At 41.4% G+C, this 288,358-nt stretch overlaps 2 protein-coding genes and 1 pseudogene across 4 annotated transcripts; 2 read left to right on the forward strand and 1 right to left on the reverse strand.

The window, feature by feature from the left end:
* Window positions 1-22,902: 22,902 nt before the first annotated feature.
* STK32A (serine/threonine kinase 32A) lies at window positions 22,903-138,042 on the forward strand (the record flags this gene model as incomplete). Its single annotated transcript, XM_082652501.1, has 11 exons — window positions 22,903-22,954; window positions 52,660-52,715; window positions 53,785-53,936; window positions 85,292-85,465; window positions 106,617-106,654; window positions 113,687-113,776; window positions 122,201-122,298; window positions 127,560-127,676; window positions 130,067-130,192; window positions 131,677-131,805; window positions 137,974-138,042. The coding sequence occupies 11 exons, from the start codon at window positions 22,903-22,905 to the stop codon at window positions 138,040-138,042; spliced, it is 1,101 nt and encodes a 366-aa protein (XP_082508627.1).
* A 6,693-nt stretch (window positions 138,043-144,735) lies between these two features.
* Window positions 144,736-211,593, reverse strand: DPYSL3 (dihydropyrimidinase like 3). Of its 2 annotated transcripts, XM_082651212.1 has the most exons (15): window positions 211,560-211,593; window positions 211,131-211,340; window positions 182,840-182,928; window positions 178,096-178,280; window positions 175,485-175,649; window positions 173,126-173,187; window positions 172,135-172,215; window positions 168,070-168,138; window positions 163,456-163,576; window positions 159,478-159,634; window positions 158,662-158,803; window positions 154,331-154,501; window positions 152,930-153,109; window positions 149,373-149,535; window positions 144,736-147,973 (listed from the first exon to the last, which is right to left on the reverse strand). In XM_082651212.1, exons 2-15 carry the CDS (start codon window positions 211,167-211,169, stop codon window positions 147,885-147,887), a joined length of 1,713 nt encoding a protein of 570 aa, XP_082507338.1. In that variant the 5' UTR covers window positions 211,170-211,340; window positions 211,560-211,593; the 3' UTR covers window positions 144,736-147,884. The 2 variants fall into 2 exon arrangements, with proteins under 2 accessions (XP_082507338.1, XP_082507339.1); XM_082651213.1 differs by lacking the exon at window positions 211,560-211,593 and having other exon boundaries at window positions 211,131-211,382.
* Window positions 211,594-286,588: 74,995 nt separating this feature from the next.
* Window positions 286,589-287,049, forward strand: LOC309819888 (ferritin light chain-like; annotated as a pseudogene). The gene has a single exon. The product of its transcript is annotated as a ferritin light chain-like (transcript).
* Window positions 287,050-288,358: the final 1,309 nt, after the last annotated feature.

The following is a 288,358-nucleotide window of genomic DNA, read 5'->3' on the forward strand; positions in this document are numbered from 1 at the left end:
TTGGCTCAGAATAACTACAGAGGAGAGCACATTCAATTGATGAATTCAACAAGTATTTATTAATAAGTACCTTCTATGTTCAAAGTATTGTGGGAGACAGTCGGGATGTAAAATCTGGACTGAATTCTTAAGGAATGATCAAGGGCGGGGCGGGGGGGATAAAGTTACTAGGGATTATAATATCCTGAAGCAACGTGCAGCAGTAAATAACTCTTCTCATCTGTCCTCAGCTGGGGCTATTTTAAGGAGCATTCTACAGGTTCCTCAGAGGGTTCCTACAAGGTCAGTCTCAGTTGGCTACAATAAAACCAGCTTAATAATCGTCTCTTCTGTTAGCTTTCCTTTTTCCCCTGCTTCAGTCTTCAAAGTCTTCCTGTTCCCTGAGATTACTTCCCAAAGTAAACTGCCTACAAGCAAGCCTTTGTCATGAGCGGTTTTCTTGAAGATATCAACAAAATGGACAAATCCTTAGCTAGCCTAAGGAAAAAAAGAGAAGACTAGAAAAATCATATCAGAAATAAAAGTGGAGACATGACAACTGATTTCACAGAAATTAGAAGGATTATAAGAGACTACTGTGAACCGCTATATACCAGGAAACTACATAGCCTAGAAGAAACAGATAAATTTCTAGAAACATACAACCTGTCAAGATGGAATCAGAAAGAAATAGAAAATATGAGCACACCTATAACTAGTAAGGAGATTAAGTCAGTAATCAAAAATCTCCCAAGAAAGAAAAGCCCAGGGCCAACATCACTAACCATCAGGAAAATGCAAGTCAAAACCACAATGAGGCAGCACCACACACCTGCTAGGATGGCCGTTATCAAAAGAGCCCAGAAAATAACAAGTTTTGTTACAGATGTGGAGAAATTGGAATTCCACGCTGTTGGTAGGAATATAAAATAGTGCAGCCACTATGAAAAACAGTAAAGCTTTTCCTCAGAAAACTAAAAATAGAATTACCATATGATTCAACAATTCCAGTTCTGGTTATTTATCAAAAAAACCCTGAAATCAGGATCTTGAAGAGATATTTGCACTCTCATGTACAGTGCAGCATTGTTCAAAATAGGTAAGACATGGATGCAACCTAAATGTCTGCCGACAGGTGAATGGATTTTTAAAAAGTGGTATGTGCATACAATGGAATATTATTCAGTCGTAAAAGAGGGAAATCCTGGCATATACTATAAAATGGATGAACTCCGAGAACATTATGTTAACAGAAATAAGGACACAGCAGGACATATATTACATGATTTCACTAATATAAGGTATCTAAAGTAGTTAAACTCATAGAAGCAGGAAATAAAAAGAAGATTGCCATGTGCTGAGCAGGGAAAGCAGAGAGTTGCTATTCAATGTGTATGGAGTCTCAGTCATGCGGGAGGAAAATGTTCTAGAAATCTGCTGTACAACACTGTGCTTACAGCTATCAATACTGTATTCTACATTTAAAAGTTTAAGGGCTTCCCTGGTGGCGCAGTGGTTGAGAGTCTGCCTGCTCATGCAGGGGATGCGGGTTCGTGCTCCGGTCCGGGAAGATCCCACGTGCCGCGGAGCAGCTGGGCCCTTAAGCCATGGCCGCTGAGCCTGCGTGTCCGGAGCCTGTGCTCCGCAACGGGAGAGGCCACAACAGTGAGAGGCCCGCGTACCACAAAAAACAACAACAAAAAAAAAAACCAAAAAACAAAAATTTAAGAGGGTGGTCTCACATTATGTGTTTTTTTACCACAATAAAAAAAAGCTAACAACACTAAGATTTTAGAAAGACATTTAACTTGACCTGTATAGCATTAACTTTCCAAAAAACAAAATTAGGAATTATTGAATTTGGGGGTTTGTAAAAGAGAACTGTCATGTCTCTTTATCACCAGAAAATATGATCCTTCACATGTTAGCAAGCCTCATTGGAAAATTATCAGGGCTACACAATTAGGCAGTGTCTGTGGAAATCATGAAAGGGAAAAAAATTGAACACTGGCGGCACTGTGTTCCTTCCAGAGAATGGAAAGAATGCTTGTCTTCATCTATAACATTATTTTCTTTGACTTTCTAGTTGCATCTGGGATGAAAGGGAACTATTTATAACACAAAGATTATTTGTGCCAATTTTCTAGTTAATATACAGCAAGGGCAATGGATTTTTTGTTCTTGCCTAACCAATAATTTGGAAGAGTGTACTTAGCAAACAGTTATAGGCTGTAAGAAAAAAAGGGTATCTGCTGGTATGTTAGAACTAATTGGGGGGAAATAAGCCCGTTTGTCATAAACCACAAATAGTGGTTTGAGCAATATAATGTTTATTATCATAATTTTTACATAGTAATGCAATTAACTAAGGAATTATACTGAAGCAGAATATATCATTTACGCTCATAACTCCCTTGTGCCAAAAGAGACAGATACAGTACTTTCTTTATCCCACAGATAAGAGATGTCGAATATAACCAGCACACAAGGCAGAGCCTAAATAGAAACTGGGTATCTTTAATCCCTGATTAATACTCCAGTTGGTACTTAGAATATACCACTTCTGTATTTTTCAAAGGATTTACAGAAATACCTATAGATTAGGAACAAAGAAAGGAATGACATTTAGAATTCTAAATGCTTTTGTGTATGTTCCCTTTCTGTCTGGTAACCAATTTCCCTATAATAGAAGCAGGGCTGAGTGTGGAAAAATGGCAGTTGTAACTCATGATTATGTAAATTGGTATCAGTATCGTCATGGGCTGCAAACCAGGCAGAGACCAAGATTGACCCTGGGCAAGGGCCTGAGCTTATATTGCTGGAGTTCAGTAACATTGCTTGAACTCCTGTTTGTCTGATCCCACTTGTTCTGTAGGGTGGCTGCAAGGGTGAACAGTTAGTATAGACACTTGAATGCCTAAGGTAAACTCGTAGTTTGATCACCCAATAAAGTTATCAGAAAAGTAAAGAATAGTCCCTGGCCCTGCTATTTCTTTACTCCAAATATAAAAGCCTGAGAAAAAGAATAAATAATGAGTAAAGACACCATTCTAGAAGGTCATTCTTAACTTCAAAAGAATAGGATAAATTGATACAGTTTCTCCTAAATGTGACAATGCAGCATCCTTCCTTAAGCATTTCACATATTCTTTGATCACTTGTACCCCTGTGGGTGAGGGTACCAAGTAAAATTAAAAATTGAGTTGTTAATGTCTGGGGTTACCTTGGGTTTAATAGGGAATGTCAAATTTGTGACCTACAGTAGAGACACATCTTTCAAGGGGGTTGGGTAGTAAGCACATCACATAAGGTAAAAATGAATCAAGTCAAAACTGCATTTGGGAAAGTTCCATGTTGGACCTAAATGTAACATGTTCCAAAACATCCAACACAGCCAAATTTTTCTTTCTTACTGAAACATACTTCTTTTTTCTTCTTTTTTTTTTTTCTTCTGATTGAACACCATGTTAGGTAGGTAGTTTGCATCTGGGACATGTTGCAATTTTTAAAGAAAGTATTTTAAAGTCTAGAATCTCTCTGTATGGTGAATGTGCCTGACTGAGGGAACAAGAGATTCCTACCCATCTTCTCACACATTGAGGAATATACTCATTGAGTGGAAGGCAATCAGAAGAGCCTGCAGTATTTCAATTGTTCATTCATTTGTTCTCATCCTCATTCTTAAGTTACCATTCATTCATACAATCTTGACTTCTGTCTCTTTGGTCCACCCTCTTCTCCCTCGCCTTTAGCAGAGCACAAACAGGTGATTTGCATACATTAAATATCCCTCTGATTTGATTCCACTGCGGCACTCAAGGCAAACATCATCAATCAATCACAACATGATTTTCCTTCCATTCCGCCCAGACTTGACCTCACAGTTCTTCCCAACACAGCACTCCAGGCAGTCACTACAGGTTGACCAGTGCAGACTCTCTGACATTCCATATAATTTTTTTTAAACCACTTAGATTCCTTTGCTGTTTTTGAGCTTCATTTCTGTATATGATTTTTAAAAAGCAAGCACCAGATGAGATGCTTTCAAGAACTTACACTGAATTCTATGATTTTATGATCCTTTAGCCAATTAAGGCCCATGGATCAAATCTACCTCATCACCTGTTTTTGTATGGCCTGTGAGCTAAAAATAGATGTTACATGTTTAAATCACCAAAAAAATATAAAAGAATAATAATATTTTGTGAAATGTAAAAATTGTATGTAATTAATATTTGTGTCCATAAATAAAGTTTTATTGGAAAATAGTCACTGTTATTTGTTTACATATTGCCTATGGCCATTTTTACACTACATAGAGTTGTAGCTGTGTCAGAGGGTGTACACCCACAAAGTCTAAGGTATTTACTAATTGATCCTTTACAGAATAAGTATAAGCTAAAGTATGATGAGAAAATAGTGGGTTGAATGCCAAGTCAAGAGAATTGGTATCAGTGGAAGATTTGAAAACAAACGTATGGACACGAAGGGGGGAAAGGGGGGAGGGGATGAATTGGGAGATTGGGACTGATATATATACACCAATATGTATAAAATAGATAATTAACGAGAACCTGCTGTAAAACACAGGGAACTCTTTCACTTCGCTGTACAGTAGAAACGAACACAACATTGTAAAACAACTACACCCCAATTTAAAAAAAAAGGGCAAGTAACATAACATGAATATATGTATTTGTCTAAAACTCATCTTACGACACACTTTAAAAAGGTGAATTTTATTATAAAATTTATATTACTTTTATTATTTTGTTATTAAAAATTCATCGTAAGAAAGGAATGCCAAACATAAAAATAAGAAAGAACCAGGAATTTATGGGGGACTACAGAGAGGAATTTGACCTGAAATTAGGGGCTCTGATAGAGGCCACTGAGATGTAAATTTAACATGAAGTTTGTCAGTATTTCATAAACCAGCTAAGAAGTAAGTTCAGTGAATACTATGGGAGTCTTAGGAGGATGCATTCTATTTTTCAAATTGTTCACTATTTACTAGTTACATTTTTAAAGTTATAAAAAACAAGTAACTTCTCTAATCTTCTATTTCAGAAGCTAAAATAAGTCTCTCCTTCCCTCATAGGAATGGTGGAGGAATCATTAGGAAAAATACTCTAAATCCAGTATGATTAATACTATTTATATTTCATGTTAGTATGATAATCCTTTGTAATTGGTTAATGATATGCTTACACATGCTTTTACAAGTGTTTGAGTCTGCACTGAATAATGCAAACTTAAGTATAATTTTACTTCCGATTAAATTTTGGTTTATGCAAACTGAAAACTATTTAATACTAACTATCAATATAAGTCAACATTTTATTAGTTCAGAACCTAATTGCTTTCTATAATCTTTGCAAATGAAGTTCTTCTTCTTTTAAAGGATTTTGGAGCCGTTAATTTCTCCATATACATGAAAAGAAACATCTCATTTGCTGAAATGTAATTTGTAATTTCTTTAACTCTCATTAGTATTTGGGTAACATTCAGTTCCTGTTACTGGAGAATAACAATTAACATAGAAGGAGGAAATAGCTGAGCAGCAGAGGAAACACACTAAGCGTCTCATGAGAGTCAGATGTTAAAATTACATAATTAATTAAGAAGAAAAATGTCCTCTACAGAAAAGTTTATCTAATCCTCCATGGTTGGAAGAAAGATGGCTTTTCAATAAAGGTAGAAAAGTATGGTATGTATTTACCATAACAGTCAAATAAAGGTAGGAAAATTGAATAATAATTCACACATTTTTTAAACTCTTAATTAGTTGTGTAAGAGTAGCCAGGGTGTTTACAATCACATACACACATACATTATAGACTCAGATTAACAATGAATGCATTAAAATGTTTTGAATAATTTAAATATGGCCATAAGTAGTAACCTTGTCTGAGCTAATTAGGCTTACTATAATATACAATAGAACATCCCAGAGAAAGAATTCAAAAACAAAAAAATTTCTGGAATAATTCTGAGATAACATATCCGAGTGTTATTAGGTTGACTAAGGTTCCAATATGGTCTCTAATACTATCTCTCATATTTCCTAGTCACATAAATTAATCTGGCTGAACTTTAGATGCTACGTTAGTACAAAAGGAGAAATTATTTACCCATAGGCTTTTGTGAGGACTAAATTCACACAGTAAGCACACAATAAATGTTTGTAATACTCCCATAATTTTGTAGTTTTGTTTGTTTAGACACTGCAAAAATTGTGTTAATGCTAATTAATGACTAGATTTCAAAACTTAGATTTGCATCTATTTCTTTATACTTAGAGTTAAGGATTTTCTAGTGTTACATACTGGATTTGAGCAGATACATTTTGTAGTTCATATTATTTAGAATTGTAGTTTTAACAAGTAAATTCTGTTAAACGCTGAGATTCATTGAAATGTTGTGTCTTGTTGCCTGACCTACCTAAGTCCATGGAAATAGGTTTTTCAACTTTCTACTGACCTTGTTTCTTCTAATGACAAAAATACATCTTTGCTTACTCTAACAAGAACTGGAAATATAACTGTTCTAATGAAGCAGGAAACTTACAAAGTAGGGGGGAAAATACAGCAGTACATAAGGCACTTGCTTCGTATCTGTCAAAGAAAGGATCCCATTATTCTGCATAGGAAGAAAGTCAGGATTTGAAAGCAAGAAGCCAGACATCTCAGTGTATTTCATGTGGAATCAAAGCAGCACTCACATTCAAAGAAACTAGAAACTGTAGCTGTTTTGAACAGCAGAAGTCGCCATTTGCATGGGAAAAATAGGGACTCTGAACTTGGGGGTGCCAGTGTTCAAATCCCAGTTTAGATTTAGCTGTGAATTTCAGTAAGTTACTGAACTTCTCTGAGTCTCAGCTTCCTTGCCCTTAGAGTGTGGATAATAATAGCTACTTGGAATCACTGCTTTCAGAATTCATTTAGTGCACACAAAATGCCTTTTGAAGAGTAGGTGTTTAATAACATGAAGTTATTCCATAACCATTTCCTTTCATCAGTGGAGATCACTTCAGATGGAATACTACTGCTGTAATCTTGTCAGTGTGCACTCCTCACGTATCAGCGCAAAAGCAAATTTGCAAAACAAACCAGCCCACCACTCTTTTGAAGTAAAAGGAAAGGAAGGTGATACTATCCCAACCACTCAAGCGTACCATGCCTGGGGAGGAAAAAGCAGGCCCACCTCCCTTTGAATAATCTACTCTACACTCCAGTTCTTCAAGGGTTTATCTGAGATACAGGAAGTCCCAAAGGAGTGCAAAGAATTCTCCAAAAAATGGTTGCGCTCAGAATACTGAGGTCAAAAGAACAGGTACTGTAGTAGGTGACAAACAGTCCAGGTTTGCCCCAGACTGTCCTGATATCAGCACTGAAAGTCCCACATCTCAGTAACCCTTTCAATCCGGGGCAAACAGAGTTGGCTGTTTGCTCTAACCATAGGTCACAGTACTTGCTCCCTGGTCACAGAATAACAGTATTAGAAGGGACCATAGAAACTACCCAGTCCAACCTCTTCATTTAACAGATGGAAAGTCTGATCCTAGGTATGGGCCAGTGACATCTCCCCAGGTACAGAGCTAAATGCAAAGAGTGTTTCAGAAGACAAGGGAACTCCAGCATTCTAATTCTAGATTTGTAAGTGTCATACAGAGGAAAAACATTTATGGTGGTGAAAGGCCCAGACCTTGAACTCAGACTACTTGGGCTTCTATCCTGTGACTCTGCACCAACTCTCTGACCTTTTTAAGCTCCAGTACTCTCGACTGAAAATTGGTAATTGTTAGCATTGAATGACAGGGTGCAAGTAAAGTGTTGGGCTCAGCGCTTGGCACATAAAAAATGCTAAAGTAGTTTTAGTTTTAATCTATTTCTCTTCTTTTCCTTCATTAATCATTATCATCATCATCATTATTATTACTTGCTACTTAGAACAAGGGAGACGCAAGGAAGGATAATAAGACTCTTTCTTGGATTTTCACTAAAATCATATAGACTTTAAGTACACCAAATGACAGTGTTTCACACTTGGAAATTACTTGAAATAAGTCACTGTGAACTTGTGTCATGCTGATCTGAACAATTTACAGACACTTTTGGAAAAGATACTTCTTTGATTAGGACAAATACACTGAAATTGCTTTAGTAATTTACCTTCAAAGTACTGCATGTAGTTCTTCCAAAAGGCTCCTTTCAAAATGTGGAATCTTTACCACCATTCCCTAGGTCCTGAGCCATTCCCTGTAGAAACCAAGCTATTAACAGCACTCACCAAAGGATGGATGTGCCACAATAAAGATGAGGTATATTTGAAATTACTACATAGACCAATGATACAACAGAAGTTTGATTCAGAAGTAATGCTTCATGAATATAACTAGTATTCAGAAGATGTGGACAACTTCAGGATACAAAAAAAGCCAAATACACAATTCCTCTTTCTTCTATTCCTCTTCTACAGTTCAATACTATAATCTATTAAAATGTAAGTCACTTCCATACCTAGCAGTGTACAAAATGATGAAAAAATCAGAATTTTAGAAAACCAAGTCAGGTGCCTTTGAGGACCACAGCACGCTTTTTTCGATGTGCGCTGAACGGAGATGAGCTTTGAGAGGAGTAAAGGACAGCATTTTACCCTTAATTTCAGAGACACTTGAAGATATTTCACTACTTCCTGGTTTGATTTATACTCTAGAATGTTTCCTATTTGCCTTTTCTAAACTTCTCATCGAAATAGCCTCCAAAAATACAAAAATTCACAACAACTCTGGGAGAAAATATCTCAAATTACAGCATGGATAGGCTAAACTGAGAAACATTTGTGTCTAAAGAGGGCAATATTTTAGGGAAAAAAACACTATCCCCAGAAATCCACAAATGGAGGCAGAAGAGTCCAAAACAAAACACATAAATTAATCCAATGAAACCTAACATTCACCCTAAATGTGAAAAATATGTATTTATACATTAATAGATTTTTAATATCTCCTCAGGCAATTAAAAAAAAGAAATATAATTTCATCAGATGTATTTTTCCATTGTCAGAACACAACTCCATGTCATTCCCTTCACTTCTGGGTCATATGGAAGGCCAGCTCATTGCAAAGACATCCAAATAAACAAGAAAAACACCAAGATAAAGGAACGTGAGGGGAAATGGTAGATGGGTACTTATTAACTTGCTATATTATCTAGGTAAATACCAAGTCTACTGACCGTTCCTACATGCTCCTGAATATTCTAATATATGGCTATTTAGGGTGTGTGTGTGTGTGTGTGTGTGTGTGTGTGTGTGTGTGTGTGTGCGTGCGTGCATGTTGCCAGTAAAGGCCTGAGGAGGGAACCGGTGACTTAAGGAATTAAATTGTTTATAGGTAAATAAGATCACTCCGTCTCCTCACAGTAACAGCTTTATCTAATCTTTCATAAGAGTGAGGTATAAACTAATGACGTAAAGAGCAAAGTCAAGCTGTGATTGTCTCATTTCTTTCTTTATAATATACAGAAACTGTTTAAGAGATTAAATCCTTTGCACATTGCGAGCTGTCATTCATAGATCGTTTGGTTGAATAACAAGAGTAGCTGGCATCAGAAAAGCCAGGTTGAAATATTCTGGCTTTAAAACAACTTCATGGGAATGCTCTCTCTTTAAGGTTATATTTTTGATCGTTATATTTATGATATAAGAAGGGATTAAAATTGTGTCCCATGCACTTATCCATACAAGCACACGCACACACATATGCCGTACAGAGAGGAAGCCTATAGTGTAATGAAAAGGATATTGACTTTGTAGTAAACCAGGGCTGGGAGTTTGGGAAGCTTACGACACCATTTGAGTTTCTGTTTTCTGTTCTGAAAACAGAAGATAGCAGCACAGAGTTTACGGGTTTGTCGTGACAGGAGTACATACTGCCTCTGTCAGGTTATCGCGCTTGCTGTTTTCTCTGTGGACGGTGTTTTCCTCCTTCACGACCTGGCCACACTAATGCTCCTTGGTTTCCCTGAACACAACCCACTCTCTCTTGCCCACACAGCTTTGCACATGCTGTTCCCTCAGGCTGGAGCACTCTTTTCCCCTTCCCTTTGCACAACTAACGTGTACTTTACCTTCAGGACTGAGCGTGGGTACTATGCTCCTGTGACACCTTTGCTGACACCCCCAGACTAGGCCGTGTGCTTCATTTATGTACTCGCGGAGCATTCTAACTTCTGTTATCACGCCCCTATTACCCTGGACTGAAATTGCCAGCTAATTTGCCTGAATTTCTATTAGACGATGAGCTCTTTAAAATACGTATCTATTTAGTTCAGGGTTCTAACCATGTCTCCCAACGATGATCTTTCCAAACCAACAGTGCTGAGGAGGGCCCAGTAACAATGGGCATTCTTTCACACCTTTTGTACACAAGAGAGGCATTTGGTGAAATAATAGTAATAATAATGCAATTATTAGGTATCTCTCTGCACCATGCATGGCAAAAAGTGCTTTCATGCACTATCTCATTTAGTCATTGCAACACTCGTTGGGAATATGTGCTACTAGCATCCACATTGTACAGATCAAGAAACAAAGACTCTGAGTCTAAATGACTTCACAAGGGCAGGAAGCTTTAGACGGTGAATTCAAGAAACAAACCCAGGTCTGTCTGACGCTAAAAAAATTTTTTCTCACCAAGAATGCAAGTTTTCTGGACAACAATCAAATGATTCACTCCTCAATGAACGCTGTGGAATAAATGAGCACACGGATATATATACAGTAGGCACCACAACTATTCATTTCTCATGTGCTTTAACTCATACCCATTTTTCCTCTCTTTCTCTTTTTCAGTTAATTATTTTGAGTAAGCATGTATGAGGGAACAATTTGATACTATATCTATCTCTTTATTTTGGACAATAAATATAAACTGTTCCCATCACATCTTATTGTTTCCTTCTCCTCAATTAAACTGTCACACTCACAGGCTGAATGGTGAAGACGGCGTGATACATACTGTGCACTCACGAGAGTGCTTGCTCCTCAAGAACAGGGGTTGTTTATTTATCTTCGTGGCTCCAGCTTCTGGCATGATGTTGTCCCCACTGTAGACAAATGATAAACTCTGCAGTAATGGGTTGTTAAATAAATCGTGAGCTTGAGGTTACAGAATTTGTAAAGGCTGTTTAGAAACTATGAATATAACTCATTTAATGAAATTGAGAAACAAAATGGAGGGTCTTTGCAAGGATAATAGCTAAAAGAAATGTCAGGTTATTGCACAGTTTGTACAAGTGAGTAAATTGGCAGAAGTGGATAAACCAGGTAAAACTGAACATTAAATTGCATTCAGCGAATATTTGCCAACTTACTCAATCTGAGACACTGTGCTAGGATCTATGATTTATTTGATAACTAAGGAGAATTTTCTTATTGTTACAAAAGAGAATTGACCTTTTTAGTAACTGAGAATAATTTGCATGTCAGACCAAGAGAAAATAAAGCTTTGTCTTATGTGGAGAGGGCAGAGCAATCTTACTAAAACTTAACTTAATGAGGTCCATTTTCCTGCCTAACACGTCTGAGGGCTTCCCACTGCCATTATGTTTAAATTTCAAGCTCTTTTCCATAGCATATTTAGTTCCTCAGATCTTTCTTCCATCCTTTCTCACTCCCACTATACTCCTTATTTTCCAATTACACTACAGTTTTTCTGTTTTTTGTTTTTTTTTTTTCAGTACTTGGGCCTCTCACTGCTGTGGCCTCTCCCGTTGTGGAGCACAGGCTCCAGACGCGCAGGCTCAGCGGCCATGGCTCACGGGCCCAGCAGCTCCGCGGCATGTGGGACTTTCCCAGACCGGGGCACGAACCCGTGTCCCCTGCATCGGCAGGCGGACTCTCAACCACTGCGCCACCAGGGAAAACCTACACTACACTTTTTATATGTCTCCCCAGATATTGTGCTTTTGTATGCCTCCAGTCTCCAGATTTGGAATGACTTGCTCTCTACCTAGTGACCTTCCACTCATCCTTCAAGACACTGATCAAGTAACTGAAGCTTCTGACACCTTCAGGCAGAAGGGGTTCCCACTGGGCACCTATCAATCTCAGGCTGTAGTTACACTTCCATCCAAACCACAATATTCTCATGTCCAGCTGCATGTCTTACTTGTCTTTGTATGTTTTAAATAGAGCCCAATAAATGTCCATTTACATCACGGGAATGGTTACTGCTTTGAGGTGTAATATGTCTTCTTTGTATTTTCCTCCTGGACTAAGAAGTGAAAAAAATGGTGGAAATAGACAAGCATTTCTTTAATTAAACACTTTCTATTTACCAAACACTGGTTCAACACTAGATGTATAATGGTGGATAAGACAGATGTTCCTTCCCCCATGGAGCCTGCATTCAGTGGGGGAAAGCATAGCAAAGAACTTACATAAGCAAATTAATTATAGTTTGTAATGAGTGATAAGATGGAAGAAATTAGACTACATGGTGGGGAATGGAGAAAGTGGCAGGGAAACAACTTCAGGTAAGAAATTGAGGGAAGGTCTCTCTGAACTAGAGAAAGGTGAACTTACAGCTGAATAATGAGGAGTCCAGAACCATGTTCATGCATAAATAAGAGTCATTCAAATGTCCTGGGCTTGGGACACACTTAGCATGGTCTGCGGAAAGCCATGGTGGCTGGAGTGGAATGAGCAGGACACTGGTCCAAGATGAAGTTGGACCAGTTGGCAGGGAATGGACTAGATAAAAGAGTGTCACTTTATTCTCAATGCTGTGGAACCCAGTGGACAGCTTCAAGCCAAGAATGGAATGGTTGGATTGGTGTGGTATTAGCGCTTGTGTTGTAAGTCTTGACTTAAAGAAAAGAAAGTTTTCAAATTCGGGATATCTACCTGGACAAGACTTCCTCACTGGTTTACTGGTCACTTCATTCTCCTCTCCACTGGGTGGCTCCAAAGATTGTCATAAGTATCTGGCCTGGTTAGTCTCCCAAGTAACTGCTTTATGGCAGTCTCCTTAAACAGCTATGTTTAAGATAGAAATACAGACAAGAGAGTATGAACAATATATAAAAGGGTAAAACACAATCAGCTCTTTGAAACAGACCTGCATTTGATAGACTATATATGATACAAGAATCACTATTTTTTCTATAAAACCCATGTATGCCAAGCCTTTACACGACTAAATACATTAGGACTGATGAGTAGTTTCATTTTAAGCAGAAGTGAGTATACTGACAGAAGAATGGTTTATAGAAGATATCTGAGAAGTATTAGGGCAGAACCTGGCAGCCTGCTAATTAAAATGACAGGCTTAACAGTTGCCAGTTTCTGCGTGCTTACTCTGTGCTGCTTAGCACCATGCTAAGTGCATTATTATATATACATTGTCTCATTAAATCTCCCATTAAACATAGCTGATAGGAATGACCATTATCCTCTTTACTAAAATTGGGAAATTGAGACTTAGGACCTTTAAGTGACTTGGCAAACATCTCAGAGATATTAAGAGGTGGAGCTCACATTTGGGTAGAAGGCTGCCTGATTCCAAAATCCCTTATGCAAGCCAGGACCAAAAAGAGCCTTCCAGAGACATCACTTCTAGTCTCAATCTACTTTATTGCAATCTCAGTTTTCTCAGTGATAAAATGGATATCATTATCTACTAGGGAAAAGGGGGAGATAATAATAGGGGTCCAATAAATCTATAGTGCATCTCCAATGCCATGAAGACAATCAAAGTGTTTTGGAAACTACCAGATGTTATATAAAAGCCATTACCCAGACTCATCAAGAAAAAAAGGGACAAGACTCAAATCAACAGAATTAGAAATGAAAAAGTAGAAGTAACAACTGACACTGCAGAAATAAAAAAGATCATGAGAGACTACTACAAGCAACTCTATGCCAATAAAATGGACAACCTGGAAGAAATGGACAAATTCTTAGAAATGCACAACCTGCCAAGACTGAATCAGGAAGAAATAGAAAATATGAACAGACCAATAACAAGCACTGAAATTGAAACTGTGATTAAAAATCTTCCAACAAACAAAAGCCCAGGACCAGATGGCTTCACAGGCAAATTCTATCAAACATTTAGAGAAGAGATAACACCCATCCTTCTCAAACTCTTCCAAAATATACCAGAGGGAGGAACACTCCCAAATTCCTTCTACGAGGCAACCATCACCTTGATACCAAAACCAGACAAGGATGTCACAAAGAAAGAAAACTACAAGCCAATATCACTGATGAACATAGATGTAAAAATCCTCAACAAAATACTAGCAAACAGAATCCAACAGCACATTAAAATGATCATACACCATCATCAAGTGGGGTTTATTCCAGGAATGCAAGGATTCTTCAGTATACACAAATCTATCAATGTGATAAACCATATTAACAAATTGAAGGAGAAAAACCATATGGTCATCTCAATAGATGCAGAGAAAGCTTTTGACAAAATTCAACACCCATTTATGATAAAAAACCTCCAGAAAGTAGGCATAGAGGGAACTTTCCTCAACATAATAAAGGGCATATATGACAAGCCCACAGCCAACATCATCCTCAATGGTGAAAAACTGAAAGCATTTCCACTAAGATCAGGAACAAGACAAGGTTGCCCACTCTCACCACTATTATTCAACATAGTTTTGGACGTTTTAGCCACAGCAATCAGAAAAGAAAAGGAAATAAAAGGAATCCAAATAGGAAAAGAAGAAGTAAAGCTGTCACTGTTTGCAGATGACATGATACTATACATAGAGAATCCTAAAGATGCTACCAGAAAACTACTAGAGCTAATCAATGAATTTGGTAAAGTAGCAGGTTACAAAATTAATGCACCGAAATCTCTGGCATTCCTGTACACTAATGATGAAAAATCTGAAAGTGAAATCAAGAAAACACTCCCATTTACCACTGCAACAAAAAGAATAAAATATCTAGGAATACACCTACCTAAGGAGACAAAAGACCTGTATGCAGAAAATTATAAGACACTGATGAAATAAATTAAAGATGATACAAATAGATGGAGAGATATTCCATGTTCTTGGATTGGAAGAATCAACATTGTGAAAATGACTCTACTACCCAAAGCAATCTATAGATTCAATGCAATCCCTATCAAACTACCACTGGCATTTTTCACAGAACTAGAACAAAAAATTTCATAATTTGCATGGAAACACAAAAGACCCCGAATAGCCAAAGCAATCTTGAGAATGAAAAACAGAGCTGGAGGAATCAGGCTCCCTGACTTCAGACTATACTACAAAGCTACAGTAATCAAGACAGTATGGTACTGGCACAAATACAGAAAGATAGATCAATGGAACAGGATAGAAAGCCGAGAGATAAACCCACATATGGTCACCTTATCTTTGATAAAGGAGGCAGGAATGTACAGTGGAGAAAGGACAGCCTCTTCAATAAGTGGTGCTGAGAAAACTGGACATGTACATGTAAAAGTATGAGATTAGATCACTCCCTAACACCATATACAAAAATAAGCTCAAAATGGATTAAAGAGCTAAATGTAAGGCCAGAAACTATCAAACTCTTAGAGGAAAACATAGGTAGAACACTCTATGACATAAATCACAGCAAGATCCTTTTGACCCACCTCCTAGAGAAATGGAAATAAAAACAAAAATAAACAAATGGGACCTAATGAAACTTAAAAGCTTTTGCACAGCAAAGGAAACCATAAACAAAACCAAAAGACAACACTCAGAATGGGAGAAAATATTTGCAAATGAAGCAACTGACACAGGATTAACCTCCAAAATTTACAAGCAGCTCATGCAACTCAATAACAAAAAAACAAACAAGCCAATCCAAAAATGGGCAGAAGACCTAAATAGACATTTCTCCAAAGAAGATATACAGACTGCCAACAAACACATGAAAGAATGCTCAACATCATTAATCATTAGAGAAATGCAAATCAAAACTACAATGAGATATCATCTCACACCAGTCAGAATGGCCATCATCAAAAATCTACAAACAATAAAAGCTAGAGAAGGTGTGGAGAAAAGGGAACACTCTTGCACTGCTGGTGGGAATGTGAATTGGTTCAGCCACTATGGAGAACAGTATGGAGGTTCCTTAAAAAACTACAAATAGAACTACCATATGACCCAGCAATCCCACTACTTGGCATATACCCTGAGAAAACCAAAATTCAAAAAGAGTCATGTACCACAGTGTTCATTGCAGCTCTATTTACAATAGCCAGGACATGGAAGCAACCTAAGTGTCCATCGACAGATGAATGGATAAAGAAGATGTGGCACATATATACAATGGAATATTACTCAGCCATAAAAAGAAACGAAATTGAGCTATTTGTAATGAGGTGGATAGACCTAGAGTCTGTCATACAGAGTGAAGTATGTCAGAAAGAGAAAGACAAATACCGTATGCTAACACATATATATGGAATTTAAGAAAAAAAATGTCATGAAGAACCTAGGGGTAAGACAGGAATAAAGACACAGACCTACTGGAGAATGGACTTGAGGATATGGGGAGGGGGAAGGGTGAGCTGTGATAAAGTGAGAGAGAGGCATGGACATATATACACTACCAAACGTAAGGTAGATAGCTAGTGGGAAGCAGCCGCATAGCACAGGGAGATCAGCCTGGTGCTTTGTGACCGCCTGGAGGGTTGGGATAGGGAGGGTGGGAGGGAGGGAGACGCAAGAGGGAAGAGATATGGGAACATATGTATATGTATAACTGATTCACTTCGTTATAAAGCAGAAACTAACACACCATTGTAAAGCAATTATACCCCAATAAAGATGTTAAAAAAACACACACAAAAAAAATGTATTTTCAATCAGGTGTCTGATTTGTGCCTTAAAAATAATACCCTCTCCCCAAAATGATTCCTTAAAAATTCTCTTTTCTTTTTTTCTAAACTTGGTTGCCCTCTTTTGGAACTTGAGGCAAATTCCATTTTAAATGTTCATTTATATCATCAGATCCTCTCTCAAACAGGTTTTCATAAGGAGTTGGCAATATAAAGTAAGGTTCTACAGAGTTCTGCCACCAACTCATTGTGTGACTTTTGGCAAATTCCTTCCTCAGGACCCCCATTGGTAAAGGAGAGAGTGGGCCAGTTGAAGTTCAAGGTTATTCCAACCTTGAACATTACTAGGATAGAATGTAGCCCATGGCTGAGGTAATAGAAAGAAGATGAAAGGGGCTAAGTCATAATAAAACAAGATAATTACTCTGAAATATTTGTTTGAGTAAATTATGGGGCTCTTGACTATAAGGTGAGCCACCAACAGCTTCAACAATTTCAGCAGATATTTAAGATACATTAGACACCATTGTATGAGCTAGTACTAAACAAGGTGATCAAAGCCAAGGTGGTTCTTGCACTCTGTGCAAGTTTACATCTAGACAGATCAAAAAGTGGGAGTCTGAAAAGTACGTTTCAGCCACAGACACATTTTGTTGGACCAACACAGTTTTTAACATTTTTAAAACTTGCCAATGTTTATAAATGATGCGAGATTTCACAGAAGTTCTCGTGTCTCGCTTCCCTTTTAAAATCTGAATATTTGGCAACGCAGAGCTGGTATTTCCACATTGCAGCGAAACGCTGGACTTGGATAGAAGCTGTTCCCACATCACTCCCAGACTAGACTTACACCCTCCGGTGTCTCCCCCCTCACCCTCGCCTCACCACTGCCCACCATCTCACCCTGGCAATTTCAGTAAGAAACCTATATGCCAATTCTCTGATGGCTTAAGTGTGTGTGACTCTAGAGTTAGAGAGAAAACAGTAAGAAGTTATTTCAATCGTGTTGATTATTACAAAAGGGAAGTACAGGGAGCTGCCACGGGAGAGAACAAAGAAACTTGCAGTGGGATTGATGTTAAAAATGGGGGCTGGGAGCCAGGAGACCCGGGTCTAGAAAAGGCTCTCTCCATTAATTATGTTACACTGGACAAGTATTTTTCTTCTCTGTGTCTCAATTTCCCCAGCCGTAAAACGAGGAAATCTGCAAGGATCTATAAAATTCTCAACCCTCTCTTGGGTCTTCCTAACACCCCTAGGAAGTCTTAAAGGAAATCGTGCCTCTCCTCATCTGAGATCTGCAGGCTCCTATCCGCCACCTCCATATCCACCATCCTCGGCGGCGCTGCCCGGGTATCTTGAGTGGGAGATGGTAGGGGGTGGGGGAAGGGGTCACTTCAGGGGAACTGGGTCTCTGTCGGGGAAGTTGGGTCGCGCTCTGCGTCTCTGCGGCTCCGGATCCGGCCAATGCGCCGCGGGACCCGCCGCCAGCTCGCAGCGCCGCCCTCCCGCCTCGCCCTCGCCCTGGCGGAACTCGGAGCCCTGGAGACTGCCCAGGCCGATCCCGCAGAGCACTGCGCCCGGGACCGCCCGCCGGCCGGCTGCTCCCCACCCCTGCCCCGACCCCGGAACCACCCCTCCCGGAGGAGCTGCGACCTCTGCCTACGCTCGGACCCCTCAGCAGCTGCTGGTGCCAGCCCGCCTCACCACGCCCCGCGCTGGCGGCCGCTGGAACGCCCAGGCAGGTAGGTGCCTTCCCCTGCTTGCTCCTCGTTTCTCGGAGTTGATCTTTTAGCTTCTGCTCCCCGGGTGGAAGCACCAGTCTGAGCTTCTCGGAAGGCGTGAAGCGAGAGCCGAGATCTAGGTGAGTGATGGTCTAGATTTTTTCCTTTTAAGTAAACCTGCATACTAAGGGCACTGTTGGGAACCTAGGAAGTTAAAACGGAAGAGAAATATAAAGGCAGGCCGTCAGGATGACCCACTACAATCTGACAGGGCTGGGACCATTCCTAACTTATTAGCTATTTTGTACCCTACTTTGTCCCCCAGCCTCTGACTCGGGTCCAGATGCGGACAGACTTCAATAAATATTTGCTGGGTGGAGACAAGTACGGGAGGAGGTATTTCTGCTTGTTTCTCTTAACCGGTCTCAAAAAAGCCAACACTGCCTTTGATGGTTGGCTTCATCTCCACCAGGACTTTTCCCCCCTAAGCTGAAGGATTTGAACGTTTTTACACAAAGTGCCGAGGATTCACACAATGGACTGCTATGCAGCGCTTAAAAAGCAGAAGTCAGAGCTGTAGAGATCAGCGTGGCTAGATCACACAAGTATAATGGTAATGATTACAGTCAGATGCAAAATATACCTACTATATGATGTCATTTAGGTGACTTACTTTAAAAGACATGTCGTGTGTGTAAAATCGTAGAAAGTGGACTGTAAAATGTATACCAGATTCACAATTGTGGCTGTTTTGGGGAAGTATGAAAGGGGAATTAATTTGGCATGAGGACTGAGGTGGAAAAACTATTTACCTACGGTTTTAATATATAAAAATGATGAAGCAGAAGTTGATGAAATATAAACAATACTTAACTGCAAGTGGTTGTAACTTGGGTCTTTTTCAGGATATTTTCTTTCTTTCTCACATTTCTAAATTTGTCTCAGCTTAAGTAGTTCTGTTTTTCAAATGCAAACAAAATAAATTATGTCTATGCATATGCTGTGACAATAAAACTAGACAGTTCTGTCAGAAGTTACAACTTTCTTGCATCACAACGTAGGTTCTTCCTGAAGAAGACACCTCTTTACCTAGGGAGCCTTAGCTGCTTGGAGCAGCTCACCTGTTGACATCCCCCAAAAGTATAGGCCAAAGATCAAATGTCATCTGCAGTTAATAATCTGATAAGCGGCCAGGTCAAGGTAGAATCGGGAAACTCTTTGTGCTCCTATAAGACACATTGCTGTTTCTCTTATATGTTCTGTTTAGGATGTTCATTTCCATGGGTGGTGACTGTCTGCTTGACATCTCAAAAAGTGGTTATGTAACACTGCAGAGTTCATATCAGGTCAGGAAAGAGGCCTATAGCTCTGCTGGGCCCTATTCAGTGGAACGGAAAAGATGTGTCTCCAGTTGCCTGCCAGAAAAACGTTGATTTCTTTCTGGATATGAGGGAAAGTTACCAATTTGGTTATCCACGAAGGGAGAAAAAAATAAAGACCATTCTAGACTGGATTAAGAGTATTAAGTGCAGTGGAGAAACCACCACCCAATAGTCCAAGCCTGCTCATCCCCCAAACATACACAAAATTTGTTCCCTGTTTACATATTTTCTTCCCGCTAAAAAAAAAAAATCACCGGATATTTGGTAAACAAAATTGTCTACACATCAGAATGCAACTCAGAAATACGGCAAATTGTGATAATATTCCTCTTTCTCTTTCTGACTTGACAACTTGCAAGGTCAGTGCTCGGTACATCTTGTGTTGCAGGAAGATGGGCTACTTGAGAAAATCCTGAGGTGTGAAGAAAAATCTAAGAAAGACAGGATTGGGGTGTGGTGTGAAAACTACATGTACCGAGGTTTTACGCACAAAATTAAAGAGAACATAGCCCCAGTCGGTAGTATTAACAACTGCAGCTGCTCCAAATTGATACTCTCTTTAGGACTGAGCCTCTCTAATGTCATCTGTGGCTCAGCCCTGACACTATTTCCCACTTATTCAGGACTCTAAATGCAGTAATGCAACACACAGGGCACCCCATTTGCTTCTCCCTAGCCCACAAGGAAACACTAAGGGCATCCCACCTGCTTCTTCCTCATCCTCTTTTCCACTGGCATTAAAAGCCCTTTGTTTTTCGCCCAGAGATATAGTTGAGTTCTTTCTATCTTCCTGATCTCCATCATCCCCTCTGAGCTTCCTCCAGACACCTGTTACCTCCTGCCCCTCTCTCCCTTCCCCCATACCATTTAATCACTTGCTTCCTAATTGCTGACTCTGTCTTTGCTCTCCATTTAATGATTCTTTTTAAAGTCCAGAAGGCACTTTGCCAGCAGTTGGCTTTCAGTATGACAAGCCGCATTTCCTTAATGAGTCTGCCTTCCAAATGAAGGCTTTACTTACATCTCCCCTAATAGGAAAAGGAGCTTTTCTTCTCGATTTGCTCCGGGGCTCCTCTAGTTCCTTTTCAATAACTCATCCTTAGCCCAGGTTCACGTGGGATACTTTTTTCAATTCTGACTCCAATCTGTATTTCCTTCACATGCAAAAACTCCAAGAGGAAATCAACAGGTGTCAAATTTAAAAGAAAATAATACGTGATAAGGAAATACCCACTACTAATAAAACAGCAATAGCTAATATTAATTCTTTGCAAATTATGTGCCAGGCGTGGTGCTAGCTGCCTCATACAGATTCTCATTAACTATATGCCATGAGCCATATTTGTCCTGTACATGAGATTTGCTCAAGCCATATAGCTAAAACAAACTTTTTTTAAAATTAATTTTTATTGCAGTATAGTTGCTTTACATAAAACGAACTTTTAAATATAATTTTATATAACATCTGGATCTTGACCCTCTTTTGGGTAAATCTGAAGATCTGGCCCCTGGGCCCATGTTTCCACTTAGCAACAATCTTTTAGATCCAAGAGCAGTGACATCTTTTAGATGGAGCCTGGATTCACTAGGTCACCAGTGTCGCCAGCAGGCAGTAATGTCTTCCACCTGGTCCAGCTCAATTACTTGCATTTCCCTCTGGCTCTTGTGGGCATCTGAGCTTGTTATTCCTACAGAAGGCATTGCTGTTTCTCCCATTTAAGAGATGAGAGATTAGGTCATTGAGCCAAAGCCGTTATCAGTGTCAGTTTTAGAACCAGAACTCTGGATGCTGCCTCTCCTTACCAGTTTCCAAGAAAGTAATTTATGTTTAAAAATGAACAAAGCCATAAATACACAACTTTCAGGGCTTTTTAGCTCTCACCTATGTCGTTCAATTTGGGCTCCCTAGCGGCCTGCAATTATCAAGCACTTGTGCTGTGAAAAGACTTTACTTATCACATGAAATCACATTTAATTTGTCTTTGAGGTAAGGACTTTTATGATCTTCAAGTTCAGGGAAAGGAAAAAAAGTAATGTGTTCCAGAATTCTCCGGTGGCGCAGTGGTTAAGAATCCGCCTGCCAGTGCAGGGGACACGGGTTCGAGCCCTGGTCCGAGAAGATCCCACATGCCGTGGAGCAACTAAGCCCGTGCGCCACGACTACTGAGCCTGCGCTCCAGAGCCTGCGAGCCACAACTATTGAGCCCACGTGCCACAACTACTGAAGCCCGTGTTCCTAGAGCCTGTGCTCTGCAACAAGAGAAGCCACCACAACGAGGAGCCTGCGCACCACAATGAAGAAAGCCCAAAGACCCAACACAGCCAAAAATAAATAAATATATTTAAAAAAAAAAAAAAAGTAATGTGTTCCATGAAACTCAGCGACTTGCTGGTATGATCAAGACCAAACTCAGAACTTGTTCCTTTGATGTTGTAGTAACTTCCAGGGTAGGAGGAAAGAGGGGTATGTCTTTTCATGACTAAGAAAATAAGTTGTTGATCACACATCAAAAAAATGTTTAAAATTAACATATTTTCTCAAAGACATGGAGAGTCACAATAAAATATATTTTAGTTTATAGTGGTTAAATAAAGTATTGCTGACCTCATTTTAAACTTGCCTTCACACTCAGAAAAATATTTTGCTTTCCTCCTTTCTTGTAAGTCCAGGTCCACTTCTGACGAGGCCATGTAGTGGGTACTCCCAGATGCTTGATTTTCTCTGTTTTCTCTGAAATTATTATTTTCAAGAACAAAAAAATTCCACTGCAGGGGCATAGATGAGGTTAATTTTCGGCCATCGTCTATAATCAGGGTACCTACAGTACACCATATCATAAGGATACTGTTTCTTTTTCTCTCCTAGATATCTAGCTAAGGTTTCCGGTTCTCTTTTGAGTGAAGCTGAATGTTTCTGCTGGGATAATGTAACTGGAGGATCCAGGTCTGGGCAGACTTGACCATGGGAGCCAACACTTCAAGCAAACCACCGGTGTTTGATGAAAATGACGATGGTGAGAAACGTGCGATAATTGTATATAAACATAGTTTGCAAAATTCAAGTATAAGCTCCTTGTTTCATAAGTAAACTGTCATGTAAGACCTTAAAATAAAAAAAAAAAGAACTGCAAGGGTAAGCCTGAGGACCTGGTATGCTAAGAGCTGGATTTTTACCTTCCACTTTCCATGGGACCTTGGACAACTTTTTTTTTAATTAGAAAAGTGATATATTAGATTTTTAAAATTTTTTTTAACTTTTTATTTTATATTGGAGTATAGCTGATTAACAGTGCTGTGATAGTTTCAGGTGTACAGCAAAGTGATTCAGTTATACATATACATGTAGCTATTCGTTTTCAAATTCTTTTCCCATTTAGGTTGTTACATAATATTGAGCAGGGTTCCCTGTGCTATACAGTAGATCCTTGTTGGTTATCCATTTTAAATATAGCAGTGTGTACATGTCAATCCTACACTCCCTAACTATCCCTTTCCCCCGGTAACCATAAGTTCTTTCTCTACATCTATGAGTCTGTTTCTGTTTTGTAAATAAGTTCATTTGTATAGTTTCTTTTTAGATTCCGCATATAAGTGATATCATACAGCTTTCTTAATCACAACTCTACCAATGCCCTTTGTCCAAAGGGAGCTATGGGTTGTCACCTGGTGGATAGAAGACCTTGAAACAAAATGATTTATTTGTTCCCTTGACAGCTGAAGTTACCCCTATTGCTAGTTGTTATAGAAAAATTCTTATATTATCAAGTTGCATATGAATGATAATTGATACTCATAATATTATACAGTGGAGTCAGGCAAGCAGGTTGGTGCCTTCTGAGCTTCTGATTAGCATGTTCCAGGGTCCTAGCCAAATTCCACAATGCTGAGTCATAGGAAAAAGGATCAGTTTTATTGGAGAAAAGGGAAACTTTACAGCAGCCTTGTAGGCATAGACTGTTTATAGGTTGCCTGGGAAAAAGGTGGCCCTAGGTCCTAGCTAGTAAGTTATCCAGGCCCCCCAGAGGCAGCCCTCACAGTCATTTCCAGGGAGTTCTGCTAAATGGACCACAGAGAAAAAGAACAATGAACTGAAATCCGGGAGATCTGAACGCTCGTCCTATTACCAGCTACCTGTGTGCTCAAGAAGTTTATTTACCTTCAGTTTCCTCATCAAGTGAGAGAGGGTAGTAACGCTGAAGGTCTTTTTCAACTCCAAAAGTTTATCATTTTGAGATCCTAAAGGCACCTTGCAAAAATTAGGAAGCAGCATCTGAATCATCAAGGAAAGTTTGCTCAAACAGAAACTACAAATAACAGTGGCATAAAGAAGATGGTAGTGTTTTTCTTTCTCACGTAACAATCTAGGCATAAGTATTTCAGGTGAGATGTGGCTGCGAAGGGTTAGAGACTCTGGCTCTGACAAGCTGGCTTCTTTCCTTCCCTTCCCTGCCCTAGAGTGTTACTGTCACCCTCATGCCTCAGGATGGCTCACCACCACATCCACATTCCAGCCAGTGGGAAGGGGAAGAGTGGGGACACCGAGCCCACTTCTTTTAAGGATATGATCTGCCTCTTGCTTGTCACTTTCACTCACATGCTTCACTACAAAGGAGACTGGGAAATTTAGTTAGTTATCTTGTGTGGCCATGAATCTTCTAAATACAAGGAGTTGTGTTTTGTTACAAAAGAAGGGGACAATTAGCTATTTACCACGGCTGGGAGACAAACAGAAGTCTGCTGCAATCTTGATTTTTGACTCTTTGGTTGGACCCTTTAAAAAACATGTCTAACCAATCAACATGCCTGTTGCCAGCTATTCACTATCAGTTTAGAGGTGCATCGTGACTACCCATACAAAATATTCTCATAGGAACCCTGAAATTATATAGTTTGAAAATGGTCTTAAGAAAACTTTTTCCCACTCATATCTGTTGCCTTGCTTTGCTTTATCAAGTTGTAAAGTCAAGGATCTAGAGGCCAGGGATGTTCCTTGATTCTTCCATCTCTAAAATGGGAAGGCAAGAAGGCTTACATTTCATTTGTTTGGTTCCCTGTGCTCCCTACAGATTCAAAACTAATGTGCATGAGGCTGGTCCTCAGAGAACAGAAGAGGTAAGAGAGGCCAGCTTCGTGCTTGTTACCTGCTAGGGGTATGTATTGTTTTAAGGTATTAGGGTAACATGATAATGAGAAAATACAGAGATGTCTAAATCTTTAATCCAGCCAGCCCTTGGTCCCATGGAGTGCCCAAGAAAGCAACTGTCCCAAGGGATTATGGGAAATCAGGTAGCACCTTATAAGTACCTTCAAGGGGCTCTGGGAAAACTAGGTTGGAGTGAAGTTAGGCTTAATGAGCAAGGAGATCTTTCTTAACACCCTCTAGGTCACCACTTTTTGTGGTCCTGTCCGCCAGGCCAATGAGATGAGCCTACAGCAGCACCCTTAGAGAGAAGAGCTGAGCCTAACAGTATGTCTGCACTTCCCAGGGATGAAGCTCTGAGTCCGTTCACACACACAGTTGCAAGGCAGAAGTAGAAAGGCAACCCCGTCTACTATAAGCCCATCACTCTGCTAGATGTCCCTCTGCTAGATGTGAGGAACAGAGTAGGAGAGAAGATGGCCCTTCCCCTGCCCTTGTGGAGCTCGTATTCTAATCATGGGAGGCAAACAATAAACTAGTTCACAAATACATAAACCAGATAACTTCAGATAGTGTTAAAGTACCACCAAGGAAGTGACTGTGAGGGATCTTATGGAGAGGGACAGGTGATGGTAAGGAGACCACTTCAGATAGGGTGTGCCCGGGGTTGGCCTTTCTGACGAGGTGACATCTGAGGTAAAGGCTGAAAAAAGTGAGGAAGCCACTCATGTAATAACAGAAGAACAGTTCAGGCACAGGAAAAAGTCCAAATAATGACAAAATCGGAAACAACCAGTTGCCTGTGTCTTCACATTCCGATGAGGATGAGTTTGTATATTATGAAAGCGATATTTTTAAAATAAATTTATTTATCTATTTATTTATTTATGGCTGCATTGGGTCTTTGCTGCGTGCGGGTTTTCTCTAGTTGTGGCGAGCAGGGGCTACTCTTCGTTGTGGTGCGCTGGCTTCTCATTGCGGTGGCCTCTCCCGTTGTGGAGCACGGGCTCCAGGCGCACGGGCTTCAGTAGTTGTGGCACACAGGCTCAGTAGTTGTGGCTCACGGGCTCAGTAGTTGCGGCACACGGGCTCAGTAGTTGTGGCTCGCGGGCTCTAGAGTGCAGACTCAGTAGTTGTGGTGCACGGGCTTAGTTGCTCTGAGGCACGTGGGATCTTCCCGGACCAGGGGTCATACCCCAGTCCCCTGCAATGGCAAGTGGACTCCCAACTACTGCACCACCAGGGAAGTCCTGAAAGGAATCGCATTTAATTGCCGTATTAACTTGTTTACAAGATCATTGAGTTTTGGGGATGAAAAGTATGAAATTCCAGTTATTTACTTTTTTTTAATCAGTAAATCCTATAAAGGTGATTTGGCTCCTTTCATAGGCCTGGATTGAGCACAAGGTGAAACTTTATTTGATTGCTGTGAGGCTTCTGACCAAGAAACAACAACAAAAAGCACTGACTAATCCAAGAACATAAATGCCTATATCATTTTGATCTATTTTTATATAAATAATCAAATGGGGCCAGAATCTAGGGTACTTAAATGAACCAATTTAATTCTTTTTAATATATTGCTGAAAAGAATCCCAAAATGTGATGGAAAAGTATCTAATATTTCCTTCAAAGTGTTTACTATTCCCAGTATATAGATTTGAGGAGAAAATGTGTACCCATTTTCCCAAGTAATATTTCAAGATTTCTTTCTCATGGAAAAAAAGTTTTGGTTCACTTTGAAGGTAATTAAGGAATAAGATGTTAGTGGATGTCCCTTGAGATAAGCTGTTCTTGCTGGAATTTGTCCTGACACTTTGTGTTTCATGCTGTTCCATCTGATACTGATCTTGAGATCATCCTGTCAGTTACTTATGTTGATCTTTATTTAGTGAAAACAAAGTATAAGCTTTACAGCTGCTGTGGAAGAGCAGAAGGCTTGCTTATTTAATTACTGTTAAGTGAGTTTTTACAAAGTAGACCTCACATGATATTGCTTTCTTTTGTGGCTTAGGGCAAACCCAAGTCCTAGTTACATTTTTTATTGTGGTATAATACATAATAAAGTGTACCATTTTAACGATTTTTAAGTGTACAGTTCAGTGGCATGGAGTATATTCACATTTGGGGACAACCATCACCACCACCATAGAACTTTTTAATCTTCCCAAACTGCAATTTTGCGCCCATTAAACAGTAACTCCCCATTCCCCCTTCCCCGCAGCCCCTGACAACCACCGTTCTACTCTGTCTCTATGATTTTAACTATTCTAGGTACCTTATATAAGTGGAATCATGTAATATCTGTCCTTTTGGGTCTGGTTTATTTCAGTTATCAAGGTTCATCCATACTGTAGCATGTATCAGAATTTCATTCCTTTTTAAGGCTGAATAATACTCTACTGTATGCAGATACCACATTTTGTTTATTCTTTCATTCATCAGTGAACATTAGGTTGTTTCTACCTTTTGACTACCATAAATAATGCTGCTGTGAACACGGGTGTACAAGTATCTGTTCAAGTCCCTGTTTTCACCTGGTACATCCTTAGAAGCAGAATTGCTGGATCATTATGATAATTCTTCAATTTTTTAAGGAAGCACCCAGCACAGCGTCTTCCACCTAATTATGTTTTGTGTTTTAGTAGTGGGAGACCACCTGACATAACAGGCCAGGGCTCTGGTAGTGGAAACACATACACAGTTTCAAATCTCAGCTGTGCCACAGCCTAGCAATCTGTGTATTTCTATGAGAAAAAGCAAAGGGGATATAGCCTGATCAACCATCAAACACTAGAGTCAACTTAACTATAAAGTGTTCTAAAGGGATTTGAAATACAATAGAAAAAAGTCCCCAAATCTGAATAATTACTAGTGAATTCATTTGAAAAAAACCCAAACAAACCCTTCGATTGTACAAGTTATCAAACCTCTGTAAGCTCAGTTTCTTCATATATAAAATACAAGTTAATTGGGCATACTTCACTGGGTCGTTGTGAGGAGAGAATAAAATAACGCAGATAAAACACTTAGCAAGGTGTCTCATATAAAGTAACCACCCAATTAATGCTAGTTATAATATTATTTACCAGTGTCAGAGTCTCTGAGCATGAACTCTTTGAAGTATTTCAACTTCTAAAAGGAACAAAATCGATTACATGCAACTGTGTAGACGCCATAGTTAATATGACCTATTCACACTTCTATCAACAGAGCTGAACTGTCAGATCGCAGATTGCATGGATTCTGTGAAAACCTATATAAATCCTCTGAAAAGAAGCCAAATTATTAACTTCACAAAAACATAATCCCATCTGTTTTTTCTGTGATCCCCCCTGGGGTGATTGTATTTTCATTTAAGGCAAAATCAATAACTCATTGGGCTGAAAAATTGATAAACTTACTTTTTCTGATTTAAGCCCAAAATAGATTATTTAAGTAATCCCATTCGATCAACAGACACAGTGACCGTTGTCCCTCAGACCCAACTATCATGTGGATACTATGAGAAATAATGATACAGAAAGCATCGTAAGTTTTCTGAAAGAAAAGAAGTACAGGTAATACTTGTTTTACTGTTTATAGCTTGTTCATTATATCTGCTTTATTTCCTCTCTCTGAATGCAGTGCTTTTTGTTTTGTTTGGGTTTTTTTCTTTTGCTTGTTTGATTAAAAAATTAACATTTTTAAAGTCCAATCATTGAGGTTTTCAGGCTGATTTAGAGAAAGAAATTCTTTAATACGGGAAAAAGTGGACTTGGTTATAACTCACAGTCTGGGCAACAGAAGAGGATCTTGCAATCATTATAAGTAGTATGTGTTTCCAAGCATATACAAAGAATGTAGAGGAGATAGAGTTGGTTTAGTTAAACCAAGAGACAACTTTCTTCTGGAGTGCTGTGGCTAAGAACAGTTGGCCTTAGGTTAAAATGTCTCTACAAAGAGTACATCAATGCCCTGAGTTTGCAAAGAGAGCTCAATTATTGCATTGTTCTTCAGACTTGCTGAAAACCCAATGTTCCACTTTCATTTGGCAACACTTGTCTCCTAGGATATGTGATCGCTTCCAGTTTTCCTACATCTTCTTTGGTGAGGGAGGCACTGGGTCCTTCAAAAAAGTTGGGCCAAAAAAATTGGTCACAGATTTGCAATCCAAAAGAAATGGGAGGTTACTGAATTGATTCCAGCCACGGAAGGACTGAGACTCTTCTTTGTTATTTTAATGTCCATGCATTGCATATTTGTACCCAGTGGCGTAGGCAAATGAATTTCAGACTTTCCCCTCTCAAACTTGAGTTATGTTGTCTGATATTATTTACTATTTTGTGTTAAAATGATTGGGAAAGTAAAATGAAAATTTCCCTAGTAATAATTGGCTTTTTTTTTTTAATTTATTTGTTTTATTTATTTATTTTTGGCTGCGTTGGGTCTGCGTTGCTGCACGCGGGCTTTCTCTAGTTGCAGAGAGGGGCTAGTCTTCATTGCGGTGCACGGGCTTCTCATTGTGGTGGCTTTCTTGTTGCAGAGCACAGGCTCTAGGCGTGCGGGCTTCAGTAGTTGTGGCTCACAGGCTCTAGAGCACAGGCTCAGCAGTTGTGGCGCACAGGCTTAGTTGCTCTGCAGCATGTGGGATCTTCTCGGACCAGGGCTTGAACCCGTGTCCCCTGCACTGGCAGGCAGATTCTTAACCACTGTGCCACCGGGGAAGCCCGAGAATCAGCTTCCTAAAATCATTATGTTATCTTGGACGGTCTAATATTTAGTTAAGGTGTTTGTCATAAATGATCTCAGATCCACTAGTTTATAGCAGCAAACACTTTTAATTTGGGAGGGTTTTAATTTCCCCTATCCCAAGGGATTGGAGGAATCTGGGAGAAACAGACTAGACGCCAAGAAAACAGACATCAAAGACGGAGCTAGTGCTTCTGATTGGCATGCTTCCTGATACATGTTTAGGAGAATCTACTCAAACAAATTTAGGAAACTTACATCCTGCCCTTGGAGATTCACGATGCTTATTAGCATAATAAAGGCTCTGAAATGTGCAACAATATTGAAATCTCCATACTCTGACATTTTTCAAACTTATTTCAAAATTAAATCAGTTTTGTGGAAAACCTTTTAATACCTTGTGGCAAATAATTCTCTGTGGACCTCAATTTGGGAAACAAAAGGTCATGATCAGGAACACTCTTTTTCTATTGGAAACGTCATTTCTTCCCATTTATCCTCCCCTTCCTCCCCCCCCTGGTTTAACAGCTACAGCTTCTGATTTGCAGAATCTCAACAGCTGAAGAGCGATTATGTTCTCTAAGGTCTCCTCACTACAACTTTTTCAGGCAACACAATTCATGTTGACTCAGGTTAATGAGTAAAACACAAGGCAGCTCTGTTTAATGGTGGGATGCTTCTAGTCCAAGTGGGAATCAGATTGGGAGATAATTCACTTCTTTATTGTTCTTTAAATAAAGAACATTTTAGTTCAAAGAGTGTCTTATGAACCAATTATGGTGATGTATTTGCCGATTATTAAACACTCATGCTATACTAACTTTTTATCCTATCCAAAGCTAGAGACATTTTTAAAATTTTCATCTTGAAACTAACCTAGGTTGAAAACCGAAATCTGTAAGCTGGCGTCAACATTCAGCAGCTACTTCAATGAGAACGGACTGAAGGCCTTCAGAGAATCTGACTTCTGCTATATGGCCTCGCCAGTGTAAACTTAGTTACAGTGACCAGCGTTACCCATCACTTTACCAATTTAGGTCCTATGAATTATATGGGGATCTCAACTATGCATTGCTATGGGACCATTTGTGGAAATTTTATTTGGAAACACACATACACAATGCCAATGATGGAATTATATTCCTGTTAAAATAGGACGCTGAGCACAATTTATATGGTTGAAAGGACTGAGAAACCTATGGGTATAGATTTTGAATTCAAAAGACTGGCAGAGGCTTTATTTTTTTTTCTCCTGAACTATTTCTTCTTTCCTTCCTGAAGGCATATTTACAGTACCATGAGTAATATTAACCTTGTTTTACACTTGAGTAACCTATGTTTTTTGTTATTTCTGAGAACAGCTGAATGTAGGGGTTGGCATGCTTTTTCTGTGATGGGCCAGATAGTAAATGTTTTATGTTCTGCTGTTCAGTCTGTGTCACAACGACTCAACTCTGCTGTTGCGGCATGAAGGCGGCCAGAGATAATGTGGAAACTAACGAACATGGCTCTGTTCCACTAACACTTTATTTGTGGACACTGAAATTTGAATTTCACATCATTTTCACTTGTCACAAAATATTTTTATTTTCCAAGCATTTAGAAATACGAAAGCCATTCCTAGCTTATGAGCCATATAAAAATAGATGGTGGGTTGGATCTGGCCCACGCGCCATACTGTACTGACCTTTGCTCTAAAGCATCCTGCAGACATTTCTTTACATGTGCCAGGGGCTCATCTGATATCCATTCATAACCCTCTAGCTGGAACTGAGGGACTGGGCAAGGAGACTGACATCTGTTCTCTATAGATGCTTAACAAAGGCAGTCTTCACCAACTCTCTTTTGGTTCATTAGTCTGAGTCAGTGGAAGTACCTGAACCGAGAAATCTACTGTTTTAGAGAATAAAATATATCATTTTTGTGATATATATTATTTGGTAACCACATAGACTAGATTCAGTTAAATGAGTACAACCTAGAATTCATTTGAAATATCATTGGATAGAGTTTATTTCCTACTGGGGCATTTATTTAGTCAACTGAGAGGCATCCAACAGTTGGGGGTATTGATCCCCCATCCTGCCCCACTGTTCTACTTCCTGATTTGTTCTAAAGAAATAGCCAGTGTAATTCTGACTTCTGAGCAAATTCATGAACTGGGGTCCAGGCGCAGAAAAAGAAGCTGTTGGTGCCCACTGCTTGGTCTTGGCACCAGTAATGGATGTCGGTAAAGCCCAGACTCCCTGGGGCACCGCATTTGCTAAAAGGGAAGTGGTGACTGTGCAAGCAGATACCTCAACTGGCCTTGGAAGCTCCTTCCGTGGAGAAGTTTCAAATATATCCTGAAATGACCTGCCGAGCTCCACACGTATTAGTGGCAACCATTAGCCGCCAGCCATTTGGTTTGATAAAGGGCTATGAACCAGCTAAGTAGTTTTAATTAGTGAATCACCAGTGAACTGTTCTAGAGTGGAGCTTCAACCTTAACTAGCATCATGGTGTCAGAGTTATAGGTTAAATCAGTAGCTTCCAGACACCCTCTGTGGACAAATGTAACGTTTTTCTTAGTTTGTTGAGAAAGGTGAAAAACAAGGGCAATGTATCTCATAAAGCTAACACTATTAAAAAATTTTAATTTTTTTTAACATCTTTATTGGAGTATAATTGCTTTACAATGGTGTGTTAGTTTCTACGGTATAACAAAGTGAATCAGCTATACATATACATATGTCCCCATATCTCCTCCCTCTTGCGTCTCCCTCCCACCCTCCCTATCCCACCCCTCTAGGTGGTCACAAAGCACCGAGCTGACCTCGCTGTGCTGTGCAGCTGCTTCCCACTAGCAATCTATCTTACATTTGGTAGTATATATAAGTCCATGCCATTCACTCACTTCATCCCAGTTTACCCTTCCCCCTCCCCATGTCCTCAAGTCCATTCTCTATGTCTGCATCTTTATTCCTGTCCTGCCCCTAGGTTCTTCATAACCTTTTTTTTTTTTCTTTTTACATTCCATATATATGTGTTAGCATACGGTATTTGTTTTTCTCTTTTCTCTTTTCTCTGACTTACTTCACTCTGTATGACAGACTCTAGGTGCATCCACCTCACTGCAAATAACTCAATTTCGTTTCTTTTTATGGCTGAGTAATATTCCATTGTATATATGGGCCACATCTTCTTTATCCATTCATCTGTCGATGGACACTTAGGTTGCTTCCATGTCCTGGCTATTGTAAATAGAGCTGCAATGAACATTTTGGTACATGACTCTTTTTGAATTTTTGTTTTCTCAGGGTCTATGCCCAGTAGTGGGATTGCTGGGTCATATGGTAGTTCTATTTGTAGTTTTTTAAGGAACCTCCATACTGTTCTCCATAGTGGCTGTATCGATTTACATTCTCAGCAACATTGAAAGAGAGTTCCCTTTTCTCCACACTTTCTCCAGCATTTATTGTTTGTAGATTTTTTGATGTTGGCCATTCTGACTGGTGTGAGGTGATACCTCATTGTAGTTTTGATTTGCATTTCTCTAATAATTAGTGATGTTGAGCATTCTTTCATGTGTTTGTTGGCAGTCTGTATATCTTCTTTGGAGAAATGTCTATTTAGGTCTTCTGCCCATTTTTAGATGGGGTTGTTTGTTTGTTTGATATTGAGCTGCATGAGCTGCTTGTAAATTTTGGAGGTTAATCCTGTGTCAGTTGCTTCATTTGCAAATATTTTCTCCCATTCTGAGGGTTGTCTTTTGGTCTTGTTTATGGTTTCCTTTGCTGTGCAAAAGCTTTTAAGTTTCATTAGGTGCCATTTGTTTATTTTTGTTTTTATTTCCATTTCTCTAAGAGGTGGGTCTAAAAGGATCTTGCTGTGATTTATGTCAGACTGTTCTGCCTATGTTTTCCTCTGAGAGTTTTATAGTGTCTGGCCTTACATTTAAGTCTTTAATCCATTTTGAGTTTATTTTTGTGTATGGTGTTAGGGAGTGTTCTAATTTCATTCTTTTACATGTAGCTGTCCAGTTTTCCCAACACCACTTATTGAAGAGGCTCTCTTTTCTCCATTGTATATTCTTGCCTCCTTTATCAAAGATAAGGTGACCATATGTGTGTGGGTTCATCTCTGGGCTTTCTATCCTGTTCCTTTGAGCTATATTTCTGTTTTTGTGCCAGTACCATACTGTCTAATTACTGTAGCTTTGTAGTATAATCTGAAGTCAGTGGGCCTGATTCTTCCAGTTCCGTTTTTCTTTCTCAAGATTGCATTGGCTATTCAGGGTCTTTTGTGTTTCCGTACAAATTGTGAAATTTTTTGCTCTAGTTCTGTGAAAATTGCCATTGGTAGTTTGATAGGGGTTGCATCGAATCTGTAGATTGCTTTGTGTGGTAAAGTCATTTTCACAATGTTGAGTCTTCCAATCCAAGAATATGGTATATCTCTCCATCTGTTTCCATCTTTAATTTCTTTCATCAGTGTCTTATAATTTTCTGCATACAGGTCTTTTGTCTCCTTAGGTAGGTTTATTCTTAGGTATTTTATTCTTTTTGTTGCAATGGTAAATGGGACTGTTTCCCTAATTTCTCTTTCAGATTTTTCATCATTAGTGTATAGGAGTGCAAGAGATTTCTGTGCATTAATTTTGTATCCTGCTACTTTAACAAATTCAATGATTAGCTCTAGTAGTTTTCTGGTAGCATCTTTAGGATTCTCTATGTATAGTATATCACGTCATCTGCAAACAGTGACAGCCTTACTTCTTCTTTTCTGATTTGGATTCCTTTTCTTTCTTTTTCATCTCTGATTGCTGTGGCTAAAACTTCCAAAACTATGTTGAATAAGAGTGGTGAGAGTGGGCAACCTTGTCTTGTTCCTGATCTTAGTGGAAATGGTTTCAGTTTTTCACCACTGAGAACAATGTTGGCTGTGAGTTTGTCATATATGGCCTTTATTATGTTGAGGTAAGGAGAAACAGAGAAGAACCCCCGTATTTAGAAGTCAGGCAGAGGAAAACAATCAGGTAAGGAAATTGAGAAGGAACAGCCTGTGAGACATGAAAAACATTTGTCGTGAAATGTAAGAGAGAAGACTTCTTGAAGAAGGAGGAAGTAGTCTCTTGTGCTGAACATTCCTGAGTGGTTGAGTAAAGTGAGAAGTATCTGTGGGATCAGGCAATCAGCAGGATATAGGTGATCCTGACAAAAGCAGTTCAAGTGGGGATATGGGGGCAAGAGCCAGAGTCTGGGGGATTAGGAGTGTTTGGGAGGGGAGGACGTGGACACGGCCAGTACAGTAAACCCTTTCCAGAAGTTTACTCTAAAGGGAAGCAGAGAAATGAGCCAACAGCTGAAGCTGAGTATGATGTTAAGGGAGGATTTTTTTTTTTTTTTTAATAAACAGGAGATAGTAGAGCAAGTCTTAGCTGATGGTTTCTTCCCTTTATATTGGTTAATTCCTGTGAAATGATGTGACCAGGAACCAGGGCTGGCTTCATCCACATGAGACCAGTGCAGGCACACAGTGCCTTGTGTTCACAAGGGCCCCACACGTGGGCTTCACTGCCTCCAGCTGCTGTCTCTAAATTCTTACTAATTTTATCTTAGAATTTATGTTTGTGAGGTCTCATGGGGTAGTGGATCACCTGCCAGGGGCTTGGAGCTTTGCCTCATAGTCTGTCCCCTCCCTAGGAAGCCTTCTAAGTCAGTTACCAAGACCCTCCTACCCTCCACCTACAACAAGGATTTGGGTACTAATGAGGGGGACGTTTGGGGGTGAGCATCCCCATGACATACTCAGGCGGGGCATGGTGGTGGCTGTCATTGCCTCAGGCTGGCAGTTTGGTAGGTGGCCAGCTGGCCACTGTCTCTTGGGATCTCACTCACCACCTTCCCATCCAGATACTGAGTATGTCATGGAGATCGATTTGGAATCAAGTGATGTAAAGATGTACTCACCACCCAGTAAGACCAACTACCAAAATGCACTTTATCATCAGATCAGCCTGCAATTTAAACATAGCAGGACTGAGGCGTAGGAAGGTTAAACCACTGAAATCGGATAGCCACCTGGCTACATCCTGAATCTTGATAGAAATGAATCTCATTTATTTCAGTTATAGATATCCTCCCATGATGGCCAACCAGAATGAATTTATAAAATTAAACAAACCTAGGGGATTGCTTTTACATAAGAATACATCAGACACTCATCACGTGCCTACCGGTGCATCCTGCTTCAGAGGGCTGAGTCATTTCATTTCACAGTGGCATTCATCTTCACATCTGCTATCACTCACACATCCCTTCAGTGTTATTGCTGAAGTGTTATGGGTTCAATATATAACACCTCTTCTTCCCTGGAGTTAATTACACAGGTCGTCACTATTCTTGAGTTTTACTTGTCTTCCTCTATTCATTTTGATTCCAAGGACAACAATTGCAATGACCTGCATCCATGTCTTTCATTTCACCGTCCTGATCATCATCACTCACTCACTCTTCAATTTAATTGTATGATACCTTGTAGAATAATTTTGATTTACTTTTATAAAATATTAAAGTCATTGTCACTTTGATAACTTCATTTTGTGTCCAGGGTATAACATACCAGGAAAAATGTTCTAAACTAAGGCTTGACTGAAGCATTAAAAAGAATTTCTGTTGAAGACTTAGGTTCCTAATTGGTAACTAGAATTGACTTGCTTGCTCTCCTCAGTGCGTTTCCACTGAAAACTATGGAGTCTAGGAGTCTGAAGTCAAGGTGTTGGCAGGGTCATGCTCCCTCTGGATTCTGTAGGGGAGGCTTCTCCCTTGCCTCTTCCAGCTTCTGGTAGCCCCTGGAGTTCTTTGGCTTGTGGCAGCATCACTGTAGTCTCTGACTCTGTCTTCATATGGTCTGTGTCTGTGTGCAGGCTTCTCTCTTCTTACAAGGGTACCAGTCATATTGGTTGAGGGGCCTAGCCTACCTTACTCTGGTACAACCTCATCTTAACTAATTACATCTGTAACAACGTCATTCCCAAATAAGATCACATTCTTTGGCACTAGCGGTTGTGACTCCTATGTATCCTTTTGGGGGGGGACACTCAACTCATAACCTATACCCTTGGTTTGATTGCTAACTCCAGCCATTACTAGCTCTACGACCTTGAGCAAGTTACCTACTCCCTTCTCAATGTTTTACTTGTGTTTGGGGGCTAATAAGAATTATATGAAATCATGCAAGGGAAATGCCTAGCACAGTGCTTCATGTAGTAAGTGTTTGAAAGTGCTACCATTTGATTTGTGAACGGGGCTTATACTTAGGGTTTTACGTTAGGATGCTGGTTCAGAGGTAGTATCTCTCACTTAGAAGACATCTATTAATTGTTAACATGGGATCTATAAATAGGATTCTGAGGAGCCCTGTGATTTATACCAAGACTAGTTTGTCTGCTTGTGTTCTTTATTCTCCCTGGAAAAAGAGTCCACGTATTCACCCAAGGAGTCCATGCCACCCCCTCAAGTTTAAGATTGTGCTTGTACTCATATTTAGCAATTCATGGTGAGGTTATAGGGAACCTTCAATACAGAAAACTTAGAGCTGAGTCCGAGAGACAGGTGGATGTCAGGTGGAATAAGGGAAACCCGTGCTCCCAGGAGTGCGTCTCAAAACGGGGTACTATGCTTAGGTTATCTCACTTTATCCTCATCACAAATTATGAGGAACATATCAGCCACGCTGATTTCCAGAGCAAGGAGTGGAGACTCTGCAAGGTTAGAAAGTCTGCCCAGTTCACATGCTAGGAAGAGGCAGAGCAAGAACCCTCACCCACTTCTGGCTGCCTCCAGCCCAAGGAGACAGCTTTGTGCTGCACAGTATTTGCTCATCCTCTTCTAATTTGACTCTTAAAGTAATCCTGAGATAAATAAGAAAGCGATTATTGTCCCTTATTTGGATGAAAATAGAAGTCTAAAGATGGTTTTAAAAAACACTAGCCAAGGGGACTTCCCTGGTGGTCCAGTGGGTAAAAACTCCACATTCCCAATGCAGGGGGCCCAGGTTCGATTCCTGGTCGGGGAACTAGATCCCGCATGCATGCTGCAACTAAGAGTCCACATGCCACAACCAACACCTGGTGCAGCCAAAATTAATTAATTAATTTAAAAAACAAAAACACTAGCCAAGGTAACATAGAAAATACATGATATATTGATGGCTATCTCTGATTCCCACTGTTAAGTTCCACCTTCCAAAAGTAATCAAAAATAGCTCGTTTACTGAGCACCTACTGTACTCTGGATGTATGCCTGCTTTACGTAATCTAATTTAGTTCCCACCGTAGCCCTGTGAGGTAGGTATCTATTTTAAGGATGAGGAAAAATGGAAGCAAGACTTCCAGGGAGAGATGGTGAGTGAAACACATTCTTCTCCTTCCAGTCCCCGGGAAATCTGCAGTGTTACTTGTCTCTCGAAGTAGAGGTGAAAGGGGGGTGTTAAATAAGGAGGATTGCTTGGATATCTGTTTAAAAACTGGTCGGGTCCTTCTACCACTTTGTCAAAAGAAAGAAACTAGTCATCTGCTCTCCACACATCCACACCGTAGTTTATCCTCTGGAGAGGAAAGTCCCTTAACGGGAAAGACCTGGCACACAGAGGGCCACCAGTGCCTTGTGGAGAATGGAGGAATTGGATAAATGAATGCATGCTGGGTGTGCAAGCCCTCAGCCCTCTTTCCCATTAGGCTCTGATAACACTGACACCAGGGTCCTCCCTCTCCAGACAAGACTCCAGGTAGTGTCTTTCCTGGAGCTTTTGACAACCCAAGAGGAAAATTTAAAGTTAGCCGACTTCAGAATTTTCTAACTCAACATCCTAGCCATTGATTTCTGGAGTGAAGCCTGGTGTCGACAAGTTCCACCCTCATGCTCAGAACTTTCAGACAGGGGTTTAGGTCTCCACACTTAAAGATGAACAGATAACCAAGGATTTTCGGACATGTGGGAAAGGCTTCTAATAGGACTGACAGATACTAAAACACATGAACAGAGAAAATAGCAACTTGATGATAACTATCAGAGAGAGATGTGATATAGTGACCAATAATTTATTTTGATGAAAAAAAATAGGATACCAAGAGAGCAACATTCATAGACCAAAAACTAGTGTGAGGAGAAAAAATTACAGCAAAAATGGAAAAATTCCAAAGGTTCAGAAGATAGATTTGAGAAAATGTCCTAGAATAATGAACAGAGATAGAAAACAGAAGCGTAAGTACAAAAAAACTTAAGAGCCAGTCTAAGAGTTCTAGTTTTAAACAATAGTAGGTACAAAAATAGAGCAAGAGAAAATAAAAGGGAGGAAACCATCACTATATAATTTAAAGGAAAAAGAAAAGCCCAGAACTTTTCCAGATTGAATGAGCCTATCAAGTGCCCAGCATGACAAATAAAATAAGCCCATATAATCATAAAACTTCAAAACATTCAGCACAAATACACAGTCCTGCAAGGTTCCAGAGAAGAAAACTGTTGTTACATTAGACGGTCTGGCATCAAAATAGCTTTAGACGTAACAGCAACACAAAAAGCTAGAAATTAAGGAGAGCCAGGCCTCAAAATTTGGGAGGAAATTGAACCTAGAATTCAATACTCAGCCAAACTTGCAATTGAGCGCGAGTAGAATAATATATTTTGCATATATATAAGGCTTCAAAAATTTACCTCCCATGCAATCCTTCCTACAAAACTGTTGTAGAATGCACTCCACGAAAACAGGGGAATCAAGGAAGAGAGAGGGAGACAGTGCATGCGATAAGCAGAGACTCCTTCGTGAAAGAGGAGTGAAGGAAATCCCTAGGACGACTGTGACGGGGAGTCCAAGAATGACAGCTGGGAAGCAAAAAGGATAAAGAGTCCGGATTGGAGGGCTGTGGTAGAGACATTTTCAGGAAGATGGCCTTGTGGTTGATGCCCTTGAACATGTTGAAAGGGAACTTAAACAACTAGAGAAGAGTTTGAGATTGAATTAGGAAAAAGGCTATAGAAAAGCAAACAAGTATAAACAAGACAATTATTAACTCCAGGGAAAACCAAAAAAAACATGTGCAAGAAGGGAAAACCAGTTGTGGTTTACTACATGACTCAGGTGTGTGTACCATTTCCATACTCATAATAATGGAAATACTGAATATTGATCTAATTGAAATTATTTTATCAGATACAGCTATACTGTATTAGAAAGATAGGAGCATGTTGGGGTAAGACCAAAAGACCAAGGAAGTGAGCTAAATGTCCACTTGCCACCTTGAAAATTCAGTAAGTAATGCCTAAAACTGACAAGAAAAAAAAAAAAAAAGATACTATTTAGATGATACAGTGGAAACTACCAAACTTATTAACTCAAAGAAGTAAAAGTGTTAGCTTCTTGGCCAGAAGAGATTGAAGCGTGAGACAAGTGGATCATAGGACTAACATCAGTGTTTAATGTAGATATAGATAAAATAAACATAAAAATGATAAAAATAAAAATGTCTAAAAGATAGAAAAACTAATCGAAATAGTAATCACTGTTATCTTTAGATGATTTTGTTTTTCTTCTACTTTTCTGTATTTATGATAAAAGCATGAGTTTTATATAAAAAATATTCATTATGAACAAGAAATTGAAACTCAGAAACGGCCAGTAAATTTCCTAATTCTATTTATCTTGTAAGTGGTGTATCTAGGATTCCAGTGCAAGTCTGTCTGACTCAAATCATTTTTTATCTTTCATCAAAGCTTCCACCTTCACTAAAAACCAAGAAGCAAAATTGCCATGCCCCAATACTTGCTCCCCTCTCCATAGAGCTTCTTCCTATACCAAACACTTGATTGCTTTCATTTGTCTACTTATTTGTCTATGTATTTATTTATACTCATTTAATTCCAGAAAGATTAAAAAATGGATTCCAAAGATAAATACACTATAGCAAAATAAAATGTAAGTGAGGCAGGGGCATTTGGTTATCCAGGTTCTCACAAATACAACTGAATGAGTCATACTCAGTTTCCTGAGGATGTGACTTGAACCCAAGCTCCTTTTGTTTTTCCATCAGTGCCTAGCACAGTCCTGGGCATAGAGATGCTCAAAGAATATTGGTTCATCTGACTTGCTAGTAAAGCTATGGCATCTGGAGGAGTGAGTTGAATTTCCTTCCTCCTTGTTGTGACTGTCTTGAAAGGGTGTAAGTAGTTTTTTTGCTAACTGCCTCCATTTGGGAATATAGCATAATTCACCTAATTAATGGAAAACTGGTAAAATCCACCAAAAGAACTATTTTTCGCCAGCGCTTCAATTTTTTTTCGGTCCTTTTATTCCCTTTTTGGCAAATCATGCAGTGTCCATTCTTAAAAATAAATGGGCAGAGTGACAGCAGGAGGTATATGGAAGGTATGATGAGGTATATGGAAGACTAATTTCATGTGGGTACCTTCCAGTTGCCATAGTGAGATACATTTACTTCTGTTTGAAGATCATGCAGCAGTGACAAAGGCAAGTTGACTCCTGCTGTTAATTATCCTTCAGTTCCTGGGGTTTTCATCCATGTCCTTGCTTAGGATAGTTGTTGGTTATGAGGTTGGTAGGGTGGAAGATGGCAGTTCAGAGCATGGCAGTTCTTGACACTTTTGGGTTCAAAGAATGGGTAAATCAATCCTTGAGGTGTTTAAGATATAAATCTAGTGCCTTCAGAGAAATCTGAAGCTGTCACCATTCAAATGGAGACTTTCTTTTTTAATTGCCTAGCTCATTAAGAAGCCTTTTGATAATAGGTCAGATAATTGGTAAGATATTCCTTAGGAGCTACGCTACCCATTTTATGAAAAATTTTTTTTTAATTTTTAATTGAAGTATAGTTAATTTACAATGTTGTGTGGAGGTACCAATTTTAAATGATGACATGCTAGGAAATAAACATGAAGAAAAATATCTTTAAAATCTTTCCTCCTAAGCTATTACATACTCTGTTAAACTTTGGTGACGGTACTTCCTCCACTTAATAAGCATTGATTATGCACGTGCTACATGCCCAACATGGTTGTAGGCAATGTAGATACCATAGTCAACAGGATGGGCCCAGTGTCTGCCTTCATAGAGGGTATATTCTTGGTACTGTTCATCCTGTGTCATGTCCCAACATCATTTTGCCTAATGTTTTGGCAAGAAAAGCACTGTTCTGGGCTGATACCACAGTGACTCATCCAGTAACAATAGCGAAAACAGTAATAATGATACTTTTATTGAGTTCTAACTAAAAACTCTTGATAAGCACCTTTGATATGCCTTATTTCACCTAGTCCTCCTAATAACCTTAGAAGGGATACTAAATGCAATCAGTTTTACAGAGAAGGAAATTTAAACTCAGAGAAGTTAACTAATTTAAAGTCCATAGCTAGTAAGCAGGGCAACCCAAACCCAAACCCTGAATTTCATGCTCATAACCACCATATTGTATCGCAAAACTTCCAGGACTCATCTGTACTATTAAGATCAACAAACCTGGAGCCACACATCGTCAGTTTCAAGTCCAAGCACCACCCCTGGGAGATTTAACTTTTTTGAGTCTCTGTAACTCATCCACAAAGCAGCAATAATATGACAACCTTATGGTGTTTTGGTAAGGATTAATTAGGATAATGTTTATAAAGCACTGGATCAGTGCCTATACAATGGGTGTACCTAATAGATAATGAGTATAATTATCAACTTTGACCTAAGATGTGGCACAGTGCAGGCAACAGAGGCCTATTCATTATTTATAGACACGATTATTAATTCGCTTCCAATTCATGGGGATGGGGGCAGAGGTAGAAGGGGAGGTCTGAGGCCTTGGAAATCAAATTAAGAAAACTATTTATTGAGAGCCTCATCACACTAGGGTTTGAGTCGTTCAGTAAGTACATCCTCCCTGCGCGCCACTGCTTGGTCACTTGTTCAACTCTTACCCCTTCTGTGAGGCCCAGATGAGATGCTGCCCTTCCCTGAAGCTCTTTTCATCTTCTACCGTAGGAAGAAATTTCTCCCACCTTAGAACTCCCATGGTTTTTAGTGAACAAAACAGTGGTTCGTAAATAACGCCCTGCAGACTGGTTCCGGGAAGTTTCCATCAAAATCTTAGGTCCAGCCTCCAGAGTCTGATTCAGATGAGGCCCATGTAACTGCATCTTTAAAACAGTGGGGTTTTTTGGGGTTTTTTTGCGGTACGCGGGCCTCTCACTGTTGTGGCCTCTCCCGTTGCGGAGCACAGGCTCCGGACGCGCAGGCTTAGCGGCCATGGCTCACGGGCCCAGCTGCTCCGCAGCATGTGGCATCTTCCCGGACCGGGGCATGAACCCATGTCCCCTGCATCGGCAGGCGGACTCTCAGCCACTGCGCCACCAGGGAAGCCCTGAAACAGTGTTTTGTGTGATTTTGGTGGGCAGACATATTTGGGAATCACTGTAGGACAACATGAGGCTCTCAGTACATATGCATTCCTTTACACTGCAGTCATGTATGTGTAGGTTTCATTTCTTTTCCTTGGAGATTATCTTTCTGATACTCCAATTCAATGTAGGGATAAAAATAAGAAAAAATAGAAAGAGGAAGTCCCTTGTAACATTTTTCTCAGGTCCTAATCACCTCCTCTAAGATGTTTTACTGCATTTCCTGGACAGCTGTTCCTGCTGTATGTTCCCATGACACTCTGATTTTCTCCCTACAGCAGTGGAGCTTGTGTTAGTTGGAACTTGAATGAGTTTTGCTAAAAACGTAAAACTTTAAAAATTATTGGAAGAATATCAGGGTGCCTGCAGAGTAATCAAGATAGGCCCTATCTGAATAGGAAGCCGCACACTTTAATGCTATCAGGGATCCCTTTTTATCGTGCAAGTCCACTTTATTCCATGTGTTGGTTTCATTTCCTGGGACCTACCGACCTGCTTTTTCTCCATTTGGCCAGTTCTGTTCTCATGTTCAGACAGCTTTGTGATAGCGGGGAAGCATGCATTTCCAGATCAGAAAACCCTGCATGTAGAGTATATAGATTGGAATGACTCAGGTCACAGTCCCACCCCCAGACCAGGGCTTCTGGCAAAGGGTGGGGGACATGATGAGTGACAGATACCAGTGACCGCATATGGTTGGTGGGATCAGTGTTATAAGACAGGATCCATGACAAAAAAGATCTTGCTGAAGAAGACAAGCCAGAAAGATGGACACTGTTGTGAGACAAGTCTTCCCCTGACTCTGTGCTGCATATACTACTTTCTCGGGTACAATTACCTACATTTAATGGGCTGCAGCAGAGAACAGCGTTTGAGGACAGCTCCGGACTTCACCCCTTGGAGCTGCCCCTTGTTTACGCTGTGGCCTTGAGAAAATTACTTCATTACTCTGGGCTGCAGTTTGCTCAGCTTAAAACAATGGCAATAATAGTAGTACTATTTCATCGGATTGATGGAAAATTGAGATAATACATCTATATAACATGCTTAGACTAATACCTGATATTCCTTACAAAAAGATATTAGCTATTATTAATTATTCTGATGTCCCACTAGACTGTCAGCCCCAGGAAGGTAGGCAACCTTGGCTTTCTTTCTCCGCAGCACAGAGCACAATGCCTGGTTGTTACTGCGTGAGTCATCAGTACAGCTTTGCTGTCGGTGAACACAGACCAAGTTCAGTGAGCATCATCTGCACCTTTACTCCACCTAAGTGTCTATTCTGCTGTAGTGGGGGGAGGAATTACACACACTTACGCGCGCGCGCACACACACACACACTTCCTGAACTGGAGTGAAGAAGGGGCACATGGGGCCAGCTAAGCCATTACTGTCTCCATGTGGAATTGACTCTGCCTTTAGAGAACCACAGCCAACCCCAGTGTCATGTTTAAGCAACCAATGTGTGTAACGTATCAGTTGGGACCAAACAGCACTGGAATTTAACATCGTGCTGTATAAGTAAAGTGTTTACTAAATAAATTGCCAACATAAGCAAGATATGGAGAGCCTGCTTCAAGAGGATATTTCCCAAAGCACTTAGAAGTATCCCCTTATTAACAATCACATTGGCATGATGGCATGCAAGGAAATGATTGATTGTTTGGGCTTTTAATTTAAGCAGTAGCAGGAGTTTTTAGAATTGTTGGAATTTGGAAACTTTTTTGCTCTGTGTATCTTGGATAGATATAACCTTAGAATAAATTATGTTGTATTTTAGAAATGTCAAAAGCTATTGATTTAAAATCCAAGTACATGCTTTTAACAACAACAACAACAAAAAGCCTTTTTTAAAAAGACTTAAGTCCAGAGGGACAAAAAGGGAAAGATGGATACATTTGACCATATAAAATTTGACTATAAAATATAAATTTAACACTTAAGTTTTCTACCTTATTAAAAATGTTTTAAAGTCAAAAGCCAAATGGGCAGCCTAGAAAAATATTTCCGAGATGTACTAAGAGAAAGTTAATTTACTTAACATTTTAAATGCATTTGCAAATCCATAAGAATAACTCATTAGAAACAGGCAAAATATATGAATAGGCAGTTCTTTGAAAAAATAAATGCACAAAGATATGAGACTTTACTCATTAAAGAAACACAGCTGACCTTTGAACAGCAATTGTGTGGTCCACTAATTTTGTAAAATAAATACGTACTACGGTAACTACAGTAGTACACAATCTACCTTGGATTAAATCCGCAGATACGAAAACACAGATACGGAGGAACCTCAGATTTGGAAGGCTGACTATAAATTACATGTGGATTTTTGCTGAGAGCAGGGCTGGCACCCCTAACCCCCTACATTTTTCAAGGGTCAACTGTATAAAGTAAATAATTCAATTTTTTTTCACTTGTCAGATAAAGGACAGTTGATGTGATAGTGTTGGCAGGGTGGTGGACAAAATGTCACTCTCACACGTTGCTGGAAGGAGATTGGGTGCAACATCTTTGGAGGGCTGTTGACAATATCCGTTAAATTGGAAAATCCACATAATCTTTGTCCCAGTAGTTCTACTTTTATAAAGTTAGCCTACAACACATGTGCATTAGCTGATCAAGGATGTTTATGGTAGTATTGTAGGAAATAGCAGATAATTAAATCATCTTTGAACGTCCATCAACAGGCTAAATATTTTATGGTATATTTATGCAATAAAGCATAAAGGAGCTATTTAAAATAATTAGATATAGAGCTATATGTAATGGTATAATTATGTAGAAAGGGCTTATAATCTCTGTCCCTACAGGAATGCTAGTACCTTGCTATTGCTGTCAAAAGGGAATACATATAATATGCAGGAAAAAAATCTCTTAAAGGATACAGAAGAAATGGTTAATAGTGGTTGCCTCCTAGGAATAGAACTAAAATTTTGCAATGGGAAGAAGACTTAATTTTCTCTGAATAATTGTACTTTTTTTATCATTTGTAACTTTTACCTTTCAGTGGGCCAGACATTATACTTCTGGTTTATAGCATGTCATCTTCAAAACCACTGGCGAGTCAAGTTTAATTAGCTCTGTTCTACAGATGGGGACCTTATGATTTGAAAAGATGGAGTAACTTATCTAGGGTCCCACCACTGGTGTCCTTGTTCTCTCATCAATAGAAAGGTTTACAGAAATATCAAGGAGTGCGATTCTCAGTAATCTCACGTATGTTCATGATTCCATACTTAGGAAGGCTGAAATATTTTTAAAGAAAAAATAAAATATTTTCCAAATATTTTTACCTCAAAAGTAGAAAAAAGAATGGATTTTCTGCTTTACTTTCTAGAATGCTCTTCTCCCAAATTCCAACTGTCAGGGTGGTATAACAAAGTCTAAAAAGTGTTTCCCCTCTTCTTTCCCTCAACACTGTTTACTGACCACAATGTTTAGACTGGGGAGATACAAAGGGATACTGGGGAGAACAAGAGATACTGGGGAGAACAAAGGAAATAAAGAGCATCAGGCCTGAATCCCACCATCAGTACGCTTCCGTTTAGGGAAAGACTTGGGAAAGCCTGACTTGTGATTCTAGAAGGATAGACAAAGAAGTTCCACCTTGCTTCTCCTGATTCTACCTCTGGAATGGGTGGACAGCTATAGAGATTAACAATGTGGGTGCAGGATCAGAAAGGTGTATATGAATTTACATGAAGGTGGATTTATTCTATCCACTCCTCCACTCAAGTGTTGGGTGTGGCTTTGTGACAACAGTCAACTGCTGTCCCCTCAGTTGGTCTTACTGTCCATGTGACTTATAAATTCAAGCCTACCAAAGAGCTGAGTGTGATTTTAGTGCTTAAACATTTGTTTTTCATACAATAGCCCCTAAATGCAATTCCTTGGGTGCTCACACAAGGAAAACAAAACTGAATTGGACTTTGACAGACTGTCTTGGTCTTCAAATGAGGTACCTTCTCCAAGGATTTACATGTGTAGTTTTGACTGAACAGGTTTTGCCTTACTTTCTGGCTTACGAACCTAACCCCAAGATGAGTGAGTCACAATACTAGTTGTAATCATGGCCAATTATTTAATCTCTCTGAGGCTGAACACGCCTATCTGTAAAAGCCGTAAAGTTACTGAGAGAATACAAAGGAAACATACGTAAACAGACCTCTAATGCCTATAGAATTTCTGTGTCTGGTTGATTAGTGGAGAATGTGCACCTATCCAAAAGAAAAACTCTAAAATAAGTCCTTTTAAGATACTTAGTTTTAAAAATAAATAAAAATATTCCGTGGGATCTCATAACGTTAGGATCTGTTCAGCTTTGTCTTAATCTGATATACCTCCAGACAGCCTTAAGAATACTGTACGTACTGACATGATGGTTGCTAACACTGAGGTGAGAAGACCTGTGTGAAAGCAAGACTGAGGCAGAGAGGAAGGTGCCGGAGGTTGAGCTGCTGTTGCCTGTTTGTTTCCCTGCAGGCCACATTCCCTGGCCCAGACCTATCAGTGTAAGTGAGAACCAGATTCTGTCTCTCCCTACACTCAACCATGACCTTCAAAACCCCACAAAGACCCAGGGTCTAACAGGGTCTCCAGGAGACCCTTTTTATCTTCTTGGCACCAGAGCTTCTCCAGGAACCAGAAGGAAAGTTTTAGAACATGATACAAGGACAAGACACAAGAAGAAGCCACAACAAAGGTTAACTTTGCTTCAGAGATTGAAGAAAACACTGCTGCAAGGCCACCACACCACAGACTGCAAAGCCCAGATGTGTAGAAATGACACTGACAGCTGCCATTTACTTCCGTGTTGCCTGCTAATATCCATGTGTCATGATAGCAGCTTACCATGGTATTTGCTGGGAGCTCTGAATTAGCCTATTCCCTAAGCAGTAGTCGTAGTACTAGTAAAAGTAGTTTGTTCCAGTTCATATTCTAAGTACTTTACATATGTTAACTCACTTCATTTTGCTGTAAACCCTATGATGTATATATTATTTTGATCCCTATTTTATCAATGAAGATACAGAGCATGGAAATAAATCGACAGGAAAAAAAAATTGCCAGGATTACACAAGTATTCATTGTAGGAGCTGGAATTTGAACTCAGGTAGTCTGTCTCCACAGACTGTGCTCTTAATCTCAGGGGCTGGTAAATTTTTTGTAAAGGGCCTGCTAGTAAATATTATGGCATCGATTTTCATATGGTCTCTATTGCATATTCTTTATTGTTTTTTTTAAAATCCTTTAAAAATGTAAAACCAATCTTAGCTCACAGGAGGCACAAATACAGGCAGCAGGCCCATTTTGCCTGTGGGCCATATGTAATCTGCTGGTTAATACTGCACAGGGTGATCAAAGGTTTAAGCACACAGTGGGTGTGCTATTGCATACTCCCCTTAGGCAAAGCCTATATGCCTGTAATATAATTGGTTTTCCGTTGACAAAATAATCCACAGTTCTGACTTCATCTCTCTCTCTCATTTTGTCTGAATTGATGAGGTTTGGTTGCCTTTTCAATCAGCCTTCCTCCAAACTAGTGTTGCTGTTGTTGGACATTTAAGAAGGGACCGTAAGGATGGAATAAGAGCTTATTTTTCAGTCACTTTCAGCGTGTCATCGGCTTTCTCTCCAGGATGTATTATTATACAGGGAAGTGACCTTAGGCACTATGGCATTGGACTGGAGTTGGAGCTTTCTTTGACTGACTAGAAACAAAGGCATAAATAAGATGTAGTATCTCTAAAACCTTAAGGTTGCCACTTTTCTGGGACCTAACCTGACATTAATTAAGGCAGTTCTGCTAGTAGAAATTTATCAGCAACCTGGCATCTAATTCTTTATCATTTTCATTAAAGCTTAAAATGGCTTATAAAGAGACACGGTTCGTGAAATGGATTGATATCGCAATGGAACGTCCTGCTTTCTAGGTACCTGCTATATACTTGGAGATTCAAGACATCATCACAGCATTGTAGGCTAGGCTGCTAGTGAAGAAACCACCGTGAGTTATTGGATTTGCTAAAAATGAAATAAATCTTGGTTATTTAACACTTCCATAGTACCTAATGCATAACTCAGCCTCATGTGATGAGTGTGAGGAAATCATTGCATTGGTTATTTCAGTTTGAAACTTAAGAAAAAACTTACAAAAGTGTTCTTCAAGTTATTTTGACCACAACTCATAGTAAAATATAGACTAAAAGAATTCTCATGATACAGTACACGTCTATCTACACACAGATGTAAACTGAAACAAAAGTTTCAGAGTCAATACTACTCTAACTACATTTGAGACATTTCTGATATTTTATTATCTATTCCATTAAATTTTTTAATGTTCTTTATTACAACTAAATTTATTTCATAATTTATTAATGGGTCTTGACTCAGTTTACAAAACACTTCCCTAGAAGACCCACATTCTCACACTGCTCTGGTTTACAAGAAGCAACTGTTTGGGGGTTCTTCTGTATCTTTACATCTTACTTTATTTGTTGAGAACCAGATTTATGTGAGATTTATGTGTAAATCACTGTACCAGGCTCTATGGGAAGTGCAAAGAGATGTCTTCAACTACCCCAAGCCAGGAATTTTCTGAGTTGCCAGGAAAACACAGGTGAACAAAGCAACATATAATCTCTGCCCTCATAGAGTTTATGATCTAGTGAATGAAAGAAACTCAGAACTCAAGGAGTTCGGGAAGACAACATAGTCAAGTGAATGACTTAAGTAAGTAAATTGTTTTATTAGCATTTTTCTGGATAAAAAGTATTTCTTTATCTAGCAGGGTCAGTCCCATTTTTACAGATGAGAAAATGGAGACTCAGAATCTGTCATTTAGGCTTAAAGACTTAAATATAAGACATGACACCATAAAACGCCTAGAATAGAACATAGGCAAAACATTCTCTGACATAAATTGTACCAATGTTTTCTTAGGTCAGTCTCCCAAAGCAATAGAAATAAAAGCAAAAATAAACAAATGGGACCTAATAAAATTTATAAGCCTTTGCACAGCAAAGGAAACCATAAACAAAAAGACAACCTATGGACTGGGAGAAAATATTTGCAAATGATGTGAGAGACAAGGGCTTAATTTCCAAAATATACAAACAGCTCATACAACTCAACAACAAAAAAAAACCAAACAACCCAATCGAAAAATGGGCAGAAAACCTACATAGACATTTCTCCAAAGAAGAAATACAGATGGCAAATAGGCACATGAAAAGATGCTGAACATCACTAATTATTAGAGAAATGCAAATCAAATCTGCAGTGAGGTACCACCTCACACCAGGCAGAAAGGACATCATTACAAATGTTGGATAGGGTGTGGAGAAAAGGGAACCCTCTTACACTGTTGGTGGGAATGTAAATTGGTGCAGCCACTATGAAGAACAGTATGGGGGTTCCTCAAAAAACTAAAAATAGAGTTGCCATATGATCCAGCAATCCCAGTCCTGGGCATATAGCCAGACAAAACTATAATTCAAAAAGATACGTGCACCCCTATGTCCATAGCCACATTATTTACAATAGCCAAGACATGGAAGCACCCTAAATGTCCATCGACAGAGGAATGGATAAAGAAGACGTGGTATATATACAATGGAATATTACTCGGACATAAAAAAGAATGAAATAATGCCATTTGCAGCAACATGGATGGACCTAGAGATTATCATACTAAGTGAAGTAAGCCAGACAGAGAAAGACAAATATCATATGATATCACTTATAGGTGGAATCTAAAAAAATGATACAAATGAACTTATCTACGAGACAGAAAAGACTCAGTTCTAGAGAACAGACTTGTGGTTGCCAAGGGGAAGGGGTGAGTGGGGGAGGGAAGGACTGGGAGTTTGGGATTAGCAGATACAAACTATTATATACAGGATGGGTAAACAACAAGGTCCTACTATAGAGCACAGGGAACTGTATTCGATATCCTGTGATAAAACCATAATGGAAAAGAATATGAAAAAGAATATACATATATGTATAACTGAATCACTTTACTTTACAGGAGAAATTAACATAACATTGTAAATCAACTATACTTCAATAAAATTTAAAAAAAGAATCTGTCATTTACCAGAATTACATCATTGTTTACAGGCCAAATCCAGGATTATTTGTAATAGACATGCTGCCTCACATGATTAAATGTTTTGGTTTTTTTTTTTGAAATAAAGTGGGTTGGGAGTTTAAAAGAAGTGGTGATTAAGTCACGTTATAAAAATGTTTTCACCTTGAGAAAGCTTGGAAGATGAGAGGTCCCATTACTCATCTCTCTTTCCTTCAGAAGGAGCTAATCTGATAATTTTTGAAATCGACAAATTATGTCTTTTAAAGAGAAGAATGGCACCTTCTTGTACTTTGCAATCTTTTCTGATTAAGTTCTTAAAATCCCTCATTTGGAATTTTACTCATCTAAACCCTTATTTCAAAAACCAGGAAAGAAAGTGGGACATTTTCTGCAGATCATCAAGGAAAGGAACCAAAGAATGTCACCTGTCTGGGAGAATCTAGGCTTTGTTCTTCTCTTCACCAAGCATTTCTTGAGCATTGACCCAAGAGACCATGCTGTCTATACACTAAACATCTACTGCTCCTAGGAAGGAGTGAACATGTTATTATTTTTTAATTGATGTATAGTTGATTTAAAATGTATTAGTTTCCGGTATATAGCACAGTGATTCAATATTTTTATAGATTATATTCCATTTAAAGTTTAGGAGTGGAAATTTTTAAATGGCAGATGGAAAAGATCATCTCAACTTCAAATGAAGTGTATAAAATAGACTTTTATACTCATAATCATCCTCTTCTCTTAGATATCTGTGCCTTGGGGATCAACTCATTCTGTAAACTTACATGTGTAATAGTTTCTTACTTGGGAAAATTGAGATCATTTGGATACACTAAAGAGCGGTTTTAGTGAGAAAACAGACAAGGAGAAGATTTTTAAAGTGCCAACCCTTAGTAGAATTCTATGCACAGAGGACCAGGTCTCTGGCCACCTATGTGAAACCCTCTGTTATATCCACTTAGAGCCCAACAACTTCTCTCTTTCTTAACGTTCACCAAGAGTTTTAATTGTCCACTCATTTTGTGACTATTTAATCCGTAAGAGTCTCTCTGGGGAGCCTTCACTAGACTACAGTCTCCATGAAAGTAGAGATTTTATTTCTACTCTATTACTACTATATCCCCCAGTACTAAGCAATGTGATTAAGTGTTAAAGAAATGTCTATTGGATGAATGAATGGTCATGTTAAGGAATGCTGTTTTAAATACAGTACTTAGGTTTAGTTCAATCTTTATATATTATTCATTAGCTACTAAAAGAGCACCTGAATCACTCATGATGTTCTTTTTGTTTGTTTTACAGTCAACTTTGACCACTTTGAAATTTTAAGAGCCATTGGAAAAGGCAGTTTTGGGAAGGTGAGAACCAAAATGATTAACCAATAATGGGGTATGTAGCTCAGAGAACAGAGAGCCCAAGAAGGTTCAGATTAGTTACTGGGACCACAGTAAATGATAATTCAGAGATGTTTTCATAATGGGTTTTTATAAAATTATTACCACAGTTTGAGCAAAGTATGAGACAGGCAGCTACATAATGAACATGTATGTTCTCAGAATTATCTCAAAGTCAAATCAGTTTACTCACTAGAGTTGGAGGCCTTCTCTACACTAATGCGGAGAGTAAGATTTCATAATCATTTGCAAGTTGTACCAGTACATTCAGTAACAGTTGTCTTGTCAGTATAAGAATTAAATCTTTTCATGTGGGAAAGAAGCCACCTGATTTCTGTTTTCCCCAATTGTACCACAGTTTTATTTTTAAAAAACCTACCACAAAAATCCTACCATAAAATTCATACACATTCAGTCCAATTCTTTGTAAGAAACTTCTAGATTCATATCCTGATTACTATTGTGTCTTGTGGAAACATACTTTAACAGAATACCTCATATTTCATAGTGAACTTGCATTTTAGAATCCTCTGCTGTCGACTTTATCAGGCATTATATGAACCTCTAAAAGAGTTTCACAAACATGCACATCACGCTTCGTGTTTATCCCCATGCTTCAAGTCCTTTTTGGTTGTATCACCTGTGGCTGTCAACAGAAATTCTCGCACAATATTGTTCATCTTGACGGTTTAGTCATGCCTATTTTGGTCACTAAAAAGCAGAATAAGGATGCTGTTAGTTATTGGAAGATTCCTGACATAGAGGCAGCTATTTTCCCCAAAATGCTGTCTTAAAAATCCCCAAAAGCAAAAACAGGCAAACTTGTTTGAGAAGGCAGAGATTTAGAAATCGACTTGGTACAGGGGAAGAAAGTGCAATTTTTTACTCTGAAATCAGAGCTAAGTGGCAACTTTAACATCAGAGAATTTGCAAGTGATGGGGCCTCCATGCTGTGATGAACGGTCTTGTTCTGTCTCATTCCCATGATCCATCATCTCCCTAATCACTTTCTCACTCTGGTTGGCACCGTTAGGTCTGCATCGTACAGAAGAACGATACCAAGAAGATGTATGCGATGAAGTACATGAACAAACAAAAGTGTGTGGAGCGCAATGAAGTGAGGAATGTCTTCAAGGAGCTCCAGATCATGCAGGGGCTGGAGCATCCTTTCCTGGTTAATTTGTGGTAAGTGGTTTTCTTGGACCTCTGAATGGGACACTCCTACCTTCACCCCCAAATCCTCTTACGTGAACACATCCTGATTTCTACATGTGCATTGGCAAAACCCTCATTGGGATCTTCCTCGGGACTTTCGTTCACCTTGGCTTCTTTGACTTTATAAAGAAGCAAAAATGTTATACTATCACCAGTAAATACTGCTCAGTTCAGTTGCCATATTTCCCCTTGTCCTTGAGGTCAGTATTTTTTTTAAAGCATTGTCATTCAATAGGCTGGCAAGGAATGTGTTCAGATGTCTTCTCACTCATTAGGTCTTTTTCCCCCTTACTCGTGGGGCAGGGACTTGGAGTGCAAAGTACGGCATCACTGGCAGAGATGAGCTTGACTGTTAGGACTTGTACAAAACACTTTCTTCTTAAAGTGATTGGCAATCAACCTTTTTTCCTTGCAGCATACTTCTTAAGCAGCCACATATATACCTGTGAGTTGGAAAAGGACGGGTGCTGCCTTTCTCACCGAATAGACTTTAACACAACCGGAGCTAATTTATGTCAGTAGCTAGACATTAAATGACTGATCTGCTCTCAAAGCCATTATCATAATCCAAGCCTTAGAAGACAGCGGAGACGCTTGCATTATCTACTGCTTCCTGCTCTCTTCTTACCAATGGAGGTCTTTATGTGGCTGGCTCATTTTGCTCTACATTTTAATGCATCCATTATGTTAAGAGCCAGTTCTTAAAGCTAATTCAGTATGACTGTTATTTAAATATGTATACCAAGCACTTCTTACTTACTAGCAAAGGGAAAAAAAAAAAGATCTCTATTCAGAGAATACTAATGGAAAAATCATCGAAATGTCACTGTGTGTTTAGGGAGATTCTCTAGAGGAATCAGTGCATAAAACCTGTCTCCCTCCATCTTTAATTTATACAGTTCACTTAATACACAATTTGCTTGAAGACTCTATGCCACAGTTGAAAAGAAGATGGTTCTGTGTGACTTGGAAATATGTCTGTTAGAGTGTATGCACTGTTCAGACATGGCCCAGCCTTGGTGTATTTAATCATTATTTTACAATGGCCTCTTCACAATGCTGCCATGTGAAGAGTTAAATGGATGCAGCTCTTTCTTCCCCGTCCTTAGCAATCATCAAATTGCCTTTTTTTCCCTCTCTTCACAATGATGATCCTCCCTTTGTTCAAACTCACACTGTCCTCCTTCAAAATTTCAACCAACTAATTTTCTTCTTTTAAGACCAGGAAACCTTTATAAGGGCACATTTAGCATTTTGCCCTCTCATGCTTGTCTGTCATCCCTGAGCAGGCCACGTTGATTTCATTCTATTCCCTTTTTTTTTTTTTTAATAACATGAGTGTTGTGAGACTTTAAGCTGGCCAAAGAGTATAGATTTTGCTACTTGCTCACTTGGTTTCACTCCAGACATCATTCTCTTGTCTGTGCATCCTGACTTGGCAATAACAGGACATATATCCTATTCTACCCTTCTTCTCACTTCTGACACTGAATCTTACAGCAGAATCCTGGGCACCATTAACATGATAGAAGAGAGAGAAGAGACAGCTCCACCCCCATGATTCTAATACCACATTCCGAACTGGAAACTGATAAGGGACATTCCCAAAGGTACAGCAGAAACCCCTTTGTCTTTCAAACCTTGAGATAAAAGTCTTCAGACTTAAGCATTTTTCTCCTTCTAATAAATGCTTTCTGCCTTACTCAGTACAGCATAGTAAATATAAGTGAACTTTCCACAACTATTAAGCACCTTGCAGTGCTTCAGGAGATGTGACTGTAATTTACTTTATCATTTTTAAGTCCCATTGTTATAAGATACGCTTAATGTGTGTAATTCGGGTTGTTTCTATGAGTGAAGTATGATCAAGTGCTCTGCCCGGTGCCCAGCACACAGTAAGCATCTTACACACGGTAGCTCTTAATTTCCTTGCTCCGTTAAGGCACAGCATTCTCAAGTGCCCATCACTGGTGGCCAGTGTGGAACTCCAAAAGACAAATCTGAAGGGTGCTTGGTCCCAAGACATCCTGGCAAGCTGTGTGTGGTGAAGGAAGGGGGGAAGAGCCTTCAACTCATTCCCTGTAAGAGCTTATGTTTGTTTTGTCTTCCACCTGCATTCTGCAAATCAAAGAAAAGATTCCCTGTGTATTATGTACAATTGAATCTAGATTTTTCTATCCTGGGTTTAACTAGACTGAGCTTTATATCCCCAAAACTTCAGGAGCCGATTTTCTTAAGAAGCATTGTATGATTAACAAAATAATAGCAACATTTTTTAGACACTCATGTACTTCTGTACCCATTCATGTACTCTCTTTTGCTGATACGTTGTGTTGGCCTGCCAATATTGCTTTTAATAATAATCTTCTCAGGGATGCTCAAAATGTCCTCTGGGGATGTGTTCAGAAAATTCTGGTTCTCAGGTTGAAGGAAAACACAAATTGTTTCTCTTTCAAGCAGGTTTTACACTAACGTTAAGACGTTGGTTTATGACTATATTGGTATAAACACAGACACATATGATCTTTGAAAACTTTTCTGCTCATTGCAAGTTGAAAAACAGAAAATCACATAGAGAACTGAAAATTCTCCAATAATCCTATCACCTTGAAACCACTCCTAACAGTGTGGACTTTCCAGTAAAATGTCTGCATCTGATTATGCATGAGTCCCATTCATTCCTTCATTCATGTATATATTTCCGGAGCATCATGATTTATAATCAGGGTTGCCAGATAAAATACAGGATGCGTAATTAGATTTGAATTTCAGATAAATAACCAATAACTTTTAGTATATGTCCCAAGGATCACACAGGACTTATTTTAAGTAAAAATTACTCATTAGGTGAATTTCTAATTTGTGGGCATGTTGTATTTTTATTTGCTCAACCTGGGGACCCTAATTGTAACAGAGGCCCGTACCGTGGGGACGCAGTCCTGAGCACAAATAGCGCGTGACTATATCAACTATGAGAAGTGCATGAAGGAACTAAGTAGAAAGAGGGGTGTGGGTAGTATGTTTTGAGGGTTTTCAGGGAAGGAAGGTCACTAGTCTGGGAGCATCAGTGTTAAGGGTGGAAGAACCTTCTGAATTAAAATTCAGCCTCTCCAGACCTCTCCAGACCTGGCTCGACTCAGAACACAGCTATCAGATAAAGGCCATGTTATAAAGTGAAGGCTGCCTGACAGGGCTGACATCCAAGAAAAGCAAATACAGTCTTCCTGCGAGCCCCTCCCTGAGGGCCTCCAAACAAAGCCCTGGCAACCCACAGCCCGCAAAACAAGCGCCTGAGTCCTGCCCGGCACAGCCGATCCCCAGGCGGCTTTTGTTCACTGAGATTAAGCCTGCAGCTGCGCACAGCCACTCAGGGCTCCGAGCTCTCCTCACCCGTGTCTCCCGTTCCTCCCGTCCCGTGAACCCCAAGGGTCCTCGTGTGATTTCAGAAAATGAGAAGATGCGACTGTCTGTGTTAAATGAAAAGGACCATGGGTACTGGGAGTGCGAAAAGGGAGCCCCGTGAGATAGCTCAACACAGTCACATAAATGAGTTCCCTGGAAGCAACCTCTATCATCTGTGACTCAGAGTGCCAGCACCTCTTCACACAATCAGAGACCTTTGAGAACTCAGGGCAGCCTTCAGAGTCCCAGCATCAACCATAATAGCTTCTATGACTTTGGGTTTTACATATATGTTCTCGTGTATTCATCCCAACAACCTACGTGGATGGGGATTATTCTTCCCATTTTACACCTGAAGAAACTGAGGCTCAGAGAGGTTACACCATTTCCCCAGAGTCACACAGCCAGGACCCAAACCCAGGAATCCTGATTTCAAAGACCCTGCTCTTCCTGCTATCCTCTACCCTCCCCCACAGATGTCTTGTGAGACTCTTACAAAATACGTACAGAAATGCAATTTATTTGTTGATCTTTCTCCACACCCCACCAGAATACAAACTCCATGACGCAGATACGTTAGTATCTTTTGTTTACTGCCTCACTCTCCAGCTCCTACAATAGTGCCCAGCTCACAGAAAGGGCTCAATAAATATATGTTGAATGAATGAATGAACAAACGAAGTGAATTAGCAGTGGGACTAGTCTTCTGGCTCCTGGTTTTTTGCTCTTTGCCCATCATACCTCTGCCACCTCTTGCACACTCACACACAGCCCCATATAATCATGCCCATTCCAGATTCTTCGTAGGCCCTGAGGTCAGAGGGATCCGAGTTTGAATCCCTGTTTCGCCACTTGCTAACTGTAAACGAAGCAAGTTACATTATATGTTTTTCTTGGTTTCCTCATCTATAATTGGGAATTAGAGCAATATCCATAGCAGAAGGTACTGATACGAATAAGAACATGTATATAAGGCATCTCAAACACAGTAGATATTTCATAAATGATGGCTTTAAACAAACAACTCTGAGGCCCCTCCCAGAAATGACATGACCCCCCTGCCCCCATAGCCAGAGACGATTCTAAAGATTCTTAGGTGGACAGATGCACCCGAACTTGAGCTGGCTTGGGCATTAGAAAGTCTTTTGTTCTAAAATTTTAACTCAAACAATTTCTTTGAATCTAAAATAAATGTCTTGATATAAAATAAGGAACTACAGAGTGTTCTAATGAAAATAACAAATACCCATATATCGTCACTCAGAATAACTGTTGTAATAGTTTTCTATTGCTGCTTTAACAAATTACCGCCCACACAAAACAACAACAACAAATTACCACCAACACAGTGGTTTAAAACAACAGGAATTGAAGTAGCTGAGGTTAAAGCTATTTTCGTAATATAATGAAAACATTCTTTTCCTTTTGCCCTGCATGGTTATTTGCACTGAAACTTCACAGGCAAAACTAATCAGAACAATGATTACCTATGGAATGTAGAGATTAACTAGAAGGTTGCATGTGGAAAACTTAGGGAGTGATTGAAAGATTCCATTATCTTTATTGTGGCGTTGCTCCTAGGAGAGTATATATTTGTAAAAATTCATTACATTTTATACTTAATATCTGTGCATTTCACTATAATTTTCTCTCATTAAAAGAATATGGAAATTTTTTTTTTAAACACAGATGTATTATATTACAATTCTGGAGGTCAGAAGTGCAAAATCAGGCTTCCTGAGCTAAAACCAAGCTATCAGCAGGGCTGTGTTCCTTCTGAAGGCTCTGCGGGGAGGACTTACTTCCTTACCTTTTCCAGCTTCTCCGGGCTGCCTGCATGCCTCGGTTCATGGCTCCTTCCTCCATCTTCAAACCTCTCTCTGACCTTCTGCCTTCCTCTTCCACCTTTTAAGGACTCCTGTGATTGCATTGGGCCCACCTGGTGATGATGATTCTTGCCCAAGCTCTAGCCACTCTCCACTGGGCTCTCTTCTCAGCTAGGCCTCAATCCTACCCAATAAAGACTTGAACAAAACACTAACATTCTTTTTAGGGCTTCCCTGGTGGCGCAGTGGTTGAGAGTCCGCCTGCCGATGCAGGGCACACGGGTTCGTGCCCCGGTCTGGGAGGATCCCACATGCTGCGGAGCGGCTGGGCCCGTGAGCCATGGCCGCTGAGCCTGCGCGTCCGGAGCATGCGTGTCCGGAGCCTGTGCTCCGCAACGGGAGAGGCCACAACAGTGAGAGGCCCGCGTACCGCAAAAAAAAAAAAAAAGAAAAACACTAACATTCTTTTTAACAGCTCAAGGCCTCATCCTAGGATGACCCTAGCCCACTTATAGTGCTTGCCTGAGAAAACTCAAGGCTGGAGAAAAATTTACTGTTTGCTCCACGAACACTTGAAGACAGGGCCCCTGTCTCCCAGCCACTGCGGAAGGGGAGGAGCCCAATTTCCATACACGGCGTCAGTTAACAAACCAGGTGGGATTCACGCGGACCAACCCCACCTTCCCAGTTTTTGTAAGTTTTCACTTGCTGGCTCTTCTGAGCCCCCGCTCACCACCCTCTCTATTCCCTATTCAACAAATCAAAGTTGAGTTCAGTTCACAACTGGACTCTTTCTTTTTTTTTTTACATCTTTATTAGAGTATAATTGCTTTACAATGGTGTGTTAGTTTCTGCTTTATAGCAAAGTGAATCAGTTATACATATACATGTGGACTCTTTCTATTGCAGTAGGATATTACGGACTAAACTCTCTCCTTACTACTTTAACCAGTGTCAGCTTTGTTAACTTAGGAAGAGATGTGATTAAATTAAGGATCTTGAGAAGGGGAGATTATCCTGAATTATCCAGTGTTGTCATAGGAAGAAGTTGTCCCTGATGAACCTGGATAGTTGGGGAAGAAGGAAGCAGTCCCTGAAGAAGAACTTGGCAGACAACAGTGTTATCGTGTGGCCAATACATAGTATTTGTTCCATATAGTTGTTGACTGACTGACTGTTGGGCTAATGGCCAAGGAACTGGATCTTTATAATACAGACTTATTCATTTATTCCTCAATATTACAAAGGATTCCTTAGAAATTCATTGGAAGAATATGTGGTAGCTTACATAGTATCAGAAGTAAAGCTTGAAGAAGCAGGTCTCAGGAGGGTGAGGGACAAAGGCAGTTCTGGGACTCTAGGTAGCAGGAAGTAATGGACAGAAGTGCAAAATCAGTCTTCCTGAGCTAAAACCAAGCTATCACAGGGCTGTGTTCCTTCTGAAGGCTCTAGGGAAGAGGACTTACTTCCTTACCTTTTCCAGCTTCTCCGGGCTGCCTGCATGCAGGGTATCTCAGCTGGGATGAATCAGCTCCAGCCAATTTTCTAACCTTGCATCACGGACTCAACGTTCAAAGTCCTGGGAGGGAATCCAACTGGACTTGCTCAGAAACATGCTTACCCCTTGGCTAGAAGAAAGAGTGAAACAAATAATGACTCCTAGATTGTTGGCCGGAAAAACTTGGTGAATAATTGTGTCATTCACTGAAGAGGAGCAGATTCATTGTCAAAATCAAGAACTCTCTTTAATTAACAAGAACTCTGTTGACTTTGAGCTGCATCTTAGTCATGCTGTTGAATAGGCATTGAGTCTGGTGCTCAGAAGAGAAATCCAGAGTCAAAGGAGAAGTCCCACAAAACATGAATATGGGAATCATTGGCTTATAGGTGCTATTTAAATCAGAGACTTGAAGGAAGCACCTTTGGAGGGAGATTACATTAAAAAAAAGGGCTGAGGACTCAAGACCTAGAGCATTTAATACAGTAGTTCTGACAGAGGAGGAAGACTCAGGGAACTAGACAAAGAAGGTACTCCCAGGAACCTAGCCAACAAGCTAGGGGTAAATCAGGAGAGAATCCTAGAATCAAGAAAGGAAAGTGTTTCAGAAAAGAAGGCATGTAAACCATTTCAAGTGCTGCAGAGAAGTCAAGAATAAGGAGACAACTGCCCACTGACTTGGGAAGAGATAGATGTGGTGACCTTGATATGAGCCAACTCCAAATGGCTGGACAAAAGGTGGAAGGGAGTGGCTTGATCAGAGCATGGGACTGAGTAATTTTCTTTTTCGAGGGTGGAGTGCAAAGTGGTTTTGTTGTGTTTTGAGATTAATCCATGTTGTCACAAGCAGCAATAGTGTATTGTCATTTCTCTATCATAGTCCACTGTATGAATATCCCATGGCTTATTTATACATCTTACTATTTTTTATTATGCAACACAATTTTTTTTTTTTTTTTTGCGGTTCGCGGGCCTCTCACTGTTGTGGCCTCTCCCTTCGCGGAGCACAGGCTCCGGACGCGCAGGCTCAGCGGCCATGGCTCACGGGCCTAGCCGCTCCATGGCATGTGAGATCTTCCCGGACCAGGGCACAAACCCGCATCCCCTGCATCGGCAGGCGGACTCCCAACCACCACGCCACCAGGGAAGCACTGCAACACAATTTTTAATTGAAGTATAGGTGATATACAGTGTTGTGTTATATATATATATATATATATATATCCTTTTTCAGATTCTTTTCCCTTATAGGTTATTACAAAATATTGAGTAATAGTTCCCTGTGCTCTACAGTAGGTCCTTGTTGGTTATCTATTTTATATACAGTAGTGTGTGTATATACATCTTATTACTGATGGATGTTTGGGTTGTTTCCAGTTTGAAACTTTTACAAATAGTCCTGCTGTTAACATTCTTCTTTGTATCTTTTGGTAAACAAAAGTACACACATTTGGGGGCAATAAACCTAGGAATTAAATCACTGGATCCTAAGATTTATGTAGGTTTACCTGGCAAACAGTTTTCCAAAGAAGCTGTACCAATTTATATTCACATCAGCAAGATGTGAGAATTCAAGTTACTCTAAAACCTCACCAACACTTGGTATTGTCAGTTTCTTTACATATAGGTATTCCAGTAAATGTGTTAATTGTATCTCATTTGGTTTCAGATTGAGTTTCCCTGGTGACTTAGAGTTTGGGAACATTTTTATATGCTTATTGGCCATTGGGAACCTGTTCTTGAGAAGTGCTTGAGTTTTTGGTCCATCTTTTTATGGTTTGCCTCTTTTTCTCATTGATCCATAGAAGTTCTTTATATATTCTGTAAACAAGTCTTTTTGAGGATGTAAATTATTTGCCCAATCTGTGACTTACCTTTCCACTCTATAATGATGTTTTTTAAAATAATCATTAAAGCTTGAATTTAAATGTGGTATAATTTATCAACCTTTTCCTTTATGGGTAGTGCTTTCTGTGTCATGTTTAGGTAATCTTTGCCCATACCAATGTGAAAATATCTATCCTGTTTCCTAGAAGCTTTGTTGTTTTAGCTTTTACATTTAGATCTATATTCCAGGACCAAGATTCACTTTCTTTCCCCATATGGCTATCTAATTAACCCAACACCATTTATTGGAGCTTTTATGTTTCCCTTCCTGCATCACAGTAACACATTTGTTATTAGTCATCATATACGTGTGGGTTTCCAGACTTTGTTCTATTGATCTACTTGTGTACCTTGACACATTTATCACACTACCCTAAAGACTACAGCTTCAGACTGGTAAAAGAATTCAGTAAAATAATGCTCCTTCTTGGGCTTCCCTGGTGGCGCAGTGGTTGAGAGTCCGTCTGCCGATGCAGGGGACACGGGTTCGTGCCCCCGTCCGGGAGGATCCCACGCGCCGCGGAGCGGCTGTGCCCGCGAGACATGGCCGCTGAGCCTGCGCGTCCGGAGCCTGTTGCTCCGTGACGGGAGGGGCCCCAGCAGTGAGAGGCCCACGTACCGCAAAAAAAAACAAAAAAAACCCATAATGCTCCTTCTTGATTATCTTCATTATAGTTGGACCTTTTCAATTCCATATAAATTTCATAATCAGCTTGTCAATTTGTATTTTAAAGCTGCTGTTATTTATATTGGGTTACATTGAATTTATAGACTAGTCCAGGGAGAATTAAAATATTTGAAAACTGTTAAACCTTCCAATTTATCAAATACACACACACATAATTAAGGTATCCCTTAATTTCTGTCTTTAGTTTCAGTTTTTAGTGTAGAGTTCTAGCATATTTGTCTTTAGATTTAGTTCTAGGTATTTAGTGTTTTTAAATTATTCTAAATAGTAATTGTTTATCAAAATTTAATTTTCTAGTAGTTTGTTGCTTGTTTACCAAAATACAATTGATTTTCAATATTGATTTTATGTCCAATGACCTTGTTAAATTCTCTTATTCTTTCTACCAGTAGGCCTGTAGATTCTTTTGGACCTTCAATATTTACAATCATGTCATTAACTAACAGTGACATTATTAGTTCTTCCTTTCCCATCTTCTTACCTTTTACTTTCATGCCCATTGTATTTGCATTGAGAACAATGTCGAATATAGCGGACATCCTTATGTGTTTGTCCTGATTTCATGGGGAAGGTTTTAGGGATTTCAAGATTTCGTATGTTTGCTGTAAGCTCTTCGTAGATATCCATGATCACAATAATAAAGTTTGCTTCCAGTTCTAGTTTGCTAGAAGTCTTGATCATGAACGGGTATTAAATTTTGTCAAATGTGTTTTTGTTTTATCAAGATCATTTCTATTATGTGGTGAAGTAAATTAATTGATCTGCAAATCTTAAAACAACCTTGATCCTCAAATAAACCCTAGTTGGTCATGTTCTATTATCCTTTTGTATCTATCACTAGACACTATAACACATATTTTTAAGTATTTATTTTTATATATTATTTTTATTTATCAACATTTATTTTATTATGTATACTATATATATATTTTTCAAATGTGCATAAGCAAGATTGAATGCAGAGTATGAGCCCATCAAGAGGAAGGACCTGGTAACGTAGGATAGAAAAGGGAAGATAGCTAGAGCAAGCTGCTGAATGTGGAGAGATGGATGTGATTCAGGGCACAGCTAAGTGTGCTGGCCTTAGGGAGAAGCCAGGGCACTTCTTTCACTGTACTAGGACAGAAGGCAGAGTACGTAACTGTATATATTCCTAAAGTGGTGGATTTGCTGCTGGGCAGATGAAGTAGTTCTCATGCCATTGCCTCTGTGACACATGAGTTACCAACTGAGAATGAGGAATGGGCCCAGGATAGGAAATTTTGAGGAGAAAAGCTAAGTGACTGAAAGTATAAAATCAATAGAGAATTAGGACTTTCTTAATATCTATTTGAGACTTGTGGTTAAAAATGTAAGTGAATCCAGTCAGCACTGTTTGTGTTTTTTCTCCTCAGAGTACACTTAATGGATATTAGTTTGTTTTCTGTTGCTGTTTTAAAGCATATAGGTGTGTTCAATCAGGATTGGAGTCTAGCTGGGAGAGGTATCTTCACTATGACAGAATTTGATGAATTGAAAAATATATTTGAGGGGGTAGACTCAAGAAGTAGACTCCTGGGGGAAACGTAAGGAAATCATACATTCGTGAAGTCTAAGACAGTTAATACTTTTGAGGTGTTATGCTAAAATATTACATGCATTATCTCATACATCTTCAAATACTAGTTCCTATGAAATAGGAATAGTATTTGTCCCCTTATAAATGTGAGTAAGCTGAAGATGCGAGGTTTGATTCCTTGCCAAACTGCAAAACCAGAAAGTCATAGCACATCTAGATCCTACATCCCACCCCCAAATTCTTTAAAACACTTAGTGTTAACTTATATTTTATTTTAATGTTGCTTATACATGTATCATTACTTCCAAAACTCTGAAACTGAACTTTAAAAAATTATACACCACTGCAAAATCAATTTTAAAAAATTTCAAGAGCCTTTTAGCATGATGAGTTATGATGTTTTAGAGAAACAAAATCACCACTTGCAACTTAATATATTTCAGTTTGAGATTAAAAAAAAAAAAACATTATGCCTACTCCTGCTTTCCTGGTAGAGTTCCAAGGGCTGGATATCAGAACTAGAGTTGCATGGAAAGCCTCATGAGGTGGGAGCAGAGACAGGAAAGATCAAAACATTTCTGAAGATGCAATTGATCTAGTTGGACTATAAACACTAGTCAGGTAATCAGAAGTGGGATGCATGACAAATGAGAGACTAGGAGAAGGGCACGGAGGGCAAAGTAAGAATCTCTGTATTTGGTAGTGGCACTGGGAAGTCCTCTGCCTGCCCTGGAATTCTGAGACAGGGGCAGCTAGGTCAGTAAGGAAATAAATTGCTTTTCTGGCTAGAGAGGCAGAGGGGTAGATGATACCATGAGCCAGATGAACTTGCCCTCTCTCCACTTCATCCACTCTGGAGAAATGACCAATCAAAATGTATGACTCAGCACGTCCTGGAACCCTCTCAGCCCAGCCAGGACCTGCCCAGCCACTCTCTGAATCACAAGTGGTAATTTGTGATCCATCAGTGACCCAAACTCATCCCCTTGGATTGTCTCTCTGCTGGAAGTCTACAGTTCTCCAGAAGCACAAAAAGTGTTCACTTCTAACATTTTTTTCTCTGGAGCCCTGATAAATTCTCTGGGTAAGAGTCTGATCTAATTGTTCCTCATTATCATCTGAGCTTGGGACTTGGCTTTTCTTTTTATATGGGTGGCAAGATGTTGTTATTCCCCTTTGCCTGTTTACTGGCTGTATTATTCTCTGAGGTAACTATCTCAAGAGAATCTGTAGAAGATAATAATAGTTATATTTTCCCCAGAGAAGCTTCATAAATACATCTCCAGAGCCAGCACAGATGAGCTGACAGATCACAAAATAGCATTTAAAGCTCTGCCCAGAGAAAGGTCAGAGCTGGAGGAAATCAGCTATTACATCAGAACGTCAGGAAAATAATCTGCAACCTGTTAAGGTGTGACATTTAAAAATCATCCACAATCTTTTTCATTGAGTAAATTATGGATTTTTGTTCATTTTTTTGGAGGCTATAGGTTATGGTTTGAATCAGGCAAGTAAGTATGTGTATTACTGTCTCTGAGGCTTTTATGATCCCCTGCAATCAAAATTAGGTCCTTCCGTTAGTTTCTCGCACAGTATCCTGCACTTTTCCTTCAAAGCCCTTACCACATTTTATAACTACATATTTGTTTATGCAAATATTTATGTTGTATAGATGATTAGGTTTAAGATGAAGGAAACCATGTTCCTGGGTTTACTCTTTTAGCCTCATCACCTGTATGATAAATATACAATAAATAGTTGTAAAATGGCCACTGAATAAACAAGTGTTCATTATGTATCAAGCTAATAATATATGCTGGGTTGCTGATGGATGGAGATGAGCAAAGCACAGATTCCTCAAAGTGTTCAGTCAAATGAAGAATTCAGGCAAAAAGAAACCTAATGGTTATGATACAATACAATACAGTGCAACCATCTATAGCTAGGTTCCTGGAGTGTTCTGTAACAGAGAAATGGCTGGGTGCTGTGGAAGGGCAAAGAGGGATAACATCTAATTTATGTTTGGCAAGAAGAGGTCAGGAAAGACTAACGTAAAGGAGAAACGAACTCAGACAGAGTCTTTATGTCTTGTGAGATGTACATAAAAGCTTCTTCTGGCTAAAAAGGAAGTTTTAATGAACATTTATCATAACTATTATATGATGGGTTCCTCAAATCCATTCTATCCACTGCCAAAAAGATCTGTGTAAACTCTAAATTGTACATGTTTATGAATTTTAGATACATGGGTTTTGAACCTGGATATCCTGTACACACAAAATACACAAGGGTGGATGAGGTCATCTATGTGTGTTTTGATGAGGGCATTTAAGGTGTGTTTCTTCCCTTTTAGAACATTATAAGGCTACTTATGAGACAGAGAAAACGTACTTTGTAAGTTTCAAATCTTACTCTACTGCTGGGTTTTTCTGAAGATGGAAACTTGACAACATATTCTAGAGAGAGAATGTGGGGAAATAGGTACTCTCATAAATTCCTGGTGGGGATTCAAAATGATACACCCTCTATGGAGATAATTTGGCAATATAGAGTCTAAAATTACATATGCCTTTATCCTTTGTTTTAACAAACTTTATCTTAGCAAACCCACTTCTAGGAATCTATCTCAAAGTAGTTCTGGCCAAAATACAAAAAGCCAGATGCAAAAAGTTTTTCACTATTGCAGTATCAGTAATAGCAAAAGGCTGGAAACAACCTGAATGTCCTTCAGTAGGGAACAGGTTGAGTAAACAAGTGACACCCATAAAATGCAGCACTACACAGCTGAAAGAGAGAATGAGAAGTATCTTTATATACTTTTATGGTCTGCTGTCCAGAATATACTGTTAAGTGGGAAAAGCAATGTAGCCTCAATTGATCTATAGATTCTACAAAATGCCTATCAAAATCTCAGCTAGATTCTTTGAAAAAAAATGGCAAGCTGATCTTAAAATTCATATATAACTTCAAGGGATCTGAAACTCAAGAAATTCAAGGGAATAGCTAAAACAGTCTTGGAAAAAAACAAGGTTGGAGGGCTCACACATGGTTTCAAAACTTAATCCAAAGCTACAGTAATCAAGACAGTGTAGTACTGGCGTAACGATGGGTATGAAGCTGAATTGAGAGTCTGAAAACAAACCCTCCATTTATGATCAATTGACTTTTGACCAGTATGTCAAGACAATTCAATGGGTAAAAAGTCTTTTCAGGGCTTCCCTGGTGGCGCAGTGGTTGAGAGTCCGCCTGCTGATGCAGGGGACACGGGTTCGTGCCCCGGTCCGGGAAGATCCCACATGCCGCGGAGCGGCTGGGCCCGTGAGCCACGGCCGCTGAGCCTGCGCATCCGGAGCCTGTGCTCCGCAGCGGGAGAGGCCACAACAGTGAAGAGGCCCGCGTACGGCAAAAAAAAAAAAAAAAAAGTCTTTTCAACAAATTGTACTGGGACAATGTGATATCCAAATGCAAAAGAATGAAGTTGGACCCCTACCTCACATTATACAAACATGAACTCAAAATGGATAACAGACCTAAATATAAGAGCTAAAACTAGGGCTTCCCTGGTGGCGCAGTGGTTGAGAGTTCACCTGCCGATGCAGGGGACACGGGTTCGTGCCCCGGTCCGGGAAGATCCCACATGCCGCGGAGCGGCTGGGCCTGTGAGCCATGGCCACTGAGCCTGCGCGTCCTGAGCCTGTGCTCCGCAACGGGAGAGCCCACAGCGGTGAGAGGCCCGCGTACCGCAAAAAAAAAAAAAAAAAAAAAAGTGAAACATAGAATTACCATGCAATCCAGCAATTCCTATCCTAAGTATATACTAAAATAATTGAAAGGGATTCAAACAGATACTTGTACACTAATATTCATAGTGGCGTTATTCATAGTAATCAAATAGTAGAAACAATCCAAATGTCTGTCAACAGATGAATGGAAAAACAAAATGTGGTATATGCATAGAGCAGAATCTTATTCAGCCTAAAAAGGAATGAAATTCTGATACATGCTACATGAATGAACCTTGAACACATTATACTAAGTGAAATAAGCCTGATGCAAAAGGACAAATGCTGTATAATTTCACTTACATGAGGTGCCTAAAATAGACAAATACATACAGATAGAAACAAAGTTTACCAGGGGTTGGGGAGAGGGAGAATAGGGAGGTATTATTTAATGGGTAGAGTTCTTGTTTGGGATGAAGAAAAAGTTCTGGAAATAGGTAGTGGTGATGATTACACAACTTTGTGAATATACTTAGTGACACTGAAGTGGTTAATATGGTAAATCTTATGTTATATATATTTTACCACAATCAAAAAATATTTTTTAAAAAGTTATTAATAGACAAATGGTGGTATTAAAGAAAACAGAGAGGGATAGGAGATTTTTTCTCAAGATACCTTGTTTTGCAGATTTGACTTTGATTTTATAAAATACAGAAATACTTTATATAACTCTAAAACAAAATGAAAATTTAAAAACAATCCCCCCAAATGGAATGTATAATAAAACAAACGAACCCAAGTATCTATCCAGTTTGAGGCATAACCACACAGAATTGTACTATTTCAAGTGAGTTTCAGACAATGACTTTATATCATTAGTGGAATTATACCTTAATGACAAAAAAGAATAGCAATATCTTAAAGTGTTTTCAGTAACGGTATTGCTGAAGGTAATGTTTATATTGCTATTCTGAAAGTGTTTTACATCCATTATGGATAAAGCAAACAGCATGGAGGGTAATTTGGTAAAAACTTGAGAGATCTCAATATCTTTGAGAACTAGGATTTTCAGTAAGGAAGAAAGGAGTTACTGATATAATAATGATGAGATTGGGCTTCCTGGTGGCGCAGTGGTTGCGAGTCCGCCTGCCGATGCAAGGGACACGGGTTCGTGCCCCAGTCTGGGAAAATCCCACATGCCGCGGAGCGGCTGGGCCCGCGAGCCATGGCCGCTGAGCCTGCGCGTCTGGAGCCTGTGCTCCGCAACGGGAGAGGCCGGCGTACCGCAAAAAAAAAAAAAAATAGTGATGAGATTAAGAGTCACTGCAGTCTTGAATATAAATTGAAACTATCATTATGAATTTACAGTGCATTTATCTTCAATTACATTTGTATATGCATATATATATATATTATACCTATACTTATATCAAATATCTGTATCTAATCCTAGCTCTAGCCATTGAAAAGACCTAGTAACAATGACAATCCAATTGCAGCAGACACTTCTATCGCCCAGTCTGGAGGAAGAAATATCTTTTCATATCAGAAAGTCATAAAGCTATCAAAACCTACTAGGGTCATGTCAAAAAAACACATGATCCAACTTGACTATGTTCCTATTGGCCAAAGAATGGACATCAATAAGGGTGATAACCCATCAAACCCATGATTTCATTATGATTTTTTAAAAAAACTTACTGTTTGCTTTGGGAGGATTCTAGGAAACCAACAAATCATTTTGAAAAGTGATAAATAAAAGACTTCAGCATTTGTTTGACGTTTTCTGTATGAACTGTACCTCAAAGTAACTAAATAATTGCTGAAAGCCAGTTTCTCTTTATAAAAGTACTCCAGCTAAAATACAAAGAAGAAATGATAGAATTCAAATATTACAACCCATAAGAACTTTTTGGATCTAGGCCTTCAGGTGCCTTTTTGGATCGAGGCATTCACCATGAAAAGAAAGACCTACTGATTATCTACCTCCTGCTCAAAGTACACCCCACCACCTGTGAAGTAGTCCTGCCCGCCACCCCCTGCATCAAACCTGAATCTGAGCAAACCTTAAGATCTAACCAGCAATTTTCACAAAATACAGAGAGTTGTGAAACATGTAGAAAGACGAGCCAGAAATGCAAACAGCAAAATTCAGGCTGTGGAACAGCTACAGCAAAAATGATTTGGTTTCTTCAACAAAAAATTACTAGGAATAAAAGAAGAGTTGGTTAGGGAAGCTATAGAATAAAAAACATCTTAAAGGCACATAAACCAAGGACAAAGTATGAACCTTGTTTGAATCCATTTAAAGGACCCAAATATTCTATAAAAGTTCCTTTTTAAAAGAAGACATTTAATTATATATTAACGCATATATGTGGAATCTAGGAAAATGGTACAGATGAACCGGTTTGCAAGGCAGATATAGAGACACAGATGTAGAGAACAAACATATGGACACCAAGGGGGGAAAGCGGGGGTTTGGGGGGTGGGATGAACTGGGAGATTGGGATTGACATATATACACTAATATGTATAAAATAGATAACTAATAACCTGCTGTATTAAAAATAAAATTCAAAAAAATAACTAAAAAATAAAAGCAGACATTTATAGAACAATCAGGGAATTGTGAACATTGAGTATTTGGTGAAAACCTCGAGTCTAGGTAATTTACAGAGATTAGAAGCTGATTCATCTGTGTTAGTTCCTTTCCTGATGAGACAACATAGATCATTTTTTCTTTTTCTAATGGAAATATATTTGACATCTAACATTGTGCAGATTTAAAGAGTACAACATGTTAATCTGACACATTTATATATTGTAATATGGTTGCCTTTGCAATAATTAGCACCTTTGTTGAGTTATATAATGATCCCTTTTTTTTAGTGGTTGGAATCACTAAATTCTAATCTCTTAGCAAGTTTATTGATTATAATACAGTATTGTCTATATTCACTATACCGTGTACTAGATCACTGGGATCTAGTACAAGGAGACAAAATATATTAGGTATATCAAAGTAGAAATTTTTTTGTTGTATTTATTAGGCCTTTTAAATATAAAAATAAAATGATGCAATCTTACTGTTTAGATAACTGGTTATCTTATTTTCAAAACAAATTTTATGCATATACCAGCATACTTGTGTAATATGTTTTCTTTTGTGTTGTGTTTATATATCCTTTTTTTACTGTATAGTTTTTATGTACACTAAGCATTCAGTGCTGTAATGCATATTATAGTCTAAACATTTTCTTTCCCTCACTTTATCTCATAATATAATATCCTGAAAATCTTTTCATATGAGAATATAGATTTGCCTTATTTTTTTTAATTGCTGTATAATCAGTAACATGAATTTACCATAATTTATTCACATGTTCCCCTATTAATGGGCATGCAAATTGCTTTTGATTTTTTATGATGTACTGTGTATCCTTACAAGTACATCTTGGTGTGATTTTTCAAGTGCATCTATAGTGAAAGTTTCTAGCAGTGAAATTACAGGGTCAAACACCATGTGTTTTTTCAAGAGGTATTTCCAAATTGTCCTCAGAGGCACTTTTACCAAACTACCTTCCATCCAGAGCACATGAGAGTGCCCAGTTCTCCAAGTTGTCACCGAGTGTGCCTCACCTCAAGCCTTGATGGAAGTATTCTCACTCTGACACACTGAGTAGGAGTCAAACACGCTTGTTTAGGTTGTAAATCCCCTCCTTCTAAATTTATAGCAGAGAGAATTTAGATTCTTTTCTCAACTTGGTTCCCATGTTATCCTAGCCATGTACCTTTCTTTTACTTCAGTTTGTCATGCATGCTTTGGAAATTCAGTTCAAACACACACACACACACACACACACACACACACACACACACACACACAGCAACAACTGGGCATAGTTATTTATAAACTGTTGAAATCTGACTTTTGCAAACCTTAGGTTTTCTGTATTGTCATGGCAAATTCGTTAGATGAAATGATACTAGTTTGGTTTTATTTTTTGTGAGTTTCACACTAGACACACTTTGGAAAATTACTACAGAGCCACAAGAAGAGAAATATGATAGAGCAGTGCTCCAAAGAAAGACAATGGGACAGTGCACCCTAACTTCCTCTTTGCCCATTCCTCAGGGATCTCTTCTCACAAGGGCTAATGATTTTCCTAAACTGTGAAAAGCTTGCCGTGGGCACTCCCTGGTCAGAGTCTGAAAAACACAGATTAATTTTTCTCCCATTTTAGTGCATAGGACAACAATTGTTCTTAAAAACACTTCTGTGGAGATCCCTGGCTGAAGATCAGAAATGTCCCACCATTGGAATGAGACTACCCAAAAGGCATACAAATTGAATTTTGAGAGCTGAGTTGAAGGGGACGTAAATAAGTAACCTACTCCCTGACAGGATTTTATTATAAGCTTTAGATGCTTTTTTGTCGCATGAACTTTATTGGCCGCTGTGCACCCATATTATTATATTAGTATATTATATATTATATATATAAATAATATATATAAATATATTAAAAAATATATATTTTATATATTTATATATAATAAAAATATATAAATATATATAAATATATATATACATAAAATATATATATATTACATATTATATATATAGTATATTAACTGCGTGGGTTTAGGTGCAATCCCGCCTCCACAATTTCCTAACATGTGGTTCTTGAGCAAATATTTAATCTCTCTACACCATAATCTTTTCTTTTCCTCCTAACCACTGTCCTCTTTTTTGCAACAATTTTATTGAGGTATATTTTACACATCATAAAATTCACCCATTTGAAGTGTTCAATTCAGTGATCCTAAGTAATTTTACTGAGTGGTGCCAGTCACTATAAATCAATTTTAGAAACTTTTATCCTGCTAGTAAGATCCTTTGTGCCCATTTAGTTAATTCCCATTCCAAGCCTGAGCCCCAGGCAACTAATAATCTACTTTCTGTATCTATAAATTTGCCTTTTCTGACAATTTCATATAAATGGAATTATAAATATGTAATCTCTTGTGTCTCGCTCCTTTCGTGTAGCATAATGTTTATGGGGTTCATCCATTATGTAGTCTGTGCTATTAATTTGTTCCTTTTTAGAGCTGAATAGTATGTCACTATATAGATGTACCACGTTTTGTCTGTTCCTTCACCAGTTGATGGACATGTAGCTTGTCTCCAGTTTGGGGCAATAATGAATAATGCTGCAATGAACACTTGCATACAAGTCTTTGCATAGAAATGTGATTTTACTTCTCTTGGATAGATATCTAACAGTGGAATTGCTGGGTGATATGGTAATTTAATGTTTAACTTTTTGAGAGACTCACAAACTGTCTTCCAAAGTGACTGCACCATTTACATTTCCACCAGCAATGTATAAGGGTTCTCTTTTCTCTACATCCTAGAGCTGACATTTGTTATTGTCTATTTTATTTATTACAGCCATTCAGATGAGCATGGCATTTGTGGTTTTAGTTTCCATTTCTCTAATGCCTAGTAATGTTAGGCATCTTTTCATGTGTATCTTCTTTAGTGAAACATCTGTTCATATCTTTGCCCACTTTTTTCTTCGGTTGTTTTTTTTTTTTTTTTTGCAGTACGTGCGCCTCTCACTGCTGTGGTCTCTCCCGTGGCGGAGCACAGGCTCCGGACGCGCAGACCCAGTGGCCATGGCTCACGGGCCCAGCCGCTCCACGGCATGTGAGATCCTCCCGGACCGGGGCACGAACCCGCGTTCCCTGCATCGGCAGGCGGACTCTCAACCACTGCGCCACCAGGGGAGCCCCTGGGTTGTATTATTATTGAATTGTAGTAGTCCTTTGTAAATTCTGGGTATAATCCTTTTATCTGTTACATATTCGGCAAATATTCTCTCCTAGTCTGTTGCTTGCCTTGTCATTTTCTTAATGGCATCTTTTGAAGTGCAACAATTTTGAATTTAGATAAACTCTAATTTATCAAGTTTTTAATAGACCTTGCTTTTAGTATTGTATCTAGGAAAGTTTTACCTAATCCAAGGTCTCAAAGATTTTATCCTGTGTTTTACTCTAAAAGTTTTGTTGTTTTTGCACTTACATCTATGATCCATTTGAGTTATTTTTATGTATGGTGTGGAGGTCTAAGTTCATCATTTTTGGATGTGAATATCTAATTGACCCATCACCATTTGTTAAACCGATTATCTTTTCCTGGCATCTTAGTCAAAAATCAATTGACTATAAATATAAAGATATATTTCTGAACTCTTAGTTCTGTTCCATTGACCTATACCTCTACATTATGCCAGTACCACACTGTGTTGATAACTACAGCTTTATAATACATTTAGAAATTGGGAAGTGAAAGTCCTCTGATTTTTTTCTTCAACATCATTTTGGCTATTCTAGGTGTTTTGCATTTCCTTATAAATTTAAGAGATGCATGTCAGTTCATACAAAAACAAAAAGCCTGCTGGGAATTCGATAGGAATTGCACTGACTCTATAGATATTTTGGGGCATAATCGACATCTTAACAATATTTGAGTCTTTCAATTTATGAACATGGAATGTTTCTCCAGTTATTTAGATCTTTAATTTCCCTGAACAGAGTTTTGTGATTTTTTTGTGTATGTCTTGCTCTTCTTTGCTAAATTTTAATTTAATATTCTTAAGCATTTTATTATCTTTGAACTTTTCTGAACACAATTGTATTCTTAAAAATTATTTCCATTTTGTTCACTGCTTATATAGAAAAATACAATTGGTTTTTGTATATTGATCTTGTATCCTGAAACCTTGCTACCTTGATTATTAGTTCTAATGGTATTTTGTAGTTCCCTTATGATTTTCTATATGCAGAATCGTGTTGTCTGTAATTAAAGGAAGTTTCATTTCTTCCTTTCCAATATGCCATTCTTCCTTCCTTCCTTCCTCCCTGCCTTCCTCTCTCCCTCCCTCCCTTCCTCCTTCCCTTTCTTTCTTTCACTGGCTAGAATTGCCAGTACTGTATTGAAAAGAAGTGAGGGGAGGTATTCTTGCCTTGTTTCTGATCTTAGAGGGGGAAGTATTCAACTTTAGGGTTTTATTGCAGATATCCTTTATCAAATTGAGGAAGCTCCCTTCCATTTCAAATTTGTTAAGAGTTTTGATCACGGATGAGTGCTGTATTTTGTCAAATGCTTTTCCAGTGCCTATTGAGATGATCATAATGTTTTGTCCATTATTCTATTAATGTATTTTATTCATTGATTTTCAGATATTTATCCCACTTGGTCATGGTGTATAACTTTTTAAATATGTTGATGGATTTGGTTTGCTATTTTTTCTGATGACTAAACCTGAATTTCTACCATTAGTAAAAATGAGGATAAAGATATTACTTACCGAGAGAATCACCAGACATCATGCATGGCAGAGAATCTAACATGAAGAGCAGCAGAATCACAACTAACTGCTGAACAATCATTGACAGGAAGACACTGGAACTCACCAAAAAAAAGATACCCCACATCCAAAGACAAAGGAAAAGCTGCAATGAGATGGTAGTAGGGGCGCAATCACAATAAAATCAAATCCCATAACTGCTGGGTGGGTGACTCACAAACTGGAGAACACTTATACCACACAAGTCCACCCACTGGAGTGAAGGTTCTGAGCCCCATATCAGGCTTCCCGACCTGGGGGTCCAGCAACAGGAGAAATTCCTAGAGAATCAGACTTTGACAGATAGTGGGATTTGATTGTAGGACTTCGACAGGACTGGGGAAAGCAGAGACTCCACTCTTGGAGGGCACATACAAAGTAGTGTGCACATCAGGACCCAGGGGGAAGGAGCAGTGATCCCATAGGAGACTGAACCAGACCTATCTGCTAGCGTTGAAGGGTCTCCTGCAGAGGTGGGGGCCGGCTGTGGCTCACAATGGGGACAAGGACACTGGCAGCAGAAGTTCTGGGAAATACTTCTTGGCGTGAGCCCTCCCAGAGTCCACCATTAGCCCCACCAAAGAGCCTGTAGGCTTCAGTGCTGGGTCACCTCAGGCCAAACAACCAACAGGGAGGGAACTCAGTCCCACATATCAGCAGACAAGCAGATTAAAGTTTTACTGAGCTCTGCCCACCAGAGCAACACCGGCTCTACTCACCACCAGTCCCTCCCATCAGGAAGCTTGCACAAGCCTCTTAGGTAGCCTCATCACCAGAGGGCAGAGAGCAGAAGCAAGAAGAACTACAATCCTGCAGCCTGTGTAACAAAAACCACATCCACAGAAAGACAGACAAGATGAAAAAGCAGAGGACTATGTACCAGATGAAGGAACAAGATAAAACCCCAGAAAAACAACTAACTGAAGTGGAGATAGGCAACCTTCCAGAAAAAGAACTCAGAATAATGATAGTGAAGATGATCCAGGACCTCGGAAAAAGAATGGAGGCAAAGATCGAGAAGATCCAAGAAATGTTTAACAAAGACCTAGAAGAATTAAAGAACAAACAAGCAGATGAACAATACAATAAGTGAAATGAAAACTACACTAGAAGGAATTAATAGCAGAATAACTGAGGCAGAAGAATGGATAAGTGACGTGGAAGTCAGAATGGTGGAATTCACTGCCACAGAACAGAATAAAGAAAAAAGAATGAAAAGAAATGAAGACAGCCTAAGAGACCTCTGGGACAAAATTAAATGCACAAACATTTGCATTATAGGGGTCTCAGAAGGAGAAGAGAGAGAGAGAAAGGACCTGAGAAAATATTTGAAGAGATTATAGTCGAAAACTTACCTAACATGGGAAAGGAAATAGCCACCCAAGTACAGGAAGTGCAGCGAGTAGAAGACAGGATAAACCTGAGGAGAAACATGTCACACCACATAGTAATCAAATTGACAAAAATTAAAGACAAAGAAAAATTATTAAAAGCAACAAGGTAAAAATGACAAATGACATACAAGGGAACTCCCATATGGTTAACAGCTGATTTCTCAGAAGAAACACTACAAGCCAGAAGGGAGTGGCATGATATACTTAAAGTGATGAAAGGGAAGAACGTACAACCAAGATTACTCTACCCGGCAAGGATCTCATTCAGATTCGATGGAGAAATCAAAAGCTTTACAGACATGCAAAAGCTAAGAGAATTCAACACCACCAAACCAGCTCTACAACAAATGCTAAAGGAACTTCTCTAAGTGGGAAACACAAGAGAAGAAAAGGAACTATGAAAACAAACCCAAAACAATTAAGAAAATGATAATAGGAACATACATATAAATAATTACCTTAAATGTGAATGGATTAAAAGCTCCAACCAAAGGACACAGGCTCGCTGAATGGATACAAAAATGAGACCCATATATATGCTGTCTACAAGCGGCCTACTTCAGACCTAGGGACACATACAGATTGAAAATGAGTGTGAAAATGACTATACTACCCAAAGCAATCTACAGATTGAATGCAATCCCTATCAAATTACTAATGGCATTTTTTACAGAACTAGAACAAAAAATCTTAAAATTTCGATGGAGACACAAAAGACCCTGAATAGCCAAAGCAGTCTTGAGGGAAAAAAACAGAGCTGGAGGAATCAGACTCCTTGACTTCAGACTATACTACAAACTACAGTAATCAACACAATATGGTACTGGCACTAAAACAGAAATACAGATCAATTGAACAGGATAGAAAGCCGAAAGATAAACCCATGCACCTATGGTCAACTAATCTATGACAAAGGAGGCAAGGACATACAATGGAGAAAAGACGGTCTCTTCAATAAGTGGTGTTGGGAAAACTGGACAGCTACATGTAAAAGAATGAAATTAGAACACTCCCTAACACCATACACAAAAATAAACTCAAAATGGATTAGAGACCTAAATTTAAGATCAGACACTATAAAACTCTTAGAGGAAAACATAGGCAGAACACCCTTTGACATAAATCATAGCAAGATCCTTTTCGATGCACCTCCTAGAGTAATGGAAATAAAAACAAAAATAAACAAATGAGACCTAATGAAACTTAAAAGATTTTGCACAGCAAAGGAAACTATAAAAAAGACAGCCCTCAGAATGTGAGAAAATATTTGCAAACGAATCAACAAGGATTAATCTCCAAAATTTACAAGCAGCTCATGCAGTTCAACATTAAAAAAACAAACAACCCAATTAAAAAATGGGCAGAAGACCTAAATAGACGTTTCTCCAAAGCAGATATACAGATTGCCAGCAAACACATGAAAGATTCTCAACATCACTAATTATTAGAGAAATGCAAATCAAAACTACAATGAGCTATCACATCACACCGGTCAGAATGGCCATCATCAAAAAATCTACAAACAATAAATGCTGGAGAGGGTGTGGAGAAAAGGGAACCCTCTTGCACTATTGGTGGGAATGTAAATTGATACAGCCACTATGGAAAACAGTATGGAGGTTCCTTAAAAAACTAATAATAGAACTACCATACGACCCAGAAATCCCACTACTGGGCATATACCCAGAGAGAACCATAATTCAAAAAGACACATGCACCCCAATGTTCATTGCAGCACTATGCACCCCAATGTTCATTGCAGCACTATTTATAATAGCCAAGACACGGAAACAACCTAAATGTCCATGGACAGACGAATGGATAAAGAAGATGTGGTGTATATACACAGTGGAATACTACTCAGCCATAAAAAGGAAAGAAATTGTGTCATTTGTAGAGACGTGGATGGACCTAGAGATTGTCATACAGAGTGAAGTAAGCCAGAAAGAGAAAAACAAATATCATATATTAACGCATATATGTGGAACCTAGAAAAATGGTACAGATGAACTGGTTTGCAGGGAAGAAATAGAGACAGAGATGTAGAGAACAAACACATGGACACCAAGGGGGGAAAGTGGGGGTGGGTTTGGTGGTGGTGTGATGAATTGGGAGATTGGGATTGATATGTATACAGTGATGTGTGTAAAATAGATAACTAATAAGAACGTGCTGTATAAAAAGATAAATGAAATTTTTAAAAAAAGATATTACCTCACAGGTTTATAGTAACAATCAAATGCAATAATATACATAAAGTACCTAGCATGGTATCTGACATATAGTAAGAGCTCAGTTAATGGTAATCATGTCGATTATACCACTGACAATAAATATATTCATAAAAGGGAACCCTCCCATACTGTCGGTAGGAATGTAAATTGGTTGCAGCCACCATGGGGAACAGTATGGAGGTTCTTTTAAAAACTAAAAATAGAGTTACCATATGATCCAGCAATCCCACTTCTGGGCATATATCCAGAAAAGACAAAAGCTCTAATTTGAAAAGATACATACACCCCAATGTTCATAGTGGCACTATTTACAATAGCCAAGACATGGAAGCAACCTAAGTGTCCATCAACAGATGAATGGATAAAGAAGTTGTGGTATATATATACATATACAATGAAATATTACTCAGCCATAAAAACAAATGAAATAATGCCATTTGCAGCAACATGGATGGACCTAGAGATTATCATACTAAATGAAGTAAGTCAGAGAAAGACAAATATAATATCACTTATATGTGGAATCTAAAAAAAATAGCACAAATGAACTTATTTACAAAACAGAAACAGACTCACAGACATAGAAATCAAATTTATGGTCACCAAAGTGGAAGGGGTGGGGGGATAAATTGTGAGTACAGAATTAACAGATGCACAACTACCATATATAAAATAGATAAACAACAAGGATTTACTATACAGCACAGGGATCTATATTCGATATCTTATAATAAACTATAATGGAAAAGAATTAAAAAAATATAGATATACATATGTATGTATAAGTGAATCACTTTGCTGTACACCTGAAACTAACACAATATTGTAAATCAACTATAAATCAATCAGTATCTTCATATAATTACCTCATATAAAATAATAGGAAACAATTGCATAAAACAAGTTAATCTGCTTAATACCAGAGTTATATTACATTCATGGGTGGAAGAAGAAAGGTAATTATAATAGCTATCTTCCAAGTACTTCCATGTACTCTTTTAAGCACTTTTTGTGTATTAACTACACTTGATCTTCCCAACAGCCCTATGAGGTATATACTACTATAGATGGGCATGCTGAGGGCTTATATAACTTGCTCCATCCAGTTTTAAAGATGTTAAAGGGCAGAGCTGGGATTTAAACACAAGCAGTCTGTTCCCAGGGCCAAGTTCCTTACCACCATGCTCTGAGCCATGCTTTGCGCTAATTACTTTACAAACATTATATCTAATTTGCTCTTTGCCACATGGTACATAAAATCATTTCCAATGTACAAATATCCTCTCAGAGTTTCAATTTCCTTTAAGGGACTTGCTCCAGATTCACATGTGATATTTAAACCCAGGCCTGCCTAAAGCCTATGCATTTTCCATTTGTATTTTCCTTAAATATGTTTTTAAATGGATTCCATCTTTGATGAATCAATGTCTTTTTCTACAAAAGCTGAGAGCTTTAAAAAGCAGTATCTAATAATATTTGTCCTGCATTTCCCATGCTTTGCTAGATGGAGACATCAGAACTGACAGACATCAGAAATGGTAAAGTCTGAATGGGATTTGATACAATAGTTCTGGAATAAGCAGCAGGTTGCCCTAGTGTCACGGTTTTCAAGCTTTTTTTATCTTCAACCCACGGGAAGAAATCTATTTTTCATCACAACCCAGTAGATATACTCACAGAGACACACGTTATATTCACAAAAACAATGTTTGGCCTTATATGCTAATAGCATTTATTTTATTTTATTCAGTCTATTTTATTTCTTCCAAAAAAGTGCTTGTTAGGACCAACCAAACTGATTTCACAACCATTAGTGCGTTATGAGCCACAATTTGAAAAACCCTCCATTGGAAAATAGATCTCTTCCAGTGCTCCAATTCAGATTTATTTCAAAGTGGCCTGCATGAGACAGCTTCAAGAAGGTGAGTGACTGATTTGGTAGCCATGCTAATTTCTAAAAATAGAACCTAACAAATGCATATCAGACCCACCCAAACTGAGTTTTGTTTTTTGTTTTTTTTTTGCGGTACGCGGGCCTCTCACTGTTGTGGCCTCTCCCGTTGCGGAGCACAGGCTCTAGACGCGCAGGCTCAGCGGCCATGGCTCACAGGCCCAGCCGCTCCGCGGCATGTGGGATCTTCCCGGACCGGGTCACGAACCCGTGTGCCCTGCATTGGCAGGCGGACTCTCAACCACTGCGCCACCAGGGAAGCCCCAAACCTGAGTTTTAATCTTGCTTTTCTCTTTCCTTTTTTTAGTTCATTCATGAATTTGTTACTTTTTCTACAACTGTTTTTAGAGTCTACATTTCAGGAAGCATACAGGGACCGAGGAATGAAGGATGAGTAAAAACAGGCATGCTTCCTGATGGCAGAGTGGGAATGAAAGCTGTTAATCCAAAAGCATGCAGGAAAATATTTTCAAATTATGATAAGTTGAGCGAACAAGAATACGGCACTGTGTATAACAGGGAGACAAGGTTTGATATGGAGTGTTAGAAATGTCTCTGTGAGGTGTCCTTTGGGCTGAGACTGAAAGAGGAAGAGACAATAACCAGGTAGTGGACAGCATTGTGCGTGCAGGCAAGGTCATACCATATCACAGTCTTCTAAAGCTGGAGGGGGCATGAACTGCTAGTTGAGTAATGGAAGGAAAAGATCTTCAAAATAAGTCTGGAAAAGTAAACAGGGCCAGACCACACAGGGTCCTGCGGACCATGGAAAGAGGTGAAGGGGTTTTATGGGGCTGCATAACATAAAACTCACATTGTAAAAACATAACCATGGTGTGTAGAACGAATTGGAGAGGTTCAACATTACACAGAGAGAGCTGTGTATAGTCTATGGCAATATGATGGAGTAGGGTGGAGCAGGGTGGTGGTCCTTTGTTACTTATCTCCGTTCTTACTGAGCAGACTTTACAATGCATTTCACATGCAGTGGGACCAGATTTACTAATTTTGGAGCTGTCAACTAACAAATAAGCCATGATATAGCATTTTTAAAAAGTAATGGAAATGCATCATTGAGTCTATGGGATAAATGGCCAAGGTATAGGGAAGCTCTTTCACTTTTAGGTTTAAACAATCAGGTTATGATATGAACCTTCACATCCTAGTTATTACCAAACTGTGTTGTGCCCACATATGTTACTGGATATAGTCCTGGAAATTAAAATCTTATCTTCTCTCCCTCTGAGAGTCTAGGATCTGTGATAGAGGGCTTCAGGTCTGATGTGCCGAAGGGGAAAAAGGATTTTTAACAACCAACTGGCTCCATGATTAAATAAATTTAAAATCATACTGGCCAAGGGAAGCATGTTGCCTCTTGCCTGCGCTGCTTCTTCTCTAATAATCCCCTGCGTGGCCGGACACTGTCGTTAACTTGACACAACTGGCACCTTTATCAGTTTGTTCTTTGAATAAAAATCGCTGAGCCCAAGTCGCAATAAAAATGTTCGTTCACTTAGGGTGAATTTAATAATACACTTGTCCCTCACTTCGAGTTAAATAGAGTAATGGGAGAGGAGTCCTCTTCTCTGTCACCGGGTTTGGGACCTCCGCCTGCCTCCAGTGGGGAGCTGAATGCAGCCAATCACTGCTCTCTATGCGAACCCAGTCTGCCTGGGTTGTAACCATTGGCAGCGAGTTACGTTCATGGTGAGCATTCTCTTCTCCCTTCTTTTGGTACCCAGTTCTCAGCCACCTCATTTGCCAGCTATCCCAAGAAGACACTGCTCTCATCCCATGAGCCATCATCGTTTGTTATATTAGCTAAGGGCAGCCTAAGTGCAATAGATCCCGGTCAGGGTTACGTATAACTAGCACATTATTACTTCCTGAAAGACCTGTAAAACAATGGATATAACGTGTAGTGGTGCAGCTGGGAGGATTCCGAACCAAATAGCCCAGGTTCAGGAACCTATCCTGGTGCCCATCAAACCTATGGCAGAGATGCCCAGCCAGTCCTTGCAAGGAGGTGAACAATAACACTTCCTAAAAGACAATACCAAGGATGTGCTGCCCACATTTTTACAAGCCCTTCCCATGTTTCTGTCTAAATTCTCCCTAAGGGCTTAATTTCTGACATCTTCTGTGTGAATCAGTCCTCAGTGGTAAACAGAATTTTATTTACTGAACAAGGAAACACCGAGGACCTAGTCTTCATTAGAATGTTACTGCCTCAGATTAATGCTTCATTGAATTTCTCTTTTTTCTTTTGTTTGCAAGTCCTCTCCTCCTCTAGCACAATGATCACTCTAAAGAAGAAAATGTACTCAGTACAGTTCTCCCATCATTGATATTCTATGTTTGTTTCCTAAGCAAAGAACTTGTCACTAGGAATTCGTTTGCATCCTGGGCACTGCTTTGCAGACTCTTAATTCTGTGATTCAAATAAAACTTGAAAATACGATCTCAGTGACATGATGTCAAAAGAAACGTGTTGACATAGTGCTGATACAGAGAGCTTTCTGTGACTAGAAATCATGTCTGTGCTTTGAGGAAAACAAAACGAGTCATAGCCGTTGGAATGCATTTTTACAAAAGACTCTTTGCAGGGAGCAGAGGCCAGTTCTGCTGGCCTGTGTCTCCTTCCCTCTTCCCGTCCGTCCAGCCCATGCTCCTTCAAGTGTGAAGTCCCTGTCTGATCATACGTCCTGCTTAAACCTCTTCACCGTCTTTCCAACGTGTACAGACTCGTGAACAAGCTCCTGTCATGGGATCTGCCCTCTATATTTCTCTCCAGGCTCAAGCTTTCCCGTAACACCTGTCGTTCCAACAAACCCAAACTATTTTCCTTTCCCCCCTCACACTGTGTTCTTTCCCATGTCTGTGCTTAATTCCTGCTGTTTTCCTCTCTCAGATCTTCCTTTTGGACCTGGAGACCCCTTCACCTCTACCATTTATTGGGTGTTCTACCTCATGCAAATTACTGAAGCTTCACCGGGCCTTGATTTCCTCATTTGGAAAATGGGAGCATAAGAGCAGCATTGTGGGGTTAATGACACCACATTTGTGGAGTCCTTTAGCGTCTGCCCCAGAGATGTTGGCTTTATTTTGTAGTTATTATTATTGTCACCATCCTTCAAAATTTAACTCAGTTTTCTCCTCTGCTGAGAAGATTTCCCTTCCCTCCTTATCCCAGAGACTGAGCGAATTACTGCCCTGTACTGTGCACTTACTTCTTTATTGCCCTTTTTATATCTTTTTCTTATCATTTATGTGGTTCATGATTTGTTATAATGTTGCTGGGCAATGAAGTTGTTAGTGTGGAAAAATAAGCACGAGGTGCTTCAAGGAGGGCTTGTAACTCATATTTTATGGACCTCCTGCAACAGTGTGTTCAGGATATGATCGTTAATAATAGGTGAATAAATGGGGTGTTCTTTATTTCCTGGGCTTTATAGCTTTGTAGACCTCCAGTTAATGGGTTCTTACTATATGCCAGGAATGACATTAAATATTATACTCATCATATTTAGTCTTCACTATGATCAAATGTGGAAGATCTTCTTATCACTCCCATTTTACACATGTGGAAACGGAGGGCCTGGAGTGAGTAATAGACCAGTACTCCCAAAGCCTGAACCCTTAGCTTAGGAAAGTTCTGCTCTGATCTGTAAGGTGTCCTTTGCCTCTGGGCCTCTTTAGTGTGTACATGTATTTAACCCACTTGCATTTCTAATTCCCCTCCAGGTACTCCTTCCAAGATGAGGAAGACATGTTCATGGTGGTGGACCTGCTGCTGGGTGGGGACCTGCGTTATCACCTGCAGCAGAATGTCCGCTTCCAGGAAGACACTGTGAAGCTCTTCATCTGTGAGCTGGCCATGGCCCTGGACTACCTGCAGAGCCAGCGCATCATTCACAGGTGAGTCAAGTCCAAGGGGACAGCCTTGGTCTGAATGCACAGGAGGGAATGCACAACCTGAAGCATTCAACAGGTCCTTGTTGAGCGTGACATCTAATTCTTACTTAATTCTTACAACATCCCTGGAGGTAGGTGTATTGTCCCCATTTTTCAGATTAAAAAAAAACAAAAACTGAGCACATTGAGCTTAGTCTGCCCAAGGTCACAGTTTGTAAACAATAAGACCAGAATTAGTGAGTGTTGGTGCTGCTTATAACTAAGCCTAGACAAAGAGAAGAAAAGGTGACATATAGGAGCTTAATAAATATAAATGAATTAATCAAAAGAGAAATGGAGGAAGTGCATGAAGGGAAAGAAATAGAATGGGTAGGAATAAAATTCTTTGGGGAGAAAATTTGAGTCCTAACATCTGCCTGTCATCTACCCTATTGTGAGGGCAAGCTGCAGACAGAAGTTAGCAAAAGCAATGTATCTCCTTCACTTGGGGCATTTGTGCTAAAGACAAACAAATAACACAAGTAGCTATAAACCCAAACAGATAACAGAGAGAAAAGGATAATGCTTTATGTTTATATAGGAGTTCGTAGTTTTTAATGGCAAGTTCCTATATAATATCTCACTTGATCTCTGTAATAAGTGATAAGTGAGCTGAGCAGGTATAGTTAGACCAGTATTAAATATGAGATTTTGTGACCTGGAGGCATTAAAGTATCATCTAGGTTACTTATAAGAAGTTTGAACCTAATCACCATCAAAGCAGCTACTATTTACCTGGCTTTCTATATGCCGGGTAGTGCTAGGGACTTCCATATATTATCCTGTTAAATTCTCAAAACTCAAAGAGGACGCCACATTTCATTACAGTATTCCCATTATACAGATGAGAAAAGTGTGGCTCAAAGATTTGCCAAGGAGAGACCCTGACAGCTGGCATTGCCGGGATTCAAACCTATATCTCTCCGATCCTAAAGTCAGAGCTCTGTCTACTATACTACCTTGCATTAATTACACATATGAAATATATACATTAATTAATTATGCATTGTTAAATGAACAACCAACATGTGACTCTGCCACTGTCATCTCTAATCCTTGAAGAATCTGCTGAGTTTTTAAGTTTAATTATGTCTCATTTACTGAAAATTTGTCTACATAAAATTTTTGCCCACCACTAGTTGACATTTATCTAGAATTTATCAGGACTAGTACAGGGCCTGTGGTTGAAGATGTAACATCGTAATTTATAGATTCTCCGTGCAAGCACTGTGGACCAATCCTTTTTTTTTTCTTTCTTTCTTTTTGGCCTTGGCGCTTACATAATTATTATTTAATTTTCTATCTTTGGAAGGGCCCATTTGTATTGGAAACGTGCTCTTCAGGCAATGGATAAATGGAAAGCAGACCAGTTAATCATGTATGATCTCGGAAGTAAATTTACACACCCGGTGTTTTTGTCAATAACTGGGAATCCTGTTGACAAGCGATCTTTCTCCCATACTGCCTTTCTGCTACCTCCCGCCTACTTCTTTCCGAGGAGAAACTTTTCATATTTGTAGGCTATAGAGTCCCTGTCAGGGTCTTCATGCTCACTCATCCTCCCCCAAATTGCCAACCCACAGTCTGTTTGGGGTGCTGACATTGCAGATCTCAGGCAGAAGCCAGAGACTATGAAAAGCCAACATCACCAGAGGCCACCTTGTAACTTTCTCCCTTCTCTGTTTGAATCTGAGTTCTGTGGCTTCTTTCTCTGAGCTTCATTTTCTCAGTCATCACAAGTCAAGATGCTCTGAGCATTTTTGCCATGTGCTTAGAACCATGTTCCAAGAAGAATACAGGAGAAAAACGAAACAGAAAACTTGATACAATTTTCATCCCCAAGGAACATAACCATACCAAATAGCATTGTTTTCTGTCCTTGTCTCCCTCACTCTCTTTTGCTCCTATCACGGTTTTGCCACTCGAATAAGAAACCAAGGACTAAGTTTCTGCTCCTTGCCCTTTACACACTCACAATTACTACTTAGTGCCCATCTTCAGAGGGCCTCTTTGTACTGAAATGTCTCCTCCTCATGGCAGATGAATGGAAGGCAAACACCATGACATTATGAATACTGGGTTAAAATGAGATAGCATCCTAGGACAGGAATAAAGATGCAGATGTAGAGAATGGACTTGAGGACACGGGGAGGGGGAAGGGTAAGCTGGGACAAAATGAGAGAGTGGCATGGACATATATACACTACCAAATGTAAAACAGATAGCTAGTGGGAAGCAGCCGCATAGCACAAGGAGATCAGCTGGGTACTTTGTGACCACCTAGAGGGATGGGATAGGGAGGGTGGGAGGGAGACGCGCAAGAAGGAGGGGATATGGGGATATATGTATACGTATAGCTGATTCACTTTGTTATACAGCAGAAACTGACACAACATTGTAAAGCAATTATACTCCAATAAAGATGTTAAAAAAAAAACACAAAAAACAATCCAGATGTATTTCTACTGCCCATACGTCCTACCTTGCCTCCCCATGCGTTATATTTTATAGTCAATCGTAACATTTTGTACCTCTCCTGAGGAGTTGTGATGTTTGGGGTATGTAATTACCTAATGTCTGTGTGCTGTGCTAAATTGTAAACTCCATGAGTTGGGGCCATGCGTGTTGTGCTTCTCACTGTGTAACCAGTGTGTGACAAAAATCTGAAGGAATGAACACTGCCCGAACCACATGGATGACAGATTGACTAAAAGCCCAGCTTTACAGATAACAAAGACGAAATTAAACTAGAAGGCATTAAAGCCATAAATTTCAGAGCTACCTTGGTCTTCACATTGGGTAATCATGTAATTTATCATCCAAACCAGGGTACTCCTGAGAATGAAAGGAGTTGTGTTAATAATTATGCTGGGACAACAGGCAAAACCCCTAAGTGTTTCGGAAAAATCAGAACATATATCAACCTCATTAGGGCTTTTCAAGACAGTCATGACCAAATAGGCATTTTAATTGTGAGGGAGCTCTAATAACCAGGACTTTCTGCCTTCAGACTAGTAGATATCAATGTGAAGTGATTTCCATTTGAAGTGGTACCAAATGGCTTAAAAGACATGTACATGGTGAAGTAAGCAGTGTCCCTTTGTCTACGGCATTTAGAGGATAATAGTGGCGGCACTCTGAAGCCAGCTTCAGGGCTCCTGGGGCAGAGTTAAAAGCTGAGGAGCAACATAGAAGAAGAGATAGAGGCTTCTGAGTACTGTAATTCTCTTTCTAAATCTCTTTCTTCAAAAGAATGTGAAGAATTCATGCTGTATTTGATGGAATCTAAGATAACAAAACATCTTTCAGCTACTTAGAGGATTGGATTTAAGATACAACCTGAGTTCCAAAGTATTAAAATGTGAATAAAAAAAAAAAGGACAAAATACAGATTTCCCAGGCAAGGAAAGATCATTTGCATGAAAGTGCAGATGTAAAATATGTGACTTCCAGGGCTTCCCTGGTGGCGCAGTTGTTGAGAGTCCGCCTGCCGATGCAGGGGACACAGGTTCGTGCCCCGGTCCGGGAAGATCCCACATGCCGCGGAGCGGCTGGGCCCATGAGCCATGGCCGCTGAGCCTGCACGTACGGAGCCTGTGCTCCACAAGGAGAGAGGCCACAACGGTGAGTGGCCCATGTACCAAAAAAAAAAAAAAGTGACTTCCTAATTTCAAAACAACATTTTGTCTCTGGACAGGGTAGAAGGTTCCAAATTACCTGTGGTGGTCAGCGAATATGTGTGGAGCAGAAGTGGTAATAGGCTGCCCTGACTGAGGGATTCCTGGGTACCAGGTGCTCTGCTTAAGCACTTGTGAATTATTTCACTCAGTCCACCCACAACTCCAAGAGGCTGATGGTGTGACCGTCCTCATTTTACAGCTGATGAAACTCCGGTTCAGAAAATCACTTGGCTAACGTGTAGGTGAGGCCACCTACACTTGAAGGATATGCAGAGCTCTTAGCCACTCTCCACACCTACTGATGTTCAGCACTGTTGTTGCCCTGAGGAGGGTGTGGCACAGGGTGGGGCACGGCCACCTGCCTTCAGGTACCCGCTGTCTGGCTGCACAAATGAAGATGACACAAATGGAGCCAACAGACAACAGAAGAGCCTAAAACTAGAAGCTAAATTGGATGAGAAAGACTGAAGTGCTTCAGTAGGGAAGATGCTTTGGGGTAACAAAACAAGTTTCTTCTGAGCTCAGAGGGCTTAAAAGCAGGAAGGAGAGTTTAGTCTGTGTAAGGGGAACTGTATTCTGAATGAAAGTATTAGTTTGTCTCCCGGTGGTAACACAGAATAGGCTCTGTCTTTAGTGTTTTTTTTGCATTGTTTTTCCTGCCAGCAATGGCCATCTTAGTTATTTTTTTTAAATACCATAAATGCTATTTCTGCCTAAATTCCAAATGAGACATAAATGGGGTTTTGTTTTATTTTGTTTGTGGATTATTTTTAATCCACAGACTTGACTTTTTGTAGTTTCCTAAATATGTAGAATATTTAGCTATTTTTTTTTCACTTTTAGAATCTGTTTTCTCTATAGCTGTGAAAGACACAGGATTGCACAGTAGTCATTAATTTCGAATTGTGCAATTAGACATGTTTCTTATTGGACGGGAAGTCAAACATTTTTCTATGAGTACAGCTTGAAAATCAGCTCTAGTTTCCAAATTATGGCCATTTCCTTGTTCAATATTCCGCTTTACTTACATTACATCAGTGAATCAAGATCTTAAGATATAGATACAGTGATTATTTGCTTTTATTTTTAAAAATAAGGAAAATTAAACTTATTACAATCCTTCCTATGGGATAGTACTCTGATTTGTTGATTGCCACAGTCTCTCCAGTGAATAAAGTGATAGAAAGTAATTATTACAGTCTAATGACAAATTTGTATTCCTTCCCTTGTCAGATGTTAAAGGCTCAATTACAGATTTAATCTAATGAGATGAATTGTTTGGGACAGTTAAATAGTAAGTCATCTTGGGTCAAAATACCACTTGAGGGCTTCCCTGGTGGCGCAGTGGTTGAGAGTCCGCCTGCCGATGTGGGGGACACGGGTTCGTGCCCTGGTCCGGGAAGATCCCACATGCCGTGGAGCAGCTGGGCCCGTGAGCCATGGCTGCTGAGCCTGCATGTCCAGAGCCTGTGCTCCGCAACGGGAGAGGCCACAACAGTGAGAGGCCCACATACCGCAAAAAAAAAAAAAAAAAAAAAACCATTTGAGTGAATGTTTGTTTTTCTGTCTTTCTAAGAATTATCTCACTCTAATGAAGTTATAACTGACTGCTTTCTAAATTCCTACAGGAATAAGATAAAAATCTAATTAGGCCACTGGTATCAATGATGGCAGTGCAACAGAGTGAGCTGCAAAAGTTCATCTCCATCTCCAACTGATTACAGATACGCTGAAGTAGGAATAAAAGAAAATTCATGATTGTCAAAAAAAGAATAGGATGCTATTTTTATTAATCACCTTTGTCTTCTCTGCTATAATCATAGAAACCGTTAACTGACACCCAGTCCATCTCGGAGCCTCCACATAAAATACACAAAGGAATTAGTTTTCGCACATCCCCTCTTGGACTGAAGTAGCTGCTTGCCGGGTGTTTATATCATTCTTCTGGAAATCAGCATTTTGATGGTGAAGATAAAAACTTAGGGATATGCTTCTTTCATAAATATTCATTCAAGAACTGTTTCTTGAGTATCTGTTTGCCAGACAATGTTCTCGGTGCTGACCTTCAATTCTGAAAGGACGGACAACTTCCCCGTCACCCAGAGTTGATAATACAGCGTGAAAGGGAGTCAAGTAAACAATTCAACACTCGTACGAGAAAGGTGTTTAAATTCTGTGGCATTTACTACAAAGGAAATAAGCAGTTATGTGTGTATCCTGTGCCACCCACACACGTCACTCACACTCAGGGCAGCTTCACAGTGGTCTTGATCCTACTTTTAGTGGTAGCCCCTGGCTCACAATATTCCTTATAAGAAGTGGTCTCTCCCTCCTAAACTGAGGCCCTACTCCTCACTCCTGTTCTAATCTCTAATCTAATCTCTAGTCTAATCCAGAGCGGTTGCTAAATACATCAGTGACTGAACAAATGAATGAGGACAGAATATACACGTGCTCCTTGGGTGGACGTGGAAGGTAAAGGTTGCTGTGGATAAAGTTGTCTTCAGCATCTTTTTAATTTATTCCCACTGTGTGTCTACAGTGTGTGGGGCTCCATGCTGCCTTTCCTCCATGCTGTGTTAGTTGTTATGCCATGTAACGAAACCACCACAGATGTAGTGACTTAAAATAACACACGTTGATTATCTCACAGTTTCTTTTTTTTTTTTTACATCTTTATTGGAGTATAATTGCTTTACAATGGTGTGTTAGTTTCTGCTTTATAACAAAGTGAATGAGTTATACATACACATATGTTCCCGTAACTCTTCCCTCTTGCGTCTCCCTCCCTCCCACCCTCCCTATCCCACCTCACAGTTTCTTTGGGCCAGGAGTCTGGACACATCTTAGCTGGGTTCTCAGAAATGCTGTAATCAAGGTGTTGGCCAGAACTGGGTTCTCTTTTGGAGGCTGGACTGGGCAAGGGTCCACTTCCAAGTTCAGTAGGGATGTTGGCAGAATTCATTGCCTCATGACTATAGGACTCTGCTTGTTTCCTCAAACTCAGTGAGGAGACCAAGACTCCAGAGTGAGTCTGCTAGCAAGACAGGGTATATATCATTGAATAAAATTATGTAACACAATCACTCACAAAGAAGAGCGACCTCCCATCACCCTTGCTGTATAATGTCAGTTAGAAGCAAATCACAATCAGCCCACACTCAAGGGCTGAGGATGACACAAGACATGAACAGGAGGAGGTGGGGAACATGGGGGGCACCATAAAGTCTGTCTACCATACTTCCTCTAAACAAGTTTTCCTATGCCTGACTCGGACATCAATATCCTCTATGACCGTAAACATAATCCTGAACATCCTTGTCAAGGAAGCAATGAGGTGGTTTGGTCAGATGAACAGGAATGGTTCTTTCATACCTAAGAGTCTAGGGTGATTCCCCTCAGCCCTGATAGGATGACGCTCTTCAAAGTATAACCTCTTTGACTTTCTGCTCTCTACCACGCACCTATTTCTCCCCAGCAATGCCCCATGACCGAAATGAACTGTCAAAGGGCATGTAACAGTGAGGTGGGATAGTCAGCCTTTAAGACATTTAATAATCAAGACCTTTCTGCAATTCAGTTGTGAGCCAAAATTCTTTGTTTTAACGAAGGTCTTGAGTTTGTTACAGGCAGAGATCTTCGAGGCTGAGATTTCGTCTTTTTGTCTGACTCATACACACTGCAGCATCTTGGAAAACACATTTTATTTTCTTGGGATGATCATTCATAGGGAAAAAATAAGATCTTTCTGCAGCTAATCATTTTAGTCAATGATCATTGAGTGACAGATGAGCTTCTGATGAATGAACTTGTCAACACAGTGACACCCCACGTTTCTGCAGCCTGTGGAAATGAGTCATCTGGAGAGATGCTTTTCTAATTCCTGGAGGTGTTTACTCCCCTCTGCTTACCATTTAAATTATACTACAAATACCTATCTCATTTTCTTAATGGCTTAAGAAGAGCTGTCATTCATTGTGCATATACCAAGAACTAGGCACTGTGCTAACAAGCGTTTTGCACACACTGCCTAGTCTGATAGTCAGCAATACTGTGACAGGGTTAAGTGACTTGCCCAGTACCATACAGTTGGTATACTAAGGCCACATTCAAAAGTAGGATGAACTGATTCAAAGATCCTACTCTTAATATAGGCTCTTTTAGTTTCATTCTTATGAACATAATAGACTTCTTCAAGATCAGATGAGCTATTTAGTGCTATTTACCCAACAGCAACGAACATTAGTTTAGATACACATTTTTAGTTGGTATGTGTTATGGGTTAAATTTTGTGCCCCCCCACCCAAAAGGTATGTTGAAGTCCTAATCCCCAGTAACTCAGAATGTGGCCTTATTAGGAAATAAGGTCTTTACAGAGGTCATCAAGTAGAAATGAGTTTATGAGGGTGGGTCCTAACCCAATATAACGGGGATTCTTACCAAAAGAGGGAATGTGGACATAGAGATAGATATAAACAGAAGGAAGATGATGTGAAGAGACACAGGGAGAACTCTGTGTGAAGACGAAGGATTGGAGTGATATGTCTATAAGCCGAGGAAGGCTAAAGTTTGCCAGCAAACCAACACAAGCTAGGAAGAAGCAAGGAAGACCCCTCACCTACAGGTTTCAGAAGGAGGAGGGCCTTGATGACACCTTGATTTTAGACTTTTAGCCTCCAGAACCATGAAACAGTATATTTCTGTTTTTTTAAGCCACCTAGTTTGAGGTACTTTGTTACAGCAGCCCTGGCAAATGAATACAGTAAGTTTTCATCGTTTTTTTAGGTGCTGAAATTTCAATCTTTGCTTCTCTAACACGTACTACTCAGAGCAGCTTCTACTTCACTCCTGATACGCTACTTCAAATATATTATGGGATGGAAGACCAGAACAAAACTTGTTAGAATTGTTTATAAAACTACAGTAACCCGAGAGAGAGTTCACTAAGTCAAATCCATTAGCTTTAGTAGATGGTAAGCTATTTTATGTTGCCCAGATACTGTCTCTACTTACTTTCATATTTCAGATTTGGTGAGATATTTCAGATATCTCTGGCTTTTTCATAATGTTTCTGTAGTCCAAGGAGTTTTGTTTTGTGCTTACATATCTCTAAGGGAAGTGAAATCTTTTCCAATTTACCAAAGCAGCATGTCCAGGATGATGAAATTAAAAGTCTAAAAATACTTATAGATGATCTGATTACTTGTATTGTCCATGCTCCAAGTGATACTGCCTTTCTTCCTCCCAGTGTATTTTTTTTTTTTTTTTTTTTTTTTTTTTTTTTGGCGGTACGTGGGCCTCTCACTGCTGCGGCCTCCCCCGTTGCGGAGCACAGGCTCCGGACGCACAGGCTCAGCGGCCATGGCTCACGGGCCCAGCCACTCCGCGGCATGTGGGATCTTCCCGGACCAGGGCAAGAACCTGTGTCCCCTGCATCAGCAGGCGGACTCTCAACCACTGCGCCACCAGGGAAGCCCCCTCCCAGTGTATTGTTAATATTTTCTGTTTATTGCAGTGGGATAATAGATTTTGGCTTCCGACTGCCATTTTCTGTGGAGTGGTTGAGAAAATGCCCTTGCTTGTTGTTTTGGTAAATCTTCTCTTCAGAAGCTCACCAGCCCTTGCGAATGTTTTCTCTTCCTAACTCCCATGGCAGAAGGGCCACTTGAGCCTCAAAAACAAAACGGCAGTGCAGTAATGAGGGTATTAGGTTGGTACGTTCTATTCAGCACCTGCTCCCAAGCTACCGAATAATGAATGAGCATGAATTACACATTGTGAAAACAGGAGGCTCTGCCTGCTTTGTATTGGGCATCAGGCAGTTCCGAAAGGAGCTTTGAAACTGTGCTTCTCACACGAGGGCACCCATTTGTGAAAACCCACGTGAACAAGGCAAAGAGCTGCTCGTTTACAGGTTAACATTTAACTCGCCTGGTGCTGAGCTTTTAAGAGTTTCTATAAGGTCAAGAGTTTCGTTAATATGCAACCTGTAACTTAGTCCAAATTAAATTTTACTTTGCCTAGCCATCATTTTAGTACAAAGCTGAAGCTTCATTCTTTCAGGTTTAGTCATTTAACAGGTAGTATTGATGACTTATTTATGTGCCGGGCACACAGCTCTTGAATGGAGGTTTTTCTTGATTAATTAACAACTTTGTTTATTTACATGTATATTTTTTAAATTTTTTATTGAAGTAGTTGATTTACAATGTTGTGTTAATTTCAGGTATACATCAAAGTGATTCAGTTTATATATATATATACGTATATATGTGTATGTGTGTGTGTCTGTATATATATATATATATATATATATATATATAAATCTATTCTTTTTCAGATTCTTTTCCATTGTAGGTTATTACAAAATACTGAGTATAGTTCCCTGTGCTATACAGTAGGTCCTTCTTGGTTATCTATTTTATATATAGTAGTGTGTATATGTTAATCCTAAACCCCTAATTTATCCCTTCCCCCCTCCACATATTTCATATGCTCAAACAAATCATAAGTTTGTTTTCTACATCTGTGACTCTATTGCTGTTTTGTAAATAAGTTCATTTGTAACATTTTTTTAGATTCCACATATAAGCAATATCATATGATATTTGACTTTCTCTGTCTGACTTACTTCACTTAGTATGAAGAGTTTTTGAAGAATAAAAACATGGTTTCTGTCCCTTTAAAGCTTACAGTTTGGTTGAGGAGATGGACAATGAATATAATACAGAAACATAAACAATGAACAAATACATAAATAATCATGTTAGTTACAGTGTCTGTTGAGTGCTTTATGGGAAATAAACAAGGATCTAAGAAAAAGAGTACAGAGTTGGGGGTGAGGGTCATTGCTCTCGAGGAAGCCTCGCCAGTAGGTGGCATTTGAGCCAAGCCTTGCAGGACAAGCAGCTCTAAGGTGGAAGTTTGTTAGGTGTCCTGGAGCAGAACAGAGGCCTCTGTGGTTGGAACATGTGAGAAAGGGGGAGCGTGGTTCAAGAAGCCACAGGAGAGGTGAGCTGAAATCAGGTTGTCTTACCATGCTCTCACAAAGGCTCTAGTTCAAACTTATTTCTTATTTGTGCTTTAATGAAAATACAGAGCCAGGAAAGGGGACATATTTGAATTTGTAATCAGTTTGGAGATAAGGATAGAACATTCACAGTGGGTGGTAGGAAAATAAGGATGGAAATCATAGAGAATGGGATCCACGAGCTATTCTAGATACTAGGGCAAAAAAGAGCCTGGAGATTATTAGTTCACCTTGCTCCCTCTGTAGGTAAGGGATTGGCATACTTTATCTGTAAAAGGCTAGATAGCAAATGTTTTAGACTTTGTAGGCTATAGGGTCTGTCACAACTCATTGACTTTGCCATTGTAGAGTGAAGGCGTCCAGATAATATGTAAGCAAATGAACATGATTGTGTTGCAATAAAATCTTATTACAGACACTGAAATCTGAATTTCACATGATTTTTTATGTGTCATAAGATAGTATTCTTTTTTATTTTTCAACTATTTAGAAATGTAGGATCCCTTCCTAGCTCATAGCCATACAAAAACAGATGATGTGCTACATTTGGCCCATGGGCCATAGTTTGTCAACCCCGGTACAGATGCTAAAACTGTGGCCCAGAGAAGCAAGTGATATGCCCAAGGTCACAAGGCAAATCAGAGAGATGGCTAAGATAAGATATCATGTGTTCTAGCTATTAGGCTGGTACTTAAAAGAAAAAAAAAATAGTGTCTTCATTGATAAAAAGTAATGAGAAGATATTATATAATATCATATAATAAGATTTTTATGTAATACTTTGGTTCAAATCGATAAAGATGGCATGTTTATTTTAGAAATTTGTGGGGGAATATAGGAAAGTATTGCAGAAAATAAAAGCCCAGTGGTAATCTAATGTGTTTTGTTTATTTCTAGTTTTATTTGGTTGAGCATTAAATATATACTGATAATCTTTTATAGAATTATCACTATATGTATAGGAATATGCAAATATATCCTTTGTAAACAGAATAATATGAAGATATTTTATATGCTCAAATCATGTAGTTGTCCACCATGATATTCATATGCCCAAAGCAAGGCTATTTGCAAGGTGTCCATCATAAGCAGTGACTGATGGCGTTAGAATTATATGATGGCTCTTCCACTTACAAGAGAGGCAACTGTGGGCAAGTTACTTAGCATCTCTGACCCTCATTTGCTATATCAGTAAAATGAAGAAACCTATACATAATTTACAGGGCTGTGGTGGAGATAAATTCTAACGTATGCACAACACCTACATAGAAAGTGTTCAATAAATTTATAGCTATTGATTAATATTGATACACTATATCCGTTTGCTTCCATTACCTTCCTTGCACTAAACTATGGGGAAAACGTACTGTTCCTTCTCATACTCTAGAATACATCATCACCAAAATTACACATTTATCTTATAATACAACCATTAAGAAAACACAATATTCTCGTTTGAAAGCAGAGTATGACATAGTAGACAGGGTAAGGGGCTTTGGACTAGTCAGATCCGGGCTCAGTTTGGGGCTTCGTCCAATTATTAGCTGTATGACTTTAGGAAAATTAATAAGCCCTGAGATCTATTTCTCTAATTTGTGAAGTAGATTTAATAATGTCATATATATTAAAGCAGGAAAAATATGACAAGCCTTTATTACATTGCTCAGAAAATCAGGGATGGCTAATAAAGGGAAGCCACACTATTTTCCTGCCAGTTGGAAAACAACTATGGGCTATTACAGAACCTTGGGATGTTAGAGTGAAGGTTAACATAGAGATCAAGTCCTACCTGCATCCAAAGGCAGAATTTCTTCCACAACCTCTCCAACAAGGAATTGTCTTCCTAGCTTGTAAACACTTCAGAGGTGAGATACTCATTACCACATAAGGTAGATGATTTCATTTTTAGACATGCTGAATTTTTAGAAAGTTCTTCCTTCTGTGGACTCACAGTCAGCCTCGTGGTTCCCCTGCTGCCCATTGGAGCTGAACTAAGTAAGGTGTCAAGTCAGACAGGGCTTCTATTAGTCGTCACCCACTCGTAATCTTACTGGTAATTTATCTCTAGCCTCCAGGATTCCTTATGGTCGGTGCCCTGTTGTGATTAGTGTTTGTTCCTTGTTAAGTATTTTGAATATCACTCCTGATGTCAGGTAAACATGAACTGGAATCCTGACTCTTCTCATAATAGTGGAGGACAATGCAGTAGTTCCTGGAATTAGCCCTCTGTGTGCCTCAGTGGTCCCATCTATGAAATAAGGGTAATAATTATACCTACTTCATAAGGTTGTTAGAGGATAATAGGGAATAAAGTATTCAAAGGGCTTATCCTCATCTCACTTGTTGCATTAAATGAGATCTATCATCATGAGTACATCACAATGGCTCCATGATAGTGGAAAACAACTATTCATCATTTATCGTCCTCAATTTAACACCAGTTTCTTGCCATCTAGCCCTTCCTACACTGACACTTCCTAATTACTTGTTCAATGTTTTCTGAAAGTCAGTTGAACAATTACTATGTGCCAGATACGAAACTAGAAGTTTTACATGCACCATCTCACTAAATCTTCACAACAGCTCTATAAAGCAGATACTATTGCTGTCCTCGATTTATAGATTCAGGGGGCCGAGTCTCAGAAACATATTACCAGACATGTTTCTAGTCTCAATAGAAAACTAACTCCCATGAGACTAAACAATAAAGGGGATTTATTATTCTATGATACTTGCAAGTCCAGATGTACGCCAGACTTGTAGGCTATCTTGATCCAGCACGTCAGCCTAGGACTCTATGCTAACTCCTTTAAATCCAATGAACCACACACCTGCTAAAAGCTTTCCCCAGGACAGCAAGGAAACTTCTTCCTCAGAAGCCCATAGCTTAACTCTTCTTCCTGCTTAATGGCTTTAATAAGCGTTACAGCCCATCCCAGAACCAATAACCAGGACTGTGGAGTGGCATAACTCTCACTAGCTTAGGCCTTAGTCACAGAACCGTCTCCTAAAGTCAAGCGTGGGATAGACTCCCCCAAACAAAGGGACTACAGCGTGTGTGTATATGCGTATGTGTGTGTGTGTGTGTGTGTGTGGCAGAGAGGGTAAATACCCAAATTAGAACTGAAATGATTAAGAGAATAAAGAATGCATGTTAGGACGGCAATCACAATGTACATTATACAAGGTTCTAACTTGCCCAAGGTCCCAGAACCAGCAAGTTCTCAGCTGAGATTTGAAACTGGGTCATCTAACTCCAGAGCCCCACTCTTAACATCTAGGTTCTAATGCTTCCCAAATAAACCTAGTAATGCCTGGGAAGGGATAGAAACATTTGTGATTACTAACTGTATTCTACACACACACACAAACACACCACACAGTACAATACAGTATAGCATATACAAGGCACACGTTTAGTCCATATACTGGTATATAAACATTCTGCCTCCAGAGACTACAAAATGGTTAAAACTCTCAAGTTTCTGGGATGGTGGTACATGGCCATACTTCTCAAGCTAGAATGTCTGTACTATTGTACTGCTGGGGACTCACCTTCCTAGAACTACAGATTTATCCAGAGTAAGAAAGGTGGAATTTTACTTTTATATTAAAAGAGATATGGATATATTATAGAGTAGGGGGCAAAGTCTATATGATTTTCAAATATACCATAGAAATTATGAAAAAAATTAAACTTGCTGCAGACCAATTTCAACCACACCCCAGAACCCTGGGTATGTTAGGACATTCTCTCTCCTGAGAGGAAGTAAGATATGAAAGTTTGAGATATAAACTAAGATTGCACCTTGCAGTGTTTGTTTTTTTGCGGTACACGGGCCTCTCTCTGTTGTGGCTTCTCCCGTCGCGGAGCACAGGCTCCGGACACGCAGGTTCAGCGGCCATGGCTCATGGGCCCAGCCGCTCCGCAGCACGTGGGATCCTGCCGGACCGGGGCACGAACCCATGTCCCCTGCATCGGCAGGCGGACTCTCAACCACTGCGCCACCAGGGAAGCCTATACCTTGCAGTTTTGGGTTGTAATCCCAGTTCTGTCTGTTACTTAAAATCTTGAACCATCTCTGAGCTCCCCCTTCTTCATTTGCAAGAATGGGTGTAGGGCTTCCCTGGTGGCGCAGTGGTTGAGAGTCCGCCTGCCGATGCAGGGCACACGGGTTCGTGCCCCGGTCCAGGAAGATCCCACGTGCCGCGGAGCGGCTGGGTCCGTGAGCCATGGCCGCTGAGCCTGTGTGTCCGGAGCCTGTGCTCCGCAACGGGAGAGGCCGCAACAGTGAGAGGCCCGCGAACCGCAAAAAAAAAAAAAAAAAAAAAAAAAGAATGGGTGTAATATCTAAGTTATGGAGCTGTTATGAAGAATAAGATGCTGTCTCTCAAGTGCCTGCCATGTGCCTGCCACAGCATGGACAATAAATAATAGCTATAACCACTCTCTTGACTCATGCGAAGCACAGCAGTTTGAAAACACTCTTACGGACTAGCCCCAACACCAGGCATTGCTAATCAATCTTTTCCCTTGGACATGGAGGTCCTTTACCAACACAGCCTGAAAGCCTTCAGTCTCTTTACTTCACTTCCTTGTAATGGCTTCTGTAACTAATACTACCTTGAACAAACTGTGGGAAAGGCTGGGATTGAGTAACAACAAAAAGAAGTAGCCAGAAAGTAGCTAAGAGTGTAGATCTTAAAAGTTCTCATCACAAGAAAAATAAATTCGTAACTATGTATGGTGATGGACGCTAACTAGACGTAGTGTGGTGATCATTTCAGAATATACACAAATATTGAATTATTATATTGCACACCTGAAACTGATATAATAGTCACTTATGTCTCAATTAAAAAAAAAAAAGAAGCGGCATCCAAGTGGTAAGAAAGTTGGAGGATGACACCTGGCCCTTACTAATCCAGTCCTGGCATCTTTTCACTTCTGTTTCCTGTTCGAAATTACATGTTTTTGCTTACAATTTCCCATCACACTCTCACACCCCCAAACCTCTCTTTTCTTAGCATGGGTCTGTTTATGTGACCAATAGCCTTCATGTAACACTGTAATTAATATATTATATGTACGATAAATATGATATTATAAAATAACATTATATAAATATATAAATAAAATATTATATGTATAATATTTTCCCCTTCTCAAGAACTTGGAGAGGACCCAATCCAGGAGAGCATTATGTGACAAAGAATTAAATCCAAACTGTGGACCTGTCAGAAAGCCGTGGGACACTGAAGAAGTTGAGTTTCATTAGGATACACTGATTTTCCTGTTCCCTCTTCTCACAATACCCCATATCAGATTGCAGGGTGAGCAACTTGATTCCAGGGTAGGCACAGTGAAGGGATGTAATTAGCCTATTAAGTTCTGCTAATGTCTTGTTAAAGTCATTCAGGTGAGAACAGCAGCTATATCAGTTCCGCCTCGGACCCTGCCACAGGGAGTGTTGCATTTCCACACTGCCATTTGTAGTTCTTACGGTAAGAATCAGCTGATTCAGCAGGACCTGGACTTTTCTGTTTCATCAAATCAAGATGCAATGAAGGATTTCTACAGAATGTGCGTGTTCCCAAAAGTGTACTTTACCGCTCTGCAAATGATGGGGTGTTTTCATTGCCAACAGTAAATACAGTGCATCTGGCATGTGGAGGGTGTTTTGTTGTCGTTGTTCTTATTCTTTTGTTTTTGTTTTTCTCTTCTTAGGAGAAAAAGAAATACATGGCTTATTACTCCAGAAGTTTGAGAAGCCAAGGAACTAGATTTACTCATTTTTCTGACAAATATTTATTTAAACACTGACTTTGTTCTGGGCACTTTGATGACCCTAGGAGCTACAGCACAGAAAAGATGTCCTTGCTCTGAGAACTTGGGGGGAAAACAAATAATGAACAAATAAAGAAGAAAATAGGTAATGATAGTGCTGTGCTGAAAATAAGGTGGAAGTGAAGAGATGAGGATGGAGAGGGCACTACTCTAGATTGGGTGGTCAAGAAAGAACTTGGAGGATGTGATATTTTAGCCAAGATCTGAATGACAAGAAGACACAAGCCACCTGAAGGTCTAGGGGGACAGGACTGCAGGCAGAGGGGACAACATGTGAAGGAGACCAAGAAGAACAGTGCAGTTGGAGCATGGTGTGTGGCTATGAGATGTAGCTCAGGGCTCCGCAGGACTAGAGCACCTACAGGTCACATAAGGCTGGGGTAAATGGTTCGGACTTTATTCCATGTGGGTTGGGAGCCAATGGAGTCATTAGGCAGGGAAGGTGTGTGTAATGAAAAACACCACCCTGGCTGCTATGTGGATAATGGATTGTCAGGGGACAAGAGGAGAAGCAAGAAGAACAAGGTATTATACTATTGCAGACTTCAGTATGATGATGGTGGTAGCGCTGGAGATGGTAATTCTAATGTGTGTCTATGTATAAGTATTTTTTCACTGTAGTAAAATATACATCACATAAAATTTATCATTTTAACCATTTTTAAGTGACAAAGTACATTAAGTACATTTATACTGTTATGCAACCATCACTACCATCCATCTCCAGAACTTTTTTGTCATCCCAAAATGAAACTCTATAAATATTAAACAATAAATCATCAATCCGTCTTTCCCCACAACCTTTGGGAACCTCTATTCTATTTTCTGTCTCTGTGAATTTGACTATTCTAAGGACCTCATATAAGTAGAATCATACAATAACTGCTCTTTCGTGCCTGGCATATTTCACTTAGCATAATGTCTTCAAGGTTCATCCGTGTTAGAGACTGTATCAGAATTTTATTCTTTTTTAAAGCTGAATAGTATTCCATACGTATATACCACATTTATCTATACACCCAGCCATGGATACTCGGGTGGTTTCCACCTCGTGGCTATTGTGAATAGTGCTGCCACGGGTGTACAAATATCTGTTCAAATACCTGCTTTCACTTCTTTGGGGTATATACCCAGAAGTAGAATTACTAGATCAAGTCTTAATTTCATGGGTTTTTTTGGTGTTTGTGTGGGATTTGGTGGATATCAAAGGTTCTCTTTAGGACATATTATATTTATATTTATCATGGCTGCTAAACATACAGATGGAAACATCAGGCAGGAAGTTTTACATATTTTTAGTCTAGAATCCCTGCGTCGGGTGATAAAAGGTATATGATAGAAGGTCATGCTGCCCAGTGGATAGGCTGTCGTGATGACAAAGGAATGATTAAGGAAATGGGAGTGAGGAAACAGTTGGGGTGCATGTTGTTTTCAGCTCCCCAGGTGATCCTAGATACACCCAGATTTGGTAACTACCCAGTTAAACCATCTTATAGATTGCCTTAAATGAAGAAAACCATTTAGGATTATTGGAGAAGACAGAAAATATAAGAAGTGGTGCTTAAATTCTGAACTAGAAAATCTCAACTTGTTCTAGCAGGAATTTTAATACAGCACCTGGGTTTATTTTCATTTCCTTTCTCCTACTGCATGAATAAACAATCTTATCACACTGTCATTCACCCTGTAGTGACTTAGAGGTTACCTCATCACTTTTTAGAGAAATATGTACTTAGAATCTATGCTTATATACTTTATTTTTCTGTTAAAAGTCCACTTTTTCTTTTATATTTTTCTTAGATTTTCCTCATAGTCTCTCTGAATTTAGTAATAAACATGCCTCTTTACCACTTTAAACCCCTTTGGCATGGTTCCTTTTGAACCTTTCTTACCCTCCCCATCCCTGAGGGAACTATGTCTCATCTATCTTTATATTTCTCATATCCTAACACAGTGACTTATCAAAGTAGATAAATGTTTGATAAATAAATGAATATAAGATTGAAGTAGGACATATCACCTTAAACTATGACCTCTCTGATCTCCATATTATTCTTTAAGCTGCAAGGAAGTTTCTGGGGAAAGTAGTGGATATCACGAAGTGTGGCTATAACAAATTTAAAAAATTGCACCTAGGGATTTAATAGAAAGCCCATAAAGTGCCAAACCCACGGCAATTCATTTCTCCTAGCAAGCCCTCATAAATTCAGGCCACGAAATCATTGTGCTCATCTTGCCACACCCAAGTCTCTCCCTTCCTGGCAGGGCTCCTCAGGGCCTCCTCCTCGCCTGGCAGACACTACCTGATGCTCACTGGTACAGGTCCAAAAGAGGTGGCAAGAGCCTAATGGCTAGTTTACCTTGAGCTTTAAACTGCAGAGTGTTCAATGGTGCACTGGAGTGCTCTGGTATATCCTGGTTTATGTATTAATCAAGAAACCATCCCCGCCATCAAGGAGTTCATGATCCAGTTGGAGAAAAAATGAATAGAAGTGTGATAAATGTTGTGATGGGATAAGCATATCATGCAGAGCACACACGAGGGGCCATTGACTCAGAACTGGAAAATCAGGGAAGGCTTCCTGTAGGAAGTGGCATCTGATCTAAGAGGTGAGGGATGAATCTGCATTTTCTGGGTGCAGTGGTTCAGGGCTCTGATTCAGGCAAAGGAATGGCAGAAGGTGAGGGGATGCAGGGAGATTTTAGGGGACTCCATGCCCTTCATGTGGCTGGCACAGGAGCCAGATTATGAAAGGGCCTTTAATCCATGTGAGTGAATTTAGACTTGATAATTTTTGGAATAATGAAATCCATCAAAGGGGTTAGGGTGGAGTCTGCAATACTGAGAGTTTAGCCAGGGAAACATGCAATTTGAAACCCCCTTGCACTCTATGTTTTTAGCAAATTATACCCTGAACCAGAGAAAACTTTGCCACAGCTACAAATGACCGCTTATGAATCCAGAGCTAATTTTAAGAACCTAATAAACTAAACGAGAAGATATTCAAAGCTCATGAAAGTACCCATGCACCTGCCTGTTGGGTGGGGCATATACTTGGTTCTATGTGTAGCTAAGAGGCTTGTTATTCATTAATATTTTCAAAAGAGGACTCTGACAGTCTCGGTCTGTCACAGACTAAAGTCACCTTATTCTAGTGACATAAAAGCCACTTGACTAGGCTGAAAATGTGTTCCCAAACCTGTTGCAGAATTTCTTCCCTAATGGCTTCTGTGAATTTGGGTTTAAGGGCTTTAATGGTACATCAGGGAAGGGCAGTAAAAACCGGAGTGTGGAAGAGCGAGGGCTGCTACGAACCACAGAGCTGTGCCCTCGTTGAGGAACACTGCTTACAATAATATTTGTTCTTGAGGACTTCTGAAACTCTACAGCCATTCCTCTAAGTACTTACCATCAAACCTCTAAGTATTTACCATCAAACTACTGCCTTCGTTGGAAGAGGGTGGATTATGTTCCCTTCTATGGATTTAAGGATCTCACCAATGCAGAGAAAACTGGTCCAAATCCTTTAGTTAACAATCCCAGGAATAATACTTATTAAGCAACTAGAGGCATTATAGCATCATCCTAAAAAAGATTCTAATCTCCGCAAGTTTAAAATGTAATCACTTTATAGATCATTTTGTTTCTCTTTTTTATAGTCTTTAAGTTCTAGAGTTACACAGGCAACAATGATGATTAGTACTACTACCTTATGACAATTTAAATGCTGTATGATCACACACTACTATATGTAAGATAGATAACCAACAAGGACCTACTATATATAGCACAGGGAACTCTACTCAATATTCTGTGGTAACCTATATGAGAAAAGAATCTGAAAAAGAATGAATATATGTATATGTAGAAATAAATCACTTTGCAGTACACCTGAAACTAACAAACATTGTAAATCAACTACACTCCAATAAAATTTAAAAAATAAAAATAAATAAAAATTATACATAAAATTTAAATAAATAAATAAATGCCGGATGATCTATGGAGCAATACTGACACACTTGGATATAATATGCTGTAGAAATTAAGAATCTGAGCTTTTAGGGACTTCCCTGGTGGCACAGTGGATAGGACTCCACGCTCCCAATTCAGGGTGCCCAGGTTTGATCCCTGGTTGGGGAGCTAGATCCCACATGCATGCCGCAACTAAGAGTTCGCAGGTCACAACTAAGGAGCCCACCTGCTGCAACTAAGACCCCGTGCAACCAAATACATAAATAAATATTAAAAAAAAAAAAAAGAGTCTGAGCTTTTGAGTGAGAGAGACCCAGGTCCAGAGCCCTGTTTTTCTGTTTATTAGCTCTGTAACCTTGGGTTAAGTTACTTAACCTCTTTAAGCCTCAGTTCCGACCTAGAAATTGGGGGTATTAATGGTAACGATCTCAATTCACTGTGAGAATTGAATGAGATTGTGAGTGATGAAGGGCTAGTATATTCATTCCTCGCTAGCATTCTTAAGCAGTTCACCTTTACCCTTTAGTTCTGTTTCTTTGTTTTATTATGAGCAACTTTCTCCTTTCTTTTTACTCCCCTAGGGATATGAAGCCTGACAATATTTTGCTTGATGAACATGGTAAGTAAATGATTTGTTTGCAATCAACCACATAACATGCATGTAGAACAAGTTGGTTATCCCCAGCAAAGTAGTACTATATAGGGAAAAAGCGTCTTACTCGGTTCAGTTGAGTTGCATGTACAAACTCCATTTTATGGTGGGAGGGACCATATGGGGGAACTTTATCATTTATTGCAGTGACGTTGTACACCCTTAAATAGCCTTACATTTACATAAGGAGAAAGTTATTCTCTTTTCAATTTTCTTCCATTCCTACTGATTTCTTCAAGAAAACCATCCCAGTTTTTTGGTGCTAGTTTGCTTTAATATCTCTATAGCAATCATCTCCCTTTTTTTTTTTTTTTTTCATAAAGACAGAAGAGGCTTAGAGCATTTGGTAGGCAATAGTATCTACCTAGAGGTTCGTGACAGACTTTCCTTCTTGTGAGGGTAAACTGGTTTCACATTTACAGAAGAGATACCAAGTTTTCTGTTCAAAGGTTTTCAGTTACTAAAAATGAGTCCATTTAAAGAAAGATATAAAGCAGATAAGAGTATCTCTGGTACCCAGCTATGAAAGTGACAGAGGGATATGGCAATGACCATGATGGTGATACATGAATGCCTGAAGTTCAAGAAGCACTGATTGAAGATGTCCTATAGAACAAGCTTTGACCAACAGTGATCAAATGTGTACAATCTCTTCCTAATATTATTTCAATGTACATTTGGATTTATTTATTAGAGCAGACCTGTAGGACACACAGCCTGCATGTTATAAATGTTATACAGGCAATAAGATCCTTGTTAACTTTTTAGAAAGCTGCTAGGGGAGGGAGTCCTAAATCTGCAAAGCTCTGTATCTCTTTAACTTTTACAAAAGGGATTTGCAAGTGGGACTGAAACTCCACGGACCATCCGTCACTTATTATTTATTTACCTAGTTGCATTTTAAGCCTGATTTGCCAGATGCCACATGTGCTCAGAGGGCTAAGAAACACTTCTGTGTATGACCTCTAATTTCAAAGCTTGGAGTCATTATTTATTTATGGACTGTCTAAAAAGATTTTCTCCACTTTCTTCCGATGCCTTATTTCTTCCTTCCCTTTACTGCTTCTGACATTTGGGAATAGTTTCTGAATCTCAGAAATGTGGGCAATGGTGAGACAACATGAAGGTGACTTTCATTAAAGCACCAGCTGTCTCTGCCTTAAATAGGAAGCAGGATCCCCTCTCACACCGGTGCAGATAAACTCTGTGGAGCTTCACAGCTGTGGACAAGGCCTCCCCCAACCTCTAGAGGCCATCTTTGCACGATGTACAAAAAGGTGCTCTGTGTGCCTACCACAGCCTTGGGAAGGTGACCACTGGTAATGCAGAGCCTGATTTCGGGTTCTGTCCCCACTTCCCCCTCACCTGCTTGCCTTTGTGCCCCATATATTGCTCAACCATTTGTCAGGACGCTGAATGGAGACATATGGGTCCTGTCAACCAAAAAAATATACCTTCCATTCAGAGAACAACGTTTCGGTCTTGGATCTCAAACATGGCTTCATCTTATTCCTCCCGTGAGGTCGTCCTGTTCTCTCTCATTCAACTTCTTTCTCTTCCTCATTTTCTTGTCAACTTGGTCATTGTAGATTAGGAGAAAGATCCAGGAATAAATTAATCTTCGAGTTTATCCACCCTTAGAGACTACCCTTGGGAAAGATTGTGTGATATCGTAGATACGAGCATGGGGTTCTGAGCTCAAAACCCAGTTCTCTCACTCACCAGCTCTGAAACGCTCGACAGGTTGCCTAAAACTTCTCTGCACCTTAGATTCTTCAGGGATGAAAGGCGTCCTTACTTCTCAGGGTAACTGTAAACACTAACTGACACCCTGTTTATAAAGTGCTTGGTTGCCACGTGCACAAGGAAATCACTCAATAACGGTTAAATGCTAGTATAACTCCATGAGGTAGTAGGGGCTTTCTCCCCTACAAAAGGAAGCTTAGGTGACTTCATTTTGTTTTATATGACTTTATCTATATCATATAGCGTACGTGAAAGCTGGGTCCTCACCTGTCTTTACTAAAGAATTATTTTGATTCCAGGTGGGATATACCAAAGATTGTGTGTGGCTACTTCTTAGGTCTTGTGTTCAAACAATTTTCTCTGACACTTAATTCTCAGGTAACTACACTTTCAGTGGCCCATTCTGCCTGTCCTTCATGCACGCAGGGGGTTAAGCCCACTTTTCAGGGCATTTTATTCTTGGTGGGACTGGGGCTCTGTTACTTAGGGACTACAAGTAGGCATCCCGGTCTGCCTGAGGGACGGTCCTAGTCTACAACTGTTATGTAGTGTACTATTTACAAAGATCTTTTTCACTCTCAAGTTTTGGGGTTTGGACAATGACTTAAGAGGGGGCTTTTCTGTATTTTTTCCCATCCTAAACTCAACTGGAGGATCACTGCAGTCAATAAGAGAAACACTGCTTTGGGAAGGACTGGATGTGTGAATGGGATAGAAGCAAACAAAAAGGTTGCGAGCCATTCTCTAAGCATTGTCCTGGGGCTCCCTTTCTGGAGAAAATAATTTTTTGAGGTTATTTACTTTCCATTTATTCAAATTCTGAAAAATTAAGCTTTTAGGCATTGCTCAGGGACCATAATTAACTACTTTGAAATGAAGAAATTCCCGGTGGCCCTCGCTCCCCAGCTCATTATGCACAGCTGCTCTTGTGACAGCCAACTGGACCACAAATCAATGCCTGCCTTTGGGAGTGCTTTCTGGTGTGATTTTCCAAGGTCTCACGTTCGAAAACTTCATTTGTCTCCTCTGTCTCCTCTCCTTCTTTTCACCCTTTTCACCCTTTATGGACTTTTCACCCTTTATGGACAAGATCATGTACGCCTCTTGCATGGGGACTTAGCAACTGTAAAGGATAACTGTTTACCTCTAATACACCTCCTATGCCCGTTCCTCCAAGTGAGCTGCGTATTACACCACATAGCTTATATTCTAATTCAGCGCCATCAGTAAGAGGCAGAAATTTTGTTTTACTCTTACTGATTCATATTGGTTCATGTTCATCAGAAAAGGTTGATATTTAAAGGAGCTAAATTCTTTTGTAAATGGAGAATCCTTCCACTGGTGTGAATGAACATTCCTTATACATCAGAATTTGACTTAAAAAAGTCTGCAATTTAGAGCATACCTGTTCTCCTTAAATGTCTCACTCACTAGTTCAGAGCCCAAGATGGCATTAGATCTTGCAGGGCTCATAACCAACTGTCCTGATATATAGGTTTCATGTCCTACCAACTTAAGTACCCCAGTCAATTCTATCAGTTCAACAGTGTCTAAAATTCTTGTGTTTTTCCTAAGCTATTCAGGAAATAAATGCTGCATACAAGGAGCAATAATGTCTCCCTGGTGTATCTGAGAGAATGACAATTACCACATCATCTATAATTTAGGTTTCTTAATATCATCCCTAGTCACAGGGAACAGAGAAAGGCAAAAACTCGGTTTGGGGGTGTGAGGAAGAAATAATCCTGCTACCTTAACAGCTTCTCCCTTGCAGAGTCCCAAAATGTACCTAAAAATCAAGTGGGTAGCATCTTAAAACCTATATATACGTATACATATATGTATATTATATATATACACACACACACATGCACACACACACACCTATGTAGTAGAACTCTGTACCCTATCCCCAGATAATCAGGTGTATAAGTCTCTGCTAGTGCCTAACGATATGAATTTTTAATAAGAATCCTAGAAAAATGTGGCACACATGATCTAACTATTTTTGAGTTGAGGAAATTTTTGAAAGTTAGGAGCCACGCCAACCAATTGGTTATGGTGTCCTTGAGGGCTGTGTTGAGAAACATCCCCAGGCTGAACACAGGTACAGTGCAAAAGAGTGTAAGTAATGACCACAAGGATGACTAAACTCAGTGACTCAATACTGTGAACTCCAATTTTTAATGTGATTCTGTGCCTCAAGGTACAGAGGTGAAAAGAACTGGCAGATCACTCCCTATAGGGTGTTCACAGTGAGGAAGTTCTGAGTCTTGTATCTGAAAAACTTCACAGTAAGGCAGTGGTTCTAACTGGGGATGCTTTCGCTCTACAGTCTCTCCCTGCAGGGGACACTTGGCAATGTCTGGAGACAATTTTGATGGTCAGGATTCTATCTAGGAGAGGGAAGTCCTTTTGGCATCCAGTGGACAGAGGCCAGGGATGCAACTAAGCATTCCACCATGCACCGGACAGCCCTTCACAGCAAAGAATGATCAGGTCCAAGATATCAATAGTTCCAGGTTGAAAAACTCTGTTCTAAGGCTCCCTCAGAGCCGGGGCTTATGGAAGAGGCCAGAGTGGTCCTCACACCCAAGCAATTCCTGTGTCCCTCCATCAGCAGGTGACTGAACCTTCCTCTGTGAGCCAGAACTCAGATTCATTTCCACGGCACAGAAGGGACCATGGCAGAAGGATCCCCACGGTGAGCACAGGGAAGCATGGCAGCATCCTGGGCCAGGAATGGAGACGTCGGGGCTGGTGGCCAGGGGCTCTGCTATCCTTGTTCAGCTGGAGGGCAGCAGGCAACAGTTTCCAGTAGATCCTGACCCTCAAATGATTCTTCCCCATTGTTTACGATGCACCCTGGTGGGGGAACCCTGAGCCAACCAGCAGATAGTTCTTTTAGTTTGTTCAGCCATTTGGTCTTACGATAAAGCGCAAAAAGTTTCTGGGCGATTTATAACCCACCAGAGAAGTCCGGGACCAAATTGTAGATCCTCATTCTAGCTCTGCTACTTCTAAGTACTGAGAACTTAGCCACAAACAGCTCTTCTGTAAAATAGGAACGACTTGATTAGGCTAAAGTGTACAAAAACCTTTTGAAACTTGCAATTAATCATACAAATGTAAAAAATACTACTTATGACATTAACATTCTTTCAACCACATTCGAAAGAAATGTAATGAGTGAGTACTTACTGCAGTGAAGATCTTCTACTAAGCCTAGTCTTCTTTTAAAAGTGTGGTCTCAAACTTTACTGGGTATCAGCATCACCTAGGGAGCTTTTTAAACACTGGGCCCCCATCCTCCGAGTTTCTGATTCAGTACGCAGAGGTAGGGCCCAGGAATGTGCATTTCTAACACTTTCCCAGGTGATACTGATGCTGCTGGTCTGGGGACTGCACTTGGAGAACCAGCTGACTCTGAAACATCCTCTACCTTCTACACGAGCATAGCCAATCTTAGGACTGAGTCGGTTAGAACACCTGCTCGGGCTAACGTAGAGGATCCCATGCCTGGCTGCCCATCTGAATCACCTGCGGAGTTTCTTGTTCTGTTTCTAACGTGGATGCCTGGCTCTCCCACCAGTCCCACTGTATCGGTGTCCCGGAAGAATGAAGTCCAGGAGTGTGAGTTTCACAAAGTCACTCTGGAGCGTCTGATCATGACAAATAGCAACTTCCTGCCAAATGCTGAGCAAAGCCTTCCACAGCATTATTTCATTTGATCTTCCCAACAACCTCGTGAGAAGATGACTACCATCATCTCAACTTTACAGAGAGATTAAGTCACCTTTTTGAGGTAGCATAGCTGGTTAGTATTAGAGCCGGGACTTGAAGCCAGGCAGTCAGACTCCAGAGAACAGACTCTTAATCATTAAGTCTCCAGGCTCACCTGTTTTGTATCAAACCTTGTGAAACATTGATCCAGTGCTTTGAGCGTGACCCATGGGGAGAAACAGAGAAAGAAAATACTGAAACAACCTATATTATGATAGGGTGATTTCTGGAAATCATCTGTTGGTACCACTTATGGAAGAATACCTTCACTTTCAGCTTGATGAGCGCTACTTTATAAAATGTCATCAGATATAAACAAAACACTTTTTGCACCACACAAAACGCTGGTGATAAAGACAGTGAGATTAATCGTTAGCGGCAGGCGGGATGCTATCAGGGAGCAGAGTGCAGTTGGCAGGGGGAGCGTGGTCTGTGGGATATGGAAGACGAATCCCCTCCAGTTACCACCGTATCTCATCACAACCACAGAAGCATGCAAATGGAAATGCCAACACTTCACGATCCTCTCAAAACATATGACTTTCCTGCCAACAGCTAACAGAACAGGCTTATCCTACTTCTGGCTATGAATGTAAGGATCGTAATACACTTTGTAGGGTGTGCTCCCTTCTGAACTTAAGTGTTAGACCCACACTATACTGCCACGAGTGTGAACACTGCAGAGAGACCCTAGAGATCGTCTAGTCCGCCCATGAATTTTTTTTTTTTAAGGGAAACAGGTTCAACACAGGAAAGGAACTGCAAGTGTACGATGTATTGGGAGCAGAATTCAGGCCAGGACCTAAGTCTCCTGGCTCCCAGTCTAGGGCTCTTTCTAGAGCCTCTTTAAAAATAAAACTTGACTTTTCCCTACTTTCCCTTTGTACATTATTTTGTTGGGGACCACTGGGGGACAACCTGAACTATCAGACAAAAAACTACTAATGATATTCAGAAAAACAAGGAGAGAAAGAACTCTTTCTTGGCAAAGAAATAAATATATGCATCCACAGTCATGTCTGCTTTGTATTAACAACATTTGTTTCTTTAAAAACAAGATGCTGTAAAGATGCTTGGAAATTTGATACTTCAAACTGTTCTTATCTACCCCGCTCTTGATTCTCACAGGCTGTACCAACTTAAAATGCTGACAACAGGCAAAAATTGCCTAAGTAGAATTTACCAGAGCGTGGGCTCTTAAAGACCAAGGTTAAAATGTTCTGACATTGAACTACAAACTTACAACCAGACATTAACCTTTTCGTGTTTTGGCACCTGGAGTGTTGCTGGTTTAGACTATATTGGTCTTGAGGATAGGATAATTGACTTTTTACTGTGTACCCAATTGCAAATGGCGTACAAGAATTTACAAACTAAGCTTCCAGGTACTATTGATTAAAAAAAAAAAAGCGTGGTCTGCCGCTGGGTTGAATGGAACTTAACGTTCTCTGTGGTCCTTCTCCCTCGCAGGGCACGTGCACATCACAGACTTCAACATTGCTACGATGCTACCTGTGGAGATGTGCATCACCACCATGGCCGGCACCAAGCCTTACATGGGTATGGGCCCCCTGAGCCGCCATAGCGACTAAGAGGAAGGCTTTTTTATTCATTCCTGTAGACACCATGTACTACGGGTTCAATCATCTGTAGGGCCTTGCAGCTAGAAATGACGAGTCCCCCTCTGACTTTACCTAGAGAGCTGCTAATTTCACAGGTCTGCAGTGAGCCTCAGGAACCTCCTTTTAGCAAGCACCCAGACTGATCTCGATTCAGGACAGTCACGGATTACATGTAAAAACACTATTTTATGAGTTATTAAGGACAGTTTCTACCTACTTCCTGATGAAGAATATTAATAATTAATTCAATAAATATCTACTAATTGCCTCTGTGTACTCAGCACTGTTTCAGGTGCTGGCGGTGCTGCAGGGAGCAAAACATAGAAGGTCTCCAGCCCACGGAGCTTACCTTCTAGTAAAAGGAGTTAAAAAAAAAAAAAAGTAGAATCCAACAGAGAAGGTACAGCCATAAGTAGGATGGTAATAAGTGACATAAGTATGATTATAACCATGATTTACATAATCCTGCATAACATGCATAGGGCTGTAAGTTCACAAAGTACCTTCCAGTTATGATTTTGGTTTTAGGTTTATCACCACAACAATCCCATGAATAAGTCACAGGTGAAATATTGGAACTTGAAATTAAAGGCAAGAGCAATGCCACTTTCTTTCAATATTTCATTCTCTTCCTCATGGAACTAAAGAGAGAATTAAAGAGAGAGAGGAAAAGAGAACTGTGCAGGGCCACCTCACTTTCCAAGAGAAAGAAATCATCTGTGGGGAAAAATGAGCCTGATTTTATATGGTATTTGAACCATATAAAAGCAAGTTCCTGGCTTCCAATTATCAGTGGGGGGAAGAAGCCTCCTTTGTCCTTCTAAAATAATGGACACATGTAATTCAGCCTATTTTCTTGCCTGGAACCCATGGTACTCAAATGATAAAAAGGAATCTCTGAGACTGCTGGTCCGAGGAGTTTATTCCCTAGGTTTCCTGGGTTTCCATATTAAGGGCTACTTGCTTGAAGCCAAATCAGAAAATGTGCATCTGGGTTTTCTAAGCCTGGTTTCCATGGTGAGAGGAGTAAAGGAAGCCCAACTTTGTTTTCTCTCCCCAGTGATTTTAAATACAATATCTGTATAATTTGATTCTCCTAAAGGTTGGCATTTCCAGTCTTTTCACGACATAGAGCTAGGAGATTGGAATCCTGTCAAGTTTCTCTGCACCTCTCCACCCTCACCCTTATAATTAACAGTTACTAATATTTATTGAAAGCATTCTGGGGACCAGACAATGTGTTAAATGTTTTGCATTCATTGACTGATTAAGTTTTTCTCAACAACCCTGTGAGGCAAACTGTAATTATCACCATTTTACAATGAGGAAAATAAGAAGCTAAGTAATTTGCTCAAGATCACATGGCTAATAATTGAAAAAGCCTAGATTTAGAGCAAGCTCGTTCTGACTTTAGAAAACCAAGATTCTCCCTAAAACAGAGAGACAGAAATTTAAAAGTTTATGTATTTATGATTCTTAAATAGATGTAAGCCAAATTAGGTAGGCCATACTCTTAGAAATGTTTCTAGTTTTATTTTAAAAAATGAATATCTGACTGTCAAGGCTTATATTTTCATCCAGAAGTTGTTCTTGCCTTTGATTTTTGGATGGGAATCTTCCTAAGAGGTATCACAGGCGGAAGTCTGCTTTCTCTTTTTAAAAATTATGTTCCCGGGCTTCCCTGGTGGTGCAGTGGTTGAGAGTCTGCCTGCCGCTGCAGGGGACAGGGGTTCGTGCCCCGGTCCGGGAAGATCCCACATGCCGCGGAGCGGCTGGGCCCGTGAGCCATGGCCGCTGAGCCTGCGCGTCCGGAGCCTGTGCTCCGCAACGGGAGAGGCCACAACAGTGAGAGGCCCGCGTATTGCAAAAAAAAATATATATATATATGTTCCCAATAATTTGGTAAAATCTACCTAACAGACATTCACCAGCACTCATCTTATAGCATTCCTGCAGAATGTAATTAGCAATTAACCAGAAAGAAAAAAAATTCTAAAAAGAAAGAAAACTAGGATGAAATACTGAATGAAGATTATAGGAATATACAACATTTTCTAATGTAAGATGCTTAGCATATTATACAGCAGTTCCTCGACTCTGGCAATAAGAAGATGAGCTGTCTGTCAGTTCTTTTTTTCTTTCTTAACATCTTTATTAGCGTATAATTGCTTTACAATGGTGTGTTAGTCTCTGCTTTATAACAAAGTGAATCAGCTATACATATACATATATACCCATAACTCCTCCCTCTTGCGTCTACCTCCCACCCTCCCTATCCCACCCCTTGTCTGTCAGTTCTTAAGCACCTGCACCCAACAAGGAAGTTTTACTTTTTTGAATTCCTCATCTTCTACCTCCATGCTCTTTCCAATCAACTCCAATCCCTCCTTCTCCCCATCCGTGGTCTGTGTAAATATCATTCAGATCGCTTAGAGCTTAACCAATTAAAACATTCCTCTTCTCCAAATTAACCAAACCAAACAAACAGATATACTATGGAAAATGCTGATTAAGCAATGGGGAAATTCATCTCTCTACTTGTAGTTATTTAGGGTTTCCTTCCAGACCTTTATTCTGTATACACACAAACACATTTTTTTAAGTTGGATCATACTGGAGTTTGGCAACCTAAATTTTCACTTTAAAATGTAATAATAGGCATCATATAGTGAGAATCTATTATGTCCCAAGCATTTTGCTAAGTTTTTAACATTATATCATTAAATTTTCAAAGCAACTCAACGAAATATGTTTTCATAGATTAAAAATAATCAGGCCTACAGAGAAAGCGACATGTATAATCACACAGCAAGCAACTGGCAGAGCACAAAGTTAAATCCAAATCGAAAACGTCTCAAGTCTGGAATGCTGATGGTGATGACAACAGAGCAGGAGGGGTAATGGCTGACATTTACTGAGCTCTTCCTATTTGCCAAGCACTGGCCTAAGTGCACGTGTGACATCATTTAAACTAAAAGCAATTCAGTGAGGGATGCCAGTGTCTAACCCTCCACACGCTGCTGTGCTATCTCTCCGCCTCCTGGCAATAAGTGTGTCTCAGCCAGAACGGAAACCACTACTCTCCGACTTCAGAGCCCGGCTCTGCACAACTGACACTACTTATTTGTCCAGGCCCACATATATAACTATCGTTTTTAATGTTCACATGCTACAGAATTAGAGGGCTGCATCAAAATCTATTGAACCAATTCTTTATTGTTGAATTTTAGGTTATTTCTCATTTTGAAATATAACTAAATTTGTGATAAAAATCCTGTTAGCAGAAATATGTGCAACAACTTATTTCCCGTGATAAATCCCCATTCAAGGAATTTCTGGTCAAAGGGTATATACGTTAATGCATTTCCCTCCTGAAAGTTTGCGTTGATTTCTACTCATTTGCTCTGGAAGCATCTGAGGATATTCACTTCCTTGCATCCTCACCAGGGCTGCGCTGTCAATATCTTAATCTTCGCAAAAAAGATAAGTGAAAACGGTACCTCATTATGACATTAAAATTGCTTTTAATTCTTTTGTAAGTTGCCTGTTCATGTTCTTTGCCCATTTTCTATTAGAGTGTTAATACATTTTTGTCTATTTCTTATTATGTAAAGAATTCTTGACCTTTATATATAAAGGATATTAAATTCTAATGTATCATGTGTTATAAATATAATTTCCTACATTTTAGTTGCTGTTCTTATAGCATTATTGACATGAAAACTATGTTCCTAACATCAAACCCTTAGTCATATTCTTTTGTAGTCTATTTTTTTTTTATTTTTAAAGGTTATACTCCATTTATAGTTATTATAAAATATTGGCTATATTCCCTGTATTGCACAGTATGTACTTGTAGCTTATTTTATACCTAACAGTAGTTTGTACGTTTTAATCCCCTACCCTTATATTGCCCCTCCCCCCATATTGCCCCTCCTCTCTTCCCTCCCCCCACTGGTAACCACTAGTTTGTTCTCTATAACTGTGAATCTGCTTCTTTTTCGTTACATTCACTCATTTGTTGTATTTTTAATTTTTATTTTTAAAAATCTTTTTAACATCTTTATTGGAATATAATTGCTTTACAATGGTGTGTTAGTTTCTGCTTTATAACAAAATGAATCAGTTATACATATACATATGTCCCCATATCTCTTCCCTCTTGCATCTCCCTCCCTCCCACCCTCCCTATCCCACCCCTCTACGTGGTCACAAAGCACCGAGCTGATCTCCCTGTGCTATGCGGCTGCTTCCCACTAGCTATGTATTTTACGTTTGGTAGTGTATATATGTCCATGCCTCTCTCTCGCTTTGTCACAGCTTACCCTTCCCCCTCCCTGTGTCCTCAAGTCCATTCTCTAGTAGGTCTGTGTCTTTATTCCCATCTTGCCCCTAGGTTCTTCATGACCTTTTTTTTTTTTTTTAAGATTCCATATATATGGGTTAGCATATGGTATTTGGTTTTCTCTTTCTGACTTACTTCGCTCTGTCTGACACACTCTAGGTCCATCCACCTCACTACAAATAACTCAATTTCATTTCTTTTTATGGCTGAGTAATATTCCATTGTATATATGTGCCACATCTTCTTTATCCATTCATCTGTTGATGGACACTTAGGTTGCTTCCATGTGTTGGCTATTGTAAATAGAGCTGCAATGAACATTTTGGTACATGACTCTTTTTGATGTTGTATTTTTTAGATTCCATATATAAGTGATATTATACAGCATTTGTCTTTCTCTGACTTATTTCACCTAGCATAATACCCTCCAAGTTCATCCATGTTGTTGCAAATGGCAAAATTTCATTCTTTTTTATGGCAGAGTAGTATTCCATGGTATATATCTACCACATCTGTTTTATCCATTCATCTGTTGATGGACACTTAGGTTGCTTCCAGATCTTAAACCATTAGTCTTTTTACTTTATAGCTTCTACCTTTTATGATATTCTTGGCAAGATCTCCTTACCTCTAGATTTTAGACATGGTTACCTATATTCTTATTTTTGTTATAGTTTAATTTTTCTTAATCCAGCTATATATGTGGTAAGATATACAGTAAGGATGTGACTTCATTTTTGTTATATTCTTAAATAATTGTTTTGAGACCATGTATCAAATAAGATCCCATACATGCTGATCTGAAACATGTTCTTCATAAACTAAGTATTTTTGTATACTAGCATCTGTATTCTGTGGCTTTCAAATCAATTATGGTAGCTTTACAATGTGGTTTAACACATGGAATGCAAGTCCCTTTATCCTTTTTCAGAAAACCTTTATTGTTCACATATTTTATAGAGGAAATTTAGAATCATTTTTGTAAATTCCATGAATTATTTCTGTTGTACTCTATTTATATATCAGTTTTTGTCCCCTTTCTTTATGTCCTGAGCAGAATCTACTGTCCAGTTGCTTTAAAATCTGAAAGCCAAATAATGGAAATCCAGATAGCTAATAAATGTATTAAAGCATGGGCAAGCTTATTAGTAATCAGGGGAATGCCAATTTAAACCACAATGGAAGACCATTACATACCCACTAGATTGGAAAAGTCACAAAGTTAGTTAATGTCGAGAGTGGATAAGGAGGTTGGGCAAAGTCTCATGCGTTGCTAGTCAGAGCGTTAATTGGTACAACCACTGTGGTAAATAGTTTGGCATTATCTAGCATGGGTGAAGATGCACAGCCCATCCCAGAATTTCCCCTCCCAGAAATGTAACCTAAAGACGTGTGGACTTAGAGGAGTCTTACATGTGCAGGAATGTTCATGGGAGCATTATTCAAAATACTCCACATTGAAAACAGTCCAAATGGCTATTAAAAGTAGGAAAGGAGGTAAATGACAGTGTATTCGTATGGCTTTGAATGTGAACAAACTACGTGCAGCAAGTTGGATAAATTTTATACACATAATGTTGAACAAGAAAAGCAAGTCACCGAAGAAAACGAGCAGTAAGATTTAACACACACACACACCCATGTTATAGATATATATGCACAAATACATATACATATGTTATACACACATCTGTTATATATACATAATGTCATATACACATATATATATACACAACATACATATAACATATGTATTACTAAAATAGGCAAAACTAAGGTGTTGCTTAGAAATGCAAACGCAGGTAGTAAATCTATGTAGAAAGGCAAGAAGAAAATTACCGACAGAAATTCAGGATAGTGGTTACTTCTATGGTTGTAAACAGGACAGGACCCAGTGGTGGAGTCAAGATTCTACATTGTGCCCTGTGTAAGGTTACGTGGCCATTTACTTATAAATGCTTGTTAATTTTTCTTTTATGTTATATTTACTTTTCTGAATGGAAGTATGGAAATAGTTTAAGAACTAAATGAAATACTCAACATCTTTTTTGAAGGAAACTTAGTCCCTCTCCACCTCTATTTGTACCATCTCAGGAGCAAGGAGTCCTCCTGTAGGGTTGATGGAAGCCCTCAGCATCTCCCTGCCCTGACTTTTCAGCTCTTTGAGGGCTCAAAGAATTACCCATCTGTTATGCTTTTGTATGTTGCCATCATGTTTTTTCTTAGTGTTCTTCCAAAATTCCTTAATGCCTAGCATACCATGAATATTTGTTGAATGAATGAATGCATATTCAAGTATCTTCATGCCGGAAAACAGTAAGTAGAAGAGGATTCTACTCATATAAACTCCAAGGGTGGTCCAAGACAACAGAATACACAACTTTCATAGAGTGATGTTTATGCTGGTGGATAATTTCTTAGCACAGTTGTCTGTTTATCCCTCAAAGTTCTCTGCAGCTTCTCTGAGATATCTGTCACCTGGAGGGACTACGTCATCTACAGATGACTTGCTGTGAGATACTGATAAGGGAAAGCAGAAGTATAGCCCACTCCATCCAGTCTGTGGGAGCACCGTGGGTTCACGACCATTATCTCCCAAATTGCACGGGGAGCTGTGACTTGCAGAAAGAATGCAGTGACGCATGAAAGGTGAACCCACCAGGGAATGAAGCTTCCTTAGTTCCGCTACGGCGGGCTTTTATAGTCTGGGTCAACCCCGGACGTTGGGATGTCAACATTCTACCTCTCTAATTGGATGTTGCCCACAGGATTTTCCTTGAAATTGAGTGCACCAGGCAGGGCAAACCTGTATGCAGGTCCCACATCACACCAATTTCCTTTGTCCGGAGCCAGCACCTTACTACCAGAGGCTTGGGTCAAGTGTGCAACTTTCGGCTAGGTAAAATTCCCATTATTATGGATGTTTGCCTCTCTAGAAGAGTGCCTAGTTTTTTTAGTCCTTTCCAGGTGCCAGACACTGTGCTGAGATTTTGGCATGCATTATTATCTCATTTAGTTTCTCACCTCTGTAGGAACTGCCTTCTCATTGTTCTGATTTTGCTGATGAAGATTCTCAAGCTCAGCCCACTGACTCGTTTAAGGTCACGATAAGTGGTGAAGGCAGTTGGTGAACACAGACAGCCTGGTTCCAGCTAATGTTTGCAACCAGGGCTTGATTGATTGGTTCAGTATTGTTCCTTCTTTTAACCAGTTTCTGTTGAGTGACACTAGATGCCAGATTCGGTACTGGATAAGCAAACAGAGAAGAGACCTGCCCTTGCTTTGTACTTCATTTTCCCCACTCCATCCCTCAGGAGTTAGGTACATTCTTGGAAGGGTGTGTAGAAGGTAGAAGGTTCTCAGTGTGTTAGAGAACACATAACTAGGGGTCTCCACTGGGGTAAGATTGACTGAGGTTCTGCCTTCCACTGGAGCCAATTCACAGAACTATGGGACAAAGGGTCAATGCCCCACAAGTGATGGAAAACCGTGTCTCTCTCAGAGTGCCCCACCCTTTCTCCTCTCCCTCAGCCCCAGTACAGGCTGCAAATGCTGCCTTTGCCTCTTCCAGATGACGCTGAGATGGAGAGTCAATCCCATGTAGTTGCAGCTAAATTCTGAACAATGTTTGCAGCAGTAATACAAATTTACGTCCTGATCACAACCCTTCCAAATCAAGACAATGAATATAACCCCTTCTCAGCCTTCCTGCTTTCAGAGTCAGCCACACATTTGAGGCCTGATGGGATCCAAGTTTTCATAGGTGCATGTTCTAAGTCAGAGAAGAATTTGTCCATTAAGGGCTGTGTATGCCTGTGTGTGTTGGTGATGAATGAGAAAGACTAGAAAATTAGAAACTTTTGCCTGCAGTAAGCAATCTAGCAATGGACGATAAACACACATAAAAGTGTTGGTACACTTTTCCCTGGTAATTCGCCTTTGGAGGAACATGTTGGGAAGATAGATTTGTTAATGTCTCAGGGAGTAAAACTGACCTAACTCTTCTGTGTTTTTCAGCACCTGAGATGTTCAACTCCAGAAGAGAAGTAGGTTATTCCTTTGCTGTTGACTGGTGGTCACTGGGAGTGACAGCATATGAGCTGTTGAGAGGCCGGGTACAGTAGAATTACATTTCTCTTTAGTTACTCTTCCAGCAAGTTTCATTTTTACAGTGAAAGGATTGTTTTTTTTTTTTTTTTTGCCAAAAGTCAAGTAGTTTGTTTCAGAGATGAAAGCAACAATGCCATGTGATGCTGGTAACAACCCTTGGGACTTCCACCCATAATTAATTCACTCTCCTACATATGGGGCCAAGCATGTGAGTTGACATTATATTATGCAGATAAAATTAAATGAATTATAGGGATATTATTAACTCCCAGAGAGGGAAAATCAATATATGTCACTCCATATCTTATATAAATATATTTGTTTGTTTAAAGAAAATAATTTTGCAGTCAGAGTCCAGGGCTCCGATTCAGTGTGAACTATTAATACAACACAATTCATGCCCTGTCTTGTTGGATTCCTGTCTTTCATTTGCCTCTTGAGTTCTGGGGTCAGCGGCAAATTAGAGTAGTTTCCTTTTAGAAGAAACATTTCTTAAACTAAGTAAATGCCTAGGAAGAATTTTGCTAAGAAAAGATTTTTTTTCTCCCTCCCATATTATTGTACCTCGTGGTAGTTCCCTGTGATTTGATGTAACTGACAATGTATTAACACTGTCAGATTCATTTTTCTTTTCGTTTTCTGCTTAGCAAAGGTGAAGCGTAGTTACTGTGAGGTTGCTGAATTCATATCTACGTATATAAATTCAGGGTTATCAGCTATAGTGACTATGTTATACTTAGATCCTCAGATCTCATTCGGCTCACAACTGAAAGTGTGTACCCTTTTACCAACCTCTCCCTATTTTCCCCACCCTCAACCTCTGGCAACTATTCTACTCTCTGTTTCTATGTGTTTGAATTTTTTTTTTTTAAGATTCCACGTGTAAGTGATACGATGCAGTTATTTGGCTTCTCTGTCTGACTTGTTTCAGTTTGTGTATTGGACTCAAGGTCTGTCCATGTCGCTGCAAAGGCAGGATTTCCTTTTTTATGGCTGAATAATATTCCATTTATATATATTGTATATGGATATGTATTATATATGTTATGTATAATATTCCATTATTCATTTATAATTTATCCATATATAATGATATGATGTGTAAATATATAATACCATATATAAGTATATATTATAAATATATGTATATATGTGGGTATATAATATATATATGTATATCATGTACACACACGTCTTTATTCGTTCATCTGTTGATGGATATTCATGCTGTTTCTGTGCCTTGGCTATTGTGAATAATGCTGCAATGAACATGGGAATGCAGATTCTTTTTTGTAAAGCACAGATATAACTTCATGTTAAAAAAAATGCTGTTACTCCCTAATGCCTCGTATATTCACACACACACACACACACACACACACACACACACACACCCTTCACCTGCCTTACCCACCCCTCTTCTCCCCGACACTCTTCAGACACCTTAGCTTGGCATTCTTTGCCCGTTAGAATCATGTTAACTTTTCAGATTTTGCTTCAATTTGAATGACCTTGACTCTTCACAAACTCACTTCAACCTCTTTGGACTCCCTCCTGTCTCGAGGCATCCCTTGGAGCTCTTTTCCTCTTGTTCCTTTGCCTATAAAGGTTATTTCCTAAGATAAGCCCTGGTCTTTTTTTAAAAAAAGTTACTCTTTGAATAAGTTTGGAAATTGCTAAATTAAGTTTGAGTAAAGTTAAGGATGTGTCTTAATTGTAGAACAGAATCCTTATATCTCATGTATATTGATCATTTCTAAGAAAGGACAGACTTAGAAAATTCTCAGTTAAGAAATTAAAAACTCATTTGACCTTCCAATCTCACCTTCTAGAATTAACAGCTTGTATTTACTTCCAAACCTTTTCTGATTTTATAAGGATAACGTTTTCACATACATGCGCATATACATAGTTACTGTTGTTTCAGTAAAAAGAGAATTATGCTTTAACCTGTTGAGACTTTTTTTTTCCACTTAAAATAAAATGTAGAACTTTCTACATCAGAACACGTAAATCTATTTTACATTTTAGGATTAAATCTATTTCGCAAATGTATCACCCTTGTAAATTTTTCCAGATATATCTTTTTTTTTTTTTTTGCGGTACGCGGGCCTCTCACTGCTGTGGCCTCTCCCGTTGCGGAGCACAGGCTCCGGACGCGCAGGCTCAGCGGCCATGGCTCACGGGCCCAGCCGCTCCGCGGCATGTGGGATCCTCCCGGACCGGGGCACGAACCCGTGTCCCCTGCATCGGCAGGCGGACTCCCAACCACTGCGCCACCAGGGAAGCCCCAGATATACCTATTTTTATGGTTTTAATCTCTTCTATATCATCAGACTGTAAATTTATTAAAGGTGGAGCCAGTGTTTTATACAGTTTAGTATTATCCACAATATTTAGCTTTCAACAGGTACATAACAAATGCTTGTTGAAAGTACAGAGGAACAAGTCACTACAAAACGATTCTGACACATTCTCACAAAGAATCACCAAGGAGCCTGCATGTAATTATGTTTCAAAATATAGCTAATCTGAAGAAATGAAATACCAACATTTAATTACAACTGGCAACACAACTAAACCACAGAGGAAGGGTGCTAAACGATCATTTCCTCCACATTTACAAATTGTGATTGACAGAAAAATATATGCTTCAAAGGGAAATGTGCCTGAAACTTCCCTGTGGTGTCTGATCTTGTCCTGACCATGGTCCCATAGCCCTTAAGCTGCTTTGTCACCTCTCTGTGTCCCCGCTTGCACTGCCATTGTAAAGGCAAGGTCCACGTCTTCTCTAATTTTGTATTGTCCATAGTATTAGCTTATGATAGGGAAGTACGTCGTTTTGCACTAATTGTACATCCTTGGCTGTAGCTCTTTTGCTTTTGTACTCCTGAAATAAGACTATAATCACAACACCTTTGTCCCATCTAACGTTTTACCTTTTCCACCTTGGTTATTTTTTATATTCTCATTCTTAATTTATATGCTGCCCTAAAACTGTCTGCTATATCCTGTCAGTGCACACTGTAATTTTTCTTTATAGCATGTATTCCATTGATGTGTGTGTGTGTGTGTGTGTGTGTGTACAGTCTCTCTTATTATTTATGGTTTTGCTGAGTAGACTGTAGGCTCTACCACTGTAGAAATCCCATCTGTCCTGTCTTCATTGTATCCCCAGGGCCCAGCAGAGGTGCAGGACATGGTAGGCGTTCAATCAATATTTGGTAAATGAATAAATATAAAGCTCTGGTTGTTGATGGCTTAATGTGGATTTTAAAGATTGGAACTAGAAACATACATTACTGTATAAGACAAAGGTAATTTGACTATTTTGAACAAGTCGACAGAGCATGAGGATTTAAATATATGTATATTATATTCAGTCATATGGCCTAAAGTAAATGAAAAAAACCACAACATACTTAAGCCATTTGCTTGTGGCATCTGTTAGTTCCCTTATTAGTTTATCAAAGCATTTTGTGTTTTTAGATGTCTCAAAAGCAGGTTTCGAGACATCAATGAATTAAAGAAAATTAGAAAAAAGAAAAAATATATGTGCACATACATATAACCCGGGAAACTTGGTGTGCCAACCTGCCCCAGCTCTTAATGGTAAACATGCAGTGAATCACATGTAGTGACCCACAGTGCCCTTGGCTTGCAAACAGTCAATAAACATTGACGACGCTGATAAGGTACCCGGCACTCTTTTTCTGATATTGAGTTACAAGGGTTATTTCCACTGTATCATTACTCAGACAAATGAATTAACTATGGTCCTTTATTCAGTCTTGAGGGAAGAAAATATGCGGCAGGGGTTTTTAAACCTTGCATTAAAAAAATAAAGTTTGGTCAATCTCCCTTTTAGGGAGTCAACCCCTAGCACGTCCTGGTTCCCTGGGTAACTGCGGTTGACATGCCATGCATAGACTTAAGCCTTCCTTCACATCACCTTTGTTGATAACTCATCTTGCTGTTCATTATTTACATTTATAGCCACCATCCTTTTTACCTTTATGTCAATAATCATCTCTCTCCTGTATTATGTCTAATATATATTAGCCACTCTATTGAGAACTTTACATGTACTATGTCATTTAATTTTCCCAACACTCCCCTAAGGTGGTTCATTTTACAGAAGTAACTTCATCTTACAGATGAAGGAATTGAAACTCAAATTGACTGACCCAGTTTAGCACTCAAATCCTTTTGCCTTCAGAGCTCCAACACTTAATTACATTATGTTACCTTTTAATAATGATTTACAACAAGGAAAAAATTAAACTCCTCCATTTCTCCCAATTTAGTTGGGAGAAATCGGTCCACAGTCATCTATTATCTCGAAAGAGTCAGGCACTTGATAAATGTACATATCCATATTCACTGTCCTATTGTTGGTTAATCTAATATGAAAATTGTGTTCATTCAACAAACATGTAATGAGCACTCACTAGGTGCTAGGTCCCATGGGCAAAAATGTGAAGATGGTAAAATCTCCAGCTTTAAGTAGCTCACTTCACATAAAGAGAGACAATCCCAGGGTGAATCCTTTATGAAACAGAGAAATCAATGTAGGTAAAGGCTGCCCTCTAGTGGATATCTGTGAAAATTATAACAAAGCCACCGTTTTGTTTAATTTCTTTTTCCCCCAAGTTAGGACTATAGAAGAATCTGGTTCTCTCAGAGGTAAGAATACTTTTGCCTCATCACAAAATTCTCCACCCCACTCCGTAGTACTAGCAGCTCATAGCATTTGGGACTGGGGTTGAAGTCTTCTGGGTAACCTTCTAACCTGAGCTTAGTCATTATGATTCGAAGAAGTAAAAAGAGGTGTGTGTATATGGCAAAACCCTGAATCTCTTTATAATCAACACTTAAATAACAATTTTTAAAATTTCCATTTACTGAGCGCTTGTCCAGTGTTTTAGGTAAATACTTACATTAGTTAACCTTACAAAACTGTTCCAAACTGACATCTCAGGCGTGGATTTAGCCCACAGAAATGTTTCCTTTGACCCAGAGGCTTACCAACTTTTAAAAATTCCAAGATTTCACAAGGATGTATAGATTTCTGGTACGCTTTTTTAAAAGTAGGAAATCTGGCAACCGTGGACCACATATGCATGTGGCAACACAACAATTGGCTGGAGGGGATTAGAAAATGCTATTTAGGTTTTACTAGTTGAAAATTTAGCTTGGAAGCATTTGCAAAGGAACATTTTTTCTTTTACCCTTTAAAAATGAAGACTTACTTCTCTCCCTTAAGAGACCGTATCATATTCGCTCCAGTACTTCCAGCAAGGAAATTGCACACATGTTTGAGACGGCGCTTGTGACTTACCCTTCTGCCTGGTCACAGGAAATGGTGTCACTTCTTAAAAAGGTAAGAAGGACAAATGCATGACAAAAGGAAGTGATAAAAATGAAGCACATGCTCTGGTTTGAAGTTAAAAGTTAAGTTACAATATTGGAGGCAGTCACAATAAATACATTTCCAGAGTGGGTTTTGCAGCTAAGAGCTTTCAAATACATGGCTTCATTAATAAGGCGACACACACGTCCTCTTAAATGTCCCAAAGACATCTCAAACTCCATGTGCCAAATGGAATTCTTGAACTCATTATTTCCTGGACTTTCTCCAGCGTTCCTGCTCTGGCGTCTCCGTCCACCCACTAATATAAGCCAGAACCAGAAATCATTCATCATCCGCATACCCAGTTCATCACCATGTTCATATTTGACCTTTTAAATGTCTTCTGGATCTGTCACTTCTCTCCATCTATCTTCCTAGTCCTACTGCCATCAAGTCTTGCCTTTTCACTGGTTTGCCCCTGTACACTTTTATACACTCCATTCTCTTCTCTGCTGTGCCCCATAGGGATCTGTTCAATGCAAAGTTTACTGCCTTCCCATTGTTCTTAGAATAAAGATCAAAATTATTTATATGGTATAAAGGTTCTAACTACCCCTCAAGTCTTATTTTGGACTGTTGTCCCCCTTTTGACTACAAACTGCTCTGAGCTGCTTTTCTCTCCTCTTTGCCCTCCCCCTCCTCACCCTCATATATCATTCTCTAACCACAGGGCCTTTGCACATGCTAGTCTCACTGCCTAGAACATTGCTCCCATCCCCAGCTCTTCCAGCTCCCTCCTTTAGGTCAGTACTACTAATGCGATTCACTGACTGGTTCAAGTCCACGAATTACTTCCGACAGGTCCATAACATGTGTAGAAATTGAGAGAAGTATTTTGAAACTTTTATAGCAACTTGATACCTCTGATACCTCAAAGCACATGGTCAATGGACTCATCTCACTGGATAGGGTCCAAGCCTATGCAGTGATGTTGAACTCAAATCACAAGTTGCACACAGTGTGGTGTTCTACACCAGCCATGCACAGTAACACATTGACTTCAGTGGGTTGGAAATTAAACCAAACAAACAAAGAGAAATAACTGGCCCTGCTGCATAGTTTGAGAAACACAGCTTTAGATCTCAGCTCACGTATCACTTCCTCTGGGAGCCTCCCTCTGTTTTCAGATCACACAGCACGAACTTTCCTTCATCATATTTTTCACACTTTTAAATTATACATTGCATGTGTGTGACTCTTGGGTTATTGACCATTGTTCTTTAAGCTGCATGAGGGAAGGACCACGTCTGACTTGTTCATGGTGTCCTCAGCACTTAACACAGAGTATGACAGGTGGTAGACTTTGGTATTTAAATTAATGAGGTCCACAGTTTTCCTCAGCTTTTCAAGGTGCCTGTGTTCACCAGAAAGATTAAGGACAGCTGTAGTGAGAGCTCAGTCATGTGTAGTGAATAATTACGTGAAAGAAAGAATGAGGAGCCTAAGAGGATGAGCTTGGCTTTTTTCTGAAGAGAGAAAATTGCCCAGGTTGTAACTGGTCAAGGAAAAGAGCTTTGGGGGCTAAGAATTCAAAACCTATGTCTCTTGTCTATGGGTCCAGTGTTCTGTTTTGGAATAGGGATATTGCCGTTGGTGATGTCAAAGATAAAGAATGGGGGCGGGGGTCATTTTCCATAAGCAAATTTTCCTTAGTTCCAAGACAGCGCTATTATCCCAAAAGTGCACACTGGTGACCCATAGCTGTCACCTCCAGGCCTATTCTCAAGTGGAACTGCTATTTTCCATTTGAGCCACAGGACTGAAGTGATGTTGGCTCTGGAGTGGTTAAAGGGGAAAAATTCTTTAATCCCAGTTCATAAAACCCAGAACTATCACAGCAACCTTAGTTACATCTTATCTGTGTCACCCCAGTATATTTTGATTAGTGGTAAAAACTGCTAAATTTTCTAGTGTGAAATAAATTTCATTTGTTAAAACCAATGTACATTTTCCACGTAAGAAGAACAGACCTTCTCTTGGTCACTTTATATACATGGCTTGATTTAATCGTAGCTAAACCTTATGAAATAGCTTACTATCCCTTTTTTACAGATGGGTAAACTGAGGTTTAGAGAACAAACTTGCCCATCATTACTAAGTTGGGGAATCAGTAATCACACATAAGTTTGACTCAGTAGGACAAGCTATTTTCACTCACCACATTGCAACTTACTAAAAAACCAACTTACAATTCATTCTGACCACTCATCTATATTATTTGTTTATGGGGCTAAGAAGGGAGAACACTACTTGTTTCCTTCAATCCTATACTTGGAAATATTCATAGGGAATCTGTATGCTTTTTTGCACTCCAAGTTTTGACCTTCCTCATGATCTTGGTGTTTGTATTCCATTGGCAGCTACTGGAACCGAATCCAGACCAACGATTTTCCCATTTGTCTGATGTTCAAAACTTCCCATATATGAATGATATGAACTGGGACGCAGTTTTGCAGAAGAGGCTCATTCCAGGATTTATTCCTAACGTGAGTCAATCTTAACAAACCCATAGTAACTCTCATTCAATGCACATTAACTCTGTGTGCCAGATATGCACATGGTCTCATTAGATAACGCGCCAATGTTGTAAGACAGCCCAGATTTCTATTTTACAGGTGAGAAAACTGAGGCACACACAGGGTAGATGGGCCACCAAAGTCACACAGCTGGGTTGGGATTCTAATCTAGATCTATGTTGGGAGTTCCAGCTCCTAACCATGTTTTGTGGCTTACTTTTTTTTTTCTTTTTCTTTTTTTGCGGTACGTGGGCCTCTCACTGTTGTGGCCTCTCCCGTTGCGGGGCACAGACTCCGGACGCGCAGGTTCAGCGGCCAGGGCTCACGGGCCCAGCCGCTCCGCGGCATGTGGGATCCTCCCAGACCAAGGCACGAACCCGTGTCCCCTGCATCGGCAGGCGGACTCTCAACCACTGCGCCACCAGGGAAGCCCCTGTGGCTTACTTTTAATGGAAAGAAGTCCTAATCCTACAAACAGTCATTTCTGGGAATCTGCCAATTAAAAAAAAAGTTTTCTCTGATTCCAAAGATATAGAAATTTGTATCCAAGGAGTTCTGAGTCAAAGGACTGACAGCTGCTGGGGATGGGGTGGGGTATTTATCTTTACCATGCACCCCTCTTCCTCTGGTAGTTCTATGCTGGACCAATATTCACAATGACTAATAGCCAAAGCGAAATAATTCCCACCGTCTATACCCGGCCAAGGTATCTGTGGCCTCCCGCAGTCGGCTGGTAAAAGCCAGACCCAGGAGCTCCGGCCAAGGGACCAAGTGAGCGCTCTGACTCCCCTCTCTCCCCACAGCCTGATTTTACACATTCAGTTGTCGGCAGATTGGCAGAATAACAAGCTCATGGAGCAGCAGGGGGGTGGGGTCCTACCTGGCCACCCTCCAGGGTCCAGCAGGGGCCGCTTGCACCGTGGGTGATGCGTGACGCCGTGGAGATCTAGGCACCTTTCCTGTCGTTTCTGCTCTGCCACGCACCCTGCAATGAGCGCTGCCTCGAGAGACCTTCTACCTAGACTTCTCTGACTTAATTGTGAATCTGAATCATCTGGGCAGCTCGTTAAACATGCAATTTCCTGGCCCTCGTGTTCAGAAACATTAATTCTCCAGGTCTGGTTGGGGAAACTGGGAATCAACTCAGGTGATTCTGATCTACCCTTGAACCCACTTCAAGAAACAGCCCCAAAGGCAAACTTTAGAAAAATAATTATAATAGGATTTCCTTTCTAACTCATGGAAGGCTCCTTGGGAGTTTAGAAAAATATACAAAATCAAAGAACATGAAAAGCAAGGTTGGCAATAAATTATTTCAAACTTCAAGTGGGACTCCGAGCTGGTTATTCTTGGACTGCTCCTGCAGGAGGGAGTGTTATTCCCCTTATCCGGTTGGGTCTAGTTTTAGAAAGATACAGGTATCTAAGGAGTGAGTCAACCTGTCTTCCTTGCAGAAAGGCAGGCTGAATTGCGACCCCACCTTTGAGCTCGAAGAAATGATTCTGGAGTCCAAGCCTCTTCACAAGAAAAAGAAGCGCCTGGCCAAGAAGGAGAAGGAAATGAGGAAATGTGATTCCTCCCAGGTAAGCAGTCCCCTCAGACCCAGGGTCGTGGGAATCTTCGTGGCAGCTGCAATTCGTGGGAGAGCTTCTGGTGGGCGGCCATCCCACGAGAACTGGCTGCTTCATGAATGTGAGGCGCAGCTGAACACCCCAGCTTCTGAAAGGGCAGCTCTGGGGGGGGGGTCCCCAGCAACATTTCACAGGTGGACTTCCTCCCTAGGTTTCTGCCATTAACTTGATTCCCTTACTGCCCTCTCCCAGCTCTCAATTCAAACTTTGCCATCTCCTGGGAGAAGATTGAATTGGCCAAGCCTAGGTCAGGTGACCATCCCTAAAATGATGGAAATGGGCTGGTTCTAAAGTACACACATGGTGGCTGTTTTGGGCCACACTCCAAGGACTCACTGGGAGCAGCAGACCCTAGACGGGGGTGTCTGTTCTTTGCCGGACGCAGAATCTTGTGATATCAGGGCTAGCGGAAGTAAGGAGTATCTATTCACAGAAAAGATAGAACTCTTATACGGGTGAGCACTATTGCTGGAATTCAGGCTGAGTCAAATTAATTTTGTAACTAACTGCATTATCCTCTGTCAGAGTTCGAGGTCAGATTTCAATACGGTAACCTGCAGGGACTCAGTAGGATTTTATACATGTGGTTCTGCATATTATCATGATGGTAAAGTAACAAACATTCATTTTGCCTCTAATGGCCATCCATTCATCCACCCGTCACCCTACCCACTCAACTAATGGTCGTGCATTCTTCCATCCCTGCATCTCTCCATCCCTCCATTCTTCCATCCCTGCATCTCTCCATCCCTCCATTCCTCCATCTCTCCACCCCTCCATCCCTCCCCCCATCCAATTGTTTAGGCTATTTTTATTGAATCCCTATTATCTGCCACATTCTGTGCTCAACACTGGAGAGAGATATAGATGAGATATTATTCCTGCATTCACTGACATCTCTGTTCTCAAAGATTGCATAGTCTTGTGGTGAAAATAGCTCTTCAAACAAATAAGTATCCTCAATGTCCCTAATTTCTCTAGTCCTCAGGGGCTACTATACCCTTTAACGGTCAGTTAACCAAAGTCCACATCCTGTTTGTCCACAGAACTGGCCTCTTACCAGATTCCCATCCTTAAGTGTTTTCTAGGGCCCTCCAAGGAATGCTTAGCTATGCCACAAACCCATCTTGCTTCTTGCTTTTTACTTCACCCATCTTCCTCCTAATGATCTGTTCTTCATATCATAACCAACCAGCTTCTCCAGGCCAGCTCCTTCCTTTGCACCTAGAAAGCTTGCCTATGCAGGCTCCTCTGTTAACAGACCCCCAAATGTAGCCAAGTACAGGACATCATCTTAATTACAAGTTTTCTAAAGTTTTAGAGATGACAGCAATCTGTGAGTAACTTTTGCCATGCCTTCCATGCTCTATATGATCTGTCTACTTCCCCCGCCCCAACCCTTGTTGGGGGGTCTGTTAACAGAGGAGCCTATGCCAACTATGCCATTCTTGACCTTAAGATATTTCTGCTTTCTTAATGTAGATATCTACAGCTATAAAGTTCCCTCTGAGCACTGCCTTTCTCTGCATCTCTTAAGTTTTGGCATGTTGTATTTTTGTTTTCATTCACCTCAAAATATTTCCTAATTCTTCTTGTGATTCATTTTTTGACACATCGGTTGCTTAAGAATGTGTTGTTTAATTTCCACGTTTGTGAATTTTCCAGTTTTTCTTCTGTTTTTGATTTCTAGCTTCATTGTGGTCAGAGAAAATATTTTGTATGATTTTAATCTTTTTAAATCTATTGAGACCTGTTTTGTGGCCTAACATATGGTTTCCTTCAATGGTTTCCTTTGACTATTTGAGTATACCTAAAATGGTTGTTTTAGGGTCTCTGTCTAGTAAGTCCAATGTCTGGGCTTCCTCAGGGATGATTTATGTCAGTTTATTTGGTTTCTTTGAATGGGCCATACTTTCTTGTTTCTTTGTACACCTTGTGGTATTTTTGTTGAAAACTTGCTAGTTGACTATTACAATCCAGTAACTCCAGAAATCAGATTCTCCCCTTCCTTCTCTAGGGTTTGCTGTTTTTTGATCGTTGAAGGCTGTACTTGCATTTTTGAGTGACTTTTACAAACTATTCTGCAAAAAGACTATTCCTTGTCATGCATCACCACTGCTGTCTCTTGTTATGTTAGCTTGTGTTCAGATAATATTTTGATAGAGATTTCCTTAAACACCAGGACCATTTTTAAGTTGCTTTTTTCCTGATTCAGTGTTTGTCTGGTTGCTAGAAACCTTTGCTTGCTTTCCAGAGTTCTGACAGTGTTGGCCCCAACAGTTTCTGTTTGTTTTTCTGATGTCTCTGTTGAGGGTTGGGGGTTTGGAGCTGCCTCTGCCATCATTTTGCTCTAGTTTCTCCTAATCTTATAGCCTCCATTTAAAAATAAAAAGGATTTTGTTTCAAAACAAAGAGTAGCCTTCCCTCAAAGAAGAAGCAGAAAGATGGTGCATCTCAAAGTAGCACTTTATCTCTATTCAAGAATTTTAAAATGTGAGAGTCAATCTTAGCAGCTCCTTACATCATCATCATGCTTGTTTATTCATTCAGCTGAATCTGGGGGTGTGGCCTGGGCATCAGGATTTTTTAAGTTCTTCAGGTGATTCAGGTATGCAGTGACTGTTACCATCTACAGCTGTAGAATGCAGGCTGTGATTAAATAAAGTAAAAGCACTAAAGTTTTCCTTTCCCCCGTGTCTCTGTTTCCTCATTTATAAAATGGAGTTAGTATTGCTACCTACTTCATAGACTGTTCTGAGTCAATTAGTACATGTCTGCCAAAATGCTAGCCGTTGTTAAAGAAGATGTGGTACATATACACAATGGAATATTACTCAGCCATAAAAAAGAATGAAATAATGCCATCTGCAGCAACATGGATGGACCTAGAGATTATCATACTAAGTAAAGTAAGCCAGAAAGAAAGATACACATCATAGAATATCACTTATATGTGGAATCTAAAATATGACACAAATGAACTTACCTACAAAACAGAAACAGACTCACAGAGAACAGACCTGTGGCTGCTAAGGGGGAGACGGAGTGGGGGAGGGATGGATTGGGAGTTTGGGATTGACATGTACACACTACTATATCTAAAATAGATAACTAATAAGGACCTACTGTATAACACAGTGAACTCTGCTCAATATTCTGTAATAACCTAAATGGGAAAAGAAATTTGAAAAAGAATAGCTATATGTATAACTGAATCACTTTGCTTTACACCCGAAACTAACACAACGTTAGTAACGTTGTAAATCAACTATAGTCCAGTATAAAATAAAAATTTAAAAACAGAAACAAAAAAAAATTAAAGAGCTAACCCTAAAAAAAAAAAAAAAAGTTAGCCATTTTTTATGTTTTACTTTTCCACTCGACTTCCTGACTTCTAACTCCGTTCTTTTCCATGACTCTGGTTCATGCTCACAGTAGATGCCTCTGTTGTTTCTTTGCATCCAGGATGTTCTCCACTGACCCTCTCTGCTCATCAGCCCCTTTAAAGTAGAGAACCAAAAAGACTGACACACACCCAGTCTGCCTGCTATGGAAGCAAATGACCTAAGTCCTCTTTTTCTGCCTCCTGAGATTTCCACCTGCTCTAAACCCTTCAGATATTTCTGATGCCATCTCTACTTACACCAGTCTAATCTCTGTTTGCTCTGTCATCCCTGAGAAGCACATTCTAACATTTTTTTAATCAGTAGTTCTCTTTTCAACCACATAAGACTCATTCGTTCCTCCATTCTGTTTGCTCCCCACTCCTCTCCCTCATACTCTGACTACTGCTGTTGACTTGTCCATGTAGCTGCACTTGTTAAACTTTTCCAACTAAAGCAGAGGAAAAAGAACATGTGGCACATGAGCCCTTAGGGCCAGGGTGGGACTCATAGGGTCTGCAGTGCCGTATCACAAACTCATCTGAGTGTGCACTTTACATCTTTGTTTAAATAAAACAGAGTTATATGACAGAGAAAAGAACTTGAGTGAATTTCTGCATTTTAGTGACTATAATCTTGATTTTTAATGTTAAAATATTTTAAAATGTTAATATTTTAAATATCTTCATGTTAAACTTTATATAACATTTTGTATGTTTATGTATTTATGTTTATATTATACATATATTTTTATGTCTATAATATATATAAATACATAAATATGTACATAAATATAGAAACATGTATATGTATAAAATACAAACATATATAAAACATAAACATGTTTCTATAAAGTATTATATAAATGTGTTAAGACATTATGTAATATTTTATATATTTATATATTTTTATGTAATACTTAAATGTTAAAAATATTTGTTCTACAATCTTGGGGTAAATCTGCTGCCCCCAGGAGCTCTATCAGATCATGCTTATCCCATAGCTTCATGTCCCCTATTACTGATACTGGAAACCCCCAGGGTTACAGGTACCCCAACTTGAGGATAAGAGTGAGGTGTAGCAGAATCTCTTTTCTCTCCTTTGTTTTGCTTCCCCCCACCCCTTTTCTGAAAATGTCCTCTCCTTTTTATAGTTTACTCTCCCAACACTTATTTGTTCAGGAAAGGTAAAAAAAAAAAAAAAAAAAAAAACTCTCTGGTACTTGAAGACTTAGTATTTTCTAATTCCTAGATTTAAAAACAAAATGAATGAATGATACTTTTTCCTTCAAGAAGAATATTCGTCATCAGAAGTCATTTGGAAGTATTTTGTTACAGACTTTTAAAACGTTTGATCTGGGGCTGATACTATACTGGGCCTGATGATGGTCATTTCTCTGAGGTTACATTTTCTGATTATGTTGGAAACGTCATCTAGAGATACTGACAGCCAGACAGTGAAGCAGCAAAGCAAATACTCTGCAAATCTGTGAGAAAGTCACAACTGAAGAAGGCTGCTCACCACAACTGAAGTACAATCAGCCCCAGTGCAGCTGAGGGGAACAGTCAATCCGAATTCAGCGTGAAGACATGTTTCTAGGCTACTCGTTAAATCCAGGCAGAACTGTTGTTGAACCCAAGTTTGTGTGCCTGACACACAGTGAGGTCAAACAAACCGAAATGTTTGAGTTTAGAGCAGAGAAAGGTTTATTGCAGGGGTCAAGCAAGGTGAAAGGGGAGGAGGGGATAGGCTCAAAAGACCCAAACTCCCCAATGGCTTTCAGACAAGGGTTTTTTAAAGACAGTGTTAGGAGAGAGGGTCCTAGGATGCGTGTTCAGCTCATGGACCTTCTTCTGATTGGTTGGTGGCGAGGGAACGGGGTGATGTTTTGGGAATCTCAACCCTCTGGTTCCAACCAGCCTGGGGCCTACGTGCTCTGGTCAGCATTTAGTCACCATCCCCCCACTTGGCTGGAGGGTCCGAGTTTCTACAGAACAACTCAAAGATATGCATCAGATGGTTATCCAGTTCCCTTCAGGAGGAAATGGGAGTCCTGTGATTCTATTGTCCTAATAATTAACTGCTTCAGTGCTCTTTGGAACTTGGGAAAGGCCTAGGAGACTAAAGTCTTTTTTCTCTACAAAGAAAAACGGGGGCACAGAGGGACTTTTGTACCTGGGAAGGCCCCACAGGGTCCTGCTCAGTTTCAGTCTCCCCTTCTCTTTGAATCCTGAGGGGGACGGGGCAGGACAGAAAAGGGAATAAAGTTTTGGACAGAGAAATTAATCATAAACTTGGCAGGGGAACTCAGTTTTAGGGGGACTTGGTTTCAGAACCTCCAAAACTTTTACATGAGGGCCAGGAGATGAGAAGCAAATAGGTGACCAGCTTAATAAACCCTTGTGCCCATCTGCCTTGAAGCCGTGGTTTCTTGGGCTAAATGGCTGAAAGACATCCAGCTCATAAACCATAACCCAGGTCTTCTTTGCTGCCTCATCGTGGGGAGCAGAGAGTTCATGTATTTTTCCCTGTTTCTTTCCTATATGCTCCTCTATTAATCTCACTGTTGTCTCACTCCTGCTACAAACTCTCAGATAGCATCTATTTTGAGGACACACTGGTCCTCCTCGATTTGGGCCACTCAGTTAACAGACACTCAGTAGGTTACTGGCTACTTGAGGGTCTTCATTGGTCTGCTAACTATACCTCTATTTTTTTTCCAACATTCACCCGGAAGATGTGCCTTCTTCAGGAGCACCTTGAATCTGTCCAAAAGGAGTTCATAATTTTCAACCGAGAGAAGTAAGTAACCCCTGGAAGAACAGCAGCTCAGCGAATGATGGAGTGTTTCAGTCAGATTCAACTTGCAAAGACTTAATATAGTTTTAAACATTTTTTCCTTTCTGATTACAAAAATGATGCATATCCATGATAGAAAATCTGGAAAATACAGAAACTTTTTTTTCTTGTAAGAGATTTCAAAAATTGTAATAGGTAAATTAGCTTAGTATCAGGTTTCTGTTGATGGGAAGGGCAGAAGAATGGGGACTTCAACACTTAAAATCAGTGATGTTTGTAAGAGTTACCCTGGCTCACGCCTCTTTATAAATTGTTGGGCTTAATGCTAGCATTTCAAAAGCTTAAATCTTTTCTTTTTCACTTCAATGAATAAACCCACTTTATTTTTTTCCTTTTAAGAGTCAAAAAGGACTTTAATAAAAGACAAGCCAATCAAGCCTTGGAACAAACCAAAGACCCACAAGAAAAGGATGGCCGGAATAACCCGTGAAGTCCTCAACGTCTTCTTGGGACATTTCCACGTCAGGAAGAGCTGACAGAAATTCTCACCTCTCCACACCTCACACACCTTAGAAAATATGACTGAATACCTTTGGAGGGAGGCAGCATGACCCAGGGAAGAGTCCCCAGGCTCCCGGGAACTAGATTCACCACCGCGCGACCTTGAGCAAGTTACTTACCCCCTTTCTCTGCTTCAGTTTTTTCATCTAAAAACGAGAACGTAATACTAGATGAGCCCTATGCTGCCTTTTTACTGCCACCGTTCTCCATTCTGTTATTCTAAACAGCCTCTATTTTTATTTTAAAAGGAATATTTGGACGCAGATTTATTTTTTCCCCTCCTAATTACACTGTGACAAATGGACATTGCTGGGTGATGGAGCGAATCTCTTCAGAGTTAGAAAACTTCATCAATTGGTCAGAATCCCCAAATCCGACTGAATAGGAGTAAGGAATTCATTCAGGAAGAAATGAGTGGGACCAGATTATAAGTAACACAGATTGATGAGGGCCTTCCAGTGGTGTGCTTAAGTCAGAACACCGTACCAGCTTGTATCAATTGTAAGAGCCACTATGCGCATCTGTCCCAGCACCCCGTACAGTGATGTGAAGTTGAGAGTTGAAATTGGTGATGGTGGAAGTATTTATATCATGGAAATTGGCAGATGCTACAAATCAGGGCTTTCCACCCTTTTCGGCCCCCCCACCCACCCGGCGCCAGGAAGCCAGTTGTGAAATATTAGCACACCACTGGCCTTCTTCTAGAAGCATGTTCCTTGAGAGCTAATTGTCCTCTTATGACTACCAGAGACCTGTGTCCGGAGAGCATCAGAAAAGAACATTGTCACATTGAAAGCACCTCCACCTTGTAGTACCTGAAGTTGTATCTTATATGGGAGTTACAGTCTGTCAGATTGTGAGGTGAATTTGGAAGATAGTAAAATTTACCCTTGAAAAATTCCTTTAATATACACAACATATGGTGAGTATCTTTTCTTAGAGAAGCCCAATATTATGAGACCCTTCACTAATGAAACGAGTCATCTTTTTTGGTTCTTTTTTTTTTTTTGGTCTCACTTTTGGCTAATAAAAGATGCACTAAAGTGTTGAACAGATTATACATGCCTTTATAAACTAGAATCACACGCTTAGAACCGTGGGATGCCCACACATCTGAGAGGTCTAAGACTGACTAAGGGAACAGCAATACTTACTTGTGCTTACTGCAAGAATGGCGGGCAGAATCCCCTATTTAAAATAGTATTGATATTTCACTTTTTCTTTATATTGTATTTATTTCTTTGCCAAACACAAAGTTTAATTCACCTAAGTTGGGATGTAACTCTACTCCCCTGATACCCAGAAGATCTTTGCAGAAGAACTATTTTTGGCAACTCACAGATGCTGCTGGGTAGACTCAAGAATAAACAGGGTTGGTGGGGGATTGCTTTAACTGTTGGCCACTCAGATCACCTAAACCTTGTCCTTACTTAGGGAGACTATGGGCCTTAGCAGGGTGGCAGTAAGCTGGCAACAGGGGAGACCAGACAGGTGGAAATGGGCAGAAGTAACAGAGACGGCCGCAAGCTACATAGGACTTCTCCAGAAGGGAGGTCGCACTGGGACAACTAGACATGGGCAGGAAGCCAGTGCTGAACTTTAATTCAGCACTGATGGTTTTCTCCCCACTGAGCTAATAGGCCCCACATTTCTGGCCTTGAAAAGCTGTGAAATAGTGTCTCTCTACTTGAAGAGTAACCATATTTTTGTTAAGAATTAAAAGCCAGCTCTTGTGTTCTGTTTGATTCCTTTTCTCTACATTTCCCCCATATTATATGTCTGTGCTATGTTTTTCTCCAAACACTATAAACTCTGGCTCAATTTCCCAAGGAGGGGGAATGGGTTGACAAGAGCTACAAGGAGGTGACCAGATTCTGCTCCTGGTTGGAAACCAGGAGTGTCAGGGCCATTTGCATGTTTACCAATTTATTTCATTTGTTTCAATTCAAGCCTTGATGTGCTGTCGCCTCATCTCTCCAGTTACCTGATTCTTTCTCTCGCTCTGACCTTATGTATATCATTCCAAATGAGACTGGGAAACACCCAAGTGCAATGGGATTGGTAGGGTCTCCATTGGGATGGGAGTTAAATCATTTGTGCCATTTCACATCTATACAGTTTATAATGGGATAGGAACCCAATACAACCTCTGTAGGTTGAATCCCTAGTTTTTACTTCCAATGACCTGATTCCACGCCTACAGCACCCTTACGGGCTGTCAAGAACCATGGATGCACTGACTAGAGAGGTAAGATGGATTTCCCGTCCTCATCAGGTTACAGACCCACCACGTAATATTTCAAGTTAGAAAAGAAAAAGCATTGCATCCATCGGTACAGAACGGCTGATTTTAAGCACCTCCCACCACTGGACATTTTGAGTGTTAGGACAAAAATGTTTTCCAAAAAATAGAAGAATTCTTAAATCCTTACCCATGATTGCTAGTTGTTGAAATCAGATCCTTGGGTTTTATTCCATAACTTGGGCTAAAATTTACTACCCTACAGGGTGGAACATATCTCATCTAGATGTGTGACAATGAAGGCTCAGGGCTAAGCATTTTAGAAAACAGGGTGACTCTTAATTCCTTTTGTCCGGCGTTTCTGGCATCTTTTTCTCCTCACAGCTTCCTCCCTTACCTGTGTGGAACATCTGAAAAGTGAGCAGGTTTGGAAGACCAGGGGCATCCTGGTTCTAACCCTCTGGCACTGTAGCAGGGTCACCCACCCCAGTGCATCCACAGGGACCGCTAGTGGATGGGTGGGGCAGCCCTGTGACCCTGGCCATGACCCGGACTCCACGGAAGGAGAGGCTCTGCTACTGGCTCACACCCCAAAAGGCAGCACTGGTTTTGGCTGAGGGCATTGCTGGGGCAGGAACGAATGTCAAGCCGCACAGAGCATTGCTCCATTAATTAGGGTCACTTAATTAATTCGTGGTTAGGCTGCTTCTGATAGTAAAGGGTTTTTTTTTTTTTTTGGGGAAACTAGCTAAATTAATTATATTGCATATACACAATAAAATACCATGAAGAAAGCAAACATATATAGTCTTCGCTTGAACCATATACCATTCTAAGTGCTCTAGATTATGTATACTATCTCACATAATTTCCCAACAATGCTACTACTGATAGTAACGTTTTAAGCAGAAGAAACTAGACTTCATCACATAATAGCTTTTCCAGACTGGATTGATGAATAAATAACTAGGGAGAAGCAGTGGGTCATAGAGCTAGCAGGGGCCAGTGGTGCTGCTTTGGGCTGACACAGTAATGCTAAGGCTTTAATTCTTCAAGGGCTGAATGAAAAGGCATGAAAAGCAGTGAACTGTTTCAGTATCCAGCTGTCCCTGCATTCTGTCGACACAAATTCCTGTTTCCTAGAAACTGTGCCTGTGATTACCGTTTCCTACAGTCTCAGTGTGTCTGATATTCAACACGGATGTGAAAAATCCAAACACAGTTCACAAACTGTGCTGTTGTGAACAGGTAGCCCTTGGATGGGAAATCTGTGCTTCTGTTGAGCTGTAGCATGTGTACCGTCAGTGTGCCTGTGTGTATTAAAATGTCTTCTGTACACCATAAGCCACTTCCTTCTTTGTCAGCCGTGTGTGTGTGTGTGTGTGTGTGTGTGTGTGTGTGTGTGTGTGGAATCATTTCCCCTAGGGGTAGGGTCAAAGTCACCTGGTCTTATTTCCATTTCCTGCTGGGAGGAATGTCCTTTACTAGAGACAAGCTGGTGTTAGAGATGATGTTCTAGAACTATGGAATGTTAGAGATGGTGTTCTAGCCCTCTGGCGCTGTAACTATGAAATGCAGCACCATCTAGCTGCTCCACAGATGTAGAAACCGAAAACCTGACTCCTCCAGTATCCACACATAAGGAGGCCCAGCCCAGTATTCTGGATTTTGCATTTCACTTGACCTTTAGGCCATGGAGAGTCCCTGCACCTCTTTTTTTCAGTACTCTCCCTTCTTACCTCTCCACATCTTTGTCCGGTTCCACGTACCCAAGCAGCAGGTGGATGATCCAAGGCCCATATCCCGGGACAGGAAGGTTAACAGACAGCTCTGAACTCTTGGAGCCAGAAGCAACTTCTGCCTCAGGGGAGAATCAAGGGGCCTTCCAATCACCTCTCAGACCCACAACAGCTTAGCAGCCACAGGCTAACTGGTTCCCGGGATAGGTTCTCGTAAGTCTTGTGGGCTCTGAAGTCCTGCATGCAGAGTACTCTTGTCCAGGTCATGTGAAGTGTGCTGTCTTGTTCTCAGCGTCCACCGATCCCAGGGCAGGATCTAGACCTTCCATTCTGAGGAATGCCAGCCTTAAGGATGCAACCTCATTCCCGCAGGCTGCTTTGGCCCTTTCATCCCATCTCCTGCTCATGGTTGGTGTTCTCCTTGTGATAGCTTGATGGTAACGGAGTTGATTCCAAAGTTCTTCAAAACCAGAGGGACCTTGTTATTCCTATTCAGTGTTCTCATTCCCCACCTGGTGGATGTGACTCGACCCTGAATACCTCCAGTCCCCAGAGGTGTGAAAGTCAATGTGTGAATTGCACTAACTTAAAAAAACAAAAACAAAAACAAAAAAAACTGCTTCATCCCTTTTAGAGCCCTGCAGGCTGAGATCATTTTAAGCACTGACCCTGCCCTTTACACCCAAGCTTATCCTAAGCAGAGCTCAGCTGCTGCCATGGTCCCGAGCAGGGAGAGGTGTTTCACCAGTCCTGAGTTCAAGCCCCCAAATGCGACTACGGGCAAAAGCTTCTTAATCATCAAACCTTGAACGTCAAACTGAAATAATTCCTTATACGCTCAGAGTAGCTTCTGACGTGGTTTCACCTGGGCGTTCATCACACGTAAAAGCAATTCACCAGGAATTACCATCCCCTGATCCTCTCCCGCACCTGCCCCAGCCTACACACAGATACTGTGCTGAGAAAACAGTCGTGCCCTGCAGGCTTGAGAATGCTGCCGTGGCCACCTGCTGTGTTTATCTGCCTAGCATCCATGCCCTCCTCTTCTGGGATCACAAATTGATTTTCTTCGGGTTACGGACAGTCCACGTGGTTCAGGTGGCTCAGGAGCCGGGTGTGTTACCAGGTGTGGCCAATCAGTCCCAGTCTCCAGGCCACAGTGCCGAGGTCAATGGTGAACACGTGACCAAGCCGGACCAATCAGAATCCGTCTCCTTGGCTGGCACTACGGAGAGAACCTCTCTCCCCCTGAAATCTCTTAAGCAGGTAAAAAATGCAAACTTGGTGGCGCTGATGGTCAGTTTTGCTCCCACACGGAAAGAGCTTTCCTAAGAATGAAGCACTAAAGGCAAGCAGGGCTAAGAGATGGAGAGAAACAATATTCTCCATCCAGCTCTGCTTCAATCTACCCAAATCTATCCCTGAAGTTTTCAGTTACACCAGACTTCAAAAAACCCTTTCCAAATTTTTTTCTTTGCCTATACACGTCTAACATTTGCAATGAAAAATGCCCTGCATAAATTCTAATTGGATCCAGGAGTGTTTCCCCAAAAGGGTTTAGTATAACAGGTTTGGCAGAGCGTAAAAGATGATATAGAAGGTGGACACATTTTGAAAGACATAAAATTTCTCAGAGCTTTTAACTTGATGATATGTACTTTAAATCTCTCAGATTATTAGAGTAAACAATACTTTCCCCACACTCATTAGACACCTTGGGAACAGTCGGCTAAAGAATATACTTTGAAACATGCTTTGGTTGAATTTTCTCAAAGTCCAAGTTTTTAGAAAGAAGCAGAAAATGCTTTAAGGGGATGACCTAAACAAACAAACAAAAAACCCAAAACAAACAAAACTTTTCAGGATCTGTTCTGTACTCAACTAGATTTTTCCCAAATGGCCTTGTACATTAATGCTAATTTTGATGAACATTAAAAAAAATTATTCCCCAAAGTTTTAATAATGGCCATCTAACTCTGTGGCCAAAACAAAACCTCAAGCTCAACTGAAAGGACAGAAAACTCCCAAATTTTCTCAGGGTTTACATCAGATGTGCCCTCCTACTAATAACCCTGTCAGTTCTATGGTGCAGTCGTCACACTTTAGGTCGACCGGCATGACACACACAGAAAAAGGCTACACAACCACAGCTGCGATTTTATAGTTATTTTAATAACCAGGTTTACATTAACAGTCACTTGATGAACTTTTTTTTTCTTAATTTCAGCTAAACTCAAAACACAGTTTTCTTCACGGTTCAAAGCAAACAGCTCTTCGCGTTCCAGAGCTGCCTCACAGCTACCACAGATCACAGGGAGATTTACTGTCTGTCCATAGTCACCAGACACAACTGAACACCCACACACCATTTCCAAAGGGGAACTTCAAAGGAATGCTGGCTGCTCAGGACAGCCCACGTGTACACTGGGACTCGAGCTGGAGTTTTCCAGGGGAGAAGGCCTGAGAAGCTGTGGCAGGAAGCTGCTGGGAAGATCTCTCAGGGGGAGGCCGAGTGCAGGCTTGGGATTGAGGCCTGTGGAGCAGAACATGACTCTGCGTGAAGTCATGAAGAAAAAGGCCATAGGATGGCTGGACTTAGAAGAAACCCATTCTCGGGATAACTACAACACTGCCATCTTTAGAAAACTTAGAGGAAATATCTCTAGTGGGACAGCTGATTTAACAGTTCTACTAATAATACCTTCTCAACTACCCAAGATGGTGGCCGCCCCAGAGAGAAGCCCAGGTGACTGACATCCCCCCCCTTTGAGAGGGGCCAGGCCAAGAGATGAGACAGCAAAAGAAAGCTTGGGGGAGACGGAAGACCCGGCATGGCCTCCCACACGTGGATGAGATGCCAGGGAATTCTGAGAGGGCTGTGACTCACCGCCATGTTCTCTTCCTAAACCCTCAGGACAGGGCTCTTGAACGGGTCTCATAGAACAGGGCACGTTTGAATATAAATTTTAACTTAAGTAACAAGGCATCAGAAATCAAAGTCAAGAATATGGTGGGAGTTTTCTTGGAATTCTCAGAACTTTCTATGCTTGGAAAGTTACTAATTGTACATGAAGACAGGGAGACTTCCTCAGATCCTGCTGCCCATCGTGAAGACATAGAGGGGTTGTTCCTACAGCATAGGAAACCTGTGTAGAATATAAAGTTCTGCTTGAGTGTTTCATTCAGAAGTCCCAAGTGCAACCAACTTGGCCATGAAAGATTTATTTTTCAAAGCACAGAGAGGTCATGGGGAGGATGAGTTGGACTCAGGCCGGGTAAGAGCAACAGAGGGCACACAAGTGGATGCTCAGACTAGAGTCATATACGTGTCTTTTCCTCCATCTGGTGGTGATAGCTGGTACTGCAACGTATCCTAAAGCCCAGCCCAGCCAATGAGGCATATATACAGATGCTTCAGCTCTGACTAGCTCCTCTGCTTGCGAAACTGTCATTCTGAGTTCTGTTGTACCACAGGCCCCCAAATCTTTGAGTTATAAATCAAGAGCTACATCCTCCCCTTCGCTTATATTTCCCTTAAAATAAAGGCACCGTGAAAAAGCCTTAAAAACAGCAAGACTCCTTTTATGAAGGGAAATCATCTTTTTCATGATTAGAACAGAAAGTAGCTTGCTAGGGAAATCCTCTTCCTTGGCTATTTCCAAATTCCTTTTTAGCCACGTGTCCCCTTTTCTCTGGCCTTATTAAAACTTGCAGAGATAATGGCTTCTCCTATGCACCTGAAAGGCGCTCAAGGCCTGCTCTTTTCATGAAAGTATTTAGTACACAGAGTTGCGGGGTCTACCAGCTGAATCCCCTGAGCACCGAAGTCTGATCCCAGGTTCAATCTATTTTTCCTGCATATGGGCCTCTTGGTTCTACAGATCCTCATTGGGCTCACAGAACTTGCTCCAAAACTGAATTTTCAGAAGTGGCATGATAGGGAATTGGCCATTCATGTCTGACAGACAAGGTGGATACGAATGCTTTATGCTAATTTCCTTTACGTGTCATGTCACTTCCACTCACTGGGAGATTCTGGTACTAAAACAAAAAGTTCCCCTAAGGCATATGCTAACGGAAGGGGAAAGAGATGGTTCAGAATTGACAAAGAGAAGCACGGCCACAGAGCATGCACCTTCTGCCCCAGACTGGCTTTCCCACATCCCTGCTGGCCTCCCATAGGAGCTGAGACTCCTGATTAGTAATAAAAGCTAGGGAACATCTAAGCAAACACATTTTTAATAATGACAAAAAAATCATATTCAATCATGGATGTGCCTGGATCTTAGGAGATCAAGAGAATCACTCACCCCTGGCAAGAGAAGCCCATCTCAGCTCCAGTCCTAACTCGAGAAGCCCCCGCTTGCCTCGGTTTGCAAAGAGCCGTGAGAGGTGAGCTCCAACACGTGTTTAGAGGGAGGCGCTATTTAAGCGTGGCTGCCCTCCCCCCAGGGCCTGTGCTGTGCTCCCAGCTGCTGCCTCTTAAGAGCACCAAAGAGGCAGGGAGGGCAAGAGCAAGAGAAAGGTCCATTCCTCTCTCCCCTCTTCCTTCCCAGCCCAGGAAAGAGAAGAATTTGAAAGCAACAGTGAGAAAAAGGCCCGACCAAACACTGGCACGACCAAGCAGGTGGAAGCAATGGTTGGGTTTTGGTGTTTTGGTGTTTTAATAAAATGTTCCAAGGGATAAAATCTACTAGGAGGGGATGTGACAAAGTCCAGAACCCGAAGACTGCCTGCCTTCTCCGCAGACCCCAGGGGACCATGATGGCGTGACAGCTGCCCCGAGTGGCCATCTTCCGTGGAAATCAACGTTACTTCATCAACACAATACACAAGACCCCTTATGCTCACCCACCCGCCTCCCCCGCACACACCCTACCCCAGTCCCTCTGAGCCCTCTGCCTTGCTCTGGGCTCCCACCACCCACTCACCCCAAATAACTGGCGTCCCTTTTGTTCATTTTCCTGACGTCCCAGCTTTGTCTGTCCCCTTGTCATAAGACGCAGCACTACACACGCTCTCAACACTATATAGCGGATGCTTTTACCTTAGTGGCCTGATTGCATGCATGTAAATGGGGGGTAGGGGCGTCCAACAAATCAAGGCTATGCATAAACAGAAAACAAAGCAATAATCGTAAAGCTAGGCAAGCGAGCGTTAACATTGGAGAAACATAAGGCTTGAGGCTTATTGATTCTTTAGATCGAAACTGTTTGGATTCACTTTCCTTCTTAAATATTGGTGTACCATTTTGGCTTCAAAAGAATCGCTTCTTGCTTCCGCCCCTCTCTTTGGGGGAGGGGTCGCTTAACTCAGGGATGTGATGTTAGAACGGCCTCCAGGGGGCGCCACGATGCGCTTGCTGGCCGAGCGGACCCCCTCATCCACTTGGGTGCCTGCAGGTGGCAATAAGTTCCCAGGGATTAAAAAGGGAGAGAGACAGGGGGGTGTGGACAAGAGAGAAAATGGATTAATTTGAAGAGTGTAAGATATTAAATGCCTTCCTCATCTCCCAAGAAACTTCCATTCCAGGCTGTCACAGCTATTCCAGGCTTTTCATACCCACCATCCTGAAAACAAGCCTTTGCCAGGAAAAGCCAGGGTCTTAACTGGATTTCATCGGACCCTCGGCATCATAACAATGATAATAAAAAGAACAACGGGAATGATATGAAAAATAGCTGCTCACATTCGTTTTGACGAGCAACGTTTGAAATACTCATCAGATCATTCCATTCTGTCCTCACCGCTACCCTTGAGGCAGGTACTGTTATTACGTCATTTTACAGAGGAGGTGACTGAGGCTGTGAAAGGTTAGGCAACCTGCCCAGTGTCTCACAGCTTGCAGTGGTGATAGTCTGGCCTGGGGCCGCAGCTAAAAGGAAACACTGATATGATATGCACTCATGTCCTTTAGAAAGGAGCCAAAAAAAGTTTACCGGTGACAGTGGCCAGGGAGCAACAAAAAATGGAAAAACACTGAAAAATTTCTGGCAACTAGGATATGTGATCTCTGACAACGGCACCTTAACTTTTAGCACTTTTCGTCTTCCTCCCCTATGGCCCGTTATGTCTTTTCCTCCCTATCTTCCTGTTTCTCCCACTTCTTCCTCCTCTTTCTTGCCCACAGATACTGTCCCTTTACATGTCTCTTTCCTTTTTTGTCATCTCATTTCCCTCACTTTACAATTTTCAATATAGTGATGCAAATCTACACTTATTTTTCCCCATTTTAAGGCTACTGGTTATTGAGCAATTGAATATTTTCTATGAATATCATAGTTCTTAAAGATTCATGATACAGCTAGGCCATGGTAAATGTTCAGTAATTGCTAGCATTATCATCATGACAAGGAAGGGGAGAGTAGAATTAAAATCCTAGATTAGAAGAAGCTACTGCAATTTGAGCATAAAAATAATCTGAGCTATCTGGTAACCTGGGCAAACAAAGGAAAGAAAGCATACTGCAGGGCTCTCTAACGCAGAAAATCACGCTCAATTCATAAGGAAGTCATCCCGGCCCCGCCCCGCCCCCGGCCCCGCCAGGTGTGATCTCTAAGCAGAATTGGCCATCACTTAAACCTGATCTTTAACCTGGCTGAGCCCTGGCTTCCTTTCCCACCAGGACTTCTCTTTGGTTCAGCAAACGTCCCAGCTTGCGGCCCAGTGACCGTCTCCCTAGAAGGCAATCTGGGTTAGCTCCCGGCATCACCGCTAACCTCGCAGCGCTGAGCTTCCCCTCCCCCTTCCGTGCTCCCCGTTTCACTACCTTCACCATCAGCTTCTCCGACTCACCTGACAGGCTAAATCCGGACTGATGGAGGTTCCTCACAGGCGGGTTGGGCCGCGTGGGAGAGCCCCGGGTGGAGCCGGCGGGGGTGCCCCCCTTGGGCGTGGTGGTCAGGTCGAACACCGGCCCGTCATACATGCCCCTGGGCACTGCGTGCAGGTCCGCCATCTGCAGCAGAGAAAGCGGGCAGCAAAGTTTATTCGCTCAACGGTTAAGGGTGTGTTCTAGGTAGCACAGAGGTAGCAGTGAATTAAGTGCATGTAGTGAGAGCCAGAAAGCAATAATCATGTTATTTTTACTAGGGATGCAATGTACAACATGATAAAGATACTTAACACTGCTATACGCTATAAATCACATCCTAAGCGTTTTCATCACAAGGAAAACAATCTTTTTTCTATTTCTTTAATTTTGTGTCTATATGAGATGATGGTGTCCACTAAACTTATTGTGGTACTCATTCCATGGTGTATGCAAGTCAAACCACTACGCTGTACACCTCAGACTTATGTTTGTGCTGCACTAGTCAATTATATCTCGATAAAACTGCAAAAAAATTAAAAGGTTATTTTAAGGAAAGGAGAAGCATTATAAAATAAATAATGTGCGGTGTTGTGATAGAGTGACCATGGAGGTGGCGGGTGAAGGCCTCTCTAAAGAGATGAGCCTCTATCTTAAGGACCAAAGGAGATTGTTGGTGGGGCCAGGGTGGAGGGAGGGAGGGAGGGAGGAGGCTGGGGGAGGTGTGGATGGCAGTGTTCTCAGCAGAGGAAACTGCCAGTGGGAATGTCATCAAACAGAAGAACCTCCCATGCGGCTGGAGCAGAGCGGTGGGAAGGGTAGCAGTTTGAGATAGGGTCATAAGTGCTGGCAAGGACCGCATGGGAGCTCCATCCTCACACTCCTCAGCACAGAACAAAAGCGGCTGTCCTCATTGACAGTCATTGAAATGACTGTCCTCATTCAGTGGGTCTGACCCCCTGGCCTCTGGCTGTGGTCCCACAGCACCTGCCCTGGGACCGTGGAACCCGCCAGCAACATCAGCAGAGGCCAGGCGTGGTGGAATCAGAGCTCACGGTCACATGAAACAGGGCGCCTCCCACAAGGGTGCTATTATGCAAACACCGCAAGACCACCCAAGGCAGCAGAATGGCCGGCGCACAACCTCTGCCTGTTTCTTATCATTGCCCAGAGGTGAGGCAATGAGGACACGCCGACAGCTGACATCACAGGACAGCTCGTTGTAAGATCCAAGGAAGCTGGCCACAGAGGCTTCCCTCGCATCCATCAGTGACTCAGGTGCAGGTGCAGAGGCAAAGCTCACCACATTTGCAGACGTTAATGATTCAGGTGAGATGATGACTATATCTGTACTCCCCCCAAACCTTGACCAATAACTGTATTTCATTAACATCTCTTGGGGTCCAGAGGCTAAGTCACATTCATGGAAATACAAAGCTGATACCTCAGACGTTTGAGTTTCATTCTCTTCTCTATTAGGCCAAAACTGGAGTGTGGAATTTTACTCCATACTAGCTACCTTTAAAATACCACTCATAAACAGAGAAGAATGGTGAAGGGATTTAGAGCACTGTCATGAATGAATAGCGGAAGGCTGCAGGGGTATTTAGACCGAAGGACAGATGACTTTGGGAACACACAGGTGCTCAGATGGGTTTAACTCATTCTGTGCAGGTGCCTGGAGCAGAACTGAGCTTGGTGTGCTGCAGGGAGGTAGACCTGCAGAACGAACGAAGTTCGTTCTCCTGTGGAGGCCACGGATACGGCTGCTGCCACCCATTGGGCTCTGGAGGACATGGATTCTCTCTGGCTTCTACTCAACAACTGCCTCGGTAACCCTACATCTGAAACTACAAGGAACTTCCCAAGTAGGAGCTCAGTGATTGGACAACCAAGATCATGCTGGGGCTATCTGCACAAAAAAGGCTTCTCAGAATTCTGAATATTTCAATTTATGTTTCTGTCTCCATCATAATTCTAGAATCCTCTATTTTTGATTTTATAACTGATTGGATTATCTGTTCCCCTTCCAATAAAACATTAAATTTGAAAACAAAAACAGACAAAGAAAAGAAGTTGGTTCTCACAGGCAGGGGTGGGCAGCTGCCTCATGAGATGGGAAGGCCTCCTGTGTTGCCAACATCCACCCAGAGGCTCGACGACCACTTACATATTGAGTTTCTGTGATTCTCTCTCTAAGAGGTACTGCAGTGGGCACCCATTTCCTGTCCCCAAGCCCCCGCCCCAATGTCGCCACGACTGAAGACTCATTCTCCCTGCTGGTGCGGGTGTTGGCAATAGGAAGGGCTCACTGGAGTCCCACCCAAGAACTGCCCTCAGATGAAGAGAACCGCTAGGCCCAAAGCCCCACCCTCTGCTCCGGGGCAGCCCACATCCCATACTGGTTTGTAGGTTGGCGGGGGTGTGTGTGTGTGGAGGGAGTGAATATAAGGCCCAGACCCCTGTCAAGGACCAGCCCAGCTGAGGTCCAGCTGAGGCCTTGGTTACAGCTGCATCCCAGCCTGACTTCTCCCTCTGCCCTGTTCTGCTTCTTCATTTGGCCACAAGGGGTGATCCTGAAAGCAACACCCAGGAAACCTCTTGCGTGAAAATCTCCCCTTCGGAGCCTGTTTCCCAGGCAACGTACTCTGCAGGGAAGTTGGAAACCCCTGGGATGGGTCCAGGCACAGAGGTGGCATGGTTCTGTTTCCTCTGGCCTGGCCCCCAGTGACTTACACAGGGAGCCCCCTTCCTCCTCTCCCCACCATCTCCCCCATCCCATGTGCACAGATGACTTTATTCTGTCTAACAGACGAGGTCAGTACCACGGCTCAAATCCCACAATCCCAGAGCTGGTCAAACCCTGTTTTGAGGAGCCCTAAGGTTTCCCTACAGGAAGGCGACCTGGAGATGAGTGTGGGGATAGGAGAGGGAGCTGGAAAGACAGAGTTCTGGGCCTCACCCCTCCATCAGCTAGAGCTACTCTGTCTGTAACGTGTAGGGAGGTAGGCAGACATGTACACAAACAGGTACCCATATGGCTGTGTATGCATCTACCTATTTATCTGTGAAATCAGGGACATAAATAAGATTTTATATGAACCACAGAACTTGCTAAAAGAGTTATAAACATTTGCCCCAGTGGAGCAGCAACAGACAGATGTGGGATGGAACAAGGAGGGGTGGGTGTGGACTGCTGGTTCTCTTTGTAAGCCTTGAAGAGTAAATTATTAACAAAAAATAGATACAGACTTTATTTTGAATTATTAAAATGTTTAATTACTTTAAGGAAAAGCATTCTAAAAACGGGGGGAAATCGTTTGCAAAAAAGCTTTCTTTAGCCAAGAAAGTTTTTGAACCCCCCTTTTATAGTCCATTAAATCTGTGCAATGGTCCTTTGGGAAGAGATCGGTGCTGTGAATTTCTTTGGGAGGATCTAGAGCACACAGACCCCTCCCAATCTCATGGTTCCTGTCCCTGTGCTGAATGGGACACAGAGCCCATCCCCCCCCCCCACCTCTGGGCTCTGCCTGCTTCTCACCTTCCTCCGGGCTTTAATGCGCTTGTAGACATAGTCCGAGTAGGGGCTGCAGGGAATGAAGCGGCCAGCCCCCTGGGTCACGTGCAGGTTGCCATCTTCCAGCATGATTTTGCCCTGGCAGATGACCACCAGAGGAGCCCCGCGCAGCTCCATCCCTTCAAAGATGTTGTACTCTGCAGCCTAGAGACAGGGGCGAGGGACGAAGCCTTGGTTATGGGTGCAGTAAGGACAGAAAGAGGAACGCGGTTCTCCTGTGCTTGGGATCCTGCCTTCAGCATCCCTAGGAACTGATTCACCAGGTAAGCCAGGAACAGCTTACAAAGCATCTGCAAGCTTCTAGTGGGTGGAGGCCTCGGGAGACAGATGCTTGCTAAGAGTGGGCTTCCTGGCCAAGAGAAGCATCCAGTCTTAAGTAAGGTCCTCACGTGGAAGAAAATTTTTGTCACTGGCAGTGTTCGAAGAGAAGGTGGATAACTACCAGAGATGGTGTATTTGCCATCTTGGACTGGGTAGATGGGTTACATGACCCTTAAATCCCCACTAGCTCGAAATTAAACAATGTAATATGACACAATGTTGAAGCAAAGGCCACTGCCACCCCAGATGGGCTTCTTCCCTACCTCCTTCATTTATCCAATAAGTGCAAGGCATTATTGAAAAGTGGTTAAGGATATCAGCTTGGAGTCAAGTTATCTGGGTTTGAATCCTAGCTTCACCATTTACTTGCTGCATAAATTATTTAATCTCTGCATCTCCACTTCCTTAATAATAGTGCCCACCTGAAGAAGACTGTTACAGAGATTCAACAAATGAAAAGCACAGTGCCTGAGACATAAGTGCTTGAAAAATGCTCTTTTTACTAACAAGCACTGTATTTTTAAAACCCTTTCTGTTAGGTACTGGGCTTTAACCGTCATCTTTCACATGGAACTCCTCATGAGGAAGTCATCAGAGCTGTTCACCAATTTTTTTCCCATTCTTTCTCCTTCTAGGCACAAGGTATCCATGTACTTCCTGACCTCCTGGAAGAAAGTATGGCCTCCGGCCTGGCTCTGGCCAGTGCAGGGTGAGAGGAAGTGAGATCTCGGAAAAGCTTTCAAAGCCATGTCCTGGTCCCCGACCTCAACAATCATAGCACGTGTAGAGAGCTGGTGCCTCTACCAGCCCCCAACCCTGAGCGACTGTGATGGGCAGAGCCCCTCTCCTCTGCCAACCCATTTTGGAAAGCAGGAGTGAGAAAGAAACTGTTGAGGTTTTAAGTCCCTGGGAATTGGGGGTGGTGTGTCATTGCAACACGTCCCTGCCTGACTATCCCGGTTCAACACAAACACACGTCTCTCACCACCACGTTCCCTGCCCACGTTCCCCACTCTGCTCCACTCCCACCTGCTCAGGTCTTACCGACTGGTGGTTCTTGGCAGAGACGATCTTGACGGCATCTGGATCCCAGATCACCAGGTCGCTGTCAGAGCCCACAGATATTCTTCCCTTGCGGGGATACAGATTGAAGATCTTGGCAGCATTTGTGCTTGTCACGGCCACGAACTGGTTTTCATCCATCTTCCCCGTGGCCTGTTGAAACGTACACACACAAAATGGTCCATCTAGGGCCTCTGAGCTCAGAGCAGGGGGACCACGAAGGCCCACATATACAAAGAGGGACCTCTGAGACGGTGAGCACAGAAGTCCACCCAGCAAGCTACAGAATCAGTGGGGCTGTCACCATCACCCAGAGAAAATGGTTAAATGCATGGCTTAAGATGGAAGTGATGAAGAACTACAATCCTGCAGCCTGTGGAACAAAAACCACATTCACAGAAAGACAGACAAAACGAAAAGGCAGAGGACTATGGACCAGAGGAAGGAACAAGATAAAACCCCAGAAAAACAGCTAAATGAAGTGGAGATAGGCAACCTTCCAGAAACAGAATTCAGAATAATCATAGTGAAGATGATCCAGGACCTCAGAAAAAGAATGGAGGCAAAGATTGAGAAGATGCAAGAAATGTTTAATACAGACCTAGAAGAATTAAAGAACAAATAAACAGAGATGAACAATAGAGTAACTGAAGTGAAAAATACACTAGAAGGAATCAATAGCAGAATAACTGAGGCAGAAGAACGGAGAAGTGACTTGGAAGACAGAATGGTGGAATTCACTGCCATGGAACAGGAGAAAGAAAAAAGAATGAAAAGAAACGAAGACAGCCTGAGAGACCTCTGGGACAACATTAAATGCACAAACATTCACATTATTGGGGTCCCAGAAGGAGAAGAGAGAGAGAAAGGACCTGAGAAAATATTTGAAGAGATTATGGTTGAAAACTTCCCTAACATGGGAAAGGAAAGAGCCACCCAAGTCCAGGAAGCACAGAGAGTCCCAGGCAGGATAAACCCAAGGAGAAACATGCCGAGACACATAATAATCAAATTGGCAAAACTTAAAGACAAAGAAAAGTTATTGAAAGCAGCAAGGGAAAAATGACAAATAACATACAAGAGAACTCCCATAAGGTTAACAGCTGATTTCTCAGCAGAAATTCTACAAGCCAGAAGGGAGTGGCATGATATACTTAAAGTGATGAAAGGGAAGACCCTAAAACCAAGATTACTCTACCTGGCAAGGATCTCATTCACATTTGATGGGGAAATCAAAAGCTTTACAGACAAGCAAAAGCTAAGAGAATTCAGCACCACAAAACCAGCTCTACAACAAATGCTAAAGGAACTTCTCTAAGTGGGAAACACAAGAGAAGAAAAGGACCTACAAAAACAAACCCAAAACGATTAAGAAAATGGCAATAGGAACATACTTATTGATAATCACCTTAAATGTGAATGGATTAAATGCTCCAACCAAAAGGCTTGCTGAATGGATACAAAGGCAAGACCCATATATATGCTGTCTACAAGAGACCCACTTCAGACCTAGGGACACATACAGACTGAAAGTGAGGGGATGGAAAAAGATTTTCCATGCAAATGGAATCAAAAGAAAGCTGGGGGCTTCCCTGGTGGCGCAGTGGTTGAGAGTCCGCCTGCCGATGCAGGAGACACAGGTTCATGCCCTGGTCCGGGAAGAGCCCATATGCCATGGAGCGGCTAGGCCCGTGAGCCATGGCCGCTGAGCCTGTGCGTCCGAAGCCTATGCTCCACAACGGGAGAGGCCACAGCAGTGAGAGGCCCGCGTACCGCAAAAAAACAAAAAACAAAAAAACAAAGAAAGCTGGAGTAGCAATACTCATATCAGATAAAATAGATTTTAAAATAAAGAATGTTACAAGAGACAAGGAAGGACACTACATAATGATCAAGGGATCAATCCAAGAAGAACACATAACAATTATAAATATGTATGCACCCAACATAGGAGCACCTCAATACATAAGGCAAAGGCTAACAGCTATAAAAGAGGAAATCGACAGTAACACAATAATAGTGGGGGATTTTAACACCTCACTTACACCAATGGACAGATCATCCAAGATGAAAATAAATAAGGAAACACAAGCTTTAAATGACACAACAGACCAGATATATTTAATTGATATTTATAGGACATTCCATCTGAAAACAGCAGATTACACTTTCTTATCAAGTTCACAGGGAACATTCTCCACGATAGATCACATCTTGGGTCACAAATCAAGCCTCGGTAAATTTAAGAAAATTGAAATCACGTCAAGCATCTTTTCTGACTACAACACTATGAGATTAGAAATCAATTACAGGGAAAAAAACGTAAAAAACACAAATACATGGAGGCTAAACAATACGTTACTAAATAACTGAGAGATCACTGAAGAAATCAAAGAGGATATCAAAAAATACCTAGAGACAAATGACAACGAAAACATGATGATCCAAAACCTATGGGATGCAGCAAAAGCAGTTCTAAGAGACAAGTTTATAGCCAATACAATCCTACCTCAAGAAACAAGAAAAATCTCAAATAAACAATCTAACCTTACACCTAAAGGAAATAGAGAAAGAAGAACAAACAAACTCCAAAGTTAGTAGAAGGAAAGAAATCATAAAGATCAGAGCAGAAATAAATGAAATAGAAACAAGGAAAACAATAGCAAAGATCAATAAAACTAAAAGCTGGTTCTTTGAGAAGATAAACAAAATTGATAAACCTTTAGCCAGACTCATCAAAAAAAAGAGGGAGAGGATCCAAATCAATAAAATTAGAAATGAAAAAGCAGAAGTTACAACAGACACTGCAGAACTACAAAGCATCCTAAGAGACTAGTACAAGCAACTCTATGCCAGTAAATTGGACAACCTGGAAGAAATAGACAAATTCTTAGAAAGGTATAACCTTCCAAGACTGAACCAGGAAAAAATAGAAAATATGAACAGACCAATCACAAGTAATGAAATTGAAACTGTGATCAAAAATCTTCCAACAAACCAAAGTCCAGGACCAGATGGCTTCACAGTTGAATTCTATCAAACATTTAGAGAAGAGCTAACACTTATCCTTCTCAAAAAAAAGAAGAAAAAAAAAAGATAAAGAAGATGGAAGTGACTGCTCTGGAAGTATGCATTTTTTTCTGGACATGTACATACATTTACTTACTTATTTATCCCTTCTAACTCCAGAAAGGATTATAGACAGTTCACAGTAAAAACAAATGTAATTATCAGCCCATATCTCAGATAATATGTTTGTATTTGCATGGGCACAGGATAAATATGGAAGAACCTCACCCAAATGATAACAATGGTTATCCCTGGGTTGTGGGATTATAAGTGAGTTTTGTTTTCTTTCATGTGTGTACTTTTCTGTACTTTCCAAATGTTCTTTATTGAGCATGTATCATGTTGGTAATTTTAAAATATATATTATTTTTTAACAGTTCCAGATAGTGCCAAGATAAATATATACACACATTCATAAATAGATAACAATGTAAAAAAATCTAAATTTGTAAGAGAAGAGACAAATATATTTATACTTTCCCCCTTCACAAAACAACTTGGGTAAGGAAAGAAGAATTTAGTTTAAAATCTAGTTTTGCGCTTCCTGGGAGCCAAGAAAAGGGAAACTTGGATTACACTGTGTAGATATGTATTCTATTTGGCTCTGAAATGAGTGGCTTCAGGGTTTTAAAAATAAAACAGAGGGAAGGGATCAACTTAATAATGAGTTATTTATTAATTTTACTCAAATCTTAGGAAGTGACTTCATTTGCATGACTTTTTTTTTTTTTTTTTTTCAGCTTCTGTGATGTTAAACAAGGAAAATAAAACCAGGCCACTTTGCCAGAAGACTCTGACAGACAATCACCTGTACAGCCCGGATGACCACACACCACTCCTTGGTGAGCAAATGACCTGAGTCTTAATCACAGACCCCTTGCTTATCATTTCAGAGGGTTATATCCAACCCTCTCAAAAGAGATAATAAAACCCTCCAAACAAAAAGAATTTTTAATTCACTATTATTTTAAGCACAGATCATTCATACCATCAGATAAATGATCTGTGTTTCTGGTTCCTAGCCCTTAACAATCTAGAGGAGGCCTCCTCAGAACCTCAGGCCCCAGGATTCATCACTCTAGAAGGGACATTCCCAAACCACCTGAGCCACCTGGCTCCAGAGACACCTGGGCAGGTATGAGGCCTCATCTGTGCCCCCAGCACCCCCATGACAGGGCAAAGAGGAGCAGCGGCAGGAGGCTCTGATCTGGCCCTGGATGCCCTCCTATGACCGTGGTCCTTACCACGGCCTTGTCCCAGATGACAGACATCCGCTCTTCCACACCGCTGGTGCCCTCGGGAATGGCTGTGAAGTTGTCCTTCCCGATGGCCTTCTGGGCAGTGCTGAAGGTGCAGTGGGCACTGCCGGAGAGCTGCAGGTCCCCACTGGCGAAGGAGAAAAGCTCCATGTGAACGGGGAGGCTAGAGGCACCGCAGGGGCCCAGAAATGAGGGTCTAGGGTAGGCATGTGGAGTGCCATGACTTGAGTTTGGAATCCTTCTTCTCCCTCTCGCCAACTATGCGAACTTGGGTGAATTTCTTCCCCTCCCTAGGGCTCAGTTACCTTATCTGGAAAATGAGGGGGTGGGATTAGATCACCTCTTGTGTAACAAAAATGACCCACATGAGTGATGGGACTTATCCACAGAGGGCAGCAGCAAACTAGTCTCCCTGTAATTTTGGTTAGGTGGTCATCAAAACAGAGCAAATGATTTTGTCTCCCGGACCCTCAGTTGCTCAGTCTGTGAAATGGTGATGACAGTTCCTCACTCACAGCGTTGTTATGAGGAACAATGAGATCACACGTGTAATCTCACCCTAGTGCTCGACATACAATATGTATTAACTGCTGTTACCATTACTAATATGATCACTGTAGTATCTTTTAAAATACACTAGGGAAGAGCCTGTTATCTGTGCTCAGCACTGCAGGGGAATTCTCGATATTTATTCCTCACTGCAGACTCTAGTCTAGCGGATGGATGGGTGGCTCCAGTCTTCATCCCATCGTTCCCAAGATGCCTCCACACAATGCCCGCTGCTTGTCATTCTGCACCAACCTGGCCAGCAAGGAGTTGATGTAGTCAGGGGTAGTTGGGTCAGGACTCAGAGGCGGGGATGTCACAAACGCAGCCGCCTTGGCCCAGTTCTTGCTCCAGTAATGGGTCCCATCCGTGCCCAGGCTGGCGGTGATGGGCTCACCAAAGACCACGTTTCCTGCAACAGGTAGGACAGAGGTAATGGGTGATATGATATATGTGCTGCCCTGGGCCGGGCTTAGATAATCATAGCCCCTAAGCCTACCCAAGGCTGTGGCTCTGGAGTCAGGCAGGCCTGGGTTCAAGTCCATGTTCCCCCACTTTTCTAAGCCTCTGCTTTTCTATCTTCTAAATGGGAACAATTCTGTATTCTGTAGAAGCCCCTAGTTGCAAGATGCAGCATCAATTCTCAAATTCTGAGGCAAATTAACATTTGAGGCAAAAAAAAAAGTATATATATATATACATATATATATATATATATATATATATATATATATATATAAATTGGAAGATTCATCCTCATTTCAGAAATGTTAAAATGTGGAATAAATAGGTCCTGGGGCTTCCCAGGTGGCGCAGTGGTTGGGAGTCCACCTGCCAATGCGGGGGACATGGGTTCATGCCCCGGTCCAGGAAGATCCCGCATGCCGCGGAGCGGCTGGGCCCGTGAGCCATGGGCTCTGAGCCTGAGCGTCCAGAGCCTGTGCTCCGCGACAGGAGAGGCCACAACAGTGAGAGGCTCGCGTACCGCAAAAAAAACAAAAACAAAACAAAAAACAAAAATAGGTCCTGGAATTGATGAAATAAGATGATGTCTACTTCTCAGCCTTGTGAAAAAGAAAGGTTTGGCACACACAAAGTGTCTGCCACATAAGAGATGCTAAGCAAATGTGATTCCTTTTACACCTCTTCCTCTTCCCCACTGTAGAAGCCCAAAGCCCCATACGTGCCCACATCACTGGGAACCGCTACATCCTGCTGTCGCAAAGACATGCTTTGGTTCCACAAAGTAAAACCAATTCCTGAGGATGACACATCTTATTTGCATCATGTTTGTTACTCCTTAACCTAAAGCAATGAGTAATTTGCTCAAGGACACCCAACAACCAGGGACACAGCAAAGCTGAGGTTAGCTTCCCGGACCCTGTGTCTAGAATGAGAGGCTGGAATGCCCAAACGAAGGAGAGGGGAGGAAGGATACTGGGACATACACTGATCTAAACTGAGCTTGTGAAAGAAGAAGGGACAGTGATACAGAAGGTAAACGCTATCTCATAGAAGGTGGGTTGCTATCAAGTTTCTCTGTGCCAGAATCTTGGGCTAACGATTCCTGTGCAGCCCTTGGCTTCTTTAAGTTTGCTCCTCCATCTTCCACATTCAAGTTCCCCACAAGGTGGAAGTTTAAGAAGGCTCTATGGCTAGGATTACAGGTTTTGCCTTGCTTCAACTCCAATCAATTTTAGGTTTTAGTTGCCTGGATTTCTGTGTTGGGAAGAATTCTAAATATGCTTCTGGTCTCACTAGAAAAGGCTCAGGATTGATTTGTGATGTCTGCCATGGGCAAAAGAAGGAAGCAATGGCAATGATTCATATAGGACAGACCTGTTCTTTGGGGCGGCAGTGAAAAGGATCCACATAGGACTGAAGAGAATTTCAAGGACTCTCCAAAAATATTTACCAAGCTAAAGCATATGGGACCAAAAAGAAATGAAGAAATGAAAATCAAGGCAAGCATTCAAGTACTATTAAGAGAAATACAACCTTAAAAGTGGAAGACCTCTCCCTGTGGACTATCTTTAGATGGAAGACTAGAATAAGTAGAGATTGTAATTACATTATTGACACAATTGGATTTGGAGACTAGCTCTCCAAGCTGGGAGATTCTGGACAAGATGTGCTTCAATTTCCTCTTCTGAAAAATGGTGATAATAAATGCCAGTTTCTCCTGGTGCTTTGTGAATTCTACATAATAATACATTTAAAGTATTTCCCCTCAATGAAGGGCATACAGTTGGTCCTCATTAAATTGAAATTCCTAATGTTGATTCTGAGCAGCCGTGCAGAGATGTTGAGGAGCACTTGGGGATTAAACACCCTGGGGCTTAAACAGTCCCCTGGTCCAGAGGGAAGAGTGAACCCTGCCATACACTGTCTTCCTGCTCTGAATGCTCTTGACTCCTTCCCTGAGAATGACGGTTCACGAGATGTTTATTGGCTTCCATCTCAGCAGCTGGTTTTTCATCACTAAAATAATGCCTCCCTTCCACCCTGGAGACACAGCTGTACTAGTTCTCCTTGCCAGAAAGTCATAAGCCAGGAGGCTAAGGGTGAGGAATTTTTCTACATGGAATTTAAAATAAGACCCAGCATATAATTGAAACACACTGTCTTTGAAGCCCCCAGGTCATCCGAGAATGGGTCCCAAGCAGGATGTGGCCATCAGCACGAGGCAAGACAGGGTGAGGATAGTAGGTGGCCGTGGGGAGAGGAGTGGAGGTGTCCCCGTGCACTTTTCTTTTCCTTTTTCCCTTCTCCAAGAATGAGTAAGCAGCATTGGGCTTCATTCCTGGTTCTGTCCTGATGACTCATACCCAGCGAAGCAGCCAGGCCATATCATATGGAGACACTTAAAAGCTGAGCGAGAAAACAGCAGGCTTCCCATGAGCAGGGTAAGGTGAGCAGGTGGTGCCCCAGAATCTGCCAGCTAGAAAGGCTGGCGGGGCAATTAGGGAGATTCCCCTCCCGTAAGAAAAGGGTCCCGTTTGCCAGAAGGTCAGGCAGCCAAACACTCGGCCATCGGTCAGTTGGGACTATTTTTAGCCGCCCCAGTCACTCACATGCGGAGTTTTACAGACCAGTTCTGGGTTTGGTAGATGAGTCATTCAGCTTGGTCCCACGGGCACACGGCAGTCCCAATCATACAGTTGGGCCTAGGAAATCCTCCCTCCCAACCAAACGCAGAGCCCTACGGCTCCTGTGTCTCAACCACACTCTGTTCACAAGGGAGCCCATTAGTGCGTCACTGAGGACGAGAACGGAAAGCAGGAAAGCAAGTTTTGAAATGAGGGTAAGCTTGAGCTTAGCACGAGGTGAGCAAAGGAAGCCGAGTTAACAGCCATGGAGAAAAGAAACAGAAGTCAGAAGGCCATGGGGACAGAGCCAGGTCATGAAGGCCACACCACTGGATGTCCTTTGGAGACCCATTCAATGCCTTCTCTGAAATAACCTGGGCTACCCTGAGTGGCTCAGGGGGTGGGACCTCCTCCCTACACACTGCCCTCAACCCTGGCCAATCAATTACACCATCTCCGGAGCAGATATTTGTTCAGAGATGAGCCCACAACCCAAGCCAAGGCAGTGGCAGTATTCCTGGGGACTTTCACTTGAGCTATTGGAAAAGATGTTCTATACTCCCTCACCATGCCCCCACCAAGTGTAGAGGACAAGAACAGCTCTTAGCATTTATTCTTGTCATTGTTCATACAGAAAAGAGAGGAAAGCAGAGTCCAGAAAGGAATAACAGTGATAGAGCTCTAATATCAGTGTTTAAACCCCTTGATCCAGCCATGCCTGAAACACCCTCAACCAATAATTTACTTGTTGAAGTCCATCTGAGTAGGGTCTTTGACTGCTGCACCAAATATAATCTTCATGAATATGTCCAGTTATAAAGTTCAGATAACATGAACTGACAGTGAAAGATCCCAGGGAGGAAAAGAGAGGCACCAATTCTCCAAAGAACTGATTCAAGCTGTGTCGTCTCGGGCAGACCACTTACCCTTCCTGAGCCTCAATTTACTCATCTGCCAAGTAGTAGAAATCCTGGGATCCTGCCATCCACACAGGATGCAGAAAGGATCCAATGGGCTAACAAGGATGAGGGGCTTCCCTGAGAGCAAGGCAATGAGCGAAATAGGCACCATGTATCCAGGACAGCCAAGGGAAAGGAGCCACATGGCTCGTTAGGGGCTCTGAGATCTTCGGAACACAAATCACCTTTTTTCCTGGCTTGTGAGATGAGGTCGGCTGCACTCTTGCTCATGACCTTCGTGACGTAGAGAGGACAGTTGGTTTGGCTGGCGATGGTGATGGCACGGAACACAGCCTCAGCTTCCAGCTGCAAAAAAAAAGTCCCCGGGAGTCAAGGGGAGCACGAACCTCTCGGAGTGCCACTCCCCTGTCTCTACAAACTGAGAATGCAGCGCTGCACAGAGGTTAAAAGCCTGGAAGATCTGCAGTTAGGTGCCCTGGATCCAAACCTCAGAACTACAGCTTCCCAGCTGTGTTGCTTCACTGGGCTTCTCAAAAGTGCAGATCAGCCCAGAGATAAACCCACCCACCTATGGTCAACTAATCTACAACAAAGGAGACAAGGATATACAATGGAGAAAAGACAGTCTCTTCCATAAGTGGTGCTGGGAAAACTGGACAGCTACATGTAAAAGAATGAAATAAGAACACTCTCTAACACCATACACAAAAATAAACTCAAAATGGATTAAAGATCTAAATGTAAGGCTGGATACCGTACAAACTCTTAGAGGAAAACATAGGCAGAACACACTTTGACATTAATCGCAGCAATATCTTTTTTGATCCACCTCCTAGAGTAATGAAAATTAAAAAAAATAATTTAAAAATGGGACCTAATTAAACTTAAAAGCTTCTGCACAGCAAAGGAAACCATAAACAAATCGAAATGACAACCCACAGAAAGGGAGAAAATATTTGCAAACGAAGTGACTGACAAGTGATCTCCAAAATATACAAACAGCTCATGCAGCTCTATGTCAAAAAAACAAACAACCCAATCAAAAATGAGCAGAAGATCTAAATAGACATTCTCCAAAGAAGACATAAAGATGGCTAACAGACACATGAAAAGATGCTCAACATCACTAATTATCAGAGAAATGCAAATCAAAACTATAATGAGGTATCATCTCATACTGGTGAGAATGGCCATCATCAGAAAACCTACAAACAATAAATGCTGGAGAGGGTGTGGAGAAAAGGGAACACTCTTGCACGGTTGGTGGGAATGTAAATTGATACAGCCACTATGGAGAACAGTATGGAGGTTCCTTAAAAAACTAAAAATAGAGTTACCATATGATCCAGCAATCCCACTCCTGGGCGTATATCCAGAGAAAACCATAATTCAAAAACATACATGCACCCCAATGTTCATTGCAGCACTATTCACAACAGCCAGGACGTGGAAGCAACCTAAATGCCCATCAACGGATGAATGGATAACGAAGATGTGGTGTACACACACACACACACACACACACACACACACACGAATATTACTCAGCCATAAAAAAGAACGAAATAATGCCATTTGTAGCAACAAGGATGGACCTAGAGATTATCATGGCCCTAGAAATCATCGTAAGTAAAGTAAGTCAGAGAGAGACAAACATCATATGATATTGCTTAAATGTGGAATCTAATAAAATGGTACAAATGAACTTATTTTAAAAACAGAAATAGAGTCACAGACATAGAAAACAAATTTATGGTTACCAGGGGTGGGGGAAAGGGGAGAGTAAATTGAGAGATTGTGATTGACATATACACACTATTATATATAAAATAGATAACTAATAAGGACCTACTGTATAGCACAGGGAACTCTACTCGCTACTCTGTAATGAAATCAACTATACGCCAATAAAAATTAAAAATTAAAAAAGGAAGTGGAGATAGGGAGGGTGTATCAGGGGACGGTGGGGTGAGAGCAGTGCCTGGCCAGAGTGGGCGCTGCATCAGCAAAGCTAGAGTTTTCCCTTGGCCTATTCTCTCCTCTCCCAGTGATTATCACAAAGGCCACATGTGATGGAAGTCTTTGCGCCCCAGTCTGCCCAGGGCAGAATCTCTGGCAAAACACAATCCCAACACCAGTATGTATAAATAACCAGTGAAGGCAACTAGGCATTAAGTCCTTTCCTGCAGCAATGGGTGGTCAGTGATGGGTTCGCTCCCACAGGCATTTCTTACACTAATAATTCCCAGGCTTCTCAGCACAAAGATTTCTTTTATCACTGATTTTCCTCCAGCCCACCCTAATGTAGAATTCATGTTTTCAAATATACTAACCGACCCAGTTGAATTTAATGAGTAAGAAATAATAAATCATCCCTTATTTTATTAACAAAGCAGGATCTTAGAGCTCAGCCTCTCTCATGAGCTGGATCTGTGTTCTGGTTCTGCCACTTAGAAGCCAGGTGATCTCAGGGATGTTACACAACTTCCCAAAGACTCAGTTTCCTGGTCCATAAAGCGGGGATAATAATAGGACGTGACACACAGGGCTGTTCAGAGGATTAACAGAGTTCATCCTTGTAAGGCAATTAGCTCAATCCTGGAACAAGGCAAGTGTTCCTTGAAGGCTAGCTATTGGTTGCATTGCTGATGACGGCTTCTGACCAGTGGGACAGCCTGCGTTACTACCCAAAGCCCGAATTAGTCCAATTCAGCCCAACGCAGACATGCTGGCGTTTTTCCTCTCAATCAGCAACAGCTCCTTTTTAGATGGATATGACCCTCTGGTTAGCCATGCAACCCAACACTTTAAAAAATATCGAAAATAGCTTGCAGATATATGCCCAGTGTTTGTATAATGCAAACCAGTCACTGCCCTTGGTGAGTGTGACTTAGGAGAAAGACTCTAAGAACTTGGCTGGTCCAGCCAGCATCCCCCAAGCTGCACTTGTTCCACGTGGTGAGATCAAGATCCTGGAGCCCCATGCACAGGTGAATGTGGCCACCTTCCTGAAGCACCCAGACGTCAGAGTGGCTGTCTCCGAGCCTCGGCTTCAGCTCTCTGAACAGCATTACTCCAGATGCTATCTAGGTGTGCTTTGAACTGAAGAGGGGCTTCAGAGCCCCTCCTGCGCCCTCCTTCTTCATGCCTGTGCTGCCCACTCCAGCTCCTCCACGACTGCAGTCCCGGCCCCTTTGATCCAAGCACCGCGGGGTTTTCAGCACCTTGACAACATGACTATCTTTGGAAGGTTACATCACCCTCCAACTTCACCCAAACGGGCTTCCAGTGTTGTCGAGATCTGCAGCTGAGAGGCTTTTTACTAAAAAGGAGATGGGAACAGGGAGGAGAGTAGGGTTGGGGGGGGGGGGTTGGAAAAACAAACCAAGGAACAAAAATAGACTCTGCTCAGAAATCCCCTGGCTGCTGCTGCAGAAATCGATCTTGCCAGGACTTCTCCACAGTGAACAGCATTGAAGAAGTTTCACAAACAGTACTGATCACCCTGGCCTACTCACACAGGGTAAACAATTTTCCAGTCCCTCAAACGTGATGGCCAGTGGCTTAATCTCTCTGAGCTCCTGCTTCTTTATGTAACGATAATACCCAGACTGGGGCAAGGATAACCGTTATCTCCATTAAATGCAATGAGCGTAGTACTGGGTATAGGCAAATACTCCAAAGAAGGGACCTGGTATTAAGGAGACCGACTTTTCCGGAGGGCTGTGACTGTAACCTTGATCACACAATTATAAATTATTTCAACTGGCAACAAAAATATCATTAAACACAATGGAGCTTCTAGGGTGCTAATAATGTTCTGTTTCTCCAACTGGGTGCTAGTTACACAAGTGTGTTCAGTTTGGGAAAATCCATTCCTTTATGAGAGGAACAGTATTCTCTGTGTGTGCTACGTTTTCTTTTTTAAAAAGATCCTAACAGAGACAGCCAACGGGAATACTGTGATTTCTGGTTCTGGCTCCTTCTTCTTCCTGTTGTAGAGAGTACGGAGCTTGGGATGATACAACAGGAAAGGATTTGCTTTGTTGACATGGAGGGCCTGGAATTTGCTGCAGGTGTCAGACCCAGGCTGATCTCCCAAAGCCAATGTGCTCTCAGCCATATGGGCAGCCCATTCCCAGCTCCAGGCCTGTGCCAGCAGCTGAAGCTGCTGACAGCTCAGAGACGTGGAATCAGCCACTAGTTACCATTCGTTGGTTCTTTAGCTCCTAAGCACTGATGCTAATTAGCATTCATCTTACACGTGGGAAGAACGTACTTGGATGACCTCATCACCATACACAAATCAATAGATATAATGACTACGACAAACCCATTCGGCCCCCTGTCGATATTGTGCAGGACTCATAATATGGAATAAAGGAATAGTGGAAATGTCTGAGATTCACATGATTAAGAAAGGATTTAGATATTTACCAGTCCTAATGAGTAACTGTGCAACACCCTCTGACTTGTATTGTCTTTAGAGAGATCAGGGCCCACAAGTAAACACTCCCTTTCCACTCCTTGCTAATTTCCTCAGGGGCCTTGAGTTGGGTCAGTCAGATGTGGTCTTTGGAAGAAATGTTCCAGTTTCTGTCTGGTATTCACAGAGTCCCACCACCTTTCAGAGATGTTTGTTCACACACCTTATGTGTGTGTGCCAACAGAGGGGGAGCTGAACGCAAACACTACAATGTAAAATGGGCAGCAGGCCATAAAGCAGGCTGCTGCGATGACGGGAGTCTCCCGGAAGATGAGGCTAAAAAAAAAGAGACTCCATTGCTACTGCTTCTCTCCCTCCACCCCTCTCCCTACCACATCCTCCTGAAAATTACCTCCTCTGGTCTGCTCAGTACATGGCCTTCTGGGCCAGTTATCCCCATTTCCAACATCCGGGTTTGCTCCTAGAATGAGAAAAGAATGGAGAAGAATTTTTATATGAGCTCAACCAAGGTTTGAAAGAGTTAGGCTGGTATATTCTAATCTAAAGATGTGTTCAAGGGAAAAAAAAGAATCAAATGGGGATGTTGAACAAATTTGTTAATTCTATATCTGGAATTGCAAAACAGGGTAGAGTCTTAACTAAAAGAAGAAAAGAGCCTTTAAGGGTGGCTTTTTTTATTAAAAGGACGACAGTCTGTCCAAGTATCAAGTTTTTTCTCCGTTACACGTCAAAAGTTCCACCAGCTCACTCATTCTTCATTTCTTTCAGATGCAGACACTTCTGAAAGGACACTGGCTTAACTCGTTTGTTTATTCATTCATGCATTTTGAAACCCATTCCTTCAACAAAATGTATTGACTACCTGCTCCGGGAGAGGCTCCAGGTTAAGCACTTGAATTAACTTCACAGAGTTTACAGTTCCTGCTCTGTTTCTCAAAGTCTGCTCCATCCACCACCTGCATCAGAATCTGCTGAGCTGCTTTTGTAAAAGTGCAGATGTCTAGCTTTCCGCAGGTCTACCAACTCAGAATATATGAGATCAATTCTAGGTTTCCGTATTTTAATAAGCCCCTCGGGCTTTCTCATGCTTTAAATGTTTGGCTATAATAAGCCGATTCGGAATTTCACCAGACTAAATCATGCCTCTAAACAGCATTACCTGACTTAGCCTTTTGGTCAAATTCTATTTAACTAGGCTGTGGATGTGGCAGAGCTCTCTACCCCTCATAGCTGATGGCTAACTTCCTCAGACTCGGCCAGCTTTCTGGAAGCAGGAGGCTGGGCTAATCGGAACTGGCACAGATCCTCAGCCGCAGATCTGCAGTTCTGCAGGCATTCACGCTCAAGCACTGAGGCCCGTTCCTAGGAACCTCGCGCTGGTGACACAGGAGATGAAGGAGGGAGTGAGCTGAACGAGGCTTTGTCTCACCTGGAAACAATGAGATGCTTACAAAGGAAGGGATCCCTTCGCCCTGGAAAAGAAGAACTCTTTTTTTGTTGGTTTTTTTTTTTTAAATTCACGTACATTTTTTAAAGAGGAGGAGGAGGAAAGTGCATATGCTATCAGCAACCACGAGAAGTAAAATGGTCACTGCCTCTCGCTCGACAGAACTGGACCAAAGGTCAGACAGAGGCTGATACTTCCAGCAAAGTACCTCCACTTTTCATTCTTCCTGTTCCATGTATCAAAGCTTAGATTAAATACAATTTCTTCCAAACTCTGGTGACTTTTGACACTGAACTGCCTCGTGAAGTCACACAAGGGTTGACGTGTCCAACTAAAGCATCTTCCATCTCACACGACGCTCTCCTTCCTATCTGGTCCAAAAGTGCTGCGACAACGCACAGGATGGAACTCGCTCGAACGATGGTCTCCGAGCACATTCCAATCACCAGGGCAACTTTTCCATAATACACCTGACTGAGCTCTCCTATGACCTCCCGAATCTGGATCTCTGGAACTCGGAGAATCCCAGGGAGCGTTCCTTAAGCTCCACAGGTGATTCTAGTGCACTGCTCACGTTGGGATGGCCTATTCGCAAAGCCACGGTGTCCCTATAGCTGGAAGGTTAAGAATAACATGTAGGGTTTCCCTGGTGGCGCAGTGGTTGAGAGTCCACCTGCCAATGCGGGGGACATGGGTTCGTGCCCCGGTCCGGGAAGATCCCACATGCCGCGGAGCGGCTGGGCCCGTGAGCCATGGCCGCTGAGCCTGCGCGTCCGGAGCCTGTGCTCCGCAACGGGAGAGGCCACAACAGTGAGAGGCCCGCGTACCGCAAAAAAAAAAAAAAAAAAAGAATAACATGTAAAGACCCATGGATGCCACCTGCCATGGGTGGGGGAGGTGTGGGCACCTAGAGGCACCGATCGCTGCTGTGATTACATCACAGTTTCGGTTGCTCCAAGAGGAAAGGGACCCTGTCTTTTTCACCTTCCCCCTCCAAGGTTTGGCACATAGTAGGCACTCAGTAGATATTTGCTGGACGAAGGGCTAAGGACGCTGTACTCTCCGACTGCCCTTCCAGCTTGAAACTTTTGAAAATGTCCCTTGTTGGTACCCTTAGAAAATACTTCTTGCTCTTTAGTCACTTTGCATAACGTGTAGCAAAAACTCCGAGTATAGCAGCTGCCTTCATTTAAACAATGTGATAAAATCTTTCAGCTTGAGCTGAATTTAATAAACACATACACGAAACTCATCCAAATGGAAAAGCGCCTTTATTCTTTTCCTGACCGGGAACAGATCTTCCCAAGGTGGGTTGGAGGCGGGGAGGCGGTGCGGAAGCAGACACACTCCTGTGCTAAGAAGCCTCAAAAGGAAGCTGGAAAGGGGCTGTGAGTCGGAGCCTGTCTGCCTCCACAGAGGCTAGGATGAAGAAACAGGGAGTCTGATTGCTAGGGCATCTGGAGGGAGGGCTGGGGCGTCTGGCTGCTGCACGGAAAGCTTGAGAATGGGGAGGAGAGACAGCTCCACCACCACCAGGATGCCTCCCATGGGAGCAAGGCATCTGGAGCCTCTTCGGAAAATGACTTCATTATCTGGGTGTGCGGGGGATGTGGGAGAAGGCTGTCAGGGGCCTGACTAATTAACCTCCTCGGTCATAAGGGAGTGGAAACTGCACGCTTAACTCACCTCCTCCGCTAGAGAGACAGCCCTGAGAGTCTGAAATCCTAACAGCTGGAGCCTGCACAGCCCGGGCGCTGCCTCTCCGGGAGCCTGCAGCTGGACTGGTGGAGAAGGACCCTTCTCCACCATCTCTGGGTAAAGATGCTCACTGAGGCACATCCCCTGAGAAGCTAAGATTGTGTTCTCCCAGTTGCTGGCTGTGATCCCTGGGCCAGTGACCTCATCCTTCAGAGCCTCAGTGTTCTCATCTATAAAACAGGGAGGAGGGTGGGCGCCACCTTGAAAGGCTTGGGCGAAGATTAAATGGGAACATACGAGAGCCCTGACTAGGGCCTGGCACATGGTGGGAAGCGCTCCCCAGGTGGGTCCTGCTGTTAGAAGCTGACGGGTCTGAGATGAGGGTCGGCCTCAGTGTGTTCCCACACCCCTGCCGACCACATTCGCCATGTCCTGGACAACTTCTAAAGCACAGCCCGAGTACTCGAGAGCTCTGGAATGCATCTGTTTTGGCTCCCCGCTATAGCCTAGTGCTGCACAAGGCACTGCACTGGCACGAAGCACTCAGGAAATACTCTTAAAAGAATGAATAATGGTTTCTTGCTGTTAATGTTATCGAATGGACTGAGAGCTGACACTGTTTGCTGGCTGCCGCCTCCTAGCGGAAGCCAATCCTGAATGCTTCCGAGATCAACAAAACCCTGGCGAAGACACATCTGTGCATCTAGCCCATTAAGCAACCCAGGAGATGGCGAGAGAAGTGCTTTCTGCTTCCTTACAAATGATCGATTTGGGCCTTGGGGCCCTTGCTTTCATCACTCTTTCCTCAGGTTTCTCAATATGATTTCTAGGAAATCAGTGGGATGTCTGATCCCCACAAGACCTGAATTCATTATCTAAGGCCATGAGTTCCGCAGTCCTGGCTCAGATTTCCAGCTTCTGAAAAATGCTGTCTTAGAGTTTTTCTTTAGGACTGAGCATGACACGTACCTTGGACTCATTTTCAAAACAGACTCAGCGATGCTCTCCCACTAAATGGCCCAATTTGAAAACCTCCTCTGCCAGGATGCCTTTTCTGATTCCCCAGAATGGCCAGACGGCTCCCTGCTCTCCAGCGTCTTCTGCTTTCTCCCTCGCTTGTCTATTTGCCCTCATAATTCCTCCTCCTAGACTGTGAGGTCCTTGAGGGCAGGTTCTGTTCTTAGCAGAGTACTTACGAGGGTGCCTGGCCCATACTGAGAGCTCTGGCAACGCTGAAGAAATGAGAAAACAAATGGGAGGCAGACCCTAGCCCAAGCAGGAAGTGTACTGCAGGGAGCTGCACTGTGTTACCTGGGCAATGATATCCCCATTCTCAGCGTGCACCTGAGCGATGGCTCCCAGCTCTCCCAGACAGGTGAAGATCTCATACAGCTGAAACAGAAATGAGTCTTTGTCACATTCACAAGACCCAGTGCTTTCAGCAATCTCATGCAAGGGCCAACGACTAGGGCCAGAGCTAAAATAAATGGGATGAACTAGAGGAAATAAGTGACTAGGGCAGAAATACAGACCAAAACATGCACAACCAAAGAGGAGTGCTAATCCAAAGGAACTCTAGGAAACTGTCTATATAAGGAACCCAGCATGTCTCCTAGGCAGACAGGGCACACATCTAACAGAGTGATACTGACCCCCCTACTCTGCCTCCTGCACATACTTTAAATGGAATTACTTCCCACTGAACTCAGATAGAGCTTCAGAATCCTTCTTAACACTCCTGAAAGGCACTGCAGCCTGGCCAGAAGCTAACTCAAAAGCTGAAACCTCTATCTCTTAGCCCCTCAAGGCAGACCACCCTTCATCTCCTTGCCCGGTGGTATGGGAATTCATTTTCTGTATTTCTTCTGAGAAGCTGAGATTTATCTAAAACAAGCACACCCCATGCATTTCGGAGAGAGAGAGTCAGAGGCAAGCTGGTACGATTACCCCAAAGAGTAGACGGCCCTCCTTAATCCCACAGGGCTGAGCACTTACACTCCCCCTGAGTTCCCGAGGGGTGTAGAGTTTGTTTGGTAGATGGGAGATTTAGACACGCCTTTCCTCTTGTCCTTTTGAGAAGGCTGCTGCCAGTAGAAATGTTAGTTCCCTGTCTGCCTTGCCCCGGGCACCCTGCCCGTTACCTTATTTAAAATGTAGCGTAAACGGCGAGGACTTCAGGAAGCTCTCTTGCCCAGCAGTCTCCCACACTGACCACAGTAACTCATGTGCAAAGAGCCAAGGTCACCGGCAACCACAGGAAAGCCATCCAGAGACCCCAAACCACACAGTGATGGGTTATTACCTCTGTGTTCGACATTTGATACAAATCCTTATAGGCCATGTAAACCATGAAGGAGTTCACCCCTGCAAGAGAGGGATGGGAGGGAAGACAGGAGGAAGACAGCATTATCACGACCCTGCTGCATCCTGTGCTCCCACTGTGACACCCCCCCGGGCCCTGAGGGCATCGCAGGCCCCTGCCCAATGCAAAGCGGATGCGTCCCATTCTCCAAGAGCATTTTTCTATTTCCTCCTCTATCCTGTAAAATTGACGATTCCTATGACGTCATAGCAGAATGGTCTCTTCTTCTGCGGCTCCTTCCTGCCTCCCCCTCCACAGTTCCCAGCCCAGAGGGCCAACAAGCCTCGACACTGCTCAAGGCAGGATACAGTGTCAGGAATCACTGCAGCACACTAGCCGTGTACACACACTAGGAGTGGCACCACATGCTGGGTCAGCGAGCTTGGAAACCCTAACGCCTTGAGCCTCGGTTTCCTCATCTGTAAAATGGAAAAATAACACCATCCTGCTTCGTAAGGTGGTTGGAAACTTTAAAAGACAACACATGCAAAACTCTTAGCACCAGCACGTGGTTGATCTCCTGGGAGCGGTTTATTTTGCTCTTTGTGGGTGCCTGCTCTCCACCAGGCCTGGGCAAGGTGTTGGGTCTGAGAGAGAACTAAGATCTAGAGCCTGTCCTAGGAGAAGTAACAGAGCTAATGCAGAGAAGTCAAGGTTCACCTTGGGCTTAAATATCTAAGTCATCAGCGTTAGAAAGAAAGAGCCATTTAATTTCTCCCCCCAAATACACTATTAATAGAGTAATTTACAGAAACAGGTGGGACTGGGGGACAGAGAGTCATTTAGAGGAAAGGAGGGTAATTTTGTTCTCCAGCCATTAGGGCCATCTCAGCCCACAGTACTCCAGGCCAAAAGTGGACTGTAATCTGGGACCTTCCCTACCCAGAATGGTGCAACTCAGGGCAGTTTTTCCCAACACAACCCTTCCCACAAGCCTCTGGGTCATCCGTGGTATGACTCAGGCCCTTCAGAAGGGAAGTGGGTGTTAAAGCCATTCACTTTTCTACCTAGTTGAGATGCAGTGTGAAAGGAGACACAGAAAGAAGGGAGACAGGAGACTTCCCTGGCGGTCCAGTGGTTAAGACTCCACACTTCCACTGCAGGGGGCGCGGGTTTGATCCCTGGTGTAGGAACTAAGATCCCGCAAGCCGGCTGTGCGGCCAAAACAAAAAAAGGGAGGGGTTAATCTCACCCTCTGTATCAGATAGTGAGAACTGGGCAGAGCTTGTGGGGTGAGCGGGGGATGCAAAGGAGAGCTCGTCCTCTGGGAGGTCATCCCCTCCCCCGAACCCCGAGCACACTGCCTTGCACTGCACTCCTGGCCTTTGCATCGAGACTGCTCATTGATAACTGTATTATAAAATTCGTATAATAATAATTATAATAATATTATTAGTACTAGTATCGTAGCACTATTGTTACTATTATAACAATATTCTGCATCTTGCGGCATTTATCCTATTGCTCTGCACCGGCCTGCTTCCTTTTGCCATGGATACTGGCAGAGGCCATTCCTCATACTCCCCTAAGTCCTCCAGGCCCCTCTAGGATGCGGAGCACGTCACATGTCTGCGGGCATGTAGAGAGGGTGGTGCGTGTGTGAAATACTTGACCATCAGAACACAGAAAGAAGTAAACATAGAAGAATCTAAGTCAATGGGAACCTAAATCATGGACTCTAGAGAGGACACAGACACACGCAGATACACACACACACACACACACACACACACACACACACACACACACACACACACACACACACACACACCTTTCAGGCCCTAAGCTCCTATCTGGAGTACGAACACATCTTTGCTCCCAGAAATGTCTTAGCCTTTTCCGAGGATGCGATTGTTACAGAACAGTAATGGTTGGATCTTTGGAATCACAATGATAGAGGTTAAACATTCCTAATCTCATATGTACTAGCTGTATGACCTCATGTAAGACGTCAACCTCTCCTGACCTCAGTTTCTTCCTCTGTACAATGGGCAGTATTGCACGGAGGTGCAGAGCACAGGCTTTGGGCAGATCTACTGCTTACAAATTCTATGATCTTGGGCTACTTATTCGGAAGCCTCAGGTTCTCCAACTGCAGAGTAAGGATAATAATCCCTATCTCATGGGGATCCTGTAAGGAATAAGTAGGATGGCATAAAGTGTCTGGTCCATAGTGGTACCCCGATATCTGGCATTCATACTCAGGGTTCCAGGGTCCAGCAAGGAGGAGCGACTAAAGGAGTGGACAGTACGGGAAGGACAGGCAAGGGGGAAGGGAGGAAGGCACATCCGGGCTCACCTTTGTCCTTGATCAGGCTCTGCACTTCCTGCTTGACGCTGTCATTCCAGTGGGTAATGTCCACGTGTAAGGAATAGTCACAGCAGCTCTTGCCATCGGCCCACTCCCGCCACTTCTCATAGGCCTCCGTCAGGCTGGACTCGGGCTCGGGCACCACGTGGTCAACTGAACAACAGAGGCCCCGCACGGGCGATTCATCAACACAGCCTTTGGTCCCCTCTGTACAGGTCTGCTCTTGCTTGCTTAGCTACGACAGCAAAGTCTCTATTTCCTGAGCATAGGATTAACCTTAGAAAGGGTTCCCGGGTGGTTTCAAGGTTGCTGATGGTTCAACTGTGACTTAGCTGTGGGATCTTGGGCAAATTACTAGCTTCTCTAAACCGTAATTTTCTCATTCTTAAAATGGGCACCAAGTGGGGATGGGGACGGGGTAACACTGCCTTCCCTCTAAGTTTGTTAAGGGATTAAATGGGAAAATGCATGGGAAGTGCTTCACCTGATGCCTGGCACATAGTAAGCGCTCCCTAAATATTAGCTATCAATTGATGAGCGCCTACTGTGTGCCATTATTACCAGCATTACAGGAGTCACTGCTGGTGATCCAAGTTGGACTCCCTTTTACGGGCAGAAGGAGGGGCTTTAAAGTTATGTCTGGGCACAAGAGAATGAATGCTCGTGCTTACTGCCGTAGCAAAGACCTGGTATCGGTTAAGTGAACTTGACGCTTGGCCCACAGATATTATTTCCATGCAAACTTTTTGTCCAGAATATGGTTTCTTTGAGGCCAAAACCTACTCTTGCAGTACCTGCAATGGTGGATAATACTTTTAAAAAGAGTAAGATTTACACCAATAACATTGGTGAGGTTAAGGCAAAAATTAGAGTTTTTCATAGTTCCCCATGGCAGTCGAGAGAAAGTATGAATTGGTACAACTTTCCTAAGAACAATTTTGAAATGTATATCAAAAACCATGACATTTTTCATACCTCAACAATTATTCCTATGCCTAAGAATTATCCCTAAGGAAATAAACATGGCTATATGCAAAATCTGGGTTCTGAAGATGTCTGCCACTATTTATATATTCGTGTAAGTGAAAAACTGGGAACAAAGTCTTACAATAGGGAAGTTTGGTTAAATACATAAATTGTGATACCCTCATAAAACGGATGTCAGGAGTCCATTTAAAATTTGGTAGAATAAAAATAAATGAATGGAAAGATATACATGACCTATTCATCAGTGAAAACAGAAGGCTAAAGCACAGTATGTTTATTACAATCCTTTTTGTTAAATAGAAAAAAATATACAGCCAAACTGTGACAGTGAAGTGAGATTTATGGAGTTTTTTTTCTTTTCTGCATACGTAGGGTTTTTAAAGTATCTACAAAGGACAGGTACACTTCTGTTGTTCTTATATGCTTTCCTGTCTTCTCACGTGGAGCTCCTTCCCTAATGCAGAAGCCCAAGCCTAATGCATATGTCCAGGATTCTGAACAGGTCCAGCTCCTCGGCAAGATGGCAGAAGGCCGGGCCAACAGCACTGATTTCCTCAGCCTTCTAGCACAGGCAGCCTAAGTGCGCTTATCGGAAAGCAAAGGCATGGAGCTACGTTACTGATGCTTGGACCCACACCAGGGCCTTCGTGGGCAGGCCGCTGCCGAGAAGTCAGCTGGCTTCCTCCCTTTGGTCTCCCAGAATTGCACCTTTTATGGCCCTGGCACAATTTTCCTGGGTTCCCACACCCAACTAGCTGAAGCTGAACCCTGCTACTGCTCCCGTTGAAAGGAAGCAAAAGACAGTGAATAATACAGCTCAGCCTGTACTGAGTTCTTAAGTGGATGTATACCGTGGTAAACAGTGCTCTTGCTGACCAAGTCGGGGGCCAGGGCTGGGACGGGAGCCAATTCATTGGGATTCCTTTGGCTTAGGAAGGAGTGCCCTGGAATGCTATCTGCTCAGTAATCCTGGCATTCAACTCCCTAGGTCTCTTTGGAATTGCAAAAGTCACCAGAAAAACAAAACAAAACAAGAGAAACAACCCCCCAGCTTGCCCAATCTTAAAGATATGAATTGGTCAAAACACAGCACAGACTAAATAACACTAACCACCAATGAAGCCTCCTAAGCTCTCAAGAACTGTTAAGTCTCATCATCATTCTCTCTGGGATGCTTCTCAGCCCCATTCTCACTGCTCTGCCTGTACTCTCTGCCCCTGCTGCCTCAGACCCAAGTTGGAAGTCCTGAAATTACTTTTTGCCCACAATCCACAACTTTTTCAGTCCACTTTCCACAGAGACTGGCCCAGAGGTGATACGTGCTGATTCCCCACCCATGGTATACCGGACCCCTGCTCTAAGACAGACAGAGAAGACACCTGCTTTCAAGGTCATGAACCTCCTGAATCTCCTCTATGTGGTTACAGGAGCTGCCAATGTCCTCACCATAACCAGCTTTTCTCAGGTCTCATCAGGCAGAAAGTCTAAAAACTGAATTGAGGGGAAGTGTACGAGTTACCAACAGAGACCACTGCAGTTAACATGTTAGTTAAACTCACTCCCTAGGAGCCCTCGCACGCTTTACAGAAATGTGTAAAGTCGGGGGACTTACTGATCATGGTGGTGCCCCCCGCTAAGGCAGCCTTGGTCCCTTGGAAGAAGTCATCCACTGTGGTCATTCCCTTGTAGGGCATCTGGAAGTGAGTGTGGACATCGATGCCTCCAGGGATCACCATTTTCCCATTGGCCTCAATGGTCTTCACCCCTCCAGGGACAATCAGATTGTCTCCAATTTGCCTGGTGAGACAGGGAAGCAACCAGCAATTTAAAAGAATGACTTCCAAGATAAACACAGTATTATAAGGATTTGCAATGTTGTAACTTATGTTTATCAAAGTAGTCTTTTGCAAGTGATTCACAAGTTTAGCAATCTAGAAACAAATAAAGACAGGTATCCATAACAGAAAACATTTTTTTTATTACAAGACATTGAATATAGTTCCCTGTGTTATACAGTAGGACCCTGTTGTTTATTTTATATACAGTAGTGTGTATCTGTTAACCCCAAATTCCTAATTTATCCCTACCCCCCTTTCCCCTTTGGTAACCATAAGTTTGTTTTCTACGTCTGTGAGTTTGTTTCTGTTTTGTAAATAGGTTCATTTGTATCATTTTTTAGATTCCATATACAAGTGATATCGTAAGATATTTGTCTTTAACTTCCTTCACTTAGTATGATAATCTCTAGGTCCATCCAGAAAACAATTTTTTTATAGACACAAAACAATCTGATATGCTGTTTGGTAGGACCGTGTGTCCTGGCTTAGCACTGTAACCCCAGTGGCTTAACCATGTCTAGAATATAGGGTGTGTAATAAATATTTTTTAATAAGTGTTTTTAGTATCCTTTTCATTTTGTTCTTTATTTAAAGGTCAGGAAGAACATTTGCAGAAGGACCGAACGGCTGTAAAATAATGAACTGTTAGGAGAGACTGAAGGAGGTAAAGAATCATTTTAAAGAATAGGTGTGTGAACTTTGCTATCCTCTAAATGGGTTCATCTGTGCTCCTAATAACAAATGGAATCTGTCTAGGGCATTTCACAACTCAGACTTCACTCTCAATTCCATCCTTCCCTGATAGTTTATCTGTCAATCACAGCTGATGGCAGATTCTCAAAGAGGAAGCCAAAGACGCAGATGCCTACACCAGCTGCTTTTGTACGGTCAGCATCTCAGCAGAAGTTTCAAGCCAAGGAAGGTGATTATGACAACCTCCACCAGACACAGCTTCACCCAAGAAGCTTCAGAGCATCCCAGGGAGGCAGAGAGGGGGAGACTGGGGTGGGAAGGAAGCCAGTAAGTATGCCAAGGGCACACTACACATGACAATGGGCAAATACAACTACTCCTAGCACAATGTAACCACATAGACCATCTATGTTGCTTAGTTCACATCCTTGATTGAAACATCCAGTTAATTCCAGGTAGACTTATGATTTTTTTTTTTTTTTACTAAACTTATTTTATTCATTTTATTTTTGGCTGCACTGGGTCTTCATTGCTGCTCGCAGGCTTTCTCTAGCTGTGGCGAGCGGGGGCTACTCTTCATTGTGGTGCGCGCGCTTCTCATTGCAGGGGCTTCTCTTGTTGCAGAGCATGGGCTCTATGCGCACAGGCTTCAGTGGTTGTGGCATGCAGGCTCAGTAGTGGTGGCGCACGGACTTAGCTGCTCCACGGCATGTGGGATCTTCCCGGAGCGGGGCTCGAACCTGTGTCCTCTGCATTGGCAGACGGATTCTAAACCACTGCACCACCAGGGAAGCCCTAGACTTATGATTCTTAAGGCTCTACATTATCATGAGTCCTCTCCTACCTTGGGGACACATGTACCCCACTGCCAGTGGCATGAATACTTTCCGCTTTTGTTCACAGCCAGCTAAGAAAGACACTTTCCTGGGGTAGGAAGAAGTCTACCACTTGCCTGACAAAATCTAAGTTCTACAACTAAAATTAAGTCTTCCTGACATCTCTAAGAGTTCACCCTTACCACGTCACCACTCTGCCATTCCAGAGCCACCACAATTCAAAACACACTGTGGAAAAAATGCAGCCTTGATTGTAACTCCATTCTAGTCCAGATACTGGCCAGTGTGTTCTCATTTCCCTCCCTCACTGATTCACCTCTAAGAGAAATTGAGAACCAAGGGCATGAAGAGTTGCCTGGCTTGGGTGTGCCTACGTATGTATGCTTCTACCAATTTTGACAACTGGTATAACACCCAGTCTGAAAAAGAAAAGCCTTCCCTCCTTTTCCCCACTGAACCAATCAAGGTTCCCTTAATCCTTGAAGGCATAGCTTCTATCTCCCCTCCTTGGTCAAGTTTCTACTGACAGCCAGGTCTAATAATTAAGAGTGTGGCTCTGCCCTGGACGTGAGCTATGTGGATTCGCAATCTTGGATCTGCTAATACTAGCGTTATGACTTCGGCCAAGTTACTTAACCTCACCATGTCTCAATTTTTTCATCTGTAAAATGTAATAAAAGTGCCTCCTCCATAGGTCTGTTGTGTAGATTAAACATTAATCTGTGTTAAGCCCAAAGAACACTGTTAGTTAGGCACATGAAAATTTAGTAAATACTAGCTATTATAATCAATAACCACCTTAATCTCACATAGCCCTCTCCTTCCTCTGGATCTCATCTGTTCTACTAATTTAATACTCGATATTGATATTATCTGGTGATGTCACGTGCTTTGCATGTACAGACATGTCACTTCCCCTAAAAGACTCTCAGGTCCCTGGGGGAAAAGAGCACGATGATTTGGGTCCCAGTGATATCTACCATAGCGTGTGACATAGTACGTGTCCAGTGCCTGAGACAACTTCTTTGCACATAGCAGGTACTCCATCAATCTTCACAGGAAACAACTCTGTAAAAACTGGAGGAAATTATTTCTGTTTTTATGCTCTGTGAGTTAAGAATGTTGTTGGAGATATATCATTTTATAGGACTGGATGAAGATCATGTTTATACACCCTTTTCTCCACCACCAACACACACATCTGATGGTTAATTTCCTTCTATAACATCGTTGACAAGTGGCCTTCCAGTCTATTTTAATAGAGATGGCAAAGAAGACTCAGTTTTTGTATTCAACTATGGTAGTAGGTGCCTGAATCACTGCGTGAAGATGGATTCTGAGCCTGTATTTAGGGCTCAACTGTGAAAAGTTCTGTGATCAATTAGTGATGCCTGCTATGAGCTCTGGAATGAGGAAGAAGCACTAGGTACTAAATTTTTTTCCAACTCTGAACGTCTCTAAATGAGGGAACACACTTCCACCAGAGAGTGGACTATACACAATAATGTTTTAGTAAGAGAAAAATGTAGAATTAATCATGGCTCATATTTTGAAGAAAGTACTGTTTTACACTGGTTGGCTTGTCTAACAATTCCATTTTTCCTGCTTCTAATACGAAAAAGTATTTATGCAAATTGGCAAGATTACCAGACACAAATATCTTCATTCTTGCATTTGTTACTCATTCATCGATTCATTCATTCACTCATCCATTCATTCAATGCATTGATTAATATGTTGATCTTTAGCAAGTTATTTACTCTCTCTTCCTCTTTCTCCTCTATCCTCCTCTGAAAAGGGGGTAATAAGAGTACTCACTTCATAGGATTGCTGGCAGATTAAATGATAAGGCATGTAAAACATTTAACGCAGTGCCGGGCACATACTATATACTCAATAAAAGGTAGCTCTTACAAAAGTCTCTATATGTTAAGTACTGGGGTAAGTGCTGCAGATACGGAGAAGAATAAGATATGGTCCTGGCTCTAAGAGTGCCAACAGTGTCAGAATTGCTACGATTGATAAAAGCACAGGGTTTTTAAAAGCTCATCAAATGGAAAGCTAGCCTAGATTTAGGGGCTGGTAAGGAATGTTGGCCTACAGAAAGTTGTATTTAAGCCAAGTTTCCAAAGATACGTAAGCAATCTATAACCAGAATCTTAAGCTAGCCAATGAAGCTGAATAAGATAAAAATAAAACTGAATGAGGCCAGGGATGGCTCATATGGTGGGCTGGATATACCAGTTTTATACAATACCTTATCAATGTGGGGAAGTACCCGGCTTTATGTGATGAAGGCTATGTGTAAATCAAATCCCTTTTTAAAGGTCACTATGAAGCTACCCATAAAGGTTACCTGGCTGTGCTACTTACAGGCATCCAATAGCAAACCATTTTGTAAAGTAATTATATATCCCTAGAGTATCTATTTGGAAACCTTGCCTGTCCTATGTATGTCCTATCTGTGCTCTGCCTATCCACGTCCTACCTAAGATAAGGTTCAGTTTAAATGCCCTCTCCATCTCAAAACCTTCCTCTGAAGGGATTTCTCCTCCCTGTGCACTTCTAAATTACTTATCCTCATTTGAGCTCCTTTGGTACCTATTACACTAAGCCTTATATTTTTAGGGTGCTGTGATTTGTGGACGTTTTCCAGTGACCTTAAGGACAGTGGTGACATCTCCCAATTCTCCAAGACACATAGAGTGCCCATCAATGCAGCTTGCCCAAAGGGGCCCTTAACATCATTTGGGTGACTGAATTCAGATTTTTCATTTCATTCATGTAATCCAAGTGAACTAAGGCTAGCTCCCATTTTTAAGGGATTATGTGCATCCAGACTGAAGGGCTAAAATAAAAACTCATTTTTAAGGAGGAGAAATGAAACACACAGAAGCGACGGGCTAGTGAGCAAGAAAGAAGCAAGTTTCCTTCTGAGCCTCTAACGAAGAAAGTTCAAAAGACAAAGCAAAGGGTACTATATACCTACTTTATTAAGCCGTCTTCCATGTAAATATCAGCGTAAAAGGATTGATCATCGTTGACGATTCTGCCTCCCTTGATCAGAAGACGGTCGCTCTAGAAAAGAAGGAAAACGGGAGTCATTCTCACAGCTAGGATTTCAGAGAAGAGAGGTCTGCCGAGGTGCTCCCCATTCATTGTTTTAGAGGTTTAGCAGAAACCATTTTCTTAAGACATCTGTGTGCTCAGTGCACTCAGTCTTTCTGTTAGGTATCCAGCCTTTCTCGTTTGACCCTATTCAAATTATTCTGGAGTTTCACCTCTTGCTTCTGCAACCTATCATAGCCACTCAGAAATGTAGCTACTCTTTATATTGGCTTTTTCCAGAAAGCACTATATAATGCAAAGTGGGATAACGTCTACCTCAGTGCCTGGCACTCTGTCTGGTATTCTGTTGGCATTCAATAGTGATTCCCAAAAACAGAACTTAGGGTCAGGCATACAATGAAATGGCCTTTAAAAGTCTTTATATGACAGGGGGATCATGTTATGTTTAAAATTCAGGATATTTAAACATGTGCACACATGCACACAAAGTTGTGGAATGTATAACTCGAGGTGGAGAAATTATGCAGGATTCATATTTACTTCACTATACTCAGTATTTCTCACATTCTCTGAAACATATTTCTTTATTGCTTTTCTTGTGAAAAAAAATTTCCTTTCTTATGAGAAACGTCTTTTTAAAAATTACAACTTAAATGAAGTTTGGATAAGTGATCCAACTGGAAACAAGGCACATACACTCCGAAGTTATTAATAAAATATAAACATATATTTTATTTATAAGTCAGGAGAGAAACAAATCACTAGTCAGCTTTAGAGATCACAGATTTCATTAAATGAATGGAGCTTAGACCACAGCATGAAGGATGGACATAGCTTTGTTGGGTTCATGGGGGAGAAGAGAATCCCTAGGAGCCTGGATGAGTGGAACTGCAACCTAAAGAACAATGGTGGGCTGCAGTTTGTTAAGAATTCAACATACAGACTTCAACTCTCCACCCATCCATCCATCCATCCATCCATCCATCCATTATTCACACATCCACTCACCCAGCAAATAAGTATCTAATATTTATTGTTAAATAGTGGGGAGGATGCAATTGTGAGTGAGCCACACCGTCAAGGTCACTGCCTGGATGGAACTTAAGGGGAAGTCTAGCAATAAAGAAATAAAGTCATCAAAATAAGTAAAACAATGTAAAATTGTATCGAGTGTCACAAAATACAAGGGAGTGGGGCTTGTTTAAATAGAGGCTGGAAAAGGCCTTTTCAGGGAAGATCAATTTAGATGGAGAACTGCAAGCAGAGGGAACAGTGTGTGCAAAGGCCCTGTGGTAAGAAGAAGTTTTGTTTCTTTGAAAACCTGAAAAAGATCAGTGTGGAGGAAGCTTAGGGATCAAGGAGGGAAATGGCATGAGATGATGCTGGTGAGGGAGGGCTTTCAAAAGAGGACATAGGTTTCATGGGGGAAGGAAGCCCCACAGACAGGCTGACTTCTGGCTTCCGAAATCAAAGACTGTGAATAGGGCCAGAAAATGAGAATTGAAGCTAGGACTCCTCTGGGGATATAGCCAATTACCACTTACTCTCTCCTGCTTCCAAGGTATTGGGTAAGAATAAGAAATTTCATCATACTGTATTGTCAGGGGGAAGGATTTTTTAAAGATACAGATCAATGAGGTGTTGAGACAAAACCTACATATATGGCAGAGAAGATGTGCTAATGAGGTCAAATACAAACTACTGCCACACGTGATCTCCAAGCCCCTCAGGAGCTGGCCTCTGTCATTACATCCACTTTGCTAGGTTCTATCACATGTTGCCTCATATTTTATATGGTGGCAAAACTAAGAGACACGTAGTTCTAGCCGCCTATCAGGCTCTCTGGCCACTAAGCCTTTGCAAAGATGTTCTCTCCGCCTTCTCCTATGTTCACCTACCACTGACGACCATCCTCGCCATTGTCAAGCCTCAATCAAACGGGTTTTCCCCTAGGATACACTACCTGACCTTCCAGCAAATGCTACCTGCTCCCACTGCAGCTGAAACAATGAATTGTTCTACAAGAGTTGGTTTACTGTTCATTGGTCTCCTGACTACACCAAAGACTCCCGTAGTCTTAGAACTATGTGTCTTTTGATCTTTTTACCTTATTCCCGTCTTCAATAGCTGTTAAATATTGGTCAAATGAATGGCTGAAGGGTAGGACACAGGAGGTGGTATTATATATCAGAATGATAAAAAGGCCATCTGAGCCAGAAAGTTATGTCAAGTGGTCGGAATATTGGACTTGTAAGGAAAAACAATTTTAATTGAAGGCTACTGTAATCTATCACTTGAACAGAAATTGCAAAATGACAGGAGGCAGTCCTAGGACTGTGCTTCTCAAACTAGGGTGCACATTAGAAAAATATAGATTCCCAGGCCCTGCTCTAGGCCAACAACTATGTATTTTATAAGCTCTATAAACGGCTCTTAGGCAGCCATCAGCCAGCCCACAGCAAGTCACAGACCAGCACCAGGAACCACTGCCCCAGACACAGTTTGTGTTGTCTGTGAAGGCAACAAAAGTTTCTCCAGCAGGAGCTTCATACTAATAACAATCTTGGCAACTATAAGAGTTCCCTCTCACAGCTCAGTGCTTTTATGATGCTCTTTGTCTTTCTAGCAAAGAGCTGAAGTAAGCTGGGTTAGGGAAAGGGGCCAGTTACTGCCTGAACTGAGCCCAGTCATGAAATATGACCATCCTCCTGCCTGGGGGCATCCAGTCCTGAGCCACTGGGGATCATCACTTCCTTCAATAAGCATGAAATATGAACAAAGGGGAAAAAGCTATCTCAGGCCCCTTGTACATCAGGGGTGTAGTAAGAGGTGACCCAAGTGGAATTAACATCACTGAGATGGCATTGTTAAAAACTGTTCCAATGCCAGTGAAATAAGCTTGACTCAATCATCAGGAACCTAAACAGAGCACAAAGATGAACTGTAGGCCTGCTATAAGTTTCAGAGATGGGAGTAACAAGACCCCTGCTGTAGGCACTATAGTATTAATATTATTATTTGTCTTTATCACTTAGAGCAGAGATATCAAAACCACAGCTCACAGAGCTCAAGCAAATGCTGTTCCTGGGGGTTTTCAGCTTGTCCCCTGAACTTTTATTAAAGTGGTTAATAAAACTGCTTTATTAATTTTAACTCTTTCCATGCATGTGGGATCCACTACAAAGGACAACCCAGGCAAACAGTCATCAGACACAGAAGCATGTGAAAGGCAAGTCTTGGACTTGGCATTGAAGAATGATACAGCAACGACTGACCACTCCCAGGCCACATGAAAGCAGACCTCCCTGGTTACGGAACATGCTTGTCTGTGAAGTCATGGACCAGCCTTAGGCAGTAACACATTTTGGGGCCCAAAGCCAACAAGATGAACAGCTCTGACAGCTCTGGTTAAAAGTTACCCTCGACGGTGTTAGAAAGGTGAGGGTGGCTCTGAGGGGCTCTTTGCTCTCTGTTCTCAGTAGCTGAGGCGGTCAGGAACCCGAGAGCTGACGCCCGAGGAGGTAAAGTGGTCTAGATGGGAGCCGACCAACGTTTTTCATGCATTAATAGGTATAAAGGATGAAGGTACTTCTAGAGCACACAGGATAGTCCGGAGGGTATTTGGAACCCAAGATGAAGCTCTTCAGAGCCTGCAGCACCAGGCCAAGGACCCTGGCTGCTTTGGGCCCTGCACGGCCACCAGGGCTGAGTGAAGCCTGGTCTTGCGGCCCAGAGGGGTGCCAGGGGTACCAGCTGCCAAGCTTGGGCTCCACTGGGTTCTCCCACTACTAGGAGAATCGGGCTGAACACTTAACCAGGTGTGTGATCTTGAGTTAGGACTTAACCTCTCAGCACCTCAAGTTTTTTATTAGCTCAGAGCAGATAATAACACCTAGCTCACCTCTCAGGGTGGCTGCCAGGACAAAATGAGGTGGATGAAGGGGGAAAGGTGTGTGTGTGTGGTGTGTGTGTACATGTATATATAAAATATCTAACACAGTAAACACCTATAAATATTAGTTATATTTATTCCACTCATTATTTACAGTACTTTAAATTTTTATAAAATGCCTTAAATTAAGAAGCATACTGGGGAGGGATTATTGTTCCCATTTTCCCAATGAGGAGATCTACACAGAGAGACAGATGACTTTCTCCAAGTGACAGCGTTGATCAGTTCCAGTTGGAAGTAAATCCAGGTCTCTCCTCTCTTGGCACCAAACTGCTTTCCACCTGAGGTCACTGCACCAATAGTGCCTAAACCATATGCCAAGTGGCTCTTTCCGACAGGGCTGTCCTCTCTGTTTGACACTGCATCTGACAGTTCCAGAGCAGGAACGGCTGACTTCCTCTGCAGTAGGAAACTTCAGGAATCCAATCACTTGTAAGCCACTACTTATAAAATCAGTGGATTAGACCTGCCCCTTATGGCCTGAATGTGTTAAATGCAGCTTATAAAGGGACCTGATTTACAATCCAGGGTAGCAGAGGCCCCTGAAGTTTGATAAAGTCCGACCCTTTTTCCTTCACTAGGATATGACAATGATTAGAAAAATCAAGCATAAAAAATCAAGAGTCTGTGAGAAAATGGGACAGAAAAGAGACAGAGAGAAACAAAGAAAAGAAGGAAGGAAGGGAGTGAGAAAAGACAGAGGTACAGAGGGGACAGGGGGAGCAAGAGAGGGAAGGGAGGGGCTTCCCTGGTGGCGCAGTGGTTGAGAATCCACCTGCCAATGCAGGGGACACGGGTTCGTGCCCCGGTCCGGGAAGACTCCACGTGCCGCGGAGCGGCTGGGCCCGTGAGCCATGGCCGCTGAGCCTGCGCGTCCGGAGCCTGTGCTCCGCAACGGGAGGGGCCACAGCAGTGAGAGGCCCGCGTACCGAGAGAAAAAAAAAAAAAAAAAAAGAGAGAGGGAAGGGAGGAGGAAATAAACTTATAACAAGGGATGCTGTTAAGAATGGCTGTGATTCAAACTAGAATAGAAAATGCAAGGACAGGATCTTGAACTTAAGCCGGCTGGAGATGCTGGTTCCCATTTTGGTTTTCCTCACCTAGTCTTCAACGTAAAGAACTTAAATTACCACGTCTGTCTGAGCTAAGGAGAATATGCCTCCCAGAGAACCCAGAGCCCTCCGTGGATTTCTTCTCACTCAGTAAAATCAGCCCCAGAACAGTACTTAGGACACATCTGTCCTATACTCTGCAGACATGCCAGCAGCTCAGAATAAAAACTATAATCCTAGGAAGAGAAAAATATAAACTGAGGAAGGAGTCTTCCACAATAAAATCTTTTAGTACCTGTGTTCAAATCACAATGCGCAGACTCTGACCCTCAGTGGGGACTCAAGATCCTTTCTAAGTCCAGATGAAGGCGCAGGTGGTTATTTAAAATAAATTCCCATCTGGGTAATTAGATTTGACTCCCTAAAAACACTCCCATGCTTAAGAATACAACAGGATGGACAGACTACACAGATGAAATCTTGTAGCTTTTCTTCCCCAAAGCAGCATCATTTAAAGAAGACAGAGAAAAGGCTTTCTAAGATAGTCCTGGTTGCCTCAACATGGTATTTAGGAAAAGGTACTGAATAGGCTTTCAGGAGACCAGAGATCTCATCCCACCTCTGCTGTTAAATATGCAACCTTGGGTGAGATGCACAGGCATGAGTTTGAATTCTGCAACGAACACTACCTGTGTTTGGGAGAGTGACTTCACCTCTCTGGGCTTCAGTTACTTCATCTGTGAAACGGGGGACAATGGTATCTGTCTCTCAGGGTGCTGGTTAGGATTATGGGGGTTCCTATAGGTAAAGGGTTGAACTCTGCTTGGCAATTTATAGATGCTTAGTACATGTGAGCTACTATCATAATTATTCTTCCTTTCAATCATAACTGGCCACTGTACAATGGCCCTCTCACAAATATTCTAGAAGAACTGAACTAACACTCTGTTAATCAAAATCTAACAGACCTTGCCATAAAGGGAATTCCAGAGGCGCCAGTCCCCAGCCAACCCCCAGCAACTGTTCTCAGCTCCTGCCACTGGCTGCCAAGGTCAGCCAAGACTTCTTCTTTTAAACCCACTCCCACAGGACAAGTTCCCACGGCCCCTCCAGGTCACTCTTCCGCTGGAAATAAGGCTCCATGAGCAGATAACAATCTACTTGCTCTCTTCCAGCAGGAATGCGGAGTGGGTGGCAAGGTCTCAAACCTGCCCCCAAACTCACCCTCCCTGCCCAATGCATGGATCTGTTTCCAGGCCCCTCAGTGACAAGCATGCCATGGAGACGGAGAGAACGAGTAAGGTCAGGGAGGAAATAAGACTTCTTGAAGGGCAATGCAGCTTCCTGGCTCTGAGTATTGAAACCAGGCATAGTTGTACAGGGCTGGCTATTACAAACCTCTGAACTGCTACAGATGAATCTCAAAAACATCCCTCCTTTCTCTCACCATCCAAACATACTTATGACCAAGTGTGCACCATGGAGGCTAATGGTGGGAGTGGGTGGGGAGGAGAGTGGGGAGGGGAGAGTGGGGGGGGCACTCCCTTCAAAGCACAGCCCACCGAGCAGAATGCATAATGAATGGCAAGCATTGTTGTCTCTTTCATGTATTTGGTTTGGCCCTGGAAGGACAGACCACAAGGTAGGAAAGCAGTAATGCAGAGGAAGCAGTAGCCAAGGGCAGGTTTAACCAGGGCAGGGTGGCAGCTCCCTCTTCTGAACTAGAACATCAAAGCCAGCTGTGCGCATTCTTCCCCCCAGAACTTCATGTTCACCATTTTGAAGACGTAATTATCGAAGGGCCAGACAAGTGATGTGCCCTGCCCTGGGTCAGACTGGAGTGGCGAAATGGACCGTGGATGGCATCTTAATCCCAGCGCCCGATAACACTCTCCCAGTCTTTAACAGGGTTCCAGACACAAGATAAGCATGAGTGGATAACCAGACAGGGAACCGGGGGAGGGGAGGGCTGACACAGCGATGGACAGAGGAACCACAAAGCCATTCCAACCTCAAGCAGGAAGGTCAGCTGGGCCTGTGAAGCCCAAACCTCAGTCACTACTGTGCTATTTTCATGATACTGGACAGATCCCGGTACAAACCGTACTGTTATTTACTTAATATTATCCTGAAATAAATATATTTTAAAAGTAAACACTGTCTCACTCCCATAAATTCTAAGCCAGTATCACTTACCAAAAATAGACAGTAAACCTAGGAATGAATACAATAAAAACCTCATGAAACTTTGGCTCCATTCTCTGCCCTCAAAAGGGTTCTGAAGGATGAGCTCAGATCTGCTACCTTTGTTAAAAGGAAGATTACCCAGTGTCAGGGTGGGGCGGGGAGTGGAGGGGTGGTGTTCAAGACAAAGTAGCACTATGCTAAGACTTTTTCCTCGACCTGCTCATAAGGTTAGAAAAATAATTAGAAAAGGGACAAAATTTCTCTCTTTGTGGTTCAGTGTCATTGAATGCCCTCTTCCAGAATCACCTAAAATGATCTAATGTAACAGCAGGACTACCATCCCTGCTCTTGAAACATGGACCGACATGGACCAACGTGAGCCGCCACGGGCTTGAGCAGTGTCCAAAGCAGAGTCACAGGGACGTCCCAGGTCCTGGACAGCACAGCACACGGAGGAGGTTATTGGAATGAAGGATCACCGTTTCAGAAGGTTAGGGAGAAGGAGAGAGAGGGGCAGGGTGGGTAAATCTAGTGTGAGAACAAGCATGCCTTATCATAAAATAGGATGTGACAAATCTGGGTACAAGAAAAAAAATGTGGTCCATCTTTAGCTGGGCTTTGGGGAAGGAAAAATGGAAAGGTTGCTGTCTGGATGGAAACCAGCCCTAATCACAGTTTGCAAAACCATTCAGAATTTAGGTAGCGACCAAGGGAGTTTGGAAGCCACAGCTGCACTGGCATCTCTGCTAACTCATTGTGTGCTTCTAGGCAAGTGGCTTGATCCAGCTCTGGACCTCAGCGTCTTCAGCTGAGTGAAGGTGGAGCTCTCTAAAAAGGCCCGTTTACGTATCTGTAAAGTACAGATACTAATACCTACCTCCCCAGCTACTGTGAGAATTAAGTATCATGATGCAGGGTCGGGGCACTTCGAAAAAGCACCATGGGTGGCAGGCATTACAAATATTACCACTACTACTAATTTCACGACTGTGCTACCACCTCTATTTTATTGCTCTGATTATGTACATGTACAATTGAAGGCAAATCCAAATTGCAGTATAAATGGAAGGTAGCTACTACTATTACATACAAAGTGCCTGAGAATGTGTTGCTCAGGACAGAGTATAAAGGAGAATATGGTTTGAAGAAAAGTCAGTGCTTTAGAGATCTAATTCATGGCCACATTTGGTCTGGGTTTATAGGAGAGTTTTGTGTTGTGTTTGTCATTTGAGGGTTTTTTGTTTTGTTTTGCATTGGTACTTTTAGGCCTCAGATCCATGTGTTATGGGTGAAAGCTCTCTGTCCCATATGCACGCTAGGAAACTGGGGTCCAGCTATGTTCAAACGGGATCCTGTGTCCCATCAGCTCGACAGCCTGTGTAAAAGCCGAACGCCTACTTCATCAGGAAGGAGGGCCTGAAATTTCAACCAGGTCTCGATTCTAGGGATAAACAGGTTTAATAATTCATTCCTGAAACATACACTTGTGTGACTACTGGCTGTGAAGATGTTATGTTAGGTGTACGGGAAGGCAAGGACAAAACAGTCGGAAAAATTAAGCCATGACCACAAATAATAATGTGAAGTAAAAAGAGCGAGGGTAAAACTATAGAGGCAGTGAAATGATCAGTGGTTGCCAGTGGTTTGGGGAGGGAGGGGGTGGGAGGGAGGGGTGAATAGGTGAACAGACAGAGCACTGAGGGTTTTCAGGGCAGTGAAACTATTGCATAAGATGTTTTAATGGTGGATACAAGGCATTATGCACTTGTCAAAACCCATAGAAAGGTACCCCCAAAAAAGAGTGAACCTTAATGTAAAACTATGGGCTTTCATTAATAACATATCAATGCTGGTTCATCAACTGTAACAAATGTTTACCACACCAATGCAATATGTTAATAACAGGGGAAACTTGGGGTGGGGGCGAGTGGGAGGGAGCAGATGGGCATTCTTACTACTTCCTGCTCAATTTTTCTGTAAACCTAAAAGTGATCTGTTATACAGTGGAAACTAACACACCATTGCAAAGCAGTTATACTCCAATAAAGATGTTAAAAAAGAAAAGTGATCTGAAGAGCAAAGTCTATTAATTAAGAGAGAGAGAGAGAAATGGGAGAAAAATGGTAGAAATCAAAGAAGGGTCCACAGAGGCGAGCCGAGGTGGGTCTTGGGAAAATGGTTAATCTGGACCCACAGGTATGACCCAAGGCAAGTGGGGGAACAATAATTCGTAACTAGCATTTACTGGAAACTTACATGTCAGAAACTCTTAGAAGCTTTATGTACATTTTGTTCAATTAATCCTCAATGAAATGAATTATCTGCTGTTTTCTCCCCATTGGGTTGATGAAGACATGGAAGCTTAGGGGGGTTAGTGCAGGGTCTGGTGTCACATAACCAGTCACTGGGAAAACCAAACGTATCAAGGCAAGAAATGCATTTCAGGCGAAAACTGTGGAAATGGGTGGGGTCCCTGATGCTTCGGATTCTGGAAGAAGGGGATGCAAACAGTGGCTGGCTATGGGGTTTGACCTTTATCCCACAGGTCCTGGGGAGCTGTGGAAGGATTTTGAGAAAACGAGTGAAATACAATCGAAGAGTTAAAAAAAAAAAAAAAAAAAAACGCTGACAGAATGGCCATGCTGGAGATAAAGGAAGGAACTAGTTAGAATGTAACAGCAAGTGGTGGGGGGTGGGAAAAGGAAGAAAAAGCAACAACCTATATCACTCAGGATGCCAGGAAACAGATGGAATACTCAAATTGGATTATTAAAGTGCATTTAACAAAGGGATTATTTAACAAAGCGTGGACAGGGTTTAAGGAAATTAAATGGATCCAGAGCACACCAACAACAAGGAGAAATGCCATCCCCAGGCCCAAGGAGGCCAGAGGAGTGATTACCGGAGCTGAAGAGGGCAGCTGTACGGGGAGGGCACCTGCTGTGACCTCCAGCAGAGGCACGTCGCCACTCCACAGCAACCCAGCAGCAAGGAATCAGAGGGAAAACACCCTGATTTCGTGGTCCACCCTCCCTCCAGTCCCCTAGTGGTGCCACATCAACTAAATCCAACCAGGAGCCCAAGGGCAAAGGACCTATTGGTGCAGCCCAGACAGGTCCAGGGTGTGGAGCAGGACAGAAAACCTTGGCGAGGGCAGCTGAAGAGGCAAACAAAAAACATCCAGCCTAGTCCCTGAACATCCAACCACGGGACACAGTTTAATAAACTGCAATACAGCCACACTGTGGATTATGGTGCAGCCACTTTTTAAACAGGTTAAATCTATATCTTGAACTGAAGAAATATCTAAAATAAGTAAGTGGCAATATGCAAAATACGATACTGTTCTTGCAAAAGCAAACAAACAAATACTATTATTATGTTTCTGTATGAGCAGGAGAAAGGTCTGGAGGGATGTATACCAAATTTGTCAACATTAGGTATGGTAGGGGGAAAGGATGCAAAGGGAGGAGGTATAAGGAACTTTTTTCTTTTCTCTTTCTCCTCTATTTACGTACATTATTTCACTAGTTGCACAATGCATATGCCATTTTATAACTTTTAAAAAGGATTTAATACAGAAAATTATAAAAAGGAAAAAAGAATAAGGACTTTGCTATGGTCCAGATGACAGCAAGAGTATGGATTAGAACATGTATGGTACACTGCAGAGGAAAACTGGAATCTAATTAGCAACTGAAGGGGAAGAGAAAGTGACGTGCCACTATTTACAGTAGCCAAGGCATGGAAGCAACCTAATGTCCATCGACAGAGGAATGGATAAAGAAGATGTTGTATATATACACAGTGGAATATTACTCAGCCATGATAAAAGAATGAAATAATGCCATTTGCAGCAACATGGATGGACCTAGAGATTATCATACTACGTGAAGTAAATCAGACAGAGGGAGACAAATACCATATGACACCACTCATTGTGAAATCTAAAAAATGATACAAGTGAACTTACTTACAAAACAGAAACAGACTCACAGACCTAAAAGACAAACTTATGGTTACCAAAGGGGAAAGGGGTGGGGGAGGGATAAATTTGGAGTTTGGGATTAGCAGATACAAACTACTATATATAAAATAGATAAACAACAAGGTCCTACTGTACAGCCCAGGGAACTATACTCAATATCTTGTAATAAACTATAATATAAAAGAATCTGAAAAAGAATATATGTGTGTGTGTATGTGTTGTGTGTGTGTGTGTGTGTGTGTGTATATATATATATATATGAATCACTTTGCTGTACACCTGAAACTAACACAACACTGTAAATCAACTATACTTAGATAGATCGCTAGATAGATAGATAGATAGATAGGAAGTGAAGTGCTAAAGGTAAATGATATTTCAAGGCAGGCTGGCCAGGAAGAACCGATGAATAAAAATGCAGAAGAGAAACGAGTCACAAAGTTGGGGTGCAAGAGCATGAAGAATAATTCTGAGGTGCTGGTTAGCCACACACCAAATAGGCAGGAATGGGGATTTGAGATTTAACAGGCTGGTTAGAAGCTGACGGATGGAGTTGAGTTAACCCTACACTGAGATGGCTATACCAACTGAAAGGCAATGAAGGGTAGTACGGACGCCTGGAATGGTAGTCAGGACCCGGATTCTGGTCCCAGCTCTGCGAACCCAAGCTAGGCACTTCGCCTCTCGGGGCTGCTGTCCACTGAATGGGACTCTCTTCCCTCTTTGAGAAGCAGCTCTCTCTCCACTTTGATCATGTGTGCCTGGCAGCTGGCTTTGACTGGTCCTTTGGAATGACAGGAAAGCCCAGTGAATTCCCGCTATTGCTTCTCAGAAACAAAAAACTCTTTCACTGAATCTGAAAGCCAGCCAAAATGCAATCCCCAGAGGAGCAATACGGGCTTGGGCCTTGGAATGTGTGAGCGGCACCTTCAAATGACAGGCGATTGCTCCCCATCTATTTGTGAAGGCCACAGCGATTTTTCTCCAAGTCTGACCTTATACTTTTCAATTGGCCAGGGCTGCCTGGGGACTGCGGTTGCAAGCACACAACCACTGGCTTCTGCGACTTCCTAAAACTGGCCCGTGGTGGATGCGTCGACAACGTACGGCTGCCGTGTTGCAGCTCACACCAGGTGGCCACAGAAAGGGCCCTTGGAGAGAAAGCATGGGAGGGAGGGACTGTTTCAAAGAGCAGAGATGCTCTCGGTTTGCTCTGCCAAGGAGTCCAGACATCAGAGATTGGGTCTGTACAGGACAGCAAAGGGGCCTGCCTCGTCAGTCACTTTGCAGCTAAAAGATCTAAGCGGTGAATCTGCCAGGGCAGCTCAGTGGAATGGTGAGAAAGAGAAGGGCTTTACAGTCACAGTCCTGGCTGTAAAATGACGACAATTATATCTGCTCCAAAGGACTGAGGTCAGGAGTCAAGCCCAAATTCTGGTGCATGGTAGTGCTCAAGAAACGCACGCTTCTTTCAAAGTTGCACTCAAATCTTATGTCAGTACCTTTCACCTGGATGCCTACCCACTCTCACTGCTATCTCTGAAAAGTAGCTTGACTTTTCACCTCTTTTTAGTTTACATATAGGCCTTAACTACCTTCCTATAAGAACCCAAACATACTTCCTAACGAGTATGGGAAGCAGAGGAGGTGGGGCATTCTCTCTTTTTTCTGGCTCTTTTTTGACACAAGAAGCAGACAGTGGTGATGACTGACTCTCTGGGTCACAGCCTTCTGATACCTGCAAACCCACAGCTCTGCTTTCGTTCGATAGATCGGTGTTTAAGCACTGACTATTTTTGACTCTTCGGCCCCAAACTTCTCCAAGTTATATTGACAGAGAAAACTGCAGATGCTCTGAGAACAAGGACTTCAGGAGATCAGGCAGACTTGGAATGAAATGAACCCTTGAAATAAATATAATTGAGGTACCACTTGAAAATTATCCGAACGCAAAAATGAGACTAGCGGGCAGTTAATCCTGCCGTGACAAAAGGTTTCTTCATCTTCAATGAAGATCTAAGGCTTCACACAACAGGCACTTCCTGGGATATATTCAAGACTGCTTTCTATTTGCAAATGCTATGCTGACATTACAGGAATTGATTCCCTGTGGCTAAGGGCCCGCAGACTTCATCCCTACCTGCAAAGCCATGAGTTACCGCTTCTTTTCCCAATGATCACTGGTTCACTTTCTGTGATTCTAACACCAGGAGAATGATCTTCTTTGGAATAGTTCCAAAACAGTCTGTTCTTTTATGACGTGTCTCTGCTCAGAAATGTTTTCAAAAGTGCTAAGGCAACTGAAGTTTCCAGTTGCAGGTGTTTTCTGCATTCCAGAATGTGTATTGTGACATGTATTAAATTGTGTCTAAAAGAAATAGCAAAGGAGTTAGGTAGGACCTTTGCAAGTCTCTTCAAGTCATCTCAGATGCAGCAGGTTTTCATCTGTGGTATGACTTGTGTCTGTTATCCCAAGTCTTTTCATCTTTCATTGATCATTTCATTCACTTGAGGTTAGACCATAGGGCGGATAGTTTAGTTGTCTTCTGATAACCCTGTTTCCTTGACACCCGCTCTCCCTAAACCACTTACTAAGGGAAAGCACATTAGTTTAAAGTAAAGGAACAACATGCCTTTTCATTCATTTATTTATTTATCCATTCGTTCCTTCATTTAACGTTTGTAAATGCCTCCTTTTCACAGTACTAGGGATACACGAGTGAACAAAATTAATTCCCTGCCATTGCAACTGTAGGAGTTGAAACAGCAAAGAATAAGTCAGCCAATAAATAAGTACTGTAATTTCAACAGTGATAAGTGACATTTAGAAAGAAGGTAAGGGACTTCCCTGGTGGTCCAGTGGGTAAGACTCCGCTCTGCAATCCCAATGCAGGGGGCACGGATTCGATCCCTGGTCGGGGAACTAGATCCCATGTGCATGCCACAACTAGGAAGTCTGCATGCCACAAGTAAAGATCCCACATGCCACAACTAAGACCCAGCGTAGTCAAAATAAATAAATATTTTTTTTAATTAAAAAATTTTTTAAAATTTAAAAACATAAAGAGGTGAGGGGATGGAGGCTTGGAAGAAGGTCTGGGACTGCTTCTGATCAGGTCTTCAAAGAGGGCATATCTAGGAAGCTATCAGCCAAACTGAGTTCTACAAGTAAAGCCTCCTAGAAAAGACTGCTCCCCACTCCAAGGGTGCAGCAAGGACAAAGCTCTGAGCTGCAGATAAACACATCAGGTCCAAGGGAGAGTGAGAAGGGAGGACAGCTGATGCCAAGACACTGGGGGCAGTGGAGATAGTCAGGGCCAGGCCACGTGGAACCTTGAGCACCATGGTCTGGGTTTTATTCCAAGTGCAACCGATTTTTGAACTGGGGAGTGACTTGATCTGATTTACATTTTAAAAGGATCACTCTGCTTATGCATGGAGAAATGACCTGATGGTTGGCAAAGTGGAAGCACTGAGACCATTGGAGGGTTCCTGCAGTAAGGTGATGGAGGCTCAGCTAGGGTGGTGGCAGGGATGAAAAACGGTGAGAAGTGCCTGGATTAAAATTCTCTTTTAAAGGTAGGGCCCACTAAGTTACACAGCTGCTATATAGCTGAGCTGGGCCTTAACCCCAACACCTGCTGGAAACAAAGCCCGGCCACCTCTTAACTCGATTGTGTCTTCTCACTGATAAAGTCCAAGTAAGTTTAACCCATATGTTTTAGAAATGATAGACCACACAACCTTAAAACAGGGAGGGCACAGCTGCAAGAGAGCCATCCACATTCAATATTTCAAGCACCTTCTGTTTCCCATATCATAACAAGCGGTTTTACCAGCAGCTCAAGTTCATTTAATTTTTTTTTGATTGATTACATATTTATCAGGTCTTATTGTTGAAAACACTTCTAAAATAAGTAATTGTAAAACTCTGGCACAGCTTCCACGTCGCCTCATGTTACAGATGTACGGGTCTGGTTTCCTGCTTTAGCAAATGTGACCCAGCGCACGTAACCGATTCTCCTCTGATGGGTCACATTTCTTTGGGGCCTGGGGCCCATCGCTATGAACATTCATTCTTCATTATGTGTAGCTGTCCACTTTGACATGTGAAGGTATAAGCCACTGGGAAGGCTCTGCAATAGACCTCAAATACCTTGATTATCTTTTAAAATGTCCCTGATCTCCATTTTTACCCTAAAATCAAGGGCCAAATATTTCCTGTTCAATCGATTAAGTGGATTCCAGGTGACTGAGACTTCAGAGTATATTTTTTTCTCTTCCTAACTTTAAGCAACTTGATAACAATGGTTACTAAACCGCTTGGGTTAACTTCAGTGTAGTGGGTGAGGGTTTTAAAGTCAGACAAGGAGATGGATTTGGACCTAACACCACCCGCTTAGCTAATAAATACGAAACTTTAGATAAGTTAAATTTCTGAGCCTCAGTTTCTTCATCTGTAAAGTGGAACTAATAATAACTACACCTTAGGCATGTTATAAGCATGAAATGAGATGCCATATATAAAAATACGATTGAAAATCAAGTCAGTATGGGCTTTGGCATGGCATTATTTCTTAGAAATACTAATTACCTGGGTTTCCCTTTTCTATTCATTGAGAACTTCCCCGGTTTGAAGTTTTGAATTTTAAATGTCTTTGTTCTTAACTTTTCCCCCATATTAGTTTGCAGCTGCCACAACAAACTGTCCCAGACTGGTTGTCTTAAACAACAGAAATTTGTTTTCTCACAGTTCTGGAGGCTAGAACTCCAACGTCAAGGTGTCGGCAGGGTTGGTTCCTTCTGAGGCCACTGTCCTTGGCTTGTAGATGGCCAGCTCCACCTCCCTGGGTCCTCACACGGTCTCTCTTCTGTGTGTGTCTGTGTCCTAATTTCTTCTCATAAGACACCAGTCGTACTGGATCGGGACCCACTCTTAATGACCTTATTTAACTTAATTACCCTTTTAAAGACCCTATTTCCAAATACAGTCACATTTTGAGGTACTAGGGGGTTAAAACTTCAACACATGAATTTTGAATGGACACAAATCTGCCCATAACACCCACCCCCTCACATTTTCCCCCCGGGGGGAAAAAAATTGTGAGAAAAGCACTGAGCCAGAGCAAGGGAAATGAGTCCTTTGCCTCATGTTCTTAAAAACTATTTTGCTGTGTGACCTTTGGCAAATTATCTTCCCTCTTTGGCCCACTTTTTCTTAATCATTAAAATGAGAGGGTTGCAATAATGGATCGCTTATTTCTCTTCCTGCCCTTAACTGAGCAAAGCTAGGTTGGATTCTCACAGCAAGGAATCTGAGATAGAGCATGCAATGAAATAACTGGAATCAAAGCACAACAAAACAAAACAAAAACATGCCTTCTTTATGGAGTAAACCTAGGACGAATTTTTCTAGAAGCAGAGGATTACATTCAATTGGTTTAAAATGTTTTAGGTTGCTTAAAGCCCTTTCTCTCTGTAAGGCCATAATTTAAACCAACTTAGTTGGATAAACCAGAAACCCCATTCTGAATTTATCAATATCCCCAAACAAAGTAATCTCATCAAGATATGGGGCACAGATTGGCTTGGAGGGAAAGAGTGTATGATTTCAAATAAAGGTCTCCTTGAAAGAATTAAGGGGGAAAAAATTTAAAAACAAACGCACATACACACAGAAAATGTGAAATTAAAACCAGCTCCCAAGCTTACAGGTTAAGCCATTAAGGCGAGGGAGGGGGAAAAGGAATGGGCATATTTCCTCTCCAGCTGTGCAGCTTTTGGTCCTAAGACACTGTGTACCTCCACAAATGTCAACAGCCTCAGCAAGACAGGGAGGCGAGCAAGGGTGGTGGTGAAGGAACAAATGTGCTCATTGGAGAGCAGGAGAAAACAAAGACGGAAAGCAGAGTTTTCCCTGGAAAATGGCAAAACTGCTGGAGCAAGTGGAGTGATGACAAGAATATAAGACTAAGATTAAACATACTAGGACTCAAATCAGAGTCTGATGCTCACAAGCTGAGCAACTGTGGGCACGTTACTCAACTTCTCATCCTGGGGTAGCTTTTAATTTAACTTCAGCTAAAAAACAGTAACTGAAAACACACCCACCATTTCATTTTTGCTGTTACTACCAAGATCTCGGAAACAACCAAAAAAATCAAACCAAACGGAATTAACTGAAGCACTGGGATAATATGTATGTATTTAAAATTATGATATGTAAAAACAGAGTTGCCATGTGATCCAGCAATCCCACTCCTGGGCATATACCTAGATAAAACTGTAATTCAAGATGATACATGCACCCCAATGTTCATTGCAGCGCTATTCACAAGATACGGAAACAAACTAAATGTCCATCGACAGATGAATGGGTAAAGAATATGTGGTATATATATACCATGGAATACTACTCAGCCATACAAAAAAGAATGAAATAATGCCATTTGCAGGAATATGGATGGACTTAGAGATTACCATACTTTGTGAAATAAGTCAGAAAGAAAGACAAATACCATATGATATCACTTATATATGGAATCTAAAATATGACACAAATGAACCTATCTACAAAACAGAAACAGACTCACCGACATAGAGAACAGACTTGTGTTTGCCAAGCAGAGGGGGAGTGGGGGAGGGGTGGATTATGAGTTTGGGATTAGCAGATGCAAATTATTATATGTAGGATGTATAAACAAAAAGGTCCTATTGTATAGCACAGGGATCTATATTTGATATCCTGTGATAAACCATAATGGAAAAGAATATAAAAAAGAATATATATATATATATATAACTGAACCACTTTGCTGTACAGCAAAAATTAACACAACATTGTAAATCAACTATACTTCAATTTAAAAAAAGAATAAAATTATGCTATGAAAGAATATTTAAAACATGGAAAGATGTCATAATATATTATGGAATGAAAAGCGGGACATAAAATAGCATGAACAATATGCCATACTATTTTAATAAACAGCATATATCGTAGGAAGAAAAAATTTTATTTTATTTTTTAATTATTTTTGTTGTTTGTGTTTTTTGCGGTACGCGAGCCTCTCACTGTTGTGGCCTCTCCCAGTGCGGAGCACAGGCTCCGGACGCGCAGGCTCAGCGGCCACGGCTCACAGGCCCAGCCGCTCTGCGGCATGTGGGATCTTCCCGGACCAGGGCACGAATCCACGTCCCGTGCATCGGCAGGCGGACTCTCAACCACTGGGCCACCAGGGAAGCCCAAAAATTTTAGATGGGTATACTCAAACTTTACAATGACTATCACTGAATGATTTCACTGTAGCCTATTTTTATTGTCCTCATTTTTTTTTTTTTTTTTTTGGTAAATATTTCTACAACCATCGTGGGTTTTTTTTGGTTTTGGGTTTTTTTTTTTTTTTGTAATTGGAAAAAAATTCCTACTCACTTTGTAAATTTCAGTATCCTACAGTAAACCAGACAGTTGAAAAAGCCCTAATTCAGTCAGTCTCAAATTGGGACTTGGGTTTCAGTTTCCTCATCTGTAAGGGGTAAGGGGAGACTAGACTGAAAAATTCTTTAAGGAGCTTCTGATTCCATGAGTTTTACAAAGCCCCATCAAGTCAAAACCTCAGCAGAATCTTGCTTAGGATTTATTCAAAAAGCTGGGGAGGCCAGCGTGGGATATAGGATGAGAAAGTGGCATTCAAATCCACCTGAAGAAGAAGCCCTTGCTGGTATTTTTTGCTAATTCAACTCAAATAGCCTTGGGTGCTGGGCATGGTAGGCACCTCCCTGGCAAGTTGGCTCTGAAAGTACAACAGTGTGGAGCTGTTCCTGGCGTTCCTGGAAGCAAGGCTGCTCCGAGGGGAAAGCAGGAGAGCTTCCTGAACCAGGCAGGGCTCCCGAGTCCAACCCCATGCAGACCAGGGCACCCATAGGCTGTGCTTCCCATCTGCCATAACCTGACCCTCATGCCCCACTGGAAATAGGTGTGGAGGAGGACTTAACCCTGGACTTAAGTGAACTCCAATTTGGACCAATGTCTCATGACCCCAGAGGTGCAAGAAGATAAAAGAAGGTAGAATTTAAGGTAGCACCGTAGAATGGGGTTAAGAATGTGGTTCTGAGTCAGTATGAAGTTTGGTTCCACCACTGAAAGGCTTGTGTGATCGTAGGCCAATTTCCTGATCTCTCGAAGTTTCCTCATCAATAAAATGGGAAGACCTAGTTGGAAAGCCAACTACCTAACTGAGTGGTTTTCAGGATTGCATGAGATAAGGGGAAAAAAGTACTTAATAAATGATAAATACATGTTAATTCTTATCATTATTTTAGATGCTTCTGCGACAAGCATCACATTGCTAGGCAAAGAGACGGTGGTCAATAAAATATTCAATCAAAAATAGAAAAAAGGTATTATTATACATGATTAATTATATAAGACACATTTTAATACACATAGTACTTTAAATGCAATCTTTTAAGCTCCATGAATATATTTAATTCTCCCCTTTGTCTTCCCTTATAGATGCTCCCCTTAAAAAGATCTAGTGAGTATTATTACACTTAGAGTATTGAGACCATCGACTGTATAGTTTGCAGACAGAAATGAGCTTGGTAAAATGTGCTTTAACTGTCCCCATCCCTCAAACCAAAAATGAATTTTAGAATAAAAGCTAATAACAGGAATAGCTGCAAGCCCAGAGAAAGCTGACAAACGCAATAGGATGAGGGACCGGAAATCTCTGGGAAAACACACACACAAGCACAAAAACATTCCATTTTAAAATGGCCAACACTACTTGAGATGAGAAGGAACTACTTAGCCAAGCCTTAGCCAAGCCTTCCGAAAGGTGGAGTTCGCTGTGCAAATGCGTACTAGGCTATCTACTGGCTGCTAACAACTGGAATGACTTGTGGTTTCTGGGTAAAGGCAGAAAGCCCAGAAGATCAGTTAAGATCTCTGTTAGATCCTGGTTCAGTCATGTAGTTTTCTCTATTTGAAAGAGGACATAAAGGTCTCCATTAACTCTTTTAAATCATTGGCAGTAAGAGAAACGATGAATCTGTTTGCAAGTAAGAAGTACCCAGGGAGGCCCCTGAAAGAGGCTGAAAATGAGGCCAGATGCAGAATTTGGAAGAAGGAGAGGAGTGGAGGCCTGAGAAGGAAGAAGTACAAACGATGGACAGACTCCCTGGCACATCTGCCCCAGTCAGGTCCTGGACTACAGTTAACTCTGACTGGTCTGCTAAAGCGCTGTCATGTTTCTCTTCGCCCAGGGATCCCATGCTGGTTTCTTAGAGCCAAGCCTTATCTCTTAAAAGTGAATATTCTAGAAAGTTGTCAGTGAAAGGCAGGATGACGTAGAAGCCAAACGTATACACGTTCTGATCATCTGATCATTTTCTCGCTTGCAATTATTCCTGCAAGGTAAATGTTAAATAAATGTACCCATTCATTCAACAAATGTTTACAGAGGGCTTACTATGTGCCAGCCAAAGGCTACGTGCCGGAGATTCAGTGGCAGCGAAACCAAAATGCCTCCCTACCTCATGGAGCAACCGTGGCGTTATTTGGCCTTTGGGGGGAAGTTATTTCCATTGCATGGGAGCCACCGCATTTCAAATACTGGCAAAAGCAAGTGAAAAGAGCTTGTGGAGCATCTATAGACTCGGAGCTGTTCCCTGTTGGTTTGCTTGTTTGTTTGACCAGTCTAGATTTGGGGCAACTGCTGCCTTTGTGCCATTATCAATGGTAGCCTTATCCAGAAGAGACACTGTACGTTCCAGCGAATGAATCATGGTATTATTTTAATAATACTCATTTAATACTAAAGCTCTGCTAAGGAAAAAACCTATCAAACATCATTATTCCATTGCTCTCTTGCACAGAGCCTATTAACCAAGTCTACTCTCTGAATGAGAAAGAGGCTAGGATTTTCAGGGTAAAAAACAACCAAAGACCCTTATATCCAACACAGATGTTGGCTGGTCCCACTGAGCTTAAGCCAACAACTACTGCCCTCATCCATTTTCTCACTGCTCTCTCTTCCCTTATGGGGAGGGATCAGAACTCCTCTCTGCAAGTTTGGAACATAGTACAGAGGGCTGACCATGATCTCAGGAGAAAATAGAAGACAAAATAAAGGCTCACAGGGTCATTTGCACTGGCAGGGACTCGCGGATTATCTAGTTCAATGCCCACATTTGACTGATGCAGAATCTGAGAGGGATAATAAGGGGTTTGCCCAGAGTCACACATAAATTAGAGGCAAGGGCAGGCCTGAACCGCAATGTGCCAACACTCCATCCAGGGCGCTCTTCCTTTCCCTGTGTCATCAAACAAGAGGGCCCCTTTGCTCTACCTGTCAGAGGAACCCCTCTCTTAAAAAATAAAATCTCATTTTATCCTTCATAACTCACTGTCCAGCCCGTCCATAGAAAAAGGACTAACTTAGCCAAGAGAATTGTGCCCTTTAGTTCCAGATGTTCCCGTTCGTTCCTGGACCATTCCCGAGCAGAGCTCCCCCATCTGGCTTAGAGTGCTGGGTGTGTCCTCTGTTCCTCGGCCTGGCTGAAGGAGAACAGAGAGCCTGGCTCGTTCTATGTCTGGGAAGAGGACAGGGACAGAGAGTGAGAAGGGGCCTTGGGCCCAGATCTGCACTTATGCAAGGCAGAAAAACAGCATCTGCATTTCCACCCTGAACACACACATGCTCCTGGGGAAAAGAGCCAGAAGCTAACTCAGACAGCTGGCAGAGCAATGCACGACCCACTATTAGAAGGACATGGGCTCAGTCGTTCCAGTGGTGATGTGATAAGGTTTGACCTGACCATTCCCACCCCTTCCACCCTGTGAACACTGGCCCCCTTTTTTGAGCTAACAGGTCTGGCTAGCTGACGGCAAGGGGGTGGGGACAGTCACCTGTGAGTATGGAATTGCTGCTTTCCTACCTATGAAACCAACTCATCTCTGGAGGAATCAATGCCAGGATCTTACTTTTGCAGCTGTGTGACTTTTGTCAAGTTACTTAATCTCTCTGAGCCTCTATCCAGAACACAGAATGATGGTTAACCATTATAGCTACAGGAGCTGTCATGAGTCAAATGAGATGACCCATGTGATTTGCGCTAAGGCTCTCGATAAATGGTAGTGATAAATAACAGCTCCACTATCCTTACTCCAAGCGCTGAGTCCCCTGTAATCTAGTTAACAGAAGAAATGTTCCCCCAGAGAAGTCATTTTTATACTAGACTCCACATACAGACTAGGGCCAAAGAAGAGGCCAAGTTGAGGGGCTCACCCTATTCCACCAAATTATTTTTTTGGTCTATTTCATATATTGAAATAGATACATATTGAATTTGATGAAAGGGAGATTTCACACTAGAAGGGTCTGAAAACAGAGGAGCCTATCTCTCTGGGTTGTCCAGGGTCCTTCTCATTTGTTTCCCTCCGGCTACAGAAAATAGGAGAAAAGGTAAAGAAGAGCATTGATTTGAGGAGGGTGTGGCCAGGGCGCAGTCCGGTCCTCCGATTAGCATCCATTCCAGGAGGTGATGGCATATTTACATTTCCAGTCCCTTTAGGATTAGAAGCAGTGATTTAATCAAAGAGAGGTACATTTACCTCCTAGGGAGGCATTCCAACTGTTGTAAACATTTTGTGATTTTTCAAATATAATAAGCAGACATAAACAGTTCTATGAAATATGTCAATGGGTAAAGAAGAGAGGGCCCTTTAGGATATGAAGAGTTTCTTGGTTCTTTTCCAAATCATTTTTTTCTCCCTAACTAAGGAGAAAGGACAGAGAAAAAGCCATTCAACAGTGAGTTGTGAAGAAACTGCTAGAAAGGGTATCCATAATCTGCGGTCAGTCTAGGCTAGAAGCTGATTAGGACCAAAAGCAATATAGTTCAACTGAATAAGGAAAATGCCCTTTCTTTAGGTTAAGGGAGAGTCTCTGTATCCAAGTCCAAAGGTAGTCTAATGGCCTCGTTAGCGTGTCAGAAATTAAAAACAAGCATAATTCTGAGAAACACTGTAAAATAACTAAGCAGGAAAAAACAGAGTTTTTATATAACACTGTGTTAATTTTTGTTCGGGTTAGAAAACTTGTATTAAAACATTGACCCCTAAGTAGCCTCTTCCTACTTCAGACCTTTGTCAAGTCCTCCTTTATTAATTTCCACATGCCAAAGTAGTTAAGATTTTATAAATAAATCAGTTTCCTATCTTGCATACGTTCGGGGTTCAGAGACCACGGTCCACAGTCGCTCCTTCATCTGAGCCTTTCAACATCCCGGTGAGATAATGAGGGAGGATTTTTATTTATAAACTGACAGTTCTACTACACAGACTTGAATCCTCTCAGGAAATCTATTCCTCCAGAATTCCCCCAAGTGCCCAGCTGGCTCCGTCACAGCTACTAATAGTCAGAGCTCTCTTTATCCACCTGAGGCATTTTGCTAGTGTTTGAGCAAGAGGAATAACCTGGCTGCGAATCACCACAGACCTGTTCAAAAAATAAAGTAACAAACACACACCCCAGGCAGGGCTTGAGCTGAGGTTTCTACGATCAGATATCTAAGATGCTTCCCATTCCTAAGTCTTTGATATTTTTCCTCTGTCTTTTCTCTGGAATTTCCCTTCCAAGATGCCTTACACAGATCAAGCTGGCTTTGGGTGACACCTCTTCTTTTGGTCTCCCAAACTCTGAACCTCCATCTCCTAATATCTGCTCCCGATCCAAAGTGACACCTACTGAAGCAAAAGGAAGGCACAGGTCCAGGGAAGGAGTTGCACTGTCCCTTCCCCAGGTTCTAGTCTAGTTCAAGGCCCCCAGTTCAGAGATCTGGGTTTTTCCTCCAGTTCACATAGCTCCTTTACTTCTCCTCCCAAGTGAAAAATTCCCATGGCACCCACAATGCTCACAATCACACCCTTCAAATGAGATCACAGCGCCCTGACTACATACCCTAAGACCAAACTCTCCAGGTCGTGTTCTGGACAGAGGATGGTGTCTTCCAGCAATCCTAAACATCACACACATACACCCCAACTTTCAGTGTGGCAGAAATGCATGAGCTGCAAGATAGTATTTACAGAACTCCAACTGGTATTTGCCAAAAGCCAGTTCTCGGTGATTTGTCTCCTAGGGGGAATTCTGGAGCTCCTTATCCACAGCTTTCAAATTTTCCACTGCAGGTACCTCTGGGAAGCAGCTGAGGCTGTGAAGTCAGACAAGACTTGCGTTGGATTTCCAGCTTTGCCTCAAATCCTCAGTGTGCAACTCTGGATAACTGACTTCATCGATCTAGGTCTCAATTTCCTGAACTGTAAAATGGGCTTTTGCAGAGACCCTGCTAAGAGAATACATGTAAAGCACTGGAGCCTAAGTGTTAGATCTCCACCCACTCTTGCAGTCAGCTTCAAGTTGTAGCTTATCTCAGAAGAATACAATGACTTGCCAAACTTTCTACCTGCAGAATTGAGATGGTCAGCTACCATCCCCCAAGTTTACATTTATTCAATGTAAAAAGTAAGAGAGACCGCGTTATAGGATCTAAACCATTTGCCCTACTAACACCACATAATAGTGATGGTATGGGCAGAGCCACCAAGACCAGTGCGGTGGTGAGGGACATGCACTTTAATTTCCATCAGGTGTGGAGGCTTGAGTCCTGCCTCGAACACTTATTGTATCTATGACCCCGGGCAGAAGCAAAGAATCTATACAATAGAGATAACTCTAGTACCTCTCAGACAGTGTTGATTTGAGGGATTAAATGAAACAATGCACATAAGGCACAATACTTGACACAAAATAAACACTCAGTAGGTGTGAGCTGTTCTTAGTAGGAACCATTTTTAATTCATTTATTGATTTAACCAATCATCACTAGGCATCTATGTGCCATGCACTGTGTGAGAGGAGACAGAGGTGGATGACAATACCAGGTCCCTGCTCTGATTGGCTGGGCCACCCAAACTGCTGTCTCTGCCATTTAGAAGCAAGGGCTAGTGTTGGGGTAAGGACATGCAGATTACTCAGGTAGGTGACCTGAGAACAATAAGATCTGAGGCCTGAGCTACTCCCAGGGAAAGCCCCAGCCAATTCTACCAGCGACAGAGAAACCAATAAACACAGGGTAGTAGGAAGGCTTTGCTCTCAGGAGGGCAGCAAAAAGAGGTAGAAGGAAAAGCAGAAGATAAGCAAACAAAACCTTACTGTGTCCCCCAAATTGTGCCTGTGAGGCAAAGGTACTCATCAAGAAAGACTGCCCCCATCGGTCCCCAGATTACAGTGACATTCCAGCTACTGGGTGGGGCAGTTCACAGACCGGAATAGAGAGAGGATAGGAAACTTATCTCAAATTCCATAATCTTACCATTTTAAAAAACGGACTAGAATTGACAGCAGGAGACATATGTTCTATTTAGATCTTTAATCATATTTTCTGTATATATAGACCTGTGTCCGTATTTTTATGTTTTCAGCTATACCTAGGAAGGGTATCTCACCCCTGGTAGTATGCAGATAACCGTAATCATCTATGGACCTGCAAATGTACAAAAATTAAAACACTGTTCTGTTCTAAAATAGAATTCTTGTTCAAGGAAATACAAAAACAAAGCATGAGAAAAATCAACAAATGGATTCCTTGCCCCCAAGGACCCACACTCCCATCCTGCCATGTCCCTCTGCCTCTCCCCAGCCCATACCCCTCTCAACAATGAATGCAAGTCAGGCCGGCTGGAAGAAATTCACAGCCACCATCCATTCCCGTCACAGCTGCCGAAGGCACAGCCTCAGCTTCAAGGCAGAGGCTGCTATGCAGCACCACGCCCCACACGCAGAGAAAGGATGGAAGCAGCACTGAAAATGAAGGATGCACCCCAGGGAAGACCATTCAAGTGGGAACAAAAGGGAGCCCCCTGCAAACCTGGCCCTGGGACTAGGGCCCAGCCACACTTACAGGGGCTTCTAAGGCTGTTATCATATGGGCTAAATTTCTGTATCTTTCCTTAAAGGTGGCTTAAGTGATACCTAGAAGAATGGGCATGGCTCTCAATGCCACAGCATAGGCTGAATCCATAAGAAGAACCATTGCAGTCTTCAGACTGGGAAGAAAAATATAATCTGTTCTCTGCTTATCCCAAACAGGAGAACTGGCAAATGCACACTGGATATAAAGCAAGTGGTATGTATGCAACATAACTTCCACACATCATAGCATGAGAGCTGAGGCTCATCTCTCCTGAGTTAGAGAAATAAGTATAAAAATTAAGCTTTTGTCTCAATCAGCTTTTAAAAAAAATAATACCATCCACAGCTCTTTGCAAAGACAACTGGCACTGAGAAAATACTGTGTATTATAAAAGACTCACTATGCTTTTACAATAATGTGAAGTCAGTGATATCAGGCAGTGGTCAAGGAGGATGGGCTTAAACCCAACGCCTCTACCTGGCAAAAGGATCCCTACCCATCCCAACTCTATCCCCCTGGGGAGTGTTGCTTCCCTAGGAGCAAGTGGACAGCAGGTAGGGGTGGGGCACGCTTGTGTCCGGTGAAGCTCAGGTGCATGAAAAAGGTAGGGTACTGCCATAGAAATAAACCACTTGACAATAAAGTGCACTAGAGGCAAGAACAGCTTCCTCCTGCCTGCAGAGGGGAAGGTCCTGCACTGCAGTCAGGTTGCTCCAAGCCTAACCCAGCAAGTGCAAAGACACTCATGCCCACAGCAAAACCTAGTGGATCCCGGCAAATGAACTACAGTAGCAGGTACAGCAGTGCCCTAGGGCAGCTGCAGAGCCTCCCAGGGGCCAGCTGATCACTTCCTTTGTTCGTCTTGCAAAGATGGAGTAGCCACCCATTCCCCCACTACACACACACACACACACACACACACACACACACACACACACCATTCACTACAGACAAAGCACAACCGCACTGCTTCGTGCTCAACTAACAAATGACAGTGGGTGTTCTGTTGTTTTTGTCTTGCCCCCTTTTTGAAAATGCCCATTCCAGCCTGTCGTATGTCCCTTCCATTCGAGGCGTCATTTCAGCGCAACCTGGAGGAATCCCGCAGCAGGGAGCGGTATTCTGTCGCGAGAGCTGCTTGCTGGACGCCAGCGAAGATGAGGCTTCTGTACCTGATTATGGCACATCTCCTCTCCACCCCGCCCTAGACGCTCGCCCAGCGCATCTGACACCCGCCGGCCGCGGGAGGCTCGGCTTTGCACACAATGGCAGTTGGACACGGCATGCACACAGCGTGCGCTGCCACCGCAAACTAAAATCTGCTCTAAAAACTCAGCCTTTTCTTGGGATGAGGGGGAGAAATGACAGGAAAAATGTAAAGGCATCAAGGGCAAAAAAAAGTTGGTCATTCTCACTACAGCCACGTTAGCTGTCGAGTCCGAGTATGATGCACCGAAATATGAACTGGGGTGAATACAAGCAAGGAGTGGCCAAGGTGAAGACGGATGTCCAGGCATCCCATCACCGTCGCGGGGTGGTAGGGTAGGGGGGTGGGGGCGGGGAGCCACGGGGCTGGAGCTCAGAGAGGGGCGCGGTCGGGCTACCAAGTACCCCTGGGGAAAGGTGTCATCTCTCCATACCCCGCCCCGCCAAAAGGAACCTTCTACAAAAAACATACCTCGCCTGGGGCAGCACACACTGACGACCCAGGCGGCGCGGAGGTCCAGGGAGGGCCGAGACCCCTGTGTTATTTGGAAACTACCGGGTGGTGGGGAAGGAAGATAAATAATCCAAAGTTCTCCACGCCACTGTTTGGGTTTCCTCTTTGTTTGGTTTTCCCCAAATCCCAGGGTCGCTCCGTCTGGGTGGCGCCCCGCCGCGCCGGCCGGACTGACCACCGCTCTCCACACACCACCCCCCCGCCCCGGCCCCGGGCCCCCGTCCCTCCCCGGGTACCAGCCCAGGGAAGCCGGCGGGATCCAAGCCGCCCCCATCCGCGGTGCAGCCGGCCAGGAGCGAGCGAGCCACGGCGGAGTCCGGGCGTCCGACTCACCGTGATCCGCGGGATGTTCTTTTTGCCTTGGTAGGACATGGTGGCGGCGGTGGCTGCAGCAGCTGCCTCCCTGCCTCCTTCTTCTACTCCTGCTCGCCCGCGCCTTCCTCAGCGCACAGCGCCCCAAGATCAGGTGGAGCGAATGGTGCGCTGGCCGCGGCCGCCGCCTCCTCCTCTCGCCTCCGCCCCCCTCCCCGGCTCCCGCGGCGGCTGCCAGAGACAATAGTAAATCTCCCCGGTCCCCCTTTCACCCCCGACCCCCCCACACACACCCTCCTCCACTCGCGTTCACGCCCGGGCTTTTTTTTTTTTTTTCCTTTCTTTTGCGGTGCCAGCTGGGACCCCGTAAGACAAGAATGGCTGATCCGCGACTCCTCCCTCTTCTCTCTTATCCCTATTGATTTTCCTCCTTGCATCTGCCTCACCCACTTTTTCTTCCTTTTTTTTTCTGGTGACTTGCGAGTGCAGCGGAGCCAGCCTGCTCCACCGCCACCAGGGGGCGCGAGGGACTGTTCGGGGCGGGGATGCTGCAGTCCCTGGTGTCGGCGGCAGAGAGGCACCAGCGTAGCCCTCCTGGCCCCGCCGCAGCCCGGGAAAGCGCCCACGCCTCCGACTTGCCCGTGGTCCGATTCCCCACCTTCCCCACCCTGGTTTCAGAAAGGAGACGGCTCTGGACTTCCCTCCCGGAACCCGCTCTCCTTCGCCACCGCGCGGGCTGGATGCGACGGCAGCTGCCTTTGTTATCGCGGAGGCCGAGCGCCGCCTCTGCTGGTCGCTGGGTGCAAACAGCCGCCGCGACCCCTTAGAAAGCCGAGAACTGGGCTGACTTTGTGCAGCCTGGCCGGCCGCTGCTATCCCGAGACCATGAAAATAGGCATCAGAAAATGCGAAGCAACCCCTCACTCTCGGACGGCTGCGAGGGGGCACCGTGTCAGCTACCATCAGCCGTTCTCTGTATTGTAAAAATAATTCTCAAAATAATGTTTTAAAGGAACTCCACTGTCTGGCTCTCAGAACCGAAGGAAAAGCATTAACGCTGCTCCGTGAGTAAAGAGTAGAAAACACCTGTAGTGAGAAGCCAAACGCCCTGGCACATTACTGCGCAGCGGTGGGTTTTGTGAGCGATCCGGTGTGCGCTGTTCACAATGCCGAGTTTACTTTAGGCAGGGCTGATAGAGATCAATGTGCTATGAGGAGCAAAAACATGACCTTTCGGTGCTGGAATATCTTATCCTTTTGCTACCCGCTTCAAATAGAAGGCCAAGGGGGGCATGTTTGGAGGAGCCACTGTGGCTCGGGGCTGAGGGATGGTCGGATGAGGGAGCTTTCTCAGCTCTCCTGAAAAAAATAATCCCAAATATACCACTTGGATAACAGCAACAACAAAAATGGCTTGCTATGCAAAAATTATAAAGCCCTCGCAAGACAAGTCTCCCACGACCACCACACCCCATTGTGGATCCTAATGCTCCCTAAATAGAAATTCTGTAGATATCACGGAGCATGACTAGGTCTGTGTCAGAGATCTTTCATTCACATTTCTCCAAGGCAGGCCACCGACCACACTTCGGGATATCTCCTCATTAACTTGAAGGCTTCCTTTGCAATAGAGAAGCTATAAAAGCATCCACAGAAAGAGGGTACAGAATACTCCAGCTTGGGCTTTCCATAAACCTGAAATGAACCAGCCTGGTCACATAATCAAACGGCAGACTAAGCCCCCCTGAAACACTCCTTCTCGAGTTAATCCAGCGGCTGGTTATTCATGGGTAACTAGACTGAATGCAGTCTTCACAGGAGAAGTCCACAGCATTCTCCACTTTATTTCTGTGATACTCTTGGAGGATGAATGCAAAGCAAAGGTCACCTCCCTGTACTCTTTTGCAAAGCCTGGGGTGGGGGGGGGGGAGAGACTGAAGCGAAAGGCACGCCCTAAACATTTTGCTTTGTTCTTAAAGCTTAAGTGCTGAGACCACTAGCCAAGAGTTGTGAAATTACAAAGCATTCTGGGGATTGGCATGCAAATGAGCAGGATTATATTTAGAACAGAGTAAAAAGAGAATTAACTACATACTATGCAACCCTGCAGAGGTCTCTCTGAATCTTTCCCATAGTTTTAACTGCTCCAATTTTATTTGAAGGGACCTTGCAAGTTCTTAGGAAAAGCAAAAAATATGTAGGGGACATTTACAATCCTAAAGAAATACCACTGCCTTCCTTTTTTTAATTTCATGGGTTTGTCAGGTTTTTGTTTCCTTTCTTTGCATCCTAATTATCTCTTCTGTTACTGTCATAATAATCCAGAACACTCTCTACTAAATAGATTTATACCATATTTTTGATCACTTGATGATTTTGTGTGTGTCTGTTGTTTCAAATTACAAGACTTGGTTAATCTCTTTGAGGTCAGGCTTGCATGCAAGAAGCCATGCAGAATAGGACTTGTGATGTGTTTCTCTGGATCAGACTGCTGTGAAAAGCCATGCACAGGAATGCATAATAACCAGCTAATCGGTTCAAGCTGTTGCCATCAGCAGAAATGTACAACAAACACTATTTTCTCCCTCTTTCATCCCCTTCAATCATCTTTCTCTTTCTTAAATCAAAATCAAGTGTCTAAGATGAGTTTGAAGAAAAAAAGCCTTCCTTGGCGGTGCCTTTCTTATTCAAGGAATAAGAAGAAAGGCCGTGATCAACACAGGATGCCTCTGTGTCTGGCCAAGAGAGTGAGGAGTGGAACCAGCATGGGTGTTTTCCACAGTAGAATGACTCTGAATGGTTTTCCTTGGATACACAGCAGTACTTGGCTTTAGATATCTCAGGAAACTATGAGAGAGGGAGAGGGAGACACTGAGCGACTTTATGGTCCCAAAGAAATTTAATTTTGGCCACCAAACCTACCACATCCATAGACTTCCCACACCTCAGTCAAGGCTACTTTATTCTAGTTGCTCAGACCAAAGGTTTGGCATCATCCAAACCTTGACTTCTCTCCTTCAGTCCAATCCAGTTTGCACTCCACATCCCATCTGTCAGGAAATACTATTGGTTCTGTCTTTGACATATATACACACTGTGATCTCTTCTCTCCATCTACAGAGCTTCTTTCTGTGTCCAGCCACCAGCAGCTATCACCTGGACTACTGCAGTAACCTCCTAACTGGGCTCTCTTCTTCACTGTTATTCATTCATTCTCACAATACTCACACAGTATTTACCCTGTGCTACAGGTGTCAATAATAATAATAATATCCTGGATCTCAGGGAGTCTATTTTATACCCTTATTCAAGAGAATACCATCTGTCACCTGTTAGCCCCCTTCTATGCTTTATTTATCTTCACAGTACTTTTTCACCACATAATATATTAATTTATTATTAAGTATTATCTTCCTTCTCATCCCTAGAATGTAAACTCTCTGAGGGCAGGGAATGTGTCTCTTTTATTCACTGCTGAGTCCTGAGTGTGTGGAATAGGGCCTTGCCCATAGAAACTGCTCAATTATTATTAGGTGAGTGAATGTAAGAATGTTTCAAACTGTGTCTGAAGAAAGAGATGGAATAAGAACTTTCCTGTAATTGAAGGGCATGTGGTAAGAATCTAGATTTAAGAATATTTATGCTTCTGTAAGCCTTCTTAGAGTTGCCTGATTCTAGATTTCAGAGCAAGTAAATTCAAAATGGTGAGGAATCACTTTGCTAATAGGATACAATCACAAAATTCCAAGGCAATACATGGGCCAAAGAATGACTCTGTAGAATAGATTTGGTACCTGAGCAGTGATTAGAGAGTTGTGGCTCGAAAGGACCTGCCATCAAAGTGTAAGAGAAGATCAAAGGCCTTGTGTTCATTTAAAGAACTTCCTTTTAAAAAAAAATGAAGGAACTTCCCTGGTGGTGCAGTGGTTAAGAACCCATCTGCCAATGCAGGGGACATGGGTTTGATCCCTGGTCCGTGAAGATCCCACATGCCGCAGAACAACTAAGCCCAGGCGCCACAACTACTGAGCCTGTGCTCTAGAGCCAGTGAGCCACAACTATTGAGCCTGTGTGCCACAACTACTGAAGCCTGTGTGCCTAGAGCCCGTGCTCAAGAAGAGAACAAGAGAAGCCACTGCAATGAGAAGCCCGCACACTGCAACGAAGAGTAGCCCCTGCTCACCACAACTAGAGAAAGCCTGCCTGCAGCAGCAAAGACCCAACATAGCCAAAAATAAATTAATTAAATAAACTAATTAAAAATGAAAAAAATGATATTGAGTTCAGAAGGAAAACTATGGACCAGAATCCAGGATGGTATACTGTTTAAGGATCTGGACTTGGGAATAGAGGGACCTCTGCCACATTCCAATTCATCCAGCTCCTGTTTCTATGACCTTCAGCAGATTATTTCAAGCTTCTGAGCCTTGGTTACCTCACCTCTAAAATGAGCATCTTATTACCTACCATACAGTGTTTTTGTGATGATTTATTAATTCATTCAACTAATATTTATTGAGTACCTATTATAGGCACTAGGGATACAAATATTTGAATAAAATTGACAAAATCCCTGCCCTCTTGAAGCTTCCATTCTAGAGAAGGCATAAATCAAGAGTAAAAAGTTATATAGTGTTTTCAAAAGTATATAGCGTTTAAAATGGCGGCAAGTGCATTGGGGATAAATACAGCAGGGATGGGGAAATGAAAGTCATTCCAGCGTCTTGAGGATGGGCTGGAATTTTCCGTATCAGGGATCACAGAAGGTCTGGTGAGATGGCGGTTGCTTGAACCAAATCGTAACCGTGGAAGCAGTGCGAAATGGTCAGATATTGGATATGATTCCAGGTTAAGCCAGCAATATTTGCTGATGGATTTGACTGGGGTATGAGAAAAAGAGGAATCAAAGATTACACTAAATGTGTCAGCCTGAGCAACTCCAAAGATGAAGGTGAGATAGGGAAAATTGTGGGAGAAATGGGATGGGGGGAAAGTCAGGAATATGCTTGTGGACCTTCCTATTAAACATCCAAGTGAAATGTTGAGCAAGCAGGTAGATATTCGAGATTAGAAATCTAAGGGAACAGCTGGACCAGAGATACAAATTTGGGAGCATTCAATCTCTAGCTATCATATAAAGGAACAATGCTGGATGAGCTGACCAAGGATGGGAGTGGAGGTAGAGCTCTGAGGTAAGTAAGAGCATCCTGAGGATAAAGGAAGAACCAGAAAAAGCATCAGAGACAGTGGTCAGTGAGACAGTGGGGACACCATGAGAGTACAGTATTGTGAAGGTCAAGAAATAAAATTATTTCGAAAAAGAGAAAGTGTTCACATGCTGTTGAAAGGTCAAGGACGATGGGAAATGAGAGTTCATCAGTGTGTGAAATCACCAAGGACCTTGACCAGAGCACCTATAAAATGAGTATCTTCATACCCACCTCACAGTGGGGTAGTTTTGTATATGTGTAAGCAAGTATTAAGTTATTCTGGTCAGATTTACTGCATACCTACCATGTGGGTATGTGTGCCAGAGCAGTCTTAATGAAGTTGTGGAGCTGAAATCTGATTGGAGCGTTTCCAAAAGAAAATCAAAGTGGAAACTGGAAACACCTAATACAGGCAACTCTTTCAAGGGTGTTTTTTTGTAAACGGGGACAAGGATACGGAGCAGTAACTAGCAGAGAAAGTAGAATCTAATATGAGGGAAATAGCACGTCTTATGCCAACGGGGCTGATTCAGAAAGAAGAGGAAACTTCACGATGCAGGAGAGAAATGGAACAACTGCTGTCGGGGTTCTTGAATAGACAACACAGGTGACATCTAGTGTTCAAATGGAGGGCTTCCCCTTAGCCAGGAGCAAGGACTGTTCCTCCTCGAGTAACTAAGGGGAAGAGTATACAGCACAGAGACAGGCAGCTAGGTCAAGTTCATGGTGGGAGTTTATGGCAGCTCTCTTATGACGGCGTCTGTTTTCTCTGCCATCAGCTACGACAGTCTGGAAGAGAAGGTACTGAACGTTAAGAGGGGAAAGGAGCTGGTATAAAATCAGTTTTTAGGAGATTCAAGGGGCTAGGGAAATACCGTGTGATTCCCTGGCAGCACTAAGGATTCCCCTCAGGGAGTGGCCATAAATTTAAAGAGAGACCCGTAAGCATGGTGTGGCTATGCCTCCAGTCATGTACAGCTGTATACATGCAGGCATGGAGTAGGCAGCGTGTGGACTTTCACAAGGGTTTTGCTAGATGAGTGCTGAGAAGGGAGAAAGAAACTCAAGGGAATTGAGGATAAACTGTGGGATCTAAGCTGGTTAAGAGGGAAGGGAGGGCACAAGTGTATATGGGGGTAAAGGACAGTGAACATATTGAAGATTAAATAAGATTATTCACGTAAAGCTCTTAGCACAAAGTTAATTAGACGGAAGCTATTCCTACCATTATCTTTAATGTTCTGATTATTATTTGCTGAACTCGTTTGTGTCCAGGACTATGTCTTATTTATCTTGGTAGTCTCCAGCTCTTTTATAAAGCTTGGAGTAGAGTAGAATCAATGGGGGAAAATTAACTGAACAGAGGGGAAAGTCAAGAATATTCTGTCTTCCTTTTAACCTCAAAAATATCTAAAATAAGTGCTTAGTAATTCACACAGTTTTGACTCTTAAAAACACTTTCTACTTTTTAAAAACAAATTTATACTTTGCTCTGTTGATATGGGTAAACGTTTCCTCCGGTCCTGATTTGAAGGATGAAGAAAAACATAGTCCCAAAACAAATACGGAAGAGTTTTGAAGGGGCAAAAGACATATACCAGGCTTTTGTGAAATATATAGGCTATTCTAATGTGAATAAACATTTCATCTCAGAACTTCCCATTAAGTCATTTGGATCCATTAATTTTACCTACATTTCAAACAAAGGAAATCCTAGTCGTGTACTTCCAGTGTCACAGAATGAAAATCAAAGTGGTGATTCACCTGCTATTATTAGATGTTTACATATTAAATACACAGAAATAACCTGACAAACAATCCTACCCTTGAAACACATAAGCCAAAAAAAGAAAAAAAATACGATAGCCACAGGAAAGTACTCCCATGGGCTTATTCCAAAATCAAACTTATATCAGCATGAGCAAGGTATGCAATCCTACTTCTTCCTGGATGGACGTTCTCATTCATTTCCTCGGTAGAGAATGATTCTGCAGGCGCCTGGCCTCCTCCACACAAAGCCTGGGAGACCTCTTCAGGTTTTAAAGACAACTTAGTCCTGGAAATACTTTTACAGCACATTTACATCAAAGGCTGTCCATTCTGAGCCGCGCCTGGGGCAGGAAAGGGCTCTGCAGCAGATCCAGGATGCAAGTGCAAACAGCCCTGCCACTTCAGCCATAAGACCCAATAAACTCTACAGCACTGGAGGTACTTGTGGTGGGAAAAGCCACCACGTGAAGGTTATGCAGTCCCAACAGACGTATCACAATCTACACTCTTAGGGCTCTGGAGTAAGAAAATTAGGCACTATTTGAAAAATAGGTCCTTGAGTGCTATTGGGCCCTGGTAGAGATGGAGGGCTTGACCCGAGTCATGAAGTGACCAGAAATGTCCATTATGAGCTGGGTTCTATCAGACCCACCAAGTCACAAGACCAAGTTGGCCCAGCAGCAATTGATCCTGAGAAGGGCGTGGCCCCGTCTCCCATGTCATCCACTGCTGCTGCTCCGGTACCTTCCTGCTAGCACACACCTATGGCCCTGAGCATCAGCTGGTGGAGGAGGAAAACACCTGAGCCTGACTTCTAGATGCGCTGGCTCGGCATCTAGATCACACTGAAAACAGACCATGGCCACTGGACAGTCCCACCCAGGGGTGGTGTTGAAAGACAATAGTGAAGAGCTCTCCTCCCAAATGTCCAGTTTCAGACAGTACAGCTAGTCATCCTCTTTGGAAAGAACAGTGACTCAAGATTATACGTAATGTTGAGGAAGAAAAGTGGCTCAAGATTATACAGAGTGTTGAAGTATTCCTAGGAGGTAAGAGGAAGGATTAAAGATCGAGGGAAAGGTGGCCTTAGGTAGCAGCACGTGGTAGACCAGGGGAGTGGGCATAAAGAGTGAAGATATATGTATTGTATTTTAACGCCCTCCAGAGAGCACCCATCACGGAAGAGGCACTAAACGATGCGGCAGACAAAATGACTCGGTCAGCTGACATCAGCCAGCCTCCATCATCAGTCACCCCAGTGCTGGTTCAATGAGCCCATGGATGGTGTAGACAAGACATGGTGACAGGGATAGAGGCCATGCAGGGAACCAGGACCCAGTCACCAGCGCTGATCCAGCTACTGGTGCTGTCAGACATCCATCCTGCCAGCAACACAGAGCAACACTTCCTCCCCAAGGTGGCACCATGCCTCAGAGATACACACAGCCCCTTGTGTAGACGACCTCAGACCCCTTTCACACTGGAAAGCACAGTGATTCACTTTTACAGAAACAAACACATGTTCTAGATATGCATTTGCCTCTTCTGTTGCTGTGGCCTCAGTCAACCCTATGTGAGGGCTTACAGAGTGTTTGAGGCACTGGCATGGGATCCACATAGCAGCACATATCAGACCAAGGGGCTTGTTTAACAGCCAATGAGATGCAAGAAAGGCCACGTGGCTGCGGGACCCACTAGCTGTATCAAATACCACATCACCCTGAACCTGCCACCCTGAGCGAGGAGAAATGGCCGAGCGAGGAGGAATGGCCTACCGAAGGCACAACCGAAGCGCCATTCCAGAGACGACTCCCTGCAAGGATAAGGCAACACCCTCCAGGACGCACTGTGCGTTGTAAATCTCTGCCCTTTATAGGGTGCTGTGTTTCCAAAGGGAGAACACATGGATCCCAGAAACAAGGGGAAGAAGCAGGAGCGACCCCTTTTACCTTCACTGCCAGGGACCCAACTGGGAAATATGTGTTTCCCATCCCTGCAACTCTGGGTTGTTTAGTGTCTTCTCCCCAAAGGGCAAGTGCTTCTACCAGGGGGCACAGCAAGAACTCTGCTGAACTACAAATGACAGCTGTTATAGGGCACCTTGGGCTCTTTGTGCTCAGGGACTAAACAGGCAAGAAGGAGAGTTGGCATCCTTCTGGGTAGGACCATGAAGAGAAGGAGGAGATAGGGCTGCTATTGCACAATGGGGGCAGGGAGGGGTATGTCGGACACTCTTATGATCCACAGGGGTTCTTTCAGGTACAGCCCTGCCTGAGCTTGATGGTAAATGAACAAGTACACCAGCTGTAACCTGAGATGGACATGGTGACCGGGGTCTCTTACCCCTCAGAGACGCAGGTCCATGTTCCAACACCAAGTACATCACCTGGACCAGCAGAGGAGCTCGCTGAGAGTGAAGGGAATCTAGAATGGTTAGGAGAGGACATTAATGAGTACTACCGTGGCCCTAAGAGCAGCTGTGGTAAAGAGGCCCTGAGACCCCCAAGAGAAGAGGCACACACAGATCCTGGAGTTTTTGCTCCCAGAAATTACACAAGGAGGTCAATCTGAGCAGAGCAAGGAGGCGTCTGCATAGACACAAGAATCTCCACCCAGCCCCCAGTTCAGAGCTGAAGGACTCAGCCCCTCAGGTGCTCTCAGCCCCTTCCTGGAAACTGCCCTTGTCTAAGGTACCCACTCCCGCAAGGGCAGCCTGACCCAGTAATTGCTAATGTGAGCATATAAAGGCCTGGCCTCCCAGGTACAAAAGGGCAACAACTCTAATGGATTATCCCAGTGTCAGACCTATAAGGTCAACTGAAGGCTTTGTTAAGACCACATCACAGCTCAGCTTCCCTCTCTGCCCGATGCTTCCCTTCCCTTCCCTTCCACAGATGTTGAGCCTAAGCACACTCCCTAATACGCTTCCTGCATCTTATTCTTCTCAGAATTTTGCTTCCCAGGAAACCCAACCTGCAACAGTGAGGCTGGTATTAAATGAATATTTACGTGGAGTGACATTTTTTATTTAGCCAATGTTTTTTTTTTCTTTTTTTGCGGTACGCGGGCCTCTCACTGTTGTGGCCTCTCCCGTTGCGGAGCACAGGCTCCGGACACGCAGGCTCAGCGGCCATGGCTCACGGGCCCAGCCGCTCCGCGACATGTGGGATCTTCCCGGACCGGGGCACGAACCCGTGTCCCCTGCACTGGCAGGCGGACTCTCAACCACTGCGCCACCAGGGAAGCCCAATTTAGCCAATATTTTTAAATGTATAGATTTCATATTCAAATTTAGATTTCTTTAAAAATTGGAAAACTTGGCAATTCTGGGCTCGTAGATACACAGTGTCGCCCGTCAGCTACAGCTGAACACTGGCTGCCCCTTGGAACAAACATGTATTCCCCAATTAGCTATAATGTCTGCTGCTTCCTCTTCCTTCACGTAGGGTTGGCTTCCATGTTTTTATGCCACCTGCCTGGCTTAGAGTCACCTGAATTTCTGATATCCGACCATTGGAGACTGAGTTATTTAGGCATTATGGAATAGGAACTCTGTGTCTCAAAGGTGAGGGCTGCTCTTTCCCTAAGCAGACGTTGGTGCCTGTTCAGAACTGAGACAGCAGTGAGTTATCTCTGGGGAGCAACCTCCTCCCCAGCCCACCCTCACTCCACCCGCATTGGGCCCTAAACCACAAGATTGAATCCTGGAGCTGCCCAACCCTCTGCTAAAAGCCTGTTTGACAGCATGGGCTGGAGCCGCTGGATCTATGGTCACATGCAATCAGTTTCACCTTTGGGCTGAATGGAAACACATGTGATTGGATTCCGATCTCTCCGGGCCCAGCACAACAGCTCACCCCCAGATGAGGGATGTGAGACTCACTCTTGGATGGAGGCTCAAAATAGCAAGCCAACCCCCAAGTGCAAGGCTGCAACCCCAGTTTATACTTCCCAGGTTTCCCATCCGCCTCCAGGAAGGGACTTTGGCTGCATGTCTTTTTTTTTTCCCCTCCAGTTTCCTGTACTCAGCTGTAGCAAAGGCTCCAGGGCCATAGGGCCTCATCAGCCTCTGGCTCTCTATCTTTTCAGACAAATAGGAATGGCAGAGACATATGCCTGAGGGTCTAGTCACAGGTTTTTCTGAGCAAATTCCCAAAGGAACAGTGGAGTGGAAAACAGGCTCCTCCCACACATCACTGGTGTGTCAACAGATAAGCGCTTCTTAGTTGGACGGGTCACCTGTGTGCACTGAATCCCAAGTGAAACCCTGGATTTCTGACCTCAAGACAAATGCTGACCTGGCCCCAGGCAGAGTGCTTGGTCACTTTTGAAGGTCCAGATACTCATTTTTTTATTGGAGACAGTGAACATAAGAGGCAGGAACCAGAGACTGAAATAGAGAAAAACGTAGGTTTTCTAAATTCATTTCAAATTAGCTGACTTTGGAATTAGCCTGAAAAACTTCTAAGCTTGCCTCATCTGTAAAATGGGTCAGTAGAAGAGCTGAGTGGATATGCTGACACATACATGTTCTTTCGAACATGAAAGCACAGGTCTGATAAAACAAACAGATGAGCTGGTTCATTTAAAAGGAGTTGCTGGTGTGTATCTTTATGGCATAGAGTGATTAAAAGAACAGGTTTTGGAGTCCCTGTGACAGTGAGTGGGTAAAAAATGGAGAAGCCCTGACCAACCTAGACCCCAGTCAAATTCTACTCTTGCTTCCCTGCTGTAATCATACCAAAGCTGATAAGGACTGTCTGAATTTACGGTACAATATACTGAGCATCTTCCAAAAAGGTATGTATAATTAATACATATTTTTAAAAGTAACCAAGTCCTGTGTTCATGACTTCATAGCCACAAATAATTTCCAATGACCTCCAAAAACCCCAAAGTATTGCTGACAAGAGAGATGAACACATTTTGTTATTGACACCTGCCTAGTTTATACATTTCCTGGGTATTCTCTATAGCGAGAGAGAAAGTAATATATAACAAGATGCTGGTTAGCAGAATAATGGTTCTGCTGTAAGCTAATGCCACTGTGGAAAACAATTATTATAAACAGCCACATATCTCCGACTCAGCTTTAATTAAAATTAAAGTTAAGATTGGGGCCACTCTCTTTTTTCTAAGCAGGAGCCCTGGAAATCCCTTGTAGGGGTAGCTTTAAGGGACACGGTTACTGAATATTTACACATTTACTAAACAATTTAAGGCGAATCTGTATTTAGTCTCTACTTTGTCAGCACAAAGTTGAGTTTCTCTCTAAATCCCTAAAGCTTCTGTAATGTTTTAATGCAAGGTCTCCTCACTTAAAACCTTGGGACTATGAAAGGTTCTCATGGGAAACTACTTTATCACAAAGTTTGTTGTAAGAGATCCTACTCAGATAAAGGTAGAAACTATGTTTGCCACACAAGGCTGATTTGACTCATTCACTTTGTGATGACAGATTTACTATGGTCTTGCTAACTGACTTCTCATTAACTAGTATAAAAAGATGGTACCCTGGTGGCGCAGGGATTGAGAGTCCGCCTGCCGATGCAGGGGACACGGGTTCGTGCCCCAGTCCGGGAAGATCCCACATGCCGCGGAGCGGCTGTGCCCGTGAGCCATGGCCGCTGAGCCTGCGCGTCCGGAGCCTGTGCTCCGCAACGGGAGAGGCCACAACAGTGAGAGGCCCGCGTACCGCAAAAAAAAAAAAAAAAAGATGGTAAAGGCTCTTAGAAGTAAGGAAAGTATGAATGACACTCATATGACATTTTTTTTCAAGTAAAATAGAAAGTAACTAGCCCATTAACCTGAGAACATAAGATAGGCTATTTTCCATGACAACATCCATACAAGAGAAAAATATCTGAGGCAGCCACCTGCCCACCAGGGACAGAGTGAGGGACTGGCTGGTCCTCCTCCCCTGCCAAAACTCCTATGACCACTGGGCCCCCCTCAAGCTAACATCACCCTGGGATCCTGGCCTGCGCCCCCCTCCCCTGCACCCTGGAGCCGTCTGCCTGATGCCAGCAGTAGATTCTCCTTCCCTAGCAACGCAGGTCTCTGCACCCTGATGGCTGCTGGAGGATGGTGTCCATAAACCTTGTTGACTGATCCCTGAGGCCACTGGCTTTCCTCCCCACTTGGCAAGAATCCACTGTTACCCTGAAAATGCCCAAGTGGGCACACAGAGAGCCCACTATGGAGCTCAGAAATGGAATCCAACTCTGCTAGTCACACAGATAGCAATTCTAAGCCATGTGGTGCCTGCTAACAATGGTGCCCCTGGACAAGTTCATTTAAACTCAGTTTCCTCCTCTGTAAAATGGGCTAACATGGTTAACTTATATGGTATGAGGATTAGGTGAAATAATGGACAGTACCTGATATTCTGTGAATGCTTCAAGAGACTGGATGGATTGACCTGACTAATTAAAATACTGCATGATGTGGCCCAGGGTACAGAGTGTTATTGAGCGCACCCAGTCCAAAGAAAGCCGAGCGAATTCCGTAGGTATGTATTTTGGCACATTTTTTCCTGGGGAGGGGGGGCATCTAGTTTTCTTCAGATTCTCCAAAGCGTGCATGTGCCCGAAAAGATCAAGCATTCTCATCACTGATGCGACACCACCTCCCAGCCCTCATGCCTAGCCAGACCTACTCTCTCGGTGTCAAGCTCATACACCCAGTAGCACAAGGGGTGTCTCCACCTGAAGCCACAGGCACCTCTACCCCACTGTGGTGGGCTCTGTGGTGCACCACCCAGATCCCCCTTCGGGAGGAAAGGGCTTATGATCCCAGCTACGTAGCAGAGGCTCTCATCTGTCAGCCACCTTTGCATGTTGCTTCAGCTAAGGAGGTCCACTTTGCCCCAGATGACATTGCCTTGGGGGGTGGCGCACATCCAATGATACAAATGACTCGGGTCAGACCTGAAGGTTCGCCCTCTCTCCAGACCTCCTGGTAGGGGCCAAGCTGTGATTTCTGTTGAAGCTACACTTTCCTTCTATTCAATTCTGCTTCCTTTCCCCCTTCCCCTTCCTTCCCATCCACTGGTGTTGATCTCAAGAGCATCCCATAGAAAACCTTAGGCATGTTAATCTTGTCTTATGATCTGATTCCTAGGAAAACCGGAACACTCAACATGTCTCAGATAGGTTCCAGAACCTTCTGTACTTTTTCCAGTGCTCTGCACCTCAGTGGGTGATACCTCGTTTCACCTGCTCTTTAACCAGAAACCTGAGCCATAGTCCTTGGTGCTTTTGTACCGTCTGCTTCCCCTGCTTGGATCAACCTCAACCAGTCTGGGTCCTTCTTATCATTCTGCTCTCATCTTAAATGTCATTTATCTGTATGGAAGTCTCCAATCATTCCCCAGTCCTCTCAAGTTAAAGTCTAAGATTCTTGATATGATGGACAAAACTTCCCATACTAGGCCTCTCCTCGCCTCTGTGGCTTCAGCTCTCTTAACTCCTTACTGTACTTTATGTTCCAGTAACCCTAGGAATCAGGCATTTCTTTCACATCATGTTGTTGCCTCCAAGTGCTTGCCCATGTCATACCTTCTGCTGAAACGATCATCCCCCCTTCTTAACTTGGGAATCTCCAAACACTCCTTTATGACTCAACTCAGGCACTACCCTTTCCAGAAAGCTTTTCCTGACACCCATCCAGTGACCCCTGGTGCTTCCCTGAGTCTCTGCCAACTTCCAGCACCACGCTTACAGCGTATGGTATGATTATCCGTTTTGTTGGCCATCTTCCTCGGGCTCCTTGAGGGTATGGCTCTGTTTATTCATTACTGCATCCCAGTGCCAGCACAGTGCCCTAGTACATAGATAAAGGCACTTATGAGATGTGTGTTAAATGATGGCCTTGGATGAATACATACCAACGTACATATATACATACATGCACGCATGCATACACACACACATACATACACAAACAACCTCATACCAAACGAAAACCCACCTTGGAGCAGAATCCTGAAGGACTAATGGGTTGGCTGAAGTGGAAAAAGTTTAGGATGGGCTCATTTGCATGTTAACAGGGTATCAATTCAGCTGACTCAGTGAAAACATCTTGTTAAAAAGTTCATCTCAATAAAACAATTTTTTAAAATGGGGGTGGAGGGGACTGCATTAAAAAGATTCAACTGTAGGTATCCAGCCAGGCTGGAATCAGGATCTGTCAGCCACCATCTCTTTTCCACTCTAAGGCCTCACGGACATTCACTGTTAACATTAGCTGCATCCTTTCTCTAAACATTCACTTACTCCATATTTCTTTGTTCTAATCACACTGAGAGAATAAAAGGAGTATCTCTTGGTTCTAATTCCCAACTGGAAGGAACTGGCTCTGCTTGAGCCAGGTGTTACCCTACAATCTAATCACCTATGGAGACGGAATGGGGGAATCATGACATACACATGGCTGCAAGGAGCCTACCCGTGTGGATGCAGAGGCCATAATGAGCTCGGCAGAACTCAAAAGACATCTAGTGATTCCTACTTGCAGTCCACGCAAAAGGGGCAGATGAGGGTGCACCAAAACTCATACTTCATTACCAAGGAAAAGAAAAAAATGACGAGTCAGCTTTAAGATAGGAACTAACAAGGGCACAAGAGAAGAGCCTGAGATAAGTTTTGCAATGGCCATCCTTGAAAACGTAAATTTGCCTGCTTGCCATATGCTAATAAGTGTTCACAGTCCGGATGTCACACGTATCTGCGTCGAGGTCTCTCCCTCTCCCCCCACCACCTCTCGGGCTTCTTGGTCTCTGTCTTTGATTGTCTATTTGCACTAGCTTCATTCTTTTTTCAGATCTTCAAAGAGATCAATTTCATGAGACCATAAGCAATCTACCCACTCAGTCCTACAGGTAAAACACACAAGACTAGAGAAGGCATATGGTTTGCCCACCCGGACCCCTGAATTTAGTAACACCATTATTGTAGGGTTCTGACTCCTAATCCAGAGATCCACCATCCATTACCTACTGCCTCACTTCATCCTGGAAATACAGGACTGTGGGGCAGGGTGGGGTTTATCCCCTGTTCAGAGCTTCAGTCGCACTAAGCTCAGTCTCAGATGAAATAAAATTGGGCACAGGGCTTCCCTGGTGGCGCAGTGGGTGAGAGTCCGCCTGCCGATGCAGGGGACGCCGGTTCGTGCCCCGGTCCGGGAGGATACCACATGCCGCGGAGCGACTGGGCCCGTGAGCCATGGCCGCTGAGCCTGCGCGTCCGGAGCCTGTGCTCCGCAATGGGAGAGGCCACAACAGTGAGAGGCCCGCGTACCGCAAAAAAAAAAAAAAAAAAATTGGTCACAATATCAGAAAGAGATGGGTCAATCCTGAGCCAGAAACAGTTACTATTCTGAGATCCAAGACGTCATGACAAGGTGTTGCCGTGAAAAGAGAAAAAAAATAAGGAGTCAAGAGATCCACGTTTTAACCAAGTCTATTTTATGAACGAATTGTTTGACTTTAAGCAACTCACTTAACCTCTCCTCATCTCTTTAATGGAGAATAAATTATTTGCTTCCAACCTCTGGGCTGATAATCAACTGAGATAATAGAAATGGCCTTGTTTGAAAAAAATGCTCTCCAAAAGGCTATCTGAACACCAGGCCTTCATATTACTTTTCCATCATGTCTCAAACATATCCAAAATTGATATCCGCTCAAAAGCCCATTTACCATTGTTGCTTTCCAAGTATGACCCTTCCTTTATGTACCTCTCTGTTTTTCAAATTATGTATTTCTCCAGATGCATGTTTCTACTTTCCCAGGCTGATCTCATTTGTTCATTTCCTGTCCATATTTCTAATCTCTCTAGGTTGCTCTGTACTATGTCTCTTCCTCACTAGTGTCTCTAACACCATCCTATTTACCCTCATCTGAAGATATAATTGCCCTAATAGGTTTACAGACTCTTTCCAAGCCATTAATAACAATGCAAAATGAAATGTGTCTGAAGCCCATCTCTCCAGCATCCTCCTGGAAATTGCAGCATGCCATTTTTCATTCTTGGGTTTTTCAGCCAGTTTTGAGGTCATCTGTCATAGTTCAGAGAACTTCCTAACCCAACCCAAGACCATTTGATTTTGTTTTTTTAATCATATGGGAACCAGACCTTGTTTCTCCTGCTCCTGTTTATTATTATTTTATACTAAATAAAATAAAGGACAATAAGATAAGTTATAACATGCCAACGCATGAAGCCAGGCACTTAAACCCCTGGGAATCAATAAGAGGGTTCCTATCCAAGGATCTCCTGTCTCACAACAATACGAGTGCTCACTGGGATTCTGCCCCTGTGTTGCTCCAGAAATCAGGAACACCTAAGTTTTCCGACTGGAATTCCAAACCCTTGTTGTTTCTTTCCAGGGGAAACCTGCAGCCAAGTCCCTCCATAAACCTGAAGAATGGGAGGTATAATCTTTGAGGTTCACTGCAAAGAAACAGTTTCTCTTTGTGGTTTTTCTCAACAAATTTGCTGACATTAGAGTCCCGTCTTTGCTACCACTACAACACTTGGCTGTTTCTAAAGAAAAAGGAGTTTAAAGAAGACAGAGGAAGAACACAGAGACTAATCCACGGGGGAACAAACTTGAGAAATGGTTTCGCTGTCATATTATTGCACACAATTTTCTTCTTGGCATGGAATTCTTTTTTTGTTTCTGTTTTTTTTTTTTTTTGTTTTGTTTTTTTTTTTTTGCGGTACGTGGGCCTCTCACTGTTGTGGCCTCTCCCGTTGCGGAGCACAGGCTCCAGACACGCAGACTCAGCAGCCATGGCTCACGGACCCAGCTGCTCCGCGGCATGTGGGATCTTCCCGGACCGGGGCACGAACCCGTGTCCCCTGCATCGGCAGGCGGACTCTCAACCACTGCGCCACCAGGGAAGCCCTGTTTTGTTTTTTAATTGAGTCTGGCAGTGGGTGCTTTGCCTTCTTCGAATCTTTAGGATCTATCTCTTCACTTCTTCCTGAGTGCTTCTGGCCATGGGCTTTCCCACCAGCACTTCTGTTTTTTTGCACTTTAACTTTGATTCAAGCTCCAAACAGTTGGAAATCCAGGATGAACAAAACCTCTTTCTGAACTCCCAGAAGGATATCCAAATTTTGTCAAAATTTAAAATATGAAATTTAAATATGAAATTTAAAATATTAAGAATATTTTAAACACCAACAACCTTAGACATGCTAAATTTTAGTTTCTGAATAAAGTGGAGAGAAAAGCTTCAAGGACCTAAATACCCTAAGTTAATTGCAGAGTCTGAAGAAAAGTCTAATAATTTAAATTAATTCCTTTCATCTGGGAAAGTAGAAAAACACGAATTTGGGGCACAGACCTGGTTTGCTAACTTGGTTACATCAAATACTTGCTTTATGAAACTGGGAAATTTTCTTAAGCTTTTTGAGTTTGTTTCCTCTTCTATTACATGGCGATAATACTACTCCCATCGTGGAGCAATGTTTGGATTAAATGTGCATAACAGAGGCTAGTAAATACAGTGTCTGGTGCATAGTAGGTGATCGGTAAACATCAGCTGCTTCCCTTGTCCTCCTATATATACAATGGGAAAATATGTCATCCTTTATTAATACACATGGCTCACTTTCTCATAATACTGTTACCAGGCTGTCACGAACTGTAAGGGGAAAATGCCTTTTCATGAATTTAATATGAGGATGATGATACTAGGCAGGCAGCATTCTAAATGCATTTATATGCATTATTTCATTTAATCCTCACAAAGGAAGGTAATTTTACTACAGAAAAGGATGCAGATGTTGAGAATGGTTAAGTGACATGCTAGTTGTTAGATGGGTCAGGAGTTGACGTGTATCCTGTAAAGCATTACATGTAATGCCTGCCACATGGTCAATTCTTAATCAATACTAGAAATTTAGTGAAGGAATAAGTTTTTTTTGTAATACAATTAGATCCCTTCTTGTAATATCCTTTTACTTTTTTACCATCTTTATTGAGCTCTAATTCACATACCATAATGGTCACCATTTAAAGTAACCAATTCAATGGTTTTTTAGTATGTTCAGAGTTGTACAAACATCACCACAATCTAAGTGGTGAACGTTTTCATCACCAGACGCGTCTTTTATTTTTTTAAATCTGGATATTCAGAGATTTCTTAAAGGAGAAAATATCATAAATGGCAGTTCTCTCATACATTGTTAGTTGGGGAATGTACAGCCACTCCAGAAAATAATTGGGTAGCTTCCTATAAGACTAAATATGTATTACATAATACTGTATGTCAGCTACATTTCAATTTTTTTAAAAAAAAGACTAGGGCTTCCCTGGTGGCACAGTGGTTGAGAGTCTGCCTGCCGATGCAGGGGACACGGGTTCGTGCCCCGGTCCAGGAAGATCCCACATGCCGCGGAGCAGCTGGGCCCGTGGGCCATGGCCGCTGAGCCTGCGCATCCGGAGCCTGTGCTCCGCAACGGGAGAGGCCACAACAGTGAGAGGCCCGCGTACCGCAAAAACAAAAAAAAATTAAAAAAGACTAAACATGCATTAACTATTCAACTTAGCAACTGTACTTTTGGGCATTTATCCCGCAAAAATGAAAACTTACATTTCCATAAAAACTTGTATGGGAATATTCATAGCAGTCTTATTCCTAAGAGCCAAAAAGTAGAAACAACCCAAATGTCCTTCAACAGGTGAATGGACAAAGTCTGGTACATCCACACAATGCAATACTACTCATCAACTAAAAGGGTCAAATTATTGATAGGTGAAAAACTAGGATGTATCTTAAGGGAATTATGCTTAATGAACAAAAATAATTTCACAAAGTGACATACTATATAATTCCACTTATATAATGCTCTGAAATTGACAAAACTGGAGAGATGGAAAACAGGTCAGTAGTTGCCAGGAGACAGGGATGAGGTAGGTAGACAATAAAGTGGTAGCATGAGGGAGTTCCTTGGTAGTGATGGGACAATTCTGTATTTTGCATCATGATGGTTATATGAATACGCACGGAATAAAACTGCATAGAACTATACACACACAAACACACACACGATGACCAAGTTGTGTCAAGCCTAAAAACTATCTCAAAATCATACATGTACCAGTTTTCAGGTCTGGGTATCTTCTTTAAAACTCATTTTGACTTTCCTTTTGAAATGCCATTATTTTCACTTTTTATTTTGAAATGATTATAAGTTTACAGGAAGTTGCAAAAATGGTACAGAGAGTTCTTTGAACACTTCACTCAGCTTTGGTCAATGGTCACATCTTACATAACAGAAATACAATACCAAGACCAGAAAACTAACATGGGTACATCTGTCGTCATTGTTAAAGACCTGACAGAAATATCTAAATCACAAAACAAATTGCTCAAAATGGAAAATTATTCAAGGGAATGGAAAGAACACCTGGAATAAACAGATGAAAGCAGAGCCTCAAAGCTGGTTTATAAATATAAGCTAAATTAAAGAATAAGTAAAAGATTCCTTAGGAAGGGTGGAAATATCTAAGTAAGTAGAAACTACAGAAGAAATCCCACAACAAGGACTGTCTTAACATGTTATCATAATGAGGAAGGTGACTCAAACTCTTGAAAACACTCCTAAAGGTTTTAGACAGGAAAATTATAGTGAAAAAAGTCTGAAGTTAATTTATTTGGATTAAAACCATGAATACAGGGCTTCCCTGGTGGCACAGTGGTTGAGAGTCCGCCTGCCGATGCAGGGGACACAGGTTCGTGCCCCGGTCCGGGAAGATCCCACATGCCGCGGAGCGGCTGGTCCCGTGAGCCATGGCCGCTGAGCCTGCGCGTCCGGAGCCTGTGCTCCGCAACGGGAGAGGCCGCAACAGTGAGAGGCCCGCGTACCGCAAAAAAAAAAAAAAAAAACCATGAATACAAAGTAGCCTGGACACAAAGTAGGACAAATGAACACATCCTCAGAAACAAATATGCAATTACTATACTGCTTCTACAGATAATAACAGTAATAATAATGATAAGAAGTACAATTATTAAATGCTATGTGTCCAAGAACTTTCCTAGGGACTTCCCTGGTGATCCAGTGGTAAAGACTACTCGCTCCCACTGCAGGGGGCCCGGGTTCAATCCCTGGTTCGGGAACTAGACCTCACATGCTGCAACTAAGAGCTCGCATGCCACAACTAAGACCCCACATGACACAACTAACATCCTGCATGCCGCAACGAAGACCCCGCGTGCCACAACTAAGACCTGGTGCAGCCAAATAAATAAATATTAAAAAAGAGAAAGAACTTTCCCAAATGTTTTACATCTTTTTCATAATTCTCATAACAACCTGCTAATACTGATACTATTATCATGGCCCTTTTTACAATGACAGAACTGAGGCACAATGAATGTATATAACTTGATCAAACTCATATAGCAAGTAAATGGTGGACCTAGAGCTGAAATTGATATAGATACAAATGGTCATAAATCCCATTTTGAAATGCAAAATTAAATAAAGGATATAAATTAATCTATAATTTTAGCATGGAAAATTAATCCCTAATACCAATTAGTCCCTCGATCACCTAAGAAAGGGAGAAACAAATTGATTTTATTGAATATGAGAACTAACAAAAGCTTTCTGTTATCCAGGGTCCAATCAGAGGACAATTTTTTATGACTATAAAATAATTGATGTTCATAATGATGAGAAGAGCAATATGATAGATTAGACAAACTAACCTTTCCAACACAAAATATAAATGCATAGTTAGGGGCAAAAAAACATGAGAACTGAAAACAGAAGTAAGCAGAAGAGCTGACACTTTGGCTGCCTTATGGGAATTTACCCATCTTGGTAACCAAGGGTCTGGGTTTTAAAGCTCTGGAAGGACAAGAAATGAGGCCGTTTGGTCCTCACCAAAGAGGGAGAGACTGGAACAGAGACCGACCCCCCCACATAAATTTTGGCCCTCCCATGAAAAAAGTAAATTAGGAAAATCTTCTTATTAAAAATGGATGATGACATGGAACTTTTTTGCCTTGGCCCATGCTCTTGATGGGATATTGCGGGCAAGTCTCCTCAGAATTTGTCACAACGGGAGGATGTTCACACAGGTTTAGATTTTATTTTAAACCAGTAGGAATTCTTAAAGTGGGATATTAACATTAAAAATGATCCTGGCAAAGAAAGCACTGGGGTATCTGGCAAAAGCAAAACCACTCAAAAAGAGATACCCTAGACCCAGGTTCATTAGACTCTTTCAGAAAAGACATTACCTAACATGAACTCACAGTTAGAAGTTACAAAACACATAAGAAAATAATGTACCATGAGCAAGATTTAGCAAACACAGTAAGTTTACAGACAACCAAAAACTTCATATAGAACAATCAGATACAATAAAATCAATATGTTTAAACTGATGAAATTCCCAGTAAAAATAAGAGATAAGTACAGGAACAGAATCAGACACTATCAAAACAGAAAATGCAAATTTAAAAAAGGAGAAAGGAAATATATCTTCTGGAAATGAAAAAATAGCCAGTGAAATTAATAACAGACAGTTAGCCAGCAGAGTAAATACATCTGAAGAGAAAGTTTGTGAGCTGGAATGTAAATATGATCAAATAACTCTAATTCTGGTGAAGAACAAAAAGAAGTGGAAAATATAACAGAGAGATTAAGAAACCTAGACATTAGTGAGATGGTTCACCATAATTAACAGGCATTTCAGATAGGAATGGAGAGAGGCTACTCTCCACAGATAATGGCTAAGACATTTCCAGAACTGCTGAAAGACATGAATCCTCAGATTCAGAAATATGTTGCATTCAGAGGAGAAAAATCTTTACTAAAATTGCAGAACTCAAAGTCAAAGATGCTAAAGGCAAGCAGAGAGAAAGAAAGATGATCGACAAAGGAACTTAGATTCTGAAACCATATAAGATTTTGAAAGTTCTTTGACATCTTTAAAGAAATATCAAACTCCACCCAGTACAAGGTGAACGTTTTAGCATATGCTATTTATTCCTATTCTCAGTGACCCATGCAAGTCACATGTGGAAATGGTAACAGTCTTCCCTTTGGATGTAGTATACAGTTTTTCAAAATCTCTACCGCATGATGAGATTAGTCTTAAGAATGTGATCTTGGGCTCTGGAGTCAGATGGCAGGGATTCTAACCCTGACCCCTCCCACAAGAAGCTCTCTGACTTTGCGCAAGTTATTTAGTCTCTGTTTCATTTCATGTATCTATAAAATGGTAGCACTCATAGCTTATTATAATGTTTTGAGTTTTAAGTGAAATGATTCATGTAAAATGCTTAAAACACTGCCTGGAATACAAGAAACACTCAATGAATATTACCTAGCATTATTATTATTACCATATTTCATTTGATCTTCACAATAGTACTGCAGTGGAGACTTTGTTTCCATCTTCCCAGGGAATTGTATGATTTGATAGCTAATTGCTCATTCAGAATTACAATTAGACTTTTTTAGAACTGGGACCAGAATTCGTGTCTCTTGTGTCCTACCATTTCGAGCTCTCTCTATAATTATTGCACTTACAAAAATGTTTTTCAATCGTGGATTTATCCTGAGTTATCCACTACATAAGATAAGACACCTCTCAAAGCTTCAAATGTTTCTTTTGTTATTACTGGTCTCTTAGAAGTGGGTCACAGGTCTTACTAACATACACTCTGACTTTTTATTTTCATTTTATCCGTACACACCAGCGTCAGTGAGGACTGGCATTTAGCTGTGCATATCTCTATCTATAAGGGAGGCTGGAAAATGGAGTTTTTCAAGCTGGGCACACCGCCTCCCTCAACAAAATCGGGGCTGTCTTAGGAGACAGTTGAGTATTGGTTAGACAAAGGCCATAAGATATGTGTGGTCTGAGACACAGATGGCACTTTTGGAAGGAGGCAGCCAAGAGGATGCAAGAGGCTCCCAGCGTTTGTGGCCCTGCACATGCTCTGTACAGCTCTGCATTATTTGGCCCTGGCCAACCTCTCCGACACTGACTTCTGCCCAGTTTATGCCATCACCATCTATAAGATTTCTGGTTCTTAAGTATGCCATACTTTCTCTTTCACAGATCACTGGCCTGGAAACACCCCTTTCCCCCACCCCACCCCATCCCCCCACCAGCACACACAGGCGTACACACCCACCACCAGCACAAATTTCCATCACCATGCATGCACATTTTGCCAGGCTAACACAAATGCACACTGGGGCAACGTGAAGCCTTCCCTATCCCCCAGGTCCCAGTTCAGCCTCCCATCTGTCTCTTAGCCCCTGCGGCCCCTTGTGCAAACCCCTGTTGTAACACTGATCACACCGATCACTGATCATACTGCAAGTGTGTTTGTGAACATGACCAACCTCCCTCCCACCACTTCCCAAACTGTTAGAACCTTAAAGGCAGGAACTCTATTCTATTTTCATCAAGTCAGGTGTGCGTCTTACTCATTTTTGGCTCACCAATTATTTGCACAGTATCTGGCACCTAACAGGTGACCAATAAACATCTGTGGATTAAATAAATTAATACTTTCACTCTATTTCAGGAGTTCATAAAAGGAAAACCATAGTGCAGACAGGCAGTCATAATCGTTATCATATATTAAGGGTTTATGAAATGTGAGGCATGCTGGGTTTAGGGCTTTACATGAATTAGCTTCTCTGATTTTTCCAACAACTCTATGATATATATACAATCCCCATGCTCATTTTACAGATGAGGAAACTGAGGCTCAGAGATGTGATTTGCCCAGGTCACAGAGTTAATAAAACATGGTGTAGGGATCTGAACTCTGGTTGTTTCTACTCCACCATCTAAATCCCTAATTACCAGGCTATGTTGCTGAAACTCAAGCTGGCTGCATATTCCTGAGAGGGCGCTCCAGAAGGAAGTTCCAGAGCACTGAGGAGCTGGGTGATAATGCAAATCTTGCTGACTCCGAGAAGGACATTTTATCTTCTCCAAAGAGAGAATGAAAAGAGAGGGAAGTGAAAGCCTAGGGGAGCTTTAGGTTGGGAAAGAGAGGAAGCAGGATGACAAATTAAGTAAACTGAGAATTCCACATCAGAGCAACCGCAGATCCAATCTCAGATAGGCATTTCATCTATTAACACCATTCTGACAACCAGCTAATTAAAGACCTCTGGGGAGAGGGTTCCCATCTTGACTCGTAAGGGCAAGTGCTGAGTTCTGAAGCCTGTTCTCTACATGGGGCTTAGCAAAACCAGCTTCCCAGCTGGCCCAATAATCCCTGAAGCAAGCGTAACACCCAAGTCCCCCAGGAACACAGGCAAAGGCAGCAGATTATTCAGAAAGCAAGCTTAGCACAATAAGAGTAATAAAAGCTTACATTTATTGGGTACTTGCAATCCGTCCCAAGCAACGGAGTGGTTATTTCATTTAATCCTCCAAAAGAATATAATGAGATAGACATCATCCCCGTTTTACAGGCAGGGGACCAAGGGGCAGCAATCGTGTCTGTTACTTTTCTACTGTTTCTCAGCCCCAAGTTCATCCTTCTACATTCTATACACTCTAATCTTTACGTGGCTGGAACTCTGCAAACTACATCACCCAGGGCCCTTAACCAGCTAGTTTCCTATTCAGCAAATAGGAGGCAGACAATGGAGAAGAGAAAGCCAAAGAAGGGGAAACAGACCCTTTCGTGCTTCCCTGTTCCTGTAGCTGCAGTCACCTCCAAGCTCCAGCTTCTCTCCACGCTTCCACTCCCAGTTTTTCCTTGTTTGTTTAGATGTTTTCATTGAAGTACAGTTGGTTTACAATGTTTCAAGTGTACAGCAAAGTGATTCAGTTATACATATATATATATTTTTTCAGATTCTTTTCCACTGTAAGTTATTACAAGATATTGAATACAGTTCCCTGTGCTATGCAGTAGGTCCTTATTGTTTATTTTATATATAGTAGTGTGTTTTGCCACTCCCTCTCATGGGCAGCAGGGGCAGCCAGGTGGAGCTCTCTCCTCAGAACTCTGAGTGCCAACCCTGCAGGGCAGCCCCTCTGAGCACCGCATTCTGGGAGCCTCTTTGTTCCCTCAGCCTTGGGTGGTTGGTATTTCCTCTAGTTATTTCTAAATTCACTGCTAAGTTCCTTTTTGCTCTGGGAGCTCCCAACACGTGTACACTCAATTCTCTGTATTAAATCCTTCTTTCCGAAGTACCTATTATGGTGTCTATTTTTATGACTGAGGCTGGACTGATACAAAGATGTTGACTATCTGTCCAATATCACACAGCTTGTAAGCAGCACACTGATCAGGAAGCCCAGGTTCTCCATAGAAGTTTAAATAGGCAGCTTTATCTGCCCTGCGGAGCTAGGGCCATAGCAGACAATCGATACAAATGTGTTAAAATGAATCCATTTCTTAGTGTCATGGCGTAATTATATTTTCATTAATAACAATTACGTGTATAATGTTTTAGAGTTTGGAAGGGATTTCATAGCCATCACTTCCTATGATTCAGGAAAGAAATATATTATAGTTAAAGGTATAACCTCTGGAGTAAGATAGATAGCAGTTTAATCTTGGTTCTGCCATATAATAGCTGTGTGATCTCTGGAAAGTTACTGAACCTTGTTCTGAAACTTAGTTTTGTTATCTATGAAATATGGTTAATCAAACTATGCACCACATGTGATTGTTGTGATCATTTAATGTCATATAATATATAAATATATATATAAAACATGTCAAGGACTGTGTAGGGTCTGAGACTTTATCCTGCTTACAGCCTAACAAGTCAGCTTGTTAGTATTTCCCCCAGGCTGGCAGAAGACAGGAGACTCCTGGGTCAGAGACAAACAATGTTATTACTCAGGACAAAAGCATTAGCCAGTTTCATGTTGGTTTTCAGGGATTGCTCACGCCTCCCAAGTCTCGTAAGGATGAAGACTACTCTTTGTCTGGGGGAAACGTTACCTCATCTCTCAAGCTCGCTCCTTGAAAACATAGCCATGAGAAATGATCCAAGACCCTTCAGAGCCTTGCATTTGGGGGGCAACCAGCAAGAACATGCAGCAATACTAAAAGTACATGCTGGGGCTTCCCTGGTGGCGCAGTGGTTGAGAGTCCGCCTGCCGATGCAGGGCACGCGGGTTCGTGCCCCGGTCCGGGAAGATCCCACATGCCGCGGAGCGGCTGGGCCCATGAGCCATGACCGCTGAGCCTGCGCGTCCGGAGCCTGTGCTCCGCAACGGGAGAGGCCACAACAGTGAGAGGCCCGCGTACCGCAAAAAAAACAAACCAAAAAAAACCCAGTCATGAAGGAATACTTGCCCCAATTTAGAGTTGAGGAAAGTGGCTCAGAGACATGAAATGACTTGCTCAGTGGTGATACCCTTTGGGGAAGTGCTGGTTATGCGTCCAAAAATCAGAAGTCAAGACACCCAAATCCCACCCCCATTCCTCTCCAGCACAATGCCCATTGGTAAGGACAGGTGTCAAATACCATCAGTCCAGGACTGGCTAGATAGTCTGTGGGGCTCAGTGCCCCTATTTCTAGAATTCTCAAACTTTAGAAGCAGAGGGGACCTAAATATAATCTATTCTGCAGGTCCCCAGCTGTGTTTACCAGAGACCTAGTTGTCCACTGAGCTCCCTCAGAGGCCACCAAGAGTGGACGTGGGACACAGGAAAGGAAGGTTGGGGAAAGCCTCCATCCAAGCAGCTCCACTTTTACTGGGGTTATAGATAAGATTACTTTCGATTTTTTTTTTTTTAAAGGAGATATATGCTCCTAGGAAATCTCAAATTTAACTCAACTAAAATTTGATTTTAAAAGTAGAGAAACTAAGGCCCAGAAAGGCCAAGTGATTTGGCCAAATTTATGCAGTAAGTTACAGAACAATGTCTCACCCTCGCTCTCCTGGCTATCAGACAAATGTTCTTTCCACCAGGCTGGGGGTGGCCTCAGATAAGTGCTAAAGCTGTTATATAATGAGATGTGCTTCGAAAAGCAGACGGTACCAATCCACTACCAGAAAGCCATGCACTTTGAATTGCCTGGCCAGACATGACAATGACCTCTCCTACCAGCACATGCAACAGACTGCCTGAAGTCAGACAGCCTGGCGTGACTCTGAGACACTGCATAATGAGCTAGCTGATGTTCCTTTATTCACGATTTCATTCAAATATTTAATGAGGGTTTATTATATACCAGGGACTGTGCTCACTGCCAGGAGTACAACTGTGAAAAATAAATTTTGATTAAGTTACTGAAACGTTCTTACTCATTCATTCAAAACTATGTACTGAGCACCAACCATGAGTTAACCACTGTGTGAGGGCACTGCCCTCAATGGGTTCCAGGCTAGTGGGAAAGAGGTAAATGAGAACTTATAATACAGAATAATAAGTATCAAACAGAGGTGCGTTGGTGAGTACCTAGGTGCACCCCACCTGGCTTTGAGGGCCCAGAGAAAAGTCCTGGAAACACTCAAGATGAAGCTGAGATCTGAAGGAGAGGGAGTGACAGTAGCCCAGCTACCTCATCTGTAAAATGGGAAGAAGAATAATATCTTCCCCTCAGGGATGCTGTGAAGGTCCAAAGAGATATTCATGTGAAGCGTCCAGCCTGGCACACAGGGATGGCATTACATGTTACTTCTCTCCCTATCTTCATACACACAGGAGCTGACCAGGGCCTTCTGTCCGTCTGTCTGTGGCTGATGAACAAGGAAGTCAGCAGCCCACATAGGAAGAAATCTGGCTCCAGCTTCCTTAGCATCAGGGTCCAAACAAATAACCAGGCCCAGACACTGGCCTTGGAAAGGAGCCTGCACGGCTGGCCACTTCATTCAGGAATCTCACCCTGTGGCAAAGACTGTACCAAACACAGTTTTCCTCCTGAAGTGGCTTCCTCCCCCCTACCACCACCCGGCACCAAGTGATTTATGTCCCATTGAGGACCTTTTCCCCTTCATAGCCCATCTGGCCTTCCTGCCTCAGCCTGCAGGGAGGGTGTAATCCTGTGTTTGCAGCTTTACAGATGGTTTCTATGGAAATTATGACAATATTACAGTTATTGTGGAGCCACGTCACTGCTAATTGAATGAGGAGACAGGACTTGAAAGGGGAAATGTGGAATTAAATATCAACAACCTAAGTCCTTAGCAACAATGACTAGTTTTTCGTAATGTGCTTCCTACCCACAGTAACAAACAATAACAAACTAGTATTTTTCTTGTATTAACAATGTGAAGAAGGGTTATTTCTCAAATCCCTTCTGGAGATTACACAGAGAAGATAAAAATCAGGCCCCAAGCCAGTGCTTACTGGCAATAGTCAGAAATGAGAATCTCACTTATATGTGGAATCCTAAAAAAAAAAACAAAACAAAACCAAAAGTACAATTCATAGATACAGAGAAACTGGCGGCTGTGGCCAGAGGCAGGGGAGGGCAAATGGGTCGAAGGGGTCAAAAGGTACAAACCTCCAGTTACACAATCAGTCAGTCACGGGATGTAATGGACAGCATGGGGACTACAGTTAATACTACTATATTGTATATTTGAAAGTTGCTATGACGGTAGATCTTCAAAGTTCTCATCACAAGAAAAAAAAAATCTGATAAAAGAAGCAATGAGAGCAAGGTAAAATTTTAGATAGAGGTTAGAGAATTGAGGGGTGTAACTTAAGTAACTGAATACTTCTAATTTCCACCATGTCACACAAGACCAGGCTACAACTGCATAGGATTTGGTGTGGTTTGTTAACTGCTTTCTCTAATCATCAGAAGAGCTTTGCAGGGAACTGGGAAATAGAAATGCTTATTTAGGGAAAAGGAGTGGTCAGCACCCATTAATAGTTCCCAAATGTTGAGATGATAAAGCAGCCATAAAACCAGACCTCCACTGAGGGTATCTTGCCAGCACTGTTCTTTACTTTTCTTGTGGCCTGTATTTTCTTCCATGAGAGGTTTAATCTTTTCTTTTTGATCAACTACGTCCTGAGGTGTATTTAAGCAGGATTCTTTTCTTTGAAAGAGAAAATGCAAAGCTCTTATTCAGTTTGAAAAGCAATGCAAGGTCACTGTAAAAAAAAAATGTGAAAAATGTTCTGAAGAAATAGAAAAAAACGTAAGTTAATCCACTATCCCACTGCTAAGATTTTGTTAAATTTCTGTTTACTTTTTTATTGTGGCTGAGAGTGTGGGTTTGGGGATTCAGACAGAATTCTGGCTTTGCAAACTGTTTGAGCTCACGCAGGTTACTGAACCTCTGTAAATCTATTTTCCTACTCAAGTTGTTGATGGTGACTTCCTTCAGAGAGTGGAGGGACTAACCCAGGAACACCTTCTCACGCCTCTATGCTTCCACAGCATTGTTTTTAATGGCTCTATAGTGTTCTGTCCTATGAATAGGCCATAAGTTATTTACAATGTCCCGCTATTGAGTCAGGTGTTCTCTATATTTAATATTAAAATAAAAAGCGATTTCCTATAAATAATCTCTAGTCCTTCCTTTGCTTCCTATGTAGTATTCAGCAGAGGGGTTCAATTCACCTAGCTTATAGCAAATACACTGAGCACATGTGACTGTGGTGAACATGAAGGAAGAGCAGCCAGGAGTGAGTGGCGGGTCCTGCCCTCACAGAGCTGAGCTAGTGTGCAGAGTGGAAAGAGCGCTGGGCGGGGAGATAGGAAACTTGGGTCTTAGCTCCACCCTCCCAACCCCCTTCTCGTAAGTGTGTGACTTGGGTATGTGACCTAATCTCTTTTTTCTCATTTGTAAAATCGATGTAATTAGAGAACTTCCCTCCAAGGTTTTTGTGAACAGAATTAAACTAATAAACGTAAAATGCTTTAAAAAGTGCCCGGCACAGCACCATTTACAACAGCCAAAAAAGCAGAAATGACCCAAATGTCCATTCGCTGGTGGACAGAAAAACCGAATGTAATAATATCCACACAATGGAATATCATCCTGCCACAGAAAAGAATAAAGTACTGATGGGTGCCACAACATGGATGAACCCTGAAAACATATGCTCAGTGAAAGAAGCCAGACATAAAGGAGCTTCCTAGTATATTTTTCCATTTATATGAAATGGCCATTACAGGCAAATCTAGAGAGACAGAAAACAGATTAGTGGTTGCCAAGGGCTGGAGGGAGGGGGGCATGGGGACCAACTGCTTAATGGGTGGAGAGCTTCCTCTTGGGGTGATGGAAAACTTCTGCAACTAGATAGTGGTCGTGACTATACAACATTGTAAATGGACTTACTATCACTGAAATGTACTTTAAAAGGGTCAAAAATGATAAATTTTGTTATGCATATTTTACTACTGTTTAAAAAAACAGTGCCTGGCCTGTAATAAGCACTCAATAAATTTTCTTTTTCATCTTTATTCCCATCTTGAGCTCTCAGTTTTCCTATTTCTAAAGTGAAAGAGACAAAATGGTCTTCGAAACGGCTTCTAGCTCTGAGATTCTCCAGTCTAGTTGGAAAAATCTGTCTTGTGATAGAGAACTCTTTTCGTGAATATCCATTTCCTCCCCTCCCCCCACCCTCGACCTGATGCAGGCCCAGCTGCCCGCTTCTGAGCGCTCATTTTTTGAAGCTGCCATCACCTCTTCCAAATGAACCCTTCAAGTACCTGACAGATCCCCGATTGCTGGTGACCCGGAAGAGGCTCATAGTGGACTCTCAGTAAATATCTGTTGGACCCACGAATGGTTGAGAGAATCAGGGAAGGAAACAGTGAGTAGATAGCCACTGACACTGCCTGCAGGCCTCAAGGGGAGCCAACTGCAGCGGAGCTCCTGACCCCTAAGTCAGGTTTCCTGAATGGTGAGCACACATCTTCCAAGAGGTAATAAACACCGGCCCAAGGATACCCTTTCCCTGAAAATTCCTAATCACCCTTCTACTGGACAAGCCATTATGTCAGCTCTCAAAGCTCCCCATTTTTAATCTGTTGACAAGTCTTAAGAGTAGGAGGGTGGTTCTCTTTCTGCTCAGGTTCAAGTAGGCAGAAGGAAATTTAAAAAAAAAAAAAAGAGTGAGTGAGCCTAGCCTTCTCCCCGTTCATTTAATACTACCACCTTCTGTTAACATCTCCAGGAGGTCTTTTCCACAGGCCCCTCTCCTCTCTGCAGCTCCAAGCTGTTTCCTGCCCTCGCACCTCTCCTTTTTCGAGCACCCCAGTAAAGCTTGACCTCCTCCTTCCTAACCGTTCAGACTTCCTTTCTTTCTTTCTCGCTGTCGTGTCCAGGTCATCCCCCTCACCCTCTCCCTCTCTCCTGTCTGCTCTTTACAAAGCCTTGTCTCCACTTCATATTTCATTCTCTTAAAATAGCTTACATAGTTCTCCTCTCCATGGTCAGATATGTATTTATTTTTAATGTCCTCCTCGAATCTCAGACACCCGGAAAGGGGGTCAGGTGTTTCCGAGCCTTTTAGATGATCTCGTGTAGTTCCTATACCTACTTCAAATTTCTACATCTTTTCATATTGACAAGTTGCCATAACTCACTCTGCCATTCCAACATACATGCACACACACACACACACACACACACACACACCCCTATGCCCCTTTTCTTATATTCAAGATCAGGGGTTAGCAAACTATTGCTCTTGGGTCAAGTCCAGTGCAACACCTGATGCTGCAAATAAGGTTTTATTGGCACACAGCCACAGCCATTCATTTACATATTGTCTATGGACAGCTTTGCTATACAGAGCTTAGTCGTTGGGACAGATAGCTTATAGCCTGAAAAGCCTAAAATATTTACTATCTGGACCTTTACGGAAAAAGTTTACAAACTCCTATTGTAGACAATTGAGTGACACCTAATCCTTTTATTTGCAGACACTTAGCTGAAAGCAAGCATTGCCAGATACTGTCTTCATTTCAAATCACCTCCACCCACTTCAAACTCCCTGTTCCCCACCTGTAATCTCACTGGCTTCCTGACTCTCCCTTGGCGGTGTGTAGAAGCAAACTGTATCTCTGGAAAGGTTTTCCCTCACTACCAATTGTGTGACATATCATCATTTATCAACTGTATTATTTTCCTTCTTACTCAGTATCCATTTATCATACAATTCTCCATTTCATTTGCTTTATTTATTTCTATCTAAGTGACAGGATGTAGTCAGAGGAAAACAGCCCTTCCCCAGCCCACTTCCAACTCCCTGTAAACACTGCATCTTTTCTCTATGGTGGACATAGTCTAGCTTCTTGGAAATAAACCAAGTGATTCTGCCCTCAAAAGAAACTGTCATTAATAGTGGTATGTGGGCTACAGAGTCCTGCAGACCTGGATCTGAGCTCCATCTCTGCCACGATCCTTTGAATACTATCTGCCCTTAGCAAGGGCCTTTAAATCAGGTCAAGCAACCAGCAAGCCACAGCACCCAATAAAAATAATTATTAGACGAAAGCAAAAATAAACAAATGGGACCAAATCAAACTTACAAGCTTCTGTACAGCAAAAGAAACCACAAACAAAATGAAAAGACAACCTATGGACTGGGAGAAAATATCTGCAAACGATGCAACCAACAAGGGCTTAATTTCCAAAATATACAAACAGCTCACACAACTCAACAACAACAACAAAACCACCCAATCAAAAAATGGGCAGAAGACCTAAATAGACATTTCTCTAAAGAAGACATACAGATGGCCAACAGGCACATGAAAAGATGCTCAACATCGCTAATAATTAGAGAAATACAAATCAAAACTACAATGAGGTATCACCTCACACCAGTCAGAATGGCCATCATTAAAAAATCTATAAATAATAAATGCTGGAGAGGGTGTGGAGAAAAGGGAACTCTCCTACACTGTTGGTGGGAATGTAAATTGGGGCAGCTACTATGGAAAACAGTATGAAGGTTCCTCAAAAAACTAAAAATAGAGTTGCCATATGATCCATCAATCCAACTCCTGGGCACATATCTGGACAAAACTATAATTCAAAAAGATACGTGCATCCCAGTGTTCATAACAGCACTATTCACAATAGCCATGACATGGAAACAACCTAAATGTCTATCGACAGAGGAATGGATAAAGAAGATGTGGTACATATATACAATGGAATACTACTCAGCCATCAAAAAGAATGAAATAATGCCATTTGCAGCAACATGGATGGACTAGCAATTATCATACTAAGTGAAGTAAGTCAGAAAGAGAAAGACAAATACCATATGACATCACTTACATGTGGAATCTAAATTATGACACAAATGAACTTATCTACCAAACAGAAACAGACTCACAGACATAGGGATCAGATCAGACTTGTGGTTGCCAAGGGGAAGAAGGGGTGGGGGGGGGGAGTTGGACTGGGAGTTTGGGGTTAGCAGATGCAAACTATTACATAGAAAATGGATAAACAACAAGGTCCTACTTATAGCACAGGGAACTATATTAAATATCCTGTGACAAACCATAATGTAAAATAATATAAAAAAGAATATATATATGTATAACTGAATCATTTTGCTGTACAGCAGAAATTAACACAACACTGTAAATCAACTATTCTTCAATAAAGTAAATTTAAAAAAAATAATTATTAGGCATTTGGTGCATTTCATGACAACTATCTTGAGTCCCTCTCTACTTCTTCCTTCCCTTGCTCTATCTCCTGGTCTCTTTCTAGGGCCTCCTAGCTTCCAGTATTTTCTGCTTTAGCCACTGAGCTCACCTTTGGACTTGACCAAACTCTGCTTTCCCATTTCGATTCTGAGAGCCCCATCCTCTTACTCTCCAAAAAGTCTCACCAGTAGATATTTTATTCTGGATAATCCTCTTAGCCAAGCCAGTGCTAGGTGCTCGACCCCATTCAGAACTAATTCTTAGCTGCCACCACATACCAGAACAGCAAAGTGGTATACAAAGCAGTTGGACAGTCTAAGAGCTTAAATCCTACTTTGTCCATTTCTAGTTATATGACTACAGGAAGTCAAGTAATCTCTCTGAGATTGTTTCTCTCCCAGAATACGTAGCTATTAACACCTATTTTGTAGAGTTATTGTGAGGGTTAAAGACAGCAGTACCTTGCATAAATTAGTATTCCCTAAGTGGATCTTTGCATTAGAACACACCTTGAACCTCATATTTGTGCCCTAAACTCAAGGAAAAGTAAAATAACAATAGATTTTGGTGGGAACTACTTTGGTAGAGAAAAATTCTATTTTTTCATGGAACTCCTTTTACAACTTTAACTTTCTTCCTGTCTATATTTTTATCTCCAGCTGAGATTTAAAATCTTCTTCTTCCCATGTCTTTTACTTTGTCCCCATTTACCTGGCTTTGTGTCCCCTTAATCTCATCTGCTATTGAGCAATTTGGCCGAGACTGTACCCGTGTTTCTTACAGAACTTACACAAAATACTCTCCTGGCTTTATACGCTGCAGAATCCTGCCGCGTGAAGTTTCACATAGGAAACAACCATTCCATACTCAGTGTTCCTGCAGCTGAAAATGACCACACCACAGGTGTCCATTTCTAGGAATTTTCCACTTACAAATGGTAATGAAGTGAATATGCAAAAAGATTTAGCTAGAAGGAGGTCTAGCACTTCCTTATTTGCAGTAGCAAAAGAAGAGAAGGTAAAAATGAAGTCAAAACTGAAAACAAAAATATAAATGTCCAATTAAAAGGCATAAGTGATTAAATATGTGATGCCTCACAGTAGAGTACTATACTGCTATTATAAGTTATATTTTGGAAAATCTTTGAAGCTCTGTAAAGACGCCATAATAACTTAAGTTTAAAAAAGTAGTTTAGGGTTTCAGATCCAACATGTAAGGAGCTAAGAAGTTGCCACTCCATCCTGACAAGGAAAATGCTGAGCAAACTAACACACAAACAACTCTTAACGTGAGGACACAGGGAAAACCACTGCCCCCCAAACTGGAGAAAACAGGTGAATACAGAATCACAACTTACCTGAACAGAAAATCAGAAGCAAACACTACCAAGGGAACCAGTGCCAAGGTAGGAAAACCTGAACTGGGATTGATGAATTGCTGGAGGCTCAGCTTGGACAACTCTGAGAGTTAAAAACTTCAGGGGACCCAGTGATCCAGTTAACAGAGAACCCTCACAGTTCTGTGACTGTTACCTCCAAGAGCTTCCCCTGGTCCTCAGAGCCAAAAATCAGAGAAAAATCCCCTGCTGCTTCTGGCAGGGGGAGGAGAAAAAGAACCCTTTTGAAATACACCAGAGCATTCTGTTCTTAACAAGGCCTGCCTTCAGAAGTAACTAATTTATCAGAGCCTAACCTCCCTGAGGGGGAGGAAGAAATACCCAGCACTAGCCACCTCCAGCCTCCTGTGTGGGAGAAGGAAAATACGCAACTCCAGCCCCCTCCAGCCATCCTGTCCCACCTAATAGGTGGCAGGGAAGGACTGTGAAATTGGTGAAGTTCACAGTTCAGAGGCACAGGTTCACCAAAAGACTGAGACCTAATCATAGCACTACAGAATGCTTCCCCTACATCCACATCTTACCACCACATTAGTAAAGGTCTATTTATTGTAGTTCCTTTTACCCAATACATTGTGTCCAGTTTTCAAAAAAAAATAACAAGGCAGGGACTCCCCTGCCAGTGGTCCAGTGGCTAAGGCTCCAGGCTCCCAATGCAGGGGGCCCCAGTTTGATCCCTGGTAAGGGAATTAGATCCCACATGCCACAACTAAGAGTTTGCATGCTGCAACTAAAGATCACGCATGCTGCCACAAAGATCCTGCGTGCCGCAACTAAGACCCCGCACGGCTAAATAAATAAATATTTTTAAATAATAATAATAAATAATGAGGCATACTAAAAGCAAAATAAACAAACCAACAAAAAAATACCCCACAGTTTGAAGAGATTGAATAAGCATTAGAAACAGAGTCATATATGTCAGGAATGTTGGAATTATCAGACAAGGAATTTGGAAGAAGTATGATTAATATGTTAAGGGTGTCAATGAAAAAGGTAGACAACATGCAAGAACAGAGATATAATATAAGCAGAGAGATGGAAATTCTAACAAAGAATCAAAAAAATTGCTAGAGAACAAAAACACTGTAACAGAAATGAAGAATGCCTTTGATGGGCTCTTTAGTAGATTAGATACAACTGAGGAAAACCTGAACTCTGAATGTGAGGTTATAACCACAGAAACTTCCAAAACTGAGGAAAGAGAAAAAAGACTGAAAAAGAAAAAAAACCCAGAAGAGAATATCCAAGAACGTTGGGACAACTACATAAGGTGTAACATGTACATAATGGGAATACCAGAAGGAGAAGAAAGAAACAGAAGCAATATTTAAAGCAATAATGACTGAGAATTTCCCCCAAATTAATGTCAAGACATCAAACCACAGATCCAGGAAACTCACAGAATGGTAAGCCAAAAAAACAAAGCAAACAAATGAAAAAACTACACCTAGGCATATCATATTCAAATTTCATTAAATCAGAGATAAAAAAAATCTTGAAAGAAGCCAGAGGGGGTAAAAACACCTTACCTACAGAGGAGCAAAGATAAGTACTGCATCTGACTTCTCAGAAATGATGCAAGCAAGAAGAGAATGGAGTAAAATACTTAAAGTACTGAGAGAGAAAAAAAACAGACTAGAAATCTGAACTTGCAAAATATCCTTCAAAAGTGAAGGAGAAGTAAAGACTTTCTCAGACAAACGAAAATTGAGGGAATTTGTCGGCAATAGATCTGCCTTGTAAGAAATGTTCAGAGAAGTTCTTTGAAGAGAAGGAAAATGGTATAGCTCAGAAATCTGGATCTACATAAAGACAGGAAGAGCACAGGAGAAGGAACAAGTGAAGACAAAATAAAATTTTTTATTTTTAATTGATCTAATATGTAACAATTTGTTCAAAATAATAATAGCAAAAATGTATTCCTTTATTTATTTATTTATGCTTATATATAAGTGAAATGAATATCAGCAATGACACAAGGAACAGGTGGGAAGAAATGAGACTATTTGGTTACTATATGGTACTTGTACTACCTGTGAAGCAGCACAGTGTTATTTGAAAAGTAGACTTGGGTTAGTTGTAAATGGATATTGCAAACTCTACTGCAACCAATAAGAAAAGTAAAAAAGAAGTATAACTGATAGGCGAAGAAAACAGAGAAAATGGAGTCACATAAAATGCTCAATTAAAATCATAAAAGGCAAAAAAAGAATGCAAGACAAAAATAAGAACAAGGACAACAAGTAGAAAACACTAACAAATACAGTAAATATTAACCCAACTGTATCAATAATCATTTTGAATGTGAATGGTCTAAATGCACCAATTAAAAGACAGATGGTCGGAGCTGATCAAAAAACACAACCCAGCTATACGTCGTCTACAAGAAATCAACTTTAGATATAAAGACACATATAAACTAAAAGTAGATGAATGGAGAAAAACATACCATGCTAATACTAATTAAAAGAAAGCAGGAGTAGCTGTATTAATTTCAGAGCAGACTTCAAGTAGGAAAGTTATCAGGTATAAAGAAGGGCATTACATAATGATAAAGGGGTCAATGCTAAAGGAAGGCATAACAATTCTTAATGTATACATGCCTAAAAACAGAGCATCAAAGTATGTGAGGCAAAATCTGATAGAATTGCCAGGAGAAATAGATAAATCCACTGCTAGACTTAGAGATTTTAACCCCCCTCTATCCAAAATGGACAAATCCAGCAGGCAGAAAATCAATAAAGACATGGTTGAACTCAACAGGACTATCAATAAACTAGATATAACTGACAGCTACAGACTATTTCGTCCAACAACAGCAGACTATACATTCTTCTCAAGCTCACACAGAATATTCAGCAAGATATACCACATTCTGGGCTATAAAACATACTTTAACAAATTTAAGAGAATAGAAAGCATATAATATTTATTCTCAGACCACAATAGAATTAAACTAGAAATCAATAAGAGAAAGATAGCTGGAAAATCCCCCAAATAATTGGAGATTAAACAACACCCTTCTAAGTAACACACGGGTCAAAGCAGAAATCTCAAAAGGAATTTTAAAATGTTTTGAGCTAAATAAAAGTGAAAATACAACATATCAAAATCCGTGGGATGCAATTAAAGCACTGCTTAGAGGGAAATTTATAACACTGAATGCATATATTAGAAAAGAAGAAAGATCTAAAATAAATAGTGTAAGCTTCCATCTTAAGAAACTAGAAAAGACAAATTAGATCCAAAGTAAGGAGGAGAAAAGAAAGAATAAAAATTAGAACATAAATCAAAAAAAAACAGCAATAGAGAAAATTAAACGAAAAGCTGATTTTTCAAAAAGATCAATAAAATTGATAAGCATCTAGGCAGGATAATTAAGGAAAAAAGAGAAGACATAAATTACTTATATCAAAAATAAAAGAGGGGACATCACTATAGATCCCATGTACACTAAAAGGATAATAAGGGAATATTATGAAATACTCTACACCCATAATTTTTATAACCCAGATGAAATGGACTAATTCCTTGAAAGACACAATCCGCTAAAACTCACACAAGAAGGAATGGACAATCTGAACACTTAATGGTGAGAAACTCTAAGGAACTGACATTATCCAACTTCAACACTTACAGTAATCAAGACAGAGTGGTTTTGGCAAATGGATAAAGAAAAAGATTAATGGATCAGAATAGAGAACCTAGAAATAGAACCATATAAAAATACAGGCAACTGATCTTGGACAAAGGAACAAAGGGAATACAATGGAGCAAAGATAGTCTTTTTCAACAAATGGTGCTGGAACAACTGGTCATCCACATGCAACAAAATGAATCTAGGCACAGATCCTATGCCCTTTACAAAATTTAACTCAAAATGGATCACAAACCTAAATGTATCAATAAAATGCAAAATTCTAATGCCTAGAAAATCAGATAGAAGAAAACCTAGATGACCTTGGGTATGACAATGACTTTTTAGATACAACAACAAAGGTACAATCCATGAAAGAAATAATGGGTAAGCTGGACTTGATTAAAATTTAAAAACTTCTGCCCACAAAAGAAAATGTTAAGAGAATTAGAAGCCACAGACTGAGAGAAAATACTTGCAAGAGGCACATGAGATAAAGGATTCTTATCCAAAAAATACAAAGAACTCTTAAAACAATAAACAATAATAAAATGAACAACCCAATTTAAAAATGGGCAAAAGACCTGAACAGACACCTCACAAGAAGAAGATATACAGATGACAAGTAAGCATATAAAAACATGTTCAGCGTTGCACGTCATTAGGGAATTGCAAATTAAAGCAACAATGACATACTACTACACACCTATCAGAATGGCGAAAATCCAAAATAGCGATAACACCAAATGCTGGCAAGGATGTGGAGCAAAAGGAATTCTCATTCATTGCTGGTGGGAATACAAAATGGTACAGCTACTTTGGAAGACTTCTTACTTCTTCTACTTTGGATATTTCTTACAAAACTAAACATACTCATCATATGATCCAGCAATCACACTCAACTTACTCAAATAAACTAAAAATTTATGGCCAAGAGAATGGACTTGAGGACACGGGTGGGGGAGGGAGAAGCTGGGGCCAAGTGAGAGTAACATCGACATATATATACTACCGAATGTACAATACTTAGCTGGTGGGAAGCAGCCGCATAGCACAGGGAGATCAGCTCAGTGCTTTGCGACGACCTAGAGGTGTGGGATAGGGAGGGCGGGAGGGAGACGCAAGAGGGAGGGGACATGGGGATATATGTATGCATATGGCTGATTCACTTGGGTGTATAACAGAAACTAACACAGTATTGCGAAGTAATTATACTCCAATAAAGATCTATTAAAAATAAATAATAAATAAAGAGAAAAAAAATTATGTCCACACAAAAAGCTGCAAATGAATGTTTACAGCAGCTTTAAGTCCTAATTGCCAAAACTTGGACACAGCTAAAATGTCCTTCAGTGAATGGATAAATAAACTGTAGTTAATCTAGACAATGGAATATTTAGTGCTAAAAAGAAATGTGCTATCAAGCCATGAAAGGACACAAAAGAAATTTAAATGCACATTACTGAGTAAAAGAAAGCAATTGAAAAGGTTAGATATTATATGATTCCAACTGCATGACATTCTGGAAAAGGCAAAACTATAGAAACAGTAAAGATATTTATAGTCGTCAGGGGTTAGAAGAAAGGGAGGGATGAACAGGCGGAACACAAAGGATTTTTAGGGCAGTGAAAATACTCTGTATGATACTGTACTAATGGACACATGTCACTATACATTTGTCAAAATCCACAGAATGCACAACACCAAGAGTGAACCCTAATGTAAACTATGGACTTTGGGTGAAGAGAATGTGTCAATAGGTCCATCAATTGCAACAAATATACCACTCTGGTAGGGGAAGCTGATAATGGAGGGCGCAGGAGAAATATGGGAAATCTCTGTACTTTCCACCCAATTTTGCAAGGAACCTAAACCTGCTCTCAGAAATAAAGTTTATTAAATGTTTTAAAAAGTGGTAAAAAAGACTGTTTAAAAACAGATAATACCGCATGTTCCCACTTTTATTTTGGAGTAAAGAAAATACACTCCTGTGTTAATGGCAGTTTTCTCTGAGACATTATGACAAAAGGCAGTTTCTGTTTTCCTCACGTGCATCTATTTGGTTCACCTTTGTTCCTCTAACATTAGTTTTTGATTGCTCACCTACATAGCTGGTGCTTAGTAAATGTTTTTGAATCAATGAGAAAAGAGAAAATTAGTGCATGAAGGGAGATCTGGGGACTCCTCATCGTATTTATGGTGACCCTGGTTATCCACACCCCAGTGGCCCAACCCCAGACATATATTTTTAAAGAGTACACTGAGCAGTAGCCATCGCCTGGCCTGCAGCCTCATCACAAGCCTTCAATGGTTTGAAACTTTTCTCTTAGATGTTGGTCCATAAAAGACGACATGTCCCTGAAGAACTCAGGCTGACAGTGAACTCATTAATGACTATTATATTGATATTAGAACCACTGACTGCTATGGCTTTGTTCCAAAGATCATAGACTTAACAAGCACTCACCCAGCTGGGTGGGCAAGATGAGCCACCAGGGTACAAGAAAAAAATATCACGATTTATAGTTATGATGATATCTCTTCTTTTTTAGTTTGTACTTTTTCTTTGTATCTAATAATGTCATAAGATATTAATATATTATTTGTATATGTAATTTATATATATGCACATGTGTGTACATATATGTATATATACACATATATAGAAAGAGAGCATGCTCAAAAAATTTTTGCATAAAGGTACACAATCAGAAAAGTTTATAGACCACTGGTCCAGCCCCTTCATTTTAGAAAGGAGGAAACTAAAACTCAGAGAAAAGGGAGGTAACTTTCCTAAATTGTATAGCTAGCTGGTTAAAGGAAGCTAATGCTTTATCCAGTTGTCTTTTTTTTCTGCCTCATCTCACTGTTTTTTTGATGGTGTTGAACTATTTTTTGAATGCCATGTGAGCCCACATTAAGAATACAGATATATTTTAACATGACATTTTCCTGAAAGTTTAGTTTTTTAAAAGTGCTTACACACCCAAATAGACCTTCTGCCTCCTCTTGCAAAAGAAGGGCTGAACTTGCATTCAAGGATTCCATTCCCCTCGGCCAGATTTCCTCTTCCTAGGAAGCTTTATCCACTGTCTCACAGGAACATTATTTGATTACTGGAAACTTATCATAAAGAGAATCAGCTATAGAAATCACTCACAGAAAAGTATCACAGACCAACCTCTGGCTTCCAAAACATTACTTACAAGAGCCGTCAGCAAAACCTTGTCTCCAGGGCCCATTACTTTGAGGGAACTCTGCCAATCGCAGCACTACTTAGAAGGCACATTTTTTATGTCCCTCAAATGCTTACTGTCAGACTAAACTAAAGTTCTGAATGGTTTCAAACACACCCAAGTTTGGCTAAGTAAATGTACTCCCAGATTCAAGTGTGGCCTGAGGGCCAGGTAAGTAAGAACTTCTTTTCCCAGCCTGAGTGCAAACTTTAGTTTGTCCGAGCAGCCTTGTAAAATTCATTTACACTACAGTGTTTCGATCTGGATGACTAGAGAGGCCTTTATAAGCCTAGAATTCTATTGCCAGCTGTCTTCCTTTGTGAAGGTTAAGGAGGAAGACTTCAATTTCTCTGAATCATTTTGAAAACCATCACCCAGGACAACAAAGACAAATGGTAAAAGGTAAGAGGCACAGCTCATTTGTTTCAAATCCTCTCCTCCTAGACCCCAAAGCCCTGCTGACTTCATAGGGAAAAATCTTGCACAAAAGTGGCCCACGTGAGAAGCGGGGAACTAGAAATGACCCCCAGTTCCCGAAAGGGAGTTATCAATAGACCCACATAATCATAATGTCTTTACTTTGTTTTCACTGGATGACAGAGTCTGCAGAATCATTTGCTCTTGGCAGACTATATATCATAATTCTCCTCCCTTTAGTAATTTCCTCACTGCTAGAAGTGATTTCCTTTCTGCATGCATGGAAACCATCTTGACAAATGGTGAAAAAAATATTTACTTTTCACTTAGAACTGCTTTTTTATGTACTGACTGTCAAAAATCATAAACAAAAAGTTGTGTGGAAGAGTTTGGCAATATGAATGCCTATCATAAGAAAAATGTAAATACATAATTTAATAAGGTGTTTACAAATAGATCCAGAACCACAATACAAACAGCCAGTGATACCTCAAACCTGGAACATGGCATTTGGAGTATGACTCAGTGACATTTTTTACGTTTTTATTCTGCCAAACACTTTTGTTATTTAACCCTTTCATAATTTATTCTTTTATTAACTAAACTCATTTCCTTCAGGTGGGAATTAATAACTAGGTATGCTAGAGACAAAGCATATTTTAATTTTATCATGATATTTTAAAAACCTCTTTCTATAGCTTCAAAATCAACTTGGAAGAATAAGGATTTTGCAGCAACTGTTCTCAAAGACTGAGCAACTGAGCTCCAAGAATTCTGAATAATGGACTGGCAGGGAGATGGAGAAGGTTTCTAAGGTGTATGTAGTGGGAAGGTCCGTCCTTGCCTTGCATTACAGTAACATGTCCGGAAAAGACATAGATGAAGAGATAGAGATAGAGATGTCAGGCACATAGAAAGTGCTCAAAAAGAGATATTTATTATCAAATCTGCAGATAGTCCAAAACTGCAGTAAGGGATATTGTACTATAGAATTAAGCTTCAAAATTATCATTATAATAGAAAAATAAGCAAAATGGTGATGAATATTACAGAGGGAAAAAATCCTGCCGTTAAAATATTTTTTTCCTTTTGGTTTTAAGTTCAACTGTACCAACATAGTATGTAGATATCCTGGCTTATGTGGAAAAGTTTCTGAAGGCTGAATGACATGGAGTTTATTATGGAGACAACAGTAGGACATGGATTAATGAATTATTACGTGTAATCTTTACTACAGAAACATATGCTGTGTATAAATCACGGAAAGTAACTAGCCTAATGCATTTTGCCATGGCCACATCCCATCTAGAACACTGTGTTCAGTTCTGGGCACTATATTTTCAAAAGAATATTTACAAAATATAGTATAACCTGAAAAGGAAATCCAAGTGATAAAAGGCTCATACAATGCAGAGCTGAAGAAGCTAGGAATAATAAGGCTAAAAAAGAGAATTTTAGCAAGAATGTGATAATTGCTCTAAAACATATAAAAGGCAGTAAAAATCAATGAGTAACAGTAACATACATGTATTGAGTACCATACGCAAAGTAGTCACTGTTATCTGCATTTTGCAAAAGAGAAAAACTAAGACACAGAGAATAAGTTACACATTTATGGTCACATAATTTGTAAGGGTTGAGCCAGTTTTCATCCCACTAATGCACCCCAGATCTGGGAGAGATCTTAAAGCTATTTCCCAAATATTTCTAACCTCTATCTTACAGGATCCCAGTAAGATTGTACTTTCTCAGTTCTTCAGAAGTTGGACATGGACTGATGATTTGCTCTGGCCCATGAAATATGAGCGTAAGTCATGCTCGTGACTTCAGTGTGGGAGTTTAAGAGTCTGTGAGCAATTTACCACATGCTTTTCCCACCATGGATGTGAGGACATGGGACCTCCATCAATCCAGGTCTCTGAGGAGCAATAATGAACAGAGCGGCCCTGCAGATCCATCACAGACAAGGAGCAGGAGCAAAAAACAGTTATTGTTTGATTAAGCCACTGAGATTTGGGGACTGTTTGTTACTGTGGCATCACCCCACCTTTTCTGACAGATACACAAGCCTACATGCCTAAAATGATTAAGATATCTCAGAATAAGGAAACATAGTTATTCTTATATTTCCAGTGGTCAGAACTAAGAATAGTTTGTAGAAACTGCAGGTGGTAGACTTGGGCTTATTTAATTTTTTTAACATAAAGTCATCCAAAATGGCTTCATGAAGAAGTGAGCTCCCTGAAAATGGCAGTATTTAAACAGAGGCCAGATGATGATTTTGTACCTATGTAGCAAAAGAGATGGGTTCGTTAAGGGGGTTTTATCCAGCACCTCCAACGTGCCAGGCATTTCAGCCACAAAGATAAATCCGAACACCCGATCCCTATCCTCAAGGAGATCATCAAGTTCAGAAGTAGATAACCTCTGCTGTCTCTTCTAACAGTGTGATTCAACCAAATTAGAGATAATAACATGGTCTGGATGAAGCTGACAGCAAACCCAAACTTAGAAATAACCATGTAGCACTAGAAATCCTGGTTGTATTATTATTTTTCAATTACGAGGCAAAAGTACAGGGTTTGCAAAAGGAAGGAAAACGAAAGACTTGTTGGGTTTAAAAGAGGAACATTTTCCCTTTCTCTAGTTACCATTCTTAAATCTTGCAAACCAGGCATATTATCTGGCTTACATCAGGGGTGTTCCAGCAAAGGGAATAGCACTGACTCAGGGCAATTGTTACCGACCTTTTCCATCACCTCTCCCACCCCTTAGAGTCAAGAAGGGAACATTTCAATACTGATCAAAGTCAGACCTGAAGAGAGGCAACAACCTTTCCCTAGGGCCATTCTTCAGTTTAGAAATCAGCCAAACCCTTTCCAAAATATCAGAAGATTTTCCTAGAAGGGTATTTGAGCAAGGCCTAGAGAAATCCCGTATACTAAGGATGATGTGAAAATCACAAACTAAGTAAGTGATTCCAAGGCACAATGACATTGTTCCCCAAAGGCACCTTAAAACAGTACTAATTTCGGTACTTTCTTTCCCACTATTAATACTTAAAGCTTTATTATTTTTAAACTTCCAAAAATTACACAGTGCAGAGAAGTCCTGTCCTTTCACTGGCTCGCTGCATTTTAATGGAAAAACATCTAAAACTTGGGTTAGCATTAACTGTAATAGTTCTCAGGCAAACATTTCCATTTCAGGTTATTATTCATTAACAGTATTAGTGCAGTATAATATATGCAGCTGGATTTTGCAGCCATTATCTAGACAAGGGTGAGGTATCTGATTACTATTGTTCCCCAACTCAAAAGCGTCTGTTTGAACTCTGAATACTCCAACTCTGCCCAGGCCCTGAATTTTCTGGACTATGGTCCTGATTTTCTATGAAATAAACAAATAAATCAGGGCAAGCTGGCTTTCAGTGCCATATCTTAAGTCAGCTCAGTGTGACATGAGTTTCTAAAAAACACACACACAAGAAATTGGCTTTGGCACAAGGAAAAGCAGCAGGGAACTTGCAGCTCGCGCTAGTTTAATGTGCACCCTTAATCCTCTCGCCTATTTTTTAAAAAATACAATTAATACTCTTCCAAAGACAGCTGGATCCCCAGTCTTGTGCCAAGCTACCTACACAAATACACTCTTTACAAACAGAGATGTGAAATGTCGATCTAGGACAGAAGAGAGGCATGGGGTTTTGGGTGTTTAGTCTAGTGGCTCCACACTCAAAAGTTTCAGGGACAGAGCTGATGTCGGAAGAGTGAGAGGGGAGACCGCCCACCCTGTACTTTCATCCGGGTACTATGGAGATGACCCCATTTTCCCAGGACCAGTCTGCCCTCTGCCCTGGTGACCTGGGTTGAGATTTTATCTAGAGTCAGAGGGGAGACCAAGACAATTGTGCTAATGGGTACTCAGACCTAGAGAAGGGCTGGAAATCACTCAGCCCTCCTGGGCTGGCCCGGCTGACACACCCACACAGAACCGATGGCCCGGGGATGCGGCAGGGAGGCGAGGGGACCCACGCACCCCGTCCCGCGCGCACTGAGATGCTACAGTTGAAGACACGCGCGAATAATCCAGATCCGGGCCGGGAGGGCTCGCTGCACTCAGAGGAGGATGCCCTTTTCCTCCCCCTAGTCCTCCATCCCCTTGCAAAGTGAGCAGGAGAAAGTTGCGCCGGGGCCATGGCGCCCCGGGCTGGGAAGGGAACGAGGGCAGGCAGAGAGGAGATCCGGGCCCACCTACCTTGTCCTTGGGGCCGAGGTTCTGCAAAACCTCCTTGCCCGTGGCGCTCCGGATCTCCACCCCAGCGGGAGCGGGCGACGCGGGCGCGGGCTCCCGGCTCTCCTCTCGGCCTTGGCCCCGGCGCGGTGTGTCCCCCTCGGCGCCGGACCGGCTCCCCGAGCCTCGGGCGCTGCCCTGGCTGCTCCGGGGAGTCTTCGCGCCCCGCTGCCCCACGCTCAGGGCATCGAAATCCAGCGTCTTGCTCTCGAAAGCGCCCTCCACGTTGCAGAACATGCCGCCGTACTTCTGCCGCGGGACCTGGTCGGTGGTGCCCGGCCTGGCCAGGTACACGGGCAGATCGTCTTCGTGGGAGCTGTCCCAGCCTCTGCGGCCCGAGGCCATGGTTGGATCGCGACAGTGGCCCACGGGTCCTCTTCCCGAGAGGCGGAAAGGGCAGCCGCCGGCAGCGTGCGCCGAGCCACAGTGATTGGGGAGGGAGGAGGCGCCTGAGCCTTCGCGCCAGAGGCGGCAGTGCTGCTCCGGTTCCTGCCAGTCCCCTGCGAGCCCCGAGCCAGCGAGCGCGGCGCGGGGGCCGGAGCGGCGGCGTGTTCTACTCGCCCGCCTCGCCCGCCCTGCCGGCCGCACCTCCTGCGCGCCCAGACCCTAACGTGTGGCCTCCCGCGATCACGCTTCCCCGCCGCCCATCCAAAGGAGAAATCCAATTTGGCGCGCGCGCGCGCACACACACGCACGCTTCCCGCTCGCCCAGCAACCCTCAGATTCACCCTCAAGAACTCGCCTCACTCACACGTGCGCACAAACCCTGCTTTACACACACTCACTCCGGAGTTGGCCTTCCAAACACAAGTCTCTCTGCCCTACTAAGGTAAAGAAACCTGTTGACTCAGGTGGGTTGATTTAAAAGCCAAGTCCTTCCTGATTTGGAGCAACACACACGCACAAACTCAGATTTACCAGACTCACAATCCCAGACCTGTCTCATCCTAATCTTAGAATTGTCTCACAATTGCTCCGAGTTCTAGAATCTGCCTCACAAACCTGCACCCTCACGTAATGAACTCCTGAATTATTGGTTTACAGAGCCCTACAGACAGACCAGCTTACTTCACTGACAATCACAAAAACCTGTAACTGACTCACACATTTCAACCCATTCTTACTTCATATCTACCACCCTAGATTTTGCTTTTTATCCACCCTTAATTTGCATCACACACAATTACACAACAGATCAGACTTGCCTTGCAAAATACTCTTCATACCCTGTCTTCATAGCACAGCCCCCTGGCTGATACCTCACTTACTGAGGCCAGAACTGTACCCTTGACCTCACACAAGGGTCCAGATTTACCTCAAAAATGGACAACCAAAGACTTTGCTGTTCCTGTTAGCTGACACACACACAGGTTTTACTCGTGCTGGTGCACACTCTCACAACCTCATCCTCTTCTCCACGTCCACCCACATGCACTCTAGGCCAGACTTTGCCACATAAACACAGAGTCCACAAACTGCAGAGCTCACCGTAGGTGCCCACACAGCCTACACCCTGAACTTGCAATGCTCACCTTCAACTGGGCCCCGTCTCAGAAATTCACTCATGCGGTTATTTAGTCTTCCAACGTGAACTGTGTGCCTACTATGCTCTTCAGAAGGTACTGGAGCAACAGTGTGAAACAAGGCAGATGGAGGCCTGTCCCCGGCAAGAGTGTAGACTACAACCACCCATCTGGGTAGCTCAGTCATTCACTAGTCTGCCCAACTTCATCTTCTGAATTCTCCACTACATCATAAGCTCCACGAAGGCATATAGCGCATCTGTTTAGTCTACCTTTGAATGTCTTGAGTCTAGAGCATCTATAGGCACCTAAGGTACTCTGTAAATCCTTTTTGAATGAATGGATCATGATGACAATAATAAGAACAACAATAGGGAACATTTATGATGTGGTTGCTGTGTGCCACTCATTAATGTAATTGTTTCGCATATATGTATTAGTTCATTTAGTGCCCATAAGCATCTGGCAGGCTTCTCATGCACACAGAAAGGATGTTTAAAGGCATCTGCACTGAAGTTGATGAACTGAAACTCTGAACTCCAATATGGGGGGGAATTAGGATATTGGAAAATGGGATCTCGTTGAAAGGCCTGTAAAAGCCTTGGAGGTTTGAGGGATGGAAGTTGACATGAACTCAGATCAAAGCCAAGTATGTTGACACAAGTTCTACTTATCCCGAGTGAGGAGAAAGACACTTAAAAACTGTCTGTGTTCTATCAAAATTACTCGTGACTTCTTAAGCTGACTTCCTCTGGGCAGCTGCTCCTTTTTAACAAATGCTGGTTGATGATGGATAGACTCCGAAGTTCATGTGAGCAATCAGGGAAACAGGCCATTCCCTCCCTCTTTGCTCCCAGAGGTTACTTCCCCCCTCCTCTTTCCTATTGCTCTCATCTTTCCTCCTTTCATTAATTCACCTACAGACTGTTAGTGGGACACTTGCTATGTGTCCAGCATTGTTCTGGGTTCCCTCCTCTGTGGAACATAATTCTAGTGGCAGGGAACTGACAGTAAGTAAGAAAGATTAGGTCGGATAGCCACAAGAGCTATGTAGAAAATAAGATAGCCAACATTTTAATTGGCTGGTCAGGAAAGACTTGAAGTCTTCCCCATCTGACTCTGTAAACGCCACTGGCATCTCCACCATCAGCAAGGGCAATGGTAAAGATATTAGCTAACGTTTATTAGGAATTCATTCTGTGCCAGCTTCAGTCCTAAGGATTTCCACTGCGTCTTGATTAATCTTAATAACGCTACAAGGGAGGTGCCATTATTTTACTAGAGAAGAAGCTGAAGCTCTGAGTAAATGCCCAAGTTACGACAGAATCATAACTGGAAGCAAAGTATGGGCCAAGTGTCCAAGGTTTCCTTTGAGACAAGCACATTCTGAATGTAGATGCAGGCTTGTCTGTGCTCCCACGTGTGGGGGCAGATAAGCCCCATTTTTAGAGCTGCATTGCCTCATGACTAGTCTGTTGCAATGTGTATGCTCCATAACTACATTTGTTGATGAAATATCCCATTTAAGAGTCAACAGCTGCATATGCACATATGTGTTTAATTAAGAAAGCCAAGCAGTCTTGAAATGAAGACTGAAATGGGAACGGTTGATCTGACTCCAGTTCTGCAACTATGTGGCCTTAGGCCAAGCATCTTACTTAACTTCTAGATGTCTTTCTCCTTCATATTTACCTCACCCACTTGACAGGATTATTAAGGACTTTATTCCTTGAGTAAAAGACATTGTGCTGAGAATTCCATATGCATTGCCTTAACCTTCCTAACAACCCCATAAATTGGGGATGATTATTATTCTCATTTTACTGGTGGGGAAAACGAGGCCTAGACAAGTTAAGTCCCTTGCCCAAAGTATCATGCCTAGTACTTCAAACTAGAATTCATATCCTCTACCAGCTAATTCAGAGCCTGTGCTCTTAAAAACCACTCCACAACAGAGTTTTCTTGTAAGAATCCAAAGAGACAGTTAAAGACTAAAAGTAAGATGTTAACAAAGGAAATTATTCTAAGTACCCCCAGCTGTTGTTGGGCAGAAGTTCACTTTAATTAAGACAAACATTCACATAAAGAAATATCCTACCAATGTCCACCCAACGAAGGCCTTGGCCCCATGAACACATAGTGATTTTGTTACATCTCTGCCTGGTAAGGTAGAGGAGACATTGCTTAAGGCAGTCACAAACATAAGAGCACCATTATGTCTATGGCCACCTTAAGTCACTTCCTAGTGAAAAATTTATCCAAAACCATATGCAAACAGCAAACTATTTCTACAACATGGGCAACAAAATAGAGCTTTCAACTTGTCACACACCACATCAAATTTGCATTTCCTGTAACTGCAGTAAATGACTTGCCACTTTGCATTGAGATGACTTGTGAAGTGAGCCCATTGCATATCCGATTATAACTTTAGGGCAATGTATTCCAGAGGTGTCTTCTATTACCTATAGATCAGAAGAAGGCAGAGAGACTTCTGGACGGTAAGCAATGACGTGCGTGGAGCAATCCCAATACAGCAGAGGTTAGGATACCTTTTATGCGAAATAAACTGCACTGCAGTCTTATAAGGCAAAAATCTACCCAACAGAAGATAAAATTTTAATACTCACTAAGGCTGTGCCTCATACTCAAAACAAGGAGGAAATAGAGGATTTATGCAGTTTACTTTGACTCAACCGTGAATTTAAATATCTCTGATCAGAACTCACCCTCTGTCTTTTCCTTCCTTGAACTGCAAGAATTTGAACCTACATTATCTCTTTCCCACTTCATGGGTACAGACACTAGACACCTCATTCTTCACCCCATAAATGCCATATAGGAATCAGACAAGCTTTTCAAACTATTCAGCACTCTACCTGACACACAGTAGATGCTCAATAAACATTAGTTCCCCATTTCCTCAGAGTATATTTAGATATATCATTAATATCACACAGAGTTTGTAATAACGAGCTTAACCATGTCCTGCAACTTTAACTTTGCAGGGGTTTATGGAGCGAATTGACACTGTAATAATGTTTTGTATGTGTTTTGTATGTTTAAAAATGACTATTTTTAATATACTTCCATCACACTCTAAGAATTTTCCTGACAGGCCACTACTCCGTTTCAGCTCAATATTTGGTGACCAAAGTGTTCACTAGAAATCTAAAAACAGGTTGTTTTTCAAATATATGCACAACGATAAAACCATCTTATAAAAAATTTTAATAATCCCAACTGTGTATACAGGAAAAAAAAATCCCTGCTATTTCATGAATATATACACATAGGGGGGAACTATAAGAATACATATAAAAATATTAACAGAAAGATGAGTTGTAAGATTATGAGTAACCTTTAGTTTCTTCTTTCAAGCACTTCTATATTTTCCAAAATCTCAAAATTTCTGTAAGTGTGAGTTAACTTTTAATAATTATAAAGTTTGTGGTTTTTTAAATGTATGTCCAGGATGTTATTTTAGATCAAAATACATTTATTGATCATGTTGAAAATTGCTGATGAATTATTGAGCAAAGCTGTTAGCTCTCTATTATGAAGACCTATTATCTAAAATGAAAAATAAAAAGAAAGGAAAATTAACCTCCTCATCAGGGTCAAGTTGTCGTCTCATGCAAAGCATCTCAGCAGTTGGACAGCTGAGTGAGAAAATGATCATTACGATGAGGGTGTGAAATGAGGGCTTATAAAATGTCCTGGAGGCAAATCCTTTCCACCGAAGGATTAGTTAATAAGACAAGACATAATCACCTTCCTAGTGTGGAGTTGTTGGGGGTTCCCTTCCCCATTTTATACACAAAGCATCTCTCTTTGATATTACTGTTCTCAAATGTTTGAAAGCCATTCCCAGTCATGGAAGTTTCTTTTGCCTTAAGTGTGAAGAAGACAAACGTTGAAGTAGCTGCTAAGATGATAAAATAGGTACTCACGTGGAATGCTCTAACGCTCTAATTTCCTCGATGCCAGTTCACAGGTGCAACTTAATCTCCTAAATGAAAATCTCTAAGTAAGGGCCAGACATAAATCGAGTTAAAGGATAAAACCGAAAAAACAAACAAAACTTATAACCTGTCCAACCTCTTTACAAGCCACAATGTTCATAATACGTTTCCAAGATTTTTTAAAATGTACTTATTTTGTTGTTTTTCCAGTTACTCTTCCTGTTTTTTTGCTCATTTACAAGTTAATCTCATTGGTTTTACATTATTGTTATACCAATCTTCCTCTGATTATTCAGAATAAAAATAATTCTCTCTTACCTTTTGCCATTCAGAGAAAAATATAACAATAATGAATTATTTGCTTATCTCTCCCTCCCTCCCTCCCTCCCTTCCTTCCTTTTCAATGAAAATTTCAAAACTACAGAAAAGCAAAGGGTAGTTTAACTAATGCCCATGTATGCATTCTCTAGAATTTAAAAATGTTAACGTTTCATCATATTTTAATGACATATTTTAAGCAACAAAACAAAATAGAGTTGAAGTGCCCTATGTATCCCTTCCCTGTTCTTTCTTTCTCCAAATGAAAAAAGAACCATTAATCTACATTAATAACTCATATTCTCCTAGGGTCTTCTATCTGTTGGAACATGATCCTTTACAATTTTTATAACTCTTTTTCTTACCAAATAAACTACTGTCCTAGTTTAATTACTTGTTTTAAAAAATAACCACTCGTCAGGGATAACATACAGAAGCCCCTTACTCCTAGAGAGCCAAGACTTGCAAAAGTAACTTTAGCGTATCTCCTGTTAAAACAAAGGTGATCATACTTCATGCATTAGGGCAGAACATGTTCAACTCAAACTCTAACAGAAGGTGTGTGTCTTCAGAAGACTGGGTTTCTGAATCAATCAATACAAATTCTGTTAGAGACAGGGTCAAAAACCAACTAATTTTCTCTTAGTGGAAATATTGCTGTTATCGTAACTTGAGTGGCTCAAGGACCCCAGACATGTAATGTACACTTAACATTTAAAAAGATGACTTTATTTCAGTTTTCCCTTGAGCCTAAATGAAGTAAAGCACAAAGAAAGGTAGTCAAAAGAAAAATGACAATCTAAAAAGAGAAGCTTTTTTCATTGCAGACAGAAATTTGCTGGCTCCACAAGACTAGCGAACATCCTGGCTCCAACATAAATAGCTGACAGGCAAGAGTATGAATGACAGATACTAAGAGATATGGGAGAAAAAATGGAAACATGGTGAATAATTCTTTCATTGACAATTTTATAGCTATGTACAGATTCAGAAAACATGACAATGTTTTGGCATTTTGGCAATGTCTTTGTATCCCAGGGCTTTTGTCTGATTTCATTTTTTCCGTTAATAAATAACATTATTCCTCCAGATCTTTCAAAATTAAGAAGAATGGATAGGAAACAGGATCCCTTCCATGTTTCAAGTTTTTACAGTGATTTATATTGGAAACATGAAGAAAAATGTAGAGAGATAATTAGATTAATCATATAGCCCCAATTTCCATCTCTGATTAAGAAATAATCAGAGTATTCACGTGGAGTGTGTTACATTTGAGAAACATGTGGGACTTGAAGTCAAGAAAACTGGACCGACAATTGGGGGTCCACCACTGGCTTAGTGAATTTGGGGGAATTGCATAAACTTTCTACTTCTGTTCCCCTCCTCAACAAAATGGGAATAAAAAGCTGTGGTGTTGAAAAAACAAATGAGATATGGCATACTAAGCCACAACTGTTCTCTATAAACGTTGTTGTTTGAGTTCCTCCCATGCCTGGCACCAATTTCTGTGATTCAACAGATTAACAATAAACATGTGTTGAATTAATGGTATCTGGAATTTTTGTTTTTTAATTGTAGGTAGAACTGTATATAGTATATAACTAATAATTACGAATCAGTCTAAGTCATGACCAAAGTGAAAACATATTTTGGGAACCCAAGTCAGATTACCTTCTCTTCTAATCCTAAAACTCTTAGGCATTTGTCTCCAAAGGTATCCTAGACCAAAGATACAGTCAGATGTATAGGTGAAACTTATTATATAAAAATACACTAAAAACAATAAGAAACAGACAGAAGTTTTTAAAGATTGTTATTTTCAAGCAGAGCTCATATTAAAATTTACTCAGTTCTGACTACATGATGTCTAATAACATATTTAATCATTTTTAATGTGGGCTGGTCACTAGGAATGGTAACATTGTTTTATCTCTTTTCCAAAAAATATTCAGTATGACTATACACTCAAACAATGCACTACAAAATCATTAGTATATCAGAAAAAAATAATTCTTTGGCTATAAAATTTATACCTACAAAAAATATACATTGCAGTCTTTTACAATAAGATTGACTGACTTGTTCTGGGAATAACTAGAGTATATCAAGATGGACTAATCTAAAATTCTCAAAACCATACATTTATTGAGTAGTAGATTAATTACCTAGTGAAGTATTTTATCTTTAATATAATTATTTTATGGCTTAATTTTAACTAAAACTTAATTCTCGAACTAAAAAATGTGAGTGACTCAAGATTTGGATAGGACTTATCAAACGTCTATAATATTGTGATAATTCCAGTGGATGTACCTTGGCAATTACCCTATAACACAATACAATAAGGATGTAATATTGTTAGCTGGAGTATTCTTTGTTATGGATATAATTTTTGACATTGGCTGGTAAATACATAATTGCTTATTTAAAAATTCAATAGTCAGTAATTAGAATATAATCTTAGATCATACAATGATGATTTATTTTACCATTTGGATTTTTACCAGTGCCTTTTACACCTGGATCCTGAGAAGTCTTTAATTCAGGACAAGGCATAAATGAAAACTCCCCATGGGAAAGGCAGATTCATTTTTATTAGAAATATAACTATTTCTGTAGATCTTTTAAGTACTCTTTCCTAAGTTCTAGAATACTTGATGATACAGAAATCAAGATTGCTTGGTTGTTTTTTTTTTTTAACCTTTGAAGACACTGAAAACATCTAAGAAACCACTTTGAAACTTGTCCTTATAAAAAACTGTGAGTTCTTGAATTAGCCTATTCAATCTTCTTTTTTTTTTTAATCCAAAGACCAGTTCTGTTTGCTGTCCTAAGATAATTCAAAGGCAGAGGAGACAATACCTGAGCCAAGTCCAAGCCTCAGCTAAGGGGAAAGAACTCTCTAGAGTGACAAAAGGGAAACAGTCTGTTTAATCAATTCAATTCATTACATATTTATTGAGTACTTATTTTGTGCCAGGGAATATTCAAGGTGCTGTGGGAGTTTATAAAATAGGAGATGAGAAGTATTCAAATTTAATGCTGCTTAGATTGTAATAAGTGTCACAAGAGGAAAAGAGAGCTACAGATCAGCAAAAACTTTCTGAAAAGCAAACCGCAAGTCACAAAGGGTGAGGGGGATTTTGACAGAGGAAGGTGGGTGTGGTCATTACTGGCAGAGTTGAGAAATGGTGGAGAACAGAGAGCAGTCTTTCTTGGATGGAGAGCACAGGGCTTGCAGGGTAGTGATGGGAGGCCAGGAAGATTGGACAGGGCTTGAATGTTGGGACCCTGAATGAGAGGCAAGAAAGTTTTTTGATTAGGAAAATGAGTATGCACTGGGTCTGACCTGTTTTGCAATATTAACCTTACCTATAGCCATGAGCTCCAGGGATTGATTTCAGATGTCACAAATACTTCTGCATCTGCCCTCTGCCCAAATTTCTCCTGTCTTCATATTGCTGTCTGAAAATCATTTTTAGGACCTCTGTGCTATTACTGAAGATTTTATGCTTTTGTAGAAAACACTGAAATTCTCCTGATAGGGATAACGCCTCCAGCTATCAGCATACAGATTTCCCACCCCTCGCTGAGTAGATGTGGGAGGTGAAGAGAACGTAAACAGCACGAAATCTCAATGTGCAGGGCAAGGAGTATCTGGAGAAAGGTTTAGAATTGGCAGGCAAATTTCCAAATGAGTCTGCAGTGTGTTTAAGAAGAGAGTTGAACATTTTTGTCAAGGGATGAGAACAGTTGTGGGAAAACCAGCGATTCAACAGCAAAGCAAAAGGCTTAGAGCTGTGACTGATGAGATGAGCAGATTTCTGTCTCACTGCGGGGCAAGGTGGGGGATGAAATACAGGAGTAAATAATGCCTATGAGCGCCTGAAGAAAGGTTTTATGTAATCATTCTCTCTGTATAAGACAGTATTACATTTCTATTGCTCTATGACAAATTACCACAAATTTGGAAGCTTCAACAACACACATTTCTCATCTCATAATTTTCAAGGGTTAGGAATTTGGGGACAGGTTTAGCTGGGTTCTCTGCTCAGGTCTCACCAAGCCGAACTCAAGGTATCACATGAGGCTGAGATCTCATAGCAGACTTGGGGTCCTCTTCCAAGCTCCTTGGTTGGTGACAGAATTCAGTTCTTTACAGTTGCAAGCCCACCAGCCATTTTCTGTCACACAGGGACCACTCCCAGCTCCTAGAGGTCACCCTCATGTCCTTGCCATGTGATGCCCCTTCCTAGGTAGTTCACAACGTGGCTGTTCACTCTTTCAGGATCAGCGAGAATCTCTGTTGCTTTCAGTCTCTGAATTCTTTTCAAGTCTCACCTGATTAGGTAAGGCCCACCCAGGATAAGCTCGCTAACTTAAAATCAATTGATGAATGCCCTTAATTACATCTGCAAAATCCTTTCAGAGCAGGACTTGGATTCACGTTTGATTAAAGAACTGGAAGAAGTGTATACAACCAGGATAGTGGGACTGTTGGGGCCATTTTAGAATTCTGCTTGTCACAAAGAAACATAGGCCAGAATCTTTAATAGGTGAGGATTTCATACTAATGCTCTTTTTCCATCAGGAAAGTTGTTGAAAAGTGGGCCAGGGACTTCCCTGGTGGTCCAGTGGTTAAGACTTCGTGCTCCCAATGCAGGGGGCCTGGGTTCGATCCCTGGTCAGGGAATTAGATCCTGCATGCATTATGCAGCTAAAAAGAGCCCACATGGCACAACGAAGGTCCCGCGTGCCGCAACTAAGACCTGGCACAGGCAAATAAATAAATAAATATTTTAAAAAAATAGAAAGAAAGAAAAGTAGGTCAGCCCAGCCATGTCTTATATGTCTATACAATTCCTTCCTCTGCTTAGCATTTAGTGCTTAAGACTACACTAAGTATCAAAATATCTACATTTATAATATTTGAGTATGGTTATACGGATATGGATATGATCAGATGATTCAAAATTATATTTTAATAAAAGAATTTTACTATATAATATTCACAGTCCAGCACAAATGCACAAAACTATTGTACAGTGCCTAGTGATATGCAATAAAATATATTGAATTAAATAAAATGCTTTGTCTTTTTGTTGAGTGGGATTTTTTTGAGAGTCCTTGTGAAGCAGTGGGAAGACCAATTAGGGGATCTGGATTCTATTTCAGGCAGCATCAATTACTAGTAGGGGGCTCTCAGGCAGGCCACTTCAGTTCTCTGAATCTTTACACAAGGGAACAGTAAACCTAACAGACATCTATTTTGCAAAGTTGCTCTACAGATCCAAGAAGATTGGTAATATAATGTGGAAATTTATATGAAATTTAGGGAGAAATTCTTAGGCAAAATCTTGATGAGTTATTAGTTGTGTAAGAGCCCCGTCCCAAATATTTAAGCCAGAGAAGCCAAATCTTGTGAGTCAGATCAGTGGCAGACTCTTGCCTATGCAGCCTTCATCAGCTGGTTCTACTGCAGCCTCAGCAGCTCACTGCAACTCTAGGTGGCCTCAGAAGTTCTCATGACGAGGTTCAGAAGTGGTCTAAAATCGGAGACTTGAGGACTTAATTTATGGCCATGTGGCTAAGCCAGGCAGCTCCTCCTCAGGAGACACCTTTGCAGGACTTTTTCCATTGAATTGAAATAAAAGTTTCTTCTCTTCTTATATCTTTAAAAGGGAATGATGGAAGTACATAGGGCAAGATTCAGCAGTTTTACCTTTTATACATGTTGCAAAAGTTAAGTGCAAATCCAAAAGTAATTTCTGTAATTACTACTACAGCTGACTTGTGGCATCTATCCTGGCAGTCAGCAAACGACAGCCTACAGACCAAATCCAAGCTCAATGCCTTTTTTGCTGTGGCACACAAACTAAGAATGTTTTCTACATTTTTTTTTAAGAGCATGAGCTCTTCCATGCCCTTTATTATTTTTAAAATATTTATGTATTTATTTATTTGGCTGCGCTGGATCTTCGTTGCGGCACGCGGGAACTTCGTTGTCGTGTGCTGGATCTTTGTCACAGCACGTGGGATCTTCGTCGCAGCATGTGGGATCTTCAGTTGCGGCATGTGGGATCTTTTAGTTGTGGCATGTGGGATCTAGTTCCCTGACCAGGGATCGAACCCGGGCCCCCTGCACTGGGAGCGTGGAGCCTTAGCCACTGGACCACCAGGGAAGTCCCCCTACATTTTTAAATAGTATGAAAAAAACTAAGAGTTCATCTTAAAAGTCCTCAACACAAGAAAAAAAGAAAATAATTCTTACTATATATGGTGATGGATATTAGTAACCAGACTTATTGTGGTGGTCGTTTTTCAAGGCACACAAATATCAAATGTTGTGCACCTGAAACAAATATAATGTTGTATGTCAATTATACATCAATTTTTTTTTTAAAAAAAGGAATTACAGAATGGTAATGGTTGCACACCATTGTGAATATACTAAAAACCACTGAGTTATACACTTTAAAATGGTGATTGATTTTATGTTATGTGATTTTTTTATCTCAATAAAAAAATAAGCAGCAAAAAAATCATAAAATATTTTATGACATGCGAAAATTATATGACTGAATTTTCCATGTCTACAAATAAACTTTTATTGGAAAACAGTCACACTCATTTGTTTACCTGTAGCCTACGGCTACTTTCGCACTGCAACTACAGAGTTGAAAAATTGCAACGGAGACTGCACAGTTCACAAAACTGAAAATATTTGTTATCTGGCCCTTCACAGCAAGAGTTTGCTAACCATTGATCTATAGTGGGTTCAGGCTGGTAAATATATAGCAAAATATGTTCTCATCACTTCTGGGAATGTTTGTAGGTACACCATTTTTAAAAGGCAGTTTGACAATAGATAAGCAAGAGTCCCAATACGTTCAAGAAATGTGCATGCATCTCCCAGTTATTTCTGCTGCAGGTGATTCTCAATCAGGGCACACTCTGAGAAATCCTCTGTTATCTCTAATTGGATACTGTCTCTACTGAAACTATTTTTGTTTCCTGTTGCTGATGCTTCCTAACTTGGAGAAGATTCCCAGGTCTTCCTTCCCTGTGCTGGTGTAGGTGAAAAAGCTTCCCTAGGAACTGTTCTTTCAGCACCACACCCCATAGGTCCTGTCAAAGGCAGTTCACACACCTAAAGGCAGTTTGGGAACTGATGGATCATTCAAGCAAATCCTCAGAACTCTCAGGATCCCCTGTATTAAATAGCAATAGTTCATATTGATTGCAAATCATACAACTTGGGATTTTTCCTAATTATACTAGAATGCCCTGACTGGTTCTAGATTTATTTTTTTTTTGAAAAGAGTGCTTTCACCTTCTATGTGGAGGCAAGGATTTATAGTTTCAAAGTCAGGAAAAAGATTTTGCACCTTACAGCATACCATCCTGTTTCGGCTTTATTTTTTTTTTAAGCCAACACACTCTGCTTTAAATTTTAACATTAATTCCAAAGGGTTGAAATTGTGTTCCAGGTGTCAAGAAGGACAAAAAAAATCTGGACCGAGATTAGCAATTTAATTAATCTAATTGCTCCCTAGTCCTGTTTCTAAGTCTGCACCAGACTGATTTTAGCTAATCTTTCTATGTCTGTCAAAACGTGAAGTTTGAGAATGGCCCAGGAAAAGTTAATAATTGAAAAAGAAAAGAGAAAGTCATTGATCAAGTAAAATAGTTCTATACAGTCCTGCTACAAACAGCTTTTGGTTCCACCTCACCAAGGCTGGCAAGGCAAGGATTTGAAATATGGCATGTGGTGCCGCCTAGGTGGTTTAGTGTGGATTACAGAAATTGGAATGAATTCCCTTATTTAAAAAATTTTTAAGAGGGAGGAACAAAGATGGCGGAGTAGAAGGATGTGCTCTCACTCTCTCTTGTGAGAACGCCAGAATCACAACTAGCTGCTGGACAATCATCGACAGGAAGACACTGGAACTCACCAAAAAAGATATCCCACATCCAAAGACAAAGGAGAAGCCACAATGAGATGGTAGGAGGGGCGCAATCACAGTAAAATCAAATCCCATAACTGGTGAGTGGGTGACTCACAGACTGGCGAACACTTATACCATAGAAATCCACCCACTGGAGTGAAGGTTCTGAGCCCCATGTCAGGCTTCCCAATCTGGGGGTTCAGCAACGGAAGGAGGAATTCCTAGAGAATCAGACTTTGAAGCCTAGCGGGAATTGATTGCAGGACTTCGAAAGGACTAGGGGAAACAGAGACTCCACTCTTGGAGGGCATCAGGACCCAGAGGAAGGAGCACTGACCCCGGGGGAGACTGAACCAGACCTACCTGCTAGTGTTGGAGGGTGTCCTGCAGAGGTGGGGGGTGGCTCTGTTTCACTGTGGGGACAAGGACACTAGCAGCAGAAGTTCTGAGAAGTACTCCTTGGTGTGAGCCCTCCCAGAGTCTGTCATTAGCCCCACCAAAGAGGCCAGGTAGGCTCCAGTGTTGGGTTGCCTCAGGCCAAAGAACCAACAGGGAGTGAACCTAGCCCCACCCATCAACAGTCAAGGGGATTAAAGTTTTACTGAGCTCTGCCCACCAAAGCAACAGTCAGCTCTAGCCACCACCAGTCCCTCCCATCAAGCCTCTTAGGTAGCCTCATCCACCAGAGGGCAGACAGCAGAAGCAAGAAGAACTACAACGCTGCAGCCTGTGGAACAAAAACCACATTCACAGAAAGATAGACAAGATGAAAAGGCAGAGGGCTATATACCAGATGAAGGAACAAGATAAAACCCCAGAAAAACAACTAAATGAAGTGGACATAGGCAACCTTCTAGAAATAGAATTCAGTATAATGATAGTGAAGATGATCCAGGACCTCGGAAAAAGAATGGAGGCAAAGATCAAGAAGACGCAAGAAATGTTTAACAAAGACCTAGAAGAATTAAAGAACAAACAAACAGAGAAGAACAATACAATAACTGAAATGAAAACTACACTAGAAGGAATCAATAGCAGAATAACTGAGGCAGAAGAACAGATAAGTGACCTGGAAGACAGAATGGTGGAATTAACTGCTGCAGAACAGACTAAAGAAAAAAGAATGAAAAGAAATGAAGACAGCCTAAGAGACCTCTGGGATAACATTAAATGCAACAACATTTGCATTATAGGGGTCCCAGAAGATGAGAGAAAGGACCAAGAAAATATTTGAAGAGATTATAGTCAAAAACTTCCCTAAGATGGGAAAGGAAATAGCCACCCAAGTCCAGGAAGCACAGAGAGTCCCATACAGGATAAACCCAAGGAGAAACGCGCCAAGACACATAGTAATCAAATTGGCAAAAATTAAATACAAAGAAAAATTATTGAAAGCAGCAAGGGAAAAACAACAAATAACATACAAGAGAACTCCCATAAGGTTAACAGCTGATTTCTCAGCAGAAACCGTACAAGCCAGAAGGGAGTGGCATGATATACTTAAAGTGATGAAAGGGAAGAACCTACAACCAAAATTACGCTACCCGGCAAGGATCTCATTCAGATGCGATGGAGAAATCAAAAGCTTTACAGACAAGCAAAAGCTAAGAGAATTCAGCACCACCAAACCAGCTCTACAACAAATGCTAAAGGAATTTCTCTAAGTGGGAAACACAAGAGAAGAAAAGGACCTACAAAAACAAACCCAGAGCAATTCAGAAAATGGCCATAGGAACATACATATCGATAATTACCTTAAACGTGAATGGATTAAATGCTCCAACCAAAAGACACAAGCTTGCTGAATGGATAAAAAAACAAGATCCATATATATGCTGTCTACAAGAGACCCACTTCAGACCTAGAGACACATACAGACTGAAAGTGAGGGGATGGAAAAAGATATTCCATGCAAATGCAAATCGAAAGAAAGCTGGAGTAGCTATACTCATATCAGAAAAAAATAGACTTTCAAAATAAGAATGTTACAAGAGACAAGGAAGGACACTACATAATGATCAAGGGATCAATCTAAGAAGAAGATATAACAATTATAAATATATATGCACCCAACATAGGAGCACCTCAATACATAAGGCAATTGCTAACAGCTATAAAAGAGGAAATCGACAGTAAAACAGTAATAGTGGGGGACTTTAACACCTCACATCAATGGACAGATTATCCAAAATGAAAAAAATAAGGAAACAGAAGATTTAAATGACACAATAGACCAGATAGATTTAATTGATATTTATAGGACATTCCATCCAAAACCAGCAGATTACACTTTCTTCTCAAGTGAGCATGGAACATTCTCCAGGATAGATCACATCTTGGGTCACAAATCAAGCCTCAGTAAATTTAAGAAAATTGAAATCATATCAAGTATCTTTTCTGACCACAATGCTATGAGATTAGAAATCAATTACAGTGAAACAAGCGTGAAACACACAAACACATGGAGGCTAAACAATACGTTACTAAATAACTGAGAGATCACTGAAGAAATCAAAGAGAAAATAAAAAAATACCTAGAGACAAATGACAATGAAAACACAATGATCCAAAACCTATGGGATGCAGCAAAAGCAGTTCTAAGAGGGAAGTTTATAGCTATACAAGCCTACCTCAAGAAACAAGAAAAATCTCAAGTAAACAATCTAACCTTACACCTAAAGGAACTAGAGAAAGAAGAACAAACAAAACCCAAAGTTAGCAGAAGGAAAGAAATCATAAAGATCAGAGCAGAAATAAATGAAATAGAAACAAAGAAAACAATAGCAAAGATCAATAAAACTAAAAGCTGGTTCTTTGAGAAGATAAACAAAATTGATAAACCATTAGCCAGACTCATCAAGAAAAAGAGGGAGAGGACTCAAATCAATAAAACTAGAAATGAAAAAGGAGAAGTTACAACAGACTCCACAGAAATACAAAGCATCCTAAGAGACTACTACGAGCAACTCTATGCCAATAAAATGGAAAATGTGGAAGAAATGGACAAATTCGTAGAAAAGTATAACCTTCCAAGACTGAACCAGGAAGAAACAGAAAATATGAACAGACCAATCACAAGTAATGAAATTGAAACTGTGATTAAAAGTCTTCCAACAAACAAAAGTCCAGGAACAGATGGCTTCACAGGTGAATTCTATCAAACATTTAGAGAAGAGCTAACACCCATCCTTCTCAAACTCTTTCAAAACATTGCAGAGGAAGGAACACTCCCAAACTCATTCAATGAGGCCACCATCACCCTGATACCAAAACCAGACAAAGATACTACAAAAAAAGAAAATTACAGACCATTATCGCTGATGAATATAGATGCAAAAATCCTCAACAAAATACTAGCAAACAGAATCCAACAACACATTAAAAGGATCATACACCATGACCAAGTGGGATTTATCCCAGGGATGCAAGGATTCTTCAATATATGCAAATCAATCAATGTGATACACCATATTAACAAATTGAAGAAGAAAAACCATATGATCATCTCAATAGATGCAGAAAAAGCTTTTGACAAAATTCAACACCCATTTATGATAAAAACTCTCCAGAAGGTGGACATAGAGGGAACCTACCTCAACATAATAAAGGCCATATACAACAAACCCACAGCAAACATCATTCTCAATGGTGAAAAACTGAAAGCATTTCCTATAAGATCAGGAACGAGACAAGGATGTCCACTCTCACCACTATTATTCACCATAGTTTTGGAAGTCCTAGCCACAGCAATCAGAGAAGAAAAAGACATAAAAGGAATACAAATTGAAAAAAAAGAAGTAAAACTGTCACTGTTTGCAGATGACATGATACTATACACAGAGAATCCTAAAGATGCCACCAGAAAACTACTAAAGCTAATCAATGAATTTGGTAAAGTAGCAGGATAAAAAATTAATGCACAGAATTCTCTTGCATTCCTATACACTAATAATGAAAAATCTGAAAGAGAAATTAAGGAAACACTCCCATTTACCACTGCAACAAAAAGAATAAAATACCTAGGAATAAACCTGCCTAGGGAGACAGAAGTCCTGTATGCAGAAAACTATAAGACACTGATGAAAGAAATTGAAGATGATACCAACAGATGGAGAGTTATACCATGTTCTTGGATTGGAAGAATCAATATTGGGAAAATAACTCTACTACCCAAAGCAATCTACAGATTCAATGCAATCCCTATCAAATTACCAATGGCATTTTTTACAGAACTAGAACAAATCATCTCAAAATTTGTATGGAGACACAAAAGACCCCGAAGAGCCAAAGCAGTCTTGAGGGAAAAAAACAGAGCTGGAGGAATCAGACTCCCTGACTTCAGACTATACTACAAAGCTACAGTAATCAAGACTATAGGGTACTGGCACAAAAACAGAAACAGATCAATGGAACAAGATAGAAAGCCCAGAGATAAACCCACGCACCTATGGTCAACTAATCTATGACAAAGGAGGCAAATATATACAATGGAGAAAAGACAGTCTGTTCAATAAGTGGCACTAGGAAAACTGGACAGCTACATGTAAAAGAATGAAATTAGAACACTCCCTAACACCATACACAAAAATAAACTCAAAGTGGATTTGAGACCTAAGTGTAAGACCGGACACTATAAAACTCTTAGAGGAAAACGTAGGAAGAACACTCTTTGACATAAATCACAGCAAGATCTTTTTTGACCCACCTCCTAGAGTAATGGAAATAAAAACAAAAATAAACAAATGGGACCTAATGAAACTTCAAAGCTTTTGCACAGCAAAGGAAACCATAAACAAGACAAAAAGACAACACTCAGAATGGGAGAAAATATTTGCAAATGAATCAACGGACAAAGGGTTAATCTCCAAAATATATAAACAGCTCATGCAGCTCAATGTTAAAGGAACAAACAACCCAATCCAAAAATGGGCAGAAGACCTAAATAGACATTTCTCCAAAGAAGACATACAGATGGCCAAGAAGCACATGAAAAGCTGTTCAACATCACTAATTATTAGAGAAACGCAAATCAAAATTACAATGAGGTATCACCTCACACCAGTTAGAATGGGCATCATCAGAAAATCTACAAACAACGAATGCTGGAGAGGGTGTGGAGAAATGGGACCCCTCTTGCACTGTTGATGGGAATGTAAATTGATACAGCCACTATGGGGAACAGTATGGAGGTTCCTTAAAAAACTAAATATAGAATTACCATATGATCCAGCAATCCCACTACTGGGCATATACCCAGAGAAAACCATAATTCAAAAAGACACATGCACTGCAATGTTCATTGCAGCACTATTTACAACAGCTAGGTCATGGAAGCAACCTAAATTCCCATCGACAGACGAATGGATAAAGAAGATGTGAAAAAAAAAAAGAAAAAAAAAAAAAAAAGAAGATGTGGTACCATATATAATGGAATATTACTCAGCCATAAAAAGGAACGAAATTGAGTCATTTGTTGAGACGTGGATGGATCTAGAGACTGTAATACAGAGTGAAGTAAGTCAGAAAGATGAAAACAAATATCATATATTAACGCATGTATGTGGAACCTAGAAAAATGGTACAGATGAACCAGTTTGCAAGGCAGAAGTTGAGAAACAGATGTAGAGAACAAACGTATGGACGCCAAGGGGGAATAACTGCGGTGCGGTGGGGATGGTGGTGTGCTGAATTGGGCGATAGGGATTGACATGTATACACTGATGTGTATAAAACTGATGACTAATAAGAACCTGCAGTATAGAAAAACAAACAAACAAAAAACAACAATACTAAACTTTCTTTGGGTTATTTTTATGGAAATATGTTAATATGAATGTTTCAGACATTACATGAAATTTCTAAAAATCTTATATAGTCTGGTATAATAGGTCATAATTGTAGTTATTACTTTAAAATGTATATCTACGAAATAACTAAATTTCCTTGTCAATTGCATTATTATGAACTTTCGTCAAATCTTTAACCGTGGTAATTTTTAAATCTTTTGTCATTTACAGACAGTTCTGGGTATACTCTGATGCTTTTGCAAAAATGTTCCTATAAAAGGCTTTCATCTTCGAGGAATTCATGGAAAAGACTCTGACAAGTACAGGTTTCTGGTAACTGACTATACTGCTGAACTGAATAAATAAGCATTTTCAGAACTCTAATGGAAAACGGATGAATTCATAAAAGTGCTAACAAAAGATCAAGATGAAAAAAATTAATTACATGGGACTGAGTGAACTGATAAGGATGATTATAATTTTTGTGACTTTCTGTTTGAATAAAAAAAACAATCCCACAAGGACTCAGAGGCAAAAAATATACAAATCAATTATCACTGAAAAGTAAAGGAGCTGTTACAGTGGAGGATTACTGGACTGAATGTCAGTATTATGACGTAGTATGAGTGTGTTTCGTGTTTGGTAATTGCAATCATTGTTGCTTTTGTTGTGGTCATCCATTTACAATGCTTGGTGTCAGTTCATTTATCTCTTGTAAAAATAAAATACAGTGTGTGTGTGTGTGTGTGTGTGTGTGAAAAAACAACAACAAAAATAAACAACCAAGCAACACCATAGAAAAGTACTTGGTATGTTTGGTCTTCACTAGGAAGAAAAATGATGAGGGAGGAGTTGAGAAAACTAGAACATTGATGAGAAATCTGTGAAAATTTGAATTATTATATATATTTTTAATGTTGGCAGCTAATTCTGTATTTTGTAAAACAGTGTACAGGCCAAACAACACATCAATGGGCAGCTGGCCTGTGCATCCCCGTATTTATTGATATTACTGAATGTGTTTTAAAAAGTACATATTTCTAGGGCTTCCCTGGTGGTGCAGTGGTTGAGAGTCTGCCTGCCGATGCAGAGGACACAGGTTCGTGACCCGGTCCGGGAGGATCCCACATGCCGCGGAGCGGCTGGGCCCGTGAGCCATGGCCGCTGAGCCTGCGCGTCCGGAGCCTGTGCTCCGCAACGGGAGAGGCCTCAACAGTGAGAGGCCCGTGTACCCGAAAAAAAAAAAAAAAAAAAGTACATATTTCTAAATAAAAAATAAATAAATAAAAATAAAAATGTAACTTCTAAAAAAACAAATTTTTTCCCCAAAAGTCTACCATATGTGGGCACTTTGCTATGAACAGCTGATGCATCAGTCATTGTGGTACAGGGGCTTCCAACGTCATGGGGGAGACAAATTTTGAATAAACAATATGTAAACACAGCATAAGCGCTACCAAATAGATCAGCTCAGATGTGGGTGACGTAAAGCCATCTTTGCAAGGTGTGGGAAACCGAGTTCTAAAGAATGAGTAAGGAGAAGGAAAATGAACTTGAAGGAACACCTCTCAGAAGAAGACTGTATGAAAAGCCCAGAAGCAAGAGATAGTGTGGCTGGTATTTGGAGCTGTAAATAGTTTCCTATGAGCAGAGGGGGAGGAGCAAAGAGTGAGAACTAAAGTGAGTAGACATGATACACGTATGTAAGAACATATACCTAATTGTCAATGTGTAAAAAAATTCATTAGTTTAAAAATACATGTAGATAATCTAGAAGAGGTGGCTCAAAGGAAAGAATAAGGAATATAGAGCATACGTGCCTGCTAAGCCCTCAAAAATGTTAGTTATTAGCGTAATAAAAACACAAAGTAGCAGTGTTCTGAGATGGAGACCTTATTTGTTCTCTGATTTGAGCTAGAACAAAGGGCAGAATCTGGGAAGGTCAAGAAGGAATTTAGTGTAGTGGTTAAGAGCCAGAGAGACTTGAATTCAAATCCAGGTGTTAAATATTAGCTCTGTGCCCATGGGCAGGTTTTTAACCTCTCTAAGCCTATTTCCTCATCTGTGAAATGGAGATAATATACTTCATTCACAAAGCTGTTGTGAGGGTTAAATGCAATACTCTATGTAAAATAATTAGCACAAATTGACTGGCACAGAGAAGTCACTCAAAAATAGTTGCTGGTATTATTACAAAAGGAGGCAAAGGACATGTGGCAGAGGTTGGGGAATGTTCCCAGAAGATGCATGGTGATAAGGACAATTGTCTCAGCTGGGCATAAATTCCTCTTGCTGTGGCTGGGTCTGTTGTAAAGAATAATCCCATGGATGAATAAGCAACCAGCCAAGATAGCTTGATCTTCCACACCGGTTCTAGCCAGGAAATCTCTTGAGTGTGAGTAGAATGTGAATCACCTGCTTACCGTAAATTAGTTATTATTATTCACTCAGCAAAGAGGGAAAAAGTGCTTGGTCAGAATTAATCACCTTAAAAAAACCCAGTTATTTTAAATTCATTACATTTGAATATGGTAATGAGGCATTTGTCATTTTTATAACTCTTTGTGGGGGAGAGTGTCCATTGTAGGATGGAAAAGGATTAATATTTAATCCTAAGAGTGTGCCCTTCTGTTTTTCCTTTTTCCATATTCATGGAAGTCTAGGATAATATTTGTTGCATGTCCCTACTTTACAGATAAGCAAACAGGCTTTGAGTCTGAAGTGATTTATCGTAAAATGGTGTTAAAAAAATCCAGATTTTTCTGACTCTAACTGATGATTCTCAGTTGGCTTCACATTAGAATCACTTGGAGAACTTTTTTTTTAAACTAATGATGGTCAGGGTCTACTTCCAGAGATGCTATGGAGTTGTTCAGAGGTAAACAATTCCTAAATATGAAATTCGTCGGTCAAAAGCAACAACCTTTTTTTAAGTCTTGCTAAATACAGGATTAAAAAGTTTTTAAATATGGCCGTGCTGCCTACTGAGGAAGCAAGCTGAACAATCAATGGACACCCCCCTCCCCCGTGCCCCTCTGCTTTATCCAGTTCAGAACATTTCAGAAGCAGGTTGAAAGCTGGGAGAATGAATTCAACCCTTTATGCTGTACTGAGAGCAGGGAGTAGTTCCCCCAACCCCCGGACCTTTGCGATGAATCATTGATAGCCTTAATGTGGTGAATTTTCAGTCTCATCAGAGAACAAACCCCTCCAAACATTCTAAATAATCAGAACATTATCTAACACTGGAATGAAATTGGTCCACATCACTTAACCAGTTGACCTTGAAGGCTTACTTCTCCAGAGGAAAGATGAACCCATTTCGCTTTATTTTTTTGTGGCACAGAATAAACAAGAATTTTGAAAAGTGGTCTCTTGTTAGTCTGTGAAATTGCAGTGATCACACGCTCTGTGGCTTCTTGCAGTCACTCTCTCCCTCCCTGAATTACACTCACACCAAGTTCTGGCCTTAGAGGAGATGGAACAAAGGCTGAGTCAAAACCTCTTCTTTGGAAGGAGACGCAAGAGGGAGGAGATATGGGGATATATGTATACGTATAGCTGATTCACTTTGTTATACAGCAGAAACTAACACACCATTGTAAAGCAATTATACTCCAATGAAGATGTTAATAAAAATAGCAATTTATAATACATAATGGACACTAGTTTATGGTGATACAGTTTTGTACAGCAATAAATGTAATTATGATGCAAAAAAAAATCTCTTCTTCACGTGCATGCCCTTATTGCCTACTGACTGGAAGAAATGATAAAATGATTCTATTCTTTTAAAATCGTCTAAAGCAGTGAGACTTAAATTTGGGTTAATCTTCAGCCCTTTTAAGTAGCTAATAAAAGTAAGGCCCCCAGAAGAATTTATTAAAATATATATACTTCAAATATTCAACTATCTTGACCTCTTAAGCGTTCATGAATTCATAATTAAGAAACCTGACACTTTAAGAAAAAAAATAGACGTGGCTTTCATCTTTTACCAATGCAGATGAGCACATAGCAGAAAACGAGACAATTCAAACCAAAACTATGTATCAAAAATTTTTTTTTAATTTTGTTCTGATTCAGATAAAACAAAAGCAGCTTAAAAACAAAAAACAAACACAAAACTTTCCTCCTAAAAAAAAAAACCAACGCAAGCACTGTGTTTGGTTCCCTGAGATATAATTTCTTCCTCATAAGCATAGTTCACAAATTGCCCTGTGTGTGCAGATAAAGGCTGCTTCCCCTAAGCTGGCTTTCCAGCTCAGTCTGACACTTCCCTTCGGTACCCTACTGTTTCTGGGTTCTTTATCTTCTTTTTGTCTTTGTCTTCCTGACACCCAATCAGAGATACTTATGAAGGAGCTTTTTTATCAGCTAACCAAAAAGAGACAGTAAAATGTAAGGTCATGGAGGACCCAAAAATGTCTCAGAAAATACATTAGCAGGAATTGGCTAGAAAGGGATTCTAAATTGGTACCTTGAAAATGGGTCTCCTGAGACCAAAATAACCCTGATAATTGTGCCTCTGCCCATTTTCTATTTTGAGTCAGAGGAGAGACTTGTAAGAAGTCCTGGGAGAGGGAGGGTGTGGGAGCTGGTCTAAAAGAGAGAAACAGGAAGGGCCCATTGTCTGTCAACTAAGAGGCTTTGTTTTGAAAATCCCAGGGCTAACATTTTAATGCTTTATTTGCAAAGGGGGACAAGATTGCAGAATAATAGCTCAAAGTTTGATTTGAGTTTGATTCTACCTCTTTCTGTCACCTCAACTTGTCCTCCTATACATGGAACTGTGACTGTGAATACTTGAGATATGTGACTGGAAAAATTTTGCTTTCTGTCTTTAACCTGCTAAGATTTACTGGGACCCAGAATTTACTTACATGTTTCCTTATTAAATAATAATATCAATAGCTGGTATGTATTGAGCCCTTACTATATACCACACATTGTTTGAGGAGCTCACGTAGTCCTTACAATAATCCTATAAAATATGTTCTGTTATCTCTGCTGAGGCACTGAGAGGCTAAGTAGCGTGCCTACGGTCAGAGAGCTTAGGAAAAAAAAAAGTGGTAGATCTGGGTAGATTTTAAACACAGGGAGTCTAACTGCAAGTCCTGTATTCTTCACTACTACACTTTATTTCCCCTGAACCCATTTCCTCAGTGAACCCTGATGATCTGAGCAATTTAATGAAATTCAATCTTGGTAAAGTATAATTTTCAAAAAAAGGTTAAATTATGACTCTCATATAGATATAAATATGAACATGTGTCAAAGATTTTATTAACTCGTTAATGAGAAAACTAGGTATGTGTTAAAAGTGCCACTAAAAAAAAGACACATTTATAGATCAGGAATATTGAAATGAACGTGATATAGCGGTGAAAGAGGACTCTTCCACAGTGGGAGCCGGAAGTCAGCTAGACTTCCTCCACCGGATAGAATTTGCATGTCTATAGACAAGACTTATTTTACTTTGCTATCAGTTATTTACAGCTTACAAAATAGTAACTCCCATGGAATCAGAATAAGATAACACTGGAAGGATATGCTATAGACAATGTATAGTTTTCCACTTAAGTACAGTTGTTTTTTGTTTTTCCTATAATAAGAACATTTCACACTTGTTCCTCAAACCCAGGAAGATTTACAACTGATAGGTGTCAAAGGCATTTTAGAAGATAGACATATGAATAAAAAATGACTTACAAACTACCAGAGCAGACATTCATAAATGATTTCAATAAGGCAGATTGTTAAAGAATATAAATAAGGGAAGGAGAGATTCATTCAGCTCTGAGAACCTATTAGAATTTCTATGTGAGGCATTTAGGAGAGGCAATCTAGTTGGAAGAGGGGACTGGAGGCTATCCTGAAGCTGCTTTTAGATATCACTTTACATAAAACTAAGAAAAAGTAGATCATCTCTGTTAAAGAATTCCATGGTGCTTGGTAGGAGCCATTAAAGCTATCTCATGGACTTCATTTGAAATCTAGAAAAATTCCTTGGTATTTAGATTGACTTGGGAGTTAGTACAAAAATGTAGACGTGCTATCCAGACAAAGGGGTATCTTGATCCAAGACACAGAAACCAAGAGAGGAGAGGTGACATGGGAAGGGGAATGATAAGAAAGAGGCAGTAAGAGGAAAAGAGTGTGCCTCAAAACCCATGCTCCCTCAGCCTATGCAGGTCAAGACACCTACTAAGCTCTGTTTCCTTTCACAAGGACCTGACAGCAGGATACTCTACCTTCAGCCCAGAGCCCTAGCCCCAGCATAAAAGTAGATATTCAATATGTATATATTTCCTGAATGAAAAACAATATGGAAGGAAGAAAGAAGGAAGGAAAGGAGGGAGGGAGGAAGGGGGGATGGAAGGAAGGAGGAGAGGGAGGAAGGAAGAGAGAGGGGAAGGGGGATGGAAGGATGGAGGGAAGGAAGGAAGGAGGGAAGGAAGGAAGGAAGGAAAGAAGGATGGAAGCAAGGGGGAAGGAAGGAAGGGGGAAAGGAAAGAAAGAAGAAGGGGGATGGAAGGATGGAGGGAAGGAAGCAAGGAAGGAAGGAAGGAGGGAAGGATGGAAGAAGGGAGGGAGAAAAGGAAGGAAAGAGGGATAGGAGGAAGGGGGAAGGAAGGAAGGAGGGAGGGAGGAAGGGCGGATGGAAGGATGGAGGGAAGGAAGCAAGGAAGGAAGGAAGGAGGGAGGAGAGGGAGGAAGGAAGAGAGAGGGGAAGGGGGATGGAAGGATGGAGGGAAGGAAGGAAGGAAAGAAAGAAGGATGGAAGGAAGGGGAAGGAAGGAAGGGGGAAAGGAAAGAAAGAAGGAAGGGGGGAATGGAAGGAAGGGGGGAAGGAAAGGACAACATTGAACTTCATCTAATTGTTCCTCAAGCTTTACTGTTTCAGGGGAGAGCTAACCACCAAGGACCACCCTTCCCATATGACTCATTTAAGACCCTCCTCCACTCTGCCTCATGATTCCTTGTCTACTTCCCTCTATAAACCACAGGTCTCTGTCCTTTCCTTTGAGATGCTCCTCATTAATGAACGTTTTCCATATTGCAATACCCTAAATAAAATCATCTCTTTCATTGTCCTGTGCATTTTTGTCTTTCACAGAAGGAAAGAAGAGTTCCGGACCTAATCTATGGATCTGAAGGACCCTCCTGTGGATCTGTGGTTTAATACAGGATGAAGGCATCCAAGCTTTTAATTTGTTTTGACTGCATCCTCCTTATATACATGAAACAGCAGGGACCAGGCTGCTGTGAAAGCCTCAGAATATAACTTAACCAAGAAAGAAGAAACCATTGTCAGTAGCGCTGGCATAAGCATCTTTGTCTTTGGGACACAGGGTGAATCCAGGGACTTGTTTGAATTCCTCATTTGGGGGATTAGGGCATATAATGGAGAGTGTTTTTCCTTTCCCTTTTGGACAATGGACTGGGGTGGCGGGGGAAGGTTTGAGTTGACTAACTTAACAGCATGAACAGAAAGACTAGTTTAGAGTAAGAAATAGGAATGTATTTTTATTTATCCAAAGATGTGGCTAAAGGTGGATGCAAGCAACAAAGCTACCTTCGACCTGCTTAAGGAAAAAAAAATGAGGGACTTTATTGGACGGATTCGGTATAACTCAGTACTTGAAGAAAAAGTTGAAGAATAAGAACAGCTCTGAGATATAGATAGTAGAAAGTGAACAGACAGCGATGAGCGAGTTCCTACTCCTTTCAGCCTCACTGTCCCTCTGCCAAAGAATCAAATTCCAGGGAAAGGGCATCTGATTGACAGGACGTGGATCACATGCTCACCTCTTGGCAGAGGGAGGTGGCTCAATCCTGATGAGTTGATTGGCAGTAGCCAAAGTGGGAGAAATTATACAGCAAAACGGGCGGTGGGAAGGACTGTTACGAAAAGGAAGAGTCAAGGATTTGGGGAAGGCAAAACAGCAGATTTACATAGAATTACCACGTAACTCAGTGATTCCACACCTAGGAGATATGAAAACATACATGCACACAGAAACTTTTACCTGAATATTTCTAGCAGTGTTATTGATAATAACCATAAAGTGGGAAACCTAAATGTCCATCAACTAATGAGTATACATTCATACAATGGAATATTATTCAGCTATAAAAAGAAATGGATCGCTGTGCGCTGGGCAGTCCCCGCAGGTTTGTCTCTTGCTTCAACAGTGTTTGGACGGAATAGACCCAGGGTTGCCCCTTGCTCCCCCCTCCAACTACCCTCCAACCTTTTTTCCAGTTGCAACCTTCGGAATCAGCCACTCAGCTATCCTCGGCCTCCAGGCCCAGCCAGCACCATTTTTTGAGCTTAGTTCCTTTCTACCAATTAAGCATGAGCTCCCAGGTTCGTCTGCGGGCCTCCTACACCCCCCTCTCTCTGGGCTTCGATTTTGACCACGATGATGTGGCTTTGGAGGGCGTGGGCCACATCTTCCTTGAAATGGCTGAGGAGAAGCACGGGGGCCACCCAGCGTCTTTTGAAAATGCAAACCCAGAGCCACGGCAGTGCCCTATTCCAGGACGTGCAGAAACCATCTCAAGATGAGTGGGGCAAAACCCAGGATGCTAGGGAAGCCGCCATTCTCATGGAGAAGAGCCTTTTGGATCTACATGCCCTGCACTCTGCCCGGGCAGACCCCCAGCTCTGTGACTTCCGGGAGAGCCTCTTCCTGGAGGAGCAGGTGAAACTCATCAAGAAGATGGCGACCACCTGACCAACCTCTGCAGGCTGGCTGGTCCCCAGGCTGGGCTGGGCGAGTATCTGTTCCAAAGGCTCACCTCAAGCACGACTAGGAAACTCTGAAGCCCACGGCCTTTGAGGAGCCCCTCGGGTGTCAGGGCTTCTGCCCAAAGCCTCTCTCTCTCCAGCCACCAGGCAGCTTTTTAACCACCCCGGGGCCCTCTCCCAAGACATGGACCAAATGGAAACAATAAAGCTTTTTGCAGCAAAAAAAAAAAAAAAAAAGAAAGAAATGGAGTACTGATACATGCAACATGATTAACCTTGAAAACATTATGCTAAGTGAAAGAAGACAATCGCAAAAGACCATATATTATATGATTCCATTTATATGAAAAGTCCAGGATAGGCAAATCCACAGAGACTGAAAGTAGGTTAGGTAGATTAGTGATGACTGGGGACGGGGAAGGAGGGGTGATGGGGACTGTCTGATAGTGGATACTGATTTCTTTTAGGGGGAAAAATTGTTTTATAATTATATTGTGGTGATGGTTGCACAACCCTGTGACTAAACTAAAAACATTGAACAGTATACTTTAATTATATGAAATGTGAATCTCAATACAATTATTTATAAAGAAGCAGCAGCTTTTCCATTACAATATTGTTATTGCAATAATGAAATCTGTTCTAATTAACTTTTTTGTTTTTACTTGTTGGTAAAGTAGGTAGAAGCTACTGGAGTGGATCTTAAGAGATAAGAAAGGAAGTCACTGGTCAGTCATGAAACATAAATTACTCCTTTGGAATAGGGCATTGTTTTATGTTAGGAACAACTACCACCAGTGTGTTCCTTAGTTAGCTTTGTAAGTTATCAAAAAAGTATGGATTTTTCTGTCAGTTCCTTACAAATGTGTCAACCAAACTAAAACAGGACCTGTCCGGAATGAAACTCACGTGAGGCAACATGGAATACTCTAGAGGATGCAGGCTAAGAAGTAGGAAATCTGAATTATCTCCATTGATAAGCCATTGACACATACGTGGTAAAAGACTGTAGGGAAGTTCCTGCCCTTCTCCAGGCCTCAGTCTCCTGACATGGAAAAGGAGAGTGATGGAATAGATTAGTAGTTCCCAAAGACCGTTTCTCATTAAGGGCTGTGGTTTAATATTTCCTCAAAACAAATCAATGTAAACAAAAAGTGAACCAATGTAAAGAAAATTCTAGGCAAATAGTATGGATATTGTAGAGATATGGCAAAAACATGACATTAGTGTAAGAATTACTGAAGTTTGGCAAATACTACGTGATACCTTTTGCTGTAATCTAGTTACGTGCAACAGAGGTGGGAGAACCCATTATTTTGTAAAGCTGGATTTTACCCCATTTATTTGATTTATGATAAAAAGTTTCTAAATAAG

The sequence above is a fragment of the Grampus griseus genome, assembly GCF_964374135.1.
Source record: "Grampus griseus genome assembly, chromosome: 3".
Taxonomy (NCBI): Eukaryota; Metazoa; Chordata; class Mammalia; order Artiodactyla; family Delphinidae; genus Grampus; species Grampus griseus.

Excerpts from the sequence above, each read along its gene's own strand:
- DPYSL3 (XM_082651212.1), bottom strand. The coding sequence starts at position 211,169 with ATGTCCTACCAAGGCAAAAAGAACATCCCGCGGATCACG. Across the intron at positions 172,216-173,125 it reads ATCAAATGTCGAACACAGAG|CTGTATGAGATCTTCACCTG; the intron begins GTAATAACCCAT and ends TTTCTGTTTCAG. Across the intron at positions 153,110-154,330 it reads CTGCCAAGAACCACCAGTCG|GCTGCAGAGTACAACATCTT; the intron begins GTAAGACCTGAG and ends CCCTGTCTCTAG.